At 41.6% G+C, this 288358-nt stretch overlaps 1 protein-coding gene, 1 non-coding gene and 2 pseudogenes across 2 annotated transcripts; 2 read left to right on the top strand and 2 right to left on the bottom strand.

The window, feature by feature from the left end:
- The first annotated feature begins 78793 nt into the window (after positions 1–78793).
- Positions 78794–78911, top strand: LOC126238104 (5S ribosomal RNA; annotated as a pseudogene).
- Positions 78912–136964: 58053 nt separating this feature from the next.
- On the top strand, positions 136965–280666 carry LOC126236432 (lysosomal acid glucosylceramidase-like). The gene is made up of 10 exons (XM_049945735.1): positions 136965–137121; positions 161365–161583; positions 184800–184941; positions 203946–204108; positions 212353–212513; positions 223915–224152; positions 233216–233360; positions 243894–243976; positions 257932–258221; positions 280476–280666. The coding sequence occupies exons 1-10, from the start codon at positions 137070–137072 to the stop codon at positions 280591–280593; spliced, it is 1611 nt and encodes a 536-aa protein (XP_049801692.1). The 5' UTR covers positions 136965–137069; the 3' UTR covers positions 280594–280666.
- Positions 248191–248265, bottom strand: Trnat-cgu (transfer RNA threonine (anticodon CGU)). The gene has a single exon. It is a non-coding gene; the product is annotated as a tRNA-Thr (tRNA).
- LOC126237706 (U2 spliceosomal RNA) lies at positions 248623–248795 on the bottom strand (annotated as a pseudogene).
- Positions 280667–288358: the final 7692 nt, after the last annotated feature.

The following is a 288358-nucleotide window of genomic DNA, read 5'->3' as shown; positions in this document are numbered from 1 at the left end:
CTTGAAAGGAGGATATAAGATGAACATCAACAAAAGCAAAACGAGGATAATGGAATGTAGTCAAATTAAATCGGGTGATGCTGAGGGGATTAGATTAGGAAATGAGACACTTAAAGTAGTAAAGGAGTTTTGCTATTTAGGGAGTAAAATAACTGATGATGGTCGAAGTAGAGAGGATATAAAATGTAGACTGGCAATGGCAAGGAAATCGTTTCTGAAGAAGAGAAATTTGTTAACATCGAGTATAGATTTAAGTGTCAGGAAGTCATTTCTGAAAGTATTTGTATGGAGTGTAGCCATGTATGGAAGTGAAACATGGACGATAACTAGTTTGGACAAGAAGAGAATAGAAGCTTTCGAAATGTGGTGCTACAGAAGAATGCTGAAGATAAGATGGGTAGATCACGTAACTAATGAGGAGGTATTGAATAGGATTGGGGAGAAGAGAAGTGTGTGGCACAACTTGACTAGAAGAAGGGATCGGTTGGTAGGACATGTTTTGAGGCATCATGATATCACAAATTTACCATTGGAGGGCAGCGTGGAGGGTAAAAATCGTAGAGGGACGGCAAGAGATGAATACACCAAGCAGATTCAGAAGGATGTAGGTTGGAGTAGGTACTGGGAGATGAAGAAGCTTGCACAGGATAGAGTAGCGTGGAGAGCTGTATCAAACCAGTCTCAGGACTGAAGACCACAACAACAACAACAAGAGAAAAATTACGAACTATAAAACTTCACTAACTTCATCCAATAGAGAACTCGATAAGACTTTTAGCGCATCTCTCTCCTCACATATATGAAAAACAAATACCGCATGTGTGTCAGCATTGAGCACATGTGACGATCCTATTAAATATACAGCTATTGATCCACTGCACAAACCAGTTTAAAGTTTCATCACCTGTACTGTAGGAGGCTGATGTTATCCGACAGACCATACTGTAAGCCGCAATAGATGCTCCCTGTGACCCTGTGTCGTTGTTTGAAACATTGGTTTTTTTTCTGCTGTAACACGCTTTGTACACTGCCATAAATTTTGTTTTTCCACCACGACTCAAGGTCTGTGTCAGGTTCTAAACTGACATTAACATGTTCTGATCCATGGCCTCTCGCAGAAAACTAGACCTCACACAGTGTAAATCAACTCGTTACTCTGGCTACCATAACGCACCACACACACACTACATGATTTTAAGTAAAAGACAGTTACAACATAAGGAAACTGGAAGAGTTAGACGGCGTTGTGACTTTCAGAACTGCTGTCCGAAAGTGACTGACGACCTCTACATTTAAACTCATCTATCACAGTGACGGAATAGCTGATGGGTCTGCGTTCCATTTCGACTGATTCCTCACATTGCAGTCATGTACACAATCGCTTTTTCTTTGCTATGCATCCCCAGAATGTGTCCCTCCACCAAAACTCTTTCTCCAACTCAAACAAGCGATGTCAGTCAATTATTATGTGGTAACCAACAGCATACCAATTTATGGATGGGGTGGAAAAGACACCATCAATGTACTCTAATAATAAGCATCACAGTTGATAGTGCTAACAATTTTAGCAATTTTACAGTAATTTTAACACCGAGCAATGCTGTGACAGCGTGTTTCCCAATTTCAGTATCATAGCTAAACAGCCCCCCCTCCCTCTCTACTTTGCTAGTATCATTGCGAATGTAGATAGATGACTGTGCAGTACGACCATTTATTGTTAATTGTCGAAAACATACATCATCAAAGTATACCAGACAGCACTCTACATATTTCTAACACCTCGAGCATAGTGCTTAATTTACGATCTGTCTCTATGCTGATGGGGGTCACAGAACATTCTCACAGTTATAGGGTAAAATTAGAGACTGAAAGACACCTCACACTGTCATTGGCCAACCTGCTCTGCAGCAACATTACCGATTTAATCTGAAACCGACCAGAAGTAGACCGTTACATTCCACGTCTCGTGAATGAATAGAGCTAGCCAAGTCCTCGCCCATCCGAGTACATAAGATTTCTCCAGATGCACCCATGTCGAGGAGGTTGGCACCCATTATCGGTGTATAGTAACAAATTTGAAAGTGCTGTGATGTAATAGCAGATGGTTAAGAAGAACAAGAAACAGGTGATTTTTATGCATGATGAGATCCAGACGGATGGAGTTCGAAGCATTTTACGTAACTCAACTACGCTATCACCTCTAAAGTATTGTTCTAGAGTCTAGGATCAGTACCTCGTAGGTATTGGTAAGAGAGAGCATAAACACATGCACTCCTAAGGCTACAATGTTCTGCACTTAAAACAGGCTATAATGTTAGATGACCTGAGTTTCCAACTTATCATATGTGTGGAATGCAGCGCTGTTAATATTCCAATGTAAGAAATATATATTTCAAGTGCATGACATACATCCTTCTTGCAGGTTTCTCTACTATAAACTGTGGTATTGAACTTTAAAACGAGGAAACTACTTCCTTAAAACAATGACTCTGTGTGATACATGCACAATACAGTTTTGCAGAGATGTATAGCGTCCACTGTCCACATCTGATCACAGTTCAGAAATTACACTATGCCCATATCAGTCCTATATAAAATGATCATTAGTAACGGAGAATACCTCTTACAAGGAAATGGATAAATGCATAGCAGTGGCGTCCAATGTGTGGAATTACAAGTCTTGTAGCTACTAATTTTGTAAACAGCACATCTGTCAAGCAGATGTATTCACAGGGGATTGTAGTGTCTCACAAATACCTATCGCTAACTTATTTACGAGACTGAAGTATCGAATTTGCACTTAAGATGCGGTAGGGGAATGGAGTACATGACATAAATCTTCATTCGTTTAGAGGAATGTGTCATGTTTCATCATATGTGAGATGGAAGTCCTCTGATGACCGAGAGGTTTACTGTTAACGATCGCAAGTAGACATACTCTAAGACCCACATACAACATGCAGTTGTATTTGAGTCAAACACAGGCTATGTCACACATCTGATGCATCGTGATGGAACATCACGGAAAAAATTGGTCAAATGACCTACAGCAACTTCCCCCTCCCTCTCTCTCTCTAGAATACATCATCAGTCTATCCTTAAATCGCACCTCGTTACAACCCCATCTCAACCGACCAATCCATCCACTCTGTGTCGCCCTCTAATGCAGATGCAAGTGAGTTCAGAGGCAGAGGTTCTCTGTCATCCTGAAAAGCGTCAAATACAGTAGTCAACTCACGTGTATCACTGTTACCTCAATCGACATACAGTAGAATGCTGCCTTGATGGGAAAAAAGTGACAATTTCCCCACTTCCCTTATGTTTTCTCGGATACCTCTTGCTGTCACATGCTTGTTCCCATGTACAAATTGTTCTGCCCCAAGCCGAAGACGCGCAAGTACTTCCTCAATTTCCCCACCTTTTGGTGTATATTCAGTCAGTTTATACCTGTCTGTCCATCATTTTTCACAATTCTATCCATTTTATGTCAGTTCCATCCATGCGATCATGACATAACCTTTCGTCCTGTGTTCTAAAATTGCTTGTAAATGTAGTACATCTGCCCACATAGCCCAAATGCACTGATTGGGAGGCATAGTATAGCACTGTACTCGATTGTATGCAGTCGCCTCCACATTTGTAGGGTTTCTGCTCTGTTCTCTGTGTATCTGTGTATGCGCACGTGTTGTGGATGGCCCCCAGGACCTGTAGTGGACCCAAGTTAGCGTTCGAGTGTGGATCCACCACATGTTATACATGGAGCGATGTTGGGAAGTGGATACACAATATGCTGTGCATGGTATAGGGTTTGAAGGTGGATCCACAATACACCACATTCAAATTAGCTTTCGAGTGTGGATCTGTCGCGCACTATATATATCTGGACTGATGTTCGGAGGCAGATCCACCATGCGTCACATCTGAAATATGGCTCGCAAGTGGACCAATCATACATTATGTCTGAACACATGCTCTATGTTTGAAGTTTGGTCCACCAGTGAGCAGAATATATTTTTAAAATATTTTCAGACAGGATGACACAAATTTAAATATTATTTATCGTATGTTTGCTGGAGGTGGTTTACAATTTGAGAATTTTAAAGAAGTATTTAGTAAATGTTGGCATAATGATGAATTCTGTTTTATTGGGATAGGTATGACAAGAAAAATTAATAATGCTAAGTACAGAGATAAGCTAAAGAATTTTTTGAAAACATAAACGTTGAACAAGGACACTGAACATAAACATTGAACATTAAACAAGAACTTAAAATGTAAATTCGTATTGTTTTTTATCCTCAATAAACATTTGCAAAATACGATCCAGTGGTTGTTAAAAAAGCTAAATGAAATAGAAGAATAAAGGAACAATTAAAAGAAGCGACAAAAAATAAAAAAAGATCAACCCATTATTGGTGCAATCGACAAGTTAAACAAAGAACTGAAGGATTGGCTGATAATGTATTGAAGGAAATGATGAAAATAGAGAAGTTGAAAAACAAATGGTTCCTTACCATCAAAATTATTTAGAAGAATTTGAAAATATTCCACCAATTAAACAATATGAAAGTCCACAACATGACTGAGTGAATGAGAAATACGAGATTTGTTAAAGACTCATGGAGAACAGATTAAAGAGAGAAAACAGTTAAAAGACAAATATGATGAAAAAATAATTTTAAGAAAAAGAATAATTGAAATTTATCAATAATAGTGAAGATCAAACTTTTCGATTAAGACCTGTTGATAGTTTTCAGTATATTAGTAATTTACCAGTGAAATTTGATGGATATAAATTAATAATTAATGGTAAAGAATATGAAGGAACAGATGAATTAATGAATCTGTTAACTAAAAATCAAATTACTATGGAAGACTTCACTGAAGTATTTAATCATAGAGATTTAATAAATTGTGCTAGAATTTTACGCGGCGCTAATGGAGTATTTAGTGAAAGTAATCCAAATAAAATAAAATCCAGTGAAGGAAATAAATGAGAAAATTGATTGTTGAAAAACATTTGCCATTTTTCAGAAAGAAATCTTGCTGATTCATTAGATAATATGCCTCAAAAATTGTTGAAGGATTAATTTAAAATATACAGAAAAAACAATCCAATATATTTCGATGAATGATGTTTGTCAAATAATTGATAGATTACATATAATTCATGGAGGAGAATTAGCTTAAAATAAATTTATTACAATGAAAAATTTGGAGTTCCAAAACTGTTAATACTTAAATTTAACGAATTTATTATTAGTGATCAGAAAGGAATTCCATATTTGATTACATTTCTGAATAATCTTCCTCCCACGTTTTGCGAATCAGAATAATTAGGAAGAGGATTATTTAATATGTTAATTAATACATTGCCTTTTGAAATGTGTATTCCTGGTTATAATTATTGTGGTCGAGAAACAAAATTTGAAGAAAGATTATCTAGAGGTGATAAAAGGAGTTAATATGTTAGATGAAGCTTGGAATAAACATGATATTGCTTACAGAGATAGTAAGGATTTAGAAAAAAGACAGTAAGCTGACAAAGAACTTCAAATAATTGCAAAAGAAAGTCTGTATTCTAAAGATTCTTCATTTGGTGAGAAATTAATATCAACAGTAGGTAATGGAATAATGTATGGAAAATGAAAATTTGGATTGAGTTTTGAATTCTATGAAAATGGATGGGGTTTATAAATTCTTTGTTAGTTTTTAATCTACATCAAAGAATCTACATCAAAGAATAGATCTAGCAATGATTATACTTTACTTCCAAGTGATAAAACAATGTTTGTTGTTGTGGTCTTCAGTCCTGAGACTAGTTTGATGCAGCTCTCCATGCTACTCTATCCTCTGCAAACCTCTTCATCTTCCAATACCTAATGCAGCCTACATCCTTCAGAATCTGCTTAGTGTATTCATCACCTGGTCTCCCTCTACGATTTTTATCCTCCAAGCTGCCCTCCAGTACTAAATTGGTGATCCCTTGATGCCTCAGAACATGTCCTACCAACCGATCCCTTCTTCTAGTCAAGTTGTGCCACAAACTCCTCTTCTCCCCAATTCTGTTCAATACCTCCTTATTAGTTACGTGATCTACCCATCTTATCTTCAGCATTCTTCTGTAGCACCACATTTCGAAAGCTTCTATTCTCTTCTTGTCCAAACTAGTTATCGTCCATGTTTCACTTCCATACATGGCTACACTCCATACAAATACTTTCGGAAACGACATCCTGACACTTAAATCTATACTCGATGTTAACAAATTTCTCTTCTTCAGAAACACTTTCCCTGCCATTGCCAGTCTACATTTTATATCCTCTCTATTTCGACCATCGTCAGTTATTTTGCTCCCCAAATAGCAAAACTCTGTTACTACTTTAAGTGTCTCATTTCCTAATCTAATTCCCTCAGCATCACCCAACTTAATTCGACTACATTCCATTATCCTCGTTTTGCTTTTGTTGATGTTCATCTTATACCCTCCTTTCAAGACACTGTCCATTCCGTTCAACTGCACTTCCAAATCCTTTGATAAAACAAAGCCAAAAACAATATAAATTGAACTAAATAATGAACAGTTAAATAGTATCGATAATTTTTAAACTGATACTCAAAGAAGAAAGAGAGAGAAAAAAATTGCTGGAAATTTACTCATAACATCTCTTATTTCTGTTATGAAAAAATAGTCGAATATCTAATGAAAAAGAAAGAAGATTGCAGATTAAAAAACATGTAGGATTCTTTCCAGTTTTATTATCAACATTAGGAGCAATTGGTTGATTCACTGGTGGTGTATTTTCTATTATTTCACCTGTTTCTAATAAATGAAAAATTGATGAAGTATTAGAAGCATAAAAGAGACATAATAGAAAATAAAAGAACTGGAACGAAAAAAGGAAAAAAAAATGCAGAAATAATCCATATGTTGTTAAGGTATTAAAAACATTTTTGTGGCATATTTATGACTGATGAATTGATTATTTGTTTGATAGAATAAGAATGTATGGTAATTAATTGAGATATTTATAATGTTGGTACTGACTGGATTTGTTATTGTAAATCGAAAAATAGGAAATCCGTTTTTGATTCGTTTGGTGGAATTATATCAAAAGAATTAGTAAATTATTTAGGTAAAAGTGACTTAATTATAATATTGAAAAAATATAGAATTTTAACAAATTTATTTGGAGTCATTTTTGTTTATTTCTGGAAAATCTATTACTGAATTTTTACAACTTTAATGAAATTTTAAATTTAGTAAATGGACAGTTTTGGGGATAGAATAAAATATGAAGGATTAACATTGACTATTGCCAACTTAAGTCAGCAACTTAGAGTGTAGACTCAAATGTTGATAAACACTTGACTTCATTAGAATCAGGTCTTAATGATGAAGTAGAATCAAATGTTAATATACGATTAAATTCGTTAGAATCAAGTATTAATAAAAAGTAGGTCCTGAAATAGAAAATATGATTAAACAATTTCAAAAGGATTTAGATAAGCTATTTAAAGCAACCTTTGTTTAAAAAACAGAACATTAGTAGAATTGGGTGACCCAATTAGTGGTTGTGACGTTGTTACAAAACAATATTGAGGAAATAAATTAGTGTTAGCTAATTTATCAACAACAATGCAATCTCGTTACTGTAAAGGAATATTTAAGTATGGTAACGCAATTTGATAATTCTGCCACTACAAGACAAAGAGAAGGTTAATCAACTTAATAAAAATAATCTAACTAACTACTATACAAAAAAGGAGATTGAAAATCTTTTACATACTACTTTCCAAAAACAGATTTAACACCATATGTTAGTCAGTTAAGCGATCTTCAGAAAAGTATGTGTGACAAATTGAAACTAAAATTACATGTGATGAAATATTTAAGCACACATTTGAATAGAGTGCAAAAATCAAAAGCGTTATTTTATCTGGATCTATATAAATGATGAACTATCACTTTCTGATTTTAAAATAGAGATAAAAAGATATAATGCCATTAATAAGCAAATTTTATATTCGACACAAATGTTATGTCCATCACAATTCAATAACCCATCTCTTGAAATGAGAAAGAAAGATAAAATATTCACATATCTAAATCAATCTTTTAAAACTGTTCCTGTTTCAGTTGAATTATTCATATGTGATAAATTGATTTTGGAATGAAATGATAATGATTTAATGGAAAATAATTATGTAATTTTTAATCTACATAAATGGAGAATCAATCAGTCCTTCATGACTATCACATGTATTGTTTAAAGTATAGAAAATTTACTGAAATTAATAATCCTCATAGAATGAGATTTTCACTCTGCAGCGGAGTGTGCGCTGATATGAAACTTCCTGGCAGATTAAAACTGTGTGCCCGACCGAGACTCGAACTCGGGACCTTTGCCTTTCGCGGGCAAGTGCTCTACCAACTGAGCTACCGAAGCACGACTCACGCCCGGTACTCACAGCTTTACTTCTGCCAGTACCTCGTCTCCTACCTTCCAAACTTTACAGAAGCTCTCCTGCGAACCTTGCAGAACTAGCACTCCTGAAAGAAAGGATATAGCGGAGACATGGCTTAGCCACAGCCTGGGGGATGTTTCCAGAATGAGATTTTCACTCTGCAGCGGAGTGTGCGCTGATATGAAACTTCCTGGCAGATTAAAACTGTGTGCCCGACCGAGACTCGAACTCGGGACCTTTGCCTTTCGCGGGCAAGTGCTCTACCAACTGAGCTACCGAAGCACGACTCACGCCCGGTACTCACAGCTTTACTTCTGCCAGTACCTCGTCTCCTACCTTCCAAACTTTACAGAAGCTCTCCTGCGAACCTTGCAGAACTAGCACTCCTGAAAGAAAGGATATAGCGGAGACATGGCTTAGCCACAGCCTGGGGGATGTTTCCAGAATGAGATTTTCACTCTGCAGCGGAGTGTGCGCTGATATGAAACTTCCTGGCAGATTAAAACTGTGTGCCCGACCGAGACTCGAACTCGGGACCTTTGCCTTTCGCGGGCAAGTGCTCTACCAACTGAGCTACCGAAGCACGACTCACGCCCGGTACTCACAGCTTTACTTCTGCCAGTACCTCGTCTCCTACCTTCCAAACTTTACAGAAGCTCTCCTGCGAACCTTGCAGAACTAGCACTCCTGAAAGAAAGGATATAGCGGAGACATGGCTTAGCCACAGCCTGGGGGATGTTTCCAGAATGAGATTTTCACTCTGCAGCGGAGTGTGCGCTGATATGAAACTTCCTGGCAGATTAAAACTGTGTGCCCGACCGAGACTCGAACTCGGGACCTTTGCCTCATAGAGTAACAACTAAAAATATTCACATGATAATTGTCTAGATAAAAGTAAAGTAGTCTTTTAAAATATTTTTCATGTAAGTGGACCTCATTAATGAGAATTTTCAACAAGTTTGGTATTGAATATTATATTCATTCCATTAATTGTTTTATTAAAGATAATAGAGTGTGCTTTGATATTAGAACAAAAGTTAATAAAATCGATTTAAGATCAGAATCTTTTGAGGACTTTAAATTTGAGTTATTTGAATCAGATTGCTTTAATGCATTTCATTTATTAGAGTCTATAAAAATCGTTTTGTATTTTGTTTAAAATTTAAATATGAAGAAAGTTGTTGGATTTTCTCTTTTGTTGTTGAAGCCTATTTATATCGTTAATCAATCGTTCTTCTGTGTAATTACCCAACATATTAAAATAATTCTGACACCAGGCAATATTCAATTTTTCCATACTTCTTTGATATAATGTTATTGAATTAGGATCATAACTCAGTCTTAAAAGATCTCTGCAATAAGGATGTCTATCTTCAATAGTTTTTAATTGTTTTTGTAAATTTCTTCTTTGTGTTGTAATGACATATTCACTCATCATCATGTAACTTTAAAAGAACAAGAAATGGCCTTAAATTTTCATCATTTGCTTGAGGAACAAAATGAGGAAATAAACTATTTATTTCCTATTTTCTTTCTTTTATTATCTCTGAAGCGATATTAACTATTCCTCCTAAATTTCCTATTCGTTTTCAGTTTGATGGGTGTATCACTTCATTTATGTATTTTTGAAGTTGGTTTCCGTTTGAATTTATTGTTTCTTTTCTAATCTTACATACACCATGTTTGCAATTTGATGGTAAAACTTCTTCATAAACCCAGTCTTGAAAATTTTCAGAAAAATACATTAGGTATCTTATGAATAATGATTAAATTCTGGGTTCATTGATAAATTTTGTAAGCAGATGAAAGCCTGCCCAGTTAGATGTGCAGCCTAACACACTACTTTCTTGGCAAGAAGGCATGCTGATCCCCACCACGAATCCGCCTGTTGGATTATAGTTCCAGTGTGCCAGCCAGTCTGTAGACAGTTTTTAAGGCGGTTTTCCATTTGCCTCTGCGAATGCGGCCTGGTTCCCCTTATTCCACCTCAGTTACACTATGTCAGCAATTGTTGCGCAAACACTTTCTCCACATATGCATACAGCATAATTACTCTACCACACCAACACTTGTCTGTTGTGAGATGTACCTGGGGGGGGGGGGGCTCCACTGAGGGCCAAACTGTGCAATAATCCTGGGCTTGGTGTGGGTTGACGGTGGGGCGAGTGGACAGCTGTAGCATGTTGTGGGGGTGTGTACCACTGAGGACTACGGTGGGGACGAAGCCTCTCCGCCGTTTCTAAGTCCCCAGTTCCAACCAATACAATACAATACAATACAATGCAGATGAAAAGCAATTTGTTCTGTTGACATTTTCATATTTTTAAAATATTTTATGTTTTACATGGTCTTTAATTCCCTTCTTAGGTCATACATATCCAAAAATATCAGCAACCTGATTTGCATGGAACCACAGATTGTTGTTTTCATCAGTAATCATTAACACTTGCTTTTTACATTTGAGTTTGTTGTTTGTAAGATGTAAAAATAATTCTATTTATTAGAATTTTTTAATGCAAAATTTTTCATATATTTAAATGGAATGTTCAAATAAACTGATCTGCCCCTCTTGCAAACAAGAAAACGAAATTGATAATGACACAAAAATAACAAAAAAGAATTTACCCTCAAAAACGAATTGTGTTGATTGTATAAAATAGAAATGAAAAGAATACAGACAAAATAATTTAGACACATGAAAGAAATTATCCGTGATTGGAGTAATACACTTCTGACTTTTGTATAAACAGCTTAAAAAGAATTCCAAATATACTCACAATTGTTCTTCAAAAAGAGAGAATGTGTTTAAATTTTGTTGATTAAGAGTGTAAAGACGCTTATTTTCAAAAAAACACAAAGATAAATATTATTAAAAATTTGTATGATTCTCAGGACTATTTGTTTGTAAAATATTTTTTAAAACATTAAAAATTAGTTTATGTTGAATAAATGTTGAAAAACTGATCAGAGATTGAATTAATTGTTTACTTGTTTGGATGTTAATTCTTTAGTTTTATAATGACCATATGGTAAGGAATTTACTCCATCTTCGTATATAAATCCTTTACCATCATCAGAACCTAAAACAATTTTTTTGCATTCTATAGTGTGTAATACATGTTTAAAAATCTAATCAAATTCATTTTTCTGTATTTTTTTACTCCCTCGTTTAAAAATTTTTTATAATGATTAAAAGTGTTTACATTTTGTACTACAGATTTTTAACTCCTTTGGGTTTTTTATATTCTTTATCCTCTACTCTATAAATGTGCATTTTAGATCTTAAACTAACATGTTGTTACATATTTTTCCACTACTCTGATCTTTCATCTTTTTCTAAAACTTTTTCGTTTGCTTGTGGAATGCTATAAATATTATCTTCTGGATAGTCACTTGTATAAAATTCGTTTATAATCGATTTCCTATCATCATAAAAATCTTTCTTTATGATTTCATAAATAAAATAAATGAATTGATACTTTCTCCATATTTCAGTTTCACAACATTATAATGAAAACCGTATATTTTAATATATAAAATATTCAAAATACTCACTACAATATATATATATATATATATATATATATATATATATATATATATATATATATATATATATATATATATATATCTGTACCGAATTTTATTGTTGTTTTTTCATATGTATTGCTACTACATTTTGTGAAAATACTGTTGTGTATTTACAATTTGGCTTTGAAATGTATTTTATATACTTTTCTGGCTCAGCTATCATGTTAATATTTTTTGTAATATATTCCATTGTTTTATCAGAAATGGAACTAAGCATTAATGAATTTAAGTGTTTCAAAATCGTTAACTCCATTTTTTCTCATTTCTGTAATAAAATCGATGTATTTTTTAACTAATCAGACATTTTAAATGCTAAAATTTTGTAGACTATTGTTAATTTTCATCCAAGATTTAGGCCCTGTTTAAGATTGTAATGTAAAACTAATTTTACTTTGTTATTTAACGTTGTTAATAATTTATTTCCTCCTTCTGGTGGTAAAGGTAAATTATTTTGGATATTAACTTCTAACATAAACCATTACATAAAACATAAATCATTACATATACATAAATCACACATTAAACGACTTCTAACATAAATCCATGTTTATAGTCATCCAGTGTTTCGAGTATATTTTCAGTGTTACAAGATTCCAGATGTAACCACTCGAAATTTTTAATTGCTAAAAATTGGAACATAACCTACCACGTAAGTTATTTACATTCAAGTGTGCTGTATAATATGGTTCTCTTTGTAGATCACTATTTTTTACATGTTTATTATTAGCTTTAGCATATCTTTTAATACTTTGTGAAATACCTCAACAAAGTCCTTTCTTCAATAAATAAATTCATATCACAATTGTTTAACAATTTCAGTTCAACCTAAGTCATTTTTAACATAGCATCCGAATATATACCTGGAACAGTAAACTTCCAAGCTGGATCGTGTTTATAACTTTCGATACAAGTATCCCAGGAATTTTCGAAAATATCGACCAATATTAAAATATATAATTTGGTATGTTCCTCCAAATTTTCAATATTAAATTTTTTCTCATTTAATTTTGCATGATTATGATCTTCATCAGAAATGTTGGATTTATTAAGTCTTAAATAAAAACATTCTTTTTCAGACAGTTTCATTTCTTTTAAATTTTTCTTCAGAAGCCAAATATTTGTTTGATTAAATGTTTTTTTAAGTATTAAAAACACCTTCTTACCTTCGAAATGTATTGCAGTTTCTCAAAATTGTCGTTTTTTAAGATTAGAAGACAAGTTATCAATACTTCATGCGATAAATTTAAATATCTCCAAAAATCTATAAGTTAATCCCTCTCCATCTACTTTACTAAAAAATATATTTTTGAAACTTCCTGGCAGATTAAAACTGTGTGCCGGGCCGAGACTCGAACACGGGCACTTTGCCTTTCGTGGGAAAGTGCTCTACCCACGAGCTACCCAAGCATGTCTCATGCACCATCACCACAGCTTTACTTCTGCCAGTACCTCATTTCCTACCTTCCAAACTTCACAGAAGCTCTGCTGCGAACCTTGCAGAACTAGCACCCCTGGAAGAAAGGATATTGCAGAGACATGGCTTAGCCACAGCCTAGGGGATGTTTCCAGAATGGAAATCCAGAGTGGAAACCCCATTTTGGATATATATTTTTAGTGTTATTTGAAATACTGTTAATATCTCTATCATCTACTGCTTATTCCTTAATATGAAACAGAACATCATACTTTGCTAAATTACAAATTTATACTGGTATAAATGTAGGATTTTTATAATTCTGATTATTCTTTGTGTGCAATTCCTTGATATATCTGTGTTAAATGTCAAAGATTTCTTAAGTTTTTGTTTACAATTTAAACAGATTTCAGAAATTTTAAAGTTTATTTTATCTCATTAGTCATCATTATTGGAACATTTTGTTCATATAGTGCTTAAATTTCTCACGATTCTTATTTTAACATTTCAACAAATTTTTGTGAATCTTTGTTACCAGTATTTATTACAGATGGTTTATAATTGTCATTGCAATATTTTATACAATAACCAGAAGAAAATGGAAAGTGTTTTTGATATTTATTAATATAAGCTTCGTCATGATTTGATTGACAAGTACTAACATCTTTTAAACAGCACCCAAAATCGGTACAAATTACAAAATTAACTCATAATGAATTACTATAATTTTAAATTTAATTTTTTCATTTTATTTAGGCATTTTTATTTTTACCTCCTTATGTTCTTTACAATGTTATATGATTGCTTGGTATTTCTACTGAATAAAAAATCTTGAACATCACATTTATCACAAAGATACATTTTTTAATGTTTAGTTGTTTGTGATTTAATTATTCTAGATACATCTTTTTTTCAAGAATAATTAGAATTATTTTCATCTCAAAATAAAGGAAGATTAACATGTTTTTCTTCTTTATTTTTTGGTTGGTGAAGAGGATATGCAACATATAATTCATCATAAACATTAACATTAGTGGAAATACTTGAGCTTTTTTCAAATTTTAGAGTATCTGTTTACTGTATAGGAAAATTATTTTTTTCTTTTACAAAATTTCGTCTATTTCTAGTCCAACATTTCTATATGCAGTCTTTCTGCATCACAATCTACTGGACATAATGCCGATTTTTTTACATATGGAAAACAGTTTTGATCAGTTTTTTAACATTAATTATACATTGTTTGTCTTTAATTGGTTTTGGTAAATTGATGTATGAACAAAAAATCGGATTGTGTGTATTAGTAGATAATTCTAAAATATTTATTGAATACAGAACCCAACCAGATTTTTTCTTTGCATTTCCTCATAGCAGTAGTTTACTTGTTGGTTTTGGTAATAGTCTTCTAAATCTGTTGTTCTTAATAAAACTTCATTACTTGTTTTAAAATTAAAGTCTTATATTTCATCTTGTCTCTTAAAACCGCAATAAAACTTCATATTAACTTTCACCAGTCTCCTTTGTATCAAAATATTCATAAATTTAGTAATTACTTCTTCTTTAATTTGGTTAAAAGTTTTGTAGTTCTACAATACCGACTTATTATTAATTCCAGAAAGTGTTACTCTAGAGTGAAAAGCAGATCTTTATATTAATTCGTTTAGTTGATTTAAATTCATAATCATGGAGATTTAAAAAGTTATAACCTGAGAAATTTTCTGACAGGCGGTTTGTTTAATTTCTGGATATATAATTCTCAGAAGCTCTGGGGAAATTTTATTTTTCAATCCATTTATTTATTATTAATATTGCCCCAGTGATTTTTGTTAATTTCGATTAGTTCTTGTTCAGTAATATTAGCTTCATGGTTTCTGGTAAGTTCCATTATTTCTTGTTTATTAAGTTTAGAATAATTCTTTAAATTTCTCTTTTTACAAATTGCTTGAAGTTCATTACAAGGTTTAGTTTTCAATTCACTATTGATATTATACATATCATCCTCAGATTTTTTGATATGTTTGATTAATTCTTGTTCACTAAGTTTACAATATCTTTTTAAACTTCTCGGTTTACAGAATTCAAGAAGTTGTTCTGAAGTTTTGTTTTTCAGTCCATTAACATCATTATTCATATGGGATTCAGTATTTTCAGTGAGTTCGATTAATCCTTGTTTATTAAGATTAGAAAAATTTTTAAATTCTTTGATTTACAATTGTTCCAAAGTTCTTTTATAATTTTATGATATAATGCAATCTCATTATATTTATCAATAAATTCTCTGAATTCATTTAACTTTAATTTCGAATAACTTTTCAGTTTATTTAATTTTACAAAGTTATGTAACTGTTGTTATTTACTAATGTTTGTTGCCAAACACATTTTCATTGTTTTATTTATATGAAAAAATTTAGGCTTTTAGAATTTACAGTTGAATTGTACATTTGAGTTCATCTTTGTGTCTTTTCATTCTGATTTTAAAAGATTTTAATTTATTATTCATAAATAAAAGGGGATAATTGACCATGAGTGGCAGCCTTGAAATTCTGTTTAACGAACTTAATATTATTAGTAAAGGTAGTGTAGAAGGCTTTATTAAATTATTAGAATTGAAAAAAAATAATCTCGCAGTGTTTCTAAAGCTGAACATTTGGTAGCTAAATATGGTCAAAAGGTTTTATTTGTTTTAGACAGTAAATTTAAAATTGCTCTTCCAAATAATTATACTAAAATACTTTCACAAGTTGATGATAAATTGGAAAAAATTTAAGATTTAAAATTTATATATCAATGCATAAAAGAAATTAAAGATCATTTTTTCATGTTATTGACTTTGCATAAATTTTGGAATTTTTATGTTTTTAAAAGTTTTCACCAAATCAATTTTATTTTGCTAAAAATTAAATTTTAACCTATTTGATTTCATATCTGTAGTCGAAAAAATATGTCTTTTTTATGCTGAAGATAAATGAAAATTTGCTTTTTGTTGAAATGCTCCTGAAACCAAATTTTGCATCTACTTTTGTGCACAAACTGACCTCTCGTTTATGTCACATAAATTTTTAATGGGATTCATATGGGCGATATGATGGCCAAATCATTTATTCTTCACACCGGTCGAGAATAAGTGTAGCCTGTGTTGTATTGCCATGGGAACATGAAGTCCATGAATGGCTGCAGATGGCCTCCAAGTAGCCAAACATAACAATTTTTCAGTCAGTGATCGGTTCAGTGGAGCACAGGACCCAGTCCCTTCCATGTAACCACAGCCCATACCATTATGGAGGTACCACCAGCTCACACAGTGCCTCGTTGACAACTTGGGTCAATGACTTTGTGGGACCTGCGGCATACTTGAAGTCTACCATGAGCTCTTACCAAATGAAATTAGAACACATTTGACCATGCCATCGATTTCCAGTCATCTGTAGTCCAACCAACATGGCCACGAGTAAGGAGAGGCACTGCAGGTGATGTCATAATGTGATCTTAGCAAAGGCACTCATGTCGGTCGTCTGAAGCCATAGCTCATTAACGCCAAATTTCGCTGCACTGTCCGAACGGATACATCTGTCGTATGTCCCACATTCATTTCTGCACTTATTTCACGCGGTTTTGCTTTTCTGTTAGCACTGACAACTCTAAGAAAACGCCGCTGCTCTCAGTGAAGACTGTTGACCACTGTGTTGTCCATGGTCAGTGGTAATGCCTGCAATTTGGTATTCTCTGCACACTCTTGACACTGTAGTTATCAGAATACTGAATTCCCGAACGATTTCCAAAATGGAATGAGCATTGCGTCTAGCTCCAACTACCATTTCGCGTTCAGAGCCTGCCACTTGCTGTAGAGCGGTCATGATCACGTCAGACATGTTTCCAAATGAAGCACCAGAGTACCATTGATAGCTCCACCACTGCACTGCCCTTTTGTACGTTGTGTATGCGATAATATTGCCGTCTGCATTTATACATATTGGTGTTCAGTGACTTTTGTCACATCAGTGTGTGTCAGGGCTATATGTCTGACAATGTTTCAAGGCATACCGTCAAACCCCTGTCTCATTCCGGGGCGTTGGCAAGTCTTATGAAATCCAAGTTCCTTGCCAGTTGCGGCAATGCCGGATACTGCATCCACTGGTCCATTCTGCTTACTGTCAACATGTTGAATAGCTGTCGTAAATTGTTAGTTAGTAGGCATCGTAAAGCCTTGTCTGGCTTCTGACAGAAAGCCAACACAAGTGGCTTATAGCCTGTGAGAAGTGTAAAATATCTACCGTCAAGTATATAACAAAACGTTTTGATTAAGGAATGTGCCACATACAGTTCACTGTCGTACTTTGACCAATTTCTTGTGAAGGCGATAAATTTTTGATGAAGAAAGCTAGAGGTTGCCAATCATGTTGCACACACTATTGTAACACTGCTCCAATTACAGTTGATGATGCATCCACCACAAGTTCGAGAAATGTGCCTGGAAGAGGTTGAGCTAACAATGGCATGACTGCAATAGCAGCTTTCACTGTCGGCACTGAGAGAGGTGGCAAAGTGAGTAGCACGCTGGACTCACACCTGGTTTAGGTTTTCTGTGATTTTCCTAAATCACTTCAGGCAAATGCCAGGATAGTTCCTTTGAAAGGGCACAGCCAACTTCCTTTCCCATCCTTCCCTAATCTGATGGGACCGATGACCTCACTGTTTGGTCCCTTCCCCCAACCAACCAACCACTCTCAGCAAGGATACTTTCTTTTCATGAATCCATTGTATCATGTCTCCAGGTTTTAGGCGACTCTTTTAGAATTTTATTCTACCAACAATGCATGATTGCACACAAAATGTCGATGAAAGATTGTCAGACCCAACAAATGGTTTAAGTCTTGTATTGAAGTGGGGCTTGAAGAGGCAGGATTCCTTGTAAGTTGATAATGTACCCTAAAAAATTTACTTCTGTAGCTCTAGAAACTATTTTGTTGGTTAGTCACTAAACGATGTTCATGTTGTCCATTGGACAGTTGCTGCAGATGTGCTAGACGGTCTGCCTTGCTGGATGACATCACATTAGGTCATAAATGTAGATGCAGCATAACTCTCTCTAGTTATTTCATTCAGAAAGTGATGGGAAGATTGGATGATATTGTGTAATCCAAATGCCATTTGCACGAAGTCATAAAGTCCAAATGCAGTGCATAGAGTAGTTTTGGGTATATTTTGAGTGGAAATGGCACATGATGAAAAGCACATACAAGATCGATCTTGGAGAAAACATCCTTACCATGAATGCACATAGAAAATTCTATAATATGTGGCATGGGATAGTGATCATGTATCGTTTTGTCTTTAAGCTGATGATAGTCACCGTAAGAGTGCCACCTGTTACTCTTCTGAAGGACAATGTGGAGTGGAAAGGCCCAGCTACCATTTGAAGAGTGACAGATCCCTTGCGCTAACATGAAAGACAACACTTGCTTTGCAGTCTTGAGTTTTTCTGGACGCAGATGAAGAGGTTGTACGTGAACTGGTGGTCCTGATGTGGTGACAATGTTATTTACTGTTGAGTCTCTTACTGGTGCTGAGTAGGGGCGATGGAAAGGTGATTTAAGAGAACCGTCGAAGCAGGTCGTTGTATAGTGAATACCTACAATCAATTTGATGCCAACAAGGGTGGCAGGGTGTAACTGTCCTTGATTAAACAACTACTCTATAGAGTCATGCGTACAGATTCGCGTCAAAGGCCGAAGTTTTGATGTAAGTTGATGTAGTGTAAGTTTTTTTGGAAGATCAGCTCGAGAATACAGGTAATTACCATCGTGATGCGCTGTGGAAGACGAGAAGAAGGGTAAATAGAGAGATCAGCACCTGTATCAATGAGAAATTGTGACTTGGTAGAGTGCTCTGTTATAAACAGTCGACGACTGTCTGGTTTGAATCACTTGGCATCGCTACTGATTGCCAGCAGCGTTTCCCTAATCACAGGGTGGTCGACACTGTCGAGTATCAGTCCAAAAATTTTTGTAGTACCAGCGGATATTCTCCCTTGTGGGCGAATGCCTGTTTCTACTAGTAGCAGAGTGCCATATTTGCAGGGCCGCGACTTGCTTAGATAATTCAGTTACTTGTGCTTTCAATGCTTCCAGATAAGTCTCTGTTCTGGCTTAGATAGTTGCAACACCCATCGATGGATACATCTTGATTATTTGGTCAGCAGTTTGAGCGAGAGCATCAAGGTAACTAATGCAAACAGTGAGGTTTTTCTGTGCATCTGCAGGCAACTGCGGCAGCCGTATAATCTACAGAATATCGTTGTCAATAGCATTGACTGTGAGCGTACAAAGATGACAAAGTAATTTAGATTATGCGAGATCACAGAGTTCTTAATGCAGAGCAATTTTTCAAGTCGCTTAGCTTTTGACTGCGACAAGCAAGTTAGGAGTAGAAGCCCACAAGTTCTAGGACACCAGCTCCTGACCTATGTTCAATTCTATGTTTACCTGTGACCTACTTTCTCTAGTGATATTACAAATTGGTGGAAATTTCAGAAACTGATGACAAATTCAAATGGTTCAGCTTATGAACTACTTTTCTAAATGACACTTTATTTTTATCCCATGATTTACTTTAATCCTGTTTATTCCTGTTGCATTCAATTTTAGTCCATCACGTACATTTTCCTGTGACATCACAAAATTGACAGTGGTCCCAAATCACCATCACTCCAGACTGACATGGACTACCACAATTGGCAGCCACCACTCCAGACTGATTTGTATCATAATTGTCAGACAATTGAAGAGGGTTTTTGCATGTGCATACAAGCCCTGCAGTTCTTCAGTCTAGTTAGTTTTCAAAGCAATGTTGCTGTTTGCAAGTACATTTAATTTCACTTCTTATTGCTCAAAATGCACCAATGTTGGAATACTGCCAGACAATGAGTTTATTATCATCATTGAGGAAGAGGATGTACAACAATGCAGAAATGTACAATCAGTCATACATCGAAGTTAGACCACCACAAAATACAACACACTGGAAGTAGACATCTGCTTTTAACCAGCAGTGACACCAGCACTGGCAAAACCAGCACCAGTGGTCACATTACCACCTCAACAGTTACCATCTTTAGTGCTACAACACTGAAACTGTTGTATCATGATACAACACATCGTGCATGTTTAAAAAAAGCAAAGTGTTTCCATTATACCAAGTGGATATGATGCTGTGTATTTTGTCAAAGACAGAATATGTCAATGAACCAATATTGTAAAAAATATTCAGTGAGCTGGTGGAATGCATAATCTGATGTAAAGTTTCTGGGACCATTGATGTGAATGACTGCATAGCTGCATATCAACATGATCAGGTACATGGAGCATTTAATGTATAAAAGAGACAATTATTCAATGAATATTACTGTGTGGTGAACAGATACGATGAAAGATGAATGGCTACAGGTTAATAGGAGGTTGTGTATATGAAAGTAATAAAACTGAAATTTTTTTGTTAAAAAAGTTACAACATGTATTTAATTCGTAGTCATGCATGCTACAATACTTTCCTGTATTACTTTTGTATACAAGATGTAGCTCTACGAATTACAGTCTGTGTGTGAGAAAGAGATACATGAAAGTGGACTGACTTAAAGCATGAAACTATGAGGATAGATGTAAATAGCCAACACATGTTTTTTAGTGCACTCATACCTCTGCTTCACCACTTTTAACAGTGAGAGAGAGAGCTGTTATTACAGGTTGTTGTTGGCCTATTGGGTGGAATCAACTGATTGAGTTAGCAGTTCAGTGATAGTCATTTACTGATAATATAAAAATTTTAATTTGATTTATGATGAATTACACTCCTTAGGCTCATGAAAATATTAGCCCCAAAATGATAATAATAATAAAAGAATATTTAATTAAAATTGTAGAATTGTATTCAGTTTTATAACACAGGACACAAATCAGTGTGTCAAGCTTGGGCATCAATTGAGTACAATCAAGCAATTAAAAACAGTAGGGTAATAATTGTGGTAAAGACAGTAATTGGAAACAAAGCTTCTCTTGCTCTTCTAATGAGAATAGCATTGATACGTAGACCTTGGTACTGGAACCCCAATCCACAAACAAAAAGAAAACACAAGCAACAGTGTCAATTTGGAAAGTGATACGACATAGTGTTACACATGGCACATACAGCCCCTTACTCTAGCAGGGGAAGAAAGAAACTATTCCTGAGAATTTGGCTTGAATTTAGAGAGGAGAGCCCTAATTTCCATGTCCATAACTAGATCAGTTAACAGACTGTGGTATGAGACCTTTTCAGAAAAGTTCTTGGTCCCCTCCTTCATAGATAATGCTACTGCGTTGAAAACTTCCAATGAAGAACCATCACCAGCTTGCTAAGAGTTTGGCCGCCCCCATCTTACAGCACATGGCTTTCCCTTAGGAGCCTCTGGGTATATCTTCTAACCAACGTCCACTGGGCAGCCACCTGATAAAGAACTCTCTTTTTATGCGAAAGTTCAACAGTAGATATAAATTGCGCAGCACAGTAGCAAGACAGTAGCACAGGAACATGAGTGTGGACAGACGACTTTCATGACAAAAGCGCGATTTTGACAAACCACCGAAATACGGTCAATAAAATCCAAAGAGATTCATGTATGTCAGTGTGTCAGCAGCCAAGTGTACCTCACTGAACTCTGTAAAATGTCATACAACTGGCAAATGACTATTTTGATGTAGATATACAGCCAACACATGGACAGTACCTTTACACTCAATTTCTGTCACTGTACTCATAAACTGACTCGCCCCATATTCTTTACATTGCCAGGCATTCTGAAGAATAACAAAAGTATAAATAAACAAAAAATGTGAAATATAAGACAAAGTCACAATTTAACTGAATCAATTGAGTTCGCTCTGCAACCAGATGTTGCAAGTGGGTAGTCTCATAGCGAAAATAAAAAGATGGAATCAAGTGACTGAGTTAAAAGTATAACACTATTTGTTTATCGATAACACAAATATTTCAGTTTGATTTTCAACGAATTACACTCCTTCGGCTCATGAGAATATGAGCTCAAAGTTATAACAACAACAAAAGAATATTTATCTAAAGTTTTGGCACGTAGAACAAATATAAAATATCGTGAATTCCGGGGAGTTAAACAAATACTGACATAGGCTGTCGACATACTCCTGACATACGATATCTATAAAAACAGCTTTCCATTTAGACATACACTACACGCTCATACAGGTGCGTGAGATTATACAACACACAAAAAATCTTTTGGGGGGGGGGGGGCACAGTATATACAGTGAATTACTGTACAGTATATCGACACGCTGGATAGTGCTATAATAATCATTTTATCATATATTTAAAATTACAGCACGTGTTCAATTTCAAGGTTCCTTCTCACACCCAAATATACAGGTAGCATAGCCATGACATGGACAGAACACAGCCACATCACCAGCAAGTTGATCAGCCACACTAACCATATGTCGAAACAGCTAATCTCAGCAGCTTCACAATAGCTTTGTATATGCACTTGACCACATAAACAACCCACTCTCAACTCGCAGGCTAGCTACCAGGCACAACTACCTTACTCAAGGTTTCACTTAGTGTCTCTAACACGTCTTCAATAACTCTGTGCATACGAACAGCCAGTAGCAGTAAACATGCTTTCTACTCATGGGCAGGCCACCACAAAACTGCCTTCCTCATTGCTCTGCTGACTGTGACTGACACTGTCCATAATAACACCATGGTTGTGTATGTTCAAGTACAGCTAATCCACTGTTAACGTGTTGACAGGCTACTAAGCACTACTTCCTTCTGCATAGTTACACTGACTGTTACTGTCCTCTAATTGCACTGCATGTGCACATATAGTAACTTATATCCAGAGAGACAAACTTCACTCACTAGCGGCAAGGTACAAACAATGATGCCAATGCGGAAAGCGAGTCAATATATTGCCACACTCAGCAAAACATCTGTAGAATATGTGTATTAGATAGGTGTAAAGAAAAATTGTTTTGGTGCAGGCATGCATCCTTTTTGCTCACATAAAAGTGGAGAATTTATGTAACTTAACACAGCATATTCTACAGAAACTCTGTATTTTAAACGAGCAAAGTGAGTGCAGTGCACATAGCTGTACGAATGTGTTTGACGTTTTCGTACACACAAAAAATGAATGTGAGGTGAAAATAACAGTGAGGGACACAGAATTGGTTTAACAGGGTAAATATATCTGTATTTTCATTGTACATTGCGTACAGTCATTTTTATAAAAATAAGTTGTTTCAATACATGCTCATGTAAGGTACAACCGTGCTTTGCATTTTCAAATATCAGAGAGAGATATTACTGAAAATAAAACAAAAAATGTAAAATATGTGCAGCTGTATTCAGATTTATGAAATGTACATGCAAAAATATTATATTTTATAAATAACGCTATACAATAACTTTATAAAAAAAACAATCATTCACATACCATTCTGTTATCAATATACAGGGTGTATCAAAATTATACCAAAAAACTTCGATAGGATGGCGAAGGTGTCTTGGAGAACAAAATGAGAATGGGTATATGTGTTATGTATGTGTATGCAGGGATATTCCGTGATGATGTTACAAACTTTCAGGGATGATGTAGAAGCATAAATGTATTAATCGTTAACTAAGGGACCCTGGTTCAGAAATGAATGAGTCGAAAGTTATAAGCGAAAAGCGTTGTGATATCCTCTGGCAGTGGAATACATGCCCTAGTACTTTTGTTGCTAACACAGTGGGGTAGACAACTTTCAGAGGTGACAGTAAGGACCAAAACAAGAAAAAATGTCCAATGAACACGGGCTGCAAAATGCATACCTAAGCTGCTATGAATACTTCATTGCGGGGTGTCGGGGATGGTCGAACCCGGGACTCCAGATGGCCGAGCTGAAGCCGGCACCAGGGTGGCCGATCGGTTCTAGGCGCTACAGTCTGGAACCGCGCGACTGCTACGGTCGCAGGTTCGAATCCTGCCTCGGGCATGGATGTTTGTGATGTCCTTAGGTTAGTTAGGTTTAAGTAGTTCTAAGTTCTAGGGGACTGATGACCTCAGAAGTTAAGTCCCATAGTGCTCAGAGCCATTTGAAGCATTTTTTGAAGCCGGCACCCACCGCGCCGCTTCTCGTCAGGAGGCCGAGCAAGTTCAATTGAGTCAAGGGGCAGTACAGAGTGATACAGCGGTATTTGGTGGTATTACTTTATTCTCATAATTTACAGTGCTTTGGAGAATGCAGCGGAGCCTCGGTGTGTCGGCCGCTCGCGAGTCCAGCCGGCTCAGCTGCTCCTGGTATGCCGATACTGCTGCTGCCGTCTGCAAGGCTGCTCAGCTGGAACTCAGCCGCGCTCCCCCAGTCGCCACCTCACCTGCCGAGGCGTAGCGGCTGGCACCGCGCCGCCGCCCACTATTTCGGAGACTGCTACAGTCCCTGGTCCTCGCCGCCCTCCGCCCCGTTTGGCCTGCTCTGTCCGACCATGGGACGAAGGTGGATGTTCTGGTCACCCGTGGCCCTCGGCCGCTGCTGCTCCCAGGACAGGACCGGACTCGAACCCGTGCCCTCCTGGACGGTGTGCCGTAACTTGCCGCTAGCAGTGGTTGCCGTAGGGCAACACCCGCTGCCGTCTCTGATGCTGCTCCAGTGCTGTTGCGCCTCCTGCAGCGTACGCCTCGCCTGGACCTCGGTACGCTAAGTGGGAAGCGAATGTGGCCCGTCTTGGACCCACTGCAGACCGCTGTCACTGCCCTCCTTTATGCAGATCGTGCAGTCTCCAAGTACCTGGCTGCCGTTCCGTCCCGCCCCAGTGTTGTGTCCCCGGAGGTAGAATAGATCCCGAACAATACATGGAAACAAAGTACAGATTTACATAGAATATTTACAACATCGCTGCCAGACTGGCCCCTATAAGCGTAGACCAGCACAGGCCCGACCCGACTCTCAACTGACGTGTCACACACTCTCTCCCAAGGTAAAAGTACCTCACTATTTAAACTGCCTTCCCCGTCGCCTCTGACGAAGTGTCAGAGAGAGACAGAAACTATGGCGGAGATAAATTCCAAAACGTCAGCTATCTGCAAGTATCGACTAGTTCCTCGCCTCATATCGCAATAACTTCAAGCAACGCTCAAGTTTGCTGCCTCGTTGTTGCTTCATACAAAGCAATTCGTGTACGCAATAGCGCCATCGCAGCACCACGCTTGCGAGTGCCATGTTTGCATTTCCTGGCCTACTAGCTGTCGACTGTTTCAACACTCTGCCAGCAGCCACAGATTCGATCGTCCAACCGCACGTTCATTGACTTTTACTAAAATTTCCTCTTTCCTACGACTAAGACTAATACTAGCACAGCAACTTGTTCAGCTTCGCAACTATGAAACACATTTCATCTATTAAACAAGTGCTCATAACTGTTAAGGTATACGATTTTCAGTCCGTGATTACTGGACATTTTTTTCTTGTTTTGGTTCATACTACCATCTGTGAAAAATGCCTACCCTACAATCTTAGCAGCAAGAATACTGGTGCAGGTGTTTCACTGTCAGAGGTATCAGGACGATTTTCCCTTATAACTTACGACTCGTTCGTTTCTGGACCAGGGTGCCTTACCTCAAATTGACACATTTACCCATCATCCCTGAAATGTTATCAGATCGTCGTTTAATCACTCAGTACAGACATGCATAAAAATCTAAGGACACTGGTATCTGTAACTTTGGCGTTCTGTAGCGTCTTTGGATGATGTTTCTGAACACCAGACCCTATCCTCATTTTGTTCCTCAAGATACCGTCTACATCCCAAGGTTTTTCAGTGTAATTTTGAAACATCCTGTATATTACTATTCCTAAATATATGTGACACCAGACATTAATAATGTATAACATTATTGTCTCAAAATCATGAATACATACTTCATGTGCAAAACTATCTAAAATAGCTATATTAAGTATATGCTATATTTATCACTGTGTTAATGGACCTAAATATATGCAGTATACAACATTAACAGCATATAATGTTATGTGATGATGACATCATATTTTCCATAATTGATACTTAGAAGGTAGTTCACTTGAGCAACCAGCAGCAGCAAACTTAATCCACAATCCACAAAAAAAAGTTCTTCTACACAATCTATAGATGTTATAATGATTGCTTACACAGTGTCTGCATAAAATCAGATTTATATAATCACAGTATGTAAAACGATAGATGTAGTCAGCTCAAACAATGTTAATATAAAAAAATGACAAACACATATTCCACATCCAAAAAAATTATTATTAAATATTTAGAGCTGCATTCAAATTCAGAAATATGCATAATGTATGCAAAAATATGAAACCAAACTTTTATACAATAGTTTTATAAAATCTAATCATCTAAATACATTGCATGTGTTCTACATACTACAGTTTTATTTTAAAAAAACGATATTCACATTCAGTGTAGGCATTCTATACAGGATGATTCTCGAAGATATGCAAATATTTTAATATGTTATTCTACAGGTAAAACTAAAGAAAAGTTCATATAAACATAGGTCTGCAAATATATAGTTATGGAGTTATTGCTAATAAAAATTTTTGCCTGAAATTTAGCAATTGCACTAATATGGAGCCATCGCAAACTGTATGAGGTTAAAGTAAAGCACAATTTCCATTTATTTTGTTGTTATTGGTCTGTTGAATCTAATCAAACATGTCCCAGATGTGTATCTTCAGTAGTTTTCCAGAACATCCAGAGAAGAAAAGCAGTAACTTTGTAAAAATTTTAATTTATTAACTACTTGGCTCAATTTGTTTTTTAAATTCCAGGCAACTGCACAAAGTTTTCAATAGAAGTTGTAAAGAACTTAATTTTGGAAAAATTATGGTAATAACGTTAGCTGAAACTGTATGAAGCTGTCAGATAATCTGCTATTTCATAAATAATCTACAAACAACAGTTACAATGTGGATTCACTTAAATACACTGTTGTTATTATGTTCTTTTACTGAACAATACAGAAAACTAACGCGTTTCAAGCTTAAGAAACGACTGAAACAACTCACTAGTGGCTGCCAACAATGACATAAACGTTTCTACATTCTTAATGGAAAATAACAAATTTACTTCTATAATAATCTTTGCTTCTCTGGATGTTCTGGAAAACTACTGCAGATACACGTCTGGTACATGTTTTATTAGATTCAACAGACCAATAACAACAAAACAAATGGAAATCGTGCTTTACCTTAACATCATACAGTTTTGCGATGGCTTCATATTAGCGCAGTTGCTAAATTTCAGGCATAATCTTTTATTAGCCATAAATCCATAACTAAATATTTGTGGACCTATGTTTATATGAACTTCTTTCTTTAGTTTTACTTGTAAAATAACATACTATTAAAATATTTTCATATCATCTTGAATCAGCCTGTATACACAACAGCTTTATGAAAGGTAATGTACACATGCACGCACACACACAAACACAAAACAAAAGCATTCACCCAGGCCTGGTTCACTAACATTTTTCCGCACAAACAACTTATTATTTTACATTCCCAACTCTTCACCCTTTCCCCTCATACATCTTCACCCATGTCAGTTTCACTACTAAAGTGATATGCTTTGAATCACACTGGTGCCCTAAGTGGCTGCTACTAATTGTGATTTGTCCTTATAGAAATCTTACAGTATTAGTGCCTGGGGTGCCCCTGCCAGCTGGGTGCCCCAAGTAGTGGTTTTTGTACTTACGTCATAAAATGTCCCTGCATTCACCCTCTTTCTCACTTGAGTGAGTAGTGTGAGTACGGAAGGGTTTTGATTCCATAATTACAAATGAGCTGTATATTGTCATGATGTGACAGAACGATTCACAATTTTTCACCTATATAAAGCACATGATTCTTGGTCGAAAATTAACCTGACACATAATGTGTAGCGCATCAGCAGCATCCTGCAGGTGCTTTCAATAAGCCTCACTCCTAAGTCTCTGTGTGGCTGAATGACTCACATTCTTAGCCCATTGTAGAATGTGACCTACTTGCACATGGTACACATAAATTTTGGATTGTAGACCCACAAACACCACAAGTTGTGATGCATTTGCCTCATCTTACATCAAGTCAATTACATTGTTTGATGGCTTTATAATCAGATTCTATGCACAAGAAGGATTACAAGCTGCAGATCTAGACATGTCGAATACATCAGAGTGGCACCTAATTACTTCGTATGGACTACAACAATCAACCAGTAACTTTGGGTGTTAAAAATGAGTTCCAGGGAACCTGTAATGATCTGGTAAATGTGGAATTTTAACAAGTCTAATACACACATACCATCATAAACAGGTTTCCTAAACACTACTGAAACCTTAGCCATCACCAGAACCGCAAACTGAGCACTGAAGATAGTTGCCTATTTAAAAGTTGGCAAGGTGATTGATGTCCAGCACTTAATGGCTCATACGAATTTATTGGATAAATGAATTTCGCTGTGATTCCTAACATTCTCCATTGTTTTTCGAAATATCACGTGGTTTGTTAATTTATAAAAATCTCTTTCAAAACTACTTCACACATAAGCCCTATTTTCGATGTTCATATCAAGGATTCTGCTTAAAACGGTGCCATGGGTGACTCTACTCACTTCCATTACAAACTGAGCCATTAATGCATTATACGGGGTGAGTCACTAACTATTGCCACCTAGAATAACTCCGAAAGTAGGATAGTAGCTGAAAAGTTTGAGGGACAAATGTTGCATGGGACAACAGGGACCATAATGTGATGCTGGTTTTTTGTTGCTAGGTGGGGTCGCGTCAGAGATGTGAAGGTCAACTTTTTTTTTTTATGGGATGCTATAGTTTGGTACTTATTTTCTGATAGCGGCTATCGAGACGAATCCACTGATGTGTAACAATAAGGTCTTTGAAGGTCAAAAAGGTGGCATGAACGTCCATTTACAGAAAGTGTTCGAAGAGATGACCACTGGTATCAAGGCAATGCTGCAATCTTCTTATCATGGACGGAGTGGGATTCCTTATCACTTCGGAACTTATCGAAGTACATGCTCTGACAATTTTCTCTCGTATATCGTGCAAATAGTAAATATTCGCCGAATGCGGCGTATTCATCTAATGTGCCATTGACATGTATACACCATTCGATGGTTTCTCAACACAACACTAATAGGAACGGTAGGACTAGTATCCTCGAATCAAGCGAATGTTAATGATGTCTTCCTTCGAAGGACAAGTTGATATGCTTCTCATTTGCGGAGAATGCCAACGAAATTCAGTGAGAGCTACAGACTTATACGCTGAAAGAGATCTTCACTGTACTCACCCCACACGTCGTACATTTAAATATGTGTATGATAAATTGAGAACAACTGGATCTGTAACGCATCGGAAACATATCCGGCAAAGGAAAGTTACTAAGGAGGAAACGGAAATTGGTACTCTTGCCACTGTGGTTCGAGATCCTTGACTTAGTTCGCGTCAAATCGCAAGGGAATCTGGTATGAGCCAGAGTAGCGTTGTTCGTGTTCTGCATCGTCATAAATATCATCCTTACCATATCAGTCTCCACTGGTACGCATTGTATGCGTCACATTGAATTCTGACAATGGGCTCAACTTCAGATTCAGAGGGATGGCATATTTATTAATTTGATTTTATTTACTGACGAGGTTACATTCACGAACCATGGAAACGTTAATTTGCATAACATTCATTATTGGGCAACTTGAAATCAATGTTGACTGCTGCAAGTTGCACACCAAAAACCGTGGTCGGTGAACGAGTGGTGTGGGATTCTGGAGGACAGAATTATAGGCCCCTATTTCATTGAAGGAAATCTTAATGGTAGGAACTACACCACATTTCTGCAAGAAATGTTAGGTCTGTTATTGGGAGCAATACCTCTAGGAACAAGGAACCGAATGTAGTATCAATATGATGGGTGTCCCGCACATTTTCCGCTGATGGCTAGAAATGAGTTGCAGAGACAGTTCCGAAATTGTTGGATTGGACGCGGAGGAGATGTGTCGTGGCCGGCTCGTTCGCCAGACTTGACGCCTGTGGATCTTTTCTTGTGGGGATTCGTAAAAGACATTGTTTATAAAGACGTTCCAACTATACCTGAAGATACGCAAGAGAGAATAGTCAGAGCACGTGCTTCGATAAATGCCGATGTGATAAGGAATATCACTCAATCCATGATAAGAAGATTGTGGCACTGCATTGATACCAATGGCCATCACTTCGAACACCTTCTGTAAATGGACGTTCATGCCATCTTTGTGACCTTTGTTGACCTTCAAAGACCCTACTGTTACACATCACTGGGTTCGTCTCGATAGCCGCTATCAGAAAATACGAGTCAGTACAAAACTATAGCATCCCATTTAAAAAAAAAAACAAAACGAAGTTGACCTTCATATCTCTGAAGCGACCCCACCTAGCAACAAGAAACCAGCATCATATTATGGTCCCCGTTGTCCCACGCAACTTTTGTCCCACAAACGTTTCAGCTCCTATCATACTTTCCGAGTTATTCTTGGTTGCAATAGTTCGCGATTCATCCTGTATACCCGTATACCTAGATTATCTATGTACAGACTCCACAAGTCTCCGTAAAGTGCATGGCAGATGGCAATGTATACCACTACAAGTCATTGCCTTTGCTGTTCCACTCGCAAGTAGAGCGAAGGAGAAACGATTGTCTATATGTCTCTGTACGAGCCCTAATTTCTCTTATCTTCATGATCCTTAACAAAATGTACGTTGGTGCCAATGGAATCGTCAGCTTCAAATGCAGTCAACTTCAAATGTCAGTTCTCTAAACTTTTTCAATAGTGTTTCGTGAAAATAACGTCATCTTCACTCTATGGAGTCTCATTTGAGCTCATGAAGCATATCTGTAAGAGATGCAGAACAGTAGTTTGTTGATTGAACCTGCAGGTAAAAAATCTAGCAGCTGTCCTCCGAATTGCTTTGACGTCTTCCTGTAATCTGAGCCGGTGAGAATCCCAAACACTCGCGCAGTACTCAAGAATGGGTTTCACTAGCTCTCTATAAGCGGTCTCCTTTGCAATGAACCACACTTTCCTAGAATTCTCCCAATATACCCAGTCACCCTAGTATTGTCAATAGCTTAGGGTGGGAACTGTTTCACGAAATCCGATCGTAGCGGCAAATAGCTGTGTACATCATGCAGACAAAGCAGATACATCAAGTACATCTCCAAGACAAATCATAATCTACCACACTTGGGATATTATCAGTTAATCTGGTGGACAGTCATCGAAACTCTCCAACAGATAGTAATCGTTGCATGGCATGTGCGTCTAAATTGTTAACATCCATGTATAAACTGTAACTAGATTCTCCAGATGTTTCATCACACAGTTTACCTTTTCACAGATTAGTTCCGCGGCATGTCAATGCATGCATTGACAACGTTCTCTGCGAATCCTACGCTCTAAGTCCAGCAACATGTTGACATCAGTCAAAAGTTAAGAGTTCGAACTTTGTGCCCTTAAGCATGGCGTCTCACACCAACCGATATGCAGTGTAGCAAAAAGTGGGGTCCGGATCATATGTTTCCATGCAAACTCTGGAATTTTTCAACATCAGTTAAGAGGCATACACCTGTGCCCATGTAAAGTCTAATGCACTGAAGAGCCAAAGAAACTAGGGTCCTCGCGAGAACGCATAAGTGCCGCAACACGACTTGGTGTGTACTCGACTATTGTCGGAAGTAGTGCTGGAGGGAAATGACACCAGGGCTGTCCTTAAATACGTAAGAGTACAAGTGGGTGGAGGTATCTTCTGAACAGTACGTTGCAAGGCATCCCAGATACGCTCCATAATGTTCATGTCTGGGGCGTTTGGTAGTCAGGGGAAGTGTTTAAACTCAGAAGAGTGTTCCTGGAGCCACTCTTTAGTAATTCTGGACGTATGAGGTGTCGCAATGTCCTGCTGAAATTGCCCAAGTCTGTCGGAAAGCACAATGGGCGTGAATGGATGCAGGTGCTCAGACAGGATGCTTACGTACATGTCACCTGTCGGAGTCGTATCTAGACGTATCAGGGGTCCCATATCACTGCAAATGCATACGCCCCACACCATTACAGAGCCTCCACCAGCTTGAACAGTTCCCTGCTGACATTCCCTGGGTTCATGAGGTTAACGAGGCTCGTACGATCAGGCAACATGTTTCCAGTCATCAATAGTCCAATGTCGTTGTTGACGGGCCCAGGCGAGGTGTAACGCTTTGTGTCGTGCAGTCATGAGGAGTACACGAGTGGGCCTTTGGCTCCGAAAGCGCATATCGATTATGTTTCGTTGAATGGTTCGCACGCTGACACTTGTTAATGGTCCAGCATTGAAATCTGCAGCAATTTGCGAAAGGGTTGCACTTCTGTCACGTTGAACGGTTCCCTTGAGTCATCGTTGGTCCCGTTCTTGCAGGAACTTTTTCCGGCCGTAGCTGGATTCCTGATATTCACGGTACACTCGTGAAATGGTGGTACGGTAAATCCCCACTTCATCCCTATCACTTAGATTCTGTGTCCCATCGCTCGTGCTCCGACTATAACATCACGCTCAAAATCACTCAGATTTTGATAACCTGCCATTTTAGCAACAGTAACCGATCTAACAAGTGCGTTAGACACTTGTCTTATATAGGTGTTTCCGACCGCAGTGCCGTATTATGCCTGTTTACATATCTCTGTGTTTTGAATACCCATGCCTTTACCAGTTTCGTCTGTATATTGATCCAAGTGTGATATATTAAGTGCCCGCCAAACACTCGCTGCATGGCCACATTCCACATCCAATGTGGTGTCACCTGTAAGTTTACAGGAGAACGAGAATACATCAGGCAGTGTGGTTTCATTGAGATTCTCCATGGAATCGAGATATCTGTACGGGAATATCCCCTACTTCGTAACAAGCTGAAACTTTACATCATCGAGATATGCAACATGTATGAGTTGCGTGTCCTTCTGATACATATATTCAGCATGTTTATGAAATAGTGTCTGCATAAATCTCAATGAATTGAGAAACCACAGCGTGGTGTTTTCGAAACCCTCTCAGCAAATAAAACGTAATTCTCCGTGATCACAGGCAGGACAGTAACATGCGCTTTACGAGGTTCTGAACTTACCATCTGCTCAGTTATGAAATGAGCATCATATCCACTCAACTTATGAAAGAAATGCTTAATGGAGGAGTTGAAAATTCATGTTGTATAAGTTGTGAGTTGCCCCACGAAACTTGCCAGTAAGATGAAGATGACCATCACCTCTTCCGGTGGAATTTGATAATGACAGCTCAAAAATACACCAGTTGACAGCTTTGTAAAACCGATCCAGAACTTCCTGCGTTTTAATTAGAGGAACCTTGGTGCAATGGATCACATCAATTTCCTTTACAAGTACTTTAAGCTCAGAGAGCAACCATTTTGCAGGGTCTTCCCCAATATATGATCTGTCAATATTATGACTCGAATTAAATGCGCAAACAGCCTGATATTCTGCACAAATGGTACGTGTCGTTCTATAAGAAAAGTTGAGAGACAGTGTGGCTATTCTTACAGCATACAACAGGAGTGAGAAGACATTTAAAATCGGCGTCAAGTACAACACCCATTTGCTCCTTGTGTTGAAAGTTAAGAGCAATCCCCAAATGCTCACTCAGTCGATCAGTAGTACAAAATGCGTTCAGGCACATATGACAAACATGTGACTTATGGCAGCCTTTAGTCAGTTGGACACTGATGAAGAATTCTCAGATTTCCATTCAGATGGCAGTGTTGAAATAGCACTACATTTCGAAGATTTTATACTCTTCATCTTCCAGTGTAGTGTCAACATAGTTTTTTTTTTGTGTGTCTCAGTACTGTTGACAGTGCCATCGGTTTTTCTGGTTTGACGTATTTGATTGTCATTTTTGTGTGGAATTTCCTGCTGGTGGGTCTATTTTATTTCTCTTTGAAGGGCGGGATCTGATTTTATTTGAACCCTTTGGTTCCAAATCCTCCTCCTTTGGTATCGTCATCATCTTGGTTCGCCTAGGTCTTCGTATTTTCCTAACTTTGATGACTGTTTCTGTTAGATTGCTTGTCTACCGTGTTGACTCTCTTACTACCTATTGGTTTGGTTTCAGTTTCTTGCTGTGGGCCTTCGTTAATAATTTGGATACTTTTTGTTTGTGCCATATTTGCGGATAGGTTGTCCCTACATTTGTCAGATGTCTTGTAATGTTGGTGAGGAGATCGAGCTTATTCTAAGTTTTTGTCGCAAACTTGCAGACAGTTTTGTCAACAATGCCCATTTCAAGAGATTCATGGCGGTCTGCTACTCTTGGCCATGGTGGGACATCTAATATCGATCTCAGCACTTTATTTTGTACAACATGTCGGCTTGAAAGGCCGTAATGTGTACATTACTCGCCGTTTTCCAGGATGTGCATCTGTACGTCATTACTGGTGGGACTAGTTTTATACAGTATTCTCTTTGTTTCGATGGCTAGGTCGCTACTAATAAAGAAGAGGATCGATCTTTGGCTATTGCCACACCTTTCTTGCTCTTCTCCTGTATGTAGTTTCTGTACAGTGGTTTTGCGTCCATGTTCATTCCCAGACATTTTAGTTCACTCCTTCAAGGCAACTTCTGGGCATTTGGTTCTAACTTTTCCTCTAAGATTGGCCTTTTTCTCGTCAAGTAAACTGTTTTAGTTTTTGCGGCATTTAGCGTCACCTTGTTGCCTTTACACCAAGTTTCCAAGTGTAGCTACCTATGCAGACGCCTGATGTTGGTCTGGTGTCTCCTGCGGCTGCTGAAGAAGATGGTGTCGTCGGCTACTACTACTACTACTGCTACTACTACTATTCTAATTTCTTCCTCTAGCCTGAGAGGATGAGTGAGGTGAAGGTTATTGTCTCCATTTGGACATTTCCTTCACTACCGTGCATTGTGTATTGATGCGCATTTCTGCCTGGTGTTCTTTTGTTTCTAGAGTGATGTGTTTTCTTTACTGCTATTCTGTGGATGGCGATTTAGTTCTTTTGTACCGATCGAGGGTTTCGTCGTACTGACCTAGGGTATTGATTGACTCATTTCGTGATTTCCTAGCTTCGGCATAGAACTGTTCTGCCAGGGTATGGAATCGTGTCTGCAATTTCTCAATATCTGCAACAACACGGGGATCTGTGGGGAAACGCGGTGGGACGTGTAAAGCTCCTCGGAGTGCTCTGATTTGAATTTTTTTGTAGGCGTTCTGTCGTCGATCTGGCCTCGTATCCCCATACAGGGCACGCATATTCCAGTAGCGGTCTAATTAGACTTCTATAGATCGCCACTCCGGTGCTTGGGTCTAGGGAACTGTTGGTACTGACGAAAGAATATAGGATCTGCATTCTCCCCTGGGCCTTCTCCCGGAGTTCCTGTGTATGGTATTGCTAAGTTGAGCGCTTGTCTAGTGTCACACCGAGGTACCTCGCAGTGTTTCTCCAGGGTATATTTTGCCCTTGCAGTTGCAGCATTTGAATAGGTCATCTGGGGAGTCTGTGTCTTCCGAGACGCCTGCTGCCCATAGGACTTGCATCTTCTCTGTTTCAGAGAGATATCCGATTTCTTTTCCCATTTGTCTGTCCTGTTTAGGATCACCTTGAAGAAAATGACTTCTTGATACATAACCAACACGGATTCAGAAATTATCGTTCTTCTGCGACACAGCTAGCTCTGTGTTCCCATAAAGTCGACTGCTGTCGACAAGGGATCTCAGATCGATTCCATATTCCTAGGTTTCCAGAAGGCTTTTGGTACCGTTCATCACAAGTGACTATTAATCAAATTGCGTGCATATGGAGTATCGCCTCAGTTGTGTGACTAGATTCTTGATTTCCTCTCAGAGAGGTCACAGTTCGTAGTGATGGACGGTAAATCATCCAGTAGAACAGAAGTGATATCTGGCTTTCCGCAACGCAGTGTCATAGGCCCTCTGCTGTTCCTGATTTACATAAATGATCTAGGTGACAATATGAGCAGTCCCCTTAGATTGTCTGCAGATGATGCTGTAATTTACCGTCTAGTAAAATCATCAGACGATCAATTCCAATTACAAAATGATCTAGAGAGACTTTCTGTATGGTGTGAAAAGTGGCAATTGGCACTAAACAAAGAAAAGTGCGAGGTCATCCACATGGGTACTAAAAGAAATCCGATAAATTTTGGGTATACTATACATCGCACAAATCTAAGGGCTGTCAATTCGACTAAATACCTAGGAATTACAATTACGAGCAACTTAAACTGGAAAGACCACATAGATAATATTGTGGGGAAGGCGAAATAAAGACTGCGCTTTGTTTGCAGAACACTTAGAAGATGCAACAAACCCACTAAACAGACAGTCCACATTACACATGTCCGTCTTCTGCTGGAGTATTGCTGCGCGGTATGGGGTACTTACCAGGTAGGATTGACGGAGGACTTCGAAAGAGTGCAAGGAATGGCAGCTCGTTTCGTGTTATCGAGCAATAGGGCCGAGAGTGTCACTGATATGATACTCGAGTTCGGGTGGTAGTCACTGAAAAAAAGGCGGTTTTCTTTGCGGCGAGATCTACTTACGACATTTCAATCACCAACTTTCTCTTCCGAATGCGAAAATATTTTGTTGCCATCCACCTACGTAGGGAGAAATAATCATCATAGTAAAATAAGAGAAATCAGAGCTGAACGGAAAGATTTAGGAGTTCCTTTTTCCCACGCGCCATTCGATAGTGGAATGGTAGAGATGTAGTATGAAAATGGTCGATGAACCCTCTGCCAGGCACTTAAGTGTGAATTGCAGAGTAACCATGTAGATGTAGATGTAGGATGGTTTGCAGACGTCTCGTTGCCAGGTTCCTTTTCGTCGAGCAAGATAAGAATATGGTGTCATCTGCGTACTTTTCTGTTTGTACGTGCTGTGTGGTAGGGATGTCCGAACTGTATGGGTTGTACAGGGTCGGCCTTAGCACTCAGCCTTGTGGCACTCCTGCACGTATTCTTCTCCTGTACGACAACGAAGTATTGTTCTTCACGGAGAATATCCTTCCAGAGAGATAGCTTTTCACTACTTCCACGATATCTCCCGGGAAACCCTGGATTGCGGAAGGCGTAATATTTATACTAGCGGTATGCTATCCTCCCCCCCCCCCCTCAAGGCTGCAGACGACTGCGTACTGTCCGGGCAGTGAGAGGGGTGTTGCTGCACTGGTTGGGGTAGCGGGTGTGCCGGAGGCTACTCTCGCATCTCGGTCTGGGCATTACGGACGGGCTTGCGTGCTGGACGCGCTCTCGTTCTTTGCCACTAAAGTAGGATTTCATGCCGCACTCAATTGGTATACTTCGTTCCTATTGACCAAATCCTTGTTACTCCTTGTCTCTACAGATTCCTTTACAATGCTGTCCCAATAGCCGGTTGTTCGACACAGCACCTTCTGAAAGTCAAAGGTATGGTCATTCTTCAGCGGTTCGAAATATGGCTCTCCGTTTCCCTGACGTTTTGCTGACCACATTCACAGACAATGCTGCATACACGTTCAGTTTAGCAGGGTCTTCGCAGAGCCAAGACCATCTTTCGTCTTAGGAGATGGTCGGATGACAGTTTTTATGTTGGATTGTTCAAGTAGCCTGGCAGTTCCTGCTAAAAGCTGTTCCAAGTATGGGAGGAAAACGAATCTGTTTTCTTCCTCATCTTCCTGGTTTTGTGCATCTTTCATCTTCCTGAATGCGCTACTAATCCGTGCTTCCTTATTCCCATTTTTTCGGAAGACTTCCTTCCGGTGTTTTAGTTCGGCTAGGAGGCTTTCTGTAGCGCATATGACGTGCACCAGGGTGTTTATAGCACTGTCTACCACTGCGCTGGATTGCGGGTACTCGAGGCATGCAGGTACACGTCTGTGTGGGTCTTCTCCCTGCATACTGCATTGCCCAGTGTATCATCTGTCTTCTTCTTTGTTAGTATGTCTAAGAAAGAGATAAAAGCATTGTCCTCTAATTCTATTTCTATGCTGTAAGGTGTTTTCAGGGATGCTTCTAAGATGGTCCAGAAACTCGTCCAGTCCCTGTCTGCCATGCTGGCACACTATAAAAGTGTAGTCAGCGTAGTGGAAGAAGTGCTTAGGTTTATGGCGAGCGATTTGAAGGGCCAATTCCTCAAAGTGCTCCAGGCGGAGATTTGCGATCCCAAGAGCACTGGATAGCTGATGGCTACTCCATCCATCTGTTCATAATACTCCTATTGCACTTGAAATACGAGGCTTTCAATGGATAATGCAAGACATTTTGTTTCTCGGCCAATTTTGGATGAAAAAATTTGGTATCTGTTGTGGAACATCGTGTAATATTCGCGCAAGCCCCTATAGTATCGTGAAGCTCTGTTGGGTAGCGGCGCTATAAGAAGCCTTCAAAATGACACCTGTAACGAAGGTGCGTTCCAAACAGAGAGCTGTCGTTTTCTTTTGGCGGAAAACCAGAGTATCACAGTTATCCATTGGCGCTTGCAGAATGTCTACGGAGTCCTGGCAGTGAACAAAAATACGGCGACGCGCAAACATGTCCGATCTTCCGCGTGCCGGCCGGGCGCACACAGCTGTGACTCCAGCAACGTGAGTTCGTTGCCACTAAAATGCAAACGAACTTCTCATTCTCCATGACAACGCAGGACCTCACACGTGGTTGCTCACCCGAGAGGAGCTCATAAAACTTCACTGGGCTGTTCTTCCTCATTCACTTTACAGCCCGAATCCCGCACTTTCCGACTTCCATTTGTTTAGTCTAACGAAAGATGCACTTCGCGGGAAGCAGTGCGTGGATGATGGTGAGGTTATTGATGCAACAAGAGTTGGTTCCGACGTCGATTAGTAGAGTGCTACCATAAGTGCATACAGGCGCTCCAAGTAACGTGGCTTAAGGCCGGTGCATTGAGCGGAGATTGTGTTGGAAAACATGTTTTTGTAGCCAGAAGAGTGGGGATAGTATGTTTTATTGGAATCGTGAATAAAACCAACCTGCTTTCAGAAGAAAATGTGTTGCATTCCGTACTGGACGCCCAGACTGATAGCGCATGCTTAAAAAGTTTACTTGCAACTACGGTCGCAGGTTCGAATCCTGCCTCGGGCATGGATGTGTGTGATGTCCTTAGGTTAGTTAGGTTTCATTAGTTCTAAGATCTAGGCGACTGATGACCTCAGAAGTTAAGTCGCATAGTACGCAGAGCCATTTTTTACTTGCAACTCCGAGTCAGGAGCGACAAGGAATCTTGAAGAGCTACTTCCGTGAATAGCGACGTGACATCGAAGCTCACAAGCAGGTCATCCCTTTGTAATCGCAAATGCATAAGCAGTTTCACGAAGCCGGACAAGTTCTTCACATAGTGACTAAAGCGTCCAATAAGGGATATCAGAAGGATCGACAGATATTTGGCCATTTCGTAATTGAGTGAATTATTGGTGACGAGTATTGGCCGCAGAGATGCTCCTTCTTTTTGGGTTTTTGAATGTCCATACAGGGGCGGTGTTGTTGGCACCAGCAGAGACGTCTTTTTTCTGGCCATCGTCGAGGTTGGATCCTTCTTGAGCTTGCGACGACTACAAACAGGAAATTGGCACGCTAATACAGGACCAGGCTTAGAAGTGCATTACAAGAGCATGATTGATAGAGGTGTAGTTTTCAATGTTTGGCAGCGAAGCTAGGACGTCTTGATCATTAGTTTCATCTGAGTTGATGTGCCCCAAGACAAACTGGCTCTCAAATTCGATGAACCACACCACTGGATTATCCGACCAAGAGAGCGGGGATTTCACCGCAGTCGGACTAAGGATCCCATCTGCCACTGAAAAGTCAGTGCTTGCAGAATTCTGTGTGTTTGTCATGATAGGCGTTGATTACGCGACGCGGTTGTTCACGAGTGGTGTATAACGTAAGATGCATTTCATAGTTGGGGCCCGCGATTCAATTTTTGCGGCGTGCGATGCGATGTATCGGTGCTTCATTCGGTAGTTCAGTGTTACCAAATGTCGTGCGAGAATGCTGTTTATTTGTTCAACACAACATAAGCTATTAATTACAACGCTTAATTGTAAGACTGCAAGGAACAGCTATCTTTTGTTTGTACTTCAGAGGGAGCGTGAAGAATCAGAGCTTACACTGCAAGCATAAAATGTAGCAGACGATTCATTGTCCACAGTCCTCATTACTTGCGGCTTTCCACAGTTTACTCTCATACATATTCTGTACCCAGTAGATTGTACATTCCATTCGACACGTCCTGTAATTCATCTTCACTTTCATTGAGGATAGAAATGTCATCAATGACTTTTATCATTGAAATCGTCTCACCCTGAATTTTAATCATACTCTTGAACCTTCGTTTTATTTCCACCATTGCTGCTTCGATGTATAGACTGAACAGTAGGGAGAAGGGCTACATCCCTGCCCTCCGTCTTTTGACTCTGAGTATTTCGTTCTTAGCTTTCCGTTCTTAATGTTGCTCTTGATTCTTGCACATATTGTAGATGATACGTCTTTCTCTACAGCTTAGTCCTACTTTTTTCGAACATCTTGTACCATTTTATAATGTCGAACGTTTTTTCCAGGTCTACAGAACTTATGAACGTGACTTAATTTTTTTAAGTTTCATTTCCATTATCAGTCGCAACGTAAGAACTGCGTCTTTGATGCTCTTGCCAATCGCACTGATAGTAATCTAACAGATCACCAATTTTCAGTATACCTTTTTTCCTCAAAATGTCAACGTGTGTATCTCAATGCTGTTTATGGTAATCAAAATCCGTAAATTTTTGGTGGTTCATTATTGTGACTATATCATCTATACAGTGCGCCCCAGAAGGAACGGTCAATATGCAGCGTTATGATAGGAAAGGTCATTCGGAGCAGAAACGTCTAGTAAATCTGGGCCCTAAAATGCATTGCTTAAGGGCTACGAGCACGTTTTCGTCTTCGCTACTGTGAAACAAATCGTTTCAATAGTTTCCATGGACCACAACAAGAAAAAGATGTTCAGTAAACATGGGCTCTTAAATACATACCTTACGAGCTTCGATGATGATGATGATGATGATGATGTTTGGTTGTGGGGCACTCAACTGCGCTGTCATCAGCGCCCGTACACATTCCCAATCTGTACACAGGCCAATCTAATCACTTTCGATGCCCTTCGACCACTCGTTCATCTTCGCTGCTGTGAAACGCATAACTTCTACTGAACAAGTGCTCGTAGGTGTTAGATATGCATTTTAGAGCCTATGTTTACTAGAGGTTTTTGATTCGAATGGTCGTTCCTATCACATCCCTCGATAGTCGTCATTCCTCCTCGGACACCTTGTATATGTAGTGGCACGATATGTATAGCACACCGCATCTATTTGAACCCAAGTGTGGTCATCGTTGACTGAAATTAATGACCTAAATGATAAAAATTTTAGGTCCTTGACTGTTTTTATAATAAAATAAATATTTCCTGGATCACTGAAATACCATACCGTGACTATGACGCAACTTGCGAATTTTTTATTTCCCACTCTTCTGTATATTATTCTTATTACAATTTGACGTCGTGAGTTTATAAGGTCACTGTGCGATATTTCTCCCTCTTGATATCTTCTAGACTGCGAGGATGATATTTTTCAGAAAGTCTGATGGCATGCCTCCAGGCTCACGTATTCCACACACCAACGTGAATAGTCGGTTTGTTGCCACTTCCCCCAATGATTACAGGAATTCCTATGGAATGTTATCTATCCATTCCACCTTATTTGATCTTAAGTCGTCCTAAGCTATTTTAAATTCAGCTTCTAACAATGAATCCTCTGTTTCTTCCCTGTCGACTCCTGGTTCTTCCGCCATCACTCCATGAGACTTGTAGAGGCCTTCATCAGACTCGTACAGGCCTTAAGAGTATTTTTTCCACCTATCTACTCTCTTCTCTGCGTTTAGCAATGGAATTCCTATTGCACTCTTGATACTGACGCCTTTGCTTTTAATTTTACCGAGGGTTGTTTTGACTTTTCTACATGTTGAGTCAGTCCTTCTGACGATGATATCTTTTTCGATTTCACATTTTTCCTGCAGCCATTTCCCCTCGGCTTCCCTGCCAGTTCCTATTTATTTCATTCCTAAGTGACTTAAATTTCTGTGTTTCTGAATTTCTCTAAACATTTTTGTACTTCCTTTCTTCATCGATCAATTATTGAAGTATTTCTTCTGTTGCCAAGGTTTCTTCGTTTTTACATTCCTTGTATGTACTCGTTTGCTCAACTTCTGTGATTACCCTTTTTAGAGATGTCCACTCTTCTTCAAATGATTTGCCGAGCGTAGCATTCATTACCGCAGTTTCTACAGCCCCAAATAACTTCAAACCCATGAATTCCTCTGTAATTCAGTTTCCCATTTTTAGCACATTGATCCTTCCGTACGAGTCCCTTAAACTTCAACGTACTCTTCATCGTTACTAAATTGTGATCTGAGTCTATATCTGCTTCTATATGTGCTCCTGAGTATGCTCTACAATTCGATATCTGATTTTTAAATCTCTGTCTGACTATAGTGTAATCCACCTGAAATCTCGTATTTACAAGTTTTTCCAAGTATACCTCCTCCTATTGTGATTTTAGGGTGGTGTATTTGCTATTACTAGCAGGAATTTATTGCAGAGCTCAACTGATCTTTCTCCTCTCTCATTCCTACTACCGGGTCCATAGCCTCTCACAACTCTCTCTACGTTTCAGTCTCTCATGATCTTTAGATTATCATATCTTTTAAATACTGAATTACCCGATCAATATCCTCAGTTCTTTCTTTATCTCTTCATCTTCTACTTGTGACTTCTGGATGTGTACCTGAACTATTGTCGTTAGCGTTGGTTTCTCTACATCTACATCTACATCTACATCTACATCTACATCTACATCCATACTCCGCAAGCCACCTGACGGTGTGTGGTGGAGGGTACCCTGAGTACCTCTATCGGTTCTCCCTTCTATTCCAGTCTTGTACTGTTCGTGGAAAGAAGGATTGTCGGTATGCCTCTGTGTGGGCTCTAATCTCTCTGATTTTACCCTCATGGTCTCTTCGCGAGATATGCGTAGGAGGGAGCAATATACTGCTTGACTCTTCGGTGAAGGTATGTTCTCGAAACTTCAACAAAAGCCCGTACCGAGCTACTGAGCGTCTCTACTGCAGAGTCTTACACTGGAGTTTATCTATCATCTCCGTAACGCTTTCGCGATTACTAAATGATACTGTAAAGAAGCGCGCTGCTCTCCGTTGGATCTTCTCTATCTCTTCTACCAACCCTATCTGGTACGGATCCCACACTGCTGAACAGTATTCAAGCAGTGGACGAACAAGTGTACTGTAACCTACTTCCTTTGTTTTCGGATTGCATTTCCCTATGATTCTTCCAATGAATCTCAGTCTGGCTTCTGCTTTACCGACGATCAACTTTATATGATCATTCCATTTTAAATCACTCCTAATGCGTACTCCCAGATAATTTGTAGAATTAACTGCTTCCAGTTGCTGACCTGCTATATTGTAGCTAAATGATAAGGGATCTTTCTTTGTATGTATTCGCAGCACATTACACTTGTCTACAGTGAGATTCAATTGCCATTCCCCGCACCATGCGTCAATAAGCTGCAGATCCTCCTGCATTTCAGTACAATTTTCCATTGTTACAACCTCTCGATATACAACAGCATCATCCGCAAAAAGCCTCAGTGAACTTCCGATGTCATCCACAAGATCATTTACGTATATTGTGAATAGCAACGGTCCTACGACACTCCCTTGCAGCACACCTGAAATCACTCTTACTTCGGAAGACTTCTCAACATTGAGAATGACATGCTGGGTTCTGTTCTCTAGGAACTCTTCAATCCAATCACACAATTTGTCTGATAGTCCATATGCTCTTACTTCGTTCATTAAACGACTGTGGGGAACTGTATCGAACGCCTTGCGGAAGTCAAGAAACACGGCATGTACCTGTGAACCCGTGTCTATGGCCCTCTGAGTCTCGTGGACGAATAGCGTGAGCTGGGTTTCACACGATCGTCTTTTCCGAAACCCATGCTGATTCCTACAGAGTAGATTTCTAGTCTCCAGAAAAGTCATTGAACATAATAGGTGTTCCAAAATTCTACAACTGATGGGCGTTAGAGATATAGGTCTACACTTCTGCACACCTGTTCGACGTCTGTTCTTGAAAACGGGGATGACCTGCGCCCTTTCCAATCCTTTGGAACGCTACGCTCTTCTAGAGACCTACGGTACACCGCTGCAAGAAGGGGGGCAAATTCCTTCGCGTACTCTGTGTAAAATTGAACTGGTATCCCATCAGGTCCAGCGGCCTTTCCTCTGTCGTCTGTTTCAATATCTACCATTTTGTCTTCTGTGCGACAATCTAGAGAAGGAACTACAGTGCAGTCTTCCTTGTGAAAGAGCTTTGGAAAAAGACATTTAGTATTTCGGCCTTTAGTCTGTCATCCTCTGTTTCAGTACCATTTTGGCCACAGAGTGTCTGGACATTTTGTTTTGATCCACCTACCGCTTTGACATAAGACCAAAATTTCTTAGGATTTTCTGCCAAGTCAGTACATAGAACTTTACTTTCGAATTCATTGAACGCCTCTCGCATAGCCCTCCTCACACTACATTTCGCTTCGCGTAATTTTTATTTGTCTGCAAGGCTTTGGCTATGTTTATGTTTGCTGTGAAGTTCCCATTGCTTCCGCAGCAGTTTTCTAACTCGGTTGTTGTACCACGGTGGCTCTTTTCCAATTCCCGGCGGGTTCAGGGATTTTCTCTGCCTCGTGATGCCTGGGTGTTGTGTGATGTCCTTAGGTTAGTTAGGTTTAAGTAGTTCTAAGTTCTATGGGACTGATGACCATAGCTGTTAAGTCCCATAGTGCTCAGAGCCATTTGAAGCTATTTTCCATCTCTTACGATCTTGCTTGGCACATACGCATCTAACGCATATTGTACGATGGTTCTGAACTTTGTCCACTGATCCTCAATACTATCTGTACTTGAGACAAAACTTTTGTGTTGAGCCGTCATGTACCCTGAAATCTGCTTTTTGTCACTTTTGCTAAACAGAAAAATCTTCCTACCTTTTTTATTATTTCTATTTACGGCTGAAATCATCGATACAGTAACCGCTTTATGATCGCTGATTCCCTGTTCTGCGTTAACTGTTTCAAATAGTTCGGGTCTGTTTGTCACCAGAAGGTCTAATATGTTATCGCCACGAGTCGGTTTCTGTTTAACTGCTCAAGGTAGTTTTCAGATAAAGCACTTAAAAAAATCTCACTGGATTCTTTGTCCCTGCCACCCGTTATGAACGTTTGAGTCTCCCAGTCTATATCCGGCAAATTAAAATCTCCACCCAGAACTATAACATGGTGGGGAAATCTACTCGAAATATTTTCGAAATTATCCTTCAGGTGCTCTGCCACAACAGCTGCTGAGCCAGGGGGCCTATAGAGGCATCCAATTGCCATGTCTGAGCCTGCTTTAACCGTGACCTTCACCCAAATTATTTCACATTTCGGATCTCCGTCAATTTCCTTCGATACTATTGCACTTCTTATCGCTATAAGCACGCCTCCCCCTTCACTGTCCAGCCTGTCTCTGCGGTATACATTCCAATCTGAGTTTAGGATTTCGTTACTGTTTACGTCTGGTTTCAGCCAACTTTCTGCCAGTAGTACTATGTGGGCATTGTGACCGTTCATTAATGAGAGCTGTTCTGGGACCTTTCTATAGACGCTCCTGCAGTTTACTATTGGCACATTAATATTGTTATTCCCTCTTGCGTTTTGCCTACTCCTACCTTGCCACGTCTCAGGAAGCGTCTTGTTGGGCCTAGGGAGGGAATTCTCTAACCTAAAAAACCCACATGTGCACTCCACACGTACTCCGCTACCATTGTAGCCGCTTCCTGCGTGTAGTACACGCCTGACCTATTGAGGGGGACCCTACATTTCTCCACCCGATAGCGGAGGTCGAGAAATTTGCACCCCAGATCTCCGTAGAATCGTCTGAGCGTCTATTTTAAGCCTTCTACTCAGCTCCAAACCAGAGGACTGCGATCGGTTCTGGGAACGATACTACAAATAATTAGCTCAGATTCCACCCCGCGAGGGAGGCATTCCGCGTTCACCAACTCTGCCAACCGCCCGTACGAACTGAGGATGACCTCTGAACCCAGATGGCAGGAGTCATTGGTGCCGAAATGAGCAACAATTAACAGTCGGGTGCTCCCAGTGCTCTCTATCGCCGCCGGCAGGGCCTCCTCCACATCTCGGATGAGACCTCCCGGCAAGCAAACAGCGTGAATACCGGCCTTCTCCCCGACGTTTCCGCTATTTCCCTAAGGAGCTCCATCACCCGCCAAACGTTGGAGCTCCCAATAACTAATAAACCCCTCCCCGCGTGTGCCTGCTCAGACCTTGCTGAAGGAGCGGCCACATGTCCACCCACAGGCAGAGCTGGCGATGCCATACGGCCAGCTTCCACATTGACCCTCCGCCTCGTGCGCCGCGAACGCCGCTGAACCCGCCACTCCCCTTGGGGAGAGGGTGGCCCAACCTCGCCCGGTACCCGCGAAGATGTCTCGACAGCAGGGACAGTGGGTGAAGCATGCAACACCTGGGGCGTACCATGCGACGCACCAGACTCCCCACTGTCGCTACACTCCGAGGCAGCAGCCTGAAGACGGCTGACCGCGGCCATCAACAAGTTGAGGTGTTCGCGAACAGTGGCCAGCTCCTCCTGCGTCCGTACACAGCAGTCACACATCCTATCCATCCGAAGGAATCAATTTACTGTAGAGATAATCAACTTTTAACTAGACTGCTAATTCACTAAAGGCGGCTGACTAAAGTGACTAAACTGTGGTTACTAGACACTTCTTGCGGAAAACAAGGAACATAGCACTACCTGTCTCTGGACTGTATTGAAAACAAACACTAGCACTACTGGCACTATGATTGACTAAAGGGACTGTCTCTGACTGTATTCAAAACAAACACGAAATCTATGGAACACTATTACTAGCACTCGACAATTAAAGCTTCCAAAAAGCAAAAACACGTGGAAGAAGAGGTGACAAATAAGAAAAATACAGTTAATACTTAAATTAAGGTAGCTCGCTGCACAGCAGACGTGACGCAGACGGCAGTTACGACCACACTGTCAGTTCTGATGGGAGCAATGAATTGTTCACAGTAACTCATTCTCTGATCCACTTTCCTATTTATAACGAATCCTACTCCCGTTATCTATTTCCTACTGCTGTTGATATTGCCCAATATTCATCTGACCAGAAATCCATATCTCCTTTCCTGTTCACTTCACTGGCTCCCACAATATTTAGACGGAGCCTTTGCATTTCCCACTTCCGATTTTCTAGCTTACCTACCGCGTTCAAATTTTTGATATTCCATGCTATGATAGAAGCATGTTGATATAGTTTCGTTATTTATTCACTCCTTTTCTCATGGTTTCCTCCTCCTTGGCATCTCCTCCCACAGATCCTAAATGTGTACTAATCCGGAATCTTTTGGTAATGGATAGATGCCAAATGTCGTGTGGATACATATTGTGTGCCTTTAACACAGCGGTTTACGTCGCCTTCTGCATACTCATGCATTGTTGTCGATCCTTGCACCTTCTTGGGACAGTTTCTCACCGAATGGCGGGAGGTAGCCCCGAAACTCTTCCTGATCTTTTGCCCTTTTTGATAAGACCGTTAGTAGAACGAGGGTGACTCCTTATGCTGGCAGTTTTAGCCACAATTGCTGACGATTTTTGTTGAAAATTTCAGTAGTGAATGGTTCGAACTGGAGACACAGGGCGTTCAAGTTATTGGTCAAAGGTGCTGCCGTCTTTTTTGACTTTTTTGACTGACTCCTTCATTGAACTGCAATATTATGAATTACATAGCTTAATCATCACCAGTATATTTTATATTGTTATATTAAACAAGGCATCAATGATATGTCAATAAAAAGGCCGACTATGCCTGTGAACATTTTGTATTCATAGGAACATATTTTTTAAGCAACAATATTGAATTTAGTTCTTCGTGTAGAACATTCTCCCAGGCTATTATTATATTGTTTGAATTTCTTTAGACTTACGTTGGGGAAAATGTACAGTAGAATTGCAACAATTGCTACAAGACTTAAATTTGTGATATTTATGTAAATGATTTGAATGATTTGTTCAAATTTTCTGTAGATAAAAGGAATCTGTTCAATTTTCGTTATTAAAACTGTACACATTATGAAATCAGACATAAGATGCAAAAGGTATCATCTCCTTGTCTTACACATAGAAAGGATTAATAATAATAAAATTGAAAAAGAAACAAAGTTACACTAAACAATGTTTTGTTTCTGTTGCATTCTCATATGTGATCTCAAAACAACCTGAATTTTAAGTCTATTCATTTGTAACTTAACACGCTTTTCCTAACAGTCTAATTACATCAGGTGACTGCATTACTGACCCTATTGCGTAATCTTCATTGTCATTTTCCATTCTTAACTAGTCTCAAGAATCATATGTAGATAATTGTACCACTGAACGTTCTGATTGCTATTCAAAGACGCTAGCTGTAAACCACAACTCATAAAGACCCCCTAGAACATTAAATATCTTATCTCAGTTTGATAAAAGCTAAACCGAACCACGATCGCAAAGCTTTTAAGACTGTTGCAGAATAGTAACCAAAAGGTACTATCCACTGTAAAACATAGTGTAATAATAACAGTGATAATATTTATTTTGTACAATGACGTCCGCCTGCTTAGCCGAGTGGTAACGTGCTTGCCTCCCTTGCAGCGGGCCTGTGTTCGATTCCCGGCCGGATCTGAGATTTTCCCCGCTCGTGGATGTTGTCCTCATCATTTCATCCTCATCACCGTCACGCAAGTCATCCGATGTGGCGCCGAACTGCCCCGGATGAGGCCTCCTGGCCAGCAATGCCCTACGATCATATCATTTCATTTGTTTGTTCAATGACATGGACAAGTCACTCTGAAAGAGGTATATAATACACAGAATTAAATAATATAACATAGAAGCGAATTTTTGTTTTATTTGAATATAAAATAATGAAAATGTTATATTTCAGTGCAGAACACTAACAAAACTCCACTCTCGCCACTTCATACTTTTTATTAGACTCATACAATTAATGTTGCACATTTCTTGGAGTGGGAATTTTCCACAGCAGCTATATAACTGAAACCCGTTTTTCATGTTGCAAATGGCGCTTTAATTGATACAAATTATTGTTGCTCTTCACCAAGCACAATTCAACAGCTTTCTAGGTACCTGACTCCCTACATCAATAAAAACAGAGAACTATCGGCAGAAAGATGCTTTATATTAAAGACACAGTAAAACACATTAAATATATTCTTGAACAAAGTGATAGACCTGCGTCAATGAGAATAATTTATGTATGTGTCACTACCTATAATCGCCCAGTAATATGAGTGGTCGTATATGTTTTGTGTCTACAAACCATTCCCAATAAATCCAGTTGTGTTTACAGGGTATCCTGATGCAGTAAGCTAAATGTATTCTTCATTAACACTTGAATTATTTTGGACTCATAGTAACGACAAGACACCCCCACAGAGAAGACAAATAGAGCTGTTGAAGACAACCATGAAGTGCATACGAAATTTACTATTGTTGAAGTAAAAAGAGCTCTATAAAGGAGATCTCAAATTGAAAAGCACAACAGATCGGGTGTGAATAAATATTTTGTCATGACAGCAACTCAGAATTAAGGGAAAAGATGCACAAAAATTGAATTTCAAAATTCTTATGATGTTTAAATTACTATCTGAATAAATCACTTCGTGCACTGATAATAATTTATCATAAGACTCTATAAGACACTTTTCCACCTTTTTTATTTTTCTTTACATGCCAACAAAGGGCCATGTTTAAGTGACTAACATATTACTTCTTCAATTTTTCTATTGTATTTCTAATCTAAATGTCTGTGCTGTTGCTCAATGGTCTAAAATCATTTTTCATAACCTTTCTTCCTTTTTTTCAGTTCCTCCAGTCTATTTGTTGACTATAAAATTAAATGTCTCTCACGTGTATGAGGTCTCTGGCAAAGTTACTATTTTGTGATTGCATTTTGGTATTTCTGGAGAGTGGTATTTTATGATATGGATCTGATAGGTCGAATGTTAAACCTATATTTCACTGTCTTTCTCTGTTAACGTCTTTATATCTCTACAGTTTATAGAGTTATTTGTCGTAGAAAGCTAAAATTATCAGTTTACTGTTTTTCTGTAGTATGTACCTAATTTTCGCATTTCCAGTGATAGTATACTTATGCACTGTGTTTTCTCAAAAGTAATTTGTATCTTTTCTTTCTTATAGTTCACATAATTGTTGAAATATCCACAGTGACTAAAACAGCAGTTTTGAGGTTTTATAACCAGCTTGTATTCCATTTACATATTTTATTTCTACCAATTTCTTATTGCATTCTCCGATAACGTTTACAAGTACACAATTAAGGACTAGAGATCAGTTCACCTTCGTAACTTCTGTGTTAATCTCAGATGCATGTACCAGTTGTTCAATGAATTTTACTTCAGATTTTGTACTTGCATTTCTTGTAGATGTTCCATCTCCTCTTGGCTGTTCCAAATTCTTAAGGAGTTTGAATAATATTGATCAACCTAAAAAATAGTAAAGCTTCTTTAGCTCTCACAGCTGTTTCTTAAAGTATTACCTTAAGATCATTGACTTGTTCATTAAAGATCCGCTTCCCCCAAGCAACGTTTTCTATTCTCAAGATTCCTCATTAATGGTTTCTGTGATTTCTCTGAGTAATATCACAGACTTTTTTTGCTGTTATAGGAGTAAAGATATTTACGTAGTATTACTGAAACCTGATTTTTTTAATGGGTCAATTACTGTCATGTAGACGTTATACCATTCCACATGTTATTTTATTCGCTTCTGGTGCTTTGATGTTCCTCATATACTTTAAAATTGTTTTTATGTCTTCTTTATGTGGAAATCGAGTTTTTGGAGGAAGTAATACGTTGTCCAACTCTACCTGGGAAGTAATCTCTTGAAATTTCAGTAGTAAACCTCTTTTTGATGGATAACGCGCTCTTGTAACGTCTGCCAGTGGAATTTGTTGAGCATCTTGGTAACGCTCTCGCGCCGACTAAACGACCCCGTGACGAAGCGTGTAGCTCTTGAAACGTCCCCATAGAAAAATTATACATGACTGTGCTTAAACTGACACACAATATTTTTTAGTGCAACGCAATCTGACTTTCAATAATCCCTACCAAAGAATGGCCCTGACTAACATTAACCTATACCTTTCACAAATCACTTACCTCACAAAAATCTTCGTTACTCGAACTACTGCAATACAGCGAGCGCCACTACTGCCAGTTAAATAAAAGATTCAAACTACTGAAACAAAGGAAAGATTTTGATAGAGAACAAACAATGTATTTACCTTAATAGTGTTCAAAAGTCGTAATATATGTAGCAGTTCATGACATCCATTCTTACAAATGTACTGTTTCTGATGGACACACGTCCAGATCATCCACTCTAAAAAATCCGCCATCTCAATTCCCCACATCCACCACTGCTGGCGGCGCACCTCCAACTGTGCAGCGCTACGCGCTGTTCACAACCAACTGCGCAACACTACAATTGCAGACAACAATGCAAACTAGCCACAGACTGCACACAGCACAGCCAGTGATTTTCATACAGAGCGCTACGTGGTGTTACCAATAAGAAAACCTAAACAGCCTACTTACATTGCCCCCATTCTCTCCACAAAAAATTTTACAAATTGTTTTGGGCACTGGCCAATACATATTTGTTAAAAAATTTTCACAATTACGATAACAAAGAAATCAAATGCACACACTTATTGATACAATGTTGGTCAAAAGCTAAAATTTTCTCACAGTCCATAAAGACAGTCCTGATCATTCATCACAGTAAAATTGCAGTGTTTTTCTCAAAGTCTGAGCAGTAAAAGAATGCGCACAGAAGTAGTGGATTTCCATGCAGTCTTGAAGAAGTAGTGTTGTCCTTCGAACGGAAAGACAGTGCTGACTCTTGACATGCAGACAGCTAATGGGCCACAACAGAGCAAACCCACAGCAGAGTCAGTCGAAGTTGAAGAATATTGGTAGGTAGGTCATCACAGAGCAGACCCACTGTAGTCCTGGTAGAGAGTATGGTATTGATGGGCCACGAGAGGTGCAGACCCACTGCAGTCCTTGTAGAAATAATGGTATTAGTGGATCATCAAAGGTGCAGACCCACTGTAGTCCTTGTAGAGACGGCCAGCAGCCATCTGTTGCGACTGTGCAGGTGCCCAATCACCATCGAAGAGTCTTTCGGAGAATATAGCAAGTCCATAAACCAACACTTGTGCAGTGACAAAGTCCTGAGAACCACCATTGCTGTTATCCAGTCCCTTACTGAATTATTAATACATGTGCAGACACTAACAGTCCCAACTTCTCACATATTGTGCATTACTATGACCAACAGAAACGTGTGCAGTGAAATGAATGCTAACAAGTTACTTAATTTGATGAACTGGTGTCAATTACAATATTATAATATGAGAATACAATAACAAAAGTACAAAATAAATCATTAAAGAACATAACAATACAGATAACATTTGTAGTAATACAGGCTTTACAAAAGAATAGGAATAAACATATACATCAGTGTTACAGGAATTATGACATAAATACATATATAAAAGATCAGAATAACTTGTGAAACATCAACTTCACACATGAACAACAAAGCAGAACAGATAAATAATGTCTAAACATCTTTACAAAGTAAATAACATAGTATTTGAAAAATTCTACAACATAACTCTCATCAGCTAAACACATAAAGACAGGAAAAACACAAATAAACAAGGGTACACAAACACATTGCGGAATAATACAAAAGGAAAGACAGGGTTCGTTTTCAGTGTAACACTTGGTACTCCAGTCCAACCCAAAACTTCATTCCATAGATCTTTCGTCTTATTTCAACATTTGTTTCCACCAAAAAAATCCTATCCAAGCATGCTTTCTGTATTTATATGTTCACATATTTCTTACCTCATTATTTATTTTCCATTATCTTACCTCATCATTTATTTCCAAGAAAATCGTACCTAAACCTGTTGTCTCTAAAACCTACTTTTTTGTTCATATCCTCTTTCGAAATACTTTTTTGGCCAAACCATTTTCTTATAACTTCTCAATGCCTTTCTTCCAATTCATCACAACTCATTCTCTTATATAGCCTACCCCATCTTAAGCTAACTTAAATCTACTGAGCTCAGATGCATAAACTAAGGGACGAGGCAATGCAGCAGCACAAAACAATTAAGACAAACAGCGATGACAAAAAATGCAAATTGGCAAAGCAAGCAGCATTACAGAAATTAGCAAAGCAAATACAACTAATATGAGGCAATGAGCAGCAACAAGAAAAATAAATCAGTAGTAAAACTAGCTTAATACAATGTAAAATTCAGTAGAACTATGCCTGGCAAACAGCAGCAGCAAATACAATAACTTATACCTAAACATGACAAAGTTCAAGCAGAAATAATATTACAGTAAAGATGGCCATGTCTAATACCTATGTCACATCTTAACACTAGAGTGATGCATCACCTTAACTTACACTACCAAAAAGTTACCAGTCATTGACAAAAATTATGTACGCAATTCCTGTGAGGGGAAATGTCTTTTTGTGCTCCCTCGTTTTTTTTTTAAGTAGATCGTGAAGTTATTATTTACTGGATCTGTAGGCATAAAATAACTATATTAGTACATCTATTAAATTTTACTTTAACCAATGCTGCAGTGCAGCTAAAAACTAGATATTAAACAAAATGAGCAATCTCTCAACTAGAAAGACAGTAGATGTAAAAGGTTTCTCATCATTTCATTAGGAATTTTAGTAAATACCATAAATTAAGAGCTCCACAGTGTAATCATATGTTTTCAAGTTTGGCTGGCCGGAGTGGCTGAGCGGCTCGTGGCACTTCAGTCCGGAACCGTGCGACCGCTACGGTCGCAGGTTCGAATCCTGCCTCGGGCATGGATGTGTGTGATGTCCTTAGGTTAGTTAGGTTTAAATAGTTCTACGTTCTAGGGGACTGATGACCTCAGATGTTAAGTCCCATAGTGCTCAGAGCCATTTGAACCATTTTTTTGTTTTCAAGTTCGAGCGTGTCGTATTTCCGACGCTTTCTACAAAGAAATGTCAATAGCGAGGATAATGGCCTCTTTCTTTTCTCCACCTAATGGCTTTCTTTTTTCAGGCGACTATCGCTCAGCTGGGCGCCCAAGGTCACTTAGCTTTCTCACCGACATATTTACGACAGAAGGTTGCGTTACAGTGACAGTCTCATAAAAAAATTTCACAGGTCGAAAATTTGTGTTACAAATGTGTAGAAACAAAATCCTATAAATATAACAGTGTCCAAAAATTTTCGCTGACATTGTGATACATTCACGCATTTAAACACATTTCATAACTCTTAAAGTACGATTCTTGGTTTCCAACATCCTTTTTCACAAACCAGAGTCCCTAACCACTACTCATTATTCCTTACCTTATTACACATATACATACTCGTTGACACGTCAATCTTGAGTCGACACGTCAATATTTCATCATAATAAATACATACCATAATCAGATTCCTCATATAGCATCTGCTTATTTATCATAAACATACCTCAACAGCATAATACACATCGTTGTCGTAATAATAACATCATAACACCTCAGCCAGATCTCAAAAACGTCGTAGCTTTCTGCAATAATTTCAAAACCTAAAAAAAATTCTCTGCTCATTTCAGTAGTGTCATCTACCTCAAACGTACTTTAAAAATCATGATCCCATACGGAATACATCATTCAAAGCTCTCATAATATCACAATGATTCCGAAAAAATATGAACAGTTCACAAAGTACAGACAAAATACAATTTCATAAGTGGGAAATTATCCAGCTGTGTAATTACGTAAACATCTGTCACTGACGTAGTAAAAAAATGTTTGTTTCTCTGTTAAATAATCAGATACCTGTGTAATTTATGTGTTAGAGAAATATGGTACCGATGTGTAAAGTTGTATAACCAAATACCATATTAGCTAGGGCTCCTTGTGCTTGCCAGACACATAGTACACAATGTAGGCGTGTACCCCCTGTGGATTAATGTAATTTTACCCTCAGGTGTTACAGATCACAGCAATGGAATGAAATGTATCAGGGAAAACCTTTGTATCATTGTAATTCAAAAATCTTTAAAAATAAATGTTTTAAGTACAAAATTAATCACTCAAATACGTGTTCTTTAGCGCTAAATGTGCGTCTTGCTGTAAGATAATTCTGTGTAAGTGTCGTAGTTATCGTTCTCCGAAATCTAAGTTCTGCAGAAGTCAATGTAGTTACCTCATCATAAACAAAAGTGAAATGCTATGCGTATAGATATCGTAGTTATTACGTACATTACCGTGATAAAGAAAGTACTACACTGTAACATATTGTTGTGCTACAAAAAAAGCTGTCTCATTGTTGCTATACCACAAATTTTACTACTAAAACATGCTTTACTTTCCAGAAGAATTCAGAAAAACTGAGCAGATACAAAGCAGATACAGCACAAAAGCAACAATGTAAATTGTGTTACACATTAGTAGCGTCGTGATATAATTTTGTAGCTGTCAAAGAAACCAAATACTAAGTCATCTTTAATCTCACAAAAACTACTTCAAATAAGGAATGTCTTTTCGAGTAAACCAAAATGTTGCATTAAAATCTCATTAGCAGTTTATGTTCTAAGTATGTAAGCCTTATAGTCGTTACGTAATGGTGCAAATAACAAGCAAGAATGTACACACACAGCAACACTGTGTCCTCTGTTCACTATCACAATGCAGTGGTAATTACTGTCTAAATATGTTCCCTAGGTTCTAGACTGGATAGTTAACTTCAAAACATTGTTGCATGATAACAGTTTCAAAGTGTGACAACGCATACTAGTAAGGTGAAGTAAAGTTTTATGGCAAGGACAAAGTTAAAAAGCAGATTATCTTTCAATAAACGGTTTTACATGTGAAATGTGGTGTAAACCTTTACTCTTCCTAGTACGCAGAGTTTCAACTTCAACGCAATTATCATGTAGTATACGTCGGATTCTGTAAGGTGCATTGTAAATCAGAAAGAATTTGTGACTCAAGTGTTTCTTCTTATGTGACAATGAATGAGCTTTAATGAGAACTTTCTGACCAATATATAATTTCTTTTCATTTGCTTTACCGTGTAGTTTTCTCCTTTTGTCTGCTGCAGAATTTATATTTTTAATAGCCAAATCAATTTTGTCTTTGTGTCGAAGTTTACGTGTATCCGGAAAAGGAACAAGCTCTCTGATTCTGTTCGGTGGTTCTTGATTCTTCGGTACAAGAATAGGTGGTAAAGCAGTGGAGTCATGAGGCATTTCATTCAGCACGTTTTGAAATAAGTGTAAATATCTGTCCCAATGCTGATGCTTTCTGTGACAATAAAGTCTGCAAAGCTTATTGATTTCTTTCATAATCCGTTCAGACGGGTTACAATGTGGTGAGTACAATGAAATAAAAACAGGTTTGATTTTATGGTTCCGAAGCATGCGTGACCAAACACCAGATCTGAATTGCGGTCCGTTATCTGAAATGACTTTACTAACGTGTCCAACTTAACGTAAGGAATTTTTAACAAAGGCGTTGGATACAGACCGTCCAGTGGCTTTACGTAACGGAGTGAAAGAAACAAATTTTGAAGTAAGTTCAACAGCGACTAGAACGTACGAAAATCCATTCGATGTTCTGACAAGGGGTCCCAAGAGATCAACAGCAGCAAATTCTTTTAATTTAGAAGGAATGATAGGAAACAACGGAGCACGATGTGAGATAGTAGATGGTTTCGCCTGTTGACAAAGTTTACAAATAGACAAGACTCTTCGAATTCTCTTTTCCATATTGTTAAAATAACAAGTCGTTCGAAGAATATGATAACATTTTCGTGGACCAAAATGTGCGTAGCTGAAATGAATGTACCAAATGAGCTTATTAACAAAATCGTCTGGAATGCGAAGTACCCACAGCTTGTCATCAACAGTGCAGCGTTTGAAGAGTATGTTGTTTCTAACCAGATAATAATTCCGAATCTGAGTGTGCGGCTTTTCGTGCCATTTACTTCTGATGTCTTTCCAAATAGGATCCTCATCATGTTCATGAGCAACGTCTTTTAAAGATGTGGTGATGAAATTTTCCAAGGCGACTTTCTGAATGTAAAGAATACTGAAATTTTTCTCGCGGTTGCCTTCTGTGTTACTTTTCTCAAGCCCAGCCGGTGCGCGTGACAGTGCGTCCGCAACTATGTTCTCCTTGCTGGGAATGTCAACTATTGTGAAGCGGAATTCTTGCACAAACAATGCCCAACGATTTAACCTGTCATGATTTAATTTTGAAGACATAAGAAATTGTAATGCACGATCATCACTGTATACTTTTACGTGCTTACCATAAAGAAAGAAAAGGAATTTGTTAAATGTCCAAACGATAGCTACAGCTTCTAATTCAGTAACAGAATAATTTTTTTCAGATTTTGTTAGCACTCGGCTAGCAAAAGCAATGGTTTTCTGAACAGTAGTGTCATTTTCTATGGCTTCTTGAAATAAATGGGCACCAAGACCGACTTTAGAAGAATCTGTGCTAAGGCAGAAATCTTGTGACAGATCTGGATGAGCTAGTATTGGCGCGTTAAGTAGCGATTCTTTCAAAGAATTGAATTCCGACTGTGCTTGTTCGTCCCAGTTCCAAATAGTAGTTTTTTCAGTGAGAGAACAAAGTTTTGGTGTAACTAGAATTTGCTTATTGAGAAAACGACGGTAAAAATTTACGAGACCTAGAAAACTGCGGACTTGTCTTTTTGTGGATGGAACTGAAATGGCTCTGATTGCTTCTAACTTTTCAGGATCCGGCTGAATGCCTTCAGAAAAAATAATATGTCCCAAAAACCTCACCTTTGACCTACCGAATTCAGACTTTTCCAAGTTAACTGTAATTCCAGATTCTGCAAAAATACGTAACAAACTGTTGAGGATGCGATTATGTTGTTCCCATGAGGCTCCTGCTATTAGAATATCATCCACATATAAGGTGATGTGACGTTTTAAGAAATCAGGTAATATGGAATTTAGCCCACGAATGAAAGGTGCCGAAGAAATGTTAAAACCAAAAGGAAGTTTCCGAAATTGATAACAATCGCCGAAACAAAGTAAAGCTGTGTATTTTCTACATTCTGGATGAAGTTCGATGTGATAAAAGCTGGATCTGAGGTCAATAGAAGACAACACTTTTACACCACTAAAATTTTGAAGAAGTTCTTCCATCGTTTGCGGCCTGTCTGTTTCAGGATTGATTTGTCTCGAATCTAAGATAAGCCTGATCGATCCATTTTTCTTCTCAACAACATGTAATGGATTGTTGTATGAGCTTACTGCAGGCTCAATAATGCCCTCGTCAAGCATAGATTGTATTTCTGTTCTAACACGGTCCCTATAATGTGCTGGAATTACGTATGGTCTAACACAAAATTTAGTACGCTCACGAACACGAAATTGGTATTGAATTCCCTTGATTGTTCCTGTTTTGTGAGTAAAAACTGTGGAATGTGCTTGTAAAATCTCACAAAGGTCCTGCCTATCAGTTTCATTACAATTCTCAATTGTTTGAATTTTATTCTGAATTAACTCATTAGTATCAAATATGCCGACGATATCATCCCTGTCAGTAGTTGCAGAGTGATTGTTAGTGTCTAGTTCCGTAGAAAATTCCGAACTGTTGTCTAACAGAAGGTAAAGCCGATTAATTTCCTCGTCATGGTTTGAGAGCCAATCTTCAAATTTCAAATCTATTGACTTACCTTCTTTCTCTAAACTTATTACAGCATCGTGAAAGTTTAAGACTGCTTTGTATTCATTCAAAAAGTCTACTCCCAATATAATTTCCGTCGACAATAATGGAACAATAAGAAAGTTCATAGAGAAGCTGTGGCTTTGACAAAAGAATTCTAAGTTGGTTTGTTGGCGTACAGCTACACTTTTTCCAAAGATTGCACCTTGTAATTTAATCTTACGTAACGGAAGTGTGGGACAATTGTTCGATTTGTTGCATTTGCTAAAGGCTGTTTCACTAATTACTGAAATGGGACTGCCAGAGTCAAGTACTGCCGTAAATTTTACGTCGTTTACTGTAATGTGAATCACAGGATATGCAATGTTGTTATATTTTACGTCGTGTTCCTGGATTAAGATGTTCCTAATGTCTTCCATTTTTGCGTAATTACTAGCTACGGCAGCTGCGTCGTCAGTTTCATACATACGTTTTGTGACTGCCAGCGGTATGAGTCTTTATCTATTGTCTCTTAGTTGGCGCGCGTCGTTATTGGGATTTGGAGACCTAACTTCTAAAAATTCACCTTGTCGAGAGGGCCCTGCCCTGTTTGAATCCCGCCAGTTCAGATACAATTACACTGGACTCGCATTCGGGAGGACGACGGTTCAATCCCGCGTCCGGCCATCCTGATTTAGGTTTTCCGTGATTTCCATAAATCGCTCCAGGCAAATGCCGGGATGGTTCCTTTGAAAGGGCACGGCCAACTTCCTTCCCAATCCTTCCCTAATCTGATGAGACCGATGACCTTGCTGTCTGGTCTTCCCCAAACAATCCCACAACCCTCTGATGCAATTCAGGTCTGTCGTTACGATCACATCGTATGTCGTCATGACAGTAGATTCCATAGTTTCTTTCTTGTCGCTCACGTGGTGGAGAATTTCTCCCTGAATCGTAACTGCACGCTGGACCGTAGCGTCTAAAGTTATTCTGTCTCCCTTGATAATATTAATTTTGGTTCCCATATTGCCTGTTTCTCTGATTGTCTCTGTGATAGTCATTACCGCGGAGAGGTGATCTTTCCCTGTAATTATTACTACTCTGCCAACGGTTGTCATACGGGTGGTGTCTGTTTTGGTCACGATTTGTGTTGTGAGAATAGCCTTGTCGTGTCCAGTTATTATTTCTTTCATCGCGGAATTGCGACGGATGTGACCTGTAATTGTTGTGTTCCTGTCTTCGCGTTCCGCGATTGTCAGTGTCAATTTCTAATTCTTGTAAGAGTCCCTGAAAAGCTTCAATGTCGTCTTTGCAACGTCCTGCCAAAATAATATGTCGTAAATGTTCAGGTAATTTGATTAAGCAAATGCGGATGAGTTCTGAGGGGCTGTATGGGTTTGACAGGTACTGATTCTTGTGCAACATGTCTTCCAAATATTTCACAAGACTGGAAAATTCAGATTGTTCGAAATGTTTCATCATTATGATGCTATGTTTTACTCGGTCTTGTGTGGCTTGAGACCAATATGCTGAGAGGAAGGCATGGTAAAATTCTCCTTCACTGTGGCAATCGTGAATCACCGATCGCATTCTTACAGCTGGTTCATTGTCTAAGTAGCCACACATAAATTCTAATCTGTGCTCTAACGACCAGTTGGGAGGAAAACAATGAGAGAATTGTTGGAGCCATGCTTGTGGATGAATGTCGTTGCCAGAATTCTTAAATGTTTTGAATTTACGTGTAGTAATGAACAGCTTATAGTCAAAATCATGTCGGCGAGTCGCATGTCGGTCGTTGTTACGTCGTTTCGGCGGTTCCATCTCAAAATTCGGTGCACCTTGCCAGTTTCTTTCATAATTTCCGAAGTGCCCTGTGTTATTATTTTGTGTCTGTTCCGTATTTCTATGTCCCTCTTCCCGTATTGAAGCGCGAGTGTCCTCTGAAATACATAATTCTTGTATTACCTGTGTCAGCTGATCTTGTACTTCCCGGGTTACTCTTTGGTGTTGTGTATTAATTTGATTCTGATTTTGTTTGAATTTCCTAATTTGTTCACACTCTTCTGTGTCATTAAAGACTACTGGTTTTGTGTCATTCAGATTATCATCTACCTTCGTAGATAAATTATTTAGCTGATCCGAAAGTTCAACTACTTTCTCTGATAATGTACTAATTTCCTCCATGTGTCTTTCTGAACCAATTTTCAGAGTATCTACTGTGTCCTTTAAGTTTTCCTGAGTTTTTGCAAGTTGCGTAACCGAATCGGTAGATGCAACTGAGTCAATTTTAGCTTGCAAGGTCTCATGATTTTCATGAACAATAGTTTGTAGTTCTTTTATGGCTGCTTCGTGATTCTGTAATGCATTTTCATGCCGCGAAAAAATGGGTTGAAAATGCTCACAAATTTGTGTTTTTACGTCATTACAGACTTTTTGACATTTCAATTCAATGTTATGTAACTCAGTAGTTAAATCTTCACGTATTTGTTCAAGTGTGGTGTCTAACTTTTGAAGATTTAGTTCCATTATGTCTAACTTTTGAAGCTTTTGCTGTGTTTGTCTCTGATTTTGTTCCATTTTTTTGCATTAATTGCAATAATAATGTATTAGTGTCTGGAATCTTTTTGTCTATGCTTTTTGGCAGTGCATTTTCACCGGCAACATTCACATTTTGACGAGCAGAAAATGTGTCTTGACTCATTTGAGAAAACGGTGAGGACCCAAAACCTGAGTCTACAGTATTTGCAATATTGTGTTCTGTCATTTCGGATTCATGAGGCGAGCTGTTGCCGACCGATCTATCGATAATGCTTCCCTGTTCACTACTTGTTTCACTGTCTACACCATTATTTGCCGCCCGCTCCATTTCCCTATGCACTATTACCAAATTACTACTTTGAATGTCTGTTAATTCATTACACAGTGGTGCTGATAAACTACGCTCGTCGTCACTATTATTTCTCAGTTTACTTTGGAGCCTAGTGTTACGTTTTTCACACGCCATTATTGTCACAATATTTCACACGATAACACAGAAAAGCACAATTTGAAGAGCAAAAATAAGAGAACACATTAACATAGCACTGAAAATAATATCCAGTTAATTGCAAGCGCAGCTGCGAAATACTTGGTGCAAATCTACATGCATGCCGCAAGTGTTTTACTGTACAACAATGAAAGACTGCAACTACAAAAGGAGATTTTCTCTACAATTACGCACTAGCAATAAACAAAAGCTACACTAATTACACAAACTACAAGAAAAAATCAGAAGATTCCAGTGAGGTATCCTTGGCTAAGGGTCGCCATATGAAACGTCCCCTTAGAAAAATTATACATGACTGTGCTTAAACTCACACACAATATTTTTTAGTGCAACGCAATCTAACTTTCAATAATCCCTACAAAAGAATGGCCCTGACTAACATTAACCTATACCTTTCACAAATCACTTACCTCACAAAAATCTTCGTTACTCTAACTACTGCAATACAGCGAGCGCCACTACTGCCACTTAAATAAAAGATTCAAACTAGTTACATTTGCTTAATATTCTCAGTCTCATTCTGGCATCTGCTTTACGTACTATTTGTTTTATGTGGTTGTTCTACTTACGATCGCTATTTTACAGTGGATACTGATTCCGGCCGCTTCTCATCAATAGTGTTGTCGTACAGCAGTAGCTTTCTTTTTCTATGCATGCGCAATATGTTACACTTATTTACATTCAGAGTCAACTGCCAGCTCCTGCACCATTCATCAATCCTCTGCAGATAATCCTGCAAATCGATACTGTCCTCTGGCGTTGCTACTTTGTTATACGAGGGGTATTGGGTAAGAAATGCAAAACACTTTTTTCTGAAAGTAAGTTGGTTTTATTCATGATTACAATGTACCATGTTATTCCCCACCCTTTTCGCTGCAAAATACTATTTTTCAACATAATCTCCGTTCAATGCGACGGTCTTACACCACTTTACTGGGAGGGCCTGTATGCTCTCATGGTATCACGACACTGGTCGACGTCATAGCTGTCTTGTTGCATCAATAACCCTCCCATCACCCACGTACTGCTTCCCAAACACATGGAAGTGGGAAGGCGAGAATCCCAGCGGGCACAGACCTTTGATACAGCAATTGGTGGACTAGAGTGTCATCACCACCAACCGAGACGTCCATTTGGGCACCGAAATGTTTGATTGTGTCCAGACGATCACCTCGAATGAGAGTGTCCGCACGTTCCAACACAGCAGGTGTCACCGCTGTGTGCAGCCGCCCGGCACATGGGAGATCAGAGAGGTCTGCGCGACCTAGTTGCGATGACATACGCGTCGCCCAACGGCTTTTGTTCACTGCCAGGTCTCCGTAAATATTCTGCAAGCAGCTATGAATATCTGTGATGCTCTGGTTGCCGCCAAAAGAAACTCAATGACAGCTCTCTGCTAGGAATGCACCTTCGTTACAGACACCATCTTGAAGGCTACCTGTAGCGCTACTACCTATCGGAACTTCATGAAACTCTAGGGGTTCAAGCGGAAATATTGCACGATGTGCAACAACAAATTCCTCATTTTTCAACCGAAACTGGTCGAGATAAAAATGTGCTGCACTACTTATTGAAAGCTTCTCGTAGACGACCCCATCATCTGAAACTTCCTGGCAAATTAAAACGGTGTGGCGGACCGAGACTCGAACTCGGGACCTTTGCCTTTTGCGAGCAAGTGCTCTACCAACTGAGCTACCCAAGCAGGACTCACGCCCCGTCCTCACAGCTTTAATCTGCCAGGAAGTTTCATATCAGCGCACACACTGCTGTAAAGTGAAAATTTCATTCTAGAAACATCCCCAAGGCTGTGGCTAAGCCATGTCTCCGCAATATCCTTCCTTCCAGGAGTGCTAGTTCTGCAAGGTTCGCAGGAGAGCTTCTGTGAAGTTTGGAAGGTAGGAGACGAGGTACTGGCGGAATTAAAGCTGTGAGGACGGGGTGTGAGTCGTGCTTGGGTAGTTCAGTTGGTAGAGCACTTGCCCGCCAAAGGCAAAGGTCCCGAGTTCCAGTCTCGGTCCGGCACACCGTTTTAGTCTGCCAGGAAGTTTCATATCAGCGCACACTCCCCTGTAGAGCGAAAATTTCATTCTAGACCCCATCACCTGCGAAAAGTCTTAAAAAGCATCTGAAGCTTTCTATTAGGTCGTTTATACACATTGTAAACAGCAACAGTCCAATCATACTTCCAGGTGTTCTCCTGAATTTAGCTTTACATCCCTCAATTTTGTTCCGTTAAGAGCGACGTGTTGAGTTTTGTCTGCAGGGAAGTCTTGAATTCAGTCGTAAGTATGGTCCGATACTTAATAGGCCCGTATTTTTTCTAGCAATCAGCAGTGCGAGAGAGTGTCAAATGCCTTCCTGAAGTCAACGAATACGGTATCAACCTCAACGCCGTTGTCTACGGCGCTATACTCGTAGATCTCATGGAGGAACGAAGAGAGTTGAGTTTCGCAAGATCTTTGTTTGCGGAATCTATGTTGATTGTTTTAGAAGAGATTTTCATTCTCCAAATACTTCATAATTCTTGAGCATAAAACATGTTCCATGATCCTACAACACATTGAGTGTACATCTGTCCTATGGCCCTTTTCGAAAACGGGAATGACCTTCGCTTTCTTCCAGTCGCTAGGTACCGTTCTTCATTCCAGCGATCTACGACAATCTGCTGCTAGAAGGGGGGAAAGTTCTTTCGCATAATCTTTGAATACTCTTGTAGGTATCTAATCTTGTTCTGAAGCCTTACCACTATTAAGCGACTGTACTTGCTTTTCTACTGCCTTTTCGAAGTTAGTACGGTGATCGAAAGGAGGCACTGTGTTGCAGTCTTCTGCGGTGAAATAATTTAGGAAGACCGTATTAAGTATTTCGCCCGTATCTTTGTTGTCCTTCGTTTCGGTGCCAGTATGGTCTCTGAGTGAATTAATGGATGATTTCGAACCACTTATTGATTTTACATAAGGCTGAAACATCTTAGGGTTTTTACTCAGATCGGTGGCCGGCCGGTGTGGCCAAGCGGTTCTAGGCGCTTCAGTCTGGAACCGCGTGACCGCTACGGTCGCAGGTTCGAATCCTGCCTCGGGCATGGATGTGATGTGATGTCCTTAGGTCTGTTAGGTTTAAGTAGTTCTAAGTTCTAGGGGACTGATGACCTCAGAAGTTAAGTCCCATAGTGCTCAGAGCCATTTTCAGATCGGTGGACAAAATTTTACCATCAAGGTCGTTGAAAGCAACTCTCATTGCTGACGTTACGCTCATTTTCGCATCGTTCTGCCCATTCCAAACGTCCGCGTAGCTGAGGCAGCAGCGGAAACGTGTCAGACCGATCCAGGTGACTTCTATAGCCGCCTAATCACCATAGAAGCGTGCTGGATGTATCGCTGGGGCCCCGAGCCCAAGAGGGAAGCGTGCAGCGGAAACATGCTGATTCACCACTGCCGAAAAAGGTGAAGACCCTGCCATCAGCGACCACGATGATGCTGAGTACATTCGCCAGCTTCCATGGTCTGGGGCCAGCAGATTACACTCGTAAGGGGGCAAGGCGAGACAGGAAGCCCGCATCTCGTGGTCGTGCGGTAGCGTTCTCGCTTCCCACGCCCGGGTTCCCGGGTTCGATTCCCGGCGGAGTCAGGGATTTTCTCTGCCTCGTGATGGCTGGGTGTTGTGTGATGTCCTTAGGTTAGTTAGGTTTAAATAGTTCTAAGTTCTAGGGGACTGATGACCATAGATGTTAAGTCCCATAGTGCTCAGAGCCATTTGAACCATTTTGCGAGACAGGAGCTTACTACCAAACTGTGCTGAACGACGTTACGGCTGACCGTCAAGACAAAGAGTCGCAGGGAACTGCCCGTGGTGGTGATTCGGGCTCATTTTGCTCCACGACCACGGACGCATATAAGGGGGGGGGGGGGGGGGCGAGGGCCCAGGGGGCCCGGACACTCCCCCCCCCCTTCCTTAGTTTACACAAAAAACACGAATGTTAGAAGAATACCCACTTTTGAAACCCCACGCCACAAAATAGTCGTGCAGTGCGCTTGGTTGATGTAGTGACGAGCCATGGAGGAATGAGGCTGCAAAAAATAGCTGTGCTCTGCGGCGGGGTGTCTACCCCCACCCTCACTATGTGTGCAACGGAAGTGAGTGCAATCTTGCCAACCGTAGCGGAATTCCACTACGCGTATTGGAGTTTTTTGGCCTTCGTGGCGTAGCGGCGAAATTCTGAAATTGTTAAAAATGTAGCGGAATTCAACTTTCTTTGCCGAAATGTAAAACCCTCGTAAATTTTCACTGCCAAGTACAAAACATGTAATACATGCACGGGAAAGCAGAAACCGAACAGCCTTTCTCCATGATGACAGACATTAAAACTAAAAGACTTATTAAGCTAGTCGCAAAATGTTAAGTGACTTGTTGAAAGTATAACTAGACATCCAAAAAAAGAACCGTTACTAAATGGTTTAAATGGCTCTGAGCACTATGGGACTTAACATCTGACGTTATCAGTCCCCTAGAACTTAGAACTACTTAAACCTAACTAACCTAAGGACATCACACACATCCATGCCCGAGGTAGGATTCGAACCTGCGACCGTAGCGAGAACCGTTACTGATCATTATTATATTTCGTACACAATTACGGAGGAACGTTTCCGTAAGTTTGAAAAACGTATCAAATATTATCTGAGTACTGAAGGAGATCAAAATTGCTGCATCAGCAAATTCATACATTTCACTGTGATTTTAGTAAACATTGAAACGTTTCACACACACAATTCTAAAAAAAAAAAAAAAAAAAAAATATGCTTATCCATTACGGATATTTTAGAACCGTGACTGTATATTAATGTAAATAAATTATACACAACTGCAACCAGTCACTTTTTTCATTAATAATGCTTTACTACATTAACCGGTTTTCGAACCCTTTCAGGTTCATCTTCAGATGATTTCGGGAGAATCCGGGAAGCTACATCATTATTGTTAGTAGCATAATGCTGGGTGCTGGTTCTATGGCAGAAAGATGGGTCACACTTTAATGTATCGCCATGACTATAGATTATCTGTCGATATGGATGTGAATTTAGTTTTTACTTACTGCGACAGTATAGGCGGCTTTTTTCGCATCTGTCTGCATCCATTTTGAAGTCCAGAACACTTTCACACGGACTATATTAGTTCACACTTTAACAGTGACACTTCACCAGCATCCAGCATGCGCTTTACAACTGTTGCTTATAACAAATATCTTGACAGAGAGATATAGCATAAGCCTACTTTGTACAGAGATGAAATTTGTTGTTCTTTACATGTGTTAAAGTCGATATAAGGGCAAGTTTTTTCATCAGAATGGTGATAACATGACAGCACTAGAGAAAATAATAATACATTACTACAAGAATAAATTTCGGTGATCTGTTATGTTATTTCTATTTGTATGTTACAGGCAGTTTTTTTCTTTTTTTTAATTTTTTTTTTTATTTTTTAAACATGAACAAATTCTTTAGCTGTTGACTAATTTTATTCTAACATTAGAGTGATCTGGGATATTGGTAAAGGCAGCTTATGTTTGTTCCAGCTAGAATTAATATGTATAAAGTACTGATTTATGTTAGCAATGGAGGGCTTTAACATTTAGAGGTATGGTACATGTCTTACTCTGTGGTAGTATATTACATTGACACCAGTGTGGTTAGGATGTAAGGAGAGGAGGGGGGGTGGTCATTGGGAGGGGGGGTTGGGGAGCTGGTGTATGTTTTATTGGGTGGTTACTTGTTTTGAACTAGTAGATCTTCAAAGTTCTGTAGGAAAAATTTGTTTCTCAGTTCAGTTTGATCATTAAGTAGGCAGTCAGGTGCTGTATTTGTGTAGACAAATATTTCAATTTCTTCAAGAAGGTCAAGTATTGTGCCTTTGTTGGCAAAATGTAGTATTCGGAGATTCTGTTCTATGTTGTTTGCAGAATGATTGTGTTGGGCAAGATGTGAGGCAAAGCTGGAGTTGTTCAGGTTGTTAAGACGGAGTGCATCCATGTGTTCTTTATATCTTGTTGTGAAGCTTCTACCAGTTTGTCCAATGTAGAAGCTTGGACATGAGTTGCAAGTGAGCTTGTACACGCCTGACTTTTGATATTTTTGAATAGTGGTTTTGGTGGTGTGTATGATTTGATTTTGTACTTTGTTGGTGGTGAAGAAACTTATTTTTATGTTGTATGTCTTGAAGAGGTTGGCAATTTGGTGAGAAATCTTCCCTAGGAAAGGCAGGCTAACAAATGTGGTTTTCTTGTTTGTGGGTGGTTGTTCAGCAGTTGGTTGATTTAGTTTTGCTGTATGGATTAGTTTATCTATTATTGCAGGGTTGTACCCATTGGTGGAGGCAATTGATTTAATAATTTCTGTTTCTTTTTGTCTTTCATTTGTGTCCATTGGGATTTTCAGCATGCGATTAACAATTGTTCTGAAGAATGCTTTTTTATGTTGGTCTGGATGGCAAGAGGATTTGTGTATGGTAACATTGGTGGTTGTTGGCTTTCTGAAAATTTGAAATTTATGCTTCTGATTTTTATTTGAGATTGTTAGATCAAGATAGTTAATGCCTTCTGGTGTTTCATGTTCTACTGTGAATTGGATTATATTGTGTATTTTATTAAGTTCTTTGGCTAGATTATTTATTTCTTCTGTTGCTCCATTGAACAGAATGAGTGTGTCATCAACATAGCGTTTGTAATAAAGCAGCTTATCTTTTAGTTGTGTTTGGGACCTGAAAAAGTTATTTTCAAGGTTATTGATATATAGGTCTGCTAGCAAGCCTGCAAGACTACTACCCATTGCCAGTCCGTCTTCCTGAATGTAAAACTTGTTGTTGAACAGGAAGTAGTTGTGTGACAATATGAGTTCCAGGATCTCTATGAGTTCATAGATTACAGCTCTCCCCATTGTCCCATGTTTCAGTAAGTTATTTCTTATTAAACTAATTGTTTCCTTGACGGGTATGTTTGTATATAGGTTTACTATGTCAAGAGATGCAAATTTAGCTGTGACTGGGATGGGGATATCTTTTATACTATTGATGAGCTCATAACTGTTTTTAATGGAGTAGTTATTTTCAATTACATATGCCTTGCGGATAATATCATTAAGTTTTTTGGTGATTTTATAGCTTGGGCTATTGATAGAGTTCACAATGGGATGTATCGGACATTCTGGTTTGTGGATCTTAGGCTGTGATCTCAGTTTTGGTGCTGAAGGGTTCATCACTATACAGTGCTTTGCTTCTAATGGTGTCAACAAGAAGTTGCAGTTTTTAAGTAACTTTTTAATTTTATCATGGAATTTGGGAGTAGGGTAATATGCTATTTCCTTTATATTATTATTTCTGAAGAATTCACAAGTTTTGCTAATATAGTCTGATTCATACATGACAACATCTGTGTTACCTTTGTCTGCTCTGACAATGAGGGCATTTTGTACTGAAAGTTTCTTATTTATGTCACACAATATCTTATGTTCAGTATTCATCTTATTGTACATTTTGTTCTGGTGAATGTTTCTCATAATGATGTTGTTTGCCTTATGAGCTACAGCATTTTGTTCATTGTGTTTTAGTTTAGCTGCCGTACATGCAATTTTTGTGTTAACTATGAGGTCTTTAATGTTGCTTTTATTTAGTGAGGGGGCAATGTTGTGCTTAAGGCCTTTGTTTAACAGCTTTAATTCATTACTACTGAAGCATATTTCTGTAGTATTTATCACTTTATCAAAAAACTTATGTTCTGTTTCAGAAGAGATACTGGGGGACTTCACTGCATTGTTTGAAATTAGAGCATTTATCTTTTTCTCGTGTCTATGTGAGATGATAATACGTTCTTTGTTTACATGTATATTGACATAGTCTAGGAAGACCATGAAGACATGAGCAACAAGTTTATGGCTAAGTTCTAAGTGCATATTATACAGCTTTGAATTGAGCAGATCTTTCTTTTTGTAAAGAGACCTGATTTCAGTTTTTAACCAAATAATTTCACATCGTGCTTTTGCTATCTTGGCTGACATACTTTGACTCGTTATTTTTATTCTGATATAATGTGGAGTCACGTTTTCTGAGAGACATTTTTTGTTAAATCTTATTGCAGGGATTGTTTTCGTTAGTTTAAGTTTACATTGCCGAAATTCGCGCATTGTTCTAATTACCTGGCGTGGTATCAACAGATTATGCTTATCCATTACGGATATTTTAGAACCGTGACTGTATATTAATGTAAATAAATTATACACAACTGCAACCAGTTACTTTTTTCATTAATAATGCTTTACTACATTAACCGGTTTTCGAACCCTTTCAGGTTCATCTTCAGATGATTTCGGGAGAATCCGGGAAGCTACATCATTATTGTTAGTAGCATGATGCTGGGTGCTGGTTCTATGGCAGAAAGATGGGTCACACTTTAATGTATCGCCATGACTATAGATTATCTGTCGATATGGATGTGAATTTAGTTTTTACTTACTGCGACAGTATAGGCGGCTTTTTTCGCATCTGTCTGCATCCATTTTGAAGTCCAGAACACTTTCACACGAACTATATTAGTTCACACTTTAACAGTGACACTTCACCAGCATCCAGCATGCGCTTTACAACTGTTGCTTATAACAAATATCTTGACAGAGAGATATAGCATAAGCCTACTTTGTACAGAGATGAAATTTGTTGTTCTTTACATGTGTTAAAGTCGATATAAGGGCAAGTTTTTTCATCAGAATGGTGATAACATGACAGCACTAGAGAAAATAATAATACATTACTACAAGAATAAATTTCGGTGATCTGTTATGTTATTTCTATTTGTATGTTACAGGCAGTTTTTTTCTTTTTTTTAATTTTTTTTTTATTTTTTAAACATGAACAAATTCTTTAGCTGTTGACTAATTTTATTCTAACATTAGAGTGATCTGGGATATTGGTAAAGGCAGCTTATGTTTGTTCCAGCTAGAATTAATATGTATAAAGTACTGATTTATGTTAGCAATGGAGGGCTTTAACATTTAGAGGTATGGTACATGTCTTACTCTGTGGTAGTATATTACATTGACACCAGTGTGGTTAGGATGTAAGGAGAGGAGGGGGGGTGGTCATTGGGAGGGGGGGTTGGGGAGCTGGTGTATGTTTTATTGGGTGGTTACTTGTTTTGAACTAGTAGATCTTCAAAGTTCTGTAGGAAAAATTTGTTTCTCAGTTCAGTTTGATCATTAAGTAGGCAGTCAGGTGCTGTATTTGTGTAGACAAATATTTCAATTTCTTCAAGAAGGTCAAGTATTGTGCCTTTGTTGGCAAAATGTAGTATTCGGAGATTCTGTTCTATGTTGTTTGCAGAATGATTGTGTTGGGCAAGATGTGAGGCAAAGCTGGAGTTGTTCAGGTTGTTAAGACGGAGTGCATCCATGTGTTCTTTATATCTTGTTGTGAAGCTTCTACCAGTTTGTCCAATGTAGAAGCTTGGACATGAGTTGCAAGTGAGCTTGTACACGCCTGACTTTTGATATTTTTGAATAGTGGTTTTGGTGGTGTGTATGATTTGATTTTGTACTTTGTTGGTGGTGAAGAAACTTATTTTTATGTTGTATGTCTTGAAGAGGTTGGCAATTTGGTGAGAAATCTTCCCTAGGAAAGGCAGGCTAACAAATGTGGTTTTCTTGTTTGTGGGTGGTTGTTCAGCAGTTGGTTGATTTAGTTTTGCTGTATGGATTAGTTTATCTATTATTGCAGGGTTGTACCCATTGGTGGAGGCAATTGATTTAATAATTTCTGTTTCTTTTTGTCTTTCATTTGTGTCCATTGGGATTTTCAGCATGCGATTAACAATTGTTCTGAAGAATGCTTTTTTATGTTGGTCTGGATGGCAAGAGGATTTGTGTATGGTAACATTGGTGGTTGTTGGCTTTCTGAAAATTTGAAATTTATGCTTCTGATTTTTTGTTGTTCTTTACATGTGTTAAAAAAACCTTGTAAATTAATTCCTTACGCCTTAGCCAGTTCAGATTCCATATAAAGAGGAAAATTACCTGTCGCATCAAACTACAATTCCTATTTTAACAGCAACTATTTGAATGAAGCACGATATTCAGGTCCATCACTGGACACTGTTGTCCTAGCTGTCGCTGATCGTTAAATGTCCAAGCTGGAAAGATTTGGAATAGATTTGTTTATAGCTTAAATTATTTATTTGGCCCGTATATCGTCAGGAATTATGTAGACTATATCATACATTACATTTGAAACTGTAGTGGAATTTGGATGTGCTCGTAGCGGAATTAACTTATTTTTGGCTGGCAACACTGAACAGAACCAATCCAGTGTGTTCTGTCGCTTCCCCTTGGGCAGTCACAATTAGAGTGACGAAGTTTCGGGCGTCGTGTGTTAAGCCAGCTTGAACTGTGCATGCGTTTGTTTAGTTATTAAAAGAGTCATGTTAAAAAAAAAAAAACAACTATGAAACGGACAAGACAGAATTTGGTTATAATGTTTAAAGACTATTTTCTATTTATATTTATAGTAACAGTTGCCTGGATTACGGTCGTTTTCCCTAGGGACTACTCACTTCAAAACCCCTGAAACGTGTTAGTCTGATGTTAATGAAATTTCATGTAGTTACATTCACATGTATTGGCAGTGTAAATATCTACTTACAGAATTATTCAATCACTTATTGAAAGTTTCTTATAATTTTTCTAAAATAAGTTTTCCATGGCCAATATACACATAGAAAGCGTGTGATTGTTTTGGAGCTCCCTTTTTGTGGTACCTAATCTTGAAACTACGATCACTGAGACTGTACAATGTGATACAATTTTATGAAGTTTAATACTGAATAATGGTTGCAGCTTTGTCCATGTTGAAGTAGCTTTTTTTGCCAGCATAAATGGTGACTGTTCATTGGCTGAAAAGTAAATGTGACAAACAGTGGCGGATAAAAAAATTTTGCACCCCTAAACACACCGTAATATATGCGCCCCACCTAATTTTGCACGTTTGTTTTTGTCACTTTTATTCACGTTAAAGACACTTATGCAATTGTCAATCAACACCAGCACAAAAAAGTTTGTAAATAAAAAGTTTCAGTTGAAAATCGTACCACACTGTACACGAGCAGAAAGCTTTTTACTTTAAACACAACAGTGATAAACTGACTAGCTTGGATTACTTGACCAAACTGTGCTACAAGATAAAATCGTTAAGACAAGAATGGCAATGCAGAATAATTTGATTTCATTGTCGCCTCTTTCTGTATTCTCAATGAATGTTAACGTAAAAACCGACAGCATTCTGGCAATAATAACTTTTCAAAACTCGATTCCAGTGTGATAGTGTTGGACACCCCCCCCCCCCCCCCCCTGCAAAAGCTGTCCACGACAACGTCCCAGTTCATTATGCGCCGGACACAGTCACACACGCTGCTCCTTTGGGGCATCAAGGTTTGCTTATTTCCCTGTATTCTCTTGACACGGCACCCGCCGCTTCTTCCTCCTTCCTCGGATGAAGAATTGTTGCGTGACAGGCATTTCCAGAATGATGGAGCGGTTTTCAAGGTGGATCGTTTCCTCGACAGCGAAAATGCAGAACTGTACAACAGAGATCTCAGACACGTCATTCAGTGGTGGGAAAAATGTGTCACATTAAAAGGTGAATATGCAGAGAGAAGCTAACGTCAACGCCATGTCTCAGAATCGCAGCTTGGGTTTTTTCGAGTTGATAATTGAAATTTTAACTACCTCTCGTAGTTCCATAAATAGAGAGCCACTACAAATGCAATGCGTAAAATTGTATTTGTCATCGGGAATGGATTGTACTTTCTTTTCTGTTGCTGCACACTGGATACACTGTAAGAGAGGGTAAAAAAAGAATCCGACGCAGCACGAATGGAACAGAAGTCGCTAGATGTGATGTACACGTACAGAAAAACAAAATGACTACAGCTTCAGAAAAATTGAACGATTTATTCAATAGAAAGAACTTAACAAACTGAGCCAGACAATAATGTGTTAGTCTACATCGGGCCCTTAGGCAAGCAGTTATTCGGTTTGAAATTGATTGATAGAGTTATTAGATGTCCTCCTGAAGGACATCGTGCCAAATTCTGTCCAATTGGCGCGTTAGATCGTCAAACTCCCGAGTTGATTGGAAGGCCCTGTCCGTAATGCCCCATACATTCTCACTTGGGGAGAGATGCGGCGAGCTCGCTGGCCAAGACAGAGTTTGGCAAACACGAAGACAAGCAGCAGTAACATTCGCGGTGTGCAAGGGGGCATTTATGAAAAGAAGTGGCACCCCAGACCATTACTCCCGGCTGTCGAGCCGTGCCGGCCGTAGTAGCCGAGCGGTTCTAGGCGCTGCGGTGTGGAACCGCGCGACCGCTACGGTCGCAGGTTCGAATCCTGCCTCGGGCATAGATGTGTGTGATGTCCTTTGGTTAGTTAGGTTTAATTACTTCTAAGTTCTAGGGGACTGATGACCCCAGAAATTAAGTCCCATAGAGCTCAGAGCCATTTCAACAATTTTTTTTTTTTGTCGAGCCATACGGCGGACAATAGTCAGGTTGGTATCCCAGCGCTGTCCGGGACCTCTCCAGACACGTCTTCGGCCTGGAATTTATATAGGAGTAGAACGGTGATGAGTTCCTCTTCCAGCTGAGCCCCGATGACCAACGATGATTTACAACCTGTCACTCTGGTGTAGAGGAAGCCGGGACGAACAATTTTATATGGGGCACTTGTGGTTCATCAACTAGGGAAAGGCCTCAAATTGGCATTCAAAAACAGCATAAGCTACAGGGCATGTGGGCCGCGTTAGATTGTCATATTCTCTCGCTCTTTACGCGCAAAACAATGAAGAGAGTCTTTTTTGTACGAATTTAATGCAGTTTAATTTTGTACTGGGCTGCTTTTTCGTTGGAGACCACGTTCAAGCGCAACCCCATCCCCATACACAGCCCCCACCGGTCAGGATTTCTAGTTGGTTGTTCATGGCACTCCCTCCTACCACTGTATAAAAATTTGCGACTACACGAATTTTATCCCACATTCGACCTTTCTGGTCTTCACTGATAGGGTTATTACGCCACCGACTTCGTCGGCTGTTTCGTTAACATTATTAACGTAAATTTGCCCATGAGGGTAATGAAAGAAAAACGACTTTTGTAAATATTACGCAAGGACAGTACTTGTATAGTCAGAAGGCCAGACAAACAAAACTATTTAATTGTTAATTTTATGATGCTAAAATTCAGAAAACGTTTAGGTAAATTTTACACAAATGTCAATTTTAGAGTTATCATTTACAACCTTTATGCCTTTCACAATGGAAAATAATTACGGTATTTTCATGAATGGAACGATAAATATAAAGCAGCAGTGCAAAGAAAAATACACTATCTGTGCACTAAAAGATAATGCGGCGTATATAAATATAGACGAAGCTAAGCAGCTTGCACCTTTCTGATCATTTTTGTAGCGCTATTTTTCTTAATTGGCTACAGTCAGAAGAAATGCTGGTTACGGAAGATGTTCATTATGTCTAAAATAGCCGTCAAGGCTGCTTGCAGGAAACATTAGAAACGAAATGTTCATATCTCAGTAATAACAATGCATTCGCTCGGCTAGCGCCAGCACAGCAGTGTCTGTCATTAGCCATACACGCGCAAGATTCCTTAAGTAACACCTTCGCTGACCAAACCACTCTGTGACAGGACGATAGCCCTATCGACATGCTTTTGCCAATTAGCGACTTACGAGGAAAATTTAAACGATGGCGTCAGGCGTACGGCTGGCTCTTCCTCGTTCTGGATATGTGCAGCTTATGACGTCCAGGATAATAAATCAAAACGATTCTCTGACGTTCTGTCTAGAGATCCTCAAATCGAATACTGGTGACAAAATGTATTTTAACTGTCAGTATCTGGCTGGAGGAAACGTACTGGCCGATAGTTTGTGAAGACCTAATTGTAAATGAACATCATGTGTTAACATTTGTTAGATTGCATTTATGTTACTTTTTTTATCGAAGGCGATACCTAGCTTTGATAATTCCTTTCCAGCTAAGTTCGAAGAGTGGGTTTCACTACCATCCAGTCGTCTACCTTTATCGCACAATCAGCTTAACAGCTCATGTTTCTGACAAGAATAATATACGCAAGAATGGAAAAGAAAATTGAGGATCTGTTAGAGGTTTTAGGGAAGGTAAAGGCACCAGAGAGACAGTTCAGACGTTGCGGTTGGTAATGGAAGCAAGACTGAAGAAAAATCAAGACAGATTCATAGGATTTTTCGACCTGGAAAAAGCATTCGACAAAGAAAAATGGTGCAAGATGTTCGAAATTTTGCGAAAAACAGGGGTAAGCTATAGGGAAAGACGAGTAACATACAACTTGTACACGAACAAAGAGGGAAAAGTAAGACTGAAAGACTAAGAACGAAGTGCTCGGATTAAAAAAGGTACAAGACAGGGATTCAGCCTTTCACCCCTACTGTTCAGTTTATACACCGAAGAAGCAATGACGGAGACAAAAGAAAGGTTTGAGTGTGGGAATAATATTCAAGGTTAAATGATATCGGTGATAAGATTCGCTGATGAGATTGCTATCTATAGTGAAAGAAGAATTACAAAATATCTTGAATGAAATGAACAGTATAATGAATACAGATTGTGGATTGAGAGTAAATCGAAGGAAGACGAAAGTAATGAGAAGTAGCAGAATTGAGAACTGCGAGAAACGTAGCATCAAAACTGGTGATCACAACGTATATGCAGTTCAGCAAATCTGCTACGTAAGCAGGAAATGAGCCCATGACGGACGGAACAAGGACATAAAAAGCAGACTTGCACTGGCAAAAAGGGCATTCCTGATCAAGAGAAGTCTACTACAATCAAATATACGCCTTAATTTGAGAAAGAAATTTCTGGGATTGTACATTTGGAGCACAGCACTGTATCGTAGTGAAACACGGACTGTCAGAAAACAGGAACAGAAAAGAATCGAGGCATTTGAGACGTGATGCTGCAGACGAATGTTGAAAATTAGGTGGACTGACAAGGTAAGAAGGTTCCGCGCAAAATCGGCGTGAAAAGGAATATACGAACCGTGACTAGAAGAGGGGACAGGATGATAGGATAACTGTTTAAGACATCAAGGAAAAAATTCCGTGGTATTAGAGGAAGCTGTAGAGAGTAAAAACTGTAGCAGGAAACAGATATTGGAATCCAGAAAATAATTGAGAACTTAGGTTGTAAGTGGTAATCAGAAACGAAAAGCTTGGCACACGAGAGGAAAAAAAAATAGAGAATATTGGTCTTGGGATAGCTTCTTTGATTTCATGTTCTGGGTCCCGGGCTAGAACCTAGTCACTGCTTAAATTTTGAGTAAAAATCATCAGCAATGACTCATGGCGCAAGGAGTCATCCTCGGTCTGTCAACGTCCTTGTCAAAGGTCAAAAAGGGTGGAGGAGCGGAGAGACTTTCATGGCAACCTTTGTCCGTGAGATGGGAAACTGCCCATTAAAGTCGAAAGAATGAGCAACGATCAACGACATGAGCATGCAGAAGGCAATGGAAACTGCTGCATTCAATACACACAATTTGCATCCACAGAGCATGTGGCTCGTTATTGAAAAGGTGTTTTGATGATCTCCCTAATGGCAAAATACTCCAGATTACACCCCCATTCAGATTTCCGGGAGGGGACTGCCAAGAGAGAGGTAATCACAACTTGCGGAACGGAGTGTACAATGTCACAAGTCTGAACGTGGTAAGGAAGCTAGAAAACCTGATAAGGGAAATGCAAAGGCTCAGTATAGAAATAATAAGGGTCAGTGAAGTGAAATGGAATACAGATTTCTGATCACACGAATAAAGGGTAATGTCAACAGCAGTACAAAATGGTAGAAAGAGAGTAGGATTCGTTATGAATTGAAAAGAAAGGCAGAGATGTAAAAGTAGATGATAATCTAATGATCATAGGGGTCTGGAATGCGGCAGTAGAGAAGGAATGTACACTAATGTTAAGAAAAAAAAAACCAGAACACCTTGAACGACTAGATAGGACGTTCATATTCACAGGACATGTACATTAATATGTTCTGTAGAAATGATTTCCAACGGCCGTGCCGCAGTGGTAACACCGATTCCCGTCAGATTACCGAAGTTAAGCGCTGTTGGGCTGGGCTAGCACTTGGATGGGTGACCATCCGGTCTGTCGAGCGCTGTTGGCAAGCTGGGTGCACTCAGCCCTTGTGAGGCAAACTGAGGAGCTACTTGACTGAGAAGTAGCGGCTCCGGCCTCGGAAACTGACATATGGCCGGGAGAGTGGTGTGCTGATCACACGCCCCTCCATATCCACATCCAGTGACATCTGTGGGCTGCGGATGATACGGCGGTCAGTCGGTACCTTTGGGCCTTCATGGCCTGTGTGTGAGGAGTTTAGTTTTAGTAACCTCGGTTCAATTTGTGTCCTGTTGCCAAGTAGGCACAGGGTCCGACATGGGCCCTAATAGCTTGTTCCATGCGTGATGATATCGACGCATATAAAACGCGAATGGCGTTCTGTGATATAGCTATCCATACTGCATTCACCTAGTTTCGAAGATAATCTATGGTGGTTAGCATTGGGTCGCACCATTGCATCCGTCCTTTCATCATATCCCACATATTTTCGATTGTCTAAAAGTCTGGTGATCTGGTGGACCAGGGAAAAAGGTTGCCTTCCTGTGAGACCAAGAAGGCACATGTTCGTGCAGCAACATATGGTTATGCATTGTCTTGCTAAAAATGGTGTCTGGGGTGTTGTGCAGAAAGGGTATGGCTACGGGTCGCAGGATGTCATTCTCATAGGATACACTGGTCACAGTGCCCTGGAAACGCACTAACTGTGATTTGTGGTTGTACCCAACAGCACCCCACACCATAATGCCTTGAGTTGGCGCTGTATGCCTTGTGAGAGTGCAGTGTGATGCCACTCCCCCTGTCTGCGGCGAACCAAAATGCGGCCATCATTTTCAAACAAACAGTACCTGGATTCGTCCGAAAACACTATCTGATGCCATTCCTGTTCCCAGTGACATCGATCCATACACCAGTGCCGTCTAGAATGTTTCTTCACATTCGTCAAAGGTAGGCGGAGAAGTGGACGACTTGCGCGTAACCCATGCCGTAAAAAACGGCGACGGACTGTCACCCCTGACAGCGTACGATGTGTTACACTGTTCTACTGTTGCGCCAGAGCCGAGAAGTACCCAGATCTGTCGTGCAATGCCATTTGGACGATGGTCTGGCTGGTGCGAGCTGGCCCATCTCGTCGTGATCCATTCGGCACACACCCGTTGCACTGCTGAAACACTTCGTCCCACCCGAGCAGAAATTTCCCAGATGCAAGCATCACATTCTCTCATGCCAATAATGTGCCCTCTTTCAAACTCACTGATTTTACAGTAGGTTCGCGCATACATCCACGAGTCATCCTGCACGCCTGTTCAAGTCACATTGATCCATAACTCCGGTTTATAGTGACAAGGAGAGCCACAAGCACATTTTATCGGTAGGTTGTGTCGCGGTGCGATATCGATGTTGACCTTTAACCACTGGCCGATATGGTTCAAATGCTAACCATTTGTGCAGAACATACTAATGTACAAGTCCTGTGAATATGAATGTCCTGTCTCTAGGCGTTCAATGTGTTCTGGTTTTAGCGAACGTGGGTGTAATAAACCGTTGCGGGAGCGTATGGGCTTGGTAGTAGGGATGAAAGAGGAGAGTGAGTTCTGCAATAAATTTCAGCTAATAATAGCGAGTACACTATTCAAAAATCAAAAGAGGAAGAGGTATACTTGGATAAATCTTGAACGTACATACAGATTCCAACTGGATTATGTCACGGTCAGACAAATTCAAATCGAATACGTGACTGTGAAGAGAGGATATAGACTGAGATCACAAAGTAGTAATGATAAAAGAATAGACTGAAGTTTAAGAGATTCTTCCGGAATAATAAGTAGGCAAAGAAGTGGGATACTAGAGCTTTGGGGAATGAGATATGCGTTTGAAGTTCACTGAACCAATAGATTCTGCGATAGTGAATACCAGAGTAGGCATGGATATCTCTAAAAAGTGCAGTCGCAGAAGCTGGACGGACAAGCATAGGTACAAGGTAGGTGACTAAGAAGAGACCTTGAGTAACAGAAGAAATACTTCAACTCATCGACAAAATAAGAAAATACAAACTTCAAATAAGGTATTTAAAGCACAAAAACGTTTAAGGAAATTCAGGAATACAGAAATATTTCGCTTAGAAATGAAATGAATAAAAAGTGAAAGGAAGCTTAGGGGAAGAGCTACCGGATCAATGTGGAGAAATTGAAAAAGGAGGGTTGTCAGCAGAACCGATTGAGTATATGCAAAAGTCGAAACAATCTTTGGTGAAATTAAAAATAAATGGTCTCAATATTAAAAACGCAACGGGAATTCCACAGTTAAGCGCAGAGGAGAGAGTGAGTAAGTGGAAAGAGAACACTGAAGGCCACTACAATGGGGAGGTCTTACCTGATGACATGGCTGAGGAAGAAATGGAAGTCGATATGGAAGGGACAGGGGATACAGTATTAGAGTCAGCGAATATAGAGCTTTGGAAAACTTGCGATCAAATAAAGCACATTTCTCCGGAATTTCTGTAATCACTGGGGGGGGGGGGATAGAGAGTCAATCAAGCGACTATTCAAGTTGATGTGTAGAAACTATGAGTCTGGAGACATACCACAGACTATCGAAAAAATATCATGCACACATTCCGGAAGATAGCGAGGGTAGATAAGTGCGAGAAGCATCGTAGGAGCAACATAAGGGCTAGTGCAACCGAGATGCAGGTAAGAGCAATACGAGGTGCGGCTAGAAAAAAACCGGACTGATGCTGGAAAAAACATTTATTTACAATTATTTATAATTTCATGTTATCTCCTTCAATGTACTCCCCTCCTCGGTCTCTACACCGCTCCATACGAATTTTCCACTGTTCATAGCAATGCTGCAGATCATTTTCGGTAAGTCCATACATTACTTCCGTCGCTTTTTCTTTTACTGCTTCAACAGTCTCAAATCTAGTTCCTTTCAAAGCTGACTTGACTTTAGGGAAAAGAAAAAAGTCACAGGGGGCCAAATCAGGTGAGTAGGGTGGATGATCTAAGATGGGAATGTTGTGTTTTGCCAAAAACGTCTTCACTGACAACGCACTGTGAGCTGGGGCATTGTCTTGGTGAAGGATCCATGACTTTTTTCTCCACAAATCGTTCCGTTTTCTCCGTACTCGCTCACGTAGGGTAGCCAGGACGCTAATGTAGTAATGCTGATTCACTGTTTGTCCCTCTGGTACCCAATCAATGTACACAATCCCTTTGACGTCAAAAAAAAATCATCATTGCCTTGAATTTCGATTTTGACATTCGTGCTTTTTTTTTGTCGTGGAGAACCAGGAGTTTTCCAATGCATCGATTGGCGTTTAGTTTCGGGATCGTAAGTAAAAAACCACGATTCATCGCAAGTAATAACATTTTGTAAGAAGGTGGGATCACTTTCAATGTTTTCCAGGATGTCAGAACAAATCATTCTTCGGCGTTCCTTCTGTTCAATTGTGAGACACTTTGGAACCATTTTTGAACACACTTTGTTCAAGTTGAAAATTTCATGAAGAATCTGCCTAACACTTTCCTTGTCAACTCCTGTTAACTCAGACACTGCTCTGATTGTTAAACGGCGATCTTGTCGAACAAGTTTACCGATTTTTTCAATGTTTGCATCAGTTTTTGCTGACAATGATCTGCCAGTGCGAGTGTCTTCGCGGCCATCTTTAAATCGTTTAAACCACTCAAACACTTGTGTTCGCGATAAACAATCATCGCCGTACACTTGTTGTAACATTACAAACGTTTCACTTGCAGATTTTCCTAGTTTGAAACAAAATTTGATGTTAACACTCTGTTCTTTCTGTACACTCAACATTTTCCGACGCACAGACAAAACGTCAACTACTTAAAACAGACGCCACGGGCAGACTGAGTGCAGGAGGCAGATGAAACTCGAGCAGTAGGCGGAGCGAGAGTCACGTGACAGGCCACGCGACTTTCAGCCTGATTGCATTCGTTTTATTGTTTCACCAGTACTAGTCCGGTTTTTTTCTAGCCACACCTCGTATCCTGTAAAACTTGGAAAATTAATTGAGGAATTGTTAAATGACAATCAGACTGAGTTTCGGGAAGGTGAGGGCACCACTGGAGAGGCAGTTCTGACGTTGCGATGGATTATGGAAGCAACAATTAAGAAAATTGAAGCCATATTGTTAGGATTTGTCGTTTGACAATGTAAAATGGTGTAAAACGTTTGAAATTCGGCGAAAAATTGGAGTAAGCTACAGGGAAAGACTGGTAATATACAATTTGAGCAAGGACCAAGAGGGGACGGTAAGAATGAACGAAATACTCGGGTTAAAAAGGGAGGAATATAGGGATGTAGTACTTCGTCCCTAGCGAAGCAATGACGGAAATAAAATGAAAGTTCAAGGGTGGAATTAAAATTCAGGCTGAAAGAATATCAATGATAAGATTCACTGACGGCAGTGCTATCCTCAGTGATAGTGAAGAAAAATTTCGGGACGTGCTGAATGACATGAACAGTCTAACGTGTACAGAATATGGACTGAGAGTATACCGAAGAAAGACGAAAGTAATGCAGAGTAGTAGCAGTGAGATTAGCGGTAAACTCAACATCAACATTGGGCCCACGAAAAAGACTAGTTAAGGAATTCCGCTACCTTTGAAGCGAAATAACACAATATGGACGAAGCAAGGAGGACGTACAAAGCAGATTAACACAGGAAAAGAGGGTATTCCTGGCCCAGATTATGTTAGTGTCAAACATCGGTTTTATTCTGCGGAAGAAATTTTCGAGAAGGTACGTTTGGAGTATAGCATTGTATGGTAGTGAATCATGGACTGTGGGAATGGGGGAAAAGAAGAGTCGAATCGTTTGGGGTGTGACGCTGTAGAAGAATATCAAAAATAGGGTGGACTGGTAAGGTAAGGAATGATTAGGTTCTCTGCACAATCGACGAGGAAAGGAATATATGAAAAACACTGATAAGAAGAATGGAATAGATGGCAGTACATGTGTTAAGACATCAGGGAATAACTTGCATGGTACTAGAGAGAGCTGTATACCCTAAAATCTACAGTGAAAAACGAAGATGGGAATATGTCCAACAGGTAACTAAGTACATAAGGTGCAAGTACTACTCTAAGATAAAGAGGCTGGCACAACAGACGAATTCGTGGCGTTCCACATCGAAGCAGTCAGAAGACTAACGACCCAAAAAAATAAAACAAAGTTACCCAATGCAGAATTTAAACATGTAACTGTTTCTAAACCAATGACTCGTGTCCTGTGGCCATTTAGGTGAATTCAAAGAGATTCTGAGATTCTACCACTGCAATGGAAAATTTACACCGCTAATAGCTCATACAGCGCTTTCTACTGGCCCATAGAAACTTTCACCGATAGCTTCCACAAAGATAAAACACAATAAAGTCACTCAAAAGACTAAACAAAAATGCTCAAATGTGTGTGAAATCTTATGGGACTTAACTGCTAAGGTCATCAGTCCCTAAGCTTACACACTACTTAAATTATCCTAAGGACAAACACACACACTTACGCCCGAGGGACGACTCGAACCTCCACCGAGACCAGCCGCACAGTCCATGACTGCAGCGCCTCAGACCGCTCGGCTAATACGGCACGGCTCAAAAGACTAAACAGCAAATGTTTGTTAGCTTCAATTAGACCTCACAAGATCCGTTACTTCTGTTAAGCACTACGTCCAGCTAGTTAATGACGTAACAACCTGATATGAGAACTGATACTACCGTTCATATGAATGTTCACTAAACTGTAAAACACATCTAGGAAACCACAGTATGTGCATTCAGAAATCCACGCCCATACACGTGAACACAGTTTCGAATTACTGTAGGTTTCGGTACTGGCAGGATAACTTTATTAATCACTGAGGGCTGCTCAGTCCAGATCTTGTGCACTGCACCCCGCAGCGCTGTCTCAGACACTTTGATTGAACCAGCTTCAAAAACCTCCACGAAGTCGGTTTTCATTATGATCTTCTGAAACCTCCCCTTAGAAAAATTTATGAATGACTGTGCTGATAAACCCTCACGTTATTTGATTTTCAAACAGATGAGCAAAACTGAACGTACTCAGACATTTCGCTCTTTACTTATTCTGATCAACACTAAACTGACACACAATATTTTTAGCGCAACGCTATCTGAGTTTCAATAATCCCTACTAAAGAATGGACCTGACTAACAATAACCTATACCTTTCATGAATCACTTACCTCCCAAAAATCTTCGTTACTCGAACTACTGCAATACAGCAAGCGCCAATACTGACAGCTAAATAAAAGATTCTAACTACTGAAGGCACTAACTACAGACAGGCATAGTTAGCAAATGAAAGATTTTGATAGAGAACAAACAATGTATTTACCTTAATAATATTCAAAAGTCATCATATATATATATATATATATATATATATATATATATATATATATATATATATCAGTTCATGACATCTAGTCTTACAAATTTACTGTCCCTGATGGACACACGTCCAGATCATCCTGTGGGGCGGCAGTTTATTGAAATTATGATTGCTGTATAAATGTTTGAAGAATGTAAAATCAGTTCTTATTATTTTTAATGTTATTTATGCTGTCTTTCGCCATTCTCAACACTGGATCTCTAATTACACTTTAGCAACCAGAAAGTGATTTAGCAAAACGTGAAGCCTGTAATTAGAATTCCTAGTGCCCACTTCATCTGAGAATACAATTATAGCTGCAGCTTATAGCTCTGAGGAAATAGGAGATTGTCCAGGATTTATAATCAAAACACGATTTTCTAAAATAGTTGAGTATATTCTGAAAGTCACAGATGAAAAACACAAGTATCTATACAACCTAACTAACAGAGCAGTTCAGAGTCTAATGCGCTGATGCAACTATAAATGTCCGAATTAAATGTTGAAATGAATGCTCGCCATAATTTGATGATATTTCATCAAACGCCACGCTAAATAATTGGTAGAATGTCTATCCCGCGACGGCACGTGAAAATACGACAATACGCAAACTGAAGCTAGATAATGACAATCATCCCAGAATTAACACTTCACTTGAAAATGATTTCCTGGTTACGCGCATCTCGAGTAACTGAATACGGCATCCGAGGCTGTTTGTAGCAGTGATACCGACGCGACGCGACTCCCGACACAGATGGCGTGTTATTCAGCGTCTGGAGAGAACTGGGGCCTTGCTTCCTCGCGCAGCGTTCTTATATATAAAGCCGCGGTGCGGACGGCTAAGGGAACGCCTGATCAAATCGGCTCTCCCGACTAGCCGCTGGGCTAGTAATGTACCACATTAAGATATTGAATAAATCATAGCTTCTCTTGCTGATGGCCGATGAAGCTCTTAATTTAAATGTGCATTCAGCACGCAGGTAAGTATTGATAATAAAATTTTGACGTGGCTAAGTTAAATATTTTGGGCGAGAGAATTAATTTAATTACACTGCACGCAGTAGACGAGCTCTGAACTGGCCCTTTGGAGATACGCTATCGCTATAGTTCTATAGGTATTCAAATGAAACTTTTCACATCTTCATAGTTATAGCGGATCTCCAACCTATTTAAATCTAAACATCCTAGCCTTATTTATTAGCCTACTTAATCTATCTTGCTTCCTTAAGTTTTGAGACGAAAACCAGAAAATCATGAATTTCCACTAAAATTTTAATTTGTGAAATCCAAAGTACTGTTTTTATTAAATTATTATGAAAGACGAATTTAAATATAAATTTTGAAGTCTCTAGCTCTTTTCTGTTGCGCCAATGATTTTTACAGAAAAACGTCCAAATTTCGAAAATGGCTTAAGTTATGGAACTGATATTCAACACACATTAATTTAGTATTACTCCTGACATGCTAGAAATGTTTTAGGTTATTTGCTTGATTTTTAAAGTATTGCGCAACATTTATGACGTCAGAGCTAGTTACAGCAGACTGGCTGGCACACAATGGAAAGACTGATGTGAATTTATTACAGCGTGAGTAGGCTGCTTCCCTACAATCCGCTCTCAAAACTCAGTTATCTTTCCCCCCAGATCCACCACTGCTGGCAGCTCACCTCCAACTGCGCAACGCTACGCACTGTACACATCCAACAGCCCAACACTACAATAGCGAGTATTCCAACAATGCCAACCAGCCACAGACTGCACACAGCACAGCCAGTGATTTTCATACAAAGCGCTACTTGACGTTACCAACATAAAAACCTAAACAGCCTACTTACATAGGCTCCATGCTCCCCCCCAAAAAATATTACTAATTGTTTTGGGCAGCGGCTAATACAGATTTGAAAAAAAATTATAATTACAATAACAAAGAAATCAAATGCACACACTTATTGATATACTGTTGGTCAAGATTTTCTCACAGTCCATAAAGACAGTCGTGGTCGTTAATCACAGTGAAATTGCAGTGTTTTTCTCAAAGTCTGAGCAGTAAAAGAAAATGCACAGGAAATAGTGGATTTCCATGCAGTCTTGAAGAAGTAGTATTGTCCTTCCAACGGGAAGACAGTGCTGACTCTTGACATGCAGACAGGTAGTGGGCCACAACAGAGTAAACCCACAGTAGTCAGTCGAAGTTTTGAAGAATATTGGTAGATAGGTCATCACAGAGCAGACCCACTGTAGTCTTGGTAGTGAGTACGCTATTGGTGGGCCACCAGAGGTGCAGTCCCACTGCAGTCCTTGTAGAAATAATGTTATTGGTGAGTCATCAAAGGTGTAGATGCACTGTAGTCCTTGTAGAGAAGACCAGCAGCCATCTGTTGCGACTGTAAGGGTGCACAATCACCATTAAAGAGTCTTGCAGACAATATAGCAAGTCCATAAACCACCACTTGTACACTCTAAAAGTTTTTGGTATGTCCTTAGAACAAGCAATGCTGTTAACCAGTCCCTTGCTGAATTATCAACACACGTGCAAACACTAACAGCCCCAACTTCTCACATATTGTGCATTTACTATGACCAACAGAAACGTGTGCAGTGAAATGAAACTTAATTTGAAGAACTGGTGTCTATACAATTATAAATTTACAACATAAGAATACAATTACAAAGGTACAAAATACATCATTAAAGAACATTATAGTACAGATAACATTTGTAGTAATACGGGCTTTACAAAAGAATCGAAATAACATTTACATCAGTGTTACAGGAATTATGACATAAGTAAATACAAAACAGATCAGAATAACTTTCGAAACATCAACTTTACACATGAGCATTGAAACAGAGCAGAATTAATAATGTCTAAACATCTTTACAAAGTAAATAACATAGTATTAGAAAAAATCTACAACATAACTCTTATCAGATAAACACATAAAGACAGGAAGAACACAAATATACAAGGGTACACAAACACATAGCGGAGTAACACAAAAGGAAAGGACAGGGTTTGTTTTACTGCAGTATTTTGCAAACAAAACTTTCTTTACTTCTTGGAGCTCTCCCTTTGTTCATCATTATTCCCAAAAAGTCCTATCTATACCTGCTTTCTGTATTCTATTCATATCCTCTTCCAAAATAATTATTCTTCATTGTACAGTACCCCTTTTTTTTTTAAAAAAAGCTTTGTTCATATAACTTGTCAATGCATCTCTTCCAATTCATCGCAACTCATTTTCTTATATAACCTACTCCCTCTTAAGCTAACTTAAATCTACTGAGCTCAGATGCATAAACTGAGGGATGAGGCAATGCAGCAGCACAAAACAATTAACACAAACACCAAAGACAAAAAATGCAAATTGGCAAAGCAAGCAGCAGTATATCTAAATTAGCAAAGCAAATGCAACATTGCAACTAATATGAGGCAATGTGCAGCAACAAGAAAAATAAATCAGTAGTAAAACTGGCTTAACAGAGTAATACAAAGTGAAATTCAGTAGCACTATGCCTGGCAAACAGCAGCAGCAAATGCATGAACTTATACCTAAATATGATATAGCTCAAGCAGAAAAAATAGTACACTAAAGACAACAATGCAGATAATGGAAATGTCTACTCACATCTTAATGTCTATATCATTAAAGTGGTGCACCACAACAACTTATTCTAAAAAAAATTACCAAGTACTTGAAAAGAAAATTATGTATGCATTTACTGTTATTAGTCCCTTCTTACTGTTCTTTCCTTTCCAAGTGCTCCTTTTTCGAAGAATGTGGATCATAAAACTATTATTTAATAGATCTGTTGACAGAAAGTGTTCACATTAGGAAATTCATTTAAATTTATTTTATAAAACCAATGCTGCAACACAGCTGGAATTCAGATATCAAATGAAATAAGCAACTATGTACAAAGCAAAACATAAAAACATCATGCAATAGCCATGTGGCATTTCGTAAGTCAGCAGAAATACTCTCAACTCTCGTAGAAAGACACTTGTTATAATCAGGTGTGCAGATGTAAGAATATTTTCCATCAATTCAAAAGCATTTCAGTAAGTAGCACATAGTACAAGAGCCACAGTATCATCATATGTATCCAAATAATAGTGTGTCATATTTGCGATGCTTCTACAAAGGAATGTCAATAGCGAGGTTAATGGCCTCTTTTTCTCCACATATTGGCTTTTTCTCCAGGTGACTGGCACAGCTGGGCGCCCATAACACATTACGTCAAGGTCACATAGCTTTCTTACCGAAATATTTACCACAGCAGTTTGCGCTACAGTGACAGTCTCATATAAAAAAATTTCACAGGTCGGGAATTTGCGTTACAAATGTGTAGAAACGAAATCTCATGAGTAGCAGTGTTGTGATACATTCACGCATTTACACACGTTTCATAACTCTTAAAGTGCGATTCTTGGTTTCCAACATCCTTTTTCACAAACCAGAGTCCCTAACTTCTATTTATTATTCATATACATGTTGTTGTTGTGGTCTCCAGGCCTGAGACTGGTTTCATGCAGCTCTCCATGCTACTCTATCCTGTGCAAGCTTCTTCATCTCCTAGTACTTACTGCAACCTACATCCTTCTGAATCTCCTTAGTGTATTCATCTCTTGTTCTCCCTCTACGATTTTTACCTTCCACGCTGCCCTCCAATGCTAAATTGGTGATCCCTTGATGCCTCAGAACATGTCCTACCAACCAATCCCTTCTTCTTGTCAAGTTGTGCCACAAACTCCTCTTCTCCCCAATCCTATTCAATACCTCCTCATTAGTTATGTGATCTAACCATCTAGTCTTCAGCGTTCTTCTGTTGCACCACACTTCAAAAGCTTCTTTTTTCTTCTTGTCCAAACTAGTTATCTTCCATGTTTCACTTCCATACAAATACTTTCAGAAACGACTTCCTGACACTTAAATCTATACTTGATGTTAACAAATTTCTCTTCTTCAGAAACGCTTTCCTTGCCATTGCCAGTCTTCATTTTATATCCTCTCTACTTCGACCATCATCAGTTATTTTGCTCCCCAAATAGCAAAACTCCTTTACTACTTTAAGTGTCTCATTTCCTAATTTAATTCCCTCAGCATCACCCGACTTAATTTGACAACATTCCATTATCCTCGTTTTGCTTTTGTTGATGTTCGTCTAATATCCTCCTTTCAAGACACAGTCCATTCCGTTCAAATGCTCTTCCAAGTCCATTGCTGTCTCTGACAGAATTACAATGTCATCGGCGAACCTCAATGTTCTTAATTCTTCTCCATGGATTTTAATACCTACTCCAAATTTTTCCTTTGTTTCCTTTACTGCTTGCACAATATACAGATTGAATAATATTGGGGAGAAGCTACAACCCTGTCTCACTCCCTTCCCAACCACTGCTTCCCTTTCATGCCCCTCGACTCTTATAACTGCCATCTGGTTTCTGTAGAAATTGTAAATAGCCTTTCGCTCCCTGTATTTTACCCCTGCCTCCTTCAGAATTTGAAAGAAAGTATTCCAGTCAACATTGTCAAAAGCTTTCTCTAACTCTACAAATGCTAGAAATGTAGGGTTGCCTTTCCTTAATCTAGCTTCTAAGATAAGTCGTAGGGTCAGTATTGCCTCACGTGTTCCAACATTTCTATGGAATCGAAACTGGTCTTCCCCGACGTCGGCTTCTACTACTTTTTCCATTCGTCTGTAAAGAATTCGTGTTAGTATTTTGCAGCTGTGACTTATTAAACTGATAATTCGGTAATTTTCACATCTGTCAATACCTGCTTTCGTTGGGATTGGAATTATTATATTCTTCTTGAAGTCTGAGGGTATTTCGCCTGTCTCATACATCTTGCTCACCAGACGGTAAAGTTTTGTCAGGACTGGCTCTCCCAAGGCCGTCAGTAATTCATTCTAATGGGATGTTGTCTACTCCCAGGGCCTTGTTTCGACTCAGGTCTTTCAGTGCTCTATCAAACTCTTCACGCAGTATCATATCTCCCATTTCATCTTCATCTAAATCCTCTCCCATTTGCATAATATTGTCCTCAAGTAGATCGCCCTTGTATAGACCTTCTATACACTCCTTCCACCTTTCTGCTTTCCCTTCTTTGTTTAGAACTGGATTTCCATCTGAGCTCTTGATATTCATACAAGTGGTTCTCTTTTCTCCAAAGGTCTCTTTAATTTTCCTGTAGGCAGTATCTATCTTACCCCTAGTGAGAGAAGCGTCTACATCCTTACATTTGTCTTCTAGCCATCCGTGCTTAGCCATTTTGCACTTCCTGTCGATCTCAATTTTTCGACGTTTGTATTCCTTTTTGCCTGCTTCATTTACTGCATTTTTATATTTTCTCCTTTCATCAATTAAATTCAATATTTCTTCTGTTACCCAAGGATTTCTACTAGCCCTCGTCTTTTTGCCTACTGGATCCTCTGCTGCCTTCACTACTTCATCTCTCAAAGCTACCCATTCTTCTTCTACTGTATATCTTTCCCCCATTCCTGTCAATTGTTCTCTTATGCTCTCCTTGAAACTCTGTACAGCCTCTGGTTTTGTCAGTTTATCCAGGTCCCATCTCCTTAAATTCCCACCTTTTTACGATTTCGTCAGTTTTAATCTACAGTTCATAACCAACAGATTGTTGTCACATCTGCCCCTGGAAATGTCTTACAATTTAAAACCTGGTTCCTAAATCTCTGTCTTACCATAATATAATCTATCTGATACCTTTTAGTATCTCAAGGATTCTCCATGTCTACAACCTTCTTTTATGATTCTTGAACCAATTCATATAGATATAAACACGTAATCACATTCCTGATATGGCATCAGCTTATTGACCATAAGCATACCTCAACAGCATAATACACATCGTCGTCGTAATAATAAAATCATAAAACCTTAGCCAAATTTCAAAAACTTCGTAGCTTTCTACAATAATTTCAAAGCCTAAAAAAATTCTCTGCTCATTTCAATAGTGCCGTCTACCTCAAACGTACTTTAAAAATCATGATCCCATACCAAATACATCATTCAAAGCTCTCATATTATCACAATGGTTCTGAAAAAATATGAGCAGTTAACAAAGTACAGACAAAATACAATTTCATAAGTGTGAAATTATCCAGCAGTGTAATTGCGTAAACATGTGTCTCTGACGTAGTAAAAAAAATGTTTTTCTCTCACAGTTTAATGATCAGATAGCTGTGTAATTATGTGTTAGAGAAATATGGTACCGATGTGTAAAGTTACATAAGCAAATACGATATTAGCTAGGGTTCCTTGTGCTTGCCACACACATGGTACACAAAGTAAGCATGTACTCCCCTGAGGATTAATGTAATTATGCCCTCAGGTGTTACAGATTACAGCAATGGAATGAAATGTATCACGGAAAACCCTTGTAGCTTTGTAATACAAAAATTTTTAAAAATAAATGTTTTAAGTGCCAAATGTCGTAATTATCGTCGTCCATAAGGAAAGTTCTGTAGAAGACAATTTACTTACCTCATAATAAACAAAAGCGAAATGCTATGCATATAGATATCGTAGTTATTATGTACATTACCGTGATCAAGAAAGTACTATACTGTAACGAATTGTTGTGCCACAGAGAAGGCTGTCTCATTGTAGTTATACCACAAAAGTTACTACTAAAACACGTTTTACTTTCCAGAAGAATTCAGAAAAACTGTGCAGATATAAAACATATACAGCGCAAAAGCAATAATATAAATTCTGTCACTCATTAGTAGCGTCGTGATATAATCGTGTAACGGTCAAATAAACTAACCACTGTGCCATCTGGTATCTGTCAGAAAGTACTTTAAATCCAGAATGGATTTTCAAGTAAACCAAAATGTTGCATTACAATCTCATTAGCAGTACCGGTATATGTTCTAAGTATGTAAAGCTAGAATGTACACACACAATAACACCGAGTCATCTGTTCACTATAACAATGCATTCGTAATTACTGTCTAAATATGTTCCCTAGGTTCTAGACTGGATAGTTAATTTCAAAACATTGTTGCATGTTAACAGTTCCTAAGTGTGACAAAGTGTACTAGTAACGTGAAGTGAAAAATTTTATAGCAAAGACTAAGTTAAAAAGCAGATCATCTCTCAATAAACGGTTTTCAATGTGAAATGTGGTAAAATCCTTTACTCTTCCTAGTACTCAGCGTTTCAACTTCAACACAATTATCATGTGGTATACGTCAGATTCTGTAAGGTCCATTATAAATCAGAAAGAATTTGTGACTCAAGTGTTTCTTCTTATGTGACAACGAGTGAGCTTTAATGAGAACTTTCTGACCAATTTATAGAATTTCTTTGCATTTGCTTTACCGTGTACTTTTCTCCTTTTGTCTGCTGCAGAATTTATATTTTTAATAAGTAGAAGACAATGTACTTACCTCATAATAAACAAAAGCGAAATGCTATGCGTATAGATATCGTAGTTATTATGTACATTACCGTGATTAATTTTTTGTCTTTGTGTCGAAGTTTACGTGTATTCAGAAAAGGTACAAACTCTCTGATTCTGTTCGGTGGTTCTTCATTCTTCAGTACAAGAATAGGTGGTAAAGCAATGGAGTCATGAGGCATTTCATTCAGCACGTTTTGAAATAAGCGTAAATATCTGTCCCAATGCTGATGCTTTCTGTGACAATAAAGTCTGCAAAGCTTATTGATTTCTTTCATAATCCGTTCAGACGGGTTACCATGTGGTGAGTACAATGAAATAAAAACAGGTTTGATTTTATGATTCCAAAGCATGCGTAACCAAACAGCAGACCTGAACTGCGGTCCGTTATCTGAAATGACTTTACTAACGTGTCCAACTTAACGTAAGGAATTTTTAACAAAGGCGTTGGATACAGACCGTCCAGTGGCTTTACGTAATGGTGTGAAAGAAACAAATTTTGAAGTAAGTTCAACAGCGACTAGAACGTGCGAAAATCCATTCGATGTTCTGACAAGGGGTCCCAAGAGATCAACAGTAGCAAATTCATTTAATTTAGAAGGAACGATAGGAAACAAAGGAGCACGATGTGAGATGGTAGATGGTTTAGCTTTTTGACAAAGTTTACAAATAGACAAGACTCTTTGAATTCTCTTTTCCATATTGTTAAAATAACAAGTCGTTCGAAGAATATGATAACATTTTCGTGGACCAAAATGTGCGTAGCTGAAATGAATGTACCAAATGAGTTTATTAACAAAATCGTCAGGAATGAAAAGTACCCACAGCTTGTCATCAACAGTGCAGCGTTTGAAGAGTATGTTGTTTCTAACCAGATAATAATGTCGAATCTGTGTGTGTGTCTTTTCATGCCATTTACTTTTGATGAAAGCAAGGGGAAACTACAGCCGTAATTTTTCGCGAGGGCATGCAGCTTTACTGTGTGGTTAAATGATGATGGCGTCCTCTTGGGTAAAATATTCCGGAGGTAATACTTAGTCCCCCATTCGGATCTTCGGGCGCTAACTACTCAAGAGGACGTCGTTATCAGGAGAAAGAAAACTGGCGTTCTACGGATCGGAGCGTGGAATGTCAGATCCCTTAATCGGGCAGGTAGATTAGAAAATTTAAAAAGGGAAATGGATAGGTTAAAGTTAGATATAGTTCGGTGGCAGGAGGAACAAGACTTTTGATCAGCTGAATACAGGGTTATAAATACAAATCAAATAGAGGTAATGCAGCAGTAAGTTTAATCATAACAAAAAAATAGGAATGTGGGTAAGCTACTACAAACAGCGTAGTGAACGCATTATTGTCGCCAAGATAGACACGAAGCCCACGCCTACTACAGTAGTACAAGTTTATATGCCAACTAGGTCTGCAGATGATGAAGAAATTGACGAAATATATGATGAGATAAAAGAAATTATGCAGATAGTGAAGGGAGACGAAAATTTAATAGTCATGGGTGACTGGAATGCGGTAGTAGGAAAAGGGAGAGAAGGAAACGTAGTAGGTGAATATGGATTGGGGGTAAGAAATGAAAGAGGAAGCCGCCTGGTACAATTTTGCACAGAGCACAACATAATCATAGCTAACACTTGGTTCAAGACTCATAAAACAAGGTTGTATACCTGGAAGAAGCCTGGAGATACAGACAGGTTTCAGATAGATTATATAATGGTAAGACAGGGATTTAGGAACCAGGTTTTAAATTGTAAGATATTTCCAGGGGCAGATGTGGACTCTGACCACAATCTATTGGTTATGAACTGTAGATTAAAACTGAAGAAACTGCAAAAAGGTGGGAAGTTAAGGAGATGGGACCTGGATAAACTGACTAAACCAGAGGCTGTACAGAGTTTCAAGGAGAGCGTAAGAGAACAATTGACAGGAATGGGGGAAAGATATACAGTAGAAGAAGAATGGGTAGCTTTGAGAGATGAAGTAGTGAAGGCAGCAGAGGATCAAGTAGGTAAAAAGACGAGGGCTAGTAGAAATCCTTGGGCGACAGAAGATTTATTGAATTTAATTGATGAAAAGAGAAAATATAAAAATGCAGTAAATGAAGCAGGCAAAAAGGAATACAAACGTCTCAAAAATGAGATCGACAGGAAGTGCAAAATGGCTAAGCAGGGATGGCTAGAGGACAAATGTAAGGATGTAGACGCTTCTCTCACTAGGGGTAAGATAGATACTGCCTACAGGAAAAGTAAAGAGGCCTTTGGAGAAAAGAGAACCACTTGTATGAATATCAAGAGCTCAGATGGAAATCCAGTTCTAAGCAAAGAAGGGAAAGCAGAAAGGTGGAAGGAGTGTATAGAAGGTCTATACAAGGGCGATCTACTTGAGGACAATATTATGCAAATGGGAGAGGATTTAGATGAAGATGAAATGGGAGATATGATACTGCGTGAAGAGTTTGATAGAGCACTGAAAGACCTGAGTCGAAACAAGGCCCTGGGAGTAGACAACATCCCATTAGAATTACTGACGGCCTTGGGAGAGCCAGTCCTGACAAAACTTTACCGTCTGGTGAGCAAGATGTATGAGACAGGCGAAATACCCTCAGACTTCAAGAAGAATATAATAATTCCAATCCCAACGAAAGCAGGTATTGACAGATGTGAAAATTACCGAATTATCAGTTTAATAAGTCACAGCTGCAAAATACTAACACGAATTCTTTACAGACGAATGGAAAAAGTAGTAGAAGCCGACGTCGGGGAAGACCAGTTTCGATTCCATAGAAATGTTGGAACACGTGAGGCAATACTGACCCTACGACTTATCTTAGAAGTTAGATTAAGGAAAGGCAAACCTACATTTCCAGCATTTGTAGACTTAGAGAAAGCTTTTGACAATGTTGACTGGAATACACTCTTTCAAATTCTGAAGGTTGCAGGAGTAAAATACAGGGAGTCAAAGGCTATTTACAATTTCTACAGAAACCAGATGGCAGCTATAAGAGTCGAGGGGCATGAGAGGGAAGCTGTGGTTGGGAAGGGAGTGAGACAGGGTTGTAGCCTCTCCACGATGTTATTCAATCTGTATATTGAGCAAGCAGTGAAGGAAACAAAAGAAAAGTTTGGAGTAGGTATTAAAATCCAGGGAGAAGAAATAAAAACTTTGAGTTTCGCCGATGACATTGTAATTCTATCAGAGACAGCAATGGACTTGGAAGAGCAGTTGAATGGAATGGATAGTGCCTTGAAAGGAGGATGTAAGATGAACACCAACAAAAGCAAAACGAGGATAATGGAATGTAGTCGAATTAATTCGGGTGATGCTGAGGGAATTAGATTAGGAAATGAGACACTTAAAGTAGTAAAGGAGTTTTGCTATTTGGGGAGCAAAATAACTGATGATGGTCGAAGTAGAGAGGATATAAAATGAAGATTGGCAATGGCAAGGAAAGCGTTTCTGAAGAAGAGAAATTTGTTAACATCGAGTATAGATTTAAGTGTCAGGAAGTCGTTTCTGAAAGTATTTATATGGAGTGTAGCCATGTATGGAAGTGAAACATGGACGATAATTAGTTTAGACAAGAAGAGAATAGAAGCTTTCGAAGTGTGGTGCTACAGAAGAATGCTGAAGATTATATGGGTAGATCACATAACTAATGAGGAGGTATTGAATAGGATTGGGGAGAAGAGAAGTTTGTGCCACAACGTGACTAGAAGAAGGGATCGGTTGGTAGGTCATGTTCTGAGGCATCAAGGGATCACCAATTTAGTATTGGAGGGCAGCGTGGAGGGTAAAAATCGTAGAGAGAGACCAAGAGATGAATACACCAAGCAGATTCAGAGGGATGTAGGTTGCAGTAGGTACTGGGAGATGAAGAAGCTTGCACAGGATAGAGTAGCATGGGGAGCTGCATCAAACCAGTCTCAGGACTGACGACCACAACAACAACAACAACTTTTGATGTATTTCCAAATCGGATCTTCATCTTGTTCATGAGCAATGTCCTTCAAGATGTGGTGATGAAGTTTTCAAAGGCGACTTTCTGAATGTAAAGAACACTGAAATTTTTTTCGAGTTTGCCGCCTTCTGTGTTACTTTTCTCAAGGCCAGCTGGTGCTCGTGACAGTGCGTCCGCAACAACGTTCTCCTTGCCGGTTGTGTAGAGTATTTTGAAGTGGAATTCTTGCAAAAACAATGCCCAACGTTTTAAACTGTCATGATTTAATTTTGAAGTCATAAGAAACTGTAATCCACGATGAAGACTGTATAGTTTTACGTGCTTACCAGAAAGAAAGAAACGGAATTTGTTAAATGCTCAAACGATGGCTAAAGCAGTAACGAAATATTTTTTTTAGACTTTGTTAGCACTCGGTTAGCAAAAGCAATGGTTTTTTGAACAGTAGTGTCATTTTCTATGGCTTCTTGAAATAAATGGGCACCAAGACCGACTTTAGAAGAATCTGTGCTAAGGCAGAAATCTTGTGACAGATCTGGATGAGCTAGTATTGGCGCGTTAAGTAGCGATTCTTTCAAAGAATTGAATTCCAACTGTGCTTGTTCGTCCCAGTTCCAAATAGTATTTTTTCCAGTGAGAGAACAAAGTTTTGGTGTAACTAGAATTTGCATATTCAGAAAACGACGGTAAAAATATACGAGACCTAGAAAACTGCGGAGTTGTTTTTTTGTGGATGGAAATGGAATGGCTCTGATTGCTTCTAACTTTTCATGATCCAGCTGAATGCCTCCAAGTTATCTGTAATTCCAGATTCTGCAAAAATACGTAACAAACTGTTGAGGATGAGATTATGTTGTTTTCATGAGGCTTCTGCTTTTAGAATATCGTCCACATATAAGGTGATGTCACGTTTTAAGAACGCAGGTAATATGGAATTTAGCCCGCGAATCAGTGCTGCTGAAGAAATGTTCAAACCAAAAGGAAGCTTCCGAAATTGATAAAAAACGCCGAAACAAAGAAAAGCTGTGTATTTTCTACATTCTGGATGAAGTTCGATCTGATAAAAGCTGGATCTGAGATCAATAGAAGACAACACTTTTACACCAGTAAAATTTTGATGAAGTTCTTCCAAAGTTTGCGGCCTGTCTGTTTCAGGAATGATGATAGTATTGATTTGTCTCGAATCTAGACAAGCCTGATCGATCCACTTTTCTTCTCAACAACATGTAATGGATTGTTGCATGAGCTTGCTGCAGGCTCAATAATGCCATCGTCAAGCATAGATTGTATTTCTGTTCTAACACGGTCCCTATAATGTGCCGGAATTACGTATGATCTAACACAAAATTTAGTATGCTCACGAATACGAAATTGGTATTGAAATCCCTTGATTGTTCCTGTTTTGTGAGTAAAAACTGTGGAATGTGCTTGTAAAATCTCACAAAGGTCCTGCCTATCAGTGTCATTACAATTCTCAATTGTTTTTATTTTATTCTGAATTAACTCATTAGTATCAAATATGCCGACGATATCATCCCTGTCAGTAGTTGCAGAGTGATTGTTAGTGTCTAGTTCCGTAGAAAATTCCGAACTGTTGTCTAACAGAAGGTAAAGCCGATTAATTTCCTCGTCATGGTTTGAGAGCCAATCTTCAAATTTCAAATCTATTGACTTACCTTCTTTATCTAAACTTATTGCAGCATCGCGAAAATTTAAGATTGCTTTGTATTCATTCAAAAAGTCTACTCCCAATATAATTTCCGTCGACAGTAATGGAACAACAAGAAAGTTCATAGAGAAACTGGGGCTTTGACAAAAGAATTCTAAGTTGGTTTGTTGGCGTACATCTACACTTTTTCCAAAGATTGCACCTTGTAATTTAATCTTACGTAACGGAAGTGTGGGACAATCGTTCGATTTGTTGCATTTGCTAAAGGCTGTTTCACTAATTACTGAAATGGGACTGCCAGAGTCAAATACTGCCGTAAATTTTACGTCATTTACTGTAATGTGAATTACAGGATATGCAACGTTGTTATGATTTACATCGTGTTCCTGGAGTAAAATGTCCCTAACATCTTCCATTTTTACTTAATTAGTAGCCACGGCAGCTACGTGGTCAGCTTCCCAAGTTCCTTTTTGTGGCTGCCAGCGGTGTGAGTCATTGTCTACTGTCTCTTTGTTGGCGCGCGTCGTTATTCGGATTTGGAGATCTAACTTCTACAAATTCACCTTGTCGAGAGGGCCCTGCCCTGTTTGAATCCCGCCAGTTCTGATGAAATTCAGGTCTGTCGTTATGTCGGTAGTTTCCATAGTTTCTTTTTTGTCGGTCACATGTTGGAGAATTTCTCCCTGAATCGTAACTGCGCGGTGGACCGTTGCATCTGAAGTAATTCTGTCTCCCTTGATAATAATTATTTTGGTTCCCATATTGTCTGTTTCTCTGATTGTCCCTGTCATAGTCATTACCACGGAGAGGTGATCTTTCCCTGGGATTATTATTACTCTGCCAGTGGTTTTCATATGGGTGGCGTCTGTTTTGGTCACGATTTGCGTTGTAAGAATAGCGTTGTCGTCACGGAATTGTGACGGATGTGACCTGTAATTGTTGTGTTCCTGTTTTCGCGTCCCGCGATTGTCAGTGTCAATTTCCAATTCTTGTAAGAGTCCCTGAAAAGTTCAATGTCACCTTTGCAACGCCCTGCCAAAATACACTCCTGGAAATGGAAAAAAGAACACATTGACACCGGTGTGTCAGACCCACCATACTTGCTCCGGACACTGCGAGAGGGCTGTACAAGCAATGATCACACGCACAGCACAGCGGACACACCAGGAACCGCGGTGTTGGCCGTCGAATGGCGCTAGCTGTGCAGCATTTGTGCACCGCCGCCGTCAGTGTCAGCCAGTTTGCCGTGGCATACGGAGCTCCATCGCAGTCTTTAACACTGGTAGCATGCCGCGACAGCGTGGACGTGAACCGTATGTGCAGTTGACGGACTTTGAGCGAGGGCGTATAGTGGGCATGCGGGAGGCCGGGTGGACGTACCGCCGAATTGCTCAACACGTGGGGCGTGAGGTCTCCACAGTACATCGATGTTGTCGCCAGTGGTCGGTGGAAGGTGCACGTGCCCGTCGACCTGGGACCGGACCGCAGCGACGCACGGATGCACGCCAAGACCGTAGGATCCTACGCAGTGCCGTAGGGGACCGCACCGCCACTTCCCAGCAAATTAGGGACACTGTTGCTCCTGGGGTATCGGCGAGGACCATTCGCAACCGACTCCATGAAGCTGGGCTACGGTCCCGCACACCGTTAGGCCGTCTTCCGCTCACGCCCCAACATCGTGCAGCCCGCCTCCAGTGGTGTCGCGACAGGCGTGAATGGAGGGACGAATGGAGACGTGTCGTCTTCAGCGATGAGAGTCGCTTCTGCCTTGGTGCCAATGATGGTCGTATGCGTGTTTGGCGCCGTGCAGGTGAGCGCCACAATCAGGACTGCATACGACCGAGGCACACAGGGCCAACACCCGGGATCATGGTGTGGGGAGCGATCTCCTACACTGGCCGTACACCACTGGTGATCGTCGAGGGGACACTGAATAGTGCACGGTACATCCAAACCGTCATCGAACCCATCGTTCTACCATTCCTAGACCGGCAAGGGAACTTGCTGTTCCAACAGGACAATGCACGTCCGCATGTATCCCGTGCCACCCAACGTGCTCTAGAAGGTGTAAGTCAACTACCCTGGCCAGCAAGATCTCCGGATCTGTCCCCCATTGAGCATGTTTGGGACTGGATGAAGCGTCGTCTCACGCGGTCTGCACGTCCAGCACGAACGCTGGTCCAACTGAGGCGCCAGGTGGAAATGGCATGGCAAGCCGTTCCACAGGACTACATCCAGCATCTCTACGATCGTCTCCATGGGAGAATAGCAGCCTGCATTGCTGCGAAAGGTGGATATACACTGTACTAGTGCCGACATTGTGCATGCTCTGTTGCCTGTGTCTATGTGCCTGTGGTTCTGTCAGTGTGATCATGTGATGTATCTGACCCCAGGAATGTGTCAATAAAGTTTCCCCTTCCTGGGACAATGACTTCACGGTGTTCTTATTTCAATTTCCAGGAGTGTATATTGAAGACGAAATTGGAGAAAAAAAATATGATGGCTATATTTACCAGTAAACACTCAAAACCAAACACAGAATGAGCCACATCTAACTTTATGCAACTGAACAGCGTCAGTACACCAATTCAGTATTGAGTCTGCAAGAAATATGTCCTTGAATAATTAAATCGAACTCGGCAATTTACCAGCAAAAAAAAAAAAAAAAAAAAAAAAAAAAAAAAAGGACTCCACACTAAATGTCGCCATCAACAGAAAATTTCCATTTATTCTCATGAAGAAATTCAGTGTGGAGATGGCAGAGATAGCAAGAAATATCCGTTAACTATTTTTAAAATAAAAGAGGAAACAGTAGATTTTCACTTTCAAATGAAATTTGAATCCAGAAGCTAGGAGGTCATGCCAGATTTTATTGCTAATCTTGGAAAATGTGAAAACTATGCCATTTACAACATACAATCAAGAATTCATTCAAAGTATTCCAAATGTAAGGCGTTTTTGTGTGACAACGAGAGAGAAAACTGTTTTTATCAAAACCATTTCTCAGGAAGTAATGTTTGACGAGAACAGGACCATTATGACCTGACGGTTTTCTGAAGCCGCTTTTTGAGAAAATGAAATAAGAGACCAAAGATATGTAGTTGTCCAGTTTTCGCTCCACTGAAGTAATTTACAGTCTGCCACAGTGACATAAAAAAATATGAGTTGACAACTTCAAAGATAAAAAATTCAGGCCACAAAGGGTTAAAGCTCTGTCAGGTGCTGATAACGCTGTCTCACCCGAGAACGCAGCATGTCTGTATCCTTCTCAGTGACTCAACATCTGACTGAACCGTCTCAAATGACTCGCTGTCGAGGTCCAAGATACCTTAAACCCCAATCTTCATTCATCCTTTTTCAACATCTGATGCTATTCAAGTCCCCTTGCACCCCATACGAAATCTGGTATATACTAAACACGAACGACGCTAATGCATTCTGGTGACTGTCCACCCAGTCACAGAAAACTGCAACTCTAGTTATCTACATACACGCCGAGGTTGTGTACATGTAAGAAGTTCTGTAGGGGTGGATGTCCGATCGTATCTTATGGGTACTTCTGTTTTTCTGTCAGGCAGTGTATACATAAATGGATAACGTCGGGAGCTTCGAGGGGCCGTTATGGCGAAGCTGTTGTATATAATAAGAGTTGTAACGCCAGAAAACTCAAACGAAATGTAGGGAGAGCTGCAGAGGCTCGAGATTTGCTGCAGGCGTTGGCGGTCGAACGTCAACATGTTTCACACAATTAGATGACATTATTTATGTTTACTGCACTATTGACGATAAATCAACATTAAAATATCCGGAGTGACATAAAGTGGAACGAGCAGATTAAACAATTATTGGGAAAGTGCAATACCACACTGAGGTTCAGCGTCACTGTTGAGAGACCCTCATCCGTGTAAAAAACAAACTGTACAATGAAAGGCTCTGTTTAAAACCGTTGGTTATTTTTTATAACAGTATAGCTGCTTGTCCACCATCACTCTACACACGGTTTTTGCCGAAGTGGGAATATCATGGACAACTTGACCTGTGTTCAGTGATGAATGTTCGAACACAGTATCCAGTCGTCTTCCCAGATTGTGCTGTATGGATAGTTCATTCTGCTCAACGTACAGTTCTTTGTCGAGAACTTAGACATCCTTCTACAACTTCACAGATCCCTTTTATCGTATCTATCCATGGCGATAAATTTGTTCTAGATAGGTTAGCGGTATCTGCGAAATTTTTCTGTGTACGTTTGTTTGTTCCGGGTATCTCTCGTCTTTCTCGGACTGTGAATCCACCTGAGAATCGTATTTTGGCCGAAATGGGTAGCTCAGTGCTCAAAGTTGAAGTGAACATGGTAAAGGTTTCTTGAAAAGTCGTTATTTCTTACATATACATCTCATGCCAACCTGCGAGGCTCTAATGTACACTGCTCTATTTATAGTGAAATGGCTTTGTATCCTAACTACTATACAACCACAGGTGGAAACACAAGCGGCCAAAGACACTGCTAGCTAGGGCATAACCACCTATGGTAAACTAACATACGCAAACAGCGACAAACGTCGGTAAGCCCCTGCATATCAGCAACACTGACTGGCAACTACCAGCTACTATTAGAGCCGACCAACAGGCCACAGCAGGGACACCGACGAGCTCGCCCACAGACGCACGAACAATCTGCCAACACTCCCTCACACTGTGCCTCCGGTATATGACCTATCGGACACAAGACCGATAACAAACCTAACTGTTGCAGGTTGCTGACGCTGAACGAGGACTCTGTACCAGCACCCAGCGCCAGCCGCCGAGCAGCACAAACGCACAACGTCAAGGTATCGACATGCATGATACCCACTACTAACAAAGCCTATCCTTGCACAACCTATCGCAGGCAGCAAGACAACCGCTACTGCTCTTGCCGCCCGACCTAACTTTCGCAGAGGTTTTTTTCCGTTGGCTCTTGCTTTGGCACTTTTTTTCCTCTGCCCTTCAAACCGCTACCCTTCGTCAGATTTCGACCAATCTATCTCCAGATGAGCGCGTATTAATGGTTAATCCTAACCAGACGTACGCAAACATCGCAGTACCCACATCCTGCGACACCTCACTTTAGTGAATACTAACCCTTATGCAGAGATGGCAGTAGACCTTTTGTGTTGGCCATCATGCCGGTGTGGGCGTGGAGGGGCTCCACCTCTATTTAAAAAAAAGTATCCTAACTACCTAACAGCCACATACTAACTATTTCAAAAAGTCTTGTTCGCGTTAGTCATCATGTATTTTAGTAGAGGCTGTACCTTCCAGACCCGTTGCAGTGCCATAGTGGTTAAGACGCTGGAAAGGAAGAACGAGGTTAAAAATCACATTCTGCCAGCCACAAAAACTTTTCATGGCTTTAAATCAATCATTTAAATAGAATGGTGGGGTAATTCCTTTGAAAAGGACACGACATCCTGCTGAACTACATCTGTAATAAATATCTGTGAGATACCGTATATGAGTAGCCCATATGCAAAAGCCGCTAAACACTCAGACACCCAGACTTTTCCTGGCCCCTCGAACGCCCAGAGGGGTCATTTTGACCCCTAACATTTAAAAAAAGTTTTCTGAACTATGATTTCGAAATTTTAAGCATTTCTTATAGTTTAATGTTTACAGGATTTATAGCCATTTTAGCTACAGAGTTCTGAAGAACAGACACAAATTATATATTCATTGACATACTGAAAGATTGTAACTCTAATTTGCTTTGCTGAATAGCGTAAGATTGTGACTTGAATTTGGTATGCTGAAATCGGGTGCTAATTAGACCATGAAAGCGGTTTAAAACTGTGAGCTGTCTTGGGAGGTTAACCGTGCGTTTACTGGGCCACTGTTTCAGCAGGTAACTAGTCTAAGTTTACCATATTACCAATCAGACTATCATTGATTATAATCTTTAACAGTCATACAACAACCGGTAATATATCTATATATAAAAAGGAGAATTTAAATAAAAAGAAAGAAATCAGTTTATATTTGCAAATTTATTTTAAAGATTGTTCATTGAAATTTCAGCATATTATACGTGAGTTATAACTGAGCTGGTGCCTTATTTACGATTGTGAGACTCTGAGATTGGAATATTACGGAACACATAAAATATGGAGCCAAGATTGGGAGACTGGATACAACACTGCATTCATAAAACAACACACAAAGAACATTGAAACGCATGCAAGAGAAAGTTAACCACAACCAATAGATTCAAATTTTCAGTTAAAGAAATTACTTTCGTAGCACAATCCTGTCCGTCTTGTAATTACCCTTCACGTGGTCAACTTGGTTTACAGAAAGCGTATAACTCCGCAATAATTTAGATAATAAAAATAAATTAGATCAAAAAGCAAATTACAAAACAAAAACCTCGAACTGGTTACTAACGTCTTACTATTAACTTGATGGGTCAAACAGTTATATAAGCACGTGGTACTGGTCTCACAAAGTACACGCCACGTGGGTTGAACATAAAGAAAAGTTGGTATATTCAAAATCTTTTCAAGACGATACGTTATAATCACACAAGCATTTGCATTTAAGATTGATCTTACTTAGAGTTACTGACCAACACGTGGTTCCACTTTACTCACAAAGTAGTAACAAAGCAACTACCGCAAATTAATCTGAACTGGACACGAGAATTACACTCCGCTGCAATTAAAGATAACCTTAGCTATTTTAAAGCTAACCCGAAATAAAATGATTAAATTCTCAGTTAACCTGAACTTAACAAATCCATTGTCCTATGGACTTAACAGACACGCGCTTGGCCGGAGATCTTACCACTTCAGACCCTCGCACCGCCAGACTGCAACTGCTGGACTGCCCTGCGCTACCACTGGACTCCAACTGCCTACTGCTCGGCTACAACCCTCCAACTGCCAGACTCCCACTGAACTACCCAGCGTGCTCCCGAGAGTCGCTCACAAAGACCAACGGAAGGCGCCAGAGGGGCAGCTTCCTATACCAACATGACAGGGGACGGACTGGACCATACTAAGAATGGAAACCTCTCTGCTTTTAGGAACCGTAGCTACCTGTTTCAACGTTGGTCCTACTGTTCTCTAGCAGACAGCCTTGTCTGCTACCCTCAAGCATGCAGCTACAAACACATTTGATCATTCATCCTCTCACACAGAAGGGAAGGGGAATGACAGTATCTTATCATACACAGTATATAAAAGAAAGCGGATGTAGGTTCCGTATGAGACTGTGTGACATGAATTACATATAAGAATTACATATAAACTGTGCTTTAAAGTGTAGTAGTGTGAGAGATCGTTCTTGTTTACGTGTAAAAGTAACACGTTCCACTACTCAGTCTCCTCCCAGATAGTCAGAAACGCCACAGTAAATTTAGAAGAGGAATTTATTCCTTAAAAGACAACAAATTTGAGAAATTAAACATGAAAGGAATCCAACAGAGACCTTTCAATACAAACAAATTTCTCTGAACCTGGTATCGCACAAACAAGTGTAAGAAAGTGACAGACTTTTCTATGTTCTAAATTCATATAAAATTGAACTTTTCATGTGTAAGGAATTTTCAGCTACTTCTTTGTTTTACACAATTGAAACTTTTGTATTCAATTTCCTTCGTACATTTTCCACAAACAATCTTTTTACAAACACTGCACTTGAAAATAGTTTTATTACATTTGCCGAATTTGAGAACTTGACATTTACGGCGCTTCTGTAGCATTTCGTCTTCATCTTCATTTTTACTTCTTTCATACTTGCCTGTGGTCATACGAGGAAAGCGACTCTTCGCATACTCAGAGCGTAGTTCATCTGCAAGCTGCCGAAGAAAATGTCTTCTTTTGATCTTCTTCCCAGTAACAGCCCTAAATACTACATAAGCATTTATTCCTGCTAAGTCAAGGATACTGCAGACGACTGAATACTGCCTCTCCATTTTGTCTACTATGTCAATCCAAAATTTAGTTTTGTTGTAATAACATACAGTATGTGGAGTTTTTTCTCTTTTGTACTTATGGTAACACTAAAATGAAGAGAAGACATTACTAGCACATGTTTTGCTTTATTTCCTTGATAGACTATCAAGGAACTATCATCATGATTTAAAACTTTTGTGGAATACAGAGGACTCTTCAAGGATTTCAGAGCATGTGGTATTGCTCTTCCTGCTCTATTTACTGTTCCTACAATGGAGGATAACTTTTTTTTCAATTTTTTGGCTAGTTTGAATGAAGTGAAGTTAGTGTCTGTAGTGACCTTTCGGCCTTTGCCCAGAAATGGTTCCATAAGACGCATCACTACATAATCTGAAACCTTTTCGTCTTGGGATCGTGCAGTATCTTTATCAAGATAAGGGAAACCATTGACTATATACTTGCTTTCAACATCTACAGCTAACCAGTATTTTAGCCCATACTTGTCAGGCTTTCAAGTCATGAATTGTGTGAACGGGCATCTAGTTTTACTTGGGAAGAGGTGCTTGTTTATTGTTGTGTCACTTCCAGGTTTGTAACACATTGTACAGTTTTCTATGAATTTGATCCAGACAGCAGAAACCAATGTAAACTTATCATTGTGTAATCGTACAGAGCGTGTAGACTTCTCGTCGAACCTCAGGATCTCATAAGCTCACAGAATCTTTCTCTACTCACATTTTCCACACAAAATGGTAGGCCCCAGGAATATGACCATAAGCTGTGAAGGTCTGTACTTCGACAACCACTCATATCATGAGCATAAACAATTGCAATAATTGCAATAAATGCATCTAGTTCTTACGTGGTCGTTGACCAGCTATAATTTCCTAGTACTCTGTGTGCCTCTGTTATAGTACATTTCAAGATATGTTTGATTACATAATTGTCTATGAACAAGTGCCAAGCACTTGACACAAGTTCGTCACTTACATTTCTTTTTGCATGTGGTGTAGTTCCAGGAGATTCTCTCAAACTATTGTGATTAGGAAGACGCCTAGCTTGTGAATAAGGTACTGCTTCTATCCAGACTGTTCCATCAGGAGCAACTTCTTTATGTCTTTCATCAGACGAAGAAGAAGCAGTCACTTGTTCCACACTCCAAGGAAGAGGATTATCTCCTCTTCTGTTAAATGATTCTTCACGATCTATAGAGCACGAATAATAGAACAAATGTAAGAAAGCCACCATAAAATCTAAATTAAGTACAGTAACATAATATGTAGATAAGAATATGATGATTATAAATTAGCAGCAATTATAATAATATACTTTCTACACTGTAAACTCACATTATCTTTATCTGAAGAATCAGAATCATTAGTATTACATGATTCATCTTCCCTCAATGTCTGCAGTAAAAGCTCTTCCTCTGAATCAGCAGAAAAAAGTTTGCCGCCATCTGAATCTCTCTCCATAGCTCTTTGTAACTCTGCAAGAATATTTTCACCTCTTGAATACTCTTTCCGATTCATTTAAATCTTCAGCTCACAATCACCTTTGAAAGATTGATTCTTACAAGGGAATGACGAACAATGGTGAACCGAGTCAGTTGTTGTAAATTCATAATATGAACGAAAGTAAATTATTGCACTACAAAGTAAAGTAGCCTAGGCTTGAGAATGTATTAGATAAATGTGTGGCATAACTATAAACAAAATTACAGCTTTTTTCTAAAGGGGTCAATATGACCCCTCTGGACATTAAAGGTAAAACTGGAAAGAAGTGGTAATCAATTAGGTGAGATGCACTGTCTTTTAATATAATGAAAGGACATGCCAAATAAATAAATGTCACGAAAGTAAATGTCGCTTGACTCATTCTTCAGAACTTAGCTAGCACTTAAAAACCGAAAAGGGTCATTTTGACCCCTCTGGGCGTTCGGGTGTAAATGCATTTTTTTGTAGATTTTGAGTTGAGCACACTGCCGCATAGATTTTTTCTGCGTTTAATCGATGGAGTAGGTTTGAGGGTGGAAAACTCGCTATAAACCGTTGAAAATGACTGTAGAAAATCGTGGTCGGTTGCAAAATCTGTTAACTGCACGTTGTCTTCGGATGCAAATCCCACTAAATGTCCAACGTTTGCAGAACCCCCGAAGTTCAACAGGCATGGCTATCGCCATGTCATGTCCGGATGCAAAGCACTCCAATTAACATTAGACTTATCAATTTCGACATTCAAAGCTAAATTTCAGTTTGTTAGGATTAAAGGGATATTTTTCTTTTTCAGAGTTAGGTTGGCTGTGCTGTAGTGAACGCGTATACAACAGTGAATATCTTGCTGCCAGTGCATTGTCGAAATAAGCAGTAAGCACAGTTCAGGTGATCATTAGGATGTTTGTAGAAGTATTTGCCAGGGGCGGATTTACATATAGGCCCACTAGGCACCGGCCTAGGGGCGACTCCATAATGGGGGCGGCATTTTTTGCTCTGTACTCATTTTAACCTTTTACGTTTTAAAATAACTGCGCTTACAAACGACAAAAAATGTAATTTGCTAGTTTAAATAAGTCTAAGAAAGAAATTTGACAATACTAGCTTGGAAATACACATAGTTAACTTGGTGACTGAATGGAAATTTAACATTGGGTTTCTGTCTGGTATCATCTTCATGATTGTTCAAAATGTTTTGAAGTAAGCTGTCAGGACGGCAATCTACAATACAATGTTTGGAACGTTATTATTCCGAGAATGTTGTCGGCTTCTCCTTAACCCTACCATATTTTCCCCGTGAAAATACCGGGACCCCTGTAAAGCTGTGATAAACTAATCAGCAGTTTCTTATATACTTAACATGTGTGGGCCTCAGTACGTAAAACCGGACTCTACTTAAATTTCTTGTAGAAATTACGGGGGAGTATCAAGTCAGCGCTCCATCACTGTAATTAATGTGAAAGCTCTGTGGTCTTCAGTATCTGAGCTTTCATTTAATGACACCCGTTTAACAAACCATGTTAGTACTGGGAATGTTCTACATTTTTAAACACATGTTTATACGAAAAGAACATAAGCAGAATATCTAATAATGTGTGAAATATACTTGACAATAGTTTAAAATTTTTGTTTATTTGTTTACTTAGTTACTTTCTTTGGCGAAAAAAGAAGAAGAAACCGACTTCCGCTTGACTCATTTATTGTGATGCAGCCAGCACGATATCAAAGTTCCCGCTTTGTGCAATCGAATAGTACGTGACATTGCAAATTTTATATTAAACTTCTTAACTAAGTTTTTTCCTTCGAGGAAAGTGTATTTTTATTTTATGTTGTAACAAATGGTGCATTTGCGTGTAGACATAATAGCAATGCTCACACAAATGACAACACACCACATCAACTTCCCAAAAGACTACGTAAACTTTGTAGTCAGTCTTCTCAGTCCACAGAAACCTCTAAAATGTTAAAAGAGTAAGTGGGATAGGAGTCGATCCAGCATACCTCACTGCAAGAAGTTTCAAAAAGTATTTGCTTTTTAAATTAGAAAGATAGTGTCAAGAATATTCAGAACATATTTGCGTCCCAGCTGAAATTCCGGCGACGCCGGAAACAGAAACCAAAAAAGAGACTGTCCCGATGTCTTTACGAGACGAATTTCAGCCAGCAAGTGTGTTTCTATTGTTCACTGGTAACAGAGAAACAGGCGACAACGAAATTAAATTATTCTGCATTGTCGTGCTTTCATAGCACAATTACGTCAAGTAATCTGAGTTGGTCAGTTCATCGCACCGTGTTTAAAGGTAAAATCTTTGTGCTCGTGTGCCGTGTTTAAAGTAAAAAGCTTTATGCCAATGTGCGGTGTAGTACGATTAGAACTGGATATAGTCTTTCTTTCTTTCCTTTTACAAATTTTTTCTTTTGTTTTGACTGTTGGTTAACAATTTTGCAAGTGCCTTAACGTGAACAACAGTGTAAGGCTGCGACTGCTACTAGTGTTATTGCAGATTGGAAAAATATTCCCAATATTTTATCCCATCATGAGAATTCACTTGAACACAAAAATTCTGAGTTATCAAGCTAACAAGAAAACAGTCACTTGGAACGATATATATCCCTTTCGAGTCATATGTTGGGACAGAAAAAATGTACTGGCGCAGTGTGTGCAGTACTAAAGAAGCTAACAAGTCGTGGACTTCTCCTACGTGGACACGTTGAAAGATTCCATTCATTACATAATGGTCAATTTATGATGTCTCTTGAACTTATAGCCGAGTTTGATCCTTTTCTCACAGGGTACATTGAACGATATGGAAATCCAGCACAGGGACATACAAGTTATCTTCCTTCAACACTCTGTGATGGAATAATAGAGCCTCTTTCTGAACGAATAAAAAGAATTATCATAAGTGAAATACAACAGGCCAATTATTTCTCTATAATAGTAGGTTCTACTGTGGACATTTCACATATTGATCAATTATCTTTAATATTAAGATATGTGAACGACAATGGTGAACCTGTTGAACGTTTCCATCTGTTTTTACCAAACCCGGGAAACAAGTCAGAAAACTTAGCTGAGGCCGTACTAAAAGTCCTGTCTACAAATTCCATTGACGTTACTGACTGCAGGAGCCAGTCATATGACAACGCAAGCAATATGTCAGGAACCTATACTGGTTTGCAAGCACGCATTAAAGAACGAAATCCGAAAGCGCATTATGTGCCTTGTGCAGCACATTCTTTGAATTTAGTCGGCACGAGTGCTGCAAGCTGTTGTGGGGAAGCAAAAATGGTTCAAATGGCTCTGAGCACTATGGGACTTAACTACTGAGGTCATCAGTCCCCTAGAACTTAGAACTACTTAAACCTAACTAACCTAAGGACATCACACACATCCATGCCCGAGGCAGGATTCGAACCTGCGACCGTAGCGGTCGCGCGGTTCCAGACTGTAGCGCCTAGAACCGCTCGGCCACTTCGGCCGGCTGTGGAGAAGCATGTTCATTTTTCAACGTAGTGCAAAAACTTTATAATTTTTTATCTGCTTCTACACAGCGCTGGGATAAACTTCTTTCTTTCATGAAAACACAAAGCAAAAGGGTAAAAAGCTTATCAAAAACACGTTGGTCAGCAAGAGAGGAAGCGTGTCTAAGTCTATATGAAAGCTGGGGGGCGTTATTAATGCCCTCCCACATATTGGCAATAATATATTTGAAAAACCACTTGTGCGAAATGAGGCTTTGAAAGATTGTAACTCTAATTTGCTTTGCTGAATAGCGTAAGATTGTGACTTGAATTTGGTATGCTGAAATCGGGTGCTAATTAGACCATGAAAGCGGTTTAAAACTGTGAGCTGTCTTGGGAGGTTAACCGTGCGTTTACTGGGCCACTGTTTCAGCAGGTAACTAGTCTAAGTTTACCATATTACCAATCAGACTATCATTGATTATAATCTTTAACAGTCATACAACAACCGGTAATATATCTATATATAAAAAGGAGAATTTAAATAAAAAGAAAGAAATCAGTTTATATTTGCAAATTTATTTTAAAGATTGTTCATTGAAATTTCAGCATATTATACGTGAGTTATAACTGAGCTGGTGCCTTATTTACGATTGTGAGACTCTGAGATTGGAATATTACGGAACACATAAAATATGGAGCCAAGATTGGGAGACTGGATACAACACTGCATTCATAAAACAACACACAAAGAACATTGAAACGCATGCAAGAGAAAGTTAACCACAACCAATAGATTCAAATTTTCAGTTAAAGAAATTACTTTCGTAGCACAATCCTGTCCGTCTTGTAATTACCCTTCACGTGGTCAACTTGGTTTACAGAAAGCGTATAACTCCGCAATAATTTAGATAATAAAAATAAATTAGATCAAAAAGCAAATTACAAAACAAAAACCTCGAACTGGTTACTAACGTCTTACTATTAACTTGATGGGTCAAACAGTTATATAAGCACGTGGTACTGGTCTCACAAAGTACACGCCACGTGGGTTGAACATAAAGAAAAGTTGGTATATTCAAAATCTTTTCAAGACGATACGTTATAATCACACAAGCATTTGCATTTAAGATTGATCTTACTTAGAGTTACTGACCAACACGTGGTTCCACTTTACTCACAAAGTAGTAACAAAGCAACTACCGCAAATTAATCTGAACTGGACACGAGAATTACACTCCGCTGCAATTAAAGATAACCTTAGCTATTTTAAAGCTAACCCGAAATAAAATGATTAAATTCTCAGTTAACCTGAACTTAACAAATCCATTGTCCTATGGACTTAACAGACACGCGCTTGGCCGGAGATCTTACCACTTCAGACCCTCGCACCGCCAGACTGCAACTGCTGGACTGCCCTGCGCTACCACTGGACTCCAACTGCCGACTACTCGGCTGCAACTCTCCAACTGCCAGACTCCCACTGAACTCCCAGCGTGCTCCCGAGAGTCGCTCACAAAGACCAACGGAAGGCGCCAGAGGGGCAGCTTCCTATACCAACATGACAGGGGACGGACCGGACCATACTAAGAATGGAAACCTCTCTGCTTTTAGGAACCGTAGCTACCTGTTTCAACGTTGGTCCTACTGTTCTCTAGCAGACAGCCTTGTCTGCTACCCTCAAGCATGCAGCTACAAACACATTTGATCATTCATCCTCTCACACAGAAGGGAAGGGGGATGACAGTATCTTATCATACACAGTATATAAAAGAAAGCGGATGTAGGTTCCGTATGAGACTGTGTGACATGAATTACATATAAGAATTACATATAAACTGTGCTTTAAAGTGTAGTAGTGTGAGAGATCGTTCTTGTTTACGTGTAAAAGTAACACGTTCCACTACTCAGTCTCCTCCCAGATAGTCAGAAACGCCACAGTAAATTTAGAAGAGGAATTTATTCCTTAAAAGACAACAAATTTGAGAAATTAAACATGAAAGGAATCCAACAGAGACCTTTCATAACCCCAACGCTCCGGGAAAAGACTGTGCAGGGAATTTTCTGGCCATGCTAGGACATTCCCAAGCAGGCTTCTCACACCCTACTTAAACCAAAAGTGTAAAGAAAAAGGCAAAAGGTCACCAGCTACTTGCTAAAACACAATAATTTCAAACATCTTTACAATCTACCAATTTCAAAGAGAGAAAAATAAAAACACACAATCTGTGACACCTATTTAAAAGATCATGTAGACCTAAATCGGTCAGCAAGTAAAAACAATGGTTCCTGTGTCATTAATATGAAAACAATTTCTGGTTGTTACCCTTATGGAGTTCACCAGTATTTGCTCATTGCAAGAGCCAACTGATCACAGGCAAATTTATGGCTGTTTATTAACAGGCAAAATTTATGAAAATAGCAAAGGTGCCACAGCAATTAAAAAAAAGAACATCAAATAACATCAGTATCATAAAGTAGAACATTACAATGCACAATTCGCAAAAGCAAAAAATCGACAAAAAAAAACATGTTTTACTAAGTGGTTATCGCAAAAAAATTCTGTATCTTATAAAACTAATAATCTGTAGGATTAACCTAACTATGTGGCACTAATTTAATCACTCTACAATATTTCAGTTAGTTAGCAAACAATTAGCACTGTGTCATTATACTGAAAGTACAATAATTGTGTGATTGTTACCCTTAAGGGGTTCCTCACAATAAATATGCCCCATGCAAAGGCTAATCGATCACAGTCCAATGAGAATGAATAGCTATCTGACTCATAAAGGAAGCAGTGCCACAGCAATGAATTTTCGAAACAAAATATCACAGATCTAATACCTAACACAAGAACAAACATTGATCAATAAAACAGTACAATAGTCAACATCTAAAACAAAACACCAATAAATAAAACACCTGCAAAATACAATAGTCAAAGTTTTTTTAAAAAAATATAGAACACCTGCAAAATACAAGAGTCAGAGTTTAATAAACACCAATAAATCGAGTCCCTGCAAAACACACGAGTCAAAGTTTCTGTGACAGAAACACACGTATATGCATTGAACTAAGAACCGTATAATCACTGTTCACTTATACACTCACTAGTTCCACTGTTCCGTGGCACAATATAAGGGGAGGGGGAGGGGGTTCGTCCTCGCAGCTGTCAGTAGGGATTTTTGTCCATCTGTTGCGTGCGATCACGCCGTCTCTGCCCTCTCATGAAGTTTCTCTTGTGTCACGTACATCTCGATTTTGTTCCATGTTTGTATTGTCAAATTCGTGTGGTATCCTCTATTGACATGCCAGGTTGATATTCTTGGGCAAGGATGACACTTAATGGCTCTTCTTTGTGTCACCCTTAGCGACCAGAGAACATCGAACCATGATTCACTGTCGCTTGACAGTAGGCATCCGTCAGGAAATGTCGATAGGCGTCGTTGACGTCTGCAAGTTTCTTTGGACAGTACCTGTAAAAAGGCTCCACGCCCCTTGTTTTGTTTCACCGCGGCCGTCTCGTCACGGTCGCGTGCGTGGCCAGGAGATGGATTTCCGCGCGGTGGACCGCTCGCCCATCTCAGGTCATTCCCTTCAGCTAGGGTCGCGCGGGGCGGCCGCCCATTAGCTACAGGTGCAAGGGAAAGTGTTTCCCGCGTCCTTTTGTTGTCGGCCGCGCTCCCGAAGTGGCCTGGCTGACAGCGTGTCCCACTGGGAAACCCGCCAGTTTACAACTACCTGGCTGCTCCCGCTGTCTCTTAAGAGTTTTGCCGGTTCGCTTTCACGTTCTCATCTGCATTCACAGAAATTTTTCATCATCCTTATGTGATTACACAATGTCATACATAATATCACTTAGTATTGTCTTTCACAATTTTTAAGAACAAAGTTAGATGAATCGACAATATAAAATTAAAAGTTAAATGACTTGACAATATAAAAAATAAAAGTGAAATGACTTTACAATGTAAAAATAAAAATTAAATGAACTGACAATACAATATTTAAATCCACATCACTAATGTGGTTCACTTGTGTTTTAATAAATCAAATGCCACTTATTAATTCACTAAAATGAATAGGGTTATGCCTTGCGCAAGTATAGGTTAGGAGAGCATGGGGTTCACATGTTATTTACACACACACATGCACACCTGTTGTCTATTCTACAAACTAACTACCCATAAACATGCATTACTCAAAATTCTACTTCTATCCACTACTAATTAATCCCACAAGCCACTTCAATGCTACTTCAACAAAGTGTTTACACCACTACAGAAATGTTCTAATTCGCCCTCTTCTTGACGCTCGCGGCATACGTCTTGTCACATGATAAATGGAGAACTTTCCTTAAACATACACAGTAAAAAGAACAATGGTTATTTACACGCAAAAACATTTATACCAGTTCACACACCTGAAAAGAGACTCGCAATTATACATTTATCATACTCATATATTCACACATAACACAGTAAGAAAATTTCATCTAAAATTACGTTATTACAAGAATTAATCACACAGATGGCTCTGAGAAGGTAAAATATTTTAATTATACAGGTTATATTACATTTTCTTACCCATTTTGCTTCGATTTCGTTCCTTCTTTACGTTACCTTTCGCCTTCAAATCAGTTATTTCGCCTGTGGTGGTTATTCTGGATTCATTTCTCATGAATGGCAAAATTGTGGTGACCTCTATTCTGTAAAACAGTTTCATCTTTACATATTTGAACTTACAACAGACACAAAAGATTCGAATCCTCTTGTAGTTTAAATGACAAATGTTTTGCTTCATCCTTATTACCTTAAACCGAGCTTTCCTTCGTTCCCATAATCAAAATTATTTAATCATCCTCTACCTTCAAGAGGGAAACTTCCTCAGTACAAACCATATAAGCTGCAGTGCATCCCGCACCAGCGAAAACAGTAAGCTGTAATGCTCACAGCATCAGCAAAACACATAAACGTCGCTTTTCTAGGACAAGTATTAACGCAGAATAATTTTTCAGGCTTTGGCTCAACATCAATCAAGACTACAAAAAGGATCCATATTTCCGTCCCATTCTCCATTTGCTGAAAAACTGCTCGTATTTGACTACCACAATAATATTTCAGAACCACGTAAATTACACAAACCACAATTCTTCTTTCACCTTGAAGGGAATCAATATACTTACGAAATCCACAGACAGCACTTTACGTACTCAGCTATAAAGAACAAAAAAAAGAAACATATATCATCAATATTAACATATCATCGCATATTGGGAAGCCAATGTTTAAACAATCGTATTATCGCATCCTGTTTTCAAGATTCTAAACTTACTCATTCCTTTCTCAGAGTTCTCCTATCTTAAAATATTCATACAGCACGCATACTATAGTAAGAGATCCTCATTTATACCGACAGATATAGAATAGTAATAGATAGATAGTAGCACTGAAAGCAGAAAATCGGAAACAAGGCTACTAACAGCTGGGGACCTGGGTTTGCCAGACCCATAATACCCACAGATCGGATATTCCCCTGAGTTTTTGCACTAATTCAGCAACGATCGTGCTTCTCTCAGGAGCGACTCCTTTTCAATTTACTCACACAAAAAAAAAGCATTTCACTCGTTCACAAGGAAACCTTTTATCTTTACGTTTGAATCAAACTAAATCCTAATTGCACAAGGAAAGAAAACAAATTAACAACATCACTTCAATCAATCACATAGAAATATCTTTATCATTAATTTTACTAACATATTATTCAAAATTCATACACCACAAATTTAAACTAATCAATTCTTTCTCCTCTCTATAAATCCTATGTACTCATTTGCCATGTCGCTCATTTGTTCCGATTGGCGCCTTCTGGGCTGATCATTTGTCATTGCCGGTTTCGTTCATTCCCATTTGTTGGATTATGTCTAGGGTTGGCCGGCCGAATTTCGACATCATGTGGTGCTCCGCCTACAATCCTATTTCCACCGTGTTCATCGTAATAACGACTCTGGTTGCCGTAACTGTTCCGTTCACGATTCTGTCCACGTCCTCGATCATTTCTGTTGCTCCACCTGTGTTCGCGACTGTTACCCCAGTTTCTATACGGCCTGTCCCGATCATTGTTTCGTTCGCGTCGCGACGACCAGTCACGCCGTTGATTAGTAATACGGCCATGACTGCGATCGCGCTGCTGTGCCCCGTAATAACTTTGTGCCTGATTAGGCGGACATTCTGCTGTATTGTATTCCATCTCTTGGAGAAGCGTTTTAAACGTTTCCACGTCCTCTTTGCATCGTCCCGCAAGAATGACGTGCCGCAAGTGCATCGGCAATTTGGTGATGCATATCCTAATTAGTTCCGCAGGTCCGTATGGGTCGTATAAAAATTGATTTGCCTGCAGCATGTGGTCGAATAGGCGTGCAGGGCTGCCGAAACCAGACTGGTTCAAATTTGGCAGCATAATTATGCCATGTTTGACCCTATCTTGTGCCGCTTCCGACCAATAGGCGGACAGAAAGGCTTGTCGAAACTCCCGAGTGGAGTTGCAGTGACGCGCTGCCGACCTCATACGACTCGCCGGTTCGCCTTCCAAATAGCCACACATATACTCTATTTTATGTGAACTTGCCCAGTCGGGAGGAAGACAGAACTCAAATTGCTCGAGCCATGCTCGTGGATGTATGCCTTTTTGAGAATTACGGAATATCTCAAATTTTCTTACCGTAAGGAAATGTTTGAAATCAAATCCCCGCATTTCCTCCTGGCGAGGCCCTTGAATGTTTCTATTTGTCTCATGTCTGCCCCTTAAATTACATTCTTCCCTGTCGTCACAATCTCCCTCGTGGCCGGAGTCCCTCTCTGCACTGTTCGTACGGCTATTTTTATTGCTATTGGCGAGTTCGGAATCACACGCCATGCGGTTTTCCAGATGCGCCACGCGTTCTTGTAAATCGCCTGTTACAGCTTTGTGCTGTCTGTTTACTTCAAACTGTCCCTTCTGGAATTTAAGAAGCGAACGCACTTCTTCGGTCTCTGCGGCCGCTACCTGTGTGATATTGTTCTCGCTTTCCGTCAGCTTCATCGTGCCTACAATGTCCGCTAATGCCGCGATCTTCTCATCTATTTGTCTCTTGTCCTCCGCCCCAGTCTGCTTCAATTGTTCGACCTCCTGTTCCAACGCGTGGATCGCTAAACTGTTGTTCGCTATTGTGTTGCTAACGGCCGTGGGACAATGCGTTTCAGCCTCTTGGACCCTCGAGAGTACCTGCTGACGATCTCTTTGGCATTGTTCTCTCAGCTCTTGGAAATTCCTAAGTAGCCGTTCTTCGCTTTCTTTAGATTCGGCCTCGCCACACCGCTTGCTCTGTTCTAGGGCTTGCAGACGGTCGTCGATTTGTTCAAATGTACGGCCTAATTCTTTCATAATGTCACTTTTTATTTCACTTGCCAGATTGTTTATTCATTGTGAGATATCATCGGACACTCTCTGCATCGACTTGTCAACTTTATTTGTCTGCTGGATTAATTTTTTGTCTATTTGTTCGCCTAGCTCGCGGATCGATTTTTCGGATTCTTTTTGTTCTCGGAACAATTTTTTTGATAATTCTTTTTGTTCTCGGAACGATTTTTCTGATTTCTCTGCGTTTTCTTTATTTTGTTGCAATAAGGCTTTCATGAATTCTGCCAAATCAATTTGGTTAGTTGGAGGCGAATTAATTTCTGGCTCTGATGTGAGCCCGTTCGTGCTGTTTTGCATTTCGTCTGAAGTATTCCCCATTGCATTTTCGGAACCGCCCGACGCGTTAATATTGGAAATCAAATTATCCCCTTGGTCCATGTTGCTTAAGTTGTCGGACCCCTTACTTTTAGCTTGGTTACGTGTCAGCATTAGTGCAGTTTACACCCAGTACGCAACACACTAATCACAATAAATGTGTCCCCCAAAAATTACGACAGTCACACGAAAGGTCATTTTGACCCCTACCATTTAAAAAAAGTTTTCTGAACTATGATTTCGAAATTTTAAGCATTTCTTATAGTTTAATGTTTACAGGATTTATAGCCATTTTAGCTACAGAGTTCTGAAGAACAGACACAAATTATATATTCATTGACATACTGAAAGATTGTAACTCTAATTTGCTTTGCTGAATAGCGTAAGATTGTGACTTGAATTTGGTATGCTGAAATCGGGTGCTAATTAGACCATGAAAGCGGTTTAAAACTGTGAGCTGTCTTGGGAGGTTAACCTTGCATTTACTGGGCCACTGTTTCAGCAGGTAACTAGTCTAAGTTTACCATATTACCAATCAGACTATCATTGATTATAATCTTTAACTGTCATACAACAACCGGTAATATATCTATATATAAAAAGGAGAATTTAAATAAAAAGAAAGAAATCAGTTTATATTTGCAAATTTATTTTAAAGATTGTTCATTGAAATTTCAGCATATTATACGTGAGTTATAACTGAGCTGGTGCCTTATTTACGATTGTGAGACTCTGAGATTGGAATATTACGGAACACATAAAATATGGAGCCAAGATTGGGAGACTGGATACAACACTGCACTCATAAAACAACACACAAAGAACATTGAAACGCATGCAAGAGAAAGTTAACCACAACCAATAGATTCAAATTTTCAGTTAAAGAAATTACTTTCGTAGCACAATCCTGTCCGTCTTGTAATTACCCTTCACGTGGTCAACTTGGTTTACAGAAAGCGTATAACTCCGCAATAATTTAGATAATAAAAATAAATTAGATCAAAAAGCAAATTACAAAACAAAAACCTCGAACTGGTTACTAACGTCTTACTATTAACTTGATGGGTCAAACAGTTATATAAGCACGTGGTACTGGTCTCACAAAGTACACGCCACGTGGGTTGAACATAAAGAAAAGTTGGTATATTCAAAATCTTTTCAAGACGATACGTTATAATCACACAAGCATTTGCATTTAAGATTGATCTTACTTAGAGTTACTGACCAACACGTGGTTCCACTTTACTCACAAAGTAGTAACAAAGCAACTACCGCAAATTAATCTGAACTGGACACGAGAATTACACTCCGCTGCAATTAAAGATAACCTTAGCTATTTTAAAGCTAACCCGAAATAAAATGATTAAATTCTCAGTTAACCTGAACTTAACAAATCCATTGTCCTATGGACTTAACAGACACGCGCTTGGCCGGAGATCTTACCACTTCAGACCCTCGCACCGCCAGACTGCAACTGCTGGACTGCCCTGCGCTACCACTGGACTCCAACTGCCGACTACTCGGCTGCAACTCTCCAACTGCCAGACTCCCACTGAACTCCCAGCGTGCTCCCGAGAGTCGCTCACAAAGACCAACGGAAGGCGCCAGAGGGGCAGCTTCCTATACCAACATGACAGGGGACGGACCGGACCATACTAAGAATGGAAACCTCTCTGCTTTTAGGAACCGTAGCTACCTGTTTCAACGTTGGTCCTACTGTTCTCTAGCAGACAGCCTTGTCTGCTACCCTCAAGCATGCAGCTACAAACACATTTGATCATTCATCCTCTCACACAGAAGGGAAGGGGGATGACAGTATCTTATCATACACAGTATATAAAAGAAAGCGGATGTAGGTTCCGTATGAGACTGTGTGACATGAATTACATATAAGAATTACATATAAACTGTGCTTTAAAGTGTAGTAGTGTGAGAGATCGTTCTTGTTTACGTGTAAAAGTAACACGTTCCACTACTCAGTCTCCTCCCAGATAGTCAGAAACGCCACAGTAAATTTAGAAGAGGAATTTATTCCTTAAAAGACAACAAATTTGAGAAATTAAACATGAAAGGAATCCAACAGAGACCTTTCAGCTTCAGCTTTATTGAATCAACTCAGCAGACTAGAAACAGTATTCATGATGACAGTTTGGAATGACATACTCCAGAGATTTAATAGCGTAAATCTGAAATTGCAAAGTGTAAATATTTATACGGAAATAGTGCATGAATTATATAAAGCACTTGTAGGATTTATTGCATCTATTACTGGCATGTTCGACTATAATGAAAATAATAGTCGAAGCAAGCGAATGTGAATGAATTATTCCTTCGAAGAACAAATCGATATGCTTCTCATTTACGGAGAAAGCCAACGAAATTCAGTGAAAGCTAGAGACTTATATGATGAAAGACATCCTCAACGTTTTCACCCTACACGTCGTTCATTTAAATAAGTGTATGATAAATTGAGAACAACTGGTTCTTTAACGCATTGGAAACATATCCGGCAAAGGAAAGTTACTAAAGAGGAAACGGAAATTGGTACTCTTGCCACTTTTGTTCGAGATCCTTGTGTTAGTTCGCTTCAAGCTGCAAGAGAATCTGCGATGAGCCGAAGTAGTGTTGTTCGTGTTCTGCATCGTCATAAATATCATCCTTATCATATCAGTCTCCACCAAGAATTAACTGGTACGGATTGCATGCGTCGCATTGAACTCTGCCGATGGGCTCAACTACAGATACAGAGGGATAACACTTTTATTAATTTGATTTTATTTACTGTCGAGGCTCAAGTGAAAATCTTTGTTGGCTGCGGCAAGTTGCAAGCCAAGTCGTGGTCGGTGAATGTATGGTGTGCGTTCTGGAGGACAGAATTATAAGCTCCTATTTCATCGAAGGAAATCTTAATGGTAGGCAGTACACCACATTCCAGCAAGAAACATTAGGTCTGTTATTGGAAGAAATGCCTTTGGGAACAAGGAACAGAATGTGGTATCAACATGATGGGTATCCGGCACATTTTCCTTTGATGGCTAGAAATGAGTTGCAGAGACATTCACAAATCGTTGGATTGGATACGGAGGAGATGTGCCGTGGCCAGCTCGTTCGCCAGCCGTGACGCCTCTGGATATTTTCGTGTGGGGATTCGTATAAGACAATGTTTATAAAGACTGTCCAACTATGCCTGAAGACATGCGAGAGAGAATTGTCAGAGCATATGCTTCGATAAATGCCGAAGTGATACGGAATACCACTCAATCCATGATAAGAAGATTGCAGCACTGCATTGATACCAATGGCCATTACTTCGAACACCTTCCGTTAATGGACGTTAGTGTGACCTTCGTGACCTTCGAAGACCTTACTGTTACACATCACTGGTTTTGCCTCGATAGCCGCTATAAGAAAATAAGTACCAAACTATAGCATCTCAGTAAAAAAGTTCTATGTAACATTTGTTACACAAACTTGTCAGCTCCTATCATACTTTCGGAGTTATTCTTGGTGGCAACAGTTAGTGACTCACCCTGTATAAAGACAAGTTATTGTTTAAAATTATTACCAAAAATCTCGTTAAGTCCATGAGTGGTTTATTTCAAATTTTTACACGTTACTCTACATCTACATCTACGTGGTTACTCCGTTATTCACAATAAAGTGCCTGGCAGAGGGTTCAATGAACCACCTTCAAGCTGTCTCTCTACCGTTCCACTCTCGAATGGCGCACGGAAAAAACGAGCAATTAAATTTTCCTGTACGAGCCCTGATTTCTCTTATTTTATCGTGATGATCATTTCTCCCTATGTATGTGGGTGCCAACAGAATGTTTCCGCAATCGGAGGAGAAAACTGTCGATTGAAATTTCATAAGATCCCGTCGCAATGAAAAACTCTTTTGTTTTAATGATTGCCACTCGAATTCACGAAACATGTATGTGGCACTATTTCCCCTATTTCGTGATAATACAGAACGAGGTATCCTTCTTTGAACTTTCTCGATGTCATCCGTCACTCCCACCTGATGCGGATCCCACACCGCACAGCAATACTCCAGGATAGAGCGGACAAGCGTGGTGGAAGCAGTCTCATTAGTAGCACCCTTTAAGCGTTCTGCCAATGAATCGCAGTCTTTGATTTGCTCTATCTATGTGCTCTTATCTATGTTATCGTTCCGATTTAGGTTATTTGTAACTGTAATCCCTAAGTATTAAGTTCAATTTACAGCCTTCAGGTTTGTGTGACTTACCGCGTAGTCGTAATTTAGCGGATTTCTTTTAGTACTTATGTCAATAACTTCACGCTTTTCTTTATTCAGGGTCAATTGCCACATTTTTTCACCATAGAGATGTCTTATCTAAATCATTTTGTATTTCGTTTTGGCCATCTGATGATTTTACAAACGGTACATGACAGCATCATCTGCAAACAGTCTAAGAGGGCTACTAAGATTGTGTCCTAAGTCGTTAATATAGATCAAGAACAATAGAGGGCCTATAACACTTCCTTGGGGAACGCCGGATATTACTTCAGTTTTTCTCCATGACTTTCCGTCTATTACTACGAACTGTGACCTTTCTGACAAGAAATCACGAATCCAGTCGCACTACTCAGCTGATATTCCATAGGCACGCAGTTTGATTAGAAGACGCTTGTGAGGAACGGTGTCGAAAGCCTTCTGGAAATCTAAAAATAAGGAATCAATTTGACATCCTCTGTCGATAGCACTTATTACTTCAAGAGTATAAAGAGCTAGCTGTGTTTTGCAAGAACGATATTTTCTGAATCCGTGCTGACTATGTATCAATAAATTGTTTTCTTCGAGGTACTTCATACTGTTCGAACACAGTATATTTTCCAAAACTCTATTGCAAATCGACGTTAGTGATATGGGCCTGTAATTCAGCGGATTACTCCTACTTCCCTTTTTGGGTATTGGTGTGACTTGAGCAATTTTCCAGTCTTTAAGTACGGATCTTTCTGTGAGCGAGTGGTTCTATATAATTACTAAATATGGAGCTATTGTGTCAGCATATTCTGAGAGGAACCTGACTGGTATACAGTCTGGATGGGAGGCCTTGCCTTTGTGAAGTGATTTAAGCTGCTTTGCTACACCGAGGATATCTACTTCTATGATTCTCATCTTGGCAGTTGTTCTTGATTGGAATTCTGGAATATTTACGTCGTCTTCTTTGGGGAAGAAGTTTCGGAAAACCGTGTTTTGTAACTCTGCTTTAGTGGTACTATCGTCAGTGACTTCACCGTTGTTATTACGCAGTGATGGTATTGGTGCGTCTTGCCTCTGGTGAGCTTTATGTATGACCAGAATCTCTTTGGGTTTTATGCCAGATTCCGTGACAGAGTTTCGTTGCGGAAATTATTAAATTCGTCCCACATTGAAGTACGCACTATTTTTCGAACTTCTGCAAAACTTTGGCAATATTGGGTATTTTGCATTCTTTCAAATTTAGCATGCTTTTTTCGTTGCTTCTGCAACGGCGATCTGACCTGTTTTGTGTACCATGGGGGACCAGCACCATCACTTATTAATTTATGTGGTATATGTCTCTCAATTGCCGTCGATACTACCTCTTTGAAGTCATTCCACATCTTTTCTACGCTTACATGGTCAGATCGGAAGAAGTGAATACTGTCTCTTTAAAAGGTGTTAATAGCATTTTCATCTGCGTTTTTTAAATAGATGTACTTTGCGTTATTTTTGCTGGTTGTGGGTGTTACGGTACTCAGCCTAGCAGCAACTGCCTTGTGGTCGCTAATCCCTGTATCCGTCATGATACTCCCTATTTGTCCAGGATTAATTGTTGCCAAGAGGTCAAGTATCATTTCGCAACCGTTTACGCTTAGAGTGGGCCCATGAACTAATTGTTCAAAACAATTTTCTGAGAAAGCATTCAGTACGATTTCGGATGATGTTTTATGCCTGCCGCCGGCTTTAAACGTATAATTTTTCCAGCATATCGAAGGTAGATTGAAGTCACCACCGACTATAATTGTATGATTGGAGTACCTATTTGAAATGAGACTCAAGTTTTCCCTGAACTGTTCAGTAACTATATCTTCTGAGTCGGGCGGGGGGGGGGGGGGGGGTCGGTAAAACGATCCAATTAATAGTTTAGTCAGATTGACCGGTATAACCTCTACCCATACTATTTCGCACGAACTGTCTACTTCAATTTCACTACAAGGTAAACTAGTTCTGACAACAATAAATACTCCACCACCAACTATAATTAATCTATGTTTTCTGAACGCTGTTGGGTCATTTGAAAAAAAATCGGCTGAACTTATTTCCGGCTTTAGCCCGCTTTCCATACGTATATCTATTTGAGATTCAGTGCTTTCTATTAGGCCGTGGAGCTCTGGTTCTTTCCTAACGCAGCTACAACAATTTACAACTACAATACCAATTGTTTCTACAACTAACTTATTTGTTTTACCTGCCCCCTTTTACACGGACGCCCTTTCTGTGGTTTCCTGAGACCCTCTAACCTATAAAAACCCCGCGCGACTGCTACGGTCGCAGGTTCGAATCCTGCCTTGGGCATGGATGTATGTGGTGTCCTTAGGTTAGTTAGGTTTAAGTAATTCTAAGTTCTAGGGGACTGATGACCTCAGATGTTAAGTCCCATAGTGCTCAGAGCCATTTGAACCATTTTTGAACCTAAAAAACCGCCCAGTCCCTTCCACACAGCCCCCGCTACCCGTGTAGCCGCTTCCTGTGTGTAGTGGACTCCTGACCTATTAAGAAGAACCCAGAAACCCACCACCCGATGGTGCAAGTCAAGGAATCAGCAGCCTACATAGTTACAGAATTGCCCGAGCCTCTGATTCAGACCCTCCACTCCGCTCTGCACCAAAGGACCATTGTCTGTTCTATCGACGATGCTGCAGATGGTGAGCTCCGCCTTAATCTCGCAAGCAAGATTGGCAGTCTTTACCATTTCTACCCGAAACCAGAGAGGATCCACTCCGATCCAAAGCGGCACATGTCACTCATACTGACATGAGCCACCACCTGGAGCTGGCTGCACCCTATACTCTTCATGGCATCCGGAAGCACCCTTTTCACATCCGGAATGACTTCCCCCGGTATTCACACGGAGTGCGTACTGGATTCCGTCCCCTCCTTGGCAGCCATGTTCCTAAGGGGCCCTTTTACACGCGTAACGTTGGAGCCCCCAACTACCGGCAAACCCACCCTCTGTGAATGCCCAGACCTTGCAGGCCGAGAAGCTTCCACTGGTACACGTTGGAGGACTGCGTCCAGCTTAGAGACTTCGTCAGCCACAGATAACGCCCAAAGGTGGGGAGGCCATACAATCGGCCCCTTGGAAAGTCTTTCGCTGCCTACCAGAATTTTGGAATGTTCTCCCACTCGATCATGGGTGAGGGGTCAACCTCAGTGCAGGCAGTACCCGGGGCGGCCACCGCAGTGGACCAATCGGGGAACACGTGGGACGTGCTCGACGTCCACCGCATCCCCGCGTCTGACCCCTCACAGTGATGCCCCTCTGCAGCAGCCACCAGCTGTGTGACGGAAGCCAACACCGCCAGGAGCTGCGAGCGAAGGTCACCAACTCACCTCGCATCTGCACACAGCAATCACAGTTCCTATCAATTACTGAAGTCACTCCTGTTTGAAGCTCGTAAAAATATGTAACAAAACGAATGGTGTACTCGCTTCATTAGCATCAGGAACTCGAGGTGCTCTGACACTGATGCTCTAACCGACACACAGCTGTTCTAACCAAAACAAACAAAAGTCTGTATGATACGAGGGTCGATACAAACGTTTGAATGAACATAGGGTACATATTTCTTTAATATATTCAGGGTTTTAGACTGTTCTCTAAAAAAAAAAAATTGGATGGATATAGTCTATATATTTTAATATATGTGAAATATAAGTATATATAACATGTAAGGGGAAGCATTGTTAGTAAAAATCTTGTAAAGATTTTGACTGATTTATTTCAAGTTTTTACATGATATGGCAATAAACGTTCAGGCAGACATAAGCTACGGTATATACCATTTAAAACCAACTGCAAGGAAGATAACGCTCTTTCTCACAGTCACTTTTAACTGCGACAGCAGGGCATTTAAGCCATTAGACAACTTGTTCCTGTGACATGTATTCTTTCATAATATGTGGTATATAATTTTAAACAGTACTTGCATACCCAACTATGTGCTATTTCGTTTTCTTCCTCGCAGTTGGTCTTAACAGATAACAGGAAAGGACAAAATCAGAATTATTACAGCATGCGCAGTGGCGTTCAAACAATCATTCTTCCCGCGCTCCAGACGTGAATGGAATGGGAAGAAACTGTAATGTGACGTATTCTCTGCCATGCGCTTCACTTTGATTTGCGGGGTATGGATGTACATGTAGATGTAGAAAGTTGTATCTATGGCTTACAGCCTTATGATTAGAATACTAGTACAGAATATAAATCGTGCAATACTTTGTAATCCTACTTGTTCGTAGATTAAAACTACGCTAAATACTGTCATTGAAGCTAATATTTTCACAGATTTAACAGCAGAAGAGGTCTCTCTCACCCTCTTTGAGAATGATCCCAACCGATTTACCCATTCATTTTAAGTGACTTCAGTTTCCAATCAAGGTTCCATTGGCAATAACAATACAGGCTCAGGGTCAGAAAGAGATATAGGGGAGAGGAGATAGAGAGGGGGAAGGAATCGTCATACGGAAGGGGAAGGAGAAGGTGGACAGAGGGAGGGGGGAGGCAGAGGTGGATAGAGGCAGGGGAACTACGAAATATATTGAAATAATAATATTATTGAATATGTACAGATATGTAGCAAGCGCGGCCGGCAGTTCGGTGCAGTGTAGTGCGTGAGTGTTCGATATGGCGCTGCCAAATTAGTCTATCACAACTGCCCTCTTCCATATACTGGTATATACTGTAGGTTACTCCTGTTGACCCTCCATCCATCAAAACTTTTCTCTCCCCCTTGTCCACAGAGTTCTCTATTGAAATTCTGGTCATTCTTAACATTCATTGTCACTTTCATTTCAATCTTCTACTCTTCCATTATCCGTTCCACTTCTCATAATACTAAACACAGCTTCAAATGTGCTGAACTAATCAGCATCATTTTACTGCCCTTTATTATTATTATTATTACTGCAAATAACTATTGTTGTGAGTTTTATGTAATATATTTTGGGGTATATTGTTCCTTGTCATATGTAAAAACAGAATCTTAAGGCCCTAATCTATTCAGGCCATATAAAGAATGAATAAATAAATACAAATATACCTATCTGTAAAAACCGTATCAAATTCCCTACAGGAGCTCCTGAGTACAGTCTTCACATATAGACATAAAAACGCGGTGGGAGAGTTGAATAATATGTGTATAGAGAGAGATACATATATTCTGGTCAAGCTTCGCTGCTCTCTGAAGTTGCTGGCGTTGCTTACTTTACTGCTTTTCCCGCCGGATATCCCCTCGTCTGTAGCTGACCAGTTCGTAGTTCCCATCATTGCCCCTAGATGTCACTCGACACAAACAATTAAGTGTGGAACAGATCACAATACGTATAGTACACACTCATCATTATTATTTTATACACAGTCCTCGTAAATTTATCTATTTGTGAAAACCGTTTCAAAATCTCTACAGTATTTCTTGAGGGTAACTTTCAGATATGGGCAGAAAAACAGCGACGAATTTTGAAATAATAATATTATTGAATATGTACAGATATGTAGCAAGCGCGGCCGGCAGTTCGGTGCAGTGTAGTGCGTGAGTGTTCGATATGGCGCTGCCAAATTAGTTCCGCGCCGGGCGGCAGCAGGGTTGTTTTGTCTACGAACTCCGTGCTGTTTTCTCTTAATTTATAACAGTTTATATTTTCATGTTCATGTTTACTCTGTGTTCAGATCTATTCCCGTGCATAGTCCTTAGTAACGTGTTAACAAGAGTCGTATTCGTTCTCCCTCGAGTTTGTCTTTGCGTATACTGCGTCTGAAAGACGTTCTGTATTACTTGACCTATGAATGAATAAAGTCGTCATCCCAGCAAAGGAGATACTGTTTGTGCGATATTTATCGTCAACTAAGCAGGCTAACTAGTTGTACGGGCGGTACTGAGTCTCATGTCAAAAGATATACAATAAACAGATCACTGTTAACCCCGTTAATCTACCGTAACTTCAAACAGTTGAACTTCTTGTAATGAATAACAGCCCGAACATAAGAATGATGTACAAACTTCGACCATAGATACTAGTAGACTGGCTTTGCTGTGCAGAAGCTATAGGGCTGGTGTGGCTACAACATAAACCACGTGACTGTTGGCAAAACGTGGCGGATTTCAAATCAGCGGTCTGCCATGCTATGTTTTTATCGTATTTTACCCACATTTCTCAATTAACTGCCAAACGCTTCCAACAAAAATTACTTTTTTATTTGCAAAAAATTATGTCAGAACTACATTTGACCTGGATTTGTTCACAGTGCCATTTATAAAATTTAACAAATACATCGAGCGCCCCTGTGGTGGGCAGCGGGACGAAATTACTATAAACTATCAATTAAAGTAAAATGTCGTTAAAATTATTTTAAACAGTAAGAGTGGGCTCGTGTCAAAAACTTAAAACATTGGATTCGCCGCGTTTTTTTTTTTTATTCTTCACCAAAAACAGTAACAAAAATGGCTACAATGAAATGACATAAATAAGGTGACAGATAATTGCAGTCATAAATTACAGCATTCAAAAAATGAGTCTTTAGCAGTAACACAATTTAGCACCTTCACTGCCACCTTCAGCTGGTGGCAGATCAGCATGCACATTTTCTTCTTCTGCAGCCGGTTCCTCATCATCATTTCCCAGACCAAAATTAATCATTCAGTAAATCCTTGATGTGTGTTCCTTCCAGGGTAAATTAGATGGACAGAAGTCCCGAACAGCGACATCGCAAAATACTTCACTGCCTTGTTATTTTTGTCAGTTCCAGCCTTCTAAACGCATCTATAGGGAGTTCAAGATCTTCCTTTATATCAGACACCAGATGTTTCTCGCCATATTCTTGTATCTGCTGTACTGCTGATTTATTTTTCATGTGTGACTTGCAGGTGAGGTTAGGGTCGGGAACGTGACCCAATCCATTCCCTCTCTACTAGGAATCCAGTTCCTAACCTATACCCATTCGGTTGAAGACAATTCGGAGCATGTTACCATATTTCTTATTGTGATTCTGATATTTGAGTATTTTCTCGAATTCATTTTCCATATACATCTTGTATTCAATATGTTCATCGCTCCCAATATTGTTAAAAACATAACTTGTATATTTGCCCATTAACCAAATCACTGCGTTATTTTTTGCCTGCGGGTAGTAACTTTCCTCTGGTCTGAAGAAAATGTTAGTCGGTACATTATTTGCTGAAGTTCTTGTTATTTGAGCAATTTTCTCCCTGGTCCACCTCCAGTTGATAATCCGATCTCCACAAGTGTAACGATGAGGCACACTATCAACGAGGTTGCATTTGCTGCAGAGGTTTGTGTCACTTAAACCGATGGCAAAGAGACGCTCATTAGTGCTGATGATGTTATTGACTATCTTGTACCACGCTGTTCTCACGTCAGACGAAAGAACATCACTACTGATGTTTTTCCAGACCACATTCCATGCTATTCCAGCATATTTGGTTTCTATGTTATTTTTCCTTTCATGTTTCCTTCTTTCAGCTAAAATCGCCTTTGCTGTAACGTTTTTGGAGTTTAAAATCTTTTTGCTGAGATAACTTAGTTCAAGATAATACTCCCTAATGTGTTTCAGCTTAAAACTTATTTTTTGTATATTTATCGGCGGCTCTACACTTTATGGCCTGACAATATCGTATGGTTTTGCTGTAATGCACCCTGGATCATTACACATTATGCTCCATGTTCGTTTGACATACAGTGCCATCGCTTTAGACTTGATGTCGGTTAGACCCATTCCTCCATTGCTTGGATCCAAAACTGCTGTCTTCACCGGCACTCGAAACAATTCCCCTTTCCACAAGAACTTTGCTAAGGTGGACATGATCGTCTTCGCCACCACTGATGGAATGGGGAGAACCTGTGCTATGTAGTAGGCCTTGGATAAAATATACGTGTTGATAAACAGTATTCTCTGGAACTGGTCTATGCTACGTTGACAGTTTTCAATCAAAGCTCCTTTGATTTTTCTTGCCACCTCCCGCCAATTTATTGCTATCATTTTTAAAAGGGACGTTGTCAATACCATTCCAAGAGCTTTGTGTTCATTAACGTGGTTCGCCCACAAAATGCGTAAGTTAGCAAGCCGCTTTATATTTAGAAATTTACTTTTATTTTCATTTACCCTCGCACCTGATGCGGAACAGTATTTTGCAAGTATCATCTCTAGTTGTGTCACATCTGTTTGGTCTCTGATGATTACGCCTACATCGTCCGCGTAAGCACCAACCACGGTCTTTGTTCCTTGAATGGTAATGCCTGTCAGCCTGTGCTGTATCTGTCTCAAGAAAGGTTCCAGCGATATGACGAACAGGAGCATGGATAAGGGACTTCCTTGGGTAACACCCCTTTTTATTTCAATTTTTTTTGTCAGTTGACAGTTAACGGAGATTTGTGCAGTAACACCCATAGCCATGTTCTTGATGATGTCGATGGTTTTTGGCAGGAAGTCCATTCGGCGCATTATCTCTATCAGGTATTTGTGATTAATTTGATCAAATGCCTTATGGAAGTCTATGAAAAGCAGTCCACATTTTATGTTACTAGCCTGCGCTAGCGCAGTGACATCGCGATACAAAGCCGCAGTTTGTAAAATCGTTCTTCTAAAAGCACAAGTCTGCTGTTGGCCTATGATGTCAGCAGTGCATGGTGTAAAGCGCTTGTTAATTACTCGAGCTATAATTTTATAATCTGAATTTAAAAGCGAAATCGGCCGTAGGTTGTTTATTTTTTTGCAGCCTCTGTTCTTCGGGATCAACACGATTTTGCATTGTTTGAACTCTGCAGGCACTGGCTTTCCTTGTAAGACTTCATTGACAATTTCGGTGAACTTTTCTCCTATTAGGGTCCAAAATCGTTTATAGAATTCAATGGGCAATCCGTCAGGTCCTGGAGATTTTCTAGCAGGGGAGCTGCACACGATTTCTAATACATCTTCCTTGGTGATGTTCGAAGAAATGTTCTCATCATCATCTCGCGATATTCGTGGAAGATATGTACCAAAGAGCTCATCGTATTCTTCTTCGTTTGTTTCCCCTGACGCAAACATACTTTCATAGTACGCTGAGATCTCTTTAATTATTTCCTTCTGGGTGGTGATTATGGTACCATCATCTATTTGAAGTTCATCCATGAAACTTTTTCTTCTATTCTTGGCGTATCTGACAAGGTGGTACAATGCAGCAGTCTCATCTTCAGTGACTGACTTTGCTTTGGATTTTATTTTAAGTCCCTCCAGCTCCTTACGTTTCAGACTTATTAACTTTGCTTTTATTTTCTTGATGTCTTTTAATCTTGTAGGAATTGCATCTGTCTGATCGTAGAGGTCCCTGAGCACGCTGTAGTAGAATTCTACAGTCTGTTTCCTTTCTCTGGCCATATCTATACGAAAAGATATTAAAACTTTCCTCAGCTTCGGTTTCGCTCGTTGTGTCCACCATTCTATCACACTTGGAAAGTTGTTCAGTGAACGGAAACACATTTCCCAAGCTCTGGTTAGGGCATCTTGTAAGTATTCTTCTGATAATAACGATATATTTAGATTCCACTGGGTTCTTACTCTTCGGGTGGGTTGTGGTGATAAATTTACGCAGGTCAACAACGCACTGTGATCGGAAAAACTTACGGGAACAGTTTCTGTTTTTAGTACTTTATCTGCTAAATTTTCCGATACGTAAATTCTGTCAATTCTACTACAGGAATTCGCAACAATATGAGTGAAGTTCACCATTGTTGAGTATTTTATTTCCCACGCATCTTTTAATTTTAAATCAACAACAAGACGTGTCAAGTCAGTTGAGTAATTGAAGTTGGGGATTTGATCCTTTCGACTCAATACACAATTAAAATCTCCCCCTATTATAAGCTGGAGGGGGTTTTTCCTCAGTAAATAAATTACGCATTCATTAAAGAATGTGGCTCTTGCAGCTCTATTACTGCTGCCAGAAGGAGCATATAAATTGACTATAGTAACTCCTGCTACATTTATTCCAATACCTCGCCCCGATTCTAATTTATCAACGTCATGTACGGGGATGCCTTCTCTAACTAAAATGGCCGTGCCAACATTCGTTTCAGTGGAAATATTGTAAAAATCAACGTAATTGGAAAAATTTAATTGTGGGAATACCACTTCCTGTAGGAGAGCAATATCCGTCGCTGACTCATACAGAAACTGTTTCAGAGCAGCTATTTTAACATCCGACTGTATCCTATTAATGTTTAACGTGGTAATCGTATATGACTGTAACATAGGGGAGTGACCATTCTCCCGCTAGTCCATCATTTCATGCCACTCCATGCCGGATACTTCCTGAGAATCTGACTGGAGAGCACCGTCACGGTTTGCATTAGAACCTTTCTTTTTACTTTTCTTGCGGTTGCATTGACACTAGCCTTCACCGAATGTCTGCTCCGCCCACCCCCTGAGCAGATTTCCACCGAGAGCGGTGTCGGTGGATCTGAGGGGCAGTCGTGTGCCATCATCTCGACTGCCAAATGAATAACAGCCCGAACATAAGAATGATGTACAAACTTCGACCATAGATACTAGTAGACTGGCTTTGCTGTGCAGAAGCTATAGGGCTGGTGTGGCTACAACATAAACCACGTGACTGTTGGCAAAACGTGGCGGATTTCAAATCAGCGGTCTGCCATGCTATCGTATTTTACCCACATTTCTCAATTAACTGCCAAACGCTTCCAACAAAAATTACTTTTTTATTTGCGAAAAATTATGTCAGAACTACATTTGACCTGGATTTGTTCACAGTGCCATTTACAAAATTTAACAAATACATCGAGCGCCCCTGTGGTGGGCAGCGGGACGAAATTACTATAAACTATCAATTAAAGTAAAATGTCGTTAAAATTATTTTAAACAGTAAGAGTGGGCTCGTGTCAAAAACTTAAACATTGGATTCGCCGCGTTTTGAGCTCTAGTCACTTATAAAAGAAAATGGGATACGGGAATTATGTCAACTACAGGTGCCAAAATTGTCGACTTTAGGAGCAGGTCCATTTTAGAGTATCAATTTTAGGTGCACTTTAAAGGTTCAGTTCCTACTATTTTTTGTCGTGCGGTAGCGTTCTCGCTTCCCACGCCCGGGTTCGATTCCCGGTGGGGTCAGGGATTTTCTCTGCCTCGTGATGGCTGGGTGTTGTGTGCTGTCCTTAGGTTAGTTAGGTTTAAGTAGATCTAAGTTCTAGGGGACTTATGACCACAGCAGTTGAGTCCCATAGTGCTCATAGCCATTTGAACCATTTCGCCTACTATTTTTACAAAAGTTTAAACTATCAGTTTTAAAAAAATGATATTTTAGATGAAAGGTGAGACTTTGAAGTTTCAGAAAATAATTTTGGAGCCTACATTTAATTAATAGTATTAGAAGGTAGACAAAATTCTCTTCATGTGTCGACTATAGATGCTCTTACCTTATTACAATCTCACTTGTATATACAAAAAGGCGCGTATGTGCAGATGGCTTAAAGTTTTTCCGTTTCAGGGACTGTATCCAAAGCTGCCTTCGGTTTTCATCCTTAGGGAACCTATGAGTAGGAACGAGAAACAGTTATACTTACTTCTGTAACCGAATTATCACAGATACTTTCCAAAATGTAATATGAGTCTGACATTACAGGCATCACTTTCAACACTTTAAATTACGTGATACTCTATTTCAAGTTTAAAAAACATATAAAAGTCACTTCAGCAGATTTCAATAAACGCATCTGCACTATCATAGAAACACTTACACGTGAAATGTAATGCCATTTCCCCCGACAAAACGCTGAGTACAGCCTTAAGCGCAACACGAAACAACCATGTTTTGCCAACATTCACGTGACTTAAGCCCAGAGATGTTGGAGCCACGAAAATGACGTCAGGGCCAGTCTATTATATTTATGGTCGAAGTGTACAAACCAGTAAGTGCTCTGTGACGATTTTCGCTTGTTTGGTCTTCCGTGTATTGCTATTATTTTTACTTTATGGCTATACCCATCAGTTCAAGTCTGTCTTTGTAAAGTAACATGATGTATGAATCACGCTCCAAAGGAAGAAGGATGGAACATTAGAGTTTAACGTCTCATCGATGACGACGCTATCAGAGGCGGAAAACAAGCGCGGAATGGGAAAGAGTGGGGAGAGAAATTGACCCTGGTATTTCAAAGGAACCAACGCGGCATTCGCCTTAGGTGATTTAAGGAACTAACGGGAACCTTAACTTGCACTCCCGAATAAAAGTTCTGTGTCTGAATACGGCACCACGTCGCACGGTAAACATACCGATACAGCACATGACTGGCTGACTGACAACATGGACTCTTTACAATGGAGCATTCAGATATCTTTCCTATAGAAATTCCAAACGTTTTTTTAGCGACTGCTTATCCCCATATAGCTGATCGTTGGGCTTAAGAGTATATCCAGAGCAAAATTTCACTTCTTTGTATATGTACTTTGACAGATACGGACTGCCACGCAATTATACGGTGGTTAGAAATAGGAAAAGAATTTGGCCGCTAATGCGAGGCAACAAGGTGAAATATTTCACGTGAAAAAAGCTTAATCTAGGAATGACCTTCAAGTTTATCGCAAGAATATCCCCCTTTCATACTTGTTAGTGCCTAAACACCAGTTGTTGACGTGATTTTTCCGCATTTGTCATGTACGTCATTTGTCAGCGAGCCGTTAACCTTGTACTTACGGTTCTATGTCGAGGCGCTCTCGCTTACCGGCCGTAGTGCATCAGCGTTCAGCGAGTGTGGCGGACGGCTCTGGGATCGCAACAACACGGCAGCATGGCGGCCGCTCTCCTGACAGCCGCAGTCTTACTGGTGGCTCTGAACGTCGGTAAGTGGTGCCAATGAGCGAGACAGTGCGCTGAAACGAACCGTTCTGAGGCATCAAATTTGTGCGCTAAATAGCGACTCGTAGCATCTCATCGCCGCTACGACACCACACCTGTGTTTGCAGATCTATCGCTTTCTTTATCGGTCAAACAATTTATCATTTTTCATTCGCATAACTAGTTTAAAACATTCTCTGAAGTAAGGGATCGCCGGTTTGTTCCGTTAAAATAAAGTAATTTCAAACTTCGTGGCAGATTAAAACTTTACGTCGGACGAGGACTCAAACGTGTTCAAACCTTTGCATTTCGCGAACAAGTGCTCTACCAACTGAGCTATCCAAGCACGACTCAAGAGTGCCTTCACAGCTTTACTCTTCTACTGTCCAAAGCTGTGAGGGCCGGTCGTGAAACGTGCTTGAATTCTCAATTGGTGGACAACTTCATCGTGAAAGACAAAGATTCCAGTTTGTAGTTCCGGTCCAGCACACAATTTTAATCTTCCAGGAAGTTTCAGATCTGCGCAGACTCCGCTACAGAGTGAAAATTCGCCCTGCAAACTTAATTCCCTGTCCATCTCCTCCACTATAAGGCAGTCCTAAGGTTTTCATCCCGTTCCTTCAGACGGATAGCTGACACCCCTCGCCTCTTTCAATGTCGTCAGATTTCCTTTTACACAAGTAATTTTGTTTTCGTTAACACACTGAAGGAACCATTACCTAGTATGATTTTAGTATGTGTCTGTGCAGTTGCGTAACTGTGAGGCCTGTCGATTTCTACACGCAATGTGTAAACAGATATCACAGTTACGCTTCATGTGTTTATCAGATAGATGAATCAAATGTATTGTGCACTTGGTATTGATCTTAGCCACGAGTAGCAAAGATATACTTGTATATTGTGGTTTAAAGCACGTATGAGATTCAACAGGTTTAGCCTGTAGAAGGCTACTCTTTACTCCGTATTAGTGGATTGAAGACATTTAAGAATTTGCTGCTAAATTAACTTTTGTAGAGATCACAAAAGCCACAACAGACAACAATGGCGAATGAAGCCTGCCCTGGATTTTGCAGTGGAGCACTCCCATCAGTTGACGGAAGTGGTTTACAGAGGCAGCAGAAAATCTAAATCAATGTGACCATCGGTAATGTGTGTTTATAGCCTCTGTGTCAAATCTCTTGGTGGGAGAGAGATCAGCAGCCACAATAACCGCGGTAACATAAGTGGATCGACAGATCTGTCGAATAATTAAGGATTCTGAGTGGTTGTAGAAGATGGACTGTATTCGGGTCTCAATATAGATTGCATAATACGTGTAGATATAGGCAGAACGAGGTCGCAATGCCCTAAAAGGTCATGTGCAAATGAATTGATAATGCGTAGCACGAGGCAACAGACATACCTGTTAACCTGTTGTCTTTTTCTTACTGAGATTTCATGCGTTTCGTATTTCGCAGGATTCATCTCGAGTGATGTAGCCTACAAGGATTTAATCCTAACGAAAAGTCTGTTGCTTATTGTATCAAATTTTCAGTGTGGATCGTTATTCGGCGCAGTACTGCATTTCTTTCTTTTTATCGATAGGCGTATTTCTATTCTCCATTAAATGTCTTTTAATTTTTTGTTTTGGCAAAATCACTTCAGGCAAATGCTCGGATGGTTCCTATTATAAGACCACAGCCGACTACATGTGGCATCCTTGTCAAACTGAAACTGTCGGTTGCTTTTAAACTGTTATACCAATAGCTCCCTAAAAATTATCCACGGATGAATAAAACTACTGCGGTACAGTTACCACTACTACTACTCCTGTTGTTCCTGTTTGATAATAACGAGTTGCAAACTTTTTTCTTAAAATCATTAGGCCACTACTGGCTGCTGTTATCAGTTATCATGATGATCTACTATGATGTCCTCTGTATGACCTTATACAACTTTTTTTAAATCGTCAGGCACACCACTTATGTAATAGGACAATAACTGCGTGACACCGATACTGAATGTCAATCAAATTTTTGTGGGCAAGTTATATCCTGATGAATCTGAGAGCAGTACATCAATGCGTCAATTATGTGCCCACTTGTTTTAAACGGTTTTCCAAACCGCCTTACATATGAGCTGACTTGGCGACCATTCCGCTTCACCCACTTAATTTAAATGCATACCACCTAGAAACTGTACTGAACGAGCGTTAAATGTTTCACAACAGCTGATCGCAGCACCGTTCTCACTTTAGAAATAAGGTACCTTCATTCTGTTGTCGTTGGGAAAGTCTTGAAATACTTTAGGATGCTGTCTAATGTTCCTCAAGTGATCGCTATCTACGAAGGAGTGCTGTAAAGTAGTACCTCTGAATGGTCTACTCTGTTTTCAGTATCGGTTGAGGTATTACATGTCATGCTTGTGATTTATTCGACTGTCCCGCTCCGCTGACGCAAGTTGCAGCCATCTGCCGCTAGAGGGCTCAGAATTGAGGCGTGAAACATGGCCGTATGTAAAGCAACTGTGTGGATGTGTAATCGAATTTCAAATTCGAAGAGTTAGTCCACACATGGGTCTCCCTATCCTTCAGCATGACAATGCCAAATCACACACGAGCGTTGCTACATCTGCAACAGTCCGACGCCGTGGCTTCACCGTCATCGGTCATTCTCCATACAGTCCCACCTTGGCTCCATCCGATTTTCATTTGTTTACAGAACTTATGGAGCACCTTCGAGGACTTCACTTTGATAAAGATGAAGCGGTGCAAGCGGAGGTCAGCATAGTCGAAAATTTTACAGTGACGGCATCAATAAACTGGTATTTCGTTGGGAGAAATGTGTTCGTCGCCGAGGTGACTATATTGGGAAATAAATGCGTAGACGTGAATAGGACGTAGAATGTTAGCAACATTTGTTTTATTTAAAGATGCTTTATGAGTTTTCACGGGCAACGGCCTTGCCACAGTGGATACACCGGTTCCCGTGAGATCACCGAAGTTAAGCGCTGTCGGGCGTGGCCGGCGCTTGGATGGGTCACCATCCCGCCGCCACGTGCTGTTGCCATTTTTCGGGGTGCACTCAGCCTCGTGATGCCAATTGAGGAGCTACTCGACCGAATAGTAGCGGCTCCGGTCAACGAAAACCGTCATAACGACCGGGAGAGCGGTGTGCTGACCCCATGCCCCTCCTATCCGCATCCTCACCTGAGGATGATACGGCGGTCGGATGGTCCCGATGGGTCGCTTGCGGCCTGTAGACGGAGTTAGTTTTTAGTTTTTTTTTTATGAGTTTTCACATAAAAGATTAGGAGGTATTATTTTTCTGCATGCTTTCGTCGAAACAATTTAAAAGCTCCACATATCTACGCCACGACGAATGCCAGTCGCATGTCAAGTTAAAAGCATTATGGATACGGTGTCTCATGAGTTATTTGTATAGCAATCTGTATTTCTATTCGTGATATAGTACGACCTAGATCAAGACATCTTCTATGAGGCAATCCTGTCCCCTAACGTCTAAAGTACCAATTAAACACGAGAGGCTCTATTTGTTTCGAAAATCTACATAAATACTGCCTAGCTATGCACAAGGCAACTGGATTTCGTATAACTCCTGAAAGCAGTGACGTGTAATAATGTTAGAAACCATGACGTTAATAAAGGGCTACTGTAAAGATTTATTCTTCCTCAAAGCTCTACATTTTGCAATGGATAACATGTAAAAATATGATTGATGAATGAATAGAACTATGAAGTCGCCAAGTTTGCAATTTGCACTCTCCAAATGTTCTATGAACGTCGCACGTCGCACGTCCAGGCGGTAGTCAAGTTCGTTCCAGATCGGACAACCAATGCAAACCTTTCAGAAATCTTGGTCAGAATCGGGATTTTTAATTTAATTACGGGACAATATGTCGCAAACAAAAAATAATGAAGGGCTAATTTATGTAACAGACTATTTGTTTACGAGTACATGGAGTAAAGTAGATGATCTAGTCGACATGAATAGTATAAGTATTGAAGTGGACATTATCCCTGTTAGTTATTTCATCGCCCTCCCCCTCTATGGGCGAGGGGGAGGGATGGAGGGGTAATGGGGCGTGGGAGGCTGTCAGCGGTTCATTCATCCCACTCTTCAGACCATGGACAAGTAAAACTAACCGAGACGAAAAATACTAATATAAATGTGAGATATTTACAAGCGAATTAAAAAACTTTACGGGTGAAATTATTGAAAGTTTTCTATATACGAAACTTGACTTTCTTCATTTGTAATTTAAAAGAGGAAAAACTAAAGGTAAAACTGAAAACAATAAGTATATATTGAAAACATGATGTAAAACACTAATATGAAAAAGATGCAGTTCACTGTTACGTAAACAGGAAGGAACTGCCCTGTTGTTGTTGCTGTAGGGCAAAGGTTGGGGATTGAGGAGGGTAGGAGGGTATGGGGGGTGTAAAGGTGGAGGACTGATGTGTGGTGTCGATGGACCAGCACTCAACTGTGGGAGGCAGGAAGGGATAAGCAGTTGTGGGTGTCAGTAAGGCCACAATTTTAAGGGGACCAGAGAAGGAATGGGATACAGAAAAATGGGTAGTGAAATCTGGGTAGAGTAGGAGAAGGGACCCCTGATGAGGTAGAATGGCTGACATGGATTTATAGTTGGAAGGATGGGTAAATGTGGGTTGTAGTTCTTGGTCTGGGAGAGGGAGACGGAAGAAATTTCGTTGATGGTGTGCAGGTGCAGAGTTGGCGGAATGTGTCGGTAGCTTGCTAGGATTGGAAATAGAGGGGAAATAATAGGTTATCGGAGCCGAGTTTGCAGATGGTGTAGGTTGTTAGGGAATGTTCATTGTAAGTGAGGAGAGGTGGGACTTTGATGGGATGGTAAAGGACTCATGTGTTCGAAGGTAAATGAATGCGGATAGCGAGCCGGAGTGCTTCACGTGCAAGGATATGGAGAGACGTATAACTTAGGTAGGCAGATGTCCAAGCAACGTTTTTCGTAGGACAGAATCTGTGGGATCAAGTTTTTGTAGGTATGTTGGAAGGGTGCAACCCCAAAATACGAGCAGTTAGTAATTTTTGTCTATTGTGATCTTTCTGTTCTACATCTAGATCTACATACGTACTCCGAAAGCTACGGTATGGTTTGCTTCACTTTCCTGTTCCCCTCGGAAATAGAGCGAGGCAAAAACGACTATCTATATGCCACTGTATGGGCCCAAATTTCTTGTATCTTCTCTTCCTCGTCCTTACGCGAAACGTATGTTGGCAGCAGTACAATCGTTCTGCAGTCAACTTCAGATGCGAGTTCTCTAAATTTTCTCATTAATATTCATCGAAAGGCACGCCCCCTTCCCTCCAGGAATTCCTATTTGAATTCCCGAAGCATTTCCGTAACACTTGCTTGCTGCTGGAACCCGCCGGTAAGAAATCTAGTAGTCTACCTCTGAATTGGTTCGATTTCGTTTAATCCGACCTCTTATGGATCTTAAACACTCGGGTAGTACTCAAGAACAGGTAGCACTAGCTTCTTATATGCGGACTCCTTTACAGATGAAGCACACTTCCCAGAAATTCTCCCAATAAACCGAATCTATCATTCGCCTTCCCTACAACAATCCTCATATGCTCTTAACATCTCATACCACTTTGCTACATTACGTACAGACATTTAAACGACGTGATTGTGTCAAGCATGACACTACTAATGCTGTATTCGAACATTAAGGGTTTGTTTTTACTATTAATTCCGGATTAACTTACAGTTTTCTACATTTAGAGCTCTGTGTCATTCAATACACCAAGTTAAAAAGTTTTTCTGAGTCATACTGTATCCTCCTACAGCCACTCAACATGGACACCTTCCTGTACACCACAACATCATAGGGGACAACCGCGAAATGCTGTCCACCGTTTCCACCAGGTCTTTTATGTAACCAGAAAATAATAGCAGTCCTGTCACACTTCCCTTGGGGTACCTCTGAGAATATCCTTGTCTCTGATGAACACTAGTAGATGAGGTTTCCATGTCAGTTGCCGGACGATTGTTAGTCCAAGATACTTTAGAGCTTACGCCTCTCGCCATATGAGGCTATTTGAAGCACCAAGGAATACAGTTGAACATGATCGTTTTGATGGTTCGTGTGTTACGCTATGGGGAGGCAGAATATCACATGGGGCTAATGACCTCCAAATCTTTCAGCACGGTACACTAGCCGGTCACTTTTGTTTTAACATCGTACTCCTAATTCTCTTGCGCGTCTTTTCGGGGGTGCATTCGGCCATGGCTTCATTTCTGTGGTTGACACTGCACGACAGCAAGAAACCATTGCCAACTTTGTCACCAGCACGGGAGCAAATTTTACAATATGCATTGCAGTCCTGGGTGACACATTCTATTAATCTTCGCAATACCAAGTGGGAGGCGGGCGAGGGGTACTTTATGCCCACCTTTTGAAAATATTGTAATCTAGAACGTTTCTTATATTTCAAAATTGGAAATCTTCTACCAGATTTAAGGAATGTTTTAAATTTTTCAATTAAATTTATCCCAAAAAATTAAGTCTTATTAAAAGACGTCCCTTTCCCCATTGAATGTCATATTCAATATTTTTAGGTTCAGGACCGCTCACATCAATATTTCTTTGAAAAGTATGTTGTGAGTAAATGTCGTCAACAACAATTAACGAAATTTGAATTTGAGAAAAAGATGTCATGGTCATTGGTGGTAAATGTTATTGAAAGAGCGTTGATGTTGCAAATAATGTGATAAACAATATTTTCAGTATTTGGGCACTACTTACACATCATAACCTTTTAAAAAAGTATGTTGTTAATGTAAGTCTACAAAATTAACGAATTAACGAAAATGGCTTTTTAAGATTTTTATAGAGTGGATATAAATGGCCCCCTGCCCTTGGCAATGCGCGTTATGGAAAACGCGTTGGTTTTACGAGGGCTAAGAATCTAGTAACGCCTTCAGTAATGTGGGGGACCATCATAGATTGCTGTGACTTAAGTGTAATTATTATCTTTGAACACAAATGTCATTTCTGTTCGTTTCACTGCATACTTCTTTCAATTATCTTCTGGACTACACTCTAGCAGTTCTTTCCATGCGTGGCCCAAGTTTCATCGAGTTACGTTACTTGGCAGCAACGCATTATGCGATAGTTATTTTCGTCCTTAAGTTTTGCACATCAGCGCATTTTGTGAATATAACCGTCGACATCACTTCCTATGTTTATGTGGGGACATAGAACCGCCGGCTCTCTACCCAATAATATCGCTGCCCTACCGCAGCAAGAACAACTGTAACTTTGCCAGATCAGTTCTCTGTAGTACGCGCTCTATGCTATACGTGTTGTGTATACGCTACGAGAATAAAAATATTCATATTCATAGTAAATGACGGGAGTGTGAGTGATTATTTATCGTCGTAATTACCACTCCCGCTCATCACTACCTACATTTCCTTCCCATAGCGTAATTCCGGCTACTACAGTCATCTGATCAAAACAGAACTCCTAAGGTACCTTTAATCATGAATGCTAACTATGTCCGCCTCCGTAGCGTAGCGGTAGTGTTTCCGCCTGCCATGCAAGGGGTCAGGGTTCGATTACCGGCAGGGGACTCGTTGTTTTGTGTCTCTCGTGATCATAAAAACTTTGCATAAGCGGGTTATAAGTTGTGTTGACGCTGACACTGAACGTTGTTTTACATGTTCCGTACAACAATTTTTTTATGTCTAACTATCCTCTTTCCCGGCTTTGAGACAAAAGAAATTTGTACTGTATAACTAATTGTTGGGTTTGTTAGATAGTTATTACAGTACACAGACACTGTACGTCTCTTTATCGCTTTAAAACCAGTTCACAGCTAATCTATAAAAGACAATGAACACAGTACACGCATTGCTGTACCCGCAATACGCGCATTATTGTGATTGTGGTGTCTGGCATTCAGTGAGGACTGCGTCAGTCTGTGTCGTGTCGTGTCGCTATTACGTTTCGTCTTCCGTGTCTTTTGTTCTGCTTGCGCGTTTTAATTGACTGTGCGCTGTGTGGCATACGTCTTCTAAAAGGAAACGCGTTGTCTTATCGTTAGCAGACAAAGTAAGGCCTCGAACAATTAGACCAAGGCCTGAGTGGTAGGCAGTTAGCTGAAATGTTTGACCTGGGAACGTCAATAATTTCACACATAGAAAGTACTCAGTTTTAAACTTAGTGTCTTTGCTTGTGAATAAAGATGGGAGTCCGTCGAGAAAAAGCAATGAAAAGAACGCAAAACTAAGAGCTTGAAGAGGCCGTATTCAAGTGTCTTTTGGAGCAACGAGAGCCCTCTTTCAGGACTGATTGTGGAAAAGCAAAAATTTTAGCCGAGAAAATCGACAGTTTGTTTTCATGCAAAGCAAATAGTGCCTGTCTACAAAATTTTAAGGCAAAGCATGCTATTCATGACTTGGATTAAAGTGGCGAAAAATTATCAGCAGATCCAAAAGCAGCAGAAAATTTTATTGAAAAATTCAAAACTTAAGCAGAAACGTACGGTTCTGAATTTTTACACAACGCAGATGAGACAGACCTTATTTTGAAGGCTTTAAGTGAAACATTTTTAGCTTCTAAAGGGGAAGCTAGTGCTCCTGGGCATTTAGTAAACACCATGTTACCGTTCTGACCTGTACTATGAGAAACTAAAAAAACACCCCTTCTGTTAATAAGAAAATCGGAAAACCCGCGATGCTTCAAAAATGTGAAAAAACTTTCCATATTTTACAAGAATAAATCAAAAGCCCGGATTACTACTACTTTGCTTAGCGTATGGTACGATTCAGTTTTCATACCTGAAGTAAAAAACAATACCAAAAGGCCACGGGGAAAGATAACAGTAAGGTGATGTTAATTTTGGATATTGCACCCACCCACCCCAAAGAAAGCCTCCGTGACAGAGAAGATATACATTTTAAAACACTCCTCCTGCCGCTAAACGCAACGAGTCCTCTGCAGCCAGTGAACCAACTGGTTGTCCAAGCTATGAAGCGACATTACAGAAGACAACTGTTGAGGAAGCTCTTGACAGAAAGTTGAAGCGAAGAAGGCATTGTGACTTATCACCAAAAATTGAATTTAAAAGACTGCTCTTGCATCGTGATGGAAGCGTGAAATTTGGTGAAGACAACCACTTTGAAAAGGACTTAGCTAAAATGAAAGGCATTTCAAGCAAAGATTAGGTGCAGAAATACGATGATGAAAAGAAGAAGCGTGAAAAGGAAGAGATAGAAAGAGAAACAGCAGACGACGAAATATAACTTGAGGACATAACAAAGATCCTTTTGAAAATTCCTGGACGTCCCGATTGCAGTGCAGAGAATATAGGCGAGTGGCTTGCTTGTGATTCTTCGGAACGTGGATTCCAGATTCTTAGTGACGATGAAATCACTCACAGTGTGAGAGAAGAAACTGATGGCCAGGACGATGACATTGTCACTAAACCAGATGCTGGAGCAGATGGAGCAGCAGCCTGAGTTCGGCTATATACAGCTGCTCACGTCAAGCGGATACGAGACTTGGCTCTACGAAAAAAATTTAAGACAGCAAAACAACTGACTGTGGACGATATGTTCAAGAACTGAAACTGTGTGTAAGTACAGTACTGTACAAAATCCAAGCAAGATTGTTATGTAGTCATTAAATTATTGTTACATTAGTGTTTATACATGAATTTATGTTTTTTTTAAAGAAATGACCTGTTTTCATCATTGTTTATCCAATTATCCAGATCTTTGATTAACCGGATCTGGTCCAGTCCCGAATCATCCGGATAATTGGAGTTCTACTGTTCTAAGTTGTGATCTGATAATGATACCAGTCGAAGCGACATTATAAATGAAGAGATATATTGAGCGATCTAGACGGCTTAGTCCACAGAATATTTTTCGTTAATATCATAGCAATTCCTGTCACCATCTTCATCCGACCAGAACTGATGGTCGCCCTGCAGGAACTTCAATGAAGATGTTAGCGCTATATAAAACTGCATTAGAAGCTATGTCCTTCATGCGATGTACCGCTGTTAAGGAAATAGTGCAAGTTCGGACAATTTCAAAGTAGCGAAAGTGTTATCAGTTGGATTATTTGTTCGTCCAACCTAGTGTTCGAAGCTAATAGCGCCTTTTGGGGCCGGAACTACAATCTTTGCCAAAGGAGACAAGCTTCACTTTGCTGTCCCTTCTCTCACTCACCCGTAATAAAAATCAACAGTTTTATAACATTAATTTAGGTAAAATATTCCCAAATAAACATCACTATCTCATAACATTAACTTATTTTACTGATTGAAGTAAGGTCAGACTCAAAACAAACAAAAACAATTAAATAAATACAAAAAATAAAAGATGAATACTCATTACACAGATAATACATTTAAAATTTCACTTTCCGAGTTTTTTGGTCAAAAGTGTTTATGATCTCATCACATTTTGTGGTAACAGCTCGTGTGTGCTCTATTGAGATTGTGTTCTGATTTGTTAATCTTTGTTAAGCAACGGTGCTCCTCAAATTTTTTAAATTAGGTTCAGCATGCTGAAACTCTTTTCTCCAAAGGAAACAGAAACTGTGATAATAAGGAATATTTATAAGGCTGTAGAAAGATTGGGATACCCCTATACCAATATATTTTTATGATACATATATTTTTTGGGATAATTTTTTATGAATTGAACTTAAAGTGGATGATGCAGTCGCATCTCGCAAGTCTCTATTGCCAGTGCATGGTGTTTGAAACTTAAAATTAAAAAAAAATTTTTTTTCGTTGTTAAGGTCTTCTAGATAGCTGTCTGGCAGTTGCATTGTTTTGGTCTTTAAGTCCTCTACATCTATTTCTTGATTTGGATTCCACACAAAAAACTAAACTTTGCATTAGTTTTCACCAGTGCCTTAAACGTGCACCTCCGCTCCATTAACACTCTTGTCAGTTGTTTCAACATCCTGAACATATCCTTCTGTGAATGTTCACATGCCTCAGTCTCACAAACCTCTTCGGTCATTTTTTCTTTCCACTAATCTTTTTTTCTCAGAATTCCTTGATAGCTCATTATTTTCTGCTAATATTTTGGCCTCAGAAATAGCTTCGGAGTATAGAAGTCTCTAGAAGCTTTAAGAGAGCTCAAAAGGACTTGAATATTTCGAGCAGCTTTATCAATAGTAAGGCCTCTCTTTGCAGAAACTCATTTACGTGATCTACTTTTTTAATATTGCATTCCAGTAACAACTTAAATCAATGAATCTGAGTTTTCTCATATTTTTAAAAAAATAGATATAGTCTCGATTATTGTTTCTGGTATTGACAGGTTATAAGTTTCAACGTCTTTCAGAGAACCTTCGTAACTTGATCAAAATGCTTGTAAATAGCTTCGACTGCCTCTACTCTTGCTGTGGGATTTCAACGTTATGGGAACATGCTTTTGTAAGATTTTCCATCTTGAATTTGAAGGCGTAAAAAATAGATATAAATGACGGAAAGTTCCAAAAAAATATTTGAGCTTCTGCAGATGCGTCGGATGCATGTGTTACTACTAAATTTAAAGAGTGAGTAACACATGCTGCAATATAGAGCAGCTCATTCTTCTCAAATATTCTTGACTGGACCGCTTTGTGCTGTCGTCATGAGACTGCCATCTGCAGTATTTCCGGTTCAATCCATGTTATTCTATTTGACTAAGACCGTCTTATGTTTTGTCTCTAACTGTAAAAAAGCCAACAAAACTTTCCACAACTACTCAGTTATTCGACTTGTCGTAGTGAACTACTTGAGTCATAAGCTCATTGTGGCTTATATCTGGAGTGCAGTCAAACATTAATGAAAATATATTTATATCTTGTCTTATTTTGTTGGTAATTACGTCAAATAACTTATTTCGTATATTTTTGGAAAAATAGCTAATCTGGCCCTATATGCAGACAAAGGGAGCACTATAGTGTGATATGGGGTCAATGGTATTTCGAAATTTATATGAATCATCTGACTAACCAAATTCTTTTTTGTTCCTCACATTCCAACAAAAAGAACAGCATCAATAATACAGCGCAACACTGCTCTCCAATGAGATTCCTTTTTCTTACCCTGGTTTTATAGTTTTCTATCAATACCCCTGTTTATTAGACAAAAGTATACAGCGTTCCATGGATAAAAATAAAGCCTACGTTTTGGTGAATTTTCATGGCGAGGCAATTTCCTTCTAAACTTTTTCCAATTAATCATCCTTTCCTCTTTAACTAAGAATGACTTTGACTTAAAATCTGAACCAAAGTGAAAAATGTTTGTTTTCTGCTCTCATTTTTATAACATAACACCTTTCAATTCCAATCTCTTCAACCTCACAATTCAGACTCACAAGTCCCATCTTTTGATGAAGATCAGCTGATGTTCCAGGAATTGGTGTTTCATATTTCACTGCATCGTCTATTTCCTTTTTATTCGAGGCATCTTAGTGGTTAACTTCAATTTCGCCTGAAACCAAAAATTATAAAATCGATACAAAACCTGTGAGATTTACTGTCCTTTTTTGTTGTGGCAGTTTTACAATAACGTTAAGTAGTTAATCCCTTAAAAATGACGCATAAAAACGGACAAAAAAAGAAAGCTATCTATATTTAGTCGGTTATAGTCTCTATCAGTAATGATAGTCTCTATCAGTAATGTAAAATTTGTACGATAGCATGAGATAATGCAATAAAAATCTACCGTTATTTGCTTCAAGCTTACACAAATATTTTCATCCGTAACTTTCTATTAACATTTATACTCCATTTCATCTTCTATTTCATGTGTATACGTCATTGTTTTAGAACATACAGCATTCAACTCCAGTATTTTATACTAGCTTAGCCCTCACTGTTTCGCACGTGTAGACTGTATGGTCTACACAGCTTTTTTAAATAGAATTTTTATGTTTTTCACAAACTGAAACATCTTCTAAACTTTTCACGCTATTTAAGGCCGTAGAAGAAGGTTTTTCCCGAATGTACTTCTGATCAAAAAGCCATTCTGGTAGGTGAGGTCAGAGGTCTTTGTTAATCCTGTGTCTTGAATTCTTTTGGTGATATTTCTATAAAAGCTTTCATTCGCTAACACACGTATCCTCAGAAGTTAAATATGAGTAATCATAAGTTTAGTTTCAAAAATGTTTAAATATAGCGAAATATTTTCATAAAAATTCTAATCCCCTATTTCACCGCCTTAGGGTAACTTCCAAAATAACAGTGAAACACGTATTTTTTTATTTCTACCCGAGAAGCCAAATACAAGTTTTAAGAGATTTAGCTTCAAAATTGTTTCCGTAGTGAAGTATTTCCATAAAAATTTTCATCTCCTTATTTTACACCTTTAGGGGTTGAATTTCCAAAAACAGCGAAACACTTGATTTTTTATTTCTGACCGAGAACCCAAATACGAATTTTCTTAGATTTACCGTTAAAAATACTTCATAATGAAATATTTTCATAAAAATTTTAAGTTTGTATCCTTAGCGGTTTTGGGCATGGCTATGACGAGTCAGTGAATCAGTCACGCCCTATTTCACATTTCACCCCTTTAGGTGTTGGATAACGCTAACACACGTGTTTTATATTTCTAACCGAGAAGCGAAACCAAAAATTTCATAGATTTAGATTTAAAAATGTTTTTGTAACGAGGTATTTTTATAAAATATTTTATCCAACTTGTATCTCACCTTTCGATATTAAATTCCAAAAATACTGAAAGAGATATTTTTTTATTTGTAACCGAGAAGTGAGATACCAATTTCCGTAGATGTGGCTTTAAAAATACTTTAATATTTCTCTAATAATGATTTATTTTCAGTGAAAACGGTCACCCACTATTTCACCCCCATAGGAGTTAAATTCCCAAAAATGCTGAAACAAGTATTTCTTTATTTCTGTCCAAGAAACCAAATACCATTTTTCGTAGTTCGAGCTTCAAAATTGCCTTAACAGCGACATGTTTTGAAAAACCATTCATCGCGTTTCACCCCCTTAGGTGTCTAATATCGTAAAATCCCTTCTTAAAAGACGCCTACAGTATAAGACCAACACCCTCTGCAAATTTCAAGTTTCTATCCCTATTGGTTCGGGCTGGCCGATGATGAGTCAGTGTCAGCCAAATATAGGACATTGCCTTATATACATACAGGGTGTATATAAAGTTTTTTTTATATACAAACGTTCGGTATGGGAACCATGAATGACCCGACAGACGTCAACACGGTAATCGAATTCTTGGCATACCCGTTCCAGCATGGCATCGTCGACTGTGGCAGTTGCTTCCCGTATTCTCTCCCGGAGCTCTGCTACATCACGTGTTAGAGGTGGTACATACACCAGATCTTTAATGTGTCCCCACAGAAAAAAGTCACACGGAGTGAGATCTGGTGATCGGGGAGCCCATTTCATGAAACAGCTGTCCACTTTTGTAGCACGGCTCGCTCCACACCTGAACTCGCCATGTTTGCGACTGTCGGCATATTACCAAACTACGCTGTGGCGTAGAATCATGCAACATATTTTGTGTGCAGACATAATGACCTTTCTAGACTCTGAGAAGCTCATCTGCAGAAACCAGCACTGTTTTACGGAACAGTGGTCATGCGAGACACTGCTGGCCATCTTTATGCATGATATACAACAGGCTCTAGATACCGGATCCCAGGTTGATCCCATATTCCTCGACTTTCGAAAGGCGTTCGACTCAGTTCCGCACTGTCGTTTGCTCCATACAGTGCGCGCTTACGGTCTATCCGATAACACTGCGGTTGGACAGAAAGTTTTCTAACAGGCAGAGAGCAGTATGTCGTCCTGAATGGGGAGACTTCAACAGAAACAAGCGTAATACATCCGCTGCTTTTTACGGTTTACATAAACGATCTGGTTGATGGTATTGACAGCGGCATTAGACTGTTTGCCGATTATGCTGTAGTCTACAGGAAAGTAGTATCATACGAAAGTTATGAACAAATCAATTAGGATTTGCAGAAAATAAATAAGTGGTGTAATGACTGGCAGTTATCTCTCAATATTAGTATGTGCAACCAACTGCGTATAACAAAGCGAAAATCCCCATTAATGAAAGAGTACAAAATAAATACCCAGACCTTGGAAGCGGTAACATCCGTCAAGTATCTGAGTGTGACTATTCGAAATGATCTCAAATGGAACGATCGGATTACACAAGTAACGGGTAAGGCGAACTCTAGATTGCGGTTTATTGGTAGAATCTTGAAGCGATGCAGCCCTTCAACAAAGGAAATTGCTTACAATACTTTAGTTCGTCCAGTCTTAGAGTGTTCGTCTGTATGGGACTCATACCAGTTGGATCTGATTCAAGAGATTGAGAAGGTCCAAAGTAGAGCGGCAAGATTCTTGACTGGTACATTTAGCCATCGCGTAGAGCGTTACAAATCTCATAGAAAGTTTGAAGTGGGACACACTTGCCGATAGACGACACGCTAAACAGAAGGGGCTGCTCACTAAATTCGAAAATCCTATCTTCGCCGAGGATGTAGAACATATATTATTACCACCAACTTCAAAATCGCGTAATGATCACCATTCAAAGATAAGGAAAATTAGAGCTCGTACTGAGACGTTCAGACAGTCGTTTTTCCCTCGCGCGGTCCGCGAGTCGAACAGTGGGAAGGGGAGGGGGGGGGGATATGACTTTGGCCCGAATAGCGCCCTCCGCCACACACCGCTTGATGGATAGCGGAGTATATATGTAGATGTAAAAAAAAAATTTCAGTGTTTCTCTTCAAACGCAAACATGCAATCTGCAATCTCTCGACTTCAACGAACTTGAACTGGGGTGGTGGCAAGAGGTTGGGGCTGTGGGGGCAGAAACGAATATTTAATACTTAACCTAAAAATAAAATTTCACCCAAAATTTTCTGCCCCTTAAATTATTGTTCCGCCCAGACCAAATGCTCCGTTAGCGCCCCCCCCCCTCCGCCCCCATGCCTTCCCTCCCCCCTCTCAACCCCCGCCCCTCACTGGATACGGCCCTGGCACCGTGTCTCACATTCACCAATCACACTCGCTGGTTGAATCATACATTGAGAGGTTGGATATTTTACACTCGAGCCATTAGGTAAGCTGTCTCACACTTATGTGGCATGAGCTCAGGGGAAGTCCTTTTATCTAAACAGAACTGATACCACGACGGATCCTTAAAAGTGAGGTTAAAAGAACTTGTTTCTTAGAACAATAGACGTAACAGTGAGTCTTTCTAATAAGGTTATGCAGCATGGAACAAATCGCCTAGTCTTGGTGGTTTGTTACGTAATGGAGTAACTGTCTTCGTACTGATGCTTTGATTACTTCAGTAGCTCACGTTAGGTAAATCAGTACAGTTGCCTTCGAATGAAAAACAGAACAGCTCTCTGTCACAGAGCTATTAAGCTACACAGAGATAGCGTTAAGTACTACAGTACTTCGTGCACTAAAGATAACCGCACAAAGTGAAACTTGTGTATTACAGAAGTTTATTAATCAATCTGTCAGCCATTTGCAACTTACCCTGAACTCAGTAGTCTTTCATTAGTATCGAAGGCTAGACATGCAGAAAAGCAGCATTTCCCATTGCTGAAAGCCAGGTGTGAATGAACTAGTGTAGAAACCAGTTTGTCATTGCAACACCTCAGTATCTACCAGCCGATAAGAGCAATACAACTTACCTGTCTTCTCTAGATAAAAGAAGGAAACACTAATTAAATATGAAATATTTCTATGAAGATAAGTGTAATAACATTGTGTACTTGTTGGCATCGGAGCTACGCTTCCTGCAGAATTTAGTTTACTGTTTTTGTAGGTTGTGTAAAAGTAAGTAAAAGGACATGAACATTTCTTTACTCATTATTTGCTGACTGGACAATGAATGAAACTTAATTCCCAACTGCAGGGTACAGCCCACATGCAACTGGGATGGGTCGTTCTTACAGAACTTTTTTTTCTTCTCTCTTACTTTCTATCCTTCAGCCAAATCCAAGTGAGCTGGGGATGTAAAACAGTTCTCATTACTACAGCAACTATACACTGACGTGACTAAAGTCATGGGACAGCGAAGTTCACATACACAGGTATCGGTAGTATCCCGTACACAAGACATAAAAGGGCAGTACATTGGCGGAGCTGTCGTTTCTCCTGTACAAGCTGCTGGTATTGGGGGTACCCGTGTCGCACGCCCGCCTGTTTCAGTCCTATCTGCGTGGGCACGCATTCCATGTGCAAGCCGATGGTGGTGTGTCAAAAGCGCGCCACATTCGAGCTGGTGTACCGCAGGGATCCGTTCTTGGCCCTCTGCTGTACTGTCTTTACCCCGCCAACGTCCCGAAGACGACGCCGAGACTACATCTTGCGCTCTACGTGGATGACACCACGCTCTACACGAGCAGTATCTGCGCGCAGCTGACGCGCAACGAGATCGGACTTTGCACTACCAAATGGCGGCTCAAGTTCAATGCTAGGAAGAGCCAAAGTGTGGTGTTTACGCGCAGGCGCATTCCCGATGCGCTGCACCAAATGCGGGTCATGGGAGGCCCCATTCCGTGGTCTCGCACTGGAAAATACCTCGGCTTCACCTCGGACCAGCGCCTGACCAGGGGACCACACATCCGGGAGCTAGAGGCCGAGCACTCGGAAGGACTCTCTTCCTGTACCTCTACTTAGCCCCACGACTACTCTGCCCACACACTGCGGAATCTCGCTGTACATAGCACTCATCAGACCGGTGCTTGAGTACGCGGCCGTGGTGTGGGGAAACGCGGCAAAAACCCATTTGCAGACAGTGCAAAGAGTTCAGAACAATGTCCTCAGGCTGTCGTTTCATCTGCCTCGAGACTTTGGCACGAGGCAGTTTCACGACGTCGCTGGAAACCCGACGCTGAAGCGACGCTTCCGCGGGCTCGCGACGAGACTTACGCGTTGGCGAGGACATCGAGAAACCCGCTGGTCAGTGGACTACGAAACCAACTTCACTGGCGCCCGGCTGCTAGATGGCCGGACCTGCTCCTGGAATGATAACACGGCAGCAAGAGGAGAAGAATGCAGCCAAGTGACAATCAAGAAGACGAGCCGAAAGAGAAGAAAACGAATACTTTACGATTCACCGAAGCAGGAATAGCAGGCTCTGCTTAACCTGCATCGACCGTGCATGGACTACACGTGTGTCACGTCTGTCATTTGTACTCAGGTGTTTCATGTGAAATGGTTTCTCAGGCGATTATGGCCCAATGACGGGAACTAACAGACTTTGAACGTTGGAGCTACACACGCATGCGACATTCCATTTCGGAAACTGCTAGGAAATTCAATATTCCGAGATCGACAGTGACAAGAGTCTGCCGAGAATACCAGTTTTGGAGACATTACCTCTCACTATGGACAACGTAGTGGTCGACGCCCTTCACTTAACGACCGAGAGCAACGGCATTTTGGTAGAGATGTCAGTGCTAACAGTCAAACAACACTGCGTGAAATAACAAGAGCTTCTATTACTGGCAGTTAATTCCTCTAGTCGTGACTAGTGCGTCTATTCTGCTGGCTCTTGTGCCAGTAGTTGTCACTTGACATACAACGAAGATTATACCAACGTTCGTGACGTTTTGGTTTGTTACGATGGCTATTACTGCTGTTGTGATCATGGCTGTGTTGTTCACCCTGAGCATTTGTTTGATGCTCAGAGTCTACCACAAGATAGATGCCTGATGTTTTATAGCTGTGACTGTTGCAGGTACTAGTAACAGTCCATTTATTTGTTGCTTGACTTTACCTAGCCTATGCGTCCTTGTGTATTAAATCTATTTAGTCGAGCACTGCCATAAATTCCTCTAGGTTAGAGGCTGATAAATTACTCCAATACATCAGTGGGCGATTTTGCTTTTAGTACTTGCAGAATATCGCAATACAACATAGGCCCATTCCAGCATCACGTCTTCTTGATGTACTTTTCAAAGTACCATTTCAGGCTTCCTTGGCAGAAGTTGCAGGATTCAGGATTGAAAATTTCTTTCCTGAATCTTCCTTGTATTCCATTTGACCAATACTTGTCCACAGATAATCTCTCGAATTCGTTATGTGTACAACAGTATACTGCTGTCTCTGTAGCCCAGAGTGCAACATCTCTTTGTACATATCCACTTACTAATACGAGTTTTTAAACGTCATTTTATGAGTGTAACAGCACACCTTGGAATGAACGAATAAATACAACGATTTTCCCGTCCAGAGTGAACGTTTGGAATTAACAGTGTCTAATAACATTTTCTTCCCCTAGCACAGATGTACAAGTGCAATTGAGCTCAGGCCCCACCAGGCATTGTGTATCCTGCTATAAATAAGCCCCTGGCTCACATTGCTATCGCTGTGCCCAATTTAACAGTGGTACAAACCTTTGCAGCCTTTCAGATTCATGTGTCACTGACTGCCATAAACAATTTCTTTAACTTCAAGCAATACCTTTTTTACAGACTCGATCCTCTCACTAACTGGCATTGTGTCATCTTGAGAAATCTTGTCCTATCTGTTCCTCTACCTCGTACTGCTCACTTCTTACCACATAGGTCTACGTCGAACTTTCACGTTTGTTCAAGACATGGACTGGAGCGTCCTGAACTTTACTATTTCTTTCACAATCTGTTCATCCTTTACAGATATCCAGGTTGCAAATTCGGCTGCAGTTTAATTCCGTTGCAACTTTAACTCTTCGTGTGTTTTCTGCTCCTGCTCAGTAGATATGTTACTACCATATTCAGACAACTGACTGACGACTTGAGATAATGTTGCCTGAGACTGATTTTTACTGATTCTTCAGTTAATATATTGACAGACCTAGTTTCAACTCTGCAATTTCGTTTGATATTTGATCTTGATTCTCAGCGATTTCCTTTGCCGTGGCAGCTGCCATGTCGAAAACTTCTTTGGCCACATTTGCCTGCGTACTGGGAATTGCATTCACCATGTTTTTCTGGCTTTTCCAAAACAGCATTTTGCTTTGACAACATTGCTCGTTGCTTTGACAAGATTTTTCCCTACTTTATTTATTGCTGCTGATAACATTTGGTGAGTCAATTCCAGTGACAGACTCTTTTGTTGAATACCTTGAGCATTGATTCAACAGTTTCAGGACTTCATTCAACATTATTTTAACTGTTGTGTTCATATTGGTTTGCTTTGCAATTTTTACTATACTAGTCAAAATTAAATTAAATCGTTAGAGATCACTGATTTTACTTTAAAATAATAATTAATTAATCCTAACACTTTTGTATTGGCTCAGTAATACGACAATTAAGTTCTCATATTATTCAAAAATAAAAGTAGTTTGAGAACGCCTCCCCATTTTGCCTATGTGGTGCATAATTTTTCCCACTTTGAAATCACAAAAGACTTTCACTACGATAACGACTAATTTACAATGAACATTTTTATTATGACTACAAACTAAATTCTGAGGGTTAAAAGAACTTGGATGCAAACATGAGTGCCCATAGAAGCAAGTGAGATATATTTGATTTCCAACTTTAATTGCTGCACAACTGACAGAAGTTGTTGACTATTGCTATTTTTTAAAATTGTTATTTGCATCCTCCACTCATTTTTTCATGTTGCATGAAATACAGAAAGAAACGTCGTTGTTACAATAATATACAGTTGTACATAAAATTATTATATTTCATTTTAAACTACAATCTGCAACTGGTCCTGCCATCTGAAAGCTAGTATAATATTAATAAAAGAATAAAGAAGGAAGATTTTGCGTCATATTATCAATCCGTTTATTACGGTAGCGTAAATTTGCGTTTACTATCACAAGAAAATAATATTCAGCATTTGGATTACGTAGGTTGGTTCGGTATTATGTGATGCACAATGCACTCACATGCAGTATATGTTTTGCCTGTCCAGTTTGACCCAGCAGAGAAAATAATAACTTTTAACACTGTAAGCTGTAATTTTATATTCATTGAAAATTGATTCTGAAGATACACGTACTGAGTTCACTCTTTACTCGAACGATTACGATCTTGAAATCCAACAGTCAATTCGGCAAACCATTTCAATAGCATGTAATTACAACGAAATTTCCAACAAGTGAGAACAAACATAGGTATTAAATATCGAATTTTCAGCAAAAATTCTGAAAATACATTCTTTTTCTCGTCGTTGTTTCTGTACTTTATTAAATATAGACATATATAAAGTGCAACATCTGATTCAATCGTGTCTACAAAGTTTCAGTTCAGGAATTTCACAATATGACTGTATAAGCTGCCGCAGAACAGTTACGTGCAGTCATTATGAGATCCATTACCAGAGTGAATATGTTCTTTCACAGGTCAAGTATTCATTAAGATGTGAAAGAAAGGAAGAGCAGACAGCAATTGAAACTGTGTATACTCAGCATATTTGTTAGTTACCGAAAGATTGATCGAAATTGCGACTCTGCTATTTCATTTACATCATATTAACTAAATTATTCATTTTTAGACTATTCTAGTGTATAATGTATTCTGTATTTGAGCCATAGTTAGTTAAATTTTTTCATATTCCATGGATCTCATTGATATGGAATGAGATGAGTTTTTCGTGTACAGTACCCTTCCTCAGTGAAAAATCTGATAGCATGCTGATGATTTACATCACTTCCTACCCTCGTTGCTCCAAATAATCGAAAATTTGTAAGGTAAATTAAACTTTATACGTCATACTTCAATGCATTTCATATTACAATGATAGTAATTTTCGATTTTATGGTGATTTATGCTTAAGTACTCTCCCATCCATCTCATACACACATTCTACTGTTCCAGATATAGGGCAACTTCAATTTGCTATGCATTTATTATTATCATACTAATTGATCGCTGTTGTTTGTGTATAATTCTCTTTTCATTTACAAGATCCAAGACATTTTCCCTCAAGGATCTGATGATTAAAAATTTGTAATACATCGTTAACCATACACACCACAAAATGGAATGACATGGCCCAGCGATAAAGCAGGGTATGCAGGAGGGGTATCCATAAAGTTGTGAGTCTCACTGCTAAAAAGCACTGTTTCTTTATAATTATCTTATTGGAGATGTGGTCTGCTTATATAGATACACTGAGGTGACAGAAGTCATGGAATAGGCATATACAGGTGGTGATATTATTGTGTACAAGGGTATAAAGGGACAATGCTTTGGCAAAGAGTGCTTTGGTAGAGCTGTCATTTGTACTCAGGTGACCCATTTGAAAAATTTTACCATATGATTGTGGCCGTACGATAGGAATTAACATCCTTTGGGCACAGAATGGTAATGCATGGGACATTCCAATTCGGAAATCCTTAGGGAACTCAAAGTTCCATGATCCACAGTGTCAAGTGTGCTGAGAATACCAGATTTCAAGCATTACCTCTCACCATGGACTACGCAGTGGCCGACGGCCTTCACTTAACGACGGAGAGCAGCAGCATTTGCTTAGAATTGTCAGTGCTAACATACAAGAAACATCGCGTGAAATAACAGCAGAAATCAATGTGGGCAGTATGATGAACACATCTGTTAGAACATTGTGGCGAAATCTGGCGTTAATTGGCTATGGCAGCGTCGCGGCTGTCTCTGCTAACAGCAGAACATCACCTGCAGCGCCTCTTCTGGGTCTGTGACAATATCGATAGGACCCTAGACGACTGGAGAACCGTGCCCTGGTCAGATGAGTCTCGATTAACTGATGGCAGGGTTCGAATGCTGCGTAGACCTCACGAAACCATGGACCCAAGTTGTCAACAAGGCACTGTGCAAATTGGTGGTGGCTCCGTACTGGTACGGGCTGTGTTTACATGGAATGGACTGGTCCTCTGGTCCATCTGAACCGAATGTGGATTAGAAATGGTTATGTTTGGCTATTTGGAGAGCATTTGTAGGGAGGAGGAGATTAGGAGGAGGAGATTAGTGTTTAACGTCCCGTCGACAACGAGGTCATTAGAGACGGAGCGCAAGCTCGGGTGAGGGAAGGATGGGGAAGGAAATCGGCCGTGCCCTTTCAAAGGAACCATCCCGGCATTTGCCTGAAGCGATTTAGGGAAATCACGGAAAACCTAAATCAGAATGGCCGGAGACGGGATTGAACCGTCGTCCTCCCGAATGCGAGTCCAGTGTGCTAACCACTGCGCCACCTCGCTCGGTTTGAGCATTTGTAGTCATTCGTGGACTTCGTATTGCCAAACAACACTGGAATTTTTATGGATGACAATGTGCCATGTCACTGGGCCACAATTGTTCGCAACTGGTTTGAAAAACTTTCTAGACCATTTGAATGAATGATTTGGTCACCCAGTCGACTGACATGAATCCCGTCAATATTTATGGAACATAATCGATAGGTCAGTTCGAACACAAAATCCTGCACCGGCAACACTTTCGCAATTATGGACGACTATAGAGGCAGCATGGCTCTATATTTGTGCAGAGGACTTCCAGCGACTTGTTGAGTCCATCCCAAGTCGAGCTGCTGCAATACACTGGTCAGTAGAAGGTGTGACATGATATTAGGTGTCCCATAACATTTGTCACAACTCAGTGTAAATATCAAGCTGTTACATAACCATTTTCCTTCGTTCGAAGGTACATGTTTGCAGTCCTGGTGCATGAAATATCCCACATCACAGTACCACAGCACACTGCTAGAGGAGCCAAAACAGAATGGAACAGCCCATCCATAAAGTGGGGATATGCTAGATGTATACTTTTAACTCCTCTAGCAGCGTGTTGTCATGTTGTGGTGCGGTAATTTGAATGGAGATCTGCTAAAGTGAAGATTGGCTGTGCCATATTATTGAGGCTGGTCTGGCGTCACGCTACAGCACTGTGGCGTCTGGATACGAACGTATATCAGGACTGCAGACATGTGCCTGCATTACATATGTAACTCTCTTTTTGTGAGATCATAGTTAAAAGTTAAAAATTTATGGGTACTTCTCGCAGTTCAGCACATATCATATTTAATGATTGGAATTCGTTTTTTTCACACGGTTTCTATTCTCCATATTTTGCAGTAGCTATCATAGTATGACAGCAAAGACACCGTGCCAAATACAAATGCATGACAGAGAGACGACAAGGAGATTGTCAGTTATCAAAACCAAAAGGAAGTTTCGAAATAATTTACCCCGTTTGTGGGAGCAGCTCATCCAGTGTGTGTGATTTTATGTGGTGTGTTGCAGTGTGGTTTGCGTCCGGCGCCGGCATCAGAGTGGAAGGCGGCCAGCCGTGCGCGGTGCGCTGGTACAACTACTCGAGCTTCGTGTGCGTCTGCAACGCCACCTACTGCGACGCGCCACCCTCGAGACCAGCGCTCAGCAACGGCGGCATCGCGCACTACACCTCCTCGCGTTGCGGGCAACGGCTGGCATTGCGCTTGCGCAGTTTCACTGATTCAACCGGTGAGTGCTGAGAGTCTATGTAAAAGCCTCTCGTGCTCTAGGGACGTTACACTGCATTGCGTGTTGGCTCTTATAATAAACTATGTGATCAAAAGTATCCGGACACCCGGCTGAAAATGACTTACAAGTTCGTGGCGCCCTCCATCGGTAATGCTGGAATTTAATATGGTGTTGGCCCACTCTTAGCCTTGATGACAGTTTCCACTCTCGCAGGCATACGTTCAATTAGGTGCTGCAAGGTTTCTTGGGGAACGGCAGCCCATTCTTCACGGAGTGCTGCACTGAGGAGACGCATCGATGTCGGTCGGTGAGGCCTGACACGAAGTCGGTGTTCCAAAACACCCCAGAGGTGTTCTATAGGATTCAGGTCAGGACTCTGTGCAGGCCATTCCATTACAGGGATGTTATGACGTGTAACCACTCCACCACAAGCCGTGCGCAATGAACAGGTGTTCGACCGTGTTGAAAGATGCAGTCGCCATCCCCAAATTGCTCTTCAACAATGGGAAGCAAGAAGGTACTTAAAACATCAATGTAGACCTGTGCTGTGATAGTGCCACGCAAAACAACAAGGAGTGCGAGCCTCCTCCATGAAAAACACGACCACACGGTAATACCACCGCCTCCGAATTTTACTGTTGGCACTACACACTCTGGCAGATGACGTTCACGAGGCATTCGCCATACCCTCGCCCTGCCATCGAGAGATTCGTCATTCCATACAACGTTTTTCCACTGTTCAATCGTCCAATGGTTACGCTCCTTACACCATCGAGGCATCGTTTGGCATTTACCGGCGTGATGTCTGGCTTATGAGCAGCCGCTCGACCACGAAATCCAAGTTTTTTCACATTCCGCCTAACTGTCATAGTTTGTGCCGTGGATCCTGATGCAGTTTGGAATTCCTGTGTGATGGTCTGGATAGATGTCTGCCTATTACACGTTACGACCCTCTTCAACTGTCAGCGGTCTCTATCAGTCAACAGACGAGGTCAGCCTGTACGCTTTTACGCTGTACCTGTCCCTTCACGTCTCCACTTCACTATCACATCGGAAACAGTGCACCTAGGGATGTTTAGGAGTGTGGAAATCTCGCGTACAGACGTATGACACAAGTGACACCCAATCACCTGACCACGTTCGAAGTTCTTGAGTTCCGCCGAGCGCCCCATTCTGCTCTCTCACGATGTCTAATGACTACTGAGGTCGCTGATATGGAGTATCTGGCAGTAGGTGGCAGCAAAATCCACCTAGTATGAAAAACACATGTTTTTTGGGGTGTCCAGATACTTTTGATCACATAGTGCATGGGAAAAAAATAAGTTGACTTGTACCTGCAAATGTGACGCTGTAGGCGAGGGATCAACTTAGTGGTGGGTTCGGCTACTGGAAGACAGGGGAGGTACAGATTGATAGCTGAAGCCTGTGCACAAACAGCCCAGTCAGCGAAGAAACATTTTGCACCGTGGTTGGAGGGAGCGCCATGATCAACATACTAAAAATCCCAGCTGTGGTGAGGGTCACTTTCTTATGTTTTTCTTGAATCACTCGAATACTACGACTTCTAGCGAAACTATTTCCCAGTTAAAAAAATTAAACTACGCCACATTAGCTATGAAAGAGGTCATGTTTATTTTCTCTGAGATGTATAGTTTCTCGGTAGCAGGGGATGGCAGATTATTAAAAACTGTGACTGAAAGGTATAAAATTAATGTTTATTGTTAGATGAAGTGGTTAAGAACAAATATTAAATGTGTGTATCACGTATAAATGCAGTAGAGCCATATTAAGGAATAAATTGTGCCCTGGAGTGTAACAGGATGAAGGGGTGGAGGTTGGAAGTCGGAGGGTAGAAGTGTGAGGGAACATAGGTTCCCAGATTTTGGTCATGCACTCCCCTTCTTCATAGGTTTGCAGACTGATGAGCGAGCAGATGATTCCCCTTTTTACCACCCCACCATGTCACAAGAAGGAACTACAGGGCGTTTCAAAACGTTATAGTGACCATCAGCAGTACGCCTTATGAATCACTGCCGATGCAATGTGCAGACATGCGCGTTGGGCATTTATTTTCCAAAAACTGCGTTAACAGTACATGGAATACAGATATGAATCACTAATAATACTAACGCAAGAAACACATATGGACAGAATCTTCTTAAATCTCTGCACATTGTCCTACACTATTACAGGGAAAATTTATTCTTAGTCGTCCTGGATGGCAGCTGTAGAGTTCTTCCAGGACAGGTAGCTTCCCCAATCATGAGGGCTGCTCTCTTTACAGTTTACGGACAGATCGTACGTCCCCAGCATTTCCTGTCCAATTCTCTTACATGAGTAGACAATATAACTTCACTCTGCTCCTGTTTATATTGTGGACTTATTTTTACTTTGTTAAATGAGTACTTATAGGCAGTTGTTAATTTTCCTTGGTTGACTGGACTGGAACGCACATCTTGCGTAGCTTGTAAGCTACTGCTAGCGAGTCTGCAAACGATCGTCAATATGACCACTAACATTGCGGTATTTGGATACTCTGCTTTCAAGTAGCTCTGCTTTTAGTTCTTGTAATACTGTTTCGTTTCTTGGTTGTCTGTTGCCGAGTAACCTTTTGTTCTTCTTAGAAATTTCGTTTCTGCACTGTGTATTTTACCAAATGTTCTCTTTTGCGGTATTCGACATTCTCTCCCATGAAGATGTGCTGCAAGAGCTAGTTACGTAAAATTTCACTCTCAGTTCTTGTCTGGTTTTATTTTTAAATGTATTATGAATGAAGCCACTTAAATTTCCAAATAAAGCCAATTTTACATCTAGATCTTTTTTTTCGCTGTCTAGGCAAATTTTACATCCCATTTAGTGACGGAACTACACTTGTTCTAAAATCACATTATTAATAATGATTTTGTATCAGACTAGATTTTTGCCTCAGGAGAACATCACATTATGTAAAGTTTTTTTTTTTTTTTTTTTTTTTTTTTAAATACCGCTACCAGTCACAAACTTTCTCAACCGTTGACAAAGTTTGTAACTGGTAGCGGTAACTTAAAAAAAAAAACCTTTACGTATTTTTTGAGACAGTCAAAGTCGAAAAATAGTCAAAATAGTTTCAAAGACATCACATTAATCTTTATTTTGGAGAACTCAGCGTCATATTCTTCACAACGGTAATTCACGTGATTCAGTGCACTTTGTAAACAATCTTTTTTTCGTACAATGTTAAGACTTCGTCTGCATTACACGATACATTCAACAAGGTGTCTTTTGGTATTTTAATACCTTGTTGTACGTGTTGCCTCCTGTTTAGGATACTGTCATTAATGTGAATATTAAAAAAAGTGAGTGACATTGGACACCTTTGTCATGCTCCTTTATTTATTAAAATTTCTTCTGTTCTTGTTTCACTTGTATTAATGATAATTTTTTAAATTCTTTATATTGGTTTCTTATGGCTTTAACTAATTTTCTGGGGTATCCTTTATTCGTTATATTGGTTTCTTATGGCTTTTACTAATTTTCTGGGGTATCCGCTGCATTCCATTATAATGCAGATTCTGTTTCTGTTCACATTGTCAAACGCCTTAACGAAATCCGCAGATTCTATGTAAATTGTTTGTGTGTTATATTCTCGCCTTTCTCTTTTTCTTGTTGCAGAGTAAAAAAAAAATTGGTGTGGTTGGTCTTCCTTTTCTAAATTCAGTCTGTTCTTCACTAATGACAATTTCTGAAGTTGTTTTAATTTCACTGTTTATTATTCTTGCATATAACTTCTGTACTGAGTTGAGAAGGCTTGTCGCTCTAAATTTTTTACAATTTTCCGGTAACTTTTCTTACTCAGAGATATTACTTCTCATGTCTTCCACGAGTGAAGTACAGGGTGTACATAAAGTCTGGGAACACTTTCAATTATTTATTGCACAAGAACCAAACATTGTACGGATATCATGCATATGTCATTTTGGAGAGAAACCCTGAAAGTTTCTTTTTGCTTCATGTATACCGCCACAACGTAGTTTGGTAATTTGCCGATAGTCAGCGCTAGTCGCAAACACGGCCATGCTACAGAAGGGGACAGCTGTTTCATAAAATGGCCTCCCCGATCACCAGATCTCACTCCTTGTGCTTTTTCCATGGGGACACATTAAAGATCTGGTGTATGTACCGCCTCTACCACGTGATGCAGCAGAGCTCCGGGAAAGAGCGACTGCCACAGTCGACGATGCCTTGCTGGGACGGGTATGGCAAGAATTCGATTACCGTATTGACGTCTGCCGGGTCACACTCATGGTTCGCATATCGAATATTTGTAAAAAAAAAAAAAAAAAAAAAAAATTCAGGGTTTCTCTTAAAAATGTAATATGTGTGACATCTGTGCAATGTTTAGTTCTTGTGCAATAAATACTTGAAAGTGTTACCGGACAATGTGTACACCCTATATTTCATTTGTCTGCTATCATTGGTTGAATATGTGTAACAGACTCCTATGCAATATCGTGCCTCCGTATTTTAACAGCTCGGCACCTATTTTATGCTTTATAGTTGTTTCTCTATTCCTATTTTCTTTTAGGAATTTCTGTAGCTCTTCCACTTTAATGGGATCTACTTCTACAGGAGTGCCTTCTTCTTCGTTTTCTGATTGATCTTCTTGTTCTCTCTGCTGGTACCATAGGACCGTGTAGTGCTGAACCCATCTATCCTTCACTATCACATCCATTCTTACTGTGTCCTTCTCATCCTTGTTTTTATGTCTTACCGTTTAATATTCAAAAGTTCTGTCTTTTGTGGTTGTAATTCTCAATTTGGGTTGGAAATCAGCTGAAGTTTCTTGTTGCGGTTTCCTGATTATTGTCTTATCTTACATAATCCTTTACTATTTTTCGAGTTGTGTTGCAATCTTTGTATTTCAGCAATATGTTTATTTTTTACAGCTTCTTCGATTTCCTCATTCCATATTCTCAGACCTGCTCTGCTTTTAATTTTTCCCGAGGGCTTGTATCATTGCTGGTTCTATGTAGCAGCGAACATTCTGCCACTCCATCTCCAGACCACTTTCAGTAGGTGTTTCTAGCAGATATTGCTTCAGTCTTTTTTCATAGAGCTGATCGACGCTTTCTTCTCGTAATAAGTACACTTTGTGCACTTCACATGATGGACCACATTGATGAAGCTTTGGTATTTAACATTATGTCCACAGTTCACACTTTGCTTCTCGTATACAGGATGAATCACCTGAAACTTGCGTCGTAAATATTGAGGAAAAGGAAAATAATTTTGATGGGCGATTTTCACAGAATGGATTGTTAGTCAGGGACTCGTATTGTTTGCTAATCAACAGACTTGCTAACAGTTCAGTGGAGATGTCCGAGCAGGCTGCAGTAACACGTTGTTGCATATCCTCGGGTGTAGCCGGTATGTCCTTGCAAACAGCGTCTTTCAGCTTGCCCCATAGAAAAAAGTCTACCGGCCTCAAATCCAAGAAATGGGCCGGCTGAGGTACAAATTCTCTATGTCCAATCCAACGATTTGGAAGCAATTCGTGAAGACATGCTGTCTTCGTGCACTATGGGTTGGACAACCATTATGTTGGTACCACAGGTTCCTCCTAGTCTGCAGAGGAACGGCTTCTAGTATCTGTGAAATATGGTCTGTCAGGAAGCTGCGATACTTATGCGCGTTCGTTGTTCCATATATGAAAAACGGGCATATGAGGTGATGGTTCACTATCCCACACAACACGTTTACACTCCACAGACGCTGACGTACCGCCAGACGAAGCCAGTGGGCATTGTCAACGGACTAGTAGTACATGTTTCGGTGGTTTACGTGACCATCATTGGCAAACGTGACTTCATCACTTAATAAGATACATGATACATCTGGAGTATCCTGTCGTAACGACCAGGTCCAAACGTTGACACGATTTTTATACTCGCTTCCATGCAGCTCTTGATGGAGAGAGGTGTGATAGGGATGGAACTTACGCCGATAAAGGATGCGCAGGGTGTAGGACACGTACCTGACTCATGCCACTTCCTCGTGCGGTTACGCAGGCGCTAACGTGCAGATCAACTGCGACAGCAGCAAGAACGTTAGTTTCCCCCCTCTTCTATCGCTACATTTTTCCTTCTGTTATGTTGTCTAGGTGTTACACTACCATTTTCACGTAACTGGTTGAAAATGTTGATAAATAATTGCCGAGGTGGTTGACATTTATTGGAATATCTTGCCGCATACACCGTACAAGAACGAACTGCATTCTTCCTACACTCTTCATACTCCATGAGCATGTCGGCTTTTTCTACACTGGTAAATCTCACCTTCCACTCATATAATCTACTGCTTGGACTTCCACACAGTAACTGACTATAGTCGATTAAAATTACTCGATGGTTGACATTTCATCACAGCAGGCTGGAGCTGGTTTTCTCCACAATCAAATCAGAGCGCCCCCCCCCCCCCCCCCCGTCACGCCCAAACCGTTCGTAATTGCCAAACTGCCACAACATTAGGTCAGTTCACCTCGTCCAGCTTTCTTTTTTGGCCCCTGAATCGTGGTTTTGGCCCTTTAATTTCGTACTTCATCACACATGATAATCAAGAAAACAGCACGCACGCACGCACACACACACACACACACACACACACACACACACACACGATGCTAACGACATACGCGTCTGTTACACAGCACCAAACAAACACTACTCGATTCTTCCGAACGCGATTCTGCGTCACACTTATTATCATCACAAAGATCGGAAGATCGGCTTACATTAGAAAAGTATCTGACGGCATTGCGTGAAGCCAACTTGCTAGTGGACTGTCAGAGTCATGAATGTAACAACTTCAAGCAGCGTAGCGGCGTACCGCAGCGGTTAGCGCACTAAAATGATGTATAGAACGAAATTAGAATTATATTAATACCTGCAGCTTCTAACGGGCGTTGATATATATCAACGGGGAGAGGTGAAAATGTGTGTCCCGACGGGGACTCCTACTTACATGGCAGACGTTCTATTCATCTGAGCCACCGAGCGGGCAGAGTATAGTGCGACTGCAGGGACTATCTCGCGCATGCCTCCCGCGAAACCCACATTCTCACCTTGTGTGTCCACATACTACATTCGTAGTGTCCTACACCAACACACTCATTACTTGAGGAAGACATTCTTACGAAGTCCCGTAAGAGTACGGGGAATATGTGTGCATTCGCACAGAAGAAGAAGGTCATGGCCGGTATTGGGAGAACTACACTCCTGGAAATGGAAAAAAGAACACATTGACACCGGTGTGTCAGACCCACCATACTTGCTCCGGACACTGCGAGAGGGCTGTACAAGCAATGATCACACGCACGGCACAGCGGACACACCAGGACCCGCGGTGTTGGCCGTCGAATGGCGCTAGCTGCGCAGCATTTGTGCACCGCCGCCGTCAGTGTCAGCCAGTTTGCCGTGGCATACGGAGCTCCATCGCAGTCTTTAACACTGGTAGCATGCCGCGACAGCGTGGACGTGAACCGTATGTGCAGTTGACGGACTTTGAGCGAGGGCGTATAGTGGGCATGCGGGAGGCCGGGTGGACGTACCGCCGAATTGCTCAACACGTGGGGCGTGAGGTCTCCACAGTACATCGATGTTGTCGCCAGTGGTCGGCGGAAGGTGCACGTGCCCGTCGACCTGGGACCGGACCGCAGCGACGCACGGATGCACGCCAAGACCGTAGGATCCTACGCAGTGCCGTAGGGGACTGCACCGCCACTTCCCAGCAAATTAGGGACACTGTTGCTCCTGGGGTATCGGCGAGGACCATTCGCAACCGTCTCCATGAAGCTGGGCTACGGTCCCGCACACCGTTAGGCCGTCTTCCGCTCACGCCCCAACATCGTGCAGCCCGCCTCCAGTGGTGTCGCGACAGGCGTGAATGGAGGGACGAATGGAGACGTGTCGTCTTCAGCGATGAGAGTCGCTTCTGCCTTGGTGCCAATGATGGTCGTATGCGTGTTTGGCGCCGTGCAGGTGAGCGCCACAATCAGGACTGCATACGACCGAGGCACACAGGGCCAACACCCGGGATCATGGTGTGGGGAGCGATCTCCTACACTGGTCGTACACCACTGGTGATCGTCGAGGGGACACTGAATAGTGCACGGTACATCGAAACCGTCATCGAACCCATCGTTCTACCATTCCTAGACCGGCAAGGGAACTTGCTGTTCCAACAGGACAATGCACGTCCGCATGTATCCCGTGCCACCCAACGTGCTCTAGAAGGTGTAAGTCAACTACCCTGGCCAGCAAGATCTCCGGATCTGTCCCCCAATGAGCATGTTTGGGACTGGATGAAGCGTCGTCTCACGCGGTCTGCACGTCCAGCACGAACGCTGGTCCAACTGAGGCGCCAGGTGGAAATGGCATGGCAAGCCGTTCCACAGGACTACATCCAGCATCTCTACGATCGTCTCCATGGGAGAATAGCAGCCTGCATTGCTGCGAAAGGTGGATATACACTGTACTAGTGCCGACATTGTGCATGCTCTGTTGCCTGTGTCTATGTGCCTGTGGTTCTGTCAGTGTGATCATGTGATGTATCTGACCCCCAGGAATGTGTCAATAAAGTTTCCCCTTCCTGGGACAATGAATTCACGGTGTTCTTATTTCAATTTCCAGGAGTGTATGTACTTTAATATGGATATGATGTATAGAAGATCGTAGGTCCGAAACTCGTGAAACATAATGAATTTTTTTCCATTTGTGAATCTGACCAAAAGACTGTCATTATTATTTTTATTCAGTTAATTGATGTAGATGATTTTTTTTTTAATTTCTAATATTTCGCCGCGTCATTTTCATCATTGACATAAGTTTTCTTCCTATCCACCAGTATTGTCTATAATCTACAAGCAAGTGCCACCAGGACTGCTCATCGGATGGCAACGTGGCAATCCGTGTAGTCAGTGTGACGGTAGTTTCAGGTCACCAACTAATGCTTGATTTATTTTTAATTTTTTAATCTTTGAACTCGAAATTTTTCGTCTTGAAATTGTTCGTAGAGGTTAGCTTTAATCGCCATGAACAAAGCGATCGTGAATTTAGTTGTGCCGCTGATTGCTGGCCCCCGGTTTCTAGGATACATTGCACATCACAAGGTTGTAGTTAGGTGAGAACAATAGTTTAAATTCGGTGCTAAAAAACGCGTTGGCTGCTGCAGTTCAGTCATTGACCACTTAAAATCAGCTGACAACAGAGTATCTCGCATTCCCGTCGTACCTCGTGGCGGCTGCTTCCCAAATCTCTCTGCGTTACACATTAACAGAACTTGTGAAGTTACCCGCCATGTTTGTATGTCACCTATAACCGAGCGATAGCCGGCAGCCGGTGCGGCAACGCTGTAGCGGCAAGTGCCAGGCGTCAGTTGTTAAGCAATTTTTATCTGACTATAGCAAGTTGCTGTGCACACAAAGAACACAAAAGCACACTGTAAGCAAACATAAGAACGTCGTACATAGGAACTACCGGTCCGTGGGTTGAATGGCACAAACAAGTGTCGGTGTTAAAAATACGATATCATGTAAACGAGTCGCACTACAATCCTGCAACAAACCCCACTGACATTCTAATTTACATGACTTTCAGCCTGTTAATGTCGGTAGGCACTGACCATTTAAAAAGTGTTTGCACAGAAAATACGCTTTCTAAATATTATTACAATCTGTTTCTTGGCTAACAATAAGAGCCCCTGACAACCAATCCATTCTGCGAAAACCACACATCAATAAAACTTACCATTTCCGTAATATTTCCGCGTGCCTGTTTTAGGTGACTCACCATGTATAGTCGTCTGAGGAAATATTGCATCATTATTGACCTATGTTCTCATGCATACCATGTGTACTTATAAATACGCTATTTTCTGAAGAACGTGTTTGGGATTTTTAAATGGTATATAGAAGCAAATAGCTTTGAGTTCATTATCATTGCTACTGCAATCACTCTCTGAAATAATTCTACTGCTCGTGGTACAGACGTATTACTTAACAGTGCGTTAAAATCTCTAGATGTAATTTGATGATCATTTTTATTAATTTTACCAATGAGCCATTACAGACGCACATAGAATTATTCGGTTTACTGAAGCTGTAATTGTCAGTTTTCCAATTACAGTTTTTGTGAATAAATATAGCTATCCCAGCTTTTGCCCACACATTCTGGGCAACGCTGCCATAAATCATTATATATTCATCGAGTTCTTTTGTTATTTTAAGTTTCTTCTTTGTATCTTTGATGACAGTAGCCTTCTTATTTGTAATTTTATCCTTTAGAAGCACCACAGGGCTTTGACCATCCGACTTTTAGCATGACTGAATGATGTTTGAAAACGGCTTTTGTTTATTTATGTAAATGATTGTTTGTATGTGTGACTGTATGTCCATTATGCCCTAAATAGCCTGGTTAAAATGCTCATTGGTCTCTTACAAGAAGCGTCGGGGTACTGTGTGCCTAACTGATGAATAAGATAGTGGTTCGAAGTGGGAGCTTCCTCATAGAGAATTTCTGTTTTCCTTTTGATGTATGTAAGAATCGATGGTTCGCCTAAGACGTTCTTAATGTGTGTGTTAGGCGTGTAATGATCTGCATCTGCAGTGGTGTAGATGATGCTATTTTGAAGCGTCTGAAGCTTGTGCAGATGCGTGTTTGCAGTAATTGACCATGTAATATAACCAGATTTATGACAGCCCAATGTAAGCCTAACTTGGTCTCTAAAGTATGCCCCCGCCTCCCGTTGAGGAGTCCTTATAAACAGCGCTTCTGAACTTACTAACTTGTGCGGCAAAAGTTCAGCGTCTATCCAGCTGAAGGCCGAAATAAATCGCCGAGTCGCTCCACTCTAATACTCTGCCGGCCACAGAGATCTGTCTGTTAGGAATCAACATATTTGTGAATATTAGTGCTACGGATTTTTGCGGGTTTATCTTGGTATGGCAGGTGCTGCATCAATGGACGATTTCGCCTAGGTTATCCTGTAGCTTAATGTTGCATCTGCCTTTTATAGACCACAATATCATCAGCATATAGCCCTGTTTCGCCACCTGCCAATTCTGGCACGTCCTTGGTGTATAATCACTACAATATTGGGCCTAGAACCGAAACCTGCAGAACCCCAGCCACCGCATCTTTGATCGTATTGACATGTTTGCCGCACCTGAAGAAGTACTGCTACTGCCTCCCCGACAGGAATGGGTCAGTCATGCTGATCATGTGTCCTGGAATTTTTAACTAGTATAAGTTGTAAATTAAACCATCATGCCAGTCTTTGTCAAAGGCTTTCTCGATGTCGAGAAAGATTGCTGCAATACTGTGTTTCCTATCTCTCGTCCTACACATGTGTTCGCAGGAATTGATGAATTGTACTATGTTCTGGGTGGAAGCCAAACTGCTCAGGTGAGTCTTTGTTGTTGTCACGTAGGAATTTGGTGCGGTCTCTGAGGACAAAACACTCTAGTAAGCTCCCTAGAAAACATGAGTGAAATGGGTCCATAGCTTTGGGGAAGGATGCGATTCTTATTGGGTTTACCTAAGGTTATGACCTGATCAGTTTTCCAGATGGTTGGGAAGTAATTTAATGACAGGCATTGGTTGTATGAAGTGATTGTGGTAGGAGATGGGTGATTTAGGGATATGGGCTTTGTCGGGACTTGGGGATTGGTTGTTCCCTAGCCATCTGATGTAGGTGCACACAAGGCGATCGAAAACAGGCGTAAAATCTGTTTCTGCCTCTCTCGCCTCAATCGAGGTACTGGTTCAAAAATGGCTCTGAGCACTATGGGACTTAACATCTATGGTCATCAGTCCTCTAGAACTTAGAACTACTTAAACATAACTAACCTAAGGACATCACACACATCCATGCCCGAGGCAGGATTCGAACCTGCGACCGTAGCAGTCGCGCGGCTTCGTACTGAGCGCCTAGAACCGCTAGACCACCGCGGCCGGCGAGCTACTGGTCCAATATTATTTCCTACTGCCTATCAAAGGTCGGCGAGATAGCGGTAACGCTGCCAGTCCTTCCTCAGTCTCCGGTAGTGACTATTAGGTCCGAGACATCATGGGGCAGGTCCCTAGCACCGGGTTCATTGGTCAGTCTGGTGTTTGTCCCTGGAGCACAGAAGTGGAGGATGGTTATAAAATACTCGACTGCCGAGACCACCTCTCTTTTATTCCGCATTTGCTGTATGTCCTTTACGTGGTGTCCTAACAGAGCAGTAGATTGTTCCCAGTTAGTTAAGAACTTTGTTTTTACCATACACCGCATTGTGTCTTCGATATTGTCACATCCCAGGACGACTGGGCTGTGGTCTGAGTCCAGCTCATAGTGAACTGTTGGTACAGCTCTCCAAGACAGGCCTCTGCACGGGAAGATGTCGAAGATATCTGGCACGCAGTCGGCCTTATGGAGGATATGAGTAGGCTCGTCGGGAGCAATTACCCCACGGAGTAACTGATACCGATAAACCGTCTCTGTCTCCATTTTCTGCCATTTGTAGTGCCCCACACTCAGTAGCGTATTTTTGGAGTTCAAGTCCTCTGCTATTATAACTCGTTCACCAATGCCAAGCAAACTCCGAAGGTCCTGTAAGGGGTACTTTCTTTTTGGAGGCTTGTATGCTGAAACTACCGAAATAATGTGATTGTCTACCTTTATCTCTATCCTGGCAGCCTCGAACGTGGCCACGCAAATTCCTCCACCTGCGCGGTCTTTCGATCGACCAGAGTAACTGAGGCATCTTGAATCGATTGGTCGGTGACGGACGCTTCTCCGTGATGCAAGGGACATCTATGGCATGCTAGTCTAGAAAAGACTGTAACGAGGGGATTTTGGGAGAAACGCTGTCAGCATTCCACGTTAAAATTCTGAATGCCCGTGTCGTATTGAAGCTATCGCTGAAGAGAGACATAGCGGCTTCAGCCATGATCAGCATCTTTTTGGGCGTGAACCACCTTTAGCGTCTCCTCACTCACTTTGGCCTATTTATCCCAGGTGAGCCCAGTGAACAGTTCTTTTGTTTTGGTCCGTACTACCACTTCCCAAAATATGGAAAGCAAAGAGCTTGCAGTAGAAGGATTTGTTTCACAGTATAAAAGATCAAGAATTGCTCGTAGCTCTTAAGGGATGCGTTTTACAGCCCATCTTTACTTGACTTCTTTGTTTCGAAGGATCATTCCTGTCTTATCCCTGAATATTGACCATCACTTCTGAAACGCTCTATATACTGTGAGTTCCCTTAGCAGACTACTAAGATGGCTGCCAGTGCCTGCCTCCCCCTGAGGTGGATCTGGTGTTGTCTCAGTGCCTGCAGTGGCAGCTACATTAATCTCTGTGGACTCGTGAGGTAGAGGGTGGACTGATTGTTGGGGCGGGCTCTCTTTCTGAGGTGGTACCGCGGCAGTAGAAGTGAAGGGGGATGTTTAAGCTGCCTGTTTTGGCGGTAGAGCTGGAAAATGATCTATCTGTAGCTCAAATCTCACCTTTTGGCGAGTTATTTGTCGAGGTGGCGATAGATGTGGTGGCAGTTTTCCGCTGCCACTAACTTCGCAAAAATCTCTGGTAAACCTCACAGACACGGTAGTTTGCTCGGTGTGTGCCCTTGCAGTTTCCACAGACTGGGTCGGCGGTCCTCTCTACATCTACATCTACATTTATACACCGCAAGCCACCCAACGGTGTTTTGCATGGCTTGATTAGGTGAGGACCTGTGCGCTTATCACACCTGGGCTTTAAGCTGCAGTTCTTGCTGGTGTGGTTGTATTTTTGGCACCTATGGTATTGGTTTGGATCTTCAAGTTTGTTATATCACTCTACCGCTACCTGAAAGTTCGGCATAAAACTTAACTTAAAGACGCTTTGAGCTTCCTCATTATTTTCTATCACCATTAAGAAGTTTGACCATGTCCTTTCTTCCCTGTCTGAGCTGGTTTGGAGAACTGGTGTACAGAGGACACCACAATCCTTTTGGGACTAAGTCCAGTCTTAAATCTTCCTCCTCCACGCCTATAGGCACATGTTTTAGTACGACCCTCAGTGCCTATTTCGGATCTATCAAGTATTTGTGGAACTCATTTTCTTTTTTCTTGAGTTCTATCTTAACCTTCTGGCAGTCCTTTATGGACCCCGTATTTTGGTAGTCTTGGCGCTGTAGACCGCTGTTAGTTTCCCTGTTAACCCCCCCCCCCCCCCCCAACCCACTCCCTGTAATTCCTTGAGAAGATATGAAATGCTCCAGGTAAGGTAGGCTATGATTGGGGTTACCCACTCCTTTTTCCGCCTAAACGTGTGCATCTCGCCTTCTGCGCCATCGTTTTTGAAGGCGGGAAACGAATTTGCATTTGGCACATTGGCCCCAACCTGCTGGTTTTCTGACTCCCCCGCCCCCCGCCCCCTCGCGTCCATCCTCTGTCCCCTTCTCGTTTCCGGTTTTCGTCAATGACGAGTTTCTCATCGTCCGAAGTGTCCTTCTCCTACAGTCAGCCTAGCCCTACCATTGTGATATGTTATCAGTGCAGCCCTATTTCAGTTGCGGGTATTCTTGCGAGTGCCGTAGAGGACTGATGATGAGAACTCCCTCGAGGTATGCGATGAAGCCACGGTAGTCGGTAAATTTCTTTTATGGTACCACCATGAGACACTGGTTGATGGTTAGTTCTCACCTCCATAACGAAATGGCAGGTATCCTCATCAGAGCCAGTTACTGTGCCTCAGCAAACACAGGTAACGTTACAGCGCATCAAGCCCAGGCCTGCAAATGCCCCATCAGCAGAGAGGATGCCCTGCAGCGGCCAAGGAAAGTAGAAGGAGCGGCAAGAGCGGCACCAAAACCAGCTCCTCTGCCGGCCGGAGTGGCCAAGCGGTTATAGGCGCTTCAGTCTGGAACCGCGCGACAGCTACGGTCGCAGGTTCGAATCCTGCCTCGGGCATGGATGTGTGTGATGTCCTTAGGTTAGTTAGGTTTAAGTAGTTCTAAGTTCTAGGGGACTGATGACCTCAGCAGTTAAGTCCCATAGTGCTCAGAGCCATTTGAACCATTTTGAACCAGCTCCTCTGCCATGCAGATCTCGGCCGCAGCCTCCGCACTCGCCATTATACCGGCAATCAATCGCAATATGTGCATCTGTCAGGTGCAGCAAGATAACTTTGCTTCAGGAATTACAATACACGACAGTTTTGCCAGGGAGATCCCTAAGGCGCCAGTAGTTGATCGCCACGCTCCGCAAACGCTGCTGCTGTGTCCACATCTTGCGTGATGACTGCAATTGGTACATTCCTTAAACAGCGTGGCTCACGAAAAACCGGTCGGTAGTACAGACTGCTCGCCAGTTACACACGAATTGTTGCCCGCCACGAGTAGATACAACAACCAACAAACGTTTAATAATTAGATAGTAAAAGAACAACTAATAAGATAATACAAAGGTCTACTCGTATATTTACTGAACTGATCTTGACTTTTACATTACATTATATTGGATACTGAAAATGACTTCCCTGTGCTTCAGTGCACCTTTGCGCGCGTCCTAACATGTTAATATAGACTTTGCACAACATTGCCGCAACACTCCTAAAAAATTTCATTACAAATATTGTCCTTCAAGTTTTCTAACGTTGGATGTTCAAATGTGCGTGAATTCCTAAGGGACCAACCGCTGAGGTCATCGGTCCCTAAACTTACACACTACTCAAACTAACGTATGCTAAGAACAACACACACACCGATGCCCGAGGGAGTGGCCGCGCAATCCATGACATGGCGCCTCAAACCGTGCGGTCACTCCTCGCGGCTCTAACGTTACTGAGTCATTTGCATACTCTCTTCCCTTTAGACTGCCTCACAGATAAAAGTCAACAGTAATTCCATGCCTTGACTTATCTTCCTCTTTCAGTTCGTGCACACATGCCATTTTGTAGGGCTTCATCCCTATATGTTCGCCCCCGGTAGCTGAGTGGTAGCGTGAGAGAAAGTCAATCCTAAGGGCCCGGGCTCGATTCCCGGCGGGGTCGGAGATTTTCTCCGGTCAGGGACTGGGTGTTGTGTTGTCCTAACCATCATCATTTCATCGCCATCGACGCGCAAGTCGCCGAAGCGGCGTCAAATCGAAAGACTTGCTCCCGGCGAACGGTCTACCCGGCGGGAGGCCCTAGTCATACGACATATACATCCCTATATGGTGTAAACGGAATTGACCAGACATGTAGGCGAAACTTTCACTCGTCGCGACAATTTACGTGTCAAGTTCTTCAGGTTCTCCGAGCGAGGTGGCGCAGTGGTTGGCACACTGGACTCGCATTCGGGAGGACGACGGTTCAATCCCGCGTCCGGCCATCCCGATTTAGGTTTTCCGTGATTTCCCTAAATCGCTCCGGGCAAATGCCGGGATGGTTCCTTTGAAAGGGCACGGCCGGCTTCCTTCCCCGTCCTTTCCTAACCCCATGAGACCGATGACCTTGCAGTTTGGTCTCTTCCCCCAACCCTCTTCAGGTTCTGGATCATTTGTGCTCTAATATTTGCTGTCACAGCAGGTGTACGCACGGATGGTGCTAGATTCTTTTTTGCGTTTGCAACTGACCCTGTAATATGCTATACTGATCTTTGTTGGTATGGAAACTTCTTTCCAAAAAAATGTCTGGCCTTTCCCTAAGTGAACCAGTAGAAAGGTACGCCTTCACTACTGCGATTCTTTCTTGTAGAGGGTACATTTCTGTGAGATATTTACTTCACACTACCTGTCAGTACAAAACGTAGTCGCAAGGACTTCCAAGTAAAAGATGACAAACGGCGGGCGACAATGAGCAGTCTAGTATTCGGGGCCGGGTTTTCGTGTAATCACATGTGCCGAAATATGAAGAACTGCAGTGTCATGTTATGTAGCCAAGAGACAACAGCGAGACGCCGTGGTGGCCGAGCGGTTCTAGGCGCTTCAGTCTGGAACCGCGCGACCGCTACGTTCGCAGGTTCGAATCCTGCCTCGGGCATGGATGTGTGTGATGTCCTTAGGTTAGTTATGTTTAAGTAGTTCTAAGTTCTAGGGGACCGATGACCTCAGAAGTTAAGTCCCATAGTGCTCAGAGCCATTTGAACAGCGAAACCGCTTGAACTGTGCAGATCGGCAGCCGACAGCCAACTGAGGCGGCCGCCCCTTTGGAACAAAGGGGTGGAATCGCCCAGCGCTCACGACGAGAATGCGTTTCTGCACATGTGACACGTTATTTTGCACAAGTCTGATTACAATTGCATCATACTTTGATAATACTGGGATAAAAGAATCGATACCAACAGCATCACTAGGTTTCGGTTGCTGTTTTTATGTACTTATATGCTTTTCTTCAAAATGTCAGGACTTCTTTAGAATACGAGGCTTAACGAGGAAATTACACTATTTTTCCATGAACCAACAGACACGGAAAAAGTTGTTTGTCGTTACAAATGAAATACAAGAAACAGTTACAGACATTATCTACAATTTATCTTCTCCATTAGCTGAAACTATGGAACCAGTGAGCTCAGTAATAAACTGGAGAGATTACTCCATGAAGCAAAGCCAAACGAGTAACGCCGCAGCTACCATGCAAACAGTCATATTGTCTGTTACACAGGAGAAGTCAAATTCCTATAAACTGATACTGCACAAAGTTGTCTCAGTTGAGTTTGTAAGTCACTGGATGAATCATTCGAAAGTCGCAAGCACAAGCGCTAATAATGACTGAAAACAACCGCTGGGAATATGGTGTACTTGCTAAACATCGCCATGGTATTCTGCGCGAAGTCACAACTGACTAGTCGCTCCAGTTTAGTATTGTGCTCACTCAGTGAAACACGCGGTAAGCTGGATGCCCACCGAGAGTTTCTCAGGAAGTCATTCAGAGTTTCCAGGAACGACTCATAAGCAACAGCACAGCCTATGCTACAGGGTGTTTCAAAAATGACCGGTATATTTGAAACGGTAATAAAAACTAAACGAGCAGCGATAGAAATACACCGTTTGTTGCAATATGCTTGGGACAACAGTACATTTTCAGGCAGACAAACTTTCGAAATTACAGTAGTTACAATTGTCAACAACAGATGGCGCTGCGGTCTGGGAAACTCTATAGTACGATATTTTCCACATATCCACCATGCGTAGCAATAATATGGCGTAGTCTCTGAATGAAATTACCCGAAACCTTTGACAACGTGTCTGGCGGAATGGCTTCACATGCAGATGAGATGTACTGCTTCAGCTGTTCAATTGTTTCTGGATTCTGGCGGTACACCTGGTCTTTCAAGTGTCCCCACAGAAAGAAGTCACAGGGGTTCATGTCTGGCGAATAGGGAGGCCAATCCACGCCGCCTCCTGTATGTTTCGGATAGCCCAAAGCAATCACACGATCATCGAAATATTCATTCAGGAAATTAAAGACGTCGGCCGTGCGATGTGGCCGGACACCATCTTGCATAAACCACGAGGTGTTCGCAGTGTCGTCTAAGGCAGTTTGTACCGCCACAAATTCACGAAGAATGTCCAGCTAGCGTGATGCAGTAATCGTTTCGGATCTGAAAAATGGGCCAATGATTCCTTTGGAAGAAATGGCGGCCCAGACCAGTACTTTTTGAGGATGCAGGGACGATGGGACTGCAACATGGGGCTTTTCGGTTCCCCATATGCGCCAGTTCTGTTTATTGACGAAGCCGTCCAGGTAAAAATAAGCTTCGTCAGTAAACCAAATGCTGCCCACATGCATATCGCCGTCATCAATCCTGTGCACTATATCGTTAGCGAATGTCTCTCGTGCAGCAATGGTAGCGGCGCTGAGGGGTTGCCGCGTTTGAATTTTGTATGGATAGAGGTGTAAACTATGGCGCATGAGACGATACGTGGACGTTGGCGTCATTTGGACCGCAGCTGCAACACGGCGAACGGAAACCCGAGGCCGCTGTTGGATCACCTGCTGCACTAGCTGCGCGTTGCCCTCTGTGGTTGCTGTACGCGGTCGCCCTACCTTTCCAGCACGTTCATCCGTCACGTTCCCAGTCCGTTGAAAATTTTCAAACAGATCCTTTATTGTATCGCTTTTCGGTCCTTTGGTTACATTAAACCTCCGTTGAAAACTTCGTCTTGCAACAACACTGTGTTCTAGGCGGTGGAATTCCAACACCAGAAAAATCCTCTCTTCTAAGGAATAAACCATGTTGTCCACAGCACACTTGCACGTTGTGAACAGCACACGCTTACAGCAGAAAGACGACGTACAGAATGGCGCACCCACAGACTGCGTTGTCTTCTATATCTTTCACATCACTTGCAGCGCCATCTGTTGTTGAAAATTGTAACTACTGTAATTTCGAAAGTTTGTCCGCCTGAAAATGTACTGTTGTCCCAAGCATATTGCAACAAACGGTGTATTTCTATCGCTGCTCGTTTAGTTTTTATTGCCCTTTCAAATATACCGGTAATTTTTGAAACACCCTGTATGAACATTGTGAGATGCAGCAGCGCTCAATTCAATACTGAAACAGTGACACGTCTTATAAGGTAATTTGAAGAAAGTCAAACGCACATTCATGGCTTTTGATGATGTTATCTGGAAAACATTGTCTGAAATTCTCAAGTAGTGAACATTGTTGACTACCTGTATAAAAACCAATCTTTAGTTATGAGTTGACGGATGTGAAAAGGACCAAGTAAAAATGGGAGTAGGACGTTGTAACGTACCCCCTCCCCCCCAACCCCCAATGTTATTTATCCTCTTCATAGAGTATGGTGTAGAACTGGTAGGGGAAATTCGGAAAAGAAATTGAAGGTAAGGGAGAATTAATAAAAAGGATAAGGTTTGCCGACTGCGATGGTATAAGGCTTGAACATCAGTGGTTTGAAATGTTATTATCTTTGGAAACCAGCGGATTGAGATATGTTTCGTACTGCCAAGGACAGTTGACCACCACTCGTACCTTCCCCTCTGTGCCCTGTTGCACAATGTTTACACCGGGTACTACGCATAAAGCCTGTGAAACAACACCAGCAGGAACTAATAAAAACACCGAGGTTATCAATCTTGAAAAAACAAAGATGAGTCGGGATTATGATAATTGTTACGTCCTGCCTTCGTTTTCCTTGACTTTGCAGAAGTGCTACTGATATTTTGTACCACCATTATTTTCACTAATGCAGCTAGGGCATGAATTGTTCTTGGCCACCGGCCCGAGTGGCCGAGCGGTTCTAGGCGCTACAGTCTGGAACCGCGTGACCGCTACTGTCGCAGGTTCGAGTCCTGCCTCTGTCATGGATGTGTGTGCTGTCCTTAGGTTAGTTATGTTTAAGTAGTTCTAAGTTCTAGGGGACTGATGACCTAAGAAGTTAAGTCCCATAGTGCTCAGAGCCATTTGAACCATTTTGTTCTTGGCCAGGAAAAGCCAGCGCTAATGAAACAAGGTAACTGATACATAACATCCAACCTAAATTGTGCAATACCGTATGCAAACTCACCCGCAAGCACACTAGTGCCAAGGAAGACGTATTGCGCGTCCTCAGTTGTCGAGTGCCACTGACAAAGTGCTTTCGCGAGTGGAAGGGTTCGAGTGTGGCTTAGATCCCACGAAGCCATAGGCCCAAATTGTCAACAAGGCACTGTGCAAGCTTGTGGTGGCTCCATGCTGGTATGGACTTTGTTTACATGTAATGGACTAGGTATTCTGGTCCAACTGAACCGAATATTGATTGGAAATGGTTATGTTTGACTACTTGGAGAGCATTTGTTGCCATTCATGGACATCATGTTGACAAACAATGATGGGACTTTTATACATGGCAGTGTGCTATGTCACTGGGCCACAATTGTTCGCGATTGCTTTGAAGAACATTCTGGACAATTCGAGCTACTGACTTGGTCCCCCCCCCCCCCCCCCCCCTCTCCCATATCGCTCGACACGAATCCCATCGAATATTTATGGGACATAATCGAGAGGTTAGTTTGTGCACAAAGTTATGCACCGGCAACACTTTCGCAATTATGGACGGCTGTAGGGGCAGAACGGCTTAATATTTGTGCAGGTGACTTCCAACGACTTGTTAAGTCCAGGCCAGGTCGAGTTACTGCTCTACGCTTGACAAAAGAAGGTCCGGCACGATATTAAGAGGTATCGCATGACTTTTGCCACCCCTGTGTATTGAGGCTCTTGAACTTCTTGGCCATCATGCCTAGCCGAGGGTTTCCACTTCTTCACCCACTTTCACGTCATATTTGAGTGTACCCACAGCATATGACATTAAACTTCTTGTCTCCTTACGTAGATGTTCCATTCCATTACTCAGTCACATTGTAATTATGACAGAGACAGCTAAGAAAACAGAGCGGATAGTACCTTGCAGAGCGATTATAAGCTTAATGTCAATAAATGTAAAACAAAGTAATATATAAGAAACTATCAGCCTGGATTGCGGTAGTGAAACCAACCTTTACCTAGGTTGCAGCTCAAATAATTGAGCCTCCTTCAGAAGATATACCTGAATCTATAATTTGTCTAAGAGGGCAGGGTCTAGAAATAAAACTAAAACAGCCTGAATAGGCGTAAGTCATATTTTAAAAATGCCCTCTTAGAGAAATTATAGATTCAGGTATATCTTCTGAAAAAGGCTCAATTATTTGGGCTGAAACCTAGGTAAAGTTTGGTTTCATTACCGCAATCGATGCTCATAGTTTCTTATATATTAGATTATCACGATTGCTGACTGTGCTGCAATGTTGAAAGTATAAGACAAAGTAGATGAATGACGTCGGATAATACTAGGGAAATTAGATTAATAGGCTTGAACAGCGAGAAATTTAACATCAGGATCGGTGATCACGAAGTAGATGAAGGAATTCTGATACCTAGGCAGTAAAATATCACATATCAGACGGAGCAAGGTGGACATAAAAAGCAGCTCAGCACAGGTAAAGAAGAGATTCATGGCCTAGAGAAGTCTGCTAGTGTCAAACACAGATCTTATTTCGAGGAACAAATTTCTGAGAATGCGCGTTTGGAGCACAGCACCGTATGATACTGAGACATGGACTGTGGGAAAAACGGACAGAAGAGAATCGAGGCATTTGAGGTATGGTGCTACAGAATAATGTTGAAAATTAAGTGGACTGATTGGGTAAGGAATGAGGAGGTGCTCCTCAGAATCGGCGGGGAAGGAAATGTATGGAAAACACTGACAAGAAAAAGGGACAGGATGACAGAACATGTGTTAAGACATCTGGGAATAACTTTCTTGGTACTAGAGGAACCTGTAGAGGGTAAAAACTGTAGAGGAAGACCGAGACTGGAGTATATCAAATAACAGAGGACGCTGTTTGTAAGTGCTAATCGGAGAGCGGAATTCGTGGGGGTGCTACATCGAACCATACAGAAGACTGCAAAAAAATGTTTTAACAGTAAGAAAAATACTGACTTGCTATCGGAAAAATTATGAAAATAAATTTAATGATCGGTAGGTCCCTTCTGAAAGTATTTCACTGGACTGAAACATTGTATGGCAGTAAAACATGGATGATCAACTGTAAAGATAAGAGGAAATGAAGACTTTTGAAATATGTAGTTACAGAAGAATGCTGAAGATTAGACTGGGTACACGTCTGATTCATAAAATGATAGTGAGTCGAATCAGGAAGAAAGAAACAGTGGAACACAACTTTACTAAATCAAAGGGTGGGGTTGATTGGACAAATCCTGAGGAACCATCGAAATGTCAGTTTTGTAATCAGGTACTTATGTATGTGCGGGGGGGGGGGGGGGGGGGAAGTCTTAGGGGGGAGGGAGAGCAAGGCTTGACTTCAGCAAGCAGATTAAAATGGATGTACGTTGCACATGCTACATACAGACGAAGAGGTTTAAACAGCATAGAAATTTATGGAAAGAATAGACAAAACAACAACAGACAGTCAAACACAGCAATGTTGGCCGGCCGGGGTGGCCGAACGGTTCTAGGCGCTACAGTCTGGAACCCCGCGACCGCTACGGTCGCAGCTTCGAATCCTGCCTCGGGCATGGGTGTGTGTGATGTCCTTAGGTTAGATAGGTTTAAGTAGTTCTAAGTTCTAGGGGACAGGACTTCAGAAGTTAAGTCCCATAGTGCTCAGAGCCATTTGAACCAAAGCAATGTTGCTGATAACAGTCTTGCTGTAGTCCTGTTGTGTGGTTGCAGAGCTGCGGTCTGGAGCGGTGCGCCTGCGGGTGGACACGAGCCAGCAGTTCCAGCGGATGCTGGGCTTCGGCGGCGGTATGTCGGACTCCACCGCCATCAACATCAGGGCGCTCAGCTCGGCCACCCAGCAGCATCTGCTCAGGTAGGGCCAACCTCACCTAACGGACTTCTTCTCTCGCTTGTAACGTATTACCCGATAAGGCAGTTCCTGTTATACTGGTGAAACAACTTATTTTCTCCAGAAATTAAAGGAAACAATTATGTGTCTGCGCACATCACTGCACACTGTCACTTTGCCAACATTTATTAATGGTGTAATATGTAATATGTAAAAATATTGAAATCTGTAGCTTCAATTTGTCGTGAAAGGTAATACATTGTCCGCCACGCATGATAGTTTAACCTCGTACCTTTTACATATTAGTGCTGAAGATACAATAATTTTTTGAGAGTTTATTTACCAAGCTTTAAGTCCAAGCAGCAACCCTTACAATTCTGTTGTGTGGTCATAGAGCTGCAGTTCAGCACAAAGTTGATATTTAATTTATCAGAAATTACTGCTCAGTAGCAGAGTAGAAGAGTAAAAATGGCCTGCAGCAATTTGGGTGAGCCAATTACAGTTTTCAAAACCAAGTGTCTGATGGGTCTGAAAAGGGAAATTTATGTATCTTACACTAGAAAAGCCGTGCCAGTTTTACATATGAAGGGGACACAATTTACAGGGACGTGATTTGAAAGTGCGCTATTCAAAATATACAATAACGTGATTTATAGGACCAGTACGATAGCAGGGCAGGTTCTGGCGCAGAACCGGTTATAAACAGTTTGATGACGTCACTTGCGATGTCGTGTTACGCAGTTGGACTAGTTCTATTGAAGGTCATCCAGGGAAACCCTCCTGTTGTTCACACACTTGAGGTACTGCTGGTTCGAGCTCAGAATCGGTTTTAACCGGTTTGATGACGTCACTTCCAGTGTCAGTTTACATTTGGCCTTGAGAGGAGGTATTAGGTTCCACATGAGGCAAATGCGCAGACTAGACGACCTTGACCATGACTGTCAGATATGAGTGTCAGGTTACACATCCTGCCTACACACCCCTCCATCCCTCCAAAACCTGTCCATGAACCTGATAAGGACTTCTGGAGTCAGGTTACACTAGACCTAGAGAGGGGGTATATTCAAGATCACCCTCCTCCTACCTGATGTACTGCCCTGAACCATTTCACTCGGCTAATAAGGACTTCTGGGAACCAATAATATGATGTGCAGGTGGTAAGATGCTCGTAAAGTCTGGACTAATGGGATTGAAGCTGTTCCTTATACTTCTCTCCTGCTTCTATAATTAGAGCACTTCAGTGGGTGGCTTCATTTAAATGTTGGACACCATAGGGAGAGGACCATCAGATTCGTTAAAAGCAGTAATTTTTTCTTTATAGGATAAGAGTTAGGAAATAATAATGGAGTTCTACAAATTAATTTGTGGTCTGTTAACAATTTTTGCCATAAAATTTGTTAACAATAATTTTTCAATCTCTACTTATAATATTTACATTTTAATAGTTTCCTTCTGATATTTTTTTCTGTTTACGACGTAGGGTATGGGAAACGGGAATTGGAAGCAGCAAGGTGAAGAGAAACCCCACATAAGATCATATATAATGTTTACAAGTACATATGATATGTAGTCATACACACACACACACACACACACACACACACACACACACACACACACCTATGACAAGCAGTTCATCCAACTCTTTCTCATACAGAGCCACTATAAATTAACACACACACACACAGGCACTCAATCACCCAGGTAATTGTGTGAGTATGGGTGGCTCCCCCACGATGAAGTGTCATGATTTGACACCTGACTTTCAGCTGCAATTGCGCTATATATCCCATGGCCTCTTGGTAGAAAGGCTATTTGGTGTACCATATGTGGAGTGGCGCCTCCCTCTTGAGCAGATACCTCTTGTCATCCTCGATTGTAAGAGCCTTTGAAGCTGCATGATGCACACTCTTAGTCTGACTCTAAGTGGCACCTGCATCTATGTGGTAAGTATACATCTTTGACATATGATATGGCTGTATATCCAAATGCCTCGAATGGGATTTGTATCTAATTACTTCATATGGATCGCTACATTCTACTCAGTGATGAAACAGTCTACATAGGAAATTAAGGCGTCAGCCCCCATTGGCGACACTTTAGGAGGGTATCAAGTTGCATATCTAGGTTCTGTCTGGTATTTTATGATTTACTTCTTGAACCAGTCATGATAGGGTGGGTAGGACGTGTGTATGGTTCATGCAGATGCAGGAGGAGCTGGCTACATTTTGCGAAGAGCTGAATGCACTTTTGGCTGCAGTCGTCCATCTTCAGGCTGCTGCCTCAGTGTGTAACGGTAACAGAGAATCTGTTGTGTCACATGGGACACTTCAGGTATCGCTTGTCTCGCCAAAAAGTTCTGTGCATGGTGCGTGGCAACACGTTCATGTCACTTTTGGCGGAGGGCCAACGTGGAGACTCATTGTCTGGCCTAGCCTATTCGCGCTGTGGGTGGACAGATGGCCATTCCTTCAGCAGGCTCTGAGCAGGTACACTGAGGCATGGGAATTGCTAGTTACTGAGTTACTGGGGGCTCCAACGTTAGGTGCGGTATGGAGACCCTTAGAGAAATAGGGTTCAGAGACAGAAATAAAACCAACGTGCACTTGGTATGTCTGCTACGGGGAACTCATTTGAGTAATGGTGGAGGCCTTTCACGTGGTTTTCGAGCGTGCAGGGTGCAATACTATGCAAGTTGTGGCTAATGTCAGCACCAACGATACCTGTCACTTGAGTTGTGAGGCCATCCTCAGTTCATACAGGCGGCTAGAGGAAGTGGTGAAGACTGCTGACCTTGCGTGGGAGGTGCAAGTAGGGCTTACAATTTTCAGCATGGATCACAGAGTTGATCAGGGGCCTTTGGTTTGGAGCTGAGTGGAGGATCTCAATTAAAGGCTTCGTCGACTCTGGGATGGTCTTGGCTGCAGATTTCTGGACTTGTATTGTCGGATGGAGAACTGTAGAACTACTGTTCATAGGTCAGGGCTGCACCACACAAAGCAAGCAGCTATTCAGGTAGCAGTGTGCTTGTGGGTTTCACATGGGTGTTTTTAGGGTATGTGGTAATTCGAAGTAGTCTAATGAATACTTACCAGACGATATGCATACTGCTATATCAGACCGTGTTCAGAGTTAAGGCATTTCAACTGTCAAAATTTTATCAGTAAATTATCGAGTATTCACAACAAAGTTCCGAAATTTATTGTCCTCCAGGAAATTTCATACGTTAAAATTATTCTTGGGACCGAGAGCTAGCTGAAACCCGAAGCAGAAAGCTGTGAGATATTTAGCGAGTCATGGATTGTATATCGGAAAGTCAGTTTACGCACCTTAGAAGGAGTAGTTTTCATTGCAGTTGACAAAAATATTGTCGGATCCTAATGTGACAGTGAAGTTACCACGTATAACAGGTCTAGGTGAAATCATGTTAATTTTTGGATGTTTTACTGGTCACCAAGTTCCGCTATAAAAATTTTGAGTCGCTCAAACAAAGACTACGGTCAGTAGGTTGGGCATACGGTGATCGTCCAATATTAGTTGAAGATAAATTTAATCTACCGAGTATAGACCGAAATGTCAGTGGATTTATTACAGAATGTATAGACAGACAGTCTTGTGAAATGCTTTTCAACACGTTTTTCGAAAAGCGTCTTGAGCAGCTACTTCGACAGCCTACACGCTAATATAGACCTTATAGCTACAAACGGACCTGCCCTTACCCACGGTATCGGTATAGATACAGGGATTGGTGATCACGATGTCATCATAGCAACTATGGCTACTAAAGTCAATACACACATCAAAAAAAGTTTTGCATCACTCGTTTCCGAGAGTTCCGTAACCTGTACAGAAAATAGAGATCAACATACACATAATTCCCGCTTTTTTATTGCTCATGAAAACCACACATTGCATGTTGTACCACTGTACAGCGAGACCTTCAGAGGTGGTACTCCAGATTGTTGTACACACCGGTACCTCTAATACCCTGTAGCACATCCTCTTGCATTGATGCATGCCTGTAATCGTCGTGGCATACTATCCACAAGTTCATCAAGACATTGTTGGTCCAGATTGTCCCACTCCTCAATGGCGATTCGGCGTAGATCCCTCAGAGTGGTTGGTCGGTCATGTCGTCCATAAACAGCCCTTTTCATCTACCCCGAACATTGCAGAACACACTTCTATGGCATTCATAACATACTCCCAGAAACGTTAACAACGGTAAGATAAAAAAAAAACACACATGAGTACACAACAGGACGAAAACGCACAAACCTACTTCCTTCGGCACTTTGAAGGTTTATATCGTTGATGCATCATTACCTGATATTTAATGATGAGGATGGCGTGTTTGTTATAAATCTTCAATGCATCTTTACCTTGGAACGGCATACTGCAAGTTATAATAGAAACCACCTAAATACACCAAAATAAATGTGGCGTCTGTCTCATCTAGTCACTTTAGTTTGGAACAACTGCGTGTTGTAGGTTCGACATTTTCAGTGTGGATGTAGAAGATACCAAAAGGAAAGCTGCTCTTTTAAATTTCGCTTTTAAGAAATCGTTCACGCAGAAGAATCATACAAACATGCCTTCATTTGATCTTCGCACGGGCTCACATATGGAAGACATGCTAATATGCGTAGAGAAGCAACTGAAAGAGTTGCCACTTCCGGATGGAGCACGATTTCGGCGTTGCAAAGAGTACTCTACTCTTATATAGCTTGCATTTGTCGCGAATCTCTCACCCAGAGCAAAGTCCCAAGCGATTGGAAAATAGTGCAGCTGACCCCTTTATACAGGGTGTTAAAAAAGGTACGGCCAAACTTTCAGGAAACATTCCTCACACACAAAGAAGGAAAATATGTTATGTGGACATGTGTCCGGAAACGCTTACTTTCCATGTTAGAGCTCATTTTATTACTTCTCTTCAAATCACATTACTCATGGAATGGAAACACACAGCAACAGAACGTACCAGCGTGACTTCAAACACTTTGTTACAGGAAATGTTCAAAATATCCTCCGTTAGCAAGGATACATGCATCCATCCTCCGTCGCATGGAATCCCTGATGCGCTGATGCAGCCCTGGAGAATGGCGTATTGTATCACAGCCGTCCACAATACGAGCACGAAGAGTCTCTACATTTGGTACCGGGGTTGCGTAGACAAGAGCTTTCAAATGCCCCCCTAAATGAAAGTCAAGAGGGTTGAGGTCAGGAGAGCGTGGAGGCCATGGCCTTGGTCCGCCTCTACCAATCCATCGGTCACCGAATCTGTTGTTGAGAAACGTACGAACACTTCGACCGAAATGTGCAGAAGCTCCATCGTGCATGAACCCCTTGTTGTGACGTACTTGTAAAGGCACATGTTCTAGCAGCACAGGTAGAGTATCCCGTATGAAATCATGATAACGTGCTCCATTGAGCGTAGGTGGAAGAACATGGGGCCCAATCAAGACATCACCAACAATGCCTGCCCAAACGTTCACAGAAAATCTGTGTTGATGACGTGATTGCACAATTGCGTGCGGATTCTCGTCAGCCCACACATGTTGATTGTGAAAATTTACAATTTGATCACGCTGGAATGAAGCCTCATCCGTAAAGAGAACATTTGCACTGAAATGAGGATTGACACATTGTTGGATGAACCATTCGCAGAAGTGTACCCGTGGAGGCCAATCAGCTGCTGATAGTGCCTGCACACGCTGTACATGGTACAGAAACAACTGGTTCTCCCATGGCACTCTCCACACAGTGACGTGGTCAACGTTACCTTGTACAGGAGCAACTTCTCTGATGCTGACGTTAGGGTTATCGTCAACTGCACGAAGAATTGCCTCGTCCATCGCAGGTGTCCTCGTCGTTCTAGGTCTTCCCCAGTCGCGAATCATAGGCTGGAATGTTCCGTGCCCCCTAAGACGCCGATCAATTGTTTCGAACGTCTTCCTGTCGGGACACCTTCGTTCTGGAAATCTGTCTCGATACAAACGTACCGTGCCACGGCTATTGCCCCGTGCTAATCCATACATCAAATGGGCATCTGCCAACTCCGCATTTGTAAACATTGCACTGACTGCAAAACCACGTTCGTGATGAACACTAACCTGTTGATGCTACGTACTGATATGCTTGATGCTAGTATTGTAGGGAAATGAGTCGTATGTCAACACATTACCTTCCTTCAATTGGGCCAACTGGCGGTGAATCGTGGAAGTACAGTACATACTGACGAAACTTAAATGAGCTCTAACATGGAAATTAAGCGTTTCCGGACACATGTCCACATAAAATCTTTTCTTTATTTGTGTGTGAGGAATGTTTCCTGAAAGTTTGGCCGTACCTTTTTGTAACACCCTGTATAAGAAGGCTAAAAGAACGTAAGCGCTAAATTACAGACCAAAGTCCTTAACATCGGTTTGCTGCATAGTTCTTGAGACAGAAAACGTTCTGTTCACAAAGCAGCATGGTTTCAGAAAGCATCGCTCGGTCGAAACTCAGCTTGCCCTTTCCTCACATGATATCCTCGTACTAAGGTTGGAGGACAACAGACAGAGTCTGTATTTCTAGATTTCCAAAGAGCATTTGGTATGATGCCCCATTGCAGACTGTTGACAAGGGAACAACCGTACAGAATAGGTTCCCAGATATGTCAGTGCCTCGAAGACTTCTTAAGTAACAGAACTCAGTACGTTATCCTCGATGGCGAGTGTTCATCAGAGACAAGGGTATCGTCAGGAGGGCCCCAGGCAAGTTTGATAGGACCGCTGTTATTCTCTGCTGACATAAATGATCTGACGGAGAGGACAAACAAAAAGCTGCGGCTGCTTGCTGGTGATGCTGTGATGTACAGAAAGATCTCGTCGTTGAGTGACTGTAGCAGGGTACAAGATGGCCTACACGAAACTCCTAGTGCCGTGATGAATGACAGCTAGCTCTAAATGTACGAGTAGAAAAATATGTTAGTGTAGATGAGTAGGGAAAAAAGACCCGGAACATTCGAATACAGCATCAGCAGCGTACTGCTTGAAAAAGTCACATCGGTTAAATATTTAGGAGTAACTTTGCAAAGCGATATGAAATGGAACGAGCACATGGTTGTAGTAGTTAAGGCGAATGGTCGACTTCGGTTTATTGGAAAGAAGGCAGAACGTTGGAAACTAGTATAGCCCATTCTTGAGCACTGCTCGAGTGTCTGATCTGCGCTAGGTCGTATTAAGGGAAGACATCAAAGCAAGTCAGAAGAAGGCTGCTACATTTGTTACAGGCAGGTGCGATCAACATACAAGTATGAAAGAGATGCTTCAGGATCTTCAGTGGGAATCTTTGAGGGAAGACAACGTTCTTTTGGAGGAATACTGTTGAGAAAATTTAGAGAACCGGCATTAGAAGTTGACTGCAGAATGATACTACTGTCGCCGACGTAAATTTCGTGCAAGGACTACGAAGATACTAGAGATTAAGGTTCGTACGGATGCATATAGACAGTCGTTTTTCCCTCGCTCTGTTTGCGAGTGGAACAGTAATGAAAATGATCAGCACAGGTACAGGGCACCCTCCAACACGCTCTGTTCAAATGGTTCAAATGACTCTGAGCACTATGGGACTTACCTTCTGAGGTCATCAGTCCCCTATAAATTAGAACTACTTAAACCTAACTAACCTAAGGACATCACACACATCCATGCCCGAGGCAGGATTCGAACCTACGACCGTAGCGGTCGCGCGGTTCCAGACTGTAGCGCCTAGAACCGCTCGGCCAAAAGACTCTTGAAAAGTACGTATGAGGATGGAACTGTATTCCTATAACGTAAGTTGGGATCAGCGAAGATTGGGTTTGCAAACTCGTAGTGAAAGCGGTACATGTGGAGTTTGAAGAATCAAGAATACTCATACCCATATAAATCGGCTTCTTGAATGGCACTGAAATCTTAACCATATCCACAGCGAACAGTTCTTGATTGAAGATGCTGGTCCACTTCAAAATTGACATGGCGATGTAATATCTTGCGCCCTAACGCCCATCCCAACCATAAATTAAACATATTTTGCGGTATTCAAAGAATAAATGTACTCTTTCAACCAGCGTTACTGGTCGAAGGAGATGCCATAGGTGATTCTAACAATTTTCATCCCCAACCTGAGGCGTTGCTGGAGATATCTGCAGCGCAGAATGTGTGTCTGCATGTTCCCCTGCATCAGCCTGGAGACGGAACTATATTGTGGGACTAGGTGCTCTGGACGCAGAGGCCAGTCACTGTGCACGTCATGCAAATTGGTGGTGTGTTACAGGTCTTCCTCTAGGACATACCGCTTAGCAGTATTCTCAGCTACATCATGCGTCTTTTCCTTCAGTCTGGCGATTTTCCCTTTCGACATCCATCAGAACGCCCCAGTCGACTGTTGTATGACTTGCCTCTAGAGTCAGCTCTATATTGTGAGCTGACTTACCATATGAGAGAGTTTGGTGGTGTTAGTGATGAAAAGAGCAAAGTCCGAATTTCGGGGAAGCCTGGTGTGATACCATGATGTGATTCAATCGCAAAGTCGTTTCTAAGAGTGTGATACTCGGCCATTTTTTCGAAATGCAGGAAAGAGCTTTGGTAAGGCACTCAACTATGTACCTCGATATATAATCACATGTCCATGAACCAGTTACTGGTTGGTCCAGCTTCATCCCTCTTCAGAAAGATATTACTGCTAAAAAAATGTATTTAAAGTCCAGAATGTAGATGAGGAGGATGAGTACTGCTTCACATTGTCACCTCTGGTTAGCGACAGAAATTGCCCTACAAATGGAGTGCTTCCGAGCGCTTACAATACATCAAATGTCCACAGGCATTATAATTTCAAAGGAGTTTGATTCCTCGTAAAAATCCAAGACATACCGAAACTAGAGAAGCAGAATCCAGACCATACAGTTCATCTTTACAGCTTGGATGTTGATGATGATAGTGAGCCAGAAGAAAATGGCCGTTAGCACACTGTGCAGAACAAAGAACTCAAGAACAAAGCAGTTGGACACCTCTACTTTTCAAAATTAGGCAGCCAGTATTCAGTCATGTAGATCTGTTGCTATTCTCCAAGAATGAGAAGCAACACTACGTCCTGATGAAAATCATATCCCACCTGCTTTCCGAGCAATAGAGCAAAAATTAACACGAACGACCTTTTTGCTGCAGATGTCTCAACTCTTTTACTAGGACTATAGTTTCTTGAGAGGCATCTTATTGATTGATTGAATTAAAAACTGGTATGTTTGGAAACGCTTGCCGAGGATGACATGTTTTTAAAGTTTAAAAATGCACTCCATAAGAAGCAATGTCCCTTAATCATGTATGCAGACTTGTGAAGGTGACGCCTCTGCCTGTCATTCTGTCTTCACAGAACGACACATATTACATGCGGCTTCGTATCAAGTTGTATGCTCATATGACAGCATTCACAAAAAATTTGAAATATGCATTAGGGGATAATCCTGTGAGACGATGTCTTGCTGAGCTCGACAAACTTGTTTGGGAAGTAGATGGCGTTAATCACAAAAAAGTTCGCATGACCGACTACATCTACATCTATGTGATTACTCTGCTATTCACAATAAAGTGCTTGGCAGAGCACCTTCAAACTGTCTCTCTACCGTTCCACTCTCGAACGGCGCGCGGGAGAAACGAGCACTTAAATTTTTCTGTGTGAGCCCTGATTTCTCTTATTTTATCGTGATGATTATTTCTCCCTATGTAGGTAGTTGCCAACAGAATGTTTTCGCAATCTGAGGAGAAAATTGGTGATTGAAATTTCATGAGAAGATCCCGTCGCAACGAAAAACGCCTTTCTTTTAGTGATTGCCACTCCAGTTCACAAATCATGTCTGTGGCACTATCTCCCCTATTTCGCGATAATACTAAACGAGCTGCCCTTCTTTGAACTTTTTCGATGTCTTCAGTCACTCCCACCTGATGCGGATCCCACATCGCACAGCAGTACTCCAGAACAGGGCGGACAAGTGGTGTAAGCAGTCTCTTTAGTAGACCTGTTACACTTTTTAAGTGTTCTGCCAATGAATCGCAGTCTTTAGTTTGCTCTACTCAAATTTTCTATGTGATCATTCCTAATTAGGTTGTTTGTAATTGTAATCCCTAAATATTTAGTTGAATGTGCAGCCTTCACATTTGTGTGACTTATCGCGTAATCGAAATTCACCGAATTTCTTTTAGTACTCATGTGAATAACTTCACACTTTTCTTTATTCAGCGTCAATTGCCCCTTATCACACCATACATATACCGTATCTAAATCAATTTGCAATTCGTTTTGGTCATCTGATGACTTTACAAGACGGTAAATGACAGCATCATCTGCAAACAATCTAAGAGGGCTACTCAGATTGTCTCATATGTCGTTAATATAGATGGGGAAAAACAGAGGGCCTATAACACTTCCTTGGGGAACGCCGGATATTACTTTTGTTTTACTCGATTACTTTCCGTCTATTACTACGAACTGTGACCTTTCTGACAGGAAATCACTAATCCAGTCGCACAACTGAAGCGATATTCCATAGGCACGGCCTTTGATTAGAAAACGCTTCTGACGAACGGTGTCAAAAGTCTTCTGGAATTCTAAAAACATGGAATCAATTTGACATATCCTGTCGATAGCACTCATTACTTCGTGAGTATAAAGAGCTAGTTGTGTTTCAGAATAACGATATTTTCTGAATCCGTCGCTGACTATGTGTCAATGAATCGTTTTCTTCGAGGTAATTCATAATGTTCGAACACAATATATGTTCCAAAACCCTACTGCATATCGACGGTAGTGATATGGGTCTGTAATTTAGCGCACTGCTCCTATTTCCCTTTCTGGGTATTGGTGTGACTTGAGCAATTTTCCAGTCTTTAGGTGCGGATCTTTCTGTAAGCGAGCGGTTTTATATAATTGATAAATGTGGAGCTATTGCATCAGTATACTCTGAGAGGAACCTGACCGGTGTACAATCTGGACCGGAGGCCTTGGCTTTATTAAATTATTTAAGCTGCTTTGTTACACCGAGGATATTTACTTCTACGTTGGCAGTTGTTCTTCACTAGAATTCAGGAATATTTGCTTCATCTTCTTTGGTGAAGGAGTTTCGGAAAACCGTGTTTAATAACTGCTTTAGTGGCACTATCGTCAGTGTTTTCCCGCTGGTGTGCTTTATGTATGAGCAGAGTCTCTTTGGGTTTTATGCCAGTTTCCGTGACAGTTTCGTTGTGGAAATTATTAAAAGCATCCCGCTTTGAAGTACGCGCTATATGTCGAACTTCTGCAAAACTTTACCAATCTTGGGGATTTTGCGTTCTTTCAAATTTGGCATGCTTTTTTCTTTGCTTCTTCAACGGCGATCTGACCCGTTTTGTGTACCATGGGGGATCAGCACCATCACTTATTAATTTATGTGGTCCATATCTCTCAATTACAGTCGACACTATCTCTCTGAAGTCATTCCACAACTTTTCTACTCTTACATGGTCAGATCGGAAGGAGTGAAGACTGTCTCTTAGAAAAGGCGTTAAGAGCATTTTTATCACCTTTTTTCTAAATAGATAGAGGCCTACTTTGCGTTTCTTTTTGTTGGTTGTAGGTATTACAGTATCCAGTCTAGCAGCAACTGGTCGCTAATCCCTGTATTCGTCGCGATACTCCCTATTTGTCTAGGATATTTTGTTGCTAAGGGGTCAAGTATGCTTTCGCAACCATTTACGCTTTGAGTGAGCTCATGAACTAATTGTACAAAATAATTTTCTGAGAAAGCATTCAGTATAATTTCGGTTGACGTTTTATGCCTGCTGCCGACTTCAAACGTATAATTTTTGCACCATATGGAGGGTAGATTGAAGTCACCAACTATGATTGAGTGAGTGGGGTACCTATTTGAAATGAGACTCAAGCTTTCTTCCAACTGTATTTCTTGAGTCGGGGGTCGGTAAAACGATCGAATTAATAGTTTAGTCCGATTGTCAAATATAAGCTCTACCCATACTATTTCGCAGGAACTATCTACTTCAATTTCACTACAAGATAAACTACTTGTGACAGCAATAAAAACTCCGCCAACAACTGTATTTAATCTGGCCTTTCTGAACGTTAGATTTTGATTGCATTTATTTTCGGTTTTAGTCAGCTTTCTGTACCTACAACTATTTGAGTTTCAGTGCTTTCTATTAGGGCTTGGAGCCCTAGTTCTATCCCAACACAGCTACGACAATTTACAACTACAATATCGATCGTTTCTACAACTACCTTACTGTGTTTTACCTGCCCCCTTTTAGACAGACGCCCTTTCTGTGGGTTCCTGAGAAGCTCTAACCTAAAAAACGGCCCAGTCCTTTCCACACAGGCCCGCTACCTATGTAGCCGCTTCCTGCGTGTGGTGTACTCCTGACCTATAAAGCGGAAACCGGAGACCCACCACCCGATGGCTCAAGTCAAGGAATCTGCAGCGTACACGGTCACAGAATGGCCTGAGTCTCTGATTCACACCCTCCACTCGGCTCTGCACCAAAGGACCACAGTCGGTTCTATCGACGATGCCGCAGATGGTGAGCTCCGCCTTAATCTCGGAAACAAGACTGGCAGTCTTTACCATTTCCACTAGCCGCCCGAAATCAGAGAGAATCTCCTCCGATCGAAAGTGACACACGTCATTTGCACTGACATGAGCCACCACCTGCAGTCAGCTGCGTGCTGTGCTCTTCATGGCATCCGCAAGCACTCTTTCCCCATCCGGAATGACTCCCCCCAGTATGCACATGGAGTGCACACTGGCTTCCTCCCCCCCCCCTCCGCCCCCCACCATGGCAGCCATGTTCCTAAGGGGTCCCATTACGGGCCTAACGTCCGAGCTCCCAACTACCAACAAACGCATCCTCTGTGAATGTCCAGACCTTGTGGGCCGAGAAACTTCCTCTGGGAACAGGGTAGACGACTGCATCCAGCCTAGAGACTTCGTCAGCCACAGATAACGCCCAAAACCTGTTCGTCAAACGAACCAGGGAGGCCCTATGACCAGTCCCTTGGAAAGTCTTTCGCTGCCTGCCAGACTTTAGAATGATCTCCAACTCGACCACAGGTGAGGCGTCAGCCTCAGTGCAGGCAGTACCCGGGGCGGCCACAGCAGTGGACCGATTGGAGGACACGTGGGTCATGCTCGACGTCCCTTGCATCCCCGCATCTGACCCCCCACAGTGATGCCCCTTGGCAGCAGCCTCAAGCTGTGTGACGGAAGCCAACACAGCCTGGAGCTGTGAGCGAAGGGTGACCAACTCAGCTCGCATCTGTACACAGCAATCGCAGTTCCTATCCATTACTGAAGTCGCTCCTATTTAAAGGTCGTAGAAATATGTAATAAACGAACGGTGTGCTCGGCTTGTTAGTAGAAGGAATTTGAAGTGCTCTCTCACTGACGATCTATCTGACACTGAGCTGTTCTAACCAAAACAAACAAAAGTATGTATGATATGAGAGTCGATAACAACAGCAGCACTGTATGCTACATTGTTATTAAAATAAAAGGTTGTACCTTATAAGCACTCGAACACACAAGAAATTATAAAATAAACTAGTAACTAAACAGGTATCTATAAATACACTCCTGGAAATGGAAAAAAGAACACATTGACACCGGTGTGTCAGACCCACCATACTTGCTCCGGACACTGCGAGAGGGCTGTACAAGCAATGATCGCACGCACGGCACAGCGGACACACCAGGAACCGCGGTGTTGGCCGTCGAATGGCGCTAGCTGCGCAGCATTTGTGCACCGCCGCCGTCAGTGTCAGCCAGTTTGCCGTGGCATACGGAGCTCCATCGCAGTCTTTAACACTGGTAGCATGCCGCGACAGCGTGGACGTGAACCGTATGTGCAGTTGACGGACTTTGAGCGAGGGCGTATAGTGGGCATGCGGGAGGCCGGGTGGACGTACCGCCGAATTGCTCAACACGTGGGGCGTGAGGTCTCCACAGTACATCGATGTTGTCGCCAGTGGTCGGCGGAAGGTGCACGTGCCCGTCGACCTGGGACCGGACCGCAGCGACGCACGGATGCACGCCAAGACCGTAGGACCCTACGCAGTGCCGTAGGGGACCGCACCGCCACTTCCCAGCAAATTAGGGACACTGTTGCTCCTGGGGTATCGGCGAGGACCATTCGCAACAGTCTCCATGAAGCTGGGCTACGGTCCCGCACACCGTTAGGCCGTCTTCCGCTCACGCCCCAACATCGTGCAGCCCGCCTCCAGTGGTGTCGCGACAGGCGTGAATGGAGGGACGAATGGAGACGTGTCGTCTTCAGCGATGAGAGTCGCTTCTGCCTTGGTGCCAATGATGGTCGTATGCGTGTTTGGCGCCGTGCAGGTGAGCGCCACAATCAGGACTGCATACGACCGAGGCACACAGGGCCAACACCCGGCATCATGGTGTGGGGAGCGATCTCCTACACTGGCCGTACACCACTGGCGATCGTCGAGGGGACACTGAATAGTGCACGGTACATCGAAACCGTCATCGAACCCATCGTTCTACCATTCCTAGACCGGCAAGGGAACTTGCTGTTCCAACAGGACAATGCACGTCCGCATGTATCCCGTGCCACCCAACGTGCTCTAGAAGGTGTAAGTCAACTACCCTGGCCAGCAAGATCTCCGGATCTGTCCCCCATTGAGCATGTTTGGGACTGGATGAAGCGTCATCTCACGCGGTCTGCACGTCCAGCACGAACGCTGGTCCAACTGAGGCACCAGGTGGAAATGGCATGGCAAGCCGTTCCACAGGACTACATCCAGCATCTCTACGATCGTCTCCATGGGAGAATAGCAGCCTGCATTGCTGCGAAAGGTGGATATATACTGTACTAGTGCCGACATTGTGCATGCTCTGTTGCCTGTGTCTATGTGCCTGTGGTTCTGTCAGTGTGATCATGTGATGTATCTGACCCCAGGAATGTGTCAATAAAGTTTCCCTTCCTGGGACAATGAATTCACGGTGTTCTTATTTCAATTTCCAGGAGTGTATATGTCGCTCCTGTTGGAAGCTCGTAAAAATATATAACAAACGAACGGTCTACTCGCCTTATTAGCAGCAGGAACTCGAGTTGCTCTCTCACTGATGGGCTATCTGACACACAGGAGAATCAAGCCTGGTAGAAGCAGGTCAGAGTGACCACTGACATCTAATGGGAAGTTCCGCAGTGCAGTCCGGAATGAATACAACTCGAAGTACGAGGTGCCACAACCGGTACCTCTCTTCCTACATAATTTGAGTGGGTATGATGTCTGCTCCCTTACTGAGCACATGGATGATTTCTGTTTGAAACGTTATAAGATGAATGTAATTCCTGATACCACTGAAAATTACATTTCACGTACCAAGTGAATCATGCTGAATCCTGCCAAAAATAGCTCTCTGCTTCACGGATTCGCTACACTCCAAGCACGCCTCTATTCAGAAAGTTGCTGAGATGATGCACCAGGAGAATGTGTACGTATCACAATAGCTCTGTATCACGATGCTGAAAAGTTTCGGACCGTGATTAAGAAGGGGGTCTTTCCATACAAATACCTGAATGCGATGAAGTGCCTCCATGAAATCACGTTGCTCGACATAACAACATTATCCAGGAAACTGACAGGTACTACCGTAACAGATGCTGAGTATGAGCCTGTGGAGAATGTTTGACAAGAGTTCATTGTCTGTCAGTGACGGGAATATGCGAGATCGTACATCAGTAGCGATGTATGACTGCTCGTGGACATCTTCGAGAAATTTCGGAGTGTAGGATTGGGCATCTGCCTTCTGCTTCACTGCGCCAGGGCTTTCAAGGGACATAGTGTTAAGGAAGATGCATGTCGGTAGTCAACTGTTGACTGATACTGACATGTTGTTTTTCTTCAAACTCAGGGTTCATGGTCGGCTTTGCCAGTCAGTGTATAGGTGTACTTAGGCGGAGAACCTAGGAATGAGCGAGTAGGAATAGAGGACGTCAGAAAACTTGAGTTACGTCCTTTACATGGATGCAAACAACCTCTTTGGGCAACTCGTGCTCTAGTCTGTGCCGATTGGATGGTTCTGATGGATGTCCAACGGAAAAGTCGCCAGACTGAAGGAAATGATCCATGGTGTGGCAGAGTACTGCGGTAGGGGATATGTCCTACAGGCAAACGTGTAGGACACTACCAATTTGCATGACACGCACAGTGTCCAGAGCGCCTAACCTCACAGTGCAGTTCGGTCTCCAAGCTGGTGACAACACTGGGAAAAAAGCACAGATGTATTCTGTGCTATAGAAATGTCCAATATTTTCTCAGGTTAGAGATGAAACCTGCTAGAGTAACATGTGGCATGCCTTCGACTAGTCACTCTGGTTAAAAGAGTACTACGATTTAGAAAGCGAAGAGAAGGCATCCACAATGTGTCATTTCGAAAAAAGTATTTTAGAAATTAATGAAAAATTCAGTTTTCGGAAGAACCATGGAAAATTTTAGGGAATACTGGGGAATTCATTTGGTTTGCATTTGGGATGGACGTACAGCATAAGAAATTACAACACCAGGTCAAGTTTTAAGCAGGCCACCATCTTCAATCAAGGATTTGTCACATACCACGTAGATGAAGATGGCACCCAGAGGCAGCCTAAGTTGTGCATCATGTGGTCACAAAGGCTCTTATGAACAAGGATTACAAGAGGTGCCTGCTCGAGGGCGTCACCAACGCTCCGCATCTGTTGCACCACGTAATCTTCCTATTGAGAGGCCATGAGGTACATACTGCATTGTCAGGACGACATGTGGTTCATCTGTGAGGCTGTGGTCGAGAGCCTCCTGCACTCATACTAAACATTGAGTGATTGAGTGTGTGCCAGGTTAATTTAGAGTGGATGTTTACATGGAATAGTTGGATGAATAACCTGTCACAGGTGTGTGTGTGTGTGTGTATGTGTGTGTCTGTCTGTCTATCTGAATACGTGGGAATGACTGCACAATATATGTGCTTCTAAATTTTGTATGTAGTTGTGTGTGTGCTTTTTCTTCACCCCAGGATGGCCCTCAATATAAATAGCCCCAATGCATAATCTGCTGTTACAAGTGACGTCATCAAACTGGTTATAGCCGGTTGTGGGCCAGCACCTACACTGCTATCCTACTGATTCTTTAAATCAAGTTATGTGTACTTCTAAATCACGTCCCTTTAAATCCTGTCCCTTTAAATTACGTTCCTTTATTTCCAGCACAGGCACTGCCATACTGCTTGTGTGTTACCAGTTACGCCTTGTCCCTGTTATTGACGAATTTTACAGGAAGCCATCATTCAAAACCAAGGGTTTCTCTGTAAAAAAACTGCGCTGATGAGGTAAAACAGTACGAGCACCTACCCCTGTTGTTCACCTTTGAAAGGCAGTACACAAGCTCAGGTCACGCAATTCCTGTATATTAAGGGCCGATGGTTTTTTGGGGCGGAGCTGGCACAAGATAGTGTCTCAGACGTGCATCATCACGTTCATATCAAGCGAATTTGGTGGCCAAGACATTAACGTGACTTCACTTTCTTGCTGCAGGATCACTCTTGCTTTCTGGAAGATGCCATTGCCATTGGAGAAGACATCAAACATTGAGGGATGCAGGTGGTCCATAATAATGTGCACTTAGTCCACACCTGCCATGCTACATTCAATTACTACTGTCGAAGCCCAGGTGAATGTCTCTCAAAGCACAGTCCTGCCCTCAATATCCTGCGTCCTTGAACTGGCGCATGTTTCGAGCATGATTTTGCTTGGATGAAGGCGTATCCTGGTACGACCATCGACCTGGTCTAGCAAGAAACGTGATTCATCCGACCAGGTGAAACGTTTCCATTGGTCCACGGTCCAGTCTCTATGATCCCATGTCCATGGCAATCGTCGGTGGGTCAATATGTTAACAAATAGGGATCGTCTACGGCGAAGCCCCATGTTCATCAATGGGCGCCGAATGGTATGTTCCGAAACAACTGTGCATGCATCAGCATTGTACTCTGTCGTCACATCTGCCACAGAGGCAAAGATGAAGGCGGATGTGATGGAAGTTCAAATGTTTAGGTAAACTGTTTGTCAAGTCAAGAAAATTAGAGTTTCTGTGTACACGTGATTACTACAGTGGGTTGTTTAAATTCTTACCAACTCTTGAGAGTGGGCTGGTGACTGAATTGTTTTACCACTATTTGCCATTCATGAGGGCAAATCAGAGAGTCTTTGCCCCTGTTCTGTATTAGGCAAAGTAAGGTACATACAGTAAATGAAAAATGTGTATCCTATTCTATGTACCTTGCACTATTTTTCCAATAGTACCCATACTGGTTCACACATCTATTCCATTGCAGCACTAAATATGAGATGCTCCTGCATCCGACTGACTACAGAACCATGTTCGGACTGCTGTCTTGGCTTCATCGTTACTTGTGAATCGCTGCGTTCCCATGCGATGTGCTAAGCTCTCAAAAAATAGCTGTGATTTGCTTTCACCATTATATTAACGCGGGAAATGTTGTCGTCAGTCAACTCATTGCCATGCAAGACTTCACAGCCTTTGTCGGACTCACAGCACCAGTACCTCACAGTTTTCAAAGCGAGACAGTTTTCCCCATACGTGGGCTGCATTCACCTGGAGATTTCGATGGGCGTCCTTGTCTTACTCCATAGAAAAAGTATCACACTTCGTTGCTCTAACGCCTTGGACGTGTGAAGCACGAGCGCCATCTTTAACAACTGACAGCAGCGCCTTGCGGCGGAGCTACCGGCAGATAAAGCCGGCACGAACCAAGAAAGGTCCAAGCTGGTAATGGATATGGTGACTTCGGACTTATAGCCGTAATTTGGTTACCAAAAAACTGGGAGAAAGACTTTCTGAATTGCCCCCCTATGCTCTGCTTTCCAGCCAATCAAGCGATTCAGTACATTGATGAGTAGGACTGCTCGGTGCCAGGTGTGTTGACAGGCGGCGCTGTGTTGCAGGAGCTACTTCGGGAGCAGCGACGGCAGCTCACAGTACTCGCTGATCCGTCTGCCCATGGGTGGCACCGACTTCTCTGTACGCAACTACACGTACGATGACAGCAATAAGCCTGACCCGTTCCTAAAGAACTTTGCTCTCCAGCCGGAAGACATCGAATACAAGGTAATTTGTGTTATTATGTTCCTGCACTACATTTAGGAATCAAGAGTTCCGATGCTGCATGATCATCAGAACTTGTATAGACCTGTTCCTACAGCACCTCACACAACTGTCTGTATACTTCCTAAACGTATTAAAAATAAAAAGCGCTTTAATTTATGTAAACATGTCAAGGATAGCGTTTTGTTTCCATCTACATCTACATCCATACTCCGCAAGCCACCTGACGGTGTGTGGCGGAGGGTACCTTGAGCAACGAAGCGCGCTGCTCTCCGTTGGATCTTCTCTATCTCTTCTATCAACCCTATCTGGTACGGTTCCCACACCGGTGAGCAATATTCAAGCAGTGGGCGAACAAGTGTACTGTAACCTACTTCCTTTGTTTTCGGACTGCATTTCCTTAGGATTCCATATGATTAGTTACAGGGTTGGTCCGCTGGCGACACACAATTCAATTAATTTCATGCACTTTATTTTCCGAAGTGTGAGACTACTTCTTTTCAAAGTTATTTGGGATTGCTATTGATTATTCATCAGTTCTCACTTCCGCCAAAAGTCAAAACCAGTCTTCGCAGTTGTAACAATTAATCCTTTCGTGGGCACAATTATTGAGCAGTTTTTTTTTAATGAATGGAGATCAGTTAGTAGTTAACAGATGGGTAAATTTATCATGCAGAATATCAAATTTGCTCCAACCTTGAAAGTGAGGTCACACAACAAAGTGGGATGTATTCTTCCCACTGCCCTTCCTTGGAGTTAAATGACAAAAACAACTTTTTCAACGTATGTCATATTTATTTGATAAATTTACTTCTCTTGTTACAATGATTGTTCACAGTTACTTGCCATGAAATTTTCTGAAACATGGGTCCATGCAAAGTGGTATTTGAAAATATGTACAAACACAGCGAGTGCTCTTTTCCGCAGCTTTGGTACTACAATGACGGCACGTCCAGTAGGTTTCTCCTAAAATGGGTTGATGCTCCCCTACAGCCACATGACGATAATCTTCATGTACTTTACCCCTTTTTGCCAGAAAGATAGGTTTTTGTCCACGCCTTTTTGGGATGAGAAGCCAGCGATCAATTGTCTGGCTAGATGGATCCTGTATGTGAGCTGATCATGCTGTCCACTTTCTCTTTTACTAATTTTCCACAGGATAAAACTGTTCACTGCAGCAACATCCACCAGGAAATAAAATATTCTGTACCACCATTTTACAGAACGTCTGCCAATAGCATATGTTTCTCGTAATTGATCAAACTTATCGACACCACCCATCATTTTGTTGTATTCTGCGACAACTCCAGGACAAGAAATCTCTGGACTAGTACCATCCTTGTTTTTTCTTTTCATTGTGGCTGTTTCTCATGGGTCATGAATTGAGGACAGGAAAGTGACTGGATGGTTATCCATCCATTTTACTGCAGAAATGGCTCGTTTTGTTTCAAACTGGAATTTTCCTCGTTCCAATTTTACGTGCTAAATTTGGGTAAATCAAAAGTATTTACCTTATACTATAGCTTTGAGGAAAAAATCACAAAATATTACGCAAACACCACTGAAAGGCTCCTCTATAGAGCAACACTCAGCTATACAATGGCTCTGCGCGAAGGCACAGCAAAAACGGCGGGAACTTTCGATTGGAAGTAGTACCCTATACTGTTCACTAGGTGGTAACACCATACAGAGGTGGGAACTGTGAATCCCATGGGACTAGGAGCGCGTTCGTTGTAGTGGGAAGCATGTTTCCCACGGCTCACGAAAGGGTTAAAAGGTATATTCCATGATGAAAAATAAAAGAAGTCAAAGACTATAGCCCCCACCCACCTCCGTCTAACTACGATACGACAGAAAAGATGGTTCGATTAAATAATATGAATAACTATGAAAGAAATTTTTTTTTTTGGTAGGATGTTGGCCCTGCTTGTGTATAAATTACAACTTTTGTCCGATGAACGATCATGCACAACACAGTACGATGTTTCTGCAAAAAGGCACCAATTTCAGAAATTGTCCTTTGAGCAGGAAAATTGGACAATTTATTCCGACAATGCCCCACAGAGATTTCATAGCTATTCTGACTTCGGGCATTGGGGAAGGGGGTCACAAGAGTTGTAGTATTACATCAGCGTGTTGTTTAAACCAATCTTGGACAATTCCAGAGATGTGAATGGAAGCAATATTATCTTTGTGGACAGTTCGTCCACCAGGGAACACACACTTTGGAATCGCGTGGAAAGCGTCACATAGTAGTTTGACATATTCTACCTTGTAACCTGCCTACGCAGGACAAGTAGGTCAGAGCACGGTGTGACACTGCGCCCCACAGCAGAATATTCTATTACATAAAATGTGTATATTACTACATTCCTTCCTTGCAACTATAAATTCTGTCGTTTGCAAACCCCACTCAGAAATCCACTTGCTGAGTAATTTAACTGTATGTGTTTGTGACAATCTTTTTAGTATTATTACGCAGTAGGCAAGTGTCTAAGACATGTAAGCTACGTGCGAAATCACGCTTTCCGGCGAATTTCGAAGATGAATTCTTCTCAAGAAATGAACCGAGTATTGTCTTCATTTCGATGCAACTTTTTAAGTTTCGTACTATGGGATAGTTTGTTATTAAAAAATTTTCTGCTGCCGTTCATCATTTAAATTTTATGTATTTCTTTCACGGCACATTTCAGGAAATGATTCCTATGCTGAAGTGCGTTTTCGTGTATAATGGTATTCATGCACGATGCTTTCTATGCGTGAGTTGCTGCATTATTCTGTTGCGTTTCCAGTGATATGTCAACTTGCGCAATTTTCTAAATAACGACAGATCTTTATACACTGCCTGACGAAAAGGAAAACTAATTGAATGTTCACGCGTTGAGAGGATATGTGATGCTATTTCAGTGATTATAAAATGGAGTCCAATTTACGAAGAACTTCTCAGTATGAGTCCACTTTTCAGAAAGACGTTATACCCCCTGTGGCAAGAATGAATGCACTGATTCCGTTTGGAAGGTTATCATAAAACCTTTGAATCCTCTCCCGAGGAAAACTAGCTCACAATGTTGTTGTAACTTGTCCTTGATATCATGGAACTGCTACTGGGATGCAGTTGACGCCAGATATGGTCTGTCGGGGACAGATCTAGGTATTTTGATGGCGTCGGGCATATCTCAGCATAACGCAGAAAGTTCGTAGAGACACGTGTCATGTGTGGAGGAGAATTGTCCTGTTGAAAAACAGCACCACGAGACTGTCGTATGACAGATAAGAGATGAAGACACAAGATCTACTAGCGCTGACCCAGTGGTAGCTGATGGCTCCCCACATCATGACGCCAGGACCAACAGGGCTGTGGAAGAATGAAACCTCCCCAGGTCGCCACCATACTCCCGACGACGGTCATCATCTGTGGTGGTGCACAACCGCGATTCATCGCTCAACACAATTTGATGCTATTCATCCGCAGTCTATGCTTCTAGGTCACGACAAAACTCCAAACTTACCCGTTTATTCTGCGGCGTTAACGGCTGCCTACACATGGGAGGGTAACACCTTACCCCAATTGCTGTTAGTTACCGACCAATGGTGCGAAATGATGCAGAGTATTGAAACGAATCCATTACTTATTCTTGTATGCCAGGCCTATATATAAAGGGGTTACGTCGTGCTTGGAGTACAATAGGGCGATCCTCCCTTGTGGTGATTAGACATGATCGACTGGAATGTTGGGGGCCAGTATGCCTGCCTTCGCCTTCCCATGCAGTCCAGTATCGGGCCACTGTCACATTCGAATGTCCAAAATTTGTATACTGCACAATTCGATCAGCCTGCCAAATGGAGAGCCTCAATGTGGCCCTTTCCAACTCTATCAGATGCTGATATTGCTATCATACTAGATTATGTGGCATCGTCGTGTCATTCACAGTGACCAGTCAGCATCTGGCGCTGATCACGTCCCTCTTATACCCTACCAGATCTGGTAACAACACTAAACACGATCGACATTAATGCATTCTGGTGGACCTTCCACCTGTCGCACAGAATTGTAACTCTAATGACTTATGTACTCACCCATGCTGGGTGCATGACATCCAACCGTGTGTTTTGGTGCTTCACTTTTTTGTCAGAGTATATATACAGTGTAATGGTTCTTTATTTACGTGACCGTTACGGCACTCCAACCCCAGTTCTCGATACCAGTAATATCGTACTACTTTTCTGCGAAGTAACAGACATATTTTTGTGACAATATTCACATTTGGTTTTATTAATGTATAGGTACTCCGATGTATCGATATATTACAGTGATATAGTTCTTGTGTGTATTCATTTCTGTGAGACTGTCATAATCTTTGACTTACTTGTAACCGTTTTGGCGCGAATGCGCACAGAGCAGTCTTTGTTTCACTTTTCAGAAGTTGAGTTGTTATTTCGCTTTGTAAAAGAACAGTCAAGTCTTGTGTTTGGTTAAAGTGGAAATTAAATATATGAAGATTGATACAAAACTGTTTTCTTGATGATGTGACAATTAAGAAGAAGTATATGTGAATTTACAAGAAGTTTAATAAAAATGTGGATCGTGAACACCAAGTCAGAAATTATTTCTACCATACCATTGTTCTGATCTGGGATTGTTTGATCATTAAGAATTTCCTGAAAAACGCATTTGTTAGGTCTTCAAATATTGCTAAAATACAGATCTGGACCTTCTAGCAGTCAAAGTGGAATCACCCTAGAATCAACAACATCTACATCTACATCCATACTCCGCAAGCCACCTGACGGTGGCGGAGGGTACCCTGAGTACCTCTATCGGTTCTCCCTTCTATTCCAGTCTCGTATCGTTCGTGGAAAGAAGGATTGTCGGTATGCTTCTGTGTGGGCTCTAATCTCTTGACTCTTCGGTGAAGGTATGTTCTCGAAACTTTAACAAAAGCCCGTACCGAGCTACTGAGCGTCTCTCCCGCAGAGTCTTCCACTGGAGTTTATCTGTCATCTCCGTAACGCTTTCGCGATTACTAAATGATCCTGTAACGAAGCGCGCTGCTCTCCGTTGGATCTTCTCTATCTCTTCTATCAACCCTATCTGGTACGGATCCCACACTGCTGAGCAGTATTCAAGCAGTGGGCGAACAAGCGTACTGTAACCTACTTCCTTTGTTTTCGGATTGCATTTCCTTAGGACAAGATGAGCCATAACAACTTCGACGAAATCTACGTGGGAATCCATTCAAGATAAGTGCCAAAATTAATGACTTTTTTACAGTGACTTCATTATTTCCATTCTGACGATACCATCCACGAATTGTCGTCCACGAAGACGAATGCCTCGCCAATATGCTGCCGGTGTAGTTGCACTATCAGTTGGAAGGTGGCAATCACATATCGTATAGCCGTTACGGCGCCTTCCACAACCACAACCATGTCCGAACAACATCGCTTTGGTTCACTCCGAGACGCACACTTTGCTTGTTGAGAGCCCTTCCTGGCACAAAGCAACAATGCCGAAGCGATCAAACCACGATATTAACCGTCTAGGCATGGTTGAACTACAGACAACACGAGGCCTCCGTCTAATAGGCGAAGCTCATGCATGCTCGGTTACATCTTAGGGAGGGTTTAGTGACATCTTTTAACAGTCAAAGGGACTCTACCTGTGATACAATATCCACAGTCAACGTCTATCTTCAGAACTGGGAACTGGGGTGATGCAACACTTTTTTTGATGTGTGTAGTTGACAGACCAGCATGTATACTCCATGAAGCATGTATACAATTCTTTAGTCCAGACACATACTTTTTATATGTAATTGGTGTAGGAAATTAAGGAGGTGGAACCTGGATATGTTGAAAGAACCAGAGGTTGTTGAGAGTTTCAGATGGAGCATTAGGCAACGATTGAGAAAAGCAGGAGAAAGGAATGCAGTAGAGGCGGAATGGGTAGCTTTAAGAGATGAAAATGTGAAGGCAGCGGAGGATCAAATACATAAAAAGACAAAGCCAAGTAGAAATTCATCGATAACACAGGAGATATTGCGTCTAATTGATGATAGGAGAAAATGTAAAAATGCAGTAAACGAAGCAGGCCAAAGGGAATACAAACCTCTAAAAAATGAGAGTGACAGGATGTTCAAAACGACTAAGCAGAAATGGCTAGAGGACAAATGTAAGGATTTAGAAGCATGTCTCACTAGGGGAAAGATAGATATCGCCTACAGGAAAATTAAAGAGGCCTTAGGAGAAGCGATTGTATCAGTGTCATGAGCTCAAATGGAAAACCAGTACTAAGCAAAGAAGGGAAAGCTGAAAAGTGGGAGAGGTATATAAAGAGACTATACAAGGGAGATGAACTTGAAGGCAATATTATATAAAGGGAAGAGGACGTAGACGAAGATGCGAGGGGAAATATTATACTGTGAGGATTTGACAGAGCACTGTAAAATCTAAGTCGAAACAAGGCCCCGGGATACTTCAACTAAAAGAAGAGACAGTTTGATAGCAGACATTTTGAGGTATCAAAGAGTCGAAATTTGGTAGCGGAGGGAAGTGTGGTGAGTAAAAAATTGTAGGCTCGAATTCAGCAAGTAGGTTCAAACGTGTGTTGATGGCAGTAATTATGCTGATATGAAGAGACTTGGACATTATAAACTAGTGTGGAGGGCTGCACCAACAAGTATTAGCAGTAAAGATCACAGCAGCAACACTGTTTACTTGTGTGCCTGCCACATTCCTCCACATATGTCTGTACATGAAATGTAACGTCCAGACTGACTGTCTCACTGACTCATCATCGCCCAGCTAAAAACCATTAAGGATAGAAGCTCGAGAGTTGCAGAGGGTGCTGATCTTATACTATGGGCTCGTTCAAGAAGCGATTTTTCGAAGTTCCATCTCCTAATGGGGTGAAATAGGGAAGGTCAGAAATAAAGAAATACATATTTCGGCATTTTTCAGAAGTAACCCTATGGGGATGAAATAGCGAGTGAAAAATTTTTAGAAAATAAATAATTATTACAGAACTACTGAAGTACTTTTATAGCTACATCTATGAAAATTGCTATTTCACTTCTTTATTACAAATAAAAAATATGTGTTTCAGTGTTTTTGGGAATTCAACCCTCAGAGGGGACAAACAGGGGATGAAAAATTTTATGACAAAATATAATTATGAAAGCATTATTAAATTTATATATAGTGTACGAAAATTTGAATTTGGCTTCTCAGTTAGAAATGAAGAACATGTGTTTGACTGTTTTTGTAAATTCAGTCCCTATGGAGATGAAGTAGGGGGTGAAATTTTTTTATGAAAGTATTTCATTATGCAAGCATTTTTGAAGCCAAATATATGAAAATATCTATTTGACTTCCTTAAAAATAAAACTGGAATGTCACTGTTTTTGGAAATTCAACTCCTAAGGGGGGCGAAATAGGGGGTGAAGTGTTTTATGGAAATGTTTCATTGTGAAAGCATCTTTAAAACTAAATCTTTGAAAACTTGTATTTGGCTTCTCGGTTAGGAATGAAAAAATATATTTTTCATTGTATTTGAAAATTCTACCCCTAAGGGAGCGAAATAATGCCAGACTGATTCACTGACGTCATTACTGCACAGCTCAAACCAATGAATGACAGAAACTTCAAATTTGGAAAGCGTATTCATCTTAAACTGTAGGACTGTTTAAGAGAAGATTGTTCGAAATTCTTAACCTTAGGGGATGAAATAGGCGCTAAATAAGGGATAATAGCCTTTTTGAAAATATGTCGCTATTAAGATAACAAGAAAAAATAAAAAAAGTGTGAGAATTTTTAGAAATTCAACTTAAAAGGGGGTAAAATAGTGGGTGAAAGATTTTTTTTGAAAATAAATCATTATTAAAGAACTACTAAAGCAGTTTTAAAGTTCCATCTATGAAAATTGGTATTTGACTCCTCAGCTGGAAATTAAAGAAATATGTTTCAGTGTTTTTGAAAATTCTAACTCATAATGGAGCGAAATAAGGGGTGAAAAGTTTATGAAATTATTTCATTACAAAATAATTTCCATAACTAAATATATGGAAATTTATATTTTCCTTCTGTATCAGAAATTAAAAAAAATATGTTTCAAATTTTTTGGAAATGCAGCACTTAAAGGAGGTGAAATAAGTGATGAAAATTTTGAGATAATATCTGCTTATAGTTCGCATTTTAACTAAAATAAATTGTCACACATAGTAATATAGTAGTAATCTCTGGTTACAGATTCCACTGATACTGATGGCTCAGAACCTTACAAACAATGGGGTGAAGATACATGCGTTGCCCTGGTCAGCTCCCAGATGGATGAAAGTCTACAACGGGACGAGTGGCATTAGCTGGCTGCAGTCCAAATACTACCAGACCTGGGCCAACTATTTCGTCAAGTAAGATTTAGCAAGATACAGCAGAATGTACGTTGTTGTCATTTCATAGCAATCAGAATGTGTTTTTTACTTAAACTGATGAGTAATACTGTTACTTTCATGTCCTGGATTTTACCTGCACCGTATGTAGCTCATGAGGTATGAAACATCATGTGCGTGGCTGAAGTTTGAATGTAAGGAGACTTACACGAAGTCCCCACACATGTCATTCATTGCTAATATGGTGCATGTATCATCTTAGTATTTCGAGCCAAAGGGGCAGTATTTCTGGGACGTTGAAGTCTGCAAACAGTTCACTTACCTATGTGGTCAACGTGTAACGCAGGTGGTCTAATGATACAGTTGCAAACGATTACCTTGAGAAATTGGGAGTTACAAGTGCCATATATGTCTGAAGTGTAGGCCGAGTATGACGGTATGTTTTGACTAGGTAGATGAGCAGTTACACTACTGGCCATTAAAATTGCCACACCACGAAGGTCACGTGCTATAGACGCGAAATTTAACCCTCAGGAAGAAGATGCTGTGACATGCAAATGATTAGCTTTTCAGACCATTCACACAAGGTTGGTGCCGATGGGGACACCTACAACGTGCTGACATGAGGAAAGTTTCCAACCGATTTCTCATACACAAACAGCTGTTGACCGGCGTTGCCTGGTGAAACGTTATTGTGATGCCTCGTGTAAGGAGGAGAAATGCGTACCGTCACGTTTCCGACTTTGATAAAGGTCGGATTATAGCCTATCGCGATTGCGGTTTATCGTATCGCGACATTGCTGCTCACGTTGGTCGTGATCCAATGACTGTTAGCAGAATATGGAATCGGTGGGTTCAGGAGGGTAATAAGGAACGCCGTGCTGCATCCCAACGGCCTCGTATCTCTAGCAGTCGAAATGACAGGCATCTTATCTGCATGGCTGTAACTGATCGTGAAGCCACGTCTCGATCCCTGAGTCAACAGATGGGGACGTTTGCAAGACAACAACCATCTACACGAACAGTTCGACGACGTTTGCAGCAGCATGGACTATCAGCTCGGAGACCACGGCTGCGGTTATCCTTGACGCTACATCACAGACAGGAGAGCCTGCGATGGTGTACTCAACGACGAACCTGGGTGCATGAGTGGCAAAACGTCATTTTTTCTGATGAATCCAGGTTCTGTTTACAGCATCATGATGGTCGCATCCGTGTTTGGCAACACTGCGGTGAACGGACATTGGAAACGTATTCGTCATCGTCATACTGGCGTATCACCCGGCGTGATGGTATGGGGTGCCATTGGTTACGAGTCTCGGTCACCTCTTGTTCGCATTGACGGCACTTTGAACAGTGGACGTTACATTTCAGATGTGTTACGACCCGTGGCTCTACTCTTCATTCGATCCCTGCGAAACCCTACATTTCAGCAGGTCCTGTACGGGCGTTTCTGGATACAGAAAATGTTCGACTGCTGCCCTGGCAATCACATTCTCCAGATCTCTCACCAATTGAAAACGTCTGGTCAATGGTGGCCGAGCAACTGGCTCGTCACAATACGCCAGTCACCACTCTTGATGAACTGTGGTATCGTGTTGAAGCTGCATGGGCAGCTGTAACTGTACACGCCATCCAAGCTCTGTTTGACTCAATGCCCAGGCGTATCAAGGCCGTTATTACAGCCAGAGGTGGTTGTTCTGGGTACTGGTATGTCAGGATCTATGCACCCAAATTGCGTGAAAATGTAATCACATGTCAGTTCTAGTATAATATATTTGTCCAATGAATAGCCATTTATCATCTGCATTTCTTAATGGTGTAGCAATTTTAATGTCCAGTAGTGTAAATTGGAGACGCAAAGGTAGTAACGTGTAATGCCTGCTGTCGCCCAGATAACGGAATTAAATCCGTAATATGTTTCTGAACAACTCGTAACACAGTTACAGAGAAGTGTTCTGATGTATTATCTTTCTGAAGGCATGGGTGATTTGAGGAGCTCTGTAGACAAATTAAATGATGCCCAAGACTGGACAGTAGGTTCTGGTACAGTTGCTGGTAAGAGATGATGGCAAACATATCAAGGAGCCCTCTCTTCATCCCATGGAAATATCACCAACAAGCGAACACCTCTAAGACCCGCCTGCTTGATGCCCTGTTCGAAAGTGCGATGCACCACATCATGTAGCTTTAGATATGCTCATAGTGTACAACTGTCATACTTACTGTACCGATCAGTCAGACCTTGAAAGATTTAGTGGTGCTACTCCTGCATCCATGACAGCGTTGGTGACCTGTGGTGTACAGTGGGCTGATTTAGAGTGCACACAAAGTAAATTGAACCGTAGGTCCACAGGCAGTGCACTTAAAAGTGGGCAAAGAAGTGGTGGGGGCTCCAGTGTGAAAGGCCACCGAGCAGTCGGGGAACTGCAGCTCGACAGTTGAAGCCTGTGCACAGACATTTACCTGGCATAACTTACAAGCAATAGTTAGCTAATCTCATATGAGTATGAACAAGTTATGTCAGTATGACTAATAATTCGACAAATATAGACGTTCAAAGTAAATAGCTTCTCATTAGAATATGGAAAAAGAAATAATCACATAACCAAAGAGAATCAACCGAAGCATACCAAGAGCGAAGATGGGCTGCCAGATAGATATCTCGCAAAATAAGGTGAGGCTAGTAGATGTAGCATAGTGCACAATGTCACATACTACGATACTGGGAATGTAAAATAAAGAAAATGTGTCATATAATAGTTACTGGTCACGAGGTCACGAAAACTGACAACTTTCAGGAGAGTGGTGTGCTGACCACATGCCCCTCCGTATCCGCATTTGGTGATGCCTAAAGGCTGAGGATGACACGGCGGCCAGTCGGTTCCGCTGGACCTTCAAGGCCTGTTGGATAGTGTTTATTTGTTTGCCATGTGAAAATGTGTGTCAGTCTTCTGATAAATTTTTCGGTAATATTACCTAACGATAAAATTTTTTCTGCTTCTTCTCGATCTTTACAAAGTAGGGAAGCCTTGGAACATACTTGTAGCTGTGATTCGTCACTCCCTCCACTCTTCTTTATTCACTTTATTTAACAACTGGAATAGCTAGCGGGACTTGCAGCGCCCCCACGCTCAATTTCTAAAGAAATTTTTGCTTTCTCATTTGTTTCTCCCAAGAAAAATTTAATGGCATCGCATATAATCACACGTGCTTGATTATGAAGAACTTCCCCTGCGTCTACAGTGAGCAGTAAGCACGCCGGCAAGCAGCAGTCAGCTGATGCGGCCGCCCTTGCGAACAACGGGGTGGAGCCGCCTAGCGATGACGACGAGAATCCGTTTGTGTGCCAGTGCCACGCCATTTATTGCGAGCTGTAAACATATAGGGTGGTGTTATCCCAGGGCCACAGGAGGAGGTGCGTCTGGATCTTATGGCTTGCTCACCGTCTGTAGTTGTCCAGTACTGAATTAGTGATTTATTTGCAACACTGTGATCCACTTAACTTCTGTTACAGTTCGTTAGAGTTGATGGTTACATCGGCGGTCAACATGCTACTTAATGTCCAAGACACTTGACACTGGTGGCGGACGTTGTCCCAAAATCGAATCACGATACATCCACGATGGCTGGAGTCGCATTCGGGAGGACGACGGTTCAATCCCGCGTCCGGCCATCCTGATTTAGGTTTTCCGTGATTTCCCTAAATCGCTCCAGGCAAATGCCGGGATGGTTCCTTTGACAGGGCACGGCCGACTTCCTTCCCTGTCCTTCCCTAATCCGATGAGACCGATGACCTCGCTGTTTGGTCTCTTTCCTCAAACAATCCAATCCAATCCATCCACGATGCAGTAGCAGAATACAAGACATGCTGTGTCTCGTGGTTTCGACACCCACCACGTGACTGATCAAACGCACCAACATGGGGCGTTTCACCCTTTCCCTGACTGTCAATACAGAGACACATGGCATCCAAGTCACGTGACCCTCTGAAGGGTTCCATGCACCGTTGTGATTGGAGCACTCTGTGCAACACAGTAGCTATGCTTAATTCAGTTTTCATGTAATACTGCCTTTCCACGGTCTGTGATATGTAAGCGGTTTCAAAGAAGATGGATGTAGTGTTAACGCATTTCAGTGACAGAAAAGAGTTTAATTTACTCGAAAATACCAACGAGTACGTTTTTGCTCAATACGATTAATGGAGGTCCATGCAACTCTGAGATAGTTTGGTCAAAAATACTTCGAAAGTTTTTGGCAATACACTCCATGGAATTCTGAAGGCAGCAGGAGAAAGGGGTGGGGGTAAAATACAGGTAATGAAAGATTATGTAGAACTCATACAGAAACCAGATGGCAGTTATAAGAGTCGAAAGACATGGAAGGGAAGCAGTGGTTGAGAGGGGAGTGAGAGAGGATTGTACCCTATGACTAAAGTTATTCAATCTGTACACTGATCAAACACTACAGGAAACTAAAGAAAAATTTGATCAGGGAGAAGAAATGAATACTTCGAGGTTCCGTGATCACAATATAATTCTGTAAGAGACAGCAAATGGCTTCGAAGAACGGTTGAACGGAATGGACAGTATCTTGAAAGAAGGCCATCAGATGAAAATCAATAACAGCAAAAGATGGATAATGGAATGCAGTCGAATTCAATCAGCGGTATTTGGAAATGAGGCACTAAAAGTAGTAGATGAGTTTTGCTATTCGAACGTTAAAATAAATGAGGATGGCTGAAGTAGAGAGGGTATAAAATATAGACTGGCTATGACAAGAAAATCGTTTCTGAAGTAGAGAAATTCCTTAACACCGCGTACAAATTTAAGTGTTTTGAAGACTTTTCTGAAGGAATTTGTCTGGAGTGTAGTCTTGTACGGAAATGGATCGTGGACAATAAGAAGTTCACATAAGAAGACAACAGAAGCTTTTGAAACGTGGTGTTTTAGAAGAATGCTGAAGATTAGGTTGGTATATCGAGTAAGTAATGAGGAAGTACTGAATAGAATTGTGGAGAAAAGAAATTTATGGCTTAATGTTACTAAAAGAAGGAATCGGTTGGTAAGACACATTATGAAATATCATGGAATCATCAATTTAGTATTGAACGGAAGAGGGGGTAATCAGAAGACGAACAAAGTAAGCAGATTCAAAAGGATGTAGGCTGCAGTAGTTATTCGGAGATGAAGAGGCCTGCACGGGATAGAATAGCGTCTAGAACTGCATCAACCTCGAGTTTTCGACTGGGGACCACATGGTTGGTGCTGTGGCTAGTTCCAAGTGACCATCACAATGTGAGGCGTCGTAGTGTAGTCATATTGGAGTGTTAAGAGTGACAGCAAAAATGTATATAGTACGGATTCATTGTTATCTCCTAGTATATTATGACACCTATCACTACAACAAATTCTGTTTTTAGACACAGGAACGCATGACCTTAACACAAATAAGTAAATAACATAAATAATGACAACTGTCTTTTCCGTGGGTGGTTGCCATTCAGGTCCCCTTCATCAATAGTCTTAGAAACTTTTTCACCAGGCTCAATAATTACGCCAGCTGCTTCTGACCATCTGGTTAACTTCGACTTCATTAGAGGCGCATCAGCACTTCAACAGAAGACCTCTCAGTTCAGCAACATGCTCAGTGCCACCTGTGACGCTTTGCTGGGCGCTGTAAAAATGTTCCTGTACGGAGACAGCCAGTCTAGGCGCCTGACGTGAGAGGCAGCCATTTCGACAGCCCTAAGCTGAGTGGCGCTACGTCACTGAACTACTTCAAATGGTTCAAATGGCTCTGAACACTATGGGACTTAATATCTGAGGTCATCAGTCCCCTAGAACTTAGAACTACTCAAAACTAACTAACCTAAGGACATCACACACATCTATGCCGGAGGCAGGATTCGAACCTGTCCATGCTCGAGGCAGGATTCGAACCTGAGACTGTAGCGGTCGCACGCTTCCAGACTGAAGCGCCTAGAAGCGCTCGGCACTAAACTACTCGTAGCACCTACTGGCGGCATGCGAAATCTAACGGGTGTCGAAAGGGATGCTTGTCAGGTCGACGCCTAGGAACCTGTCTCTGTACAGGAACATTTTTAAAGTGCTCAACGAAGGTTCACAGGTGGCACCGACGGTGTTGCCGAAGTGGGAGGCGTTAGAGATACCGTTTGCCATTTCATTCACGTGTGTGTCAATGTTGCAACCCCCTGATCTCCCCCCTCCGCCCTCCAAACTCTCCCCTCCTGATCACACCACAGAAATTTCATCGGATGGTTTTGAACGGCTCCTAGTTGTTCCGCATATACCGGAACAAGAATTGCCGTCACGCTAGAAACCAAAGGGGTCAGATCATGTTCAGTGGGGTTGCAGCCCCATGATGTCCTCAGAGAAGGGTCGAATCTTCCCGATGGTGTCAACAGTTTTCACTTCGACTGTGAGCGGCAATTTGTCTGAAATGTTTTCCTCGGCTACCCATAAGGAAACCGTGTGACTGAAACGCTGGGCGCAGAACTGTTGTAAAATTTTGTGTCTATGTGACATTATTAACCAATTTTACACGTCACATGAATTCTGATTTCTGCCCTTTCTTTCGTATATGTCGACATCTTACTGTTGGAAGCGTCACCGAGCCCGTGTGTGAGATCGCAGGGCACCAGGATTTTGCGCGATTACGGAAGAAGATTGTAGGCACTCTAGAGACGAATGTCAAACTTCTGCGTCGCAACGGGAGACAATTAAGGGTTTCAAAAAAGTGACCCTTTAATTTTATCGAGCAATGTATATCATGTACTATTTTTTAAATGCAGTTGGATTGCGTGACTTAAATACTATAGTTTATGGAGAATTGTATTCAATACATCATTTGATAACAAAGTAATATCAAATACTAGATAAAGGAAGGGATAATGACCACACAAACAGCAGCAGAAGTGGGGTGGCTGTGGCGATCCGGACACTGACTACCAAGGTTCAGCCATTGACATGTAGAGACGAGGCCATTCAGCTCAGGCATGACGTCATGCACTGCAGGCTAAGCAGCTAGTGGTAACTTCATCAAACTTGTTGAACTAACTCTACTCTGGCGAATGATAATAAGCACTCTGTTTCTCCAGTGATGATGTATCCGACGCAAAGGAATTTCCTGAGTACTATATTTTTCCCATTAAAACTAAGTGTAAGCATCTATCCTTTCAAATATATTGCAGCACACGTACCAAAGTTTTACCGTACCTGGATAGTCGGGCGAATTAACGCGTCGCATCTGGGATTGGGGGAAGCTAGCCTGCCCCGTATCGGAACAAGCTCAAGGATTAATGACGAGGGCCGATGTGGTTTTCCACATTCAACTGGGTGAATACTGGGCCGGTACCCACTTCATGCTCGAGACAGGCCCTACGCAAACATTTAGAAAACATTCTCTCTCTAGAAAATTATATTTACCCTACACGCAGGCAGATGTGTTACACAACTTCTGTCCCAGGGGTGAGTGGTGGTGACAGGAATGGCACCCGGCCACCAGCTATCATTAACACTGCCAAAACTCGTATACGAGATCTGTTCAAAAAATTTTGGGAATTTTTCTACTCTTATCTTTTATTTATTGTGCATGGTCTCCTTCGAAATACTCTCCTCCACAACTGATACACTGCTCCCAACACCGTTTCCACTTCTGGAAGTGGTCTTGGTACGTCTCTTGCTGGATCGCGCGAAGCGCCGTTTGCGGAGTTTCTTTCATCTCGTCTGTCGTTGCAAATATGCGTCCTTTCAACGGGACTGTCAGCTTTGGAAATTAAAAAAAACAGTTCGCATTGGTCAGGTCTGGAGAGTGTGGAGGGTGAGGCAGCACAGTGATTTAGTTTTTTGTGCAATAGTCACGCACCAACAGGGATGAGTGTGCGGGTGCGTTGTCGTGATTCAAGAACCACATTTCAGGCCGTTTCCTTCTCACATTTTCTCGCCTTCGGCGCAACACGTCCCGGTAGTACCATCAATTGACAATTTGCCCCTGTGGCACGTATTCATGATGAACTAATCCTTCAAAGTCAAAGAAAACTATCAGCGTGGCTTCGACGTTTGACCTGACGAGCTTTTTTTTTTTTTGGTTTGGAGAGCCTTTCCCGACCCACTGTGAAAATTGAACCATGGTCTCAACATCGTAAACGTAGACCATGTGTCACCACCAGTTATAATTATCTTAAGGAACATATCGTTTTCATTTGCGCGATGCAAAAGCTCTTAACAGGTTGCGAGGGGAAGGTCTTTCTGGTCCGTGGGATGAACGTGGCGGCAACACGATACATATCAAGATGCCGTTTCAGGATTTCATGACATGATCCAACTGAAATGTTACAATCTTGTGCTGTCTCTCGGACATTCAGTCTTCGATTGGCATGGTTAATTTCGTTGACGTTCCTGACATGAGCGTCGTCGGTAGACGTCGAACGAGGGTCATCTTTAACTTCCGTCCAGCCACTTTTAAACGGTGTGAACCATTGGTAACACCGAGTACGACCTAATCACTCATTAGCGTAGGCTTTCTGCATCATTTGGTGTGTCTCTCTAGAGGTTTTCCTGAGTTTCACGGAAAACTTAATGCAGACGCGTCGCTCCTCTAACTCTGCCATCTCGAACTTCGTAAACTGTGCGACACAACGTTCTACTCAATACAGTACTGAACAATAACTAACAGACATATAACAACGAAACTTCCGGAAGTTACACACCATTGACGCGAAATTACGATCGAAATTTTTTGAACAGACCTCTTAACAATGCCGACCTCATAGAGGGATGGGAAGAGATGAGGAAGAAGAAGAAGAAGAAGAAGAAGAAGATGATGATGGTGATTGTATGAAAGTTTTATTTGAAATGAATGTCATGTTACGATACTACTACACCATTTTCTTGTTAAATTGACAGAGTAAAATATAACACAAAATCTACAACTTTTATTTGTAACTAATTCCGAAAATTTATCTACAAACGTCGAACTGGCGGAAGACTATGACAGTACGTACAAGAGATATAGTTGCGTAATTAAACCTACTGTAGGTAAATTTTAAAGCTGAAAATCAGTGATTTAGTAACAGTAAACAAATTAGGAGATGTACGAAGGCGTGCTGAAAAGTAATGTCTCCAAATTTTTTATTCAGTTCTCAGTATCGTTTGTGACTTATTCGACTTTCCCGCTTCACTGGCACAAGCTGCATCCTTCCGTTGCTAGAGTGCTCTGAACTATGGAATGTAACATAGCTGTCTGTAACGCAACTATGTCGGTGCGTGAGAAACGGCGTGCGGCAGTCGAAAATCTAACCTCAGAAAATGTGCTCCTATTGAAATCCGTAGAACAATGAAAGGTGCGTATGGTGACGATTGTATCGACATCAGTAATGGGCGACGTTGGGCTGTCCGTGCTCATAATGAAGGAAACGGTGGTGCTAACCTCAGCCTTTTTGACAGAGCTCGTAGCGGACGAACACGTACGGCAAGAGACAAGACTCATTGGAATCGTGTTGATAAATTCATCAGAAAAAATCCTCTGGCGACACAGACACAGCTATAAGTATGGAGCATCACAGGAGGTTATACTGGCTGTAATTACAGAACTGCGGTACAAAAAACTGTGTGCTCGATGAATGCCTCGAATGCTCACGTTTGACATGAAACAGAGGAAACTGGACATGTGTCAACAATTGTTTTTTTTTTTTTTTTGCGTTTTGAGCTTGAGGATTACGGGTTGCTTAACAACCTCGTGACATTTGATGAAAGCTGGGTTCTCCATTTTCAGCCTGAAAACAAGAGAGCACCAGTAGAGCTCTGCCACGAAGGATCACCGACACCAAAAAAGTTAAAGACCATGTCATTAGCAGGCAAATTCATGCTTACAGCGTTCAGGGATGTAGAAGGTGTGGTGCGTTTGGAATTCATGCCTAAAATCACCACCATGACTCTGCAAAAATACACTGCGAGCTCCTCAGAAAACTGAAAGCACTAATTTGGAGAGTTAGTCTACACATGGAGCACACTTTCGTTCCGCATCACGGTGCCAGACCACATACGAGCACTGCGACATTTGCAACAAACCGACGCTTTGAGTTCACTTCATTCTCCGTACAGTCCCTACTTGGCCCCAGCCGAATTTAATCTGTTTCCAAAACTTAAAGAACACCTTAGAGGACTTCATTTTGATAATGATGAAGCGGTACAAGCAAAGGTGAGGTTGTGGCTCCATCAACAAAGTCAAACATTCTACAGTAACGACATCAAAAAAAAATTTGTTTCATTAAGAAAGCTTTGATAGTTTTCACATAAAAAATTCTGAGGCACTGCTTTTCAACACGCCCTGGTAATACCACTCATTTTCACCAAACAGCTCGTAATTACAATACACGCTTTTACCTGATGAAATTAGACCCAATACCAATAAATCACAGTAGTTTATATTAAGAGCACAACCAAACAATCCATTAACACCTGTGCCTCTTGAAATCTTTTGTGAATTCCTTGGGCAGCTTACGTTTGATGAAGAAAATAACTAAATCCTATTTCAGTATTATGCTTTTATAAATATTAAGAAGTAGGAAACCTCATAAAGAATTTCAACATCCAAAATGAAGCTACTTTGTTTTCAGAGAGATACAAAAAAGAGAAGTCCCAAATCATAATATGTCAAGATAAAAATATACATACTTTTCAGCCCTAAAGCTAACTTGAGAATACTTCCCTCATACCACCTGGCCAGCATATACTAACCGTTCTCACCCAACGCTGCATAATGACAATATTGCTAAGCCTGTTATTCAAGTACACTGATTAGGCAAAACATTAAAATCACCAGCTTAATGATGTTTTGGTCCATCTTTAGAACGCAATACGGCAGCGATTGTACACTGATTAAGCAAAACATTACAACCACCAGCTTAATAACGTGTCGGTCCACCTTTAGAACGCAACACGGCAGCGGTTGTTTGTGATATGTATTCGACGAGTAGGTGTTATATTTCTGCAGGTAGGTGGCAGCAGGTATCTACACGCAAGTAGAGAAGAAAAGAATGATTTAGCAAACGATTTACAGGGCACAAATAAACAGTACTATTCAACTGCCGTCTGCCCGTCCGTTGCAGCTGTTCGCCTGAAGCCTGTCATGTCACTCCCTGCTTACGAGACAGCTGCAGGACGTTGTTCTCGAAATGGCTTCAGGTGAGCGCCTGATGTGTTGCTCGTCTCGAGAAAGCATCCGCGAAGCGAGTACAAAAACTCTCGACACAATAGGAGGTGCCGTTCCTAGTTAGCCAGGGTTATGACGAGGACTGCACGACCGGATAGATTAGAAATAAATCAATGAATAAATGGATAGCCTGACATATTTATCCTGGAAGACGACAACCATTGAGATGCTCACGTGTCCGTGGCAGGTTCCTGAAGGCGTATGCGCGGCGCGGCGTGAACGTGTGGGCTGTATCGCTGCAAAACGAGCCCACATCTGGTTCCGTCGTCACCAACGGCCTCAACAGCATGGGCTGGAGTCCGCAGTGGCTGCGTCGCTTCCTTGTAGACTACCTGGGCCCCACACTGCGCCGTGAGTCCTCTCTGGCTGACATGGACATCATGATCGGGGAAGACATACGCAACTACTTGGAGTGGTCCGAGGAGGTGAGTCTGGTTCTTCTGTCTCCCATGACAGTACTTATAACTGCCTCTCTTGGAATGATGGTAATAATTCTGTAGGATATAAAGACTTCATAGAGACCGAAAAGCAATACATGCTGGTGCATCAGGATTAGCTTGTGGTTGAAATAAAAAGGAAAACTTCATATGACGTGTTTCATAGCGTCTGCTTTTTGTGGGAAGGAATCTTACCTATCAAACTAACTGACCTCACACTGAAAGTTATCGGGAGCTTTTAATCCACCAAGATCTCTTTTCTATAATTTCTAACTCTATGGATATTATACCACGCTGCTATAGGGTCCTGGTCACAGACCCCTACAGTCATCAGGAGAGAGTCGGGGAGGATACAGCGGCGAGGACCTAGCTACGCTCGAGAGCGCCAAGGAAACATTATTATATTGGCAACAACACGTTTATTAAGCAGTAATTTAGGATTGTCGCCCAAGGTGCCGCTCCACAGCTAAGCCGTCGGCACACGGACCGTGCAACCGAACGTTGAGCGTTGAGCGTGCTGAGTTTCTGACGTCATAGTGTGGAATAGCACCTTCGGGAGTCTTTATGAACGCGCAGAGCAATATCTAGCATGTCAGATATTCTGAGCGTGTGTCTGAGCGTTGACCAATAAGATGGCACAACGCCACCTACTTCACACTCACGCCGTCTCCCTTCAGTACAGAGTTGTGAGGCGCCATATTGGCATTCATTTCATGCCTATACGTATACATGCCGTATCTGGGTACCAGCAAATTGAGAATCACTGGATAACCCGTCGTTAAATGTGTGATTCGTTCCAATAAAATAATGAAAAACATCATATTCGTGGCAAAGGAATTGTAATTTACGTATTATGAGAGTATGCTATTTGAAGATCCACCCAAAACGCATTGTTCTTGGTACAATTTGTTATAATTAAATTTCAATTAGTAAGATATCTACGATTACGGTTTTCAGCAAGTGGTAACATGCTTTGATTGAGTTGTTGGTTTAGCGAAGTCAGTAGTGTCACTGACCTATAAACAGTAAAACGTTTGGGCAGTGGTTCGCGACTCGACACTTCCAAATATTTTCCTAACATTTGCGTTTTTCAAAAAATGGCTCTGAGCACTATGGGACTTAACATCTGAGGTCATCAGTCCCCTAGAACTTGGAACTACTTAAACCTAACTAACCTAAGGACATCACAAACATCCATGCCCGAGGCAGGATTCGAACCTGCGACCGTAGCGGTCACGCGGTTCCAGACTGAAGCGCCCAGAACCGTTCGGCCACACCGGCCGGCCCATTTGCGTTTTTATTAGGTTTTGATACTTTATTATTAGCTTAATATAAGTATGTACTATAATAATTGATGCTATGTAAATATAAGTTCACCTTTTTTTGAAGGATGACTTTGTCGATTGGCTTAATCTATAGGACAGATTGCGCTACTTGTATAAAGTAATTTTGCTCCTTTTTCTTTTACGCTTCGTAATTCAGATGTTACACTGATTCTGCTACTGGGTAGGAACAGTGATCAAGTAAGGCTGACCTTGGGGTTTTACTTAAATGTTGGGATGCAGAAATAATGTTTATCTTATGTGGAGAAGAACTGCAAATTTGTATCGCACTGTTTGTAATGGAACTTTTATAAGCCTGTCTCCTTATTGACTGGACATGGTACTTTCCTTTTCGTGGACGATGGAGGAAATTTGTGTTTTAATAGAGCTAACGTGGGAATTTTACACGCGCTCGATTCGTAAACAGTGTGATCTGCGAACTAGAAACATCCCGCAACTGCCGATGGAGTGCGTTGTGATCGCGTATACCACGTTGGAGCCCACGTACCGTACGCACAAGTCGCATCATTTCTGAGCGTTCAGCAGCACGTTGAACTTAGCACGCTCAACGGTGACGTTCGACAGCACGGCCCGTGTGCCGACGGCTTTAGGCCAGCGAATCAGCGGCCTTGTCATCAGAAGCAGGGCGGCATGCGCTCAACTTGCAGTTCCGCCGGCGGAGTGAGATTTCGGGTGGCGGCGGTTACGCCGCTGGACGGCTGCCGACGCTCGCTCGCCGGTGGACTCCAGCTTAACGTATCGCTCTCCAAAATGCTTTCGGCGACAGCGAAGTTTTGCACTCACGAAACATGCCACCAGGTCCACCTCCAGTACTTGCTGTCAAGCATGGGCCAGCTCTCAGCCCCAATTTAGTGGACAGGAGCTGGCAGCATCAGTGTCTGCTACAGGAATGGCGTGAGCGGCAACAATTGCTCTCCCTGTCAAAGGCAGGTGACGGACGGCACCCTGGTCACGCAGGTCAAGCCTACAGCAGGCCTGCAGGCTGATGCCAGTCTCCGCACGCCATCAGTGTTGCCTCGGGAGCTGGCACTGCATCAGGCATCAGGCAGTGCCAGAGTCCTTCCAGCAGGATTTGTGGCTCCATAGGCGATAGAAGACCGCTAGGCGTGCCGAGGGATAGCTCCCGTAGCCTCCCCTCTCACTGGATAGGCGTAACCGAGACAAGGGGTGAGACTGCACCGAGGAATCAGCAGTCAGCACTCAGCAGATGAGACATTCATTAAGAAATGTGGGGTATTGCTCCTTTTTGTGCGATATACGGCGGCGGGGATAGCAATGACATCATGTGTTATGGTTTTCCCTGGTTGTCAGCTCTCCTGTGACACTGTTTTGCCCATAGTACGACGGTGTCTCTCGGCTACCGCGATGACATTATTCTTCGCTTACGCACTTTAACGCTGGATCATTCCCTGATGTTGCAATTGCTTCCGTGTGTGCCGCAAATCGCTCAGTATTTCCCCCTAGCTGGCCGCTTGGTGGTCATAGACACAGGTGGTTCCGTTGCTGGCAGTTACCAAGGTAGAAGTTGGAAGAATTTTCGGTGGCCGTCAGGAATGTTATCCTGGGGCGTAACACTACTAGAACAGTTTTATAATGGTAGTAACTTTAGAACTTATTTAAGCCGTTCTTCATCCCATCACTTCCAGCAGAGCTGATAGTCCTGTTTTATTATGAAAGAGAGCCACAATATATTTGTATTTCTTGGAACATTCTCACAATATCTTTCTATGATCAGGAATGATCAAAATATTTACAAAAATAATAGAATACGAGTCTTACAGTTACTATAAAAATAAATTTACATCAATACCTATGCTGCGTTTGAAATACAAATTTAAGCACATTTCTCCTTTCTATGCCATAGCGGCCATCATCAAGAAAGGACATCATATTTAATTCTTAGTGTCACATCCACGAAACTACAGCCATTTTAAAATGTTGACCACTTATTAGTAGCAATTGGCACAAGGAAATAAAATCATGTGATCCTCCTTTTCGTATGTTTGGTTGATTACGATATTGTCTACAGGAGGTTGATACGTGGGTTTCAATGTAGCCTATACAGGGTGGTCCACTGATCGTGACCGGGCCAAATATCTCACGAAATAGCGTCAAACGAAAAAACTACAAAGAACGAAACTTGTCTAGCTTGAAGAGGGAAACCAGATGGCGATATGGTTGGCCCGCTAGATGGTGCTGCCATAGGTCAAACGGATATCAACTGCGTTTTTTTTTAATAGGAACCCCCATTTTTATTACATATTCCTGTAGTATGTATATGAATGTGTTATTTGGACCACATTTTTCGCTTTGTGATAGAAGGCGCTATAATAATCACAAACATATGGCTCACAATTTTAGACGAACAATTGGTAACAGGTAGGTTTTTTAAATTAAAATACAGAACGTAGGTACGTTTCAACATTTTATTTCGGTTATTCCAATGTGATACATGTGAACTTATCATTTCTGAGAACGCATGCTGTTACAGCGTGATTACCTTTAAATACCACATTAATGCAATAAATGCGCAAAATGATGTCCGTCAACCTCAATGCATTTGGCAATACGTGTAACTACATTCCTCTCAACAGCGAGTAGTTCGCCTTTCGTAGTGTTCGCACATGCATTGACAATGCGCTGACGCATGTCGTCAGGCGTTGTCGGTGGATCACGACAGCAAATATCCTTCAACTTTCCCCACAGAAAGAAATCCGGAGACGTCAGATCCGGTGAACGTGCGGGCCATGGTCTGGTGCTTCGACGACCAATCCACCTGTCATGAAATATACTATTCAATACCGCTTCAACCGCACGCGAGCTATGTGCCGGACATCCATCATGTTGGAAGTACATCGCCATTCTGTCATGCAGTGAAACATCTTGTAGTAACACCGGTAGAACAGTACGTAGGAAATCAGCATACAATGCACCATTTAGATTGCCATCGATAAATGGTGGCCAATTATCCTTCCTCCCATAATGCCACACCATACATTAACCCGCCAAGGTCACTGATGTTCCACTTGTCGCAGCCATCGTGGATTTTCCGTTCCCAATAGCGCATATTATGCCGGTTTACGTCACTAAATAGAACGCTTGCAAAAAATCTGTCATCGTCCCGTAATTTCTCTTGTGCCCAATGGCAGAACTGTACACGACATTCAAAGTCGTCGCCATGCAATTCCTGGTGCATAGCAATATGGTACGGGTGCAATCGATGTTGATGTAGCATTCTCAACACCGACGTTTTTGAAATTCCCGATTCTCGCGCAATCTGTCTGCTACTGATGTGCGGATTTGTTGCAGGTCGTGGTTGACGTTTCACATGTGGCTGAACATTTCCTGTTTCCTTAAATAACGTAACTATCCGCCTAACGGTCCGAACACTTGGATGATGTCGTTTAGGATACCGAGCAGCATACATAGCACACGCCCGTTGGGCATTTTGATCACAATAGCCATACAGCAACACGATATCGACCTTTTCCGCAATTGGTAAACGGTCCATTTTAACACGGGTAATGTATCACGAAGCAAATACCGTCCGCACCGGTGGAATGTTACGTGATACCATGTACTTACACGTCAGTGACTATTACAGCGCCATCTTTCACAAAGCGAAAAAAGTGGTCCAACTAAAATATACATATTTCTTTATGTACTACACGAATATGTAATACAAAATGGGGGTTCCTATTTAAAAAAAACGCAGTTGATATCCGTTTGTCCTATGGCAGCTCCATCTAGCGGGTCAACCATAGCGCCACCTGGTTTGCCCCTTCAAGCTAGACGAGTTTCGTTCTTTGTAGTTTTTTCGTTTGATGCTTATTTCGTGAGATATTTGGCATGATCACTATGAATGGACCACCCTGTATACTACATAATACATCTGTTAACCATTTTTCTTTACCGAGCGCTTTGTGTTCACATATAAAATTGGATAGAGAAAATAATCCATTAGCATTAATGAAAGAAGCTACTCAAAGCGAACCTCGAATGACAAGCAGAGCAAAAGTTGCCGAATTTAATTGTTTAGTGGTTTGATAAGGAGCAATGTCGGCCTGATTTGAAACACTGAAAGCCTGTTGGATTGGGTTAAATTGTTCGATCCTGGGCCGTAATTCCTCTTACGCCACACTTTCGTTTTGTATTTAACATACGACATCAGCAACATCATGTTTCAACCATTAAGGACTTGTAACTGTACTGAGAGACTTATCTTTAAAATGTTAAATTATGAACTTCTGTGAACTTTCTTTCGCACATTGTCATTTAAATTCACCACTGGTCGTTTGTATTCCACTACAGTATACTTCTTACTGCTGTCGTGACACAGTTACTCTGGTTTAAACGTATTTAAAATTATTCTTCTGCCCACTCCATGATGTCATGAGCGCGACGTCCATCTCTTCTGAATTGCGCCAGGCATCTCCTTCTCTGTGCGCCGTTGCTGATGGCTTGCGTGCTGGTGCAGGGACAGCCTTACCATCGTCTGCTTGACGTCCACTTGTCTCCTTGAATACGTTTAAATTAATCTACAATACCTACACTGATGAGTCAAAACATTATGACCACTGCCCACCGCGAGGATGATGGCCTCCTGGTGGTGGTGCTGCGAGCACGTAAGGGCGATGGCAAGGCGAGGGGCTATGGGGGCTATAGCCCCCCCCCCCCCTATGGAATATCATATTACACTGAATAAAATGACTTCAGAAATCAGTGAATATATTACTGCAACAGGTTCAATAACTTTTTTTATAATTATGTAGCACAATAGGTTGCAATGTATTTCAAAAACATTTTTCCAAAAGAATAAGAGCAGACAAATAGCTTACTATCTAAACTAATAAATATAATTTAATTTAAAATGGGCGTATTATTATTTATTAATACACATTTTTTACCCTGAACTCCAAAAGTCTTACCAAAAACTACTTTAGGCAAAACCAAATTTTACCAATTTGTCAGTGGAGGACCCCAGCTCTCCTTTCGTTAAGCGATATTCCATTCCCTCAACCACCCTCCCCCCCCCATTAGCCCTCCCCTCCTTGCCCCTCTTCGACCGTCTTCTAGAATCGCCCCTGCGAGCACGTGACGCAGCAAGGAAAGAATGTAAGCGGAAAAAAGACGAATGGGCAGTCATTATAGCGAAGATACGGGCCGCAAATGCGGAAATCCTCTAATATAAGCGGTTTTGACGAAGGACACTTTGTTGTGGCGCTGCGGCTGGAAACGGGAACCTCAGAAATGGCGTAGCTGGTCGACTGTTTGCGTAGTACTGTCGTGAGCACCAGTGGAAAGTGGTTGAAGTATGGTGAACTAACGAGTAGGCCGTAAGGTATTGGACGACCACGTCTCATCATAAAAGGTACAGGCCGGAGAATCCCGCACTATGTAATACAGGGTAGGCAGCGACCTGTGTCAGGTCTGACGACAGAGTACCGCTCTGGTGCAGGCACAAGTGTTTCGTAGCGCGCCGTTCAAAGAACATCGTTGAACATGGACCTCCACACCATATGACCCCTACTTATTCCCGTGTTGAGCCAACGACAACGTCAATTATGATTACAGTGTACACAGCTTCACTGAGTTTTCGGCATGGATCAATAGGAACGTGTCGCCTGTTGAATGAATCGCATTTCTTGTTACACCAGGTCAATGGTTGGGTCCTTACACGCCGTCATCTAGGCGAATGGCTGCACCGCGTCACAGATGCATGCCGGTGAGGGCAGAATTATGCTTTGGGTACGTTGAGTCAGGCTTCCGTGGGATCTGTGGTGGCCATCGAAGGCATCGTGACAGCAGTCAACTACGTGAACAATACTGCGGACCGCCTGCTTCGCTTCATGGTTGAAGTCTCTCTATACAGCGATGACATATTCCAGCAGGATAACTGGCCGTGTTGTAGATGCAGAATGGTGCTACAGTGGGTCGAGAGGCATTATAGTGAGTTCACGTTGATGTCTTGGCCAGCAAATGTGCTTCATCTGTAGCCATTGGAACACATATCGGACGCCAGCTGCTTGCCCGTAAACCAACATCCCGTAATTTGCGGGAATTGCTTGACCTGTGCGATGTGGGGACTTGTAAATCCAATGCCGAGCAGGATTTCTGTTATACTGTGTTTGAAAAGTAGAACAACATGCTATTAAGCAGGGGGTCAAAATGTTTTGGCTCATCGCTATATGTTCCTTATTATATTTTCTGCATACATACTGTTAGCGGCAATTTTGCACTACATGTTTTGCTATGTTTTTTTTTGTATTATCTCTTTTGATTTCGTAACAGATACTACCCTACTGGCCATTAAAATTTCTACAACAAGGGGAAATGCAGATCAGAAACGGGTATTCATTGAATAAATATATTGTACTAGAACTGACATGTGATTATATTTTCACGCAATTTGGGTGCATAGATCCTGAGAAATCAGTACCCAGAACAACCACCTCTGGCCGTAATAACGGCCTTTATACGCCTGGGCATTGAGTCAAACAGAGCTTGGATGGCGTGTACAGGCACAGCTGCCCACGCAGCTTCAACACGATACGACATTTCATCAAGAGTAGTGACTGGCGTATTGTGACGAGCCAGTTGCTCGGCCACCATTGACCAGACGTTTTGAATTGGTGAGAGATATGGAAAATGAGCTGGCCAGGGCAGCAGTCGAACATTTTCTGTATCCAGAAAGGCCCGTACAGGACCTGCAACATGCGGTCGTGCATTATCCTGCTGAAATCTAGGGTTTCGCAGGGATCGAATGAAGGGTAGAGGCACGGGTCGTAACACATCTGAAATGTAACGTCCACTGTTCAAAGTGCCGTCAATGCGAACAAGAGGTTGATACTGTAAACAGAAACTAGATTCATCCGAAAAAATGACGTTTTGCCATTCGTCACTCAGGTTCGTCGTTGAGTACACCATCGCAGGCGCTCCTGTCTGTGATACAGCGTCAAAGGTAACCGCAGCCGTGGTCTCCGAGCTGATAGTCCATGCTACTGCAAACGTCGTCGAACTGTTTGTGCAGATGGTTGTTATCTTGCAAACGTCCCCATCTGTTGACTCAGGGATCGAGACGTGGTTGCACGATCCGTTACAGCCATGCGGATAAGATGCCTTTATCAAGGTCGGAAACGTGATGGTACGCATTTCTCCTCCTTACACGAGGCATCACAACAACGAATTCACCAGGCAACGCCGGTCAACTGCTGTTTGTGTATGAGAAATCGATTGGAAACTTTCCTCATGTCAGCACGTTGTAGGTGTCGCCACCGGCGCCAACCTTGTGTGAATGCTCTGAAAAGCTAGTCATTTGCATATCACAGCATCTTCTTCCTGTCGGTTAAATTTTGCGTGTGTAGTACGTCATCTTCGTAGTATAGCAATTTTAATGGCCAGTAGTGTAGCATATCTCATTGCTTTTTAATTTATTTTCATTTTTCGTCGGATACTGTACCCCTCAGATGCCAACTCGGCTTCTGGACTCTAACATCACCTCCATTGCCCGTTCGCCAGTCTTTACCATACAAGGCCATCTTGCAGCATAGCGGGCTTTTCCACTGCAGTGGTGAGCGATGCAGAGAATGAGCAACTGTGTCGCTTGGATCTTCCTGACGTTTAGCTCACTGCAGCTTCAACATCATTATTGTGTCACGATGAACGGTGTGTTACGGGAGTGTGTCAGAAACGTGCGCTTGGCCCGCAGATACTGGAGAGCAAGGCTGCAGAGCGTCTGGCGAGCGGCGTGGCGGTGCACTGGTACGGGGATAGCGAGACCGACCCCGCCGTGCTGGACGACCTGCACCGGAACCACAGCGGCCTCTTTATCCTCTACACGGAAGCCTGCTACGGTAAGTGCGCCGGCACTATTGTACTGTCAGCGAACGCGCTACATCTCTTAAATGCCTGCTTTCACCTGATAGTCAACATTCTAGGTTTCGGAGTCTGGTTATCTCCGGAAATTTTCTGAAATTTGCTGTAAGTTCTTGTGGGACCAAACAGCGCAGGTCATCGGTCCCTAGGCTTACACATTACTTAATCTAACTTACGATAAGGACAACTCACACACCCATGCCCGAGGGAGGACTCGAACTTCCGACGGGGGCAGCTGCGCGAACCGTGACAAGGCCCCCTAGTCCACGCGGCTACCCCGTGCGGCTCTAGTTATCGCCCTGTCGTATGCTAATCGTTCTATACTTGAAATAGCTTTCAAATTGCTGCACACTGTAAGACAGAATTGAAGAAAAAATTAGTTTACAAACTACCTTACAAGCCTCCATTCTTTCTTATGACAGCTTACCAACATTTGACAACTTCTTTATTCGGGATAGGGCCTTTTAACTAGCTCCCTGATTACTCAGGTCACGTCTCTGAATCCGTCATCAGTTGTACACTATGTGATCAAAAGTATTCGGATACCTGGCTGACCCTTAGCCTTGATGACAGCATCCACTCTCGCAGGCATACGTTCAGTCAGGTGCTGGAAGGTTTCTAGGGGAATGGCAGCCCATTCTTCACCCAGTGCTACACTGAGGAAAGGTATCGATGTCGGTCGGTGAGGCCTGGCACGAAGTCGGTGTTCCAAACCAACCCAAAGGTGTTCTATAGGATTCACGTCAGGACTCTGTGCAAGCCAGCCCATTGCAGGGTTATTGTCGTGTAACCACTCCGCCACAGGCCGTGCATTATGAACAGGTGCTCGAACGTGTTGAAAGATGCAATTACCATCCCCGAATTGCTCTTCAACAGTGGGAAGCAAGAAGGTACTTAAAACATTAGTGTAGGCTTGTGCTGTGATAGTGACACGCAAAACAATAAAGGGTGCCAGCCCCCTCCATGAAAAACACGACCACACCGTAATACCACCGCATCTGAATTTTACTGATGGCACTACACACGCTGGCAGAAGACGTTCACCGGGCATTCGCCATACCCACAGCCTGCCATCGGATCGCCACATTGTGTATCGTGATTCGTCACTCCACACAACGTTTTTCCGCTGTTCAATCGTCCAGTGTTTACGCTCCTTACACCAAGCGAGGCGTCGTTAGGCATTTACCGGCTTGATGTGTGGCTTATGAGCAGCCGCTCGACCATGAAATCCATGTTTCCTCACCTCCCGCCTAACTGTCAAGTACGTTCAGTGGATCCTGATGCACTTTGAAATTCCTGTGTGATGGTCTGGATAGATGTCTGCCTATTATACAGTACGACCCTCTTCAATTGTCGGTGGTCTCCGTCAGTCGACAGACGAGGTCGGCCTGTACGCTTTTGTGCTGTACGTGTCCCTTCAGGTTTCCACTTCACTATTATATCGGAAACAGTGGAGATATGGATGTTTAGAAGTGTGGAAATCTCGCGTAAAAGTATATGACACAAGTGACACCCCATCACCTGATCACGTTCGAAGTCCGTGAGTTTCGCGGAGCGCCCTATTCTGCTCTCTCATGATGTCTAACGACTACTGAGATCGTTGGTATGGATTAGGCTACCTGCAGTAGATGGCAACACAATGCACCTAGTATGAAAAACGTATGTTTTCTGAGGTGTCCGGATACTTTTGATGATATAGTGTATCTAAACGTCTTCCACGGAGTTGTTCCTTCAATTTGGGAATCAAAGCAAGGTTTGATGGACTCGTATCAGGATTGTGTGGTGAGTCGGAAAGTATTTTCTACCGACATTTATCGAGCGCTTTTCTCACTGGTAGGGCAATATGCGGTCTTGCATTATCGTGCAAAATGTGGACATCAGCTGCAAGCATGTAAGGCCCTCTTTGACGAATTTTCGGACACAAAAGATGTTGTAGAAACAGCTTGCAGTACGTGCCTGTAAGAGACGTCCCCAGGAGCACTCTATTTGTAGCTGTGACTCCATTCATGTCATACGCAAACATCTTCATCAGTTTAACCTTTGATTGTTGCCAGTGGAATTTTTTGGACGTAGAGAGTCAGAACATTTCCATTCAGTTCTGACTCAAAATGTCGTATCCAGGTTGCATAAGTGCACCAGTCCTTTTCACAAACTGTTCGACGACGCTGAAGTAATTCTTCTGCAACCTGATTTGTGCTCTTCACTCTGATCGTGGGGAACCCATCTGGCAACAACTTTTCGCACCTTTAACTTTTCAGTTATGTTTCTGCAAACTGAAATGGCAGACATTCCGGTCTCATTTGAAATTTGCTCACATGTTTTTCGTCGATGCTGTCTCAAAATCTCATTAAAAATAACCTGAGAGGTATAGTCTGTTGCAACTGATGGCATTGCACTTGTTGGGTCGTCCTCAGTGTTTACCCCATCTCCACGAAAAACGAGCAGACCACCGTAGAAATGTTCTAAGATCCACTAAACTATTCCCACACACGTCTCTAAAACCGCTGTAAATTCCCGTTTGGTCCTTTCCACGTGGGCATTCGATTTTGATTTAGGAACGCTGATCACTACGTGTAATCCCACCTAACTCGGTTTCGGCTGCCATTTTAAAACTAAATTACACACGATACATCCATGCAAAGCAGCAAACTCATATACGACGGTCACGCCTAAATTCTCGCTCACAGTTGATATGAATTTTAACATTGTCACGCCACCGTAACGGTCGCGCATGGGCAGTGTGCAGGACTTTTGAAATGATCCTCGTAGTCGCAGGTATTGGCGTTTCTTAAACCGACGCCAAATAAACGGGCTCAAAAATATTTTCAACCACCCACATGTCTTGCATAGTTTCTTTTTGTCTGAAATCCCTTTGTCAATAGTTTTTTTGACAGCAAGAAATCGCTAAGAACATCCAGCTGTATAATGGAGGTGAAAGTAAAGCTAGATTATCAGTGTTTCTCAATCGAACATGCCGTGTCTTCAGTCATGAAGGAGATATCACGGCCTGTGTGCACTTTCCAGTAAGCCAACATGTCTCGAATGATCATTTGAAGCTCTGATCGCATTTTCACTTTACCATAAGAAGAATAGTCTTTACAGGACATTAACAACAAATCGCGGTACAACATAGCATCGTCAGTTGAACAGTCCACCGCCATTATGAGGCATAGAAAGCTAAAGGTCTGCCTTGTAGTGGTTACTCATAGTCAGCAACACCAGCTGGTAACCGCTACCCACAGATTACAGCCCACAAGTACCCGGAAGAGAATGCGACAGAACTGCACCTTTCCTTTGGAAGGAAACAACGAGAACGTAGACAGTACGTAACCATTTCCACGGTAACAGCATGGTCAATTTCGTCTGTTGGCATTCACTACGAACAACACTATAACTCTCCCTCCCCTCAACACCATGGTACAAAAGGAAGGTGGGCGAGAAAACATCTGGAATGAAACCTGGATCAATTTCATAGTTGAAGACGCGGGGTATCGTGACCAGTTCAGACGTATAGAGAGATAGACACAGTCTACGGCACTTTTTTATTTTGTTGTACAACCAGTTTCGAACTTTTTTTAATTCATCCTAAGGACAATTAATTATGGAGTACTAAGAAGCGCAGGTCGACATCTGACATCCACCTACACGGTGGATTTCTTTCTATACCTGGATCTCTTGAAGGTTGGTTCTCGTTTCCAACAGAGATTGCCTGGTGATACCCGTAAAAGAGTGCCGATGAGGCCAAGTATCATATCATGAGTCAGGCATAGAGCCCCATGGGTTCAGTATGGAGGTAGGTCAGTCATGTTTTGGACCCTTATCATAAACGCAAGTCAAACCTCTCTTACACCTGTCGAAACTAATTTGAGGTCTTAGCAATACCGCGACAGTATCCACCAACCTTTCGTCTAGCCCTACAGTCAACATTTTGGAGCTGGATTCAGGTCTTCAGCTCTGTAATATACGATGACACGCTCCGAACTCTGTGCTCTTGTTCGACCATGTAGAGGTAATCAGTAAAATGGAATGGCCTAGGACGTCTGCTGACAAAGCTCAGCTGATCGCCAGTTGGAAAAGGCACCACATCGTCGCAGGATCCCTCCTCTCGCGTAAGTTTTGATGAGTGAGTTTTCGAGTGAAGATATTTAAGGTATAAATTGCCGTATCTTTTGGTGGCATTGAACTAGAAGCTTGCAGTTCTTGTACTGATAAGAGACCATTGATCATAGTATTGATACGTCTACCTGTTCCGGAGGAAAAGGGGTCTAAACTGACAGCCAAATAGACAGTCAGTCTGATAAGAAATAACAAACAATATTTTTTTTCATAAGAAATTCATAATTTCCAGAAATTTTTTCCTGTACTTGTAGTGTGAAACCTTGCTTCTTGTCAAATTTCATGACTCTGCGTCCACGAGAAGCATCCTAATAGATTTTGGTGAGTGAGTTTTCGAGTATCATAAATATGTGACATAATTGGCCGTATCTTTTGACTGAAGTGACTTACAAGCATAAAATTTTTACAGTTTCATGGGAGCACAAGCCTTAATGTGTGACATAAATTTCAACTTTCCTGAGAAAAAAGTTTCTTAACTGTCGGGCATAGACAGATAGACGGACCACAAAGGGATCCTATAGGGGTTCCGTTTTCGCACATGGAAGCACTGAACCCTAGAAAAAGTGCGAGGAACTGGCGTTTCTAGACTAAGAGGGTCACTTCATTACGTATCAATGAACAACTTATGATAAGAAAGAGTGTTTGACTTGCTTAGGGTTTAGACGCTGATCACGATAACCATATTTGTTACCTGGACTACTTTCTGTGCTGCCATGAGCAGAATTAGGTGTACTCTGAATCTGTGGAGACAGGCATGGATCTCGCCGTTAGTGGTTCAGCTACTTTCTCAATTGTTAATCTTATCCAAGTGACATACCAAACAGTCTGACCATCTCATTTCAAAAGATGCACTTCCTCTTTGAATGCTGGAAATGTTGCGTTACTACTATTGTAACAATGTGTCAGTAATACGAATCACTCAAAAGGTCAAAGCTACTATTATTTATAACTGAAATACACAGTATTAATGAAATGATAATTAAATCGACCCCCCCCCCCCCCGTGAACCATGGACGTTGCCGTTGGTAGGGAGGCTTGCGTGCCTCAGCGATACAGATAGCCGTACCGTAGGTGCAACCACAACGGAGGGGTATCTGTTGAGAGGACAGACAAACGCGTGGTTCCTGAAGAGGGGCATATGCCTTTTCAGAAGTTGCAGGGGCAACAGTCTGGATGATTGACTGACCTGGTCTTGTAACACTAACCAAAACGGCCTTGCTGTGCTGGTACTGCGAACGGTTGAAAGCAAGGGGAAACTACAGCCGTAATTTTTCCCGAGGGCATGCAGCTTTACTGTATGGTTAATGATGATGGCGTCCTCTTGGGTAAAAGATTTCGGAGGTAAAATAGTCCCCCATTCAGATCTCCGGGCGGGGACTACTGAAGAGGACGTCGTTATCAGGAGAAAGAAAACTGGCGTTCTACGGATCGGAGCGTGGAATGTCAGGTCCCTTAATCGGGCAGGTAGGTTAGAAAATTTAAAAAGGGAAATGGATAGGTTAAAGTTAGATATAGTGGGAATTAGTGAAGTTCGGTGGCAGGAGGAACAAGACTTTTGGTCAGGCGAATACAGGGTTATAAATACAAAGTCAAATAGGGGTAATGCAGGACTAGGTTTAATAATGAATAAAAAAATAGGAATGCGGGTAAGCTACTACAAACAGCATAGTGAACGCATTATTGTGGCCAAGATAGACACGAAGCCCACGCCTACTACAGTAGTACAAGTTTATATGCCAACTAGCTCTGCAGATGACGAAGAAATTGAAGAAATGTATGATGAAATAAAAGAAATTATTCAGATAGTGAAGGGAGACGAAAATTTAATAGTCATGGGTGACTGGAATTCGGTAGAAGGTAAAGGGAGAGAAGGAAACGTAGTAGATGAATATGGAATGGGGGTAAGGAATGAAAGAGGAAGCTGCCTGGTAGAATTTTGCACGGAGCATAAATTAATCATAGCTAACACTTAGTTCAAGAATCACGAAAGAAGGTTGTATACATGGAAGAGGCCTGGAGATACTGGAAGGTTTCAGAGAAATTATATGATAGTAAGACAGAGATTTAGGAATCAGGTTTTAAATTGTAGGACATTTCCAGGGGCAGATGTGGACTCTGACCACAATCTATTGGTTACGAACTGTGGATTAAAACTGAAAAAACTGCAAAAAGGTGGGAATTTAAGGAGATGGGACCTGGATAAACTGACTAAAACAGAGGTTGTACAGTGTTTCAGGGAGAGAGTAAGAGAACAAATGGCAGGAATGGGGGAAAGAAATACAGTAGTATAAGAATGGGTAGCCTTGAGGGATGAAGCAGTGAAGGCAGCAGAGGATCAAGTAGGTAAAAAGACGAAGGCTAGTAGAAATCCTTGGGTAACAGAAGAAATATTGAATTTAATTGATGAAAGGAGAAAATATAAAAATGCAGTAAATGAAGCAGACAAAAAGGAATACAAACGTCTCAAAAATGAGATCGACAGGAAGTGCAAAATGGCTAAGCAAGGATGGCTAGACGATAAATTTAGGGATGTAGAGGCTTATCTCACTAGGGGTAAGATAGATACTGCCTACAGGAAAATTAAAGAGACCTTTGGAGAAAAGACAACCAACCACTTGTATGAATATCAAGTGCTCAGATGGGAACCCAATTCCAAGCAAAGAAGGGAAAGCAGAAAGGTGGAAGGAGTATATAGAGGGTCTATACAAGGGCGATGTACTTGAGGACGATATTATGGAATTGGAAGAGGATCTAGATGAAGATGAAATGGGAGATATGATACTGCGTGAAGAGTTCGACAGAGCACTGGAAGACCTGAGTCGAAACAACGCCCCCGGAGTAGACAACATTCCATTAGAACTACTGACGGCCTTGGGAGAGCCAGTCCTGACAAAACTCTACCATCTGGTGAGCAAGATGCATGAGACAGGCGAAATACCCTAATATTTCAAGAAGAATATAACAATCCCAATCCCAATGAAATCAGGTGTTGACAGATGTGAAAATTACCGAACTATCAGGTTAATAAGTCACGGCTGCAAAATACTAACGCGAATTCTTTACAGACGAATCGAAAAACTAGTAGAAGCCGACCTTGGGGAAGATCAGATTGAATTCCGTAGAAATATTGGAACACGTGAGGCAATACTGACCCTACGGCTTATCTTAGAAGCTAGATTAAGGAAAGGCAAACCTACGTTTCTAGCATTTGTAGACTTAGAGAAAGCTTTTGACAATGTTGACTGGAATACCCTCTTTCAAATTCTGAAGGTGGCAGGGGTAGAATACAGGGAGCGAAAGGCTATTTACAATTCGTACAAAAACCAGATGGCAGTTATAAGAGTCGAGGGACATGAAAGGGAAGCAGTGGTTGGGAAGGGAGTGAGACAGGGTTGTAGCCTATCCCCGATGTTATTCAATCTTTATATTGAGGAAGCAGTGAAGGAAACAAAAGAAAAACTCGGTGTAGGTATTAAAATCCATGGAGAAGAAATAAAAACTTTGAGGTTCGCCAATGACATTGTAATTCTGCCAGAGACAGCAAAGGACTTGGAAGAGCAGTTGAACGGAATGGATGGTGTCTTGAAGGGAGGATATAAGATGAACATCAACAAAAGCAAAACAAGGATAATGGAATGTAGTCGAATTAAGTCGGGTGATGTTGAGGGTATTAGATTAGGAAATGAGACACTTAAAGTAGTAGACGAGTTTTGCTATTTGGGAGCAAAATAACTGATGATGGTCGAAGTAGAGAGGATATGAAATGTAGACTGGCAATGGCAAGGAAAGCGTGTCTGAAGAAGAGAAATTTGTTAACATCGAGTATCGATTTAAGTGTCAGGAAGTCGTTTCTGAAAGTATTTGTATGGAGTGTAGCCATGTATGGAAGTGAAACATGGACGATAAACAGTTTAGTCAAGAAGAGAATAGAAGCTTTCGAAATGTGGTGCTACAGAAGAATGCTGAAGATTAGATGGGTAGATCACATAACTAATGAGGCGGTGTTGAGTAGGATTGGGGAGAAGAGAAGTTCGTGGCACAACTTGACTAGAAGAAGGGATCGGTTGGTAGGACATGTTCTGAGACATCAAGGGATCACCAATTTAGTATTGGAGGGCAGCGTGGATGGTAAAAATCGTAGAGGGAGACCAAGAGATGAATACACCAAGCAGATTCCGAAGGATGTAGGTTGCAGTAGGTACTGGGAAATGAAGAAGCTTGCACAGGATAGAGTAGCATGGAGAGCTGCATCAAACCAGTCTCAGGACTGAAGACCACAACAACAACAACAATTAAATCGACAGCCTAGCAGCAAACAGGCGTTGATATTCATTCTAGAGGAGCTGCACCGTCATCAATGGTATTTGTTGTACCTTCATATACACAGTATTAATGTTTCACAATTATATTTATTTTACATATTGTTGCGAGCTGACTTTAGACATTCGGGACCTTAGCCAGACAACTAAAGCCGGCTGTGCATTTCGTTTCTAATACGTATCTTCACCCAAGTAACGACCGTATATTCCATAAATACGTACATATGTTATTATTTTACTTTTCTCAGCCATTCTCACATCTAATTCGCCAGATGAAATTACTAGTTTTATACCTTCACTCTCTTATCTCAAGTAATTTAATAACATCCTTTTTTCATTCCTCATAGTTCGTAACAGTAATGTTTTCGCAACATGTATCAACACACTGACTACTTTGAGTGTATAATGTACACTATGTGATCAAAAGTATGCAGACATAACCAAATACATACGTTTTTCATATAAGGTGCATTCTGCTGCCACCTACTGCCAGATACTGCATATCAGCGACCTCAGTAGTCATTAGACATCGTGAGAGAGCAGAATGGGGCGCTCTGCGGAACTCACGGACTTCGAACGTGGTCAGATGATTCGGTGTCACTTGGGTCATACGTCTGTAAGCGACGTTTCCACACTCCTAAACATCCCTAGGTACACTGTTTCCGATGTGATAGTGAAGTGGAAACGTGAAGAGACACGTACAGCACTAAAACGTACAGGCCGACCTCGTCTGTTGACTGACAGAGACCGCCGACAGTGGAAGAGGGTCGTAATGGGTAATAGGCACACATCTATCCAGACCATCACACAGGAATTCCAAACTGCATCAGGATCCACGGCAAAAACTATGATAGACAGGCGGGAGGCGAGAAAACTTGGATTTCATGGTCGAGCGGATGCTCATAAACTACACATCACGCAGGTAAATGTATAACGACGCCTCGCTTGGTGTAAGGAGCGTAAACATTGGACAATTAAACAGTGGATAAAAGTTGTGTGGAGTGACGAATCACGGTACACAATGTAGCGATCCGATGGCAGGGTGTGGGTATGGCGAATGCCCGGTGAACGTCGTCTGCCAGAATGTATAGTGCCAAAAGTAAAATTCGCCTTGCACGCCTTGTTTTGCGTGGCACTATCACTGCAAAGGCCTACATTGATGTTTTAAGCACCTTCTTGCTTCCCTCTGTGGTAGAGCGATTCTGGGATGGCGATTGCCTCTTTTAACACGACCGAACACCTGTTCATAATGCACTGCCCTTGGTGGAGTGGTTACGCGACAATAAAATGCCTGGAATGGAACCGAATCCTATTGAATACCTTTGAGATGTTTTGGAACGCCGACTTCGTGCAAGGCTTCACCGACCGACATCGATACCTCCTCAGTGCAGCACTCCGTGAAGAATGGGCTACCATTTTCCGAAAAAACCTTCCAGCACCTGATTGAACGTATGCCTGCGAGAGTGTAAGCTGTCATCAAGGCTAAGGATGGGCCAACACCATATTGAATTACAGCATTACCGATGGAGGGTGCCACGATCTTGTAAGTCTTTTTCAGCCAAGTGTCCGGATACTTTTGATCATATAGTGTAAGTACAAAAAATCATTGATTTCAAAATGCTTAGGTACAATGTTTCGTTGTGAATCTAGCTATACGCTTTTAGTGCATAACATACGTAAACAACTTAAGTAGCACGAGAAAGATGACAAAAGTGAACACTAAATCAACTAAAAAGAAAAAAAAACCCGCGTTATTGTGTGAATGCAGTTTCGGTTCATTAGATGATCAGAATTACAATTCGCCAATTTGCTTATTCGTCAATTTCCAGAGTGGTAACCCAGTCATAATCGATATAGTCCGAGGCCTGTGTGTTACAGCCTCTTCATTTCTGAATCGTGTGTGTCTGTATTTCATGATTCAGAGAAGTCATACACTAGAAAAGTTTTCAGTTATATCATCAGGGTAATTTACGTCTAACAACACATTAATGATTACGTGACATTAAGGAAGCGCCAGTTGTGCCAGTTGTTTGCCATACAATTCACATCCGCCGACCACGTGCTTTTGTGTTGCAGGTCCGTTCTTAGGCACTGGGTACCCAGCAGTGAGGCTGGGAATGTGGGAGCGAGCAGAGAACTACACCAGCGACATCATACAGGTAACTCACGCAGTCTGAGCGCGTTACACTCCTACATGTGCAGTGTAAGAAAGTACCATCCACCTAGCAAGCGAGGTATGAAAAATGTTTGCAGCAGCTCTGATACCATGTTAAAGAGTGATATTAGGTACATAGGCCCTAAACTTTCAAAAGTTACAGAAAAGAATAGGCTAAAATATTTTACGCAACATATAAATCAGTAGGAAAACGGTACTGATTTGTTTTCTAGGACGTCGTGGCCACAGAGAAATACCTACTGGTCAAGCACTGAGGAAAGACTTGGCTGTGGCCTTATTACTAAAGCAACCACCATGGGATTCGCCTGAAACACGGAAAAATAAGTGTAAATTGTTTGTTATGTAGATACTGTCGAGTTCTTCTTCTGCTTTTTTAGGTGGTAATGTTAATGAATTTCAGTCCCTGTAGTAAGGCCTGAGATATGACTTCATTCGCTCATACTTTTAGTCGCCACACACATATTTAAGCACATCAGTGTTTCACTATGTAATTCTGTGGTATCTGCTGGGTGGTTTGTTTCTGCCTTCTCATCCAGAAGTGCCATCCCTTTGCCTTTAGCGGCCGCTATACCGGCGGTAGTCTCCATACCTTTACTTCTCCTCAACTAAACGCAGCGCCTGGACACGTCACCAACGCAGTATTTGATATCAGCAGCAATTTCAGTGACTGTGTTTCACTATGTGTCCAGTGCTCTTTGTGTGAGAGACATACAAGAATAAACTGACTTTAGTGCATTCTGACTAACCTTATTTAACACAGCAATACTGGGACAAAGCCAGTTCTGGCGCGTTTTGTTTGTGCTGATTGCATATGTTCAGAGGCAAGCATACATTCAGGGTTAAATTATACCCCTCTCTGTAACCTATTGTTGTGCTGATTGATTTATGACCCCTTGGGGGTTGATTTCTGACCCCCTGAAGATAATCCATTCTTCTGAGAAACCACTTCCCTCCCCCTTCCCTAGCTCTCTGAGAAATCCTCAACCCCACCCTCCCCTTCAGCAATACGAGCACATTTTGATAGCAAATTAACTGACTAATTAATTAAATTGATCTCTTAATTACCCCTCTGGAAAATCCCTCTGCCCTCCCCTCTCCTCCCCTAATTTCCCTCCCCTCCCTCATCTGGAAACTGGTGGGAAAAAGACAGTCTGTACTGGAGGGGAAGAACCTCACAACATGACATTCAAATCGATATCAATAATACATTGTTCAATTCAATTTGCTTATTACTTATTTAATCAGTTTCAGGGGACAGGGCTCCCCACTTGGGTAGAGCTCACGCCTGCACCCTCCACCCCCACTTCCCATGATGTAATAACTGCAAACACCTAGGAATGGAATGAAGTGCGATATTAGCCGCAGTGTTGGGTCACCCACCTGTGTGTCTGTCGTCCAGGAGCTGATTACGATGGTCACCTCTGTTTGTGTAGGGAGAAATAGAAATATCATTGAAAGTCTCACTGAGATGAAAAAAATCCTGGTTACTGCTCCAACTTACGAATCAAATCCTGGTACCCTCGCCCTCGCTTCCTCACACCCGGTGGCATGTCATTGATATCAAATTGATTGACTGATTAATTAAATTTATCATGAGAGTCCCTCTGGATGGTGACTAATTTTTTTATGCAGTGGGTAGTAACTGCCATCAAATAGCTGAAGATTTTCAACGCTAAACATAGTGTCTGTTAGTTGCCTTATCAAGCTGGTGGCATTAAGTCACTTAGAATCCTGGTATACTGCTCCCAAACTAATCCTACTGAGACCTGTCTTTGGGGGGCGGGGGGCTGTAGGATGTTTCACACTCTTATCCACACTTCCAGCCCCATCCCTGCCACTGCCACTGTCCTGTATCTCTTCCTCGCGAAAATCAAATGGATTCAAATGCAATATAGCGAAGACTACTCTGATGAAAGGGAGGTCGAGACGTAAGCTATGTACTGCTCCTTGTTGGTATTGTGGTCACACATATTACAATCCCTCATATGTGTCCCGTGAAGTGCCTGAAATGAGAAAATTAGGGGCTAATATGAAGATTTTTATCGAGATACAATCAGTAGAAGTTCCGTCTTTTTGTTTCCTGTTTAAATACGAGACAACATTCTTCCATGAGTTTTGTGTGCCTATAAATGGGTAGAGGGACATGTTAATAGGTAGTCTAAATTTCCATCTATCTATATGCTTACTTTGCAAGCCATTGTGTGGTGTGTGGCGGTGGTGTCCTGTACCACTACTAGTCATTCCCTTTCCTGTTCCACTCGCAAATACAGCGATCGAGAAAGGACTGACCATATCCCTCCATATGAGTGCTAATTTCCCATATCTTATCTTCTTGGTCCTTAAGCGAAATCAATGTTGGCGGCAGCGGAATCCTTCTGCAGACAGCTTCAAATGTCGATTCTTTAAGTTTTCTCGATAGTGTTCCTCAAGAAGAACATTATCTTCCCCCTAGCGAATCTCGTTTGAGTTCTCGAAGCATCCAGCCAGTAATTTGGCGGGAGCCAATAGGCATGCTTCTACAGAGCTACATTCTGAGGGAAATCCAAGTCTGCAGGCTCATACACGTTTAGTGGTGGCGGCAGTAGCTGCTTGAACATGAAGGTTGTTGACCGTGGCAGACGGGGCTGGAGGCATTGTGAGGGTGGAGAAAGTAAACGTCCTACTGCCCCCCCCCCCTCCTCCCATAGACCAACAGGTCTCAACAGGATTAGTTTGGGAGCAATACACTAGAATTCTAAGTGACCTACTTTCACCATCTAGGTAAGGCAACTAACAGACACAACATGATTAGCGTTGGATATCTTCAGCTATTTGACGATGGTTACCCCCAATTTTCGTATCAGAAGAAGTGACAGCCTAGCTTATGGGAAGCCCTCAGGGACGTCACAGAAGAGTCTGTAAAGGTTACCTGGCGAGTGTAATCCGACTGCATGAAAAAAATACTCACTGTGCAGAGGGACTCTCGTTAATTAATTAGTCAATCAGTTTGATATAAAGGACGTGCCGCTGGGAGAGTGCAGGCTAGAGCAAGAGTACCAGGATATGAGTGGTGATCAGGTGTTTTTTCGTTGCAGTGAGATCTTTTCACGAAACTTCAATTTCCCACTTACACAGGGAGAGATGACCATTGTAATCAGCTATATTACCAAATTTATAAAGTGGTACAAAGTACAGGGTGATTCAAAAAGAATACCACAACTTTAAAAATGTGTATTTAATGAAAGAAACATAATATAACCTTCTGTTATACATCATTACAAAGAGTATTTAAAAAGGTTTTTTTTCACTCAAAAACAAGTTCAGAGATGTTCAATATGGCCCCCTCCAGACACACGAGCAATATCAACCCGATACTCCAACTCGTTCCACACTCTCTGTAGCATATCAGGCGTAACAGTTTGGAAAGCTGCTGTTATTTCTCGTTTCAAATCATCAATGGTGGCTGGGAGAGGTGGCCGAAACACCATATCCTTAACATACCCACATAAGAAAAAATCGCAGGGGGTAAGATCAGGGCTTCTTGGAGGCCAGTGATGAAGTGCTCTGTCATGGGCTGCCTGGCGGCCGATCCATCGCCTCGGGTAGTTGACGTTCAGGTTTCATAACTAACCTTTTTCGTAGGACTCTCCATACAGTTGATTGTGGAATTTGCAGCTCTCTGCTAGCTCTGCGAGTCGATTTTCCTGGGCTGCGAACAAATGCTTGCTGGATGCGTGCTACATTTTCATCACTCGTTCTCGGCCGTCCAGAACTTTTCCCTTTGCACAAACACCCATTCTCTGTAAACTGTTTATACCAACGTTTAATACACCACCTATCAGGAGGTTTAACACCATACTTCGTTCGAAATGCACGCTGAACAACTGTCGTCGATTCACTTCTGCCGTACTCAATAACACAAAAAGCTTTCTGTTGAGCGGTCGCCATCTTAGCATCAACTGACGCTGACGCCTAGTCAACAGCGCCTCAAGCGAACAAATGTACAACTAAATGAAACTTTATAGCTCCCTTAATTCGCCGACAGATAGTGCTTAGCTCTGCCTTTTGTCGTTGCAGAGTTTTAAATTCCTAAAGTTGTGGTATTCTTTTTGAATCACCCTGCATTAACCTGATATGTACAATGAAATTAGAATTATACTAATACCGTCAGCTGCGCACGGGCGTTGATATAGATCAACGGGGACAGGAGAAAATGTGTGCCTCGACCGGGACTCGAACCCGGGATCTCCTGCTTACGTGGCAGACGTTCTATCCATCTGAGCCACCGAGGGCACAGGTGATATTGCAACTGCAGGGACTATTTCGCGCACGCCTCCCGCGAGACTCACATTCTCATCCTGTTTGTCCACACACTACATTCGTAGTATCCCACCCCAACACACTCATTACTCGTGGAAGACATTCTTCCAAGTCCTGTACGAGTTCGGGGAATGTGTGTGCATGCGCACAGAAGCAGAAGTTCATGGCCGGTATCGCCAGAACTATATACTTATATGGATATGGTGTCTGTTCTTTCGGACATCTCCAAAAGAACAGACACCATATCCATATAAGTATATGATATATACAATTCCCGTGTGCTGCTGCCTTAAAAGTCTTCTTAGGTGATGAGGCATTTGGATACTTTAAGATAGTTTGAATGTGAGGGGGCATTCTGTGACAGAAATAGAACACGCTCTTAGCACTGCATCATGGGTCAAAAATTACTTCAATATCCTAGTCCTGTGATGCAGGACGTAACAGATATTAAAATGACAAGAAAAGATTCTTTTTTACCTGATGAGAGAATACTTAGATGAAATATAACCTATGCCATTCTGATGTGCAGGATTTTCACAAGTAACGATACTTTAGCTATGTGAAAATGCGTGTATGTTCTGACTGCATCTGTCATCGAAAATAAGTCATATACAGGGTGGGTCACCTAACGTTACCGCTGGATATATTTCGTAAACCACATCAAATACTGACAACCGATTCCACAGACCGAACGTAAGGAGAGGGGCTAGTGTAATTGTTTAATACAAACCATACACAAATGCACGGAAGTATGTTTTTTAACACAAACCTACGTTTTTTAAAATGGAACCACGTTAGTTTTGTTAGCACATCTGAACATATAAACAAATACGTAATCAGTGCCGTTTGTTGCATTGTAAAATGTTAATTACATCCAGAGATATTGTAACCTAAAGTTGACGCTTGAAACCACCGACGTTCAGTTGCGTGTTGTAACAAACACGGGCCACGGTCGGCGAGCAGCATCTGCAGGGACATGTTTACGGTGACGACCGTGTTTACGAGTGTGGCTGTAGTGCACAGTTGTGGTTTGGTCTAGCTGTCGCAGTGTCCGCATGTAGCGCTTGCTGCTATTGTTATTCTTCATTCGTCTCCGCACGCAGACCAACTGTAGTACACCGTGTTACCAGACGTCTGTGATAGTGTAGTGTTGTAGGAACTGTGACCATGGTGTATTCGAACTCTGAAAAGGCGGAGATGATACTCATCTATGGCGACGAAATGCAGCTGAAGCCTGCAGGGTGTATGCAGAACGGTACCCGGACAGAGAGCACCCAACGTGCCGCACATTGCAAAACATCTACTGTATGCAACAGGTATGGTCGTAGCACGCAAACGGGTCCGTAACAGGCCCGTCACAGGAGAAGCGGGTGCAGTTGGTGTGTTAGCTGCTGTTGCCATGAACCCACACATGAGTACACGGGACATTGCGAGAGCAGATGGACTGAGTCAAAGTAGTGTCATGCGCATACTCCATCGTCACCGCTTTCACCCGTTTCATGTGTCGTTACATCAGCAATTACAAGGTGATGACTTTAATCATCGAGTGCAATTCTGTCAATGGGCATTAACAGAGAATGCGTTGCAGTTCTACCTGTTTACCGATGAAGCGGGTTTCACAAACCACGGGGCAGTGAATCTACGGAACATGCATTACTGGTCCGTGGACACTCCTCGCTGGCTCAGACAGGTAGTGCGACAGCGACCGTGGACTGTAAATGTATGGTGCGGAATCATTGGCGACTACCTCGTTGGTCCTCACTTCATTGCAGGGGCCCAAACAGCTGCAACATACATCGCGTTTCTACAGAATGATCTGCCAACGTTGCTCGAAAATGTCCCGCTGGAAACGCGTTGACGTATGCGGTATCAGTATGATGGTGCACCTGCACATTCCGCAATTAACACTAGGCTGATCCTTGACAGGATGTTCGACGGGCGTTTTGTAGGACGTGGAGGACGCATAAATTGGCCAGCCCGTTCTCCTGATCTTACACCTCTGGACTTCTTTCTGTGGGGTACGTTAAAGGAGAATGTGTACCGTGATGTGCCTACAACCCCAGAGGATATGAAACAACGTATTGTGGCAGCCTGCGGCGACATTACACCAGATGTACTGCGGCGTGTACGACATTCATTACGCCACAGATTGCAATTGTGTGCAGCAAATGATGGCCACCATATTGAACATCTATTGGCCTGACATGTCGGGACACACCCTATTCCACTCCGTAGTTGAAAACGGAAACCACGTGTGTACGTGTACCTCACCCCTCATGGTAATGTACATGTGCGTCAGTGAAAAAGACCAATAAAAAGGTGTTAGCATGTGGACGTAATGTGCTGTTCCAATCTCTTCTGTACCTAAGGTCCATCACCGTTCCCTTTGGATCCCTACGTAATTCGGTGCTCTCCGATACACACGATCGAACAGCGGAGGAGTGGTACTGAAGCGTCAACTTTAGGTTACAATATCTCTGGATGTAATTAACATTTTACAATGCAACAAACGGCACTGATTACGTATTTGTTTATATGTTCAGATGTGCTAACAAAACTAACGGGGTTCCATTTAAAAAAACATAGGTTTGTGTTAAAAACATACGTCCGTGCTTTTTTTTAATGGTTTGTATTAACCAATTACACTAGCCCCTCTCCTCACGTTCGGTCTGTGGAATCGATTCGTCAGTATTTGTTGTGGTTTACGAAATATATCCAGCGGTAATGTTAGGTGACTCACCTTGTATAAGTGAGGAATCTACATTTCCAATGAGGTGAGGTGTATGGACAACAAAATTCCCATTTCTGGTTGGGTAAAGTGGATATTTTAAACTGGGTAGACTCTATGTCGGGTGTGAAATTGCAATTAGAACTATATTTCCAAGCCACACCTGCTTGTCTCAGAGTGTGATGCAGCCAGTGGCATGAGTGGACACAAGGCTTTGGCTGACCGGAAACTGTGGCTTAGTTCATGTGACCAGTTGGTACAAAGAATGCTCAGACCTGTCAGCTCTTGCCCGCAGGCCTGGTGATGGCAGTCACGATTCCCCCTGGATGCCTGAATAGCAAAGTAACAAGTATGCTGGCTGAGCCGTGACAGAAGCAAACGTGTGTGTGCATGAGAAGATTCAGTATGGTGAGTGTTTGCACTTAACTATTGTTCCTCCATCTAAAATTATCAGTTGACTGCCATGCAGTCACAGTGACAGTGTCTTCAGCTTCTGAGCGTCTGGTACAGCTGGAGATGTTCACATAACTGATGGCGTGGCCAATGCAGGTGGTTGTCTCTAGTCTTCTTCTGGCTTGCATGGCTGTGGCTCCCTCGCAGTCAGCAGATGGCGCACTTTACTATCATGAGTGCATGTGGTGGGAAGTTTTTTTGCCAGATATTTTCAGCAAAAGGTGTAAACATTGTGATGGAGGAGGGTCCTTGTGTTCCCAAACATCAGTACATACAAAACCTTGGATACATTTAGCGCTACGATTTACTTATGGCACTAATTTAATTACTTTACTTGCAAAATGTTTGTGTTTAGTTGTTAAACGTTGAAAATATATTTGATTGCATAGAAGAATGACTGTAAGGTGGTGGTGAGTGTTTTAAATGATCTGTTTGATTCCTGTCAATTTTTAAAAAGTTAGTTTGATAGGGGGGGGGGGGGGGTGCAAATGGGCTATTCCTCGCCATTTTTGATATCGCAGTAGCGCCAGCTCTCCATTTGTCCCCGTTCTAGCCAATAAGAACACGGTATTCTGCGTGTTTGGACATGTTGGTTCATGCATGTGTACACACAAACAGGAAATAGCCACTTGAGAGAGACAGAGACAGGAATTGAGTCTGCAATTTCCCGATCAAAGGAATGCTGCCACCTGATGATTTGTTTGGGGGCTTCGAGATCAAATGGCGGTCTGTTGGGCGGGTAGGCATATCCCCTTGGTCTACAGGTTTGAGGCGCAAACGTTACAACAGGAAGTAGCCACTTGAGGGAGAGTATTGAATATCAGTGGACACCGACTTCTGGTCCGTGGTCAGTAGTCTTTAGTATCGTGATCTGTAATTAGAGCATTGAGCGGTTTTCAACCTCTGTGGTGTGCTGATACGCCCTTCCTGGTGCAGCGGCGCCCTGATGACAGACACACACGTGAGTGATCCAAAATGGTGGCTAAAGTATCACACTTGTTTCTATTTATCGGTGATTGGAGGTATTACATCATGGAAGCGGAGGCAGAGGGTGCAGACATGAGCTCTGCCCATGGGGGAGAGCCTTTTCTTCCTAAAACTGATTAAATAAAGAATATTCAAATTGAATTGAACAATAAATTATTGACATTGATTTGAATTTTATGTCGTGAGATCCTTCCTCTCCAGCACAGACTGAATGTTCTTCCTGACAATTTCCAGATGGGGAGGAGAGGGGAGAAGTGGGTAGGGGGCCGTGGGGAGGGTTGGGGAATTTTCCAGAGGGGGAGGGGGTATTTAAATGATCAATTTAATTAATTAGCCAATTAATTTGATATCAAAAGTGTGCTCTTATCAGCAAGGACGAGAGTGGGATTGAGGATTTCCCTGATATGTGGGGGAGGGGGAGGGTTATGGGTTTCTCAGAAAGAGTCATAAATCAGTTATCATAATAGTCTATTAAGGGGAGGGTTGTAATTTGCCTCTGAATGTATGTTTACTCCTGAATGTATGCAACTCACACAAACAAAATGCATCAGAACTGGCTTTGTCCCAACAGTTACTGTATCTGCGTGTTCTGTTTACAGCACTGTAATGTTTGAGATAATTGCCACCATTAAGGTGTGCAATGGAGAGTAGGTTGAGATAGAATCTGTGAACAGTTCGGGTGGACAGTAGTGTATCGCATGTGTTACATTGCTACAATGAGTGCTATTATTAGTGATCTGGGTTATTCACAATGAGCAACACAAATATTGATCAACAGGAATAAAGAAGCAAATAATTATCAACTTCTTATATCGCTTCAGAATCGAATGAGATGAGTTATTAAGCAGCTTTGTAACGAGAGATGGAACATTTATTGATCTGAAAATGAATAGAAGAGTTGGTTGTTGGAATTATGTCACAAAATGTTGTCATTAGAATAAATGAATACATAAATAAGTATTCCAAACTGAAGAGCAATATTCAAGTAAGAATAAGACATACAAGAGAACTTGAATGAGAGTTGGAAGCTAAGAGAAGAGGAAGTAAAGCTGTGAGAAGGGCTAGCTAGTCGTATTTGAACAGCTCTGTCAGTAGAGCACTTTCCCACCAAAGGCAAAGGTCCCAGGATCGAACGCTGGTCTGGCATACAATTTTAATCTGGCAGAAAGCTGCAATAAATAAGTATCTAAATACTGTGCAGAAAAAGCGAAGAAAAGTAATCTTTGGGATTAAAAGCATGTGGCTTTCATGCATCTTGTAGAAAAGGGACTGATTTGGGCGTAATGAATGACCACTCTGAAGGAACCTTAGGCACGTTCTCCCTTAGTTCATTTATTCAAATCCTGGAACTTTTGCATGACAGTGCTAGACCCAGATTGCCCAAGAAACTGCTAAGACTGCGAAACTGAAACAGTTTGCCTAACCTGCCATCTATTCCCTGTCCAGTACCATCGGAAAATAACATAATACTATCCCTACAGTTCTGAGATACGAAGTCATTACTGCAAATCGTGTATAATCGATAAATTGCGTTACTTTTGATTGTTTATTCTGTAAAATAAGAACTGTTTACTACTGTTTATGACCCTACAAATATCATTTTTACTTTATATTTGCTCAACGTTTAGATTTTTACATTATCCAATCTGACTGCAAAAGGAAATGTCTACGAAAGAATATGCCACAAGCAATATCTATTCTTCAGTACTGAACACCATAGTTTTTATGTTAAAGTGTGTCTTGATCTTTCTTCTATACTTGAAGGTATGGCTTCCAGAGCATACCAATAATTTGCTTTACTTTACACGCATCAAAACCGCGAACTGTGGCTGACTGCGTGCACCATACGGTAGCGTCGTCGTAAATTTTAATTGCACTAATTTTTGTGGGAAGATGATTAAATTAAGGAAGAAACCATCGGTTAGCCTTTTTAGGAGTTGTAAATTACTGTTCTGCTTCTGTGCACCATTAACATACAAAACTTGTACCGATTGCACAACCTTGATCAATCACATTAAACACTTCGTTGAACACTGAAGTAATGTCCATACTTCTACATTATTTTAGTTGCAGTACTCTTGTATTTCTCTCTCCCTTGACATACTATGCTAGTTATTAATTTTATCAATTCTTTGCACATATTTCACGACACACAAATAAGACTCTGTCCTCTCACTACTACAATCCTACTCACACTGACATAGGCTTCCTTCAGCAGGGTGCCTCTGCCTGTGGTTCACTCCATCATCACACGGCAGCACACAGCAACTGACAGCAACAAAACGTGTGCCTTTCATGTGATCGTCAGAGGAGCACACTACTCATCTGACCAATTACTGTTCTTTATGGTATTTTTGTAATGAAACAGCTACATGAAAGGGGCGTTGAGTTCATGGGCAAATTCTGGTATTCACGTATAACGATTTTTAATCATCTGTGGATTAACAGAAATGTGAGGTGACTTAAGGTGTTTGAGGATAAGGTAACTGTACAATCTATGGGAACATCATTATTGTCACCGCTTTGAGGATGTGGAGCCTGTTCCCTAGCAATAGGAACAGAGGCAGTTATTCTTATCACATAAACATTAACACCTTTATACGTAGGCTGAAAGACGGAGATTATACTGAAAAGATACCATTAGTTTATGAAGCTGTGTGCTGTCTCCATTGATTCCATTTGCCTTTTTTTTAAAAAAATAGAAGAGGAATAAAATTAAGTGTTATCCTCGCAGATAAAGAAAAAGAGCTGTTTTTTGTGTCTCAAAAATAACTGATAAATTTCAGATCAGTTGAATTCAAGGCACCGGGCCACAGGTCACACTTGTCTACAATAAGGGCACCAGAAGTGATACAGGAAACTACTGTAGAATATCACTAACGTCCACTTGTTGAAATTTAGAACATATTTTGAACTCAAATGTGATGACTCCCTCCATGCCAATAAACATGGATTCTTGAGACATCAGTCACGTGAAACCCAATTCTTTTTGATCAAGGCAAAAATATAGATGCAATATTTCGCGACTTCCAAAAAAACATTTGACTCAGTACTACATCAACGCTTATTAATAAAATTTGACTCTGTGGGGTATCATATGAAATGTTTTGCTGGATTGAGACCTTATTGGCACAGGGGACGCCACCTATTACCTAGGATAAAAAGTCTTTGACAGATATAGGGATAACTTCAGGCATGTCATCAGGAAATTCTGTTGCTGTTCATGTTGCATATTAAAGACCTGGCAGACAACATTAATCTTTAACCTCAGTCTTCTTGTAGATGATGCAGTGGCCTGTAATGAAGCCCTACTTGTATCTGAAAAAAGTTGTCAGACCCTTGTAAAATTCCTGAATGGTTCAAGGTTTGGCAACTTTCTTTGAATGTTCACAAAAGTAAAACTGTGCACTTCGCAAAACGAAAAAAATCTTGGTGTTTATGATTACAAAATCAATGAGTCACAATTATAATCATTCAACTGATACAAATACCTGGGTGTGCAAATCTGTGGGGATATGAAATGCAATGACCACACAAGATCAGTCATAGGAAAAGCAAGCGGTACACTTCAGTTTACTTGTAGACCAGACCAGTGGGAAATTGCAGTCAGCTGTTTGTGACTTTCAGGTTGTATGATGATGGTCCATGAAACTGTTTTGTTCTTGATGTTTCGTTCAGGGCTAGTCCTGGATCCCCAGAGGTGCTCCTGATTCTACTGTGACTTGCAATCGGGCGAAAAACCTAAGCAGAATCAGGAGTACCTCTGACGATGTCACCGCAGCTCTGGACAAAATGCTGGGGACAAAACAGTTTCGTGGATCATGACTACTCAAACGGGAAGTGATCAGCAACTAAGAAAGTCAATCATGAACGCCTTCTTTTGTGGCCAAGATGCAAAGGAGAATGCTTGAAAAATACACTACTGGCCATTTTAATTGCTACACCACGAAGATTACGTGCTACAGACGCGAAATTTAACCGACAGGAAGAAGATACTGTGATATGCAAATGATAAGCTTTACAGAGCATTCACACAAGGTTGGCGCCGGTGGCGACACCTACAACCTGCTGACGTGAGGAAAATTTCCAACGGATTTCTCATACACAAACAATAGTTGACCGGCTTTGCCTGGTGAAACGTTGTTGTAATGCCTCGTGTAAGGAGAAGAAATGCGTACCATCACGTTTCCGACTTTGATAAACGTCGGATTGTAGTCTATCGCGATTGCGGTTTATCGTATCGCGACATTGCTGCTCGCATTGGTCGAGATCCAATGACTGTCCGCAGAATATGGAATCGGTGGGTTCAGGAGGGTAATACTGAACGCCGTGCTGGATCCCAACGGCCTCGTATCACTAGCAGTCGAGATGACAGGCATCTTATCCGCATGGCTGTAACTGATCGTGCAACCACGTCTCGATCCCTGAGTCAACAGATGGCGACGTTTGCAAGATAACAACCATCTGCACGAACAGTTCGACGACGTGAAGCATGGACTATCAGCTCGGAGACCATGGCTGCGGTTACCCTTGACGCTGCATCACAGACAGGAGCGCCTGCGATGGTGTACTCAAAGACGAACCCGAGTGCACGAATGGCAAAACGTCATTTTTTTCGGATGAAACAGGTTTCTATTTACAGCTTCATGATGGTCGCATCCGTGTTTGGCGACTTCGCGGTGAACGCACATAGGAAGCGTGTATTCGTCATCGCCATACTGGCGCAACACCCGGCGTGATGGTATGGGGTGCCATTGGTTACACGTCTCGTTCACCTCTTGTTCGCATTGACGGCACTTTGAACAGTGGACGCTACATTTCAGATGTGTTACGACCCGTGGCTCTACCCTTCATTCGATCCCTGCGAAACCCTACATTTCAGCAGGATAATGCACGACCGCATCTTACAAGTCCTGTACGGGTCTTTCTGGATACAGAAAATGTTCGACTGCTGCCCTGGCCAGCACATTCTGCAGATCTCTCACCAACTGAAAATGTCTAGTCAATGGGGGCCGAGCAACTGGCTCATCACAAAACGCTAGTCACTACTCTTGATGAACTGTGGTATCGTGTTGAAGCTGCATGGGCAGCTGTACTTGTACACGCCATCCAAGCTCTGTTTGACTCAATGCCCAGGCGTATCAAGGCCGTTATTGCTGCCAGAAGCGGTTGTTCTGGGTACTGATTTCTCAGGATCTATGCACCCAAATTGCGTGAAAACGTAATCACATGTCAGTTCTAGAATAATATATTTGTCCAATGAATATCCGTTTATCATCTGCATTTCTTCTCGGTGTAACTATTTTAATGGCTAGTAGTGTACTAATGTTACCTGTTCTAGAATATTGCTTTGTGGGACTTATCCTACTTTGCCTTCACTTTCCTGAGAGCTGTACTGCCCTACCGCGAGTACGAGACTAAGTGATCGTGTTTGGCCTCCCTTGTTGAGATGCGTTCTGTGTGCTGCACAGGCGACGAAGCACTGGACGTCTGGGTGGGAGGACTGGAACATGGTGGTGAACACTGAGGGCGGCCCCAGCTGGATCGGCAACCCCGCGGACGCGTCCATCGTGTCAAATTCGACGGCGGACGAGTTCTACAAGCAGCCCATGTACTACGCCATCGCGCACTTCTCGCGCTTCGTGCCGCGCGGATCCCGGCGTGTCAGCCTCCAGATGGACGCCGACGCCAACTCCACCGACGTCGAGAGCGTCGCCTTCCTCACGCCTCAGGACGACGTCGTCGTCGTCCTGCAGAACAAGTAAGTCGGAGCCCTCTCCGCAACCTGAGGTCGAGTTGTCAAGTCCATACAGTTTCCCACTAGTCTGGCTGTGCTTCTTTACTCTCCAACATGTGGCACGTACGTCTGTCGAACTGAGTTGCGGAACTGTTGTCGTTTGATCGCCCCTTATTTTATAACCTCATTTACGCGAGTGTACAGAATAGTTGTTGGTTGAAAAAATGGTTCAAATGGCTCTGAGCACTATGGGACTTAACATCTGAGGTCATCAGTACCCTAGAACTTAGAACTACTTAAACTTAACTAACCTAAGGACATCACACACATCCATGACCGAGGCAGGATTCGAACCTGCGGTTGCGCGGGATAGCCGTTCGGTCTTGGGCGCCTTGCCAGGGCTCGCGCAGCTACCCACGTCGGAGGTTCGAGTCCTCCCTCGGGCTTGGGTGTGTGTGGTGTCGTTAGCGTAAGTTAGTTGAAGTTAGATTAAGTAATGTGTAAGCCTAGGGACCGATGACCTTAGCAACCATAGGAACTTGCCACAACTTATTAAAATTACTATCGAACCTGCGACCGTAGCGGTGCCGTGGTTCCAGATTGAAGCGCCTTGAACCGCTCGGCCACACCGGCCGGCAGTTGATTGATTTTTAGATAAACTAACATGGCACATCTGCTTCCTGTGCTATGAGTAGGCCTGTCTTCCAAATTAACATGATTCTCTTCACATCACGATGTAAGAGTCACTGATTCGTGGATGGGGAATTGCAAAGTAGTAACAATTTCCGCATGTTGCAGCACTGTTGGAGGGTCTAAAATATAAATGCGAACGTTCGTTTTCCTCTCGGCCAAACCTAAAAATCTGAGCCTTTGCCAGACAAACAGACCCAGATGATCATAGCACTGTTACCAAACTTAACCTCACAGACTCACGGAGTCACGTTACACCACAAAACCACATCCTTCTCAGCACAGATCAATTATGGTGTTGGTTACTTTAGTTGTGGCGATGTTGTGATTCTATCCTGAGTTCTGTATCTTCTGGTCAGCAACAAGGTCACAAAAATCAATTCCTACAGCCTATCAGTAGAGGGGTCATAATCACTGATGGCAGCATTCCTGAAACTGATGACATCGGCATCTGTTCTTTTTCCGCATTAACTGACACCAGTATCTGACTGTCGGTCAATATCATTATTTCCAGAATTGTCCCATCACCCATCGCCCTGAAGCCAATGATGTCACGCGTTTTTTAAAAAAAATGTTGAGTATCCAGTGGCGTGCAAGCTTGGCCTTTCACCCATCGAGTAATTTTAATCCTTTTTAGTTCGATTGCGTGCATACTGTCATTCCTTTGCAGTCTGTACTTCAGGGATAACAGGCTCCCACCGATTTCGAGAAACATGCTCTTTCAGCTCAGTGTTTGCGTATCTGTTATAAGAATTTAACATTTTTTGCCTAAAAAATGTCTGAACGATATGATGCCATAGCATCAGTGTATGCAGTGTATGCATACATGTATCAGGTTTGTGTGGAGATGGTGTCAACACCAGCATAAGATTTTACACCAGCCAGTGTAAAATTTTTGTCACCGTGTACACCACAATTATGCAACATGTAAACCATAGACATAACTCACAATGAAGACGCGTTGTTCGCTACTTTGCCTTTGACACACATAGAGGTTACTGCTGCGTGTGTGACAGCTGTGTGCTGTTTCCTGCTAAGTGAAGAACTTCTCCACAGCTGTGCTTGTAAATGAGGACATAGATGTTTGCGAGTCATACTGGACCTGCTGTTGCTCGACTATGCCCAGAAGGAACTGTCTGCAGCCCAAAGAGCTCCAATGTTGGGCCAGAACATTTGCATTATCAAGCAAACAGGAAGAATACTGCTTGACAATAAGTGGTTATTACTGTAACTGTCGGTTGTAAATTAATGATAAGTATACTCTAAGACAAAAAAAAAAAAAAAAAAGATGCAACACGAAGGAATTATATGAATGTGGCAGAAATCGGTTGAAGTTACATACATGTACAGACAAAAATAATTACAATTTCAGAAACATTGGATGATTTATTCAAGAGAAAGAGCTTCTGAAACTGAGCAAGTCAATAATGTGCTGGTACGCGCCTGACCCTTACACAAGCAGTTACTTGGCTTCGCATTGATTGATAGAGTTGTTGGATGTCCTCCTGAGGGATACTGTGCCAAATAATGCCCAACTGGCATGCTAGATCGTCAAAATTCACGCTGGTTAGACGGCCATGCTCATACTGCACCAAACGTTCTCAACTGTGGGGAGATTGGCGAACTTGTTGGCCAAGGTAGGCTTTGGGAAGCACGACGATAAGCAGCAGAGACTTTCACTGTGTGCAGGTAGACATTATCTAGCCTAAATGTAAGCCCAAGAAGGCTTGTCATGGAGGACAACAAAACAGGACGTAGAATATTGTGTATGTATTGCTGTGCTATAAAGGTGCCAAACGTGGCAATCAAGAGAGTCCTGCTATAAAATGAAATGGCACTTTCGACCATCTCTCCTGATTGTGGGGTTGTTTGACAGGTGACAGTCAGGTTGGTATCCCACGACTGTATGGGGCATGTCTAGACATGACTTTGCTGGTCATCAGGGCTCATTTCTTAGTGGGACTCATCACTGAAGACAATTCTACGGCAGTCAGTGAGATTACAGTTCCATATGACCAGCTCCTCAGACAGCAGTGGAAAATCAACCTTTCACCACCGTACAGCCTGACAACCAGTAGTGGGTGCCATTTCATTTCATATGAGGATCCCTTTGGTTGCCAACCATGGTACCATTACGGTAAAGTGGTACATCGATGATATTCTACACCCTGATTTGTTGTCCTTTATGGCAAGCCATCCAGGGCTTACATTTCAGCAAGATAATGCCTGCCTGCAGTCTTTGTGCTTGCCAAACTCTACCTTGGCCAGTAAGGTCGCCAGATCTCTCCCTTATTGGGAATGTGCGGATCATTATGAGCAAGGCCCTCCAACCAATTCTGGATTTTGACGACCTAACTTGCCAATTGGACGCAGTTTGGCACGATATCCCTCAGGAGGACATCCAATAACTCTGTCAGTCAATGCCAGGCCGAATAACTGCTTGCATAAGCGCCAGAGGTGGATCAACACGCTATTGACTTACTCAGTTTGTGAAGCTCTTTCTCTGGAATAAATCATACAATTTTTCTGAAGTTGCACTCGTTCGATTGTACATCCACACATACACTGCACGTGTGCTGCACATACACTGTGGGAAGATACTTTGACGGTATAAAATAGTAATGATGTCACAGAAAACTTTAAAATGCCAATTGAATTGCAGCAAATCTGGAAATTGGTAAAGATTGATGGGATACATGAACCAAAAAGTAAGTATTTTATGCAAATATGTATGTGACTGCTGTGTAAATACAAAAAAAAGATGTATGCGGTGTAAACAATTAGTCTTCGCCCAAACAGCACTTGAGCAAGAGCTAATCACAATGTTGCTACAAAGCCAGTACTCAAAAGTATTGGAATTATTTATCGATCATGCACTGTTGCTCTCAGCCAATAGCTACAGGGCTCATCTGCTCTTTGGGAATTTACTCTCCATTCTAGTTTGGTGCTCTGTGGTGAGAGGAATAGTGTATGGATCTCGAGAAGACACGTCTTACACTGCCCTCTGTGCACATCTACATTAAAATATTCGACTCAAATCGCGTTTTCTGCAGATTTCAGCCTGTTTCATCATACACACATGGATTTATATCGAGTCAGTGACTGCTAAAACCATCGACCTTGCCACAGACGTAACATCGGCTCCCATCAGATCACCGAAGTGCTGTCAGACTTGGCTAGCACCTGGATGGGTCACCATGTAGGTCTACCGAGTGCTGTTGGCAAGCGAGGTGTACTCAGACCTTGCAGACCTTGTGAGGTCAACTGAGGAGTTACTTGGTTGAGAAGTAGCGGCACCGGTCACCACATGGTCCTCTGTATCCTCATCCAGTGATGCCTAAGGGCTGAGGATGACATGGCGGTTGGTCGGTACAAATGGGCCTTCAAGGCCTCTTCAGTTTTTATGTGTGTTTTTCAGTGACTGCTAAAAGGTACCGAAGGTGGTGAAAGTGCATACACATGGAAGCCAGCACCACTCAAATGACAGCCGGCCGGGGTGGCCGAGCCGTTCTAGGCGCTACAGTCTGGAACCGCGCGACCGCTATGGTGGCAGGTTCGATTCCTGCCTTAGGTTAGTTAGTTTAAGTAGTTCTTTCTAGGGGACTGATAACCTCAGCAGTTAAGTCCCATACTACTCAGAGCCATTTGAACCATTTTTGAACCACTCAAATGACATTGTTCATGGGTATTGTGATAAAAAAGAATATATTTCTCCTCCTTTAATGTAGCACTAATGTGTTCTATTTGTTGGAGTCAGTGTAGTTTATTAAAGCTGAGTACAGACAGAAAATGGTTAATAATAATAATGATGTTAGCATGAGCACGTGACATCCTTGTCAAGTGAACCAGCAGTAAAAAAGTCGTGGAACAGGCCAAAATTGGTAGACATAGCTGCCTCATGATAAAATAACACGATCAGAGGCACTGCCTCCACTATCCACCATGTACGTAAGCATGAGCTCCACCCTTCTCTTGATGCCGCACAGCCAGCCAGCACGAAGTGCATCTCGTGAGGTGCTGTGGCGACTTGACACTGACAACTGCATCACTTAATGCAAATTCAGTATGAACTAATTTTCAGAAGTCGATTCACAGCAGTATTTAGTGCTACTCAGCGCCCAGCTACAACCACCAGTGGAGACCCATGTCTACACACACTAAACAAATAGTCTCTATGTAAATGTTTATGCTCTATAATTATAGATTGGACCGAACATGAGGGGTAATCATGCATATATTTTTACAGAAAAAAGTTGTAAACTTAAAGATCTACATGAAAATTCCACAAGGATGTGCAGCAGAAGGGCTTGTAGCATGCACTCAAGACAGATATGAACCTCTATAAACATAATGTTATGCAGGGAAGTAAGTGGTAAAATTAAACTCCTCAAGTGCCATCGACTAGAAGATTTGCAGGAAGTAACAGAGCTAATTGTTAAAGCCATAAAAGATAATTTACAGAGTTTAAAACCGAGGGAATAACTGGTTTAACAGCAATTCAGAAGCAACCATAACTGAGATAATTTACAGCAAAACCGAAGTAATAACTGGCTTAACAGAAATTCAGAAGCAACCTGCTGTCATATTCCAATGGTGAGCCTCTGTCTGCCTACAGTAAGTAATAAGTCCATAAAAGCACTGTTCAAAATGGCTCTAAGCACTATGGGACTCAACTTCTGAGGTCATTAGTCCCCTAGAACTTAGAACTAGTTAAACCTAAATAACCTAAGGACATCACAAACATCCATGCCCGAGGCAGGATTCGAACCTGCGACCGTAGCGGTCTTGCGGTTCCAGACTGCAGCACCTTTAACCGCACGGCCACTTCGGCCGGCCCACTGTTAATGTGTTTGTATACTGTAAATGTAGAAAACTGAAGCCAAGTAAATGAAAACTAGAGTATATGATGTAGACAGCTGCCATGAAGGAACGAAAAGCGACAAGCGACGTCATGGCCATGTGGCCAGCTTACAAGCTCTCAGTAAGTAAAGAGTTAAGTCAGCTCAACAAATTGCATTCAGACTGCCAGCTCTCTAGATATGTACAGCTATTCTTTGTACTAGCAAAGAAAACCGCTGGGAAACGAGAGCTTTTGCCAGCCATAAATAGCTGCAAATACCCACACAGTGGAGTACTAATCGAAAAATGTTGGAGTCGAGACCATTTACTGCATTGAGGAAACGTATGACAGGGACACAACAACCATTTTTGCAGATTTTAAAGCCGATGGAATAACAACTTTGACGGTAATTTGGAAGCGGTCCACAACAGATTGCTGTTATATTCCAGTGGGGAGCCTGTCTCTGCATACAGTAAAAAGAAAATGCCAATCTATGTGCAGTGTTCTGCTGTTTGGCTGCTGGAGTAATAAAAAACAGTTAATGTGATATTTATATGAAGAAAAAGCTAAAAGTATCGACTGGGTACTTTTCTCAGAAACAACATTCCACCTACAGGTCGAATCAGATGTCTCGCGTGAAACCCAATGTTTACGTCATTGTGCAAGTGTTATATTAAAGCGACGTGTGATCCATTTCTTTCCACAGTACAATCAATCAATGTTATTTTGTAGGCTTCTGTCTATAGTTGTGGTGTTGTTTTAACAGTGGCCTTAAGCAGGAAATGCTCTGTGCGAGTTGTTCAGAGTGAATACTAAGGAGCGACTAGGCCGAGGTCTCCGTGGTGCATGTGATACTGCATGTGTTGCGGAAATACAGGTGTGAGTGCTGTGGCGCAGATCGAGTTCTCAAAACCGGTGACAGCGGTGTGGATACGTGACATTTTGAGAACTCGATTAGGCCAGAGTGCTCACACCTGCATTTCCGCAACACATGCACTTTTGCATGGTACCACAGGGCCCGCTTCTCAGCACCCATGCTAAACACATCTAACAGAACATTTCCTGCATAAGGTCTCTGTTAAAAACACTCCACAACTATAGACAGGTAGGTGATAGTTTGCGTCTGGTACATTGATTCTATTTTTTATTGTCTTCAGACCCACGAAATAACATTGCTTGATGGTGCTGTTCCAAAAAATATGTTTCTCCTGCTGCTTTAATATAACACTTGTGTAGTGACATTGGCTCTTGGTTCAAATGGCTCTGAGCACTATGGGACTCAACTGCTGTGGTCATCAGTCCCCTAGAACTTAGAACTACTTAAACCTAACTAACCTAAGGACATCACACACATCCATGCCCGAGGCAGGATTCGAACTTGTGACCGTAGCGGTCACGCGGCTCCAGTCTGAAGCGCCTAGAACCGCACGGCCACACCGGCCGGCTGTAGTGACATTGGCGTTGGCTTTTATGCACAACATTCAATTCGGCCAGTGGGCAGAACGTCTGTTCTGACAAAAGTACCTAGTTAGCACATACACATGTAGGTATCACATTAACTGCGCTTTTAGTGGCTTCTTTCTCCAGTAGCTAATCTGCAGAATACCACACACAGGTTGGTATTTTTTACTGCATTTAGGGAGAGGCTCTGACAGCACACTGCTGTAAAGTGCTTCCAAATTGCCGTTGAACCAGTTAATCTATTGCTTTAAACTATGCAGAAACAGTTGTTATGTCCCTATGATATGTCCCTTACTGCAGTGAACGGTCTCTATACCAATATTTTTCGATCAACACCCCAACATATGGCTATTTGCAGTTTCTATGACTGGCGAAAAATCACTTCCCCCCCCCCCCCCCAGCGAGTCTCTTTGCTAGTGTTGAGAATAAGGGTGAAGTACAGTAAGAGGAATACAAGGAATAGGTATACGTCTTTAGACTTGGTAGAACTGCATGTCATGTCATGTGTGAAGGGACAAGCTGAGACTTGCAGAAAAAGCGAGTTATGTCGAATATTTTAATGTAGATATGCACAGAGGGCAGTGTAAGATGTGTTTTCTCAATACGCACACCCTACTCCTCTCACCTCAGAGCACTGACCTACAATGGAGAGCATCTTGCCAAAGAGCAGATGAGCCCTACAGTGATTGGTTCAGAGCAACAATGCATGATCGATAAATAATTCCGATACTTTTACGTATAGGCTATGTATCAACATTGTGATTAGCTCGTGCTCAAGTGCTGTTTGGGCAGAGACCTGCAAATTAACGTCAGACAGTTAATTATTTACATTGCACGTATCTTTTTTCTGCGTTTACACAGTAGGCAGATATACACACATCCACATAAAGTTATCACTTTCTTTGCAGGTACATCTCCATTCTTGTGTATCCTACAAATTTTTTACCAATTTCCAGATTTGCTGCCGTTCGACTAACATTTTGCAGATGATCCCATGATGTCATCATTAATTTATACTGTCAAATTATCCTATTGTGGCATATGTGCAGTGTATATGAAGCATAACTATGGTGTACACACCAGCATTGTTTGTGTGCATGCGTGCTTGCGTGTGTGTGTGCGTGCGTGCGTGTGTGTGTGTGTGTGTGTGTGTGTGTGTGTGTGTGTGTGTGTGTGTGTGTGTGTGTGTGTGTTCGTGTGTTTGAGGATGTGTGCCTGGGGACCCATGTATGCTGTTATTGGCTGACAGGGTTGAAAAAATAAAAGGAAATTTATTGTACATATTTATTTAAGTATATATGTCATTAAATTACAACTGAAAATTACAGTAATAACCACCTATCGTCTAGCCTCGTATATTCCTTGTGATTGCTTGACAATTCAAATAAACTGTGGCTACTGCCTGTCCTTGTCCACCACTGGATTAGGGGCTGTTTGGGCTGTGGATAGTTTCTGCTGTGGCTGTGCTACGATATAATCGAATGACAGCAGGTCCCGTAGGTAAGGAGACATCCAAGTTCTCATCTGTAACAAGCACAGCTGTGGAGAAGTTTGTCACTTAGCACAAAGCAGTGCATGGCTGTCAATCGCCTGGCAGTAGCCTCTATGTGTCTCAAAGCCTAACTAGCAAGCAACGAGGCTACATTGTGAGGTATGTATTTGGTTTATACATGGCATAATTGTGGTATGAACGGAGGCGTAAAATTGTATGCCAGCATACAATTTTATACATGGCATAATTGTGGTATAAACGGAGGCATAACATTGTATGCCAGCATTGACGCTGTCATGATGGTGACGTGACACCTGTATCATGTCATCGCAATGCCATGTATATACCGCATTTGCTGGTGTGACACTGTGAGATCATTTAGATACTACTGGGGACAAAAAACTGTTATAATAAGTAGGTGAGCACTGAGCTACAATGGAGAGCATTTAGCTCATTAAGGAGTGGGAACCCCTTCATTCCAGACAGCAAAGAAATCGCGATGTACATGCAACTGAACTATAAATATTAAAATTGATTGAGGAGTGGGGGCTAAGCTTGCATGCATTTGGTTCCCTGGGGCCCCTCCGTGTTTTCGCAAAAACGCGGTATGTCGTTGGCTATGGGAAGATATGGGAGGGGGAAATACCAGGAATAAATGTCATTGCCTGCGAGTCACATGGTGTCGTCAGAAATTCCAGGAAAAGATCTATTTCTGTTGTCATTACTCTCAGAAACATTAACTCCAGAAAAGTGCTTACATCAGCGATGATGTCCAGAACATACACTGCCCCTCTAGTCCCGTCCTAACACAACTCTTTGGCTCAGAGTTGAGATTTAAGTCTTCTGCATTACTTTCGAAGGGCTATGATTGATAATTGTATTTATTGGTTTACTGTATCCCCACATCACAGAACCATTACTGAGTGACATCTTCTATTATATTCCATTTGGAGTTGGTCAATTCTCTCCGTTGGATCTGTCTGACAGTAAGCAAATTTTTTATGATCGCCCATTCTGATCTGAGGCTTTTCGTCAAATAATATGACTTATTGTATATTTTTAACTCATTCTGAACTCCTCAGCGACCTCTACAGACTGATGGAGTTACTCTTTCATAGCCCGTATCACATGCAGAACTCCAACTGACACTGTAAATATTTTGAAGTATCGTTTCATAGCAAAGATTGTACTTTGCAAGATTACTATGGCTGGAGAATTGTTAAAACTGCTCGCACAATTGATCATTATACTAGCTGTGTTTCTGTCATGTAGCTATTGAGCAGTTAAAATTACACACAGCTTTGGCCACTATAGTAGGAATGTTTCGATAACTGTGAGTGAAATTACAAGTATCAGGTGTCATATTGCCTCTAGACACGACTCATAGCATACAGTCAGATCGTCCATTAATTGCTAGCTTTTTTTTTTTTTTTTTTTTTTTTTTTGAGAAGACGATTGTACACATACAATGGTGCACCTTTTTAAACGATTTTCTTTCAAAATAAAAGTGCATTATAGCTGTCCACTAGGGCTACAGGTGAGAATAAAGATCATTGAGTTACTTAATTATTTGTATTCTGTTTTTGAGGTTTAATGACGTCGTGGGAAGGAAAACCAAAGAAAAGGTCAAAAGCTACAGGAACGGGATTGCAATTGGACGATCGGTAGTGAATCTGGAGTGGACTGAACAGCCAGCTGGCATCTATTACACCAGATACAACAGTACGAGCACGTGACAGTACTCGGAGAGCTATAGTTGTATGTCGAGCAACACTTGGACTGAAAATTCAAATGTATGTGAAATCTTATGGGACTTAACTGCTAAGGTCATCAGTCCGTAAGCTTACACACTACTTAACCTAAATTATCCTAAGGACAAACACACACACACCCATGCCCGAGGGAGGACTCGAACCTCCACCGGTACCAGCCGCACAGTCCATGACTGCAGCGCCTCTAAGGCGCGGCTAATCCCGCGCGGCACACTTGGACTATGGGGACGGGCAAGGTCGACTTCAGGAATATCAGCGTTGCGTGCGAATGCTATCGCCTGTAACTAGTCTTTCTAATCCTTAGCACCTTTACAGCTAACAGCTAAGTAAGTATGCTACGTGCACTGCAAGCAATATGTAATTAGCGCGCTCTCACACAGGGTTATCCTTTAAATGACACAGATATCCCTGTGGAGGTAAAATAGTGGTTGAAAACTTTGTTTGTGCAGTGTACGTGTTACAAATATTTCTTATTTTTTCCGTTACAAAATGGTCTTGAAAACTGACGGCTATATAGCCAGTTATTTGATTTTTAACGACAAAACATTGGGTTTTCGAAAGTAGGTGACTACAAATGCAACTGTTTAATTTTTTACAACAGATCTGTTGCTTCTGACATTCGCGATTTTTCTTTATTAAAATTGTCTTGCTCACGGCGCTTTTCGGGAAATAATTCTCATCGTCATTAGGGCTTTCTTTATAAGACCTTTATGTACAGGATGTTTACAATTCCTATTACAGGCTTCTAGGGGTTGTAGAGGAAACTTAGTAGGTAAGGAACCCATGTCCAGAAATGTACAGTTTGGATGTAAAATAAATTCGAGGATCACATCAGTTTCAAATCTCTCGCTTCATTGAATGCACACAAACTGAGAAGAGGGTTCCGTCGTCAGTCCCTGTTGTAATTATATCACCTAGCACTCCCGTCCAACTACAACAACGACTGCAGGAAACTGATTGTTTGGATACTGGCAAGGTTGACTGTGGTGCTCCACGGACGCGCTGCACTATCGACTATGAAGAGGGCGTCGTTCGCCACACAGAAGGGATCACGAAGACGAGTACTCGAAACCTTACCCGCGCCATGGTCTCCTGTGCAGCACACGGTATAGAGCTCATTGTCTCCACTGTGTGCATACCGCGAAGCGGGATATTTGAAAGTGATCCGATTTTGAAACTTATTTTACATCCAAACGGTACATTTCCAGGAATGAGTTCCTTATCAGAACTTAGTCTACAAAGTCTCCTCTACCATCCTAGTAGCCTGCAACAGGAATTATGAAACGCTGTTATTAAATACGACTTCATATTACAGCAACCAATTTAGACTGTTTCGTCATCATCTGGCAGGCCTGGACACAGTAATGATAAGAGCAAACAGTTTTTCTGCATGAAACGAGGTATATAATAAAAATTAAGGATAATGCTGATACATGGTGAAACAACGCTCTGGTGGGCGGTTTGTGGGTTTAAATCACCTTGGGGTATGACCAGGCGGTGCATTTGACCTGCGGTCGTCGCACGGTGGCGCTCGCAGCAGTCCACATACGCAGAGGTGTGTTGGTGCATGTCAGAGTACGGTGTAACAAGTAAGTGTGCAGACGTTATAAAACGTGCTAATGGTGATTGTCTGTTGAAAATGGCTCAAAGAACACGTATTGATGACGTTATGGGGGGTAGAATACTAGGGCGAGTGGAGGCTGGTCAAACACAGCAGGTCGTAGCACGGGCCCTCCGTGTGCCACAAAGTGTGATCTCAAGATTATGGCAACGAATCCAGCAGGCAGGAAACGTGTCCTGGCGCTACAGTTCGGGACGTCCACAGTGTACATCATCACAAAAAGACCGATATCTCACCTCAGTGTCCGCAGACGGCCACGGAGTACTGCAGGTAGCCTTGCTCGGGACCTTACCGCAGCCACTGGAACAGTTGTCTCCAGACACTGAACAGACATGGTTTATTCGCCTGGAGATCTGCAAGGTGCATTCCACTGACCCCTGGTCACAGGAGAGCCCGTAAAGCCTGGTGTCAAGAACACAGTACATGGTCACTGGAACAGTGGTGCCAGGTTATGTTGACGGACGAGTCCAGGTATAGTCTGAACAGTGATTCTCGCCGGGTTTTCATCTGGCGTGAACCAGTAACCAGATACCAACCCCTTAATGCCCTTGAAAGGGACCTGTATGGAGGTCATGGTTTGATGGTGTGGGATGGGATTATGATTGGTGCACGTACACCCCTGCGTGTCTTTGACAGAGGTACTGTAACAGGTCAGGTGTATCGGGACGTCATTTTGCACCAGTATGTCCGCCTTTTCTGGGGTGCAGTGGGTCCCACCTTCCTCCTGATGGATGATAACGCACGGCCCCACCCAGCTGCCATCATGGAGGAGTACCTTGAAACAGAAGATATCGGGCGAATGGAGTAGCCTGCCTGTTCTCCAGACCTAAACCCCATCGAGCATGTCTGGGATGCTCTCAGTCGACGTATCGCTGCACGTCATCAAACTCCTAAGACACTTCAGGAGCTCCGATAGGCACTGGTGCAAGAATGAGAGGCTATACCCCAGCAGTTGCTCGACCACCTGATCCAGAGTGTGCCAGCCCGTTGTGCGGCCTGTGTACGTGTGCATGGTGATCATATCCCATATTTATGTCGGGGTACATGCGCAGGAAACAGTGGCGTTTTGTAGCACATGTGATTCGGGACGGTTTTCTCCACTCATCAATAATACCGTGGACTTACAGATATGTGTCCTGTGTGTCCCCTATGTGCCTATGCTATTAGCGAAAGTTTTGTGTAGTGCCTATGCTATTAGCGAAAGTTTTGTGTAGTGCCACGTTGTGTGGCACCACATTTTGCAATTATCCTTAATTTATGAGCATGAGTGTATAATTGTATTAGATCATTTTTCACCTAGTTTATACCTCAAACTACTTTGAGCCACGTATCGATGATTCAACTTAAGATAAAAATATAGTGAATTCCGTGGAAGGAATTGGATCTATAAACACAAGCACAATATACAGGGTGTCTGAGAAGTTCTTGTACCCCTTTTGACCTTATACAATTGGGAAAATGAATCGTTTATGGTGTTAGTGCTTCGAAGCCGACGAAAAGCATTGTTGCCGTTTTATTTTTGTTTTGCTTTTGTTTCAACTGTGAAACCATGGCTGATGTGAGTAAGCACATGCTGCTGAGGAGCGACTTGTCGCGTGTTTGCTGGTGTACGTACGTCTACACACACAGCAAAAAATGACGGAGATAATGAGTGCGATTAGAGATCACTTGGTGAGGCCCCATCTCATATAGCAGTTCCGGTTGGTTGGTTGGTTGGGGAAGGAGACCAGACAGCGTGGTCATCGGTCTCATCGGATTAGGGAAGGATGGGGAAGGAAGTCGGCCGTGCCCATTTCAGAGGAACCATCCCGGCATTTGCCTGGAATGATTTAGGGAAATCACGGAAAACCTAAATCAGGATGGCCGGACGCGGGATTGAACCGTCGTCCTCCCGAATGCGAGTCCAGTGTCTAACCACTGCGCCACCTCGCTCGGTATATATAGCAGTTCCGGTTGATTGGGAGAAGTGTGTCTTTGTTTAGGCAGGGTGAAAGACAGGTGACGTAGTGGATACAAGAAAACCATCTCTCAGTCAGTCTCCAGTGAAATCCATTCGCTAGAGAGCAGCTGCACATCAAGCACCGATGCCAAAACTGCATGATCACATTAAAAATACTTGAAAAAAAAATTCTGATGTTTGTGAATGAATTATCTGACTACAACATTTAACAGCTAAATGCATCCTGCTGTGCTCTGTTTCAAAATACCGTGTCTTGTCCAAGAGCGTTATTTTATGATGAATGTAGGATGTATCATTATACACACGGGAGGAATATGGTTTTCCGGTTTGACGGAAATTCACATTATACGCATAAAGCGTGAATGATCCCAAGTTTTAGAGTAATTTAAAGAAAGTCTTTGGTGAGTAGCACGTAAATATCCCGATCATGCAATACTAGTTGGTGGCGAGTGTAACTTACCGCGTATAAGCTGGGACGTCTACGGATTCACAGCAGGAGGTTCAGCCAGATAGTCTTGCGAAGTACTTTTGAACGTTGCTTCCGAAAACTGTCTTGAGCAGCAAGTTCGACAAACCACAAGCAATGTAAATATTTTAGACCTTGTAGCTATAAACAGGTCTGATCTTATCGATGGCGTCAGTGTAGAGGCGAGGATTAGTGACGGTGAATGTCATCTTTGCGACTATGGTTACTGAAGTTAGCAAATCAGTCAACGAGGCTAAGGGAGTATTTCTGCTGGAAAGAACAGATAAGAAGTTGTTTGCATCTCGCTTAGACAATGAATTGGCATCATTTACTTCCCTATGGTGTTCGTAGAGGAATTATGGGCAAAGTTCAAACGGGTTGTACTCGTGCTCTGGAAAGATATGTGCGTAGCACGTGGCTTAAGGACGGGAAAAAAAACCATCATGATTTAACAAACAAATTCGGAAAATGCCGAGGAAGCAAAGGCTGTTGCACTCCTAGTCCACAAAAAGAACGCGCAAATGACGACAGGCAAAGGCTAGTAGAGATTCGTGCGTGCTTAAAAGGATATATGCGCGTTGCATACAACAACTACTACCAATATACTTATATTAGTAAAACATCTGGCGGAGAACCTGAGAAATTTCTGCTCCAATGTAAAATCAATGCCTGGGGAATGAGTGGCAAAGCGCTCAGCCTCGGCTCACATTTCTCTCAACGCCAGCCACGCTGTCTTACCGTGTGGAGGGGGAAGATGGGATCTGCATGTGCATTGCATACTTGCAAAATGATTTAGATAAGATATCTGTATAGTGCGAAAAGTGGCATTTGACCCTGAATAAGGAAAAGTGCGAAGTTATTCACATGAGTACTAAAAGAAATCAGCTAAATTCCGATTACGCGATGAGTCACACAAATCTAAAGGCTGTAAATTCAACTAAATACTTAGGGATTACAATTACAACTAACCTAAATTGGAAGCAACACATAGATAATATTGTGGGTGGAGCAAACCAAAGACTGCGATTCACTGGCAGAACACTTAGAAGGTGCAACAGGTCTACTAAAGAGACTGCTTACACCACGTTTGTCTGCCCTATTCTGGAGTATTGCTGTGAGGTGTGGGATCCGCATCAGGTAGGACTGACTGATGACATCGAAAAAGTTCAAAGAAGGGCAGCTCGTTTTGTATTATCGTGAAATAGGGGAGATAGTGTCACAGACATAATACGTGAATTGGGGTGGCAATCATTAAAACAAAGGCGTTTTTCATTGCAACGGGATCTTCTCATGAAATTTCAATCACCAGTTTTCTCCCCCGATTGCGAAAACATTCTGTTGGCATCTACCTACATAAGGGAGAAATGATCATAACGATAAAATAAGAGAAATCAGCGCTCGCACAGAAAAATTTAAGTGCTCGTTTTCCCCGCGCGCCGTTCGAGAGTGGAACGGTAGAGAGAGAGCTTGAAGGTGGTTCATTGCACCCTCTGCCAGGCACTGAATTGTGAATAGCAGAGTAATCACGTAGATGTAGATGTAGAGTTTGTATTTCACATTTCTCAACAGCGTAGGTCAAAAGAAAAAGAAATTTTCAGTATTATTTAATTATTTTTGGCGCGCTGAAGACATAATATAAATCTTATGTTGTACAGTCTGCCAGCATTCGGACAGACGCAAACAATTTTACTGAGTTTCGGACTCAAGCTGTTACGTAGTCGTGACTTACTTATTTTCATAATCGAAGAAAGATTTTTCACACAAATATGTATGTCGAAATACTGTAGCACCTTTGCAACCTCATTATGGAGAATTGGAAACTCTACCTGAGGAAAGCAATGTAGACTTTCAGGAACGTTTTAACGTAAAAAGATTCGTCGATAAAACTGGAATTACCTTGCAGATAAATCAGTTACATCTGCACATTTACAGGAGCGATTTCAACTGAAACGGCTAACGGTGACCAAAAATGCTCAGGAACAAATGTAAAATTTACAGTGTCGTCAAAATCTTCATAAAACTGTTCTTGCAATTATTTCAATGCCTCAATGAATTCTTCAAACCTAGCATTTTCTTCAACGCCATTGAGCTTAGGGAATTGGACTGTCTTTGTGAGAATGCGTCCCTTCTGCATCGCGTTTTCTTTTTGAATGCATCCCCATTAAATCAAAATAAACTTACCTAGCAATGCCTTACAGTGGGCAGTGTGGAGTCAAGACCACTTAAAATGCAAAACGTGCACTCCATTTCGGCTGTTCTAATTTTCATTTCTGCATTCCTTTTTCCTTCCTAAATACAGCAAGAGCGAATTTAAAATTGAAAAATCGTTCCAGGCATGCTCCTTCACTTAACCAACATACTTTTCAGTGGTATATGAAGTCTCAATACTCTTCATTCAGTTCTACTGGAAACTGTAACAGCTGTCAGTGGAATAATGTGTGTGAGTATTCGTACATCCAATTACTTCAGTGTGCTCCAGGCCTGATAATGTAGTGAAAAGTGCTTTTTGATGTAGAAAACAAAGAATCCCGCTCTTTCGTTGTCAATTAAATCTTTAAATTCTTACTGCATGGTAATGTGATGTCATTTCATAGAAAATACACAATACCAATCGTTTATGCGAATTGAGAATTCTCATCACTCTCTTCTGCCATTTCAATTCATTTTAAAGGATTGTGACGATAGATCACTTGACTGCCTCTTGTTGTGCATACGTCCACTGAAATTGTGAACGTCCCTCACACCACGAACAACTAGTGAAGGTTAAAAGGCGCTGACGGCACGATTATGCCGTTCTCCGGGAGTTGTGCCGACCGAAGAATGCTGCACCGCAGTGATAAATGAAATGTCGCCCTGTACCGGGTAGTTCTGACAAGGACGGAGCAACGCCGAGTGACAGGCCAGCTCTTGGCCAACCGGTGGCCCGCACACGCTGCACGCATGAAGTCTGGCATGCCACGGCCGGTCTTGCTCTACGGCACTGGCCCCTTCCCTAGCATGCGTTTGTAGCTAATCTCTCGCACAGGGCAAGGTCTCAGGCGATTGGAAAAAAGCACAGGTGCCTCCTGTATATAAGAAGGCCAAAAGCACAGACCCGAAAAATTACAGACCAATATCCCTAACTTTGGATTGCTGCAGAATCCTTGAACACATTCTCAGTTCGAATGTACTGAATTTTCTTGAGACCGAGAAGCTTGTGTCCACAAATCAGGGCGCTTTTAAAAAGCATCTCTCGTGTGAAACTCAGGTTGCACTTCTCTCCTATGATGAAGGGCAACAGGCACATTACATATTTCTAGGTTTCCAAGAAGCATTTGACACGGTGCCCTACTGCAGACTGTTAACGAAAGTACTAGCATACAGTATAGGTTTCCATATACACTCCTGGAAATTGAAATAAGAACACCGTGAATTCATTGTCCCAGGAAGGGGAAACTTTATTGACACATTCCTGGGGTCAGATACATCACTTGATCACACTGACAGAACCACAGGCACATAGGCACAGGCAACAGAGCATGCACAATGTCGGCACTAGTACAGTGTATATCCACCTTTCGCAGCAATGCAGGCTGCTATTCTCCCATGGAGACGATCGTAGAGATGCTGGATGTAGTCCTGTGGAACGGCTTGCCATGCCATTTCCACCTGGCGCCTCAGTTGGACCAGCGTTCGTGCTGGACGTGCAGACCGCGTGAGACGACGCTTCATCCAGTCCCAAACATGCTCAATGGGGGACAGATCCGGAGATCTTGCTGGCCAGGGTAGTTGACTTAAACCTTCTAGAGCACGTTGGGTGGCACGGGATACATGCGGACGTGCATTGTCCTGTTGGAACAGCAAGTTCCCTTGCCGGTCTAGGAATGGTAGAACGATGGGTTCGATGACGGTTTGGATGTACCGTGCACTATTCAGTGTCCCCTCGACGATCACCAGTGGTGTACGGCCAGTGTCGGAGATCGCTCCCCACACCATGATGCCGGGTGTTGGCCCTGTGTGCCTCGGTCGTATGCAGTCCTGATTGTGGCGCTCACCTGCACGGCGCCAAACACGCATACGACCATCATTGGCACCAAGGCAGAAGCGACTCTCATCGCTGAAGACGACACGTCTCCATTCGTCTCTCCATTCACGCCTGTCGCGACACCACTGGAGGCGGGCTGCACGATGTTGGGGCGTGAGCGGAAGACGGCCTAACGGTGTGCGGGACCGTAGCCCAGCTTCATGGAGACGGTTGCGAATGGTCCTCGCCGATACCTCAGGAGCAACAGTGTCCCTAATATGCTGGGAAGTGGCGGTGCGGTCCCCTACGGCACTGCGTAGGATCCTACGGTCTTGGCGTGCATCCGTGCGTCGCTGCGGTCCGGTCCCAGGTCGACGGGCACGTGCACCTTCCGCCGACCACTGGCGACAACATCGATGTACTGTGGAGACCTCACGCCCCACGTGTTGAGCAATTCGGCGGTACGACCACCCGGCCTCCCGCATGCCCACTATACGCCCTCGCTCAAAGTCCGTCAACTGCACATACGGTTCACGTCCACGCTGTCGCGGCATGCTACCAGTGTTAAAGACTGCGATGGAGCTCCCGTATGCCACGGCAAACTGGGTGACACTGACGGCGGCGGTGCACAAATGCTGCGCAGCTAGCGCCATTCGACGGCCAACACCGCGGTTCCTGGTGTGTCCGCTGTGCCGTGCGTGTGATCATTGCTTGTACAGCCCTCTCGCAGTGTCCGGAGCAAGTACGGTGGGTCTGACACACCGGTGTCAATGTGTTCTTTTTTCCATTTCCAGGAGTGTATGTGAGTGACTCGAAGACTTCTTAAGGAATAGAACTCAGCTCGTTGTCATCGATGGTGAGTGTTCGTCAGAGACAAGGGTATTTTCAGGAGTGCTCGTCCACGGTGATGAGGCAACTACATGAGTTATCTGGATTAGCAGTTTATTTAATCGTATGGCTAGAGCCCGCTGTCGGGTGGACCGTTCACCGGGTGCCGGTCTTTCAATTTGACGCCACACTTCGGCGACCTGCAGTCGATGAGGATGATAGGCTGATGTAGAGGACAACACAACACCCAGTCTCTTCCCCGACCCAGCCGGGAATCGAGCCCAAGTCCAGAGGATTGACAATCCGTCACGCTGACCGTTTTTTTTTTTTCATTTTGTTCGTTGTTGATCGTTGTGTTTGGTCGTTGCGGACGTCACATGATATCCGTTCAAGTTCGTTTGTTGATCCTTCCACTCAGTTTTTTATTACAGAGGCCAACCGGCTCTCTGACCGAACACGCTGAGCTACCGTGCCGGCGACCATTCAGTTACCGGGGGCGGACAGCAGTACTCAGCTGTGATACCTGCTCTACTGCATCAGTTCAGCGCGCTGTTTAATTGGATGTCAGCAATCGTGAAAGCTAGTACGTGGTGACGTTCATCATGTTCAAAATCTCTTGCAAGATGATAAAATCTAAGCTACTGGTGATGTTTCCTTTATCACTTCGACTGTGATGCGCCGTTCATCTAGCAGCAGTGCATCCTCTTGTCTTGCGATTCCCGACTTTTTTCAGAGATATGGTCTGCCACACCGTTTTTCGTCGTTCACACTTGTCTTATCTCACTCAAAGCGCTTGCGTCACTCAACCAATGTCTCATATAATGATCCATTGTTACTGTCCTCTTCCACCAACACAGTGTGTATCGTTGCAGCGTAGCTTCCCTTCGAATGCAGGAAACGAATTATTGGACGCCGTTTCGTTTTGGCTCCTCTAGCGGCGGGCTACGGTACTGTGGCGAGTGATTAGCGTATGTACAAGGACTGCAGTCAGATACTTACAAACAGAGATATTAATTATGTAACTTTATTTTTTCGATGTAATATTTAAAACTACTTGATTAGACTTGGTAATGTTACAAATGGTTGTCAGTTTCTTGCAGGATGTACACGGTAAGGGTACAAATCACACAAAATAATTTCTCTTTCCAATGGCGGAGATATAACCATAAGACAGATAGTAAAGCATGTAGCTTTATTTTGGTTAAGTGGGCATCGTCTAATAAAGTATTGCAATCCTGCCGTTTGTGACGTTTCCCTGATTCCGACTGTGTCACAATCAATGAAATGAGGTTCGTAGTCAGAAGTGAATAATTTTTGCTTACAATGTAGTGTAAAAAAAGTGGATTATTTTTTTGCTTTTTATTGCGCCTGCACTTGATATTGATGTTGGCAGGACGGGAGAGGTCTGACCTGGCATGACGTGTTACCCTATGCATCAGTTTCCTGATGATGCGCAGTTGTTGGGAAACATGGAAAGTGTACAGGCGTGTTTACTCTACGCAACATGGATCTCAAGTTGCAGCAGCATGCATCAGTTAGATTTTGCGTTATTCTTGACAAAACTCCATCACAAACATTGGAAATGTTGCAGCAATCCTACAAAGAGCTAGCCGCAAGGAAAACACAAGTTTTGAGTGGCATATACGATTTCAGGAGGCTGAAAATGACAGTTCCGATGCTTCACGACCCAGAAGCCTATCAGCTTCGAACACTGAAACCAATGTCAACACATTTGATGTCATGTTGCGTAAAGGCCGTCGTTTATCGGCAAGAAAGATTGTAGGGATTAGAATTTAACCTATGGATCACCAAAAGACATTGTATGAAATATTGTGGGGTACAGAAAATTTGCAGCAAAGTGGGTGTCTTGCGTGATCAGTGACGAACAGAAGGCTCACCACGTGATGGCGTGTCAACAAAGGAAGGGAAGGCCTCAGCGAGAACCAGATTTCTTGGACAAAGTCATCACATGCAACGAATGCTGGTTTCATCATTATCACCCACAGACGAAACGGGACAGTTCCCAATGGAAACATCATTTTATCATGATCATCATCATCATTCGTAACATTGGCTAGATTGGATTGAGTAAAAAAAATGGAGTGTCTAAAAATTGGGGCTTTGTACGGCAACTGATGACCGCGAATTTGAGCGCCCCACAAACCAAACATAATCATCATCATCATCATCATCATCATCATTCCAGTGTAAATTGAAAGTCCACGACCCAAAAAGGCCAAAGTTCAACTAAGTGCGGGAAAAATCATGCACCTTGTCTTATTCGATAAGCAACGCGTTGTGTACGAGCACGTGGTGAATAAACAACGTACTGTTAATCCTAATTATTATTGTGGAGGGGCCATTAAGGAGGATGGATCCTTCATCAGAATAATGCACCAGCTCATGACGCGATCAAGACTCAAGAAACAGTCACCGCATTAGGCACTGAGGTGATGCCACATCCACCTTACTCATCTGACCTAGCGCCATGTGACTTCCACCTGCCGGCCGCGATGGTCTAGTGGTTCTAGGCGCTCAGTCAGGAACCGCGCGACTGCTACGGTCGCAGGTTCGAATCCTGCCTCGGGCATGGATGTGTGTGATGTCCTTAGGTTAGTTAGGTTTAAGTAGTTCTAAGTTCTAGGGGACTTATGACCACAGATGTTATGTCCCATAGTGCTCAGAGTCATTTGAACCATTTTTTGACTTCCACCTATTTCCTGCAGTGAAAAAAGAGCGTCAGAATTTTTATTTTCAGAGTGATCGAGAGCTAAACAATCAGATTTCGGGTGTACTCAACCGACTATCACAAAGGGGCTTCAGGGAGTGTTTTGAACATTGGACTGAACACTGGAATCGTTGTATTGTGTCCGAGAGAAATTACTTGGGTGTCTGTAATGGAATTTGAATGAAAGTGAGCAATGTTTTCCACTAAATAATTAATACAGTTATTTTTTGATACCTCTTCCTATGTACAGGCCGATCGAAAATATTTTTTGTCAACTGCAATATGGCGGTCTATACAGGCACACTTCAGTTCTGTGCTCAGAGTGCTGTTTCCGGGTATTCTAGAGATCAGTGCCCATTGGTACCCCTGTTTGCATCGCAGGTTTGTTTGCTGACCCCGTTGTCTGTGTGTTGTCAGGCAGGAGACGCGGCGCTCCGTGGTGGTGTCGGACCCCCAGCTGGGAGAGGCGTCGCTGTCGCTGCCCGCCCACTCGATGCACACGCTCGTCTACCAGCGAGCCGGCAACACTGTGTGAATGCCGCTTCTACACAGCACTCTTGAAACACACTTGTATTACTGATTAAATACATACACACAGTGAAAAATCCTTGTTTTGTGTTTCTGTGTTGTACTGTGACTTCCAGCAACCCTACTTCCTGGAGCCACTCTGTAGCAATTCTGGACGTGTGGGGTGACGCGTTGTCCTGCTGGAATTGCCCAAGTCCGTTGGAATGCACAATGGAATGAATGGATGCAGGTGATCAGACAGGATGTTTACGTACGTGTCACCTGTCAGAATCGTATCTAGACGTATCAGAGGTCTAATAACACTCCAACTGCACACTCCCCACACCATTACAGGGTCACCACCAGCTTGAACAGTCCCCTGCTGACATGCAGGGTCCATGGATTCATGAGGTTGTCTCCATACCCGTACACGTCCATCCGCTCGATACAATTTGAAACGAGATTCGTCCGAACAGCAACGTGTTTCCAGTCATCAACGGTCCAGTGTCGGTGTTGACGGGTCCAGGCGAGGCGTAAAGCCTTATGGTGTGCAGCCATCAGGGGTACACGAGTGGGCCTTCGCTTCCGAAAGCCCATATCGATGATGTTTCGGTGAATGTTTCGCATGCTGATACTCGTTAATGTCCCATCATTGTAATCTGCAGCAAATTGCGGCAGTGTTGCCCTTTTGTCACGCTGAACGATTCTCTCCACTCGCCGTTGGTCCCGTTCTTGCAGGATGTTTTTCTTGCCGCAGCAGTGTCGGAGATTTGATGTTTTACCGGATTCCTGCTATTCACGGTACACTCGTGACATGGTCGTATGGGTAAATCCCCTCTTCATCGCTACCTCGTAGATGCTGTGTCCCATCGCTCTTGATAACCTGCCATTGTAGCAGCAGTAAACGATCTAACAACTGCGCCACACACTTGTTTTATATAGGCGTTGCCGACCGCACCGCCGTATTATGTCCGTTTACGTATCTCTGGATTTGAATACGGATGCCTATACCAGTTTCTTTGGCGCTTCAGTGTAGACCTGGTTGCAGTTTGGAGAAAGGGAGAGAGAGAGAGAGAGAGAAGCTGGAAGTAAGGGTGAGAGGAGAGAAATAGAGGATGGAGAGGAGTAAAGTGAAATCTGGGGAGAAGCTAAGAGCAGAGAATAGGTTGAAATATAGAGCGAACAAGTATTGGGAAGGGATGAGCGAGATAGAGGGAAGGAGGGGAGGGAGGGAAGGAGAAAGAGAGAGAGAGTGAGAGAGAGAGAGAGAGAAAATAAGGAAGATGGATAGGCTCTGTGTTGGCCAACAGAATCACCATATAGCGTCGTTGCATTGTAAGACAGAGATTGCGTCTGGGTCACATTTCAGCATTAGTGTGGCTTCTACGTGTGCTGTGACTTCGATGATAGGGATTTCTTTCTCAATGCCATTCCCTGTAAATATCAGTGTGAAACAACTACGTACTGAATCAACTAGGAATTACACAAAGTGCCGCTCAGTAACACAATTTTAAATGATTTAAGTTACAAACAGCCATTCTTAAGGTCTTTAAGAGGAAGTGTCCACACACTTTGGTAGATATTAAATAGTATTTTTGTATGCACTGCAAGCTGCGTTTAGAGTGCGACAGTACTAACTCTTTCGTGCATATACCTGATTGATCTACAGTGAGGAGGATATTGTTTCCTTCTGAATTGTTCGCCATTATTCTTATTCACTAACGACAGACAGGTCATCGTTATGTACTGTAGTGCTGCATCTACACTACTGGACATTAAAATTGCTATACCACGAAGATGAGGTGCTACAGACGCGAAATTTAACCGACAGGAAGAAGATGCTGTGATATGAAAATGATGAGCTTTTCAGAGCATTCACACAAGGTTGGCGCCGGTGGCGACACCTACAACATGCTGACATGAGGAAAATTTCCAACCAATTTCTCATACACAAACTGCAGTTGACCGGCGTTGCCTGGTGAAACGTTGTTGTGATGCCTCGTGTAAAGAGGAGAAGTGCGTACCGTCATGTTTCTGACTTTTATAAAGGTCGGATTGTAGCCTATCGCGATTGCGGTTTACCGTATCGCGACATTGCTGCTCGCGTTGGTCGAGATCCAATGACTGTTAGCAGAATATGGAATCGGTGGGTTCAGGAGGGTAATACGGAACGCCGTGCTGGATCCCAACGGCCTCGTATCACTAGCTGTCGAGATGACAGGCATCTCATCCGCATGGCTGTAACGGATCGTGCAGCCACGTCTCGGTCCCTGAGTCAACAGATGGGGACGTTTGCAAGACAACAACCATCTGCACGTACAGTCCGACGACGTTTGCAGCAGCATGGATTATCAGCTCGGAGACCATGGCCGCGGTTACCCTTGACGCTCCATCACAGACAGGAGCGCCTGTGATGGTGTACTCGACGACGAACCTGGGTGCACGAATGGCAAAACGTCATTTTTTCGGATGAATTCAGGTTCTGTTTACAGCATCATGATGGTCGCATCCGTGTTTGGCGACATCGCGGTGAACGCACATTGGAAGCGTGTATTCGTCATCGCCATACTGGCGTATCACCCGGCGTGATGGTATGGGGTGCCATTGGTTACGAGTCTCGGTCACCTCTTGTTCGCATTGACGGCACTTTGAACAGTGGACGTTACATTTCAGATGTGTTACGACCCGTGGCTCTACCCTTCATTAGAAACCCTACATTTCAGCAGGATAATTCACGACCGCATGTTGCAGGTCCTGTACTGTAACCTCCCCACAAAAATTTAATAAGTAAATAATATGAATATGATTCTAATTTAGAGTAACCTCCCCACAAAATTCTTTCTCATTTGTAGCCTCCCTACAAAATTCTTTTCACATTAACCTCCACAGAAAATTCTTTCTGATTTAATCTAAGTTCAAAATTCATTCACATTTAGCGTAACCTCAAAACAGAAAAATTAACATAAATAATATTCACGTTTAGTGTAAGCTCAAAACAGAAAAATTCCAAAATCTCTCAACAGTAAAAAATTATAATTATGTCGTTCACATTCAGTGTAATGTCCCAATAAAAAAAAATTCAGTAACCGGTTAATAAAACAATGTAACTAACCTCTCAATTAAATTGTCGCTCACTTATGACTTTTCAATAATTCACTGTGAATTTAACCTGGTAAATTTTGGACGACAGCAGTGCTGCGTCATGGCCCTGAAAGATCATTTTGAATAAAAAAAGGAAAAATTCTTACCTCAATGAAGTCGCCGGATATATCTGCTCTTACTAGAAATTTTTCCGACACAGCTCTGCGCAATGCTGGCCGACCTATCTGTCATTTATGAAAGGAAGCAACTGATTTTTCTATTGCAATAATCGGGATGACCATGGATGGGTATTAAAGTCTTTAAATTGAAATGAATGGTTGTTAAAAGTTACTTTTTATGAGGAAGATTTATATTACGAGAGTTTTAAAACATTTAAATGCGACTTGAGATAACATTAATACATATGCGCGAGGCTGCTTTTTACCTTATACAATAATACTCAGGCTCCGACATCGCTGCACCGCGACCGGGCCAGCCAACACGATACACCATACCAGACCAGAGCAGACTCCAGACTAGCAACAACTTACTGCTACAGCTACACAGTTCCTACTGCAGTCAACACTGCTCTCTGGTCAGAGACCTTGCATATCGCAGGCAGCGCATGAGCAATACATCGAAATTACATCTGCTCGGACCTCTTACACGGGCCTTTCTGGATACAGAAAATGTTCGACTGCTGCCCTGGCTAGCACATTCTCCAGATCTCTCACCAATTGGAAACGTCTGGTCAATGGTGACCGACCAACTGGCGCGTCACAATACGCCAGTCACTACTCTTGATGATCTGTGGTATAGTGTTGAAGCTGCGTGGACAGCTGTACCTGTACACGCCATCCAAGCTCTGTTTGACTCAATGCCGAGGCGTATCAAGGCCGTTATTACGGCCAGGGGTGGTTGTTCTGAGTACTGATTTCTCAAGATCTATGCACCCAAATTGCGTGAAAATGTAATCACATGTCAGTTCTAGTATAATATATTTGTCCAGTGAATACCCGTTTATCATCTGCATTTCTTCGTGGTGTAGCAATTTTAATGGCCAGTAGTGTAGTTCTTTCAGTGGATTGCTTCTTTCTCAGGAAGGACACATAACGTTTAAATTTTTTAAACAGGTATAGCTTGTTGAAAAATGCAATCATTCTCAGTAAAAACACAGCCTCTCTTCATAATGTTATGCGTAGCGATATATAATTGGTTAAATCCATTAATAATAGACTTAAAGAAGCTGATGCCTTAATAACTAAGTCTGACTAAGGTTGCTCTTTAGTTATTGCCTACAATTCTGAATATATTTCTAAAACCTTGTTTTTTTTCAACGAAAATAATATTTCTGAACTGCATGAGGATCCGACTTCAGAATTACATAAATAGGTCAAGTGAGCCATCAATAACGCAAAATTTCTAAACGAATCTTTTCGGAAGAAAATGCTTATTAACATGAATCCTCACCCCCTAAATCTACGGTCTCAATTTAAAATTCACAAACCTAACCATCCGATACGTCTGATTTCTATTAGTATGGATAGCGCGTACCATGATTTAGCCAAATCTCTGCATGAAACTCTGAAAAATTCATTCTTTTTCGAGATCAATTATTCCATCCCCAACAGTCACGTGTTAGTCCATAAAATAAAAGATTTAGAATGCAGTTCAGATACCAAGTTGTTTTCATTAGACATCAAAAATCTTTGTACTAACGTTCCCGTACAAAAAACGCTTACAATCGTAGAAAGAAATTTATGTAATTTCAAAAAGATCTCTCAGATGAACAAATCACTGATTTCATGAATCACATCACAGTCGTAGTCAAATACAACTATTTTGAATTTAATGAACAGTTGTACCAGCAGTTCGACGGTCTTACTATGGGAAACCCGTTAGCTGGTATTCTAGCTGATATCTTCATTAACTCTCTGGAAGAAAAGTTTTTCAACTGTTTTTCAGCTACAGCACTAGGCATTCTCTCCTATTCCAGATACGTTGATGATATTTTAGTCATCTACAAGGACCTACTGATGGCATTGACAGTATTTTCAATCTCCTTAAGGAAATTCATGAGAAAATATCTTTCACCAACTAACTCGAAAACGAGGCCCGCCAATTAAACTTTATTGACTTGATGCTTACAGTGGAACGAAATAAAATCGAATTCAATGTTTATCGTAAAGAAACATACACTGAGCAGCTCGTGCCTGCTTCTTCCATCCATCTACAATCTCATAAAAACGCCTTTTCTGACTCTGCTTTTCACAGAGCTACTTCTATTCCACTCTCGAAAGAAAAATTCAATGAAGAAATTAATTTATGCAAAACGATAGCAGTTAATAACGAATATGAACTTGGCATAGTGGATGACATCCTTAAAAAGAAAATTGTTAAAGGAGTTACTACGCTCGGCACCTCTATCATAGAAACTAACCCAAAATAATATTTTTCTATTCCTTTCTTGAGGTCCGTCTCCTATCAGATTCAACGCCTTCTTCGTAATAAATACAACTGTAACGTTGCCTTTTCTACCAAAAATAATTTGAAAAAAAAAACTTAATTCATAATTTAAAATCGCCTCGTTCCCGTTTGGAAAATTCTGGCTTCTATAAGATTTTCTGCGACACCTGCTCTTCTTACAACATAGGACAATCAGGACGTGCCTTTACAACCAGATATAAAGAAGATCTTTTAAGACAAAATGGCATTAGCACCCAAAATTCGTATTTTGTCGACCACCTTCTGATTATAGGTTACGCACCTAAACCTATTCACGATATCAACATTTTGCACGCCGCGAAGAAAGGGCGTAGATTAGATATTCTCGAAGAATTACAGATTTTTAAACATCTTTCTCGAAATGATAGCCTCATTCTCAATGAGCATCTACAGTTGCGTAATAAAAACTTCTTCATCGGTATAAAGCCGTTACTTGATATTTTATTTCGGGTTTACCGAAATGTTTTTCCATTTAAGTCAACTCATAATTATTCGTTTAGTAAATGGTTTACATTGGCTGCATTTCCCGATATATCGTTTTTTCTACAGGCTGTGTCATTCAGCCCTCTTTGTATTTTCTACAATGGTTTTTTCATCCTTTAAACTGTACTTCTAAGCTCTGATGTAGACAAAATGTTACCTTATCTGCCGCTGTCAAACAAAATATTGCATCTTAAGTCATGTACTGAATAATGTTCATTATAATATTCTTCTGTCTTTATTTGAATATTAAGTAGCCAGGTTGTACTTGCGGCTACTAGATGGCACTCTTGGTGTAATGTTCACCTGCCCGCAGTTGCTAACGAGGGGCTTCAGTTTGTTGCTACCTGTGGTTTCATATGTATGAGCAGCCCATAGCGGCTCGCCTTCCAGGTATTCTTTTTTGAAATTTTTGTGACTAAAGCCTTTCTCCCTTGATAATTATCTTATACATGACATATAAATATTTTTTCCTTCTCTGTACTGTTAGTCAGCACTTAAACTCTTATATAAACATTTTTCCCATGATTTTGTATTTATGTTATAGGCCAAGTTGAATATTTAATTTCTGTTGAAGACACTCACAGGAGCGTTGAAACCTGGTCAAAAGACTTAAATTCTGTGACCGACGGCTGTAATTGCTTTAACTTTAATCTACTGTTCCATCTTTATCATTAATATAAAGTTTGCTGCTCAAGAATCGTTTGTTTGCTTTTGTCCAGATTTTTATATGACGTATTTCATATCACAGTAGACAGATAAAGTGGTTACTCTATTGTCAGTATATCTATACGCTACCTCTTACAATAACTCCAAAAAAAAAATATCTTCCTTCAAAAATCTTAAACTTTTAATGCCTGTCGAAAGACACTTTCCGCACCAAGTGCAATGCACGCCGGAAATCAATAGATATCCACATCGGAAGCCATCCATTAACCTTCCAAAACTCTTATCCCCCGTGCTGTTTCTTCTTACAGCAGGCCTTATCAGATGCTGTATCGTATCCACCAACATTCCAATCAAATAAATTTATCCACCCCACCCTATACTCCCTCCACGAGCTCAGATCCTTTTGTGTGAAACCTGTTGCTTGTACTACGTTTAGCACATTCATGAATGAGACAAACCGAATATTCGAAGACAGATGAGAATCCCACTAAACGTAAGGAAATGGGGGTGAATGGCAGAAACATGCCCCCAAGCTCAACACCTCACTATCCACAAAATCCTCTATGTACCGGAAGACCATCCACTGTCTCACCAGCAACAACCTTGCTCCCTGTTACCCACTCCTAAGCAACAATAGCAATTCGCCTCACAACCTAAGCAAAACTAATCACTTTGCACCTTCCTGTCCTGCACCTATAGAATCTGAAATGATGCAAGTATGATTACTCCTTATTCCTAATAGTTTATGAACACACTGATACCTCTGTCTCACCTCTTGCTCCTGCTTCACAGTATGTAGACAACATACCAGAAACACAACTTACCACACCAACTGCAACACAAGATATAAAAAAATTCTTCATAAAGAAAACCTCAACACTGCACCCAATCACAACTGTATCACCTATAGAAGCCTGAAATCTTATACTACGTTTAGCACATTCATGAATGAGACAAACCGAATATTGGAAGACAGATGAGGATCCCACTAAACGTAAGGAAATGGGGGTGAATGGCAGAAACATGCCCCCAGGCTCAACACCTCACTATCCACAAAA

Source organism: Schistocerca nitens, chromosome 2 (assembly GCF_023898315.1).
Source record: "Schistocerca nitens isolate TAMUIC-IGC-003100 chromosome 2, iqSchNite1.1, whole genome shotgun sequence".
NCBI classification, from domain to species: domain Eukaryota; kingdom Metazoa; phylum Arthropoda; class Insecta; order Orthoptera; family Acrididae; genus Schistocerca; species Schistocerca nitens.
Note: the sequence above shows the minus strand (reverse complement) of the source record. Positions and strands in the feature narration are given on the sequence as shown.

What these genes read in the sequence shown, in the direction of transcription:
- LOC126236432 (XM_049945735.1), top strand. Translation starts at nt 137,070, where the DNA reads ATGGCGGCCGCTCTCCTGACAGCCGCAGTCTTACTGGTGGCTCTGAAC. An exon ending in CGGAAGACATCGAATACAAG is followed by an intron (nt 204,109 to 212,352) that starts GTAATTTGTGTT and finishes CTCTGGTTACAG; the next exon opens with ATTCCACTGATACTGATGGC. An exon ending in GTCGTCGTCCTGCAGAACAA is followed by an intron (nt 258,222 to 280,475) that starts GTAAGTCGGAGC and finishes GTGTGTTGTCAG; the next exon opens with GCAGGAGACGCGGCGCTCCG.